This window comes from Aquarana catesbeiana, linkage group LG03 (genome assembly GCF_042186555.1).
Source record: "Aquarana catesbeiana isolate 2022-GZ linkage group LG03, ASM4218655v1, whole genome shotgun sequence".
Taxonomy (NCBI): Eukaryota; Metazoa; Chordata; class Amphibia; order Anura; family Ranidae; genus Aquarana; species Aquarana catesbeiana.
In genome coordinates, this window is record NC_133326.1 from 155,511,065 (window position 1) to 155,754,782 (window position 243,718).

Genomic DNA, 243,718 nt, shown 5'->3' on the forward strand with positions numbered 1-243,718 from the left:
ATGGCAGAAGCCGGACTTGCCAGTATGGGCACTTTCCTGTGTGCCTGCATGGCAGAGTAGCGCTTCGGCGCATACGGGTGCACGATACAGCGTGTTGGCGCGTGCGTGCCATAGCGCGCACAACGTGAGATCCCCCTGGCTGGCCTATAAAAGGCAGTTAAGCCCCTTGTCTAATTGCTGGTTTGTCTTTCAGCTTCCATTGTTCCTGTTCCAAGTTCTGCTAACCTGTGCTTTCCTGTTGTGACACGAATTGGCCCTGACCTTCTCTGATCTTCTTCAGCACTTTGACCCCGGCTTGCTTTAAGGACTTCTCTTCTGCCCGATTCCTGTGTATGACCCCGGCTTGCTTAAAGGACTTCTCTACTGCCTGATTCCTGTGCATGACTCCGGCTTGCCTTAAGGACTTCTCTACTGCCTGATTCCTGTGTATGACCCCGGCTTGCTTTAAGGACTTCTCTACTGCCTGATTCATGTGTTTGACCCTCAGCCTTCTCCTCAAGACTCTGCTCCAGTCTCTATTTCTGGATCTATGGTGTTAGAGCCCCGGCCAGGCTTCCCATCCCAGCTCACTGCCAAGTCTGCCCTTCACGGTTCATCCATCCTACAGGAGACCTCCACGCAAGCCTCTTCTACCTGCTGGTGACCCGTGCCTCTCTGTGCCCTATACCCTCTGTACCACTTTCAGGGGTAGAGTGCGCTCAGCTGCAAGGGGAGCCACTCTCAGCATCTCGGCCTTGGTGAGCACCTGACAGGATGTTACAAGGGAAACATGAAATTCTGACCAGGATAAGATTTAAATGACTTGTCTTGCTGCAGCAAAACCTCTGGTTCCTCCCGCAGTGGCATTGTCCAACTGAATCCAGATGAGATGACCTTCCATCAGGATTGCCCAAAGCTGCAGGGAGAGCCAAATCACCCAAAGATTCAGGATATTGATAGGAAGATGGCTAACTCTGCAGAGCAGGGTGCTAGGGATTCTTTATTAGTCTGACAGACTGGATTTGTAAGCAAGAAAATGGGACAGAGGGATATCCAAATACCAAATCCAGATTCCTGAGCCATCAAGCCAGGAGTCACCTGGTTCTTAGTGCCAAACTGGCTTGAAACTGGGTAAATGAGGCTACCTTAAATGAGGCTACCAACAGGCCCAAGTTTCTCATGCAAAGTAGAAAGTTGGATAGATCCTCGATTGGAGAGCTGGAAATTGAGATCAGGAAGCCTGAAGTTTCCGTTGTGGAATCAACGTTCTGGTCTGAGGTGTGTCCAAGGCTTGACCCAGATACTTTTGGGCATGGTAACCTAACTTAATGTGCAACTATGTGCATGCATATGTGACATAGGAACATGCACACAACAGTGTGCACATTGATGCATGAGCATGTCCACCGATGGTGCCTAGTGGGCTTTTTAAACTGGAGCCCAGCATGAGCTCATTGCTGCATGATGTTTCAGTTTAAGTTACCGTTAACCCTGATGCTGAACCTGTTTAACCTTTGATACCGACCTCAGCCTGAACTCTTGACCAAGATTTTACCTATTAATTCTGTACCTCACATTGCCAACTTGAGCTCGTCCCTGACCTTGATCCTGCTAACAATTTGATGCCTTTCTACTCAAATGTTACCAAATTCGGCTGGTGACCAGGCTCTGATCTCTACAGGGCTTGGTGTATTCTGGGTACCCTCACCACTGTGCTTCTGCTTACTAAAGAATAGTGATCCTAAGTTCAAGCCTCTGGTTCCAGCTTCCTTGCGTCTGCACCCCTCCATTGCTTTTGTAGCCCATGTCCCAACCAGGGCCGGATTAAGAACATCATGGGCCTGGTGCTGTGGATTTTGGTGGGGCTTTTTATAAAAAAATAAACAAATAAATATGCAAACAATTTTTTGTTATAACAAATTAAATGAAATAGAGAGTGGAAGAATGAGAGAAAAAGGGGGGATGAGAGAGAGGATGTGCATGAGCATGCGTGGGAGTGACATCAACGCAGCCCGGCCAAGGCGAGTGATCAAAGGCACAGAACACAGAAGGAAGACCGGGTGAAGATGGAAGTGCCCGGGACCTGCCGGATTGATTACAGCGCAGTGCTGGAGGGCTCAGTCTGACAGGTAAGTGTACCCCAATGTGCTAATACGCTGTGCATACTAGTACATTATGACATAACCTACCTCAGGGCCTCTAAAAAGTAGTAATGTTAGGGAAGTTTATTACTACTACTTTAATATCACAGGATCCCAGGAGCCTCTCATGGGGACCTCTACCAGGGCTGGACTAGAAAAAAATTTGGCCCTGGACTTCATCCAGACTTATCCACTTTAACAGGTAGCAGGTCTCTCCCATAACGGCGGGCCGCACAAACCTGCCCCTCCCCTCGGGGTAAAGAATCTGTTCGGCACTCCTCCCGTAATGGGACAAGATTAGGCAGGAAAGTGAGAAACTCTCAGGACGTAGTTGTTGAGTCAGCTGTCTGTCCCCTCCCCTGTGCTCCTTCTGGTCCCCCCTGTGCTCCTCTGGTCCCCCCTGCTCCTTTGTTCCCCCTGCTCCTCTGTTCCCTCCCTGCTCCTCTGTTCCCCTGTGCTCCTCTAGTCCCCCCGTGCTCCTCTGGTACTCCCCTGCTCCTCTGGTGCCCTGTTCTCCTCTGGTCCCCCCATGCTTCTCTGGTCCCCCACATGCTTCTGCATTCAACTCCTGCTCCTCTGTCCCCCTATGCTCATTTGTACCCTCATGCTCCTCTGGTCCCCCATGCTTCTCTGGTCCCTCATATGCTCCTCTGGTCACCCACATGCACCTCTGGTCCCCAACATGATCCTCTGGTCCCCTGTGATCCTCTATTCCCCAAATGCACCTCTGGTCCCCCGCATGCTCCTCTGGTCCCCTGTGCTCCTCTATTCACCCCCAATGCTGCTCTGGTCCCCACATGCTCCTCTCTTCCCCCCTCCGCTTCTCTGGTCCCCCCGCAGCGCTCACCTCCTCTCCCTGGCTAGTTGTGCATTGCAGGCTGAAGAAAGACATGATCCTCAAGAGTCGGCATACGAATTAGAAGGAGGGCAGCCGCACACAGCTGTAACATAAGCTTCCTTGGCACTCGTTCTCCTGGTCTTTCCTTCCCGCGCTCTCCATCCTGTTTGCTGCCGCGGGGAATCTAGATGGAGAGTCGGGGAAGGAAAGACCAGGAGAACGAGTGCTGAGGAAGCTTATGTTACAGCTGTGTGCGGCTGCTCTCCTTCTGGATCATGGCATGAGCTTCTCAGTGCTGCTGGAGGGTATGATAGGGGCAGTATGTACAAGAGAGGAGTGTGGAAGGTATTATGGGGGCAATATGTACAGGAGAAGAGTGTGGAGAGAAAGACAGTTGGCAGTATGTACAGGAGAGGAGTGTGGAGGGTATGACAGTTGGCAGTATGTACAGGAAAGGAGTGTGGAGGGTATGATGGGGCAGTATGTACAGGAGAGGAGTGTGGAGGGTATCACAATGGGCAGTATGTACAGGAGAGGAGTGTGGACAGTATGAAAGTGGGCAGTATGCACAGGGGAGGAGTGGGGAGGGTATGACATCTGGCACTATGTACAGTAGAGGAGTTTATGAAAGTGGGCAGTAGGTACAGGAGAGGAGTGTGAAGGGTATGACCGTGGGCAGTATGTACAGGAGAGGAATGTGGAGGGTATGACAGTGAGCTGTATGTACAGGAGAGGAATGTGGAGGGTATGATACTGAGCAGTATGTACAGGAGATGAGTGTGGAGGGTAAAACAGTGAGCAGTATGTACAGGAGACAAGTGTGGAGGGTAAGACAGTGGGCAGTATGTCCAGGAGAAAAGTGTGGAGGATATGACAGTGGGCAGTATGTACAGGAGAGGATTGTGGAGGGTACGACAGTGGGCAGTATGTACAGGAGAGGAGTGTGGAGGATATGACAGTGAGCAGTATGCACAGGAGAGGAGTGTGGGGGGAATGACAGCAGGCACTATGTACTGTAGAGGTGTTTATGAAAGTGGGCAGGAGACGAGTGTGGAGGGTAAGACAGTGGACAGTATGTACAGGAGAAGGGTGTGGAGGATATGACAGTGGGCAATATGTACAGGAGAGGAGTGTGGAGGGTATGACAGTGAGCAGTATGTACAAGAGAGGAATGTGGAGGGTATGATAGTGAGCAGTATGTACAGGAGAAGAGTGTGGAGGGTATGACAATGGGCAGTATGTACAGGAGAGGAGTGTGGAGGGTATGACGGTGGGCAGTGTGCACAGAAGAGGAATGTGGAGGGTATGACAGTGAGCAATATGTACAGGAGATGAGTGTGGAGGGTCAGACAGTGGGTGTGTTGCATTTGATATAAAATATGATTGTTCTATAAGACTGTCATAGCATTCTGGTTTCACAGACACAGAACTTCTCATGGGTCGGTACTTCCTTCATGCTATCTATACTGAATCACATAGAAGGGAGAAGTCAGAGGCAGAAGTTAAGGTATTAAAACACCAGCTAGCAGTTGCTTCAGAGTGTGTTCGTTCAACTGATAGTCGGGCTTATGATTTGCAAGAGCGGTGTGCAGCCCTCATGACCAAATCAATTAATGCCTTAAGGAAAAAGAAGGGGCATAAACCTGTTAGGAAAGCCAGGATACGTGCCATTGTCACATCCCAAAACTGGGATTGTGACGAGGTGCTCTCCTCAAATGATAGTGAGGATGAGAAGATAGAGTTTGATGTTTCTAATGAATGAATGATTCATAGAAAGGTGGTACGGGGAGGCAAGGAAGTCTGGGACTACATCTGGAAGGAAGCTCACACCATAAAATTGGGGCATGTTGACACACATGTGCCCCTGGTCCCAGACTTTGAGAACTATAACAGAATGGCAGATGAAATTGCCAAAGTGAAAACAGTTGTGACAATTGATCCTGTCTTGATGAACTTGGCCAACTGGGCCCACAAGCAATCTGGACATTTGGGGCAGAAAGTGACATATGAATGGGCACAGCAAAGAGGATTGCCTATATCCATGGACTTAATAAAGACTGTAATGCCCTGTACACATGATAGGATTTTCCGACAACAAAATCCATGTTTTTTTTCGGACGGATGTTGGCTCAAACTTGTCTTACATACACACAGTCACACAAATCTTGTCGGAAATTCTGAACGTCAAGAACACGGTGACGTACAACACATGTACGACGAGCCAAGAAAAATGAAGTTCAATAGCCAGTGCGGCTCTTCTGCTTGATTCTGAGCATGCGTGGAACTTTGTGCATCGGAATTGTGTACACATGATCGGAATTTACGACAACGGATTTTGTTGTCGGAAAATTTGAGATCCAGATCAAATTTTGTGACTGAAATTCCAATGGAAAATATCCGATGGAGCCTACACACAGTCGGAATTTCCGACAACAAGCTCCCATAGAACATTTTCTGTTGGAAAATCCTATCGTGTGTACGGGGCATAATAGGGAACTGTAAGTGTTTGGAGAAGTGTAACAATGGTCATTGCAAAAGTACTCCACCGGGTCAATAAAGAGGGGGGAGAGGCCTGCAGAGATCTGGCAGATTGATTTCATCGATCCCCTGCCTCAGGGAAATAATGGACTGAGATATTGTTGTACTGCAGTGTATACCTATTCAGGACTTTTGCTTGTTCATCCTTGCAAACTTCCAGATCAAGCCGCAATGCTTCAACTGCTCCAGAAACTTGTCGTTGCTTATAGTTGTCCCAAACAAGTCCAAAGTGATAATGGCTCACACTTCACCGGATCAACAGTACAGCAGTGGGCCAAAGATTCTGGAGTGTACTGTTTGTGCCACATCCCATACCATCCACAGGCAGCTGGTTTGATTGAAAGATACAATGGGCTATTGAAGGATCAGATAAGCAAGCTTACACCCACACATACACTAAGGGGTGGGATTGGGTCCTCACAGGCAGTCATGTTGTTAAATTCTAGGCCAATAGCCAAAAGTACACCATATGAGAGGATGGTAGGGCCTGGGATACAGATTCCACAGCTGGAGTGCAGAGTTCAGTATTTATGTAAGGTTCCTAAAAGAACACAGCTTAACAGATACCATGTTACTGCTTTCCATGACATAGAAACCAAGAGTAATGTATCTGAAGCTGAAGCCTATCTAGGAATGAGAGGGAATCTGGCAGGAAGGTTTGAAGTTATATTTGCATTGGCAGATGAGCTTCAGGATAGTGGTTGGGACTCTGATTGGTTAGTGGATACTTCTCAGCAAGAGTGGAAAGTGAGGCTGTATAACATCAAACCTTCCAAAATAAACAGCAGTGATCTTCTGGGAAATAACAGTATATTTCCTCTCCTCCCTATTTATGTTCTTTGGGAGGGTCAGAAGTGGATACAGGCAGATATCCAGCCAAGAAGCCAGGTAGAGGAGAGATTGTAGCTGAAGGGCCGGGATCTACTGTTAATCTGCTACTAGAAGGGACAGATAATCCGCTTTGTTTTCCACTCCACAGGCTGTCTCTAATTTGATCCATAGGAAGATCAGAGAAAAGTGGTTACATGATGGACAGAATGATGGAAGACCGCAAGAGCTGTAGAGAGCAAGGCCTTTGATGTATTACAAGCCTGGACTTGTTTCTAAAGAACATTAGAATGGACTTTCTAATGAACTTTTAGCCAAATACTAAAAAACACCTTCTCAGTGACAGAAATATGGAAGGGGATGCATTCAAGGAAAATGTATGTTTAGAATGAGTTTAGTAATGAAGAGATTTTCTGTGTGCAGTCTGAGAGAAAAATCAAGGGCGGAATGTGTTGCGTTTGATATAAAATATGATTTTTCTATAAGCCTGTCATAGCATTCTGGTTTCACGGACACAGAACTTCTCAAACAAATACTGTTGGATACAATGAGAATGTAGATACCATTGTTGTATTCAATTGACAGTTTGAACAGGCTATTGTCTCTATAGCTACAGTAAACAGGTAAGAGAGTGCCTTTCAAACTGAAGCTACCGAGATGTCTGTTAGTTGGTTGTTATGGTAAATAGCCTGACATATAAAAGGACTTATGATGCCTTAAACAAGGGGCACTCAGCATGGATTAACACCAAAAGACTCTCATCTGTAATAAGCGAACAAGAAGGTGCCTGATCTCCAGAAGCCTTGTTGTTAATGTAGATCACAAACACAGTAACTGGAGCTAAGTAACTTTTAAGTGTATTTCTAGTGTTACAGACCATATGCTGTTTATTTGCTAGGCATTTTGTTTGTTATAGATATCTGTCAGTCTTGTACTGTATTACTAATATTGTAATAGTTTTCTATGTACAGCATTTTTGTATAGTAAAAGCACATTTACACACTGCAGAGGTCTCAGCTTCCTTGCTTATACTGTAAAGTAACCTTGCTAGATAAATGCAAGCGAAACAGTGGGCAGTACGTACAGGAAAAGAGTGTGGAGGATATGACAGTGGGCAGTATGTATAGGAGAGGAGTGTGGGGGATATGACAGAGGGTAGTATGTACAGGAGAAGAGTGTGGAGGGTATGACACTGGGCAGTATGTACAGGAGAGGAGTGTGGAGGGTATGACAGTTGGCAGTATGTACAGGAGAGGAGTGTGAAGGGTATGCGAGTGGGCAGTATGTACAGGAGAGGAATGTGGAGGGTATGACAGTGAGCAGTATGTACAGGAGAGGAGTGTGGAGGGTATGACAGCAGGCCCTATGTACAGGTGAGGGGGATGAAGGAAACTGGGAAGGAAAAATTTAAAAGTTTGTGGACGGATGTTTAGGGACTGCGTAGTGGTTAAGCGGGCCATACATGGATTGAAATTAAGCCAATTGAACAGAGGCCAGCCATAGTTGATCTATGTATGGGCTAGCTGGTTGTACACAAGTCAATCTATTAATCGACTTGAGTACAACCAGCCTGTCAGGTTTTTCCCAAAACAATCAGTGCTGCCAGCTTTAGTAAGCAACACTGATCATTGTATTCTGTGTGTAGGGAAGGCAACCCAATGGCAGAACACAATAACACTGCAGGAGTGATTACCCCATCCACAGGTCAGCAGGTGAGAGGGTGCGTGGGGACAGTCTGTCAGCTGGAGGGTGTAAGGTGGTCATGGAGGGATATCAATCAGCAGGTGGGGGGAAGTAACTGGGAGTGATATGTTTTGGAGTAGGGTCTGTCATCTGCAGATTGGGAAATGGTTACCTGTGACATAAGTTGAAGGGAGGTGGCTAACATGGGCAGTGGCTGGGGAGTGACCTGGTTGGTGGGGAGTGTGAAATGGATGATGTGTTTCAAGTTTCTTTCACATTTGCGGTAATGCTTACTGCCCTCTGGAAAGTGATCTGTGGTGGATTGCTTTTCAACGAGTGGTATAGCAGCAACTGACAGGCATTCATGAGGTGCTACTGCTGCCTTCTCGTTTTCTTTTTACATTGCTGAATGGTAGTTTTATATTGTTGGACTATGCTGCTACTGCAAGCGAGTTTGGCTTGCAGTTGCAGAGTGATCCCATTGAAATCAATAGGTGAGTTTGACAGGCAGTGCTGCCTGTCAAACTCTGCAGGCTCCATCCTGTCCATTGATCTCAGTGCCTCTGATAAGAAGTGAGGAGAGGAATGGTTAGCTCATCCTCTCAGTCTGCTGCAAACAGAGTGTGCCAGCTTGCATTTAAACTGGCTGCGCTGTATGTAGCTTCTGCCAGGCTGCTCAAGGAACCCCATATCTCTGGAACCATAGATGATAGGAGCCCCAAATTTTGATCAGTGGTGGTGTAGGTCTTCAGCTACCCACCCCCTAAAGTCTCTGTGACCGAGCCATGACCCTTAAAGTCAATAGTTTTTTGGGTTTTTTTGTGATTTTTTTTTTTTTTTTTTGGCAAATGGCCCTATCTTAAGGTAAGGGGCCTGGAGCTGCAGCTCCAATAGCCCCTATGTTAATCCAGCCCTGACCACATGGGTAGTTCAGTTTGAATTGGAATGCTAGTACCTGTTTCAACTATGCCTTTTAATTAATTTTTATACGTTCATGTGCATGGCACACATACAATTTAGCAAGCTCATGTAGGCATTTGCGAGCAGCAACTAGTGGCGTATGAAGAGTGTGGGGAACAAAAATCTGACTATGCACCTATGATATTGTTGACTGTTTATTACTTGAAAACAATAAATTGTCATGGACTTTCAGTTCCAAAATGTCTTGCAGGACAATTTCATGGGTCAGATGGTAAACATACCAACTAGAAACAAAGCGTTACTAGACCTACTGATTATCAACAATACAGACCTAATCACGGATGTGGAAATACGGGGCAATTTAGGAAACAGCGATCACAGGTCAATTCGTTTCAGTATAAATCACACTTATATGAAACATAAGGGGAATTCAAAGACACTGAATTTCAAAAGAGCCAACTTTCCTAAACTACAAGCCTTGCAAGAAGATACTAATTGGAATAAAATCTTAGGAACAAAGAACACGGAGAAGAAATGGGTATGCTTTAAGAGCATATTAAATAAGGGCATTAGCCAGTGCATCCTGATGGGAAATAAATTTAAAAGAGCTAATAAAAGTCCTAGGTGGCTTAACTCCAATGTAAAAATGCACATAACAGCAAAGGAGAAGGCCTTCAAAAAATACAAGGCTGAGGGATAATCATCAGCATTCCAAGTTTACAAAGAATGCAACAAGAAATGTAAGGGTGCAATCAGGGCGGCTAAGATAGAACACGAAAGGCACATAGCGGAGTAGAGTAAGAAAAAACCCAGGAAATTATTTCAGTACATAAATAGTAAGAAAGGGAGGTCAGATCATATTGGTCCCATAAAGAATGATGAAGGGAATCTGGTTACTAAGGATGGAGAGATGGCAAAGTTATTGAATTTATTCTTCTCCTCAGTCTTTACAAGGGAATCGGGGGGCTTTAGTAACCAAAACTGCAATGTTTATCCTCATAACACATCACATTGCTAACAGAGGACAGAATTAGAAATAGACTTGAAAAACGTAAAGTGATTGTAAACCCTTGTTTTTTTTTTATTTAAAATAACAAACATGTCATACTTACCTCCACTGTGCAGCTTGTTTTGCACAGAGTGGTTCTGTTCCACCTCTTCTGGGGTCCCTGGGCGCCACTGGTAGCTCCTCCCCGCATCAGATAACCCCCTAGGAGAAGCGCTCCCCCGGGGGGGTCACCTTGCGCTCGCTCCCAAGTAAAGCATTCGGCATCCATAGATACGAATGCCACACTGGGCCCTGCCACCTGGCATCATTGGATTTGATTGACAGCAGCAGTAGCCAATGGCTGCGTTACTATCAATCTATCCAATGAAGAGCCAGGACCCCGTGCAAAGAGGGACAGTGTGTCTCCGCCAAGAGAAATACGGGGCTTAGGTAAGTAAAACGGAGGGACTGGGGGGCCGGCCACTGCCAGGTGTTTTTTCACTTTAATTCATAGGATGCATTAAGGAGAAAAAACACAAGGGTTTACAACCCCTTTAACATTAATAAGTCACCGGGACCAGATGGCTTGCACCCTAGGGTTCTTAAAGAGCTCAGTCAAGTAATTGCCAGACCATTGTTCCTAATTTTTACGAACAGTCTACTGACTAGAATGGTACCAGCTGATTGAAGAAAAACCAATGTAGCGCCAATATTTAAAAAAGGGCCAAGATACACCCCTGGGAATTACAGACCAGTTAGCCTAACATCAATTGTATGCAAGCTCTTGGAGGGGATGATAAGGGACTATATACAAGATTTTAGTTATGAGAATGGTATCATTAGCAGTAATCAGCATGGATTCATGAAGAATCTTTCTTGCCAAACCAATTTATTAACCTTCTATGAGGAGCTGAGCTGCCATCTAGATAAATGAAGGCCCATAGGCGTGGTGTATCTGAATTTTGCAAAAGCATTTGATACAGTTCCCCATAAACATTTACTGTACAGAGTAAAGTCCGTTTGCATGAACCATAGGGTGAGTAAATGGATTGAAAACTGGCTACAGGGGCAAGTTCAGAGGGTAGTGATAAATGGGGAGTACTTGAAATGGGCAGGGGTGGAAAGTGGGGTCCCCCATGGTTCTGTCCTGGGACCAATCCTATTTAATTTATTCATAAACAACTTGGAGGATGAGATAAACTTTTCAATCTCTGTATTTGCGGATTATACTAAGCTAAGCAGGGCAATAACTTCTCCGGAGTATGTGAAAACCTTGCAAGAAGATCTGAACAAATTAATAGGGTGGGCAACTACATAGCAAATGACGTTTAATGTGTAAAAACATAAATTAATGCATTTGGGTGGCAAAAATATGAATGCAATCTACTCACGGGGGGAGAACCTCTCGGGGAATCTAGGATGGAAAAGGACCTGAGGGTCCTACTAGATGACAGGCTCAGCAATGGCATGCAATGCCAAGCTGCTGCAAGCAAAGCAAACAGAATATGGGCATGCATTAACAAGGGGATTCACTCCAGAGATAAAATGATAATTCTCCCACTCTACAAGACTCCGGTCTGGTGGCACCTGGAGTATGCTGTCCAGTTCTGGGCACCAGCCCACAGGAAGGATGTGCTGGAACTGGAGAGAGTCCAGAGAAGGGCAACAAAACTAATAAGGGGAGTGGAGGACATTAGTTATGAGGAAAGGTTACGAGCACTGAACTTGTTCTCTCTGGAGGAGAAACACTTGAGAGGGGATATGATTTCAATGTACAAATACCGTACTAGTGACCCCACAATAGGGATTAGACATGTGCATTCATTTTCGTCCGAATGCATTTTCGTCCGAATTTCAGGTATTTTCGTCATCGTTTTAACCAACGATAACGAAAGTACAGAGTCCGAAAAACGAAAGATCCGACATAAACAAATGCTTTATTTTCGTTTTCGTTGCTACAACAGTTCGATATAGATAGGAGATTCGACATGATAATGACAATAACAATCTGTGTCCATCAAACCTGTGGTCGAATGTGCCTAACCTTAGCTCTATTAGTCCAAGATTATTCTACATAGAGAGAAAAGATTCGACGTAGAGAGAAAAGATTCGACGTAGGGGAGTAATGATTCGACGTAGGGGAGGAAAGATTCGACGTAGGGGAGGAAAGATTCGACGTAGGGGAGAAAAGATAAATAAAAATAATGATGATGATGAATGTTATTGGCTGATTGTAACCAAAGAGGTGGAGCAGTAAAATAGCTAGAACTAAGTAGACACGTACTTTGGCTTATGGTGTCTGTTGAAAGTTCTAAGAAGATTCGACGGAGCAGGTAAACTATACGGCATTGTACAGTTTAGCTGCTCCGTCGAATCTTCTTTGAACATTCGACAGACACCATAAGCCTTCAATGACAGATTCGACCTTAATTTGGATTTTCGGACTAATGCAATTTTTAACGAAAAACGAAATAAATAAAAACGAATTTCGGGAGTAACTAAATAAATTTATTTTTGAGACGAAAACGAAATTCCGAAACTAAATATTTCAGTGTGCACATGTCTAATAGGGATAAAACATTTCCGCGTAAGGGAATTTAATAAGACACGCGGCCATTCACTAAAATTAGAAGAAAAGCGGTTTAACTTTAAACTGCGTAGAGGGTTCTTTACTGTAAGAGCGGTAAGGATGTGGAATTCCCTTCCACAAGCAGTGGTTTCAGCAGGGAGCATAGATAATTAAAAAAAAATTAGATAAGCACCGGAGCGACCACAACATACAGGGATATACAATGTAATACTGACATAAAATCACACACATAGGTTGGACTTGATGGACTTTTTTCTTTTTTCAACCTTGCCTACTATGTAACTATGTAACTTACAGTTAGATAGAAAAACATAGTTTAAAAAGAAGTGTTTGTTGTTATACAGCAGTATAATATTGTAGATGATTTGTAAGGTTCACTTAGAGACCAAGTAAACCAAGCAGAAACCAAAGGCCATAGATCTCTCACCATTCTTGATGGTTTGGTGCTGGACAAAGTCACAGCCCCTCATTCTCAGAGGTCCTCAACCCCATAATTATAGAAGAACACTGGAAGCACAGAACAATGGAACAGCAGCTTGGTCCCTTCTGGATAGATTAGCACAAAAATCCAACAAAACATCACACTTTGCAGTGGTAGCAACATGTGGCCTTAGGGCTTCTTTAGCATACACAGCAGCCATGTGGCTCTCAGCAACAGAATCCTCTGTAGCCTTTTCCAGACAACAGAAAGTCTCTCTCTATCTGCAACAGTACTTACAACAGTAATAATGATAAAAAAGTATGTGGCGCTAATCTAAGTGTACCACTCACAATGATGAAAAAACTTCAAAGTAGCATGGAGCTCAATAATACCTTAATATACAATATACGTGTTGCCTATATGGGATGTAGCAACCAATAAACACCTGCAAAGGGTAAATAAGAACCAGTGTGCATGTTATGTTAACATGAACACTGCACTTCAGTAAACACTCCTATCTTCTCTCGTTGAGGACCAGCCAAACTATACTAGAGTGTTGAATACTAGTGGTCATTCCTGGTAAAAATATATGAATAAATCATCCAGTGTGCATAACACACTATGTGAAAATGTGAACAAAAATAGGTAATGCTAGTGAATACAAATATTAAATAAATAAATAGCAATTCCTAAAATAAATCATACAGTGTGCATAATAGTCCACAACACAATATGTGAAAGTATAAAAGGAATAAATAATGCTGGTGAATGAATGATGCATGGAAAAACTCCAATACAATACTAAATTAAAAAATGCGACTCTGCACCCCACATCTAATACATAAGTGATCAAGTGCAAAACAAAGTGACAATTGTGTAAATACGTGCATATAGGAATGCGACTCTGAAAAATAACTCCAAAAATCAACACCCCTCCCACCTGCAAAAAATAATAATGAAATTGAAAAAATGTAGATAAAAAACTGTGACATATAATGTGATCAAGTCCAAATAAATATTGCTTCATGCAATGCGACTCTTGATATCCAAGCGCCACATACTTTTTTATCATTATTACGTTGTTTATCAGGGTGGGTGAGGACACCTCCTATGTTGGCAGCTGCTCTATTTTTGGTACCATTGTCCATGGTCTCTGGGAGTGTGGTTGTGCGCACTAGTTTTTTGCTATTTTAGTACTTACAACAGTACTTACAGCCAGTTCTGGGACAAGGTCATCTAGCGCCCAGGGCGAAGATGCAAAACTGCGTGCCCCCCCCAAGATGTATGAGCATCATGCGTTAGCAAAAATCCCCCTCCACCCCAAAAAAAAAAAAATTAAGCATTAATCGACACTATTGGCCCTGTTAGCACACATCTTCACCCCTCAAACTTCCCCTCCAAACGCAAATCCTTCCCCTCTCCAGATCCCACCCTCCCAGAGCAAATCCTCCCCTCTCTCAGGTGTCCCCTCTTAGCGCAAATACCCCCCCCAGTCTTTCCTAGTAGCATAAATCCTCCCCCTCCTAGCGCAAATACCCATTAATCATCCCTCCTAGCACAAATCCTCTCCCTCAAATCCCCCCCCCAAAAAGTCCCCTCCTGGAACGGGTCCCCCCTCTTAGCGAAAATCCTCTTCCCTCTAATACAAACCCCCCAAATCACCCCTCAAATTTCCCCTCCTAGAGCAAATTTTTGCCTGTCACCCCTCCTGGAACAAATCCTCCCCCCAATCCCCATTTCTAATAGCCCCAATATTTCCCATCTTAGCATGGGTCCCCTCCACCCCCTTTCAATTGCCTCTTCTAGCACAACCCCCTCAGGTCCCCCCTCCTGGTGTAAATCCTCCTCCCCAATGCACAAATCCCCCCCTCCTAGCACAGATTCTCTCCCCCCATTCCCACAGCATAAATTCCCCCTCTGAGCGCAGGTCCCCATTCTCCCAGCACAGGTCCCCCTTACCTCTGTCACCCCCTGGGTTCCCCCTCCTGTGCAAGTCCCCCCTAAGTTTCTTTCCTAGCACAAATACCCCCCATCATCCCTACAAGCACAGATCTCCCCCCCAATCCCCCTTTCTAACAGCCCCAGGATTTCCTGTCCTGGCAAAAATCCCCCCATCCCAATCATCTCTTCCAGCACAACCCCCCAGATCTTCCCTCCTGGCGTAGGTCCCCCTCCTAGCACAAATCCTCATCCTCCTGGCACAGGTCTCCCCTCCAATCTCCTCGCACAGGTCCCCCCTCCTGGTGCAAATCCTCTTAACCCATCCCCCCAGTGCAGACCCCCACAGTTCACCCTTCCTGGCAAATCCCCAAATTTCCCTTCTCCCTTACCCCTGTTGGTCCCCCCTCCTAGCGCAGATCCTCCCCCCAGGATTTTTTCCCAAATACCCCCCATCATCCATACTAGCATGGGTACCCCCATATCAATCCCACCTAGAAGTAATCATCCTCTCTCTACCCCTTCTAGTGCAAATGCTCTCATCCCCTACCCCCTTGTGTCCCCAGTGCAGTTATCCCTTCCCTCGTCTTGGCTGCAGCTTTCCCCAAACACAGACCTCAGATACAGCATGGCACATCGCTCTGTGATCCCCTTCTTCCTAGGCTCCTCCTCATCTTGACATGTCAGAGCTGAGGAGAACCCAGGGAGGGGACCGATTTCTAAACCGGTGTTCTGCCATATAGTGTCCTCCTATCGGATAGTGTCCGCTCCGTACTGCGCAGGCGCAGCGCTTGCGCAGTACGGAGCAGAAGGAGATGCCGAAAATGTCCGAAGTTGATCAGCTGACCATCAGCTGTACACGGCGCTTCGGCAGTTCTTAGCGATGGCAGTGTAAGAGGGCCCCTCGCGGGCTCGCTTCGCTCGCCACGCTTCGGGCACGGCCTCGCTGCGCTCGGCAACTATATATTCTCACTCTATGTCCACTTGGATAGTAGGGAATGATCCTGGACATAGGGTGAGAATAACAGCGCAGGCGCCGTGTACAGCTGATGATCAGCTGTTAAACTTCGGAGACTTTCGGCGTCTCGTTTGTCCTCCGTACTGCGCCTGCGCAGTACAGGGAGGACACTATATGATAGGGGACTCTATTTGACAAGACACCGGCTCAGACAGCTAGCAGGACTCGGAAGAGATGCCTCTGCTGAAGTGAACGGCTCAGTGAAGCCATCATTGGATGTGGGATCGGGACTATACGGAGTTTGCTTGCCTGCCCCCTACCCACATTGTTTGCTGGGAGGAGATGGTGGGCAGATTGTGGGGTCCTGATTTTACAGTCCCGATGGAAGAGCGCTGCAGTGATGGGAGAGTGAAGCTGGAGAGGAGAGAGAGAGCACATCCCGCTCTCTCCTCCTCTCCGTATTTGGCATATATCATATAACACTGAGCCAACAGGGGTGGTGATGCCACTGTCGCTACTCCTGTCGACTAATGGTTGCAGAAACTCTCCTGGCAGTGCCCCCTCCACCTCCCATGCTACAGATGCCCGGGGCAGCCGCTCTTCCCGCCCCCCCCCCCTTGTACAGGCCCTGCTTACAGCAATTATTCTCTCTGAGGACAACACTGGAAAGCATAGCAGCATGTGATTTCTTCCTCCACCAGCAGCTTAGCACAGTAGCTCGGCCCAGCTCTGCCCTGAAGCTCGGAGTCCTGTACCAACTCCCAGGCTCACTGCAGCTCTCCAGGGCTCACACACTGTCCTCCACAGCCACCCTACTCAGTCTGCAAGTTTTGGCCTCTCTAGGGGACAGTACACAATCTCCCAGGCTCCCAGACCCTCACTTACTAAATAGGATTCAGCTAAACACTATGTTCCTTGGGCTTCCCTGCACTGTGTTCAGTTCTGTGTAGTGAGCAGGGCTTAAAGTGGTGGAAAACCCTTACATACTGTATACCCAGTGAAGTGAGCAGCCTTGTGTGATATACAGAAATTAAATAAATCATCCTACATAAGTTGTGCCTGTTTATCTGTTGCCATCTTTTCTCTACAGCCTCCTAAAGCACACATTTTACAAAGAATCCCTGAGCTCCAGAAGCAGGGGGAGGATTTGATGTTACACACCGGACAGCTCAGAGAGGAAAGCTGAGTTCAATCTGAGACCTGAGTGGAGCCTCACCCCCCTCTACACAATCTCTTAAGGAAACATGCACAGCGGAGGCTGTCAACAACAGGTTGTGTTCAGGAGCAACCATCCACTATGGATTCCTTGGAGTCAGCACAGACTGTCAGAAATAACTTATGCCAATAGCAGAGGAACGAGGCAGCAGACAGAAATCACACTTTCGAATGGGGCAAGAACACACTACAGAAGGATATGCTTTGTTCATTTTTCATGTCAGAGGTTTACATTCACTTTAATCTCCCCAGCTGCAGCAGCCTGTCAGGCTCCTACTAGCCCCAAATTGTCAAGGGGGGCTAAGTCAAGGCATTTCCCCTCTACCTTTTTTTTTGTAAGTGGGGGGCACAGATTCCAGAATTCTGTTCCTCCTAAAAGATGTGTTCTACATACACAAGCTAGAAACAAAATGCTCAGCATGCAGATATCACATAAATGGAATTATAAATGTAAATGCTATTTTCTTCTGGCTTCTCTCCAAATATCGCTCCTCCTAAACCATTTAGTATAGTTTTTCAATAAAACATGTTATACAAAACAAAAATACAGTTCTTTTCATTTCTCAAGATACCATTTAAAAAGCTAATATAGGTCTGAAATTTGTTTTCACTGTAAGCTTTCATAGGAACATTCCCAAAATGTTGGTGGATAATGGTGTTAGCAGCAGTCAAAGGCTGGACAGGTTTCATGCTAACCACATTTTATGTATCTTATTAGCAATATCTTAATGTTAAATCACTAGGTATTGTATGTGTCCAGATTGAATTTATATCAACGTAGTTAAAACAGTACCCACTATAAACAGATGTGCTCATTGTCCATTGTCTAATAAATTATCGTCTGGATCTAAGTGTAATGTATCTTCCTTGCAAACTGAATCGTCTGTCACATTGACCTAAAGTGCTGATTTTTTTTTTCTTTGCCTGATGACCATGGCTGTTTTTGTAAGACGGAAACCAAATACAATCCTTTTTATAAGGTGCACAAGAGATGGTATTGCCAAGGAACAAAACAGCCATTAGACATTTCCTACTCAGTATAAAAAAAACTGGCACTAATTAATCTCTTGCAAAGGTGCACTTCTTTACCTAGTATGCAATTTTATGTCTCCTCTGTTTTATTGGTCTATTTTGCTTAAAAGTACAATTTGTAGTATACAATTTATTCTACCGATTTTCTAATATGTAACCCAAATTAACAGAGATACAGTATTGAGATATATTCCATATTCTTGTATCTTTTTAAACCTAGAAAATGTTTATATCTATCAAAAGTTTTAGTACAAATGTTTTATCCCTTTGTTGCATGTTTTTATTGATGTATGATAAATGAGGATATATAGGCAGCATATAGAGATGTAATGACTCACTTAATTAAGTAGGCTTTTATACCTCCACGCCCTTTTCCAAACCTCCATTTTTCTAAAATATGCCAACTATATTCTATCAAGAGCATACAAAGGTATTTTGTAAGTCCAAGGAAAGTGCACAAACCCTAAGCAAACCTTTATGAAATTATCTTGACTAAAATGTGTTTGGTTGGTTGTTATAATTTCTATATCAACTTGTCCCTGTGAGCTTCCTTCTTGAAGCAGAACTAAAGGCAAAACGTTTTTAAAAAAAATTGGATAGAGTAAAGGAGAGTTATGACCCCTGTCAGGTTTTTTTTTTGCCATCTGTTTCCAGTTAGGAAGATTTCCTTTCACTTCCTGTCCCATAGCCAAAACAGAAAGTGAGAGGAAATCCCTCTAAAATTAAAGTGGTAGTAAACTCTATTTTTGTATTTTTACCTACAGGTAAGCTTATAATAAAGTCTGCCTGTAGATAAAATAAATATTTCCTAAACGTGCACCATTTAGGCGATAGTCTAGTGAGCAGCAGCCAGTGACATCACCGGTGCATGCGCTCTGAAGGAACGGCACACCCTTCAGAGCTGTGTGCCGTGCCCGAGACTCCCGTGCACATGCGCGGGAGTGATGTCATCACTATTCAGCTATTCAAGCCGCAGCAGCCTGCAAACCTGGACGGAAGACTCGGTGAAGATGGAAGCCTCTGCAGCAGTGACAGCGCGCCGCAGGAGGACTTCATTTTAAGGTAAGTCTTTCATAATGTGCTAGTATGCGATGCATGCACACCTTCATGATGTGACACTGTCATAGTCTGGATTTGAACCCAGAACCTCTGCTGTATCAGGCAATGCGGTTGCTTTACTAAGACTGAAGAGTGCAAAATGTTGTGCATTTCTGGATAGGAACCATGCAACTTCCTGTTTTTTTTTTTTTTTTGTCAAAGCTAAATTAAACAAGCTGAAGTTAGAAGCTGATTGGCTACCATGCACACCTGCACCAGGTTTTGCACTTTTTAGTTTTAGTAAATGAACCCCTTCATCTCTTCTTGCTGAGCTACCTGGAGCACTGTATAGTTTCCAGGACAATTTCTTGAATGATCCTGTCTTGAACTTTGTTTTTCTTAAACCCTGAACTCTTTGCTCCTCCTCGTGAACTTCTTGATTTAAGCAATGTCTCTGCACTTCCTCTTTGCCAGATTATTTTGCTCTCTCTAGCCAGTATCTTGCTCCTGTCTTCTCTGCTGCCGTCTATATTTTGCTACCACTCGTTATCGACCCTTGGTTTGTTCCTCGACTACGCTTCTGCCTGATCTCAACCTGCAACTACTCATTACTGACATTTTGGCTTGTTTACTGTCTATACTTCTGTTTGATCCCTAACTGCCTATCTGCTCCTGGACCCTGGCTTGCTCACCTCCTGGTGGGGTGATCCTGAGGACCGCAAACTGATACGAACACGTCCATCTCCACCATCAAGAGCTCTGGTGAACACCGGTTAGTACTTAGACTCCACACTTCAGGTGAGCCTGTGTCATTCACCAGGGTGACTGCCTGCATACCTACCCTGTTGATCAGTGGTAATCCCACTATAGCAGCTGGTCTTCGAGCCTGACCTCTGACTGTGACAGACTTTTTTTCCCCGTTTTTTTTCTTTTTGTTTGTTTGTTGCACACCAGCATAGTGCAGCCCATTCACATAAATAGGGCTGCCCTACACGCGACAAATGTGCCAAAGTAGCTCTTGCACTTTTTTTGGTAGTGAGTCAAGTGAGTTTTTGCAAGACACTTTTTGGTGCAATTTTTGCTCAACAAAACTCACGACTTCTACCTGTGTTTGGGGTACCATTAAGAAATAATAGCACCTCAAGTTCAATGCTCATTTTTGTACTTTTTTACATGTTTCCATGAACGTGGGCAGAAATTAGTATTTCTGCCCACGTTCCAAGAATGCAAAAGTGTGAATGCAACCTTACGTTTCTAGGGACAACCCAAAATTTGAGATTTTCATTTACTTTCACTTTTGATAATACATAGGACAAATGGGGAGCGTGAATCTCCCTAACTGGACCACAGACAACAACAAAAACTGACAGGTGTTCTAATCCCGTTCCACTCTATCCAAAAAAAAAAAAAAAAAAAAAGTTTCCCTTTAGATATACTTTAAAGCTGAACTTTGGGTGCTAAAACATTCATTTAAATATACTCCTTAAAGCGGAGTTCCACCCTAAAGTGGAACTTCCGCTCATCGGATTCCTCCCCCCCTCCGGTGTCACAATTGGCACCTTTCAGGGGGGAGGGGGGTGCAGATACCTGTGTAATACAGGTATCTGCACCCACTTCCGGGTATAGCTAGCCGCAGCTAGCCGCAGAGTCCCCGCCCACCCCCGTTGTGTTGTGGGAAATACACAGTTCCCACAGCACAACGGGGACCAGTGTAGACGCGCAGCGTGACTCGCGCATGCGCAGTAGGGAACCGGGCAGTGAAGCCGCAACGCTTCACTTCCCGATTCCCTTAGTGAGAATGGCGGCGGCAGCACCCGAGGATCGAGGGACGGTTCGGCCCCGGGTGCCGACAGGTGGGTGTCCTTATTTTAAAAGTCAGCAGCTGCAGTATTTGCAGCTGCTGACATCTAAAAAAAATTTTTAGCGAAACTCCGCTTTAATGACTTCAAAGGGCATAGATCCATTCTGTGTGTACCAAATGCCTTTGGAAACCAAGATAATACCTTGAAGTAGCTGTGACATCATCACGGTGCTGTAAATAGTCTGTGCAGAGGAAGAAGTTGTGTGAGCGACATTACAGGCTCTCCTGCAGAAAGCAACAGCTGGGGGTGTATACAAGACCAGTCCCACTACTCAAGGAGAGAATGCAGTAGTGGCTGGACTTACAAGCTCCTGTACAAAGGTAAAGTTTAATACTGCATAGATCTGGAAGAAATACACAAAATACTCCAAGATTCAAGTATAGTTGGCCATAGACAGAACAAAATTTGGCCAATTTAGCAGGGACTGGCCAAATTTAGATCAGTGTGTGGCTGTCCCAGTTCGATAAAACTTGATTATTTGAATTTTGCCAAGTAGAGGAGTTGAACAACTTTTGTCGATCTGCAGTGGCTGATTGGTCTATTCTGACAGTGCTGGGTCCCATCAACCTTATTTGAGTGGATGGAGAAATCTGTCATTTTCATTCAGCCTGATGGCTGAACATAAAAAAAATACCCATCCTTAGCCAGCCTAAGCATACATATGCCGCCTGTATTTAGACAATATTTGCTTATCCTGAAGCTCAGCTTTAAATAGACCTGATGTGTACAGCGGACATGTGGCTCATACTGGTCTTATCTCATTGTGGCTGATTTTTTTTTATAATTGACAATTTTTATTATTTTTCAACAGAAGAAAAATTAACAATTACAGCACTATAGTGTTGGGTACAGGATTAAAAAGAAGTCATAGTGTCACATTTCAATTTGGCACATAGTCATCCAAACATTGGACGGTTAAGCCTGGTAATATAAACAGTTAGTAATGAAACGGAGTAGATTAACTAGACAGTTAAACGTTTCATACTTTGTATCCATTAGTACCCTTTACATATGTATATGGTTTCACAAAAAGGAAAGAAAAAAAAAAAAAAAAAAAAAAATTTAAAACAGTAAAAAAGAGAGAAAAAAGAGAGTAGGTAGAGGGGGGAGAGAAGAGGGGGGGGGGGGGAAGGTCGCCACCCATCACCGAACCCGGGACACGTCTGTGGGGGACGGGTTATAGGTACATGAATGACCTATATCATTAAGTCACAGGGGTCTCAAACAGAACCCAGGGTTCCCAAATACGGTTATGTTTCTCAAGAGTGTCATTTAATGAGGCCGTAAGATATTCCATTCTTTTAACATCTCTAATCCTGGAGTGCAGCTCAGTCAGTGAAGGAGTCTCTCTTTTTTTCCATTTTAGAGCCACCAGGCAGCGTGCTGCAGTAAGCACATGCGCTAAAAGTTTTTTGGAGGTTTTTGAGAAGGTGGTAGGCGGAAGGCCTAAGAGAAAGATCTTCGGATCTAGAAGCACTCCAGTATCAAAGATAGACTGGAGTAGGGATTGTACCATACTCCAGTAAGGGCTGATTAGAGGGCAGGTCCAATAGACATGAAATAGTGTTCCCCTATCCTTATAGCATCTCCAACAGCGAGAGTCGGCTGTGGGATATATAGAGTGGAGCAGGTCAGGGGTCTGATACCAATGGAATAGTATTTTGTATTGATTTTCTTTATAAAGCGTACATATGGAGCTTTTAGTAGCCTGGTTCCATATAAATTGCCAGGTCTTAAGGGATAGATCTGAGCCCAAAGCCTGCTCCCACTTAGCCATATATGGGTGTCGTGGCCCATCTGGTGAGAAATCAGTGACCAGTATTTGGTAGGAACGTGAAATCATGCCTTTAGGAGACGAGCCCTCTAAACATAGTTTTTCGAAGTCTGTCAGGGGAGAGAATCTTAAATTCGACCTCAGCGATTGTGCATAATGGCGTATTTGTAGGTAACTGAAAAAAGCCTGTTTGGGAAGATCAAAAATTTTTTGTAGTTCTTGGAAGGATCGTAGCATTCTAGTTTTAGGGTCAATTAGTTGTCCATACCGAAATATAGCCTTGTCCATCCAGAAGTGGGACATCTGTGAGGTTAAGCTGTCAGGGATATTGGGTGTGAATAGAAATGAGGTGACTGGGGACGTCATTGTGGTGAGTGGATATTTCAGTTTGGCCCGTCGCCATAGTGTACGTAGAAGAGCCATTGGTCCTAGCAATTGTACGCTGTTTGGAGGTATATCAGAGCTCCAAAGCATGGAATTTGGGTGTATAGGGGCTAGCCATAGCTTTTCTATCTGTGTCCACCTATTGTAAGCGTGTAGGGTACACCAGGAGGCTATAGGTCTTAGTTGGGCTGCTAGATAGTACTTAGCTATATTGGGGAACGCCAGTCCTCCTTGGGTACGTGGGGCGTATAGAACTGATCTAGCAACACGGTGTCTTTTATAATTCCAAAAGAAGTTTATTAGGTCACCCTGAAGTTTTTTTAGGTGTGAACTCGGGATGGGGATAGGGAGCGTCTCGAACAAATATAGAAGTCTAGGTAGTATCGTCATCTTCAAGGTTGCAAGTCTACCAAAAAGGGACAATTTCAGGGATCTCCATTTATTTAAGGAGGTTCTAATAGAAGCGAATATTTGGGGAAAGTTGGCCTTGTATAGAGTGTCGTATGTGGGAGTGATATGCACCCCTAGATATTTTAAGGAAGAGGTCCGCCAAGAATATGGAAAAGTTTGTGAAAGCGTTGAGAATGTCTGGGGTGTTAAATTAAGAGGGAGAACCTCTGTCTTGGAGCTATTAATTTTGTAACCCGAGAGGGTGCTATATCTCTCCAGCTCTGCTTGTAAATTCGGAAGAGATATGCGGGGTTGGGTGAGAGTGAGGAGGACATCATCTGCAAATAAGGAGATTTTGAAATCTCTAGTACGGACTGGTATACCGTGTACATTTGGGTTGTTTCTGATATGTGCTGCCAGTGGTTCAATGCATAGGGCATATAAAAGAGGGGAGAGTGGGCAGCCTTGGCGGGTCCCATTAGAAATTAAAAAAGTAGGGGAAGTTGCAAAGTTAGTGCGAACCTGGGCTGTTGGGGCCGAGTATAGGTGGGTGATAGCTCGAAGGAACGGGCCCTCAATACCAGCCCGGTTGAGAGTCGCGAACAGGAAGGGCCAGCCCAGCCTGTCAAAGGCTTTTTCGGCGTCCAAACTGAGCAGTATTGCCTCTAAGTTGTTCCTGTTCGCGATCTCAACCAGGTCAATGACCCTCCGGGTGTTATCCCCAGCCTGTCGACAAGGAATAAAGCCTACCTGGTCTCTATGGATCAGAGACGGCATAAAGTTGTTTAATCTATTGGCCAATATTTTCGTAAAGATTTTTAAGTCAGTATTTAGAAGTGCTATCGGCCTGTAATTGGATGGGAGGGTGTGGTCTTTCCCCAGCTTTGGGATTAGTGTCAGGTAAGAGTTTTGCATATCTCTGGGGATGGGTGCGTTAGAGAGAAATGAATTAAAGAGGTTTGTCATATGGGGGAGTAAGTGTGTTAGAAACGTCTTATAATAGAGGTACGGTAGTCCGTCAGGCCCAGGGGCCTTATTATTTGGTAGCAGTTTAATTGTTTCTGTTATCTCCTCCTCTGTGATGGAGGCGTTAAGAGTCTCCAGGGCAGAGGAAGTGAGCTTGGGAGTGTCTGCTTCTGCTAAATAGGTGTAAATAGCCTGGGTTATGTCAGGAGGAGGTGGGTTGTGCGGGACATTCGGGTCGTTATACAATGCGGAGTAAAAATCGTGAAAAAGTTGTGCTATTTTGTCAGGGTGGGAGTGGAGGACGCCATTTGCCCTAAGTTGTGTAATGGAAGCAGTTGCTGCCTGATCGCGAAGCTGTTTCGCCAAGAGTGTGTGTGGTTTGTTGGCTTTGTCGTAGTAAGTCTGTCTAAGCCTGACTAGCGCCTTTTCTATCTTCCCTATTTCGATATCTCTCAGTCCAGCCCTTACACTAGTGAGTTCTCTAAGGGTTGTCAGTGATGGGGACTTGAGCAGGCGCATTTCTAGATGCTTGAGTTTGTCCAGAAGAGCGCTGCGTGTAGCATTAGCGTTTCTTTTTAAGGCTGTGGAAAGTGAGATACATTGACCTCGTAAGACCGCCTTATGGGCCTCCCACAAAGATGGGGCGGAGATCTCGGAGGAGCAATTTTCCACAAAGTATTGCTTCAAAGTTTGTTCTAGTTCCAGTCTGGATGGGTCATGTTTAAGTAGGAAGTCATTTAGGCGCCAGTGGCATTTGCGAAGGGAGCTCGGGGAGAGTGTCAGAGATAATGTAATCGGTGCATGGTCCGACCAGGAGATGGCCTGAATGTCTGGTTTCGTGCATGTTCGCAGCGTCGGGCATTAACAAAGAAATAGTCTAGTCGTGAGTGGGACATATGGGGATGGGAATAAAAAGTGAATTGTTTAGCTGATGGATATGTGGTGCGCCAGGTGTCGAACAGGGCATATTTCCTAGTAAGTTGGCGAAACTGGGTGGCTGTTCTATTGGTGGTTGCCTGAGATTTCCCCCGGCCCATTGAGTGTTTATCAAGACCTGGAGAATGGACAAGATTAAAGTCTCCTCCGATCACCAGGTATTGATGGGGGGCCTTAAACAGGCGGTCAAAGACCCTAGACAAAAAAGGGATTTGATTCGTGTTTGGGGCATAGATATTGCATAGAGTGATACTCACTCCTCTCCAAAGGCCTCGGAGGATGAGGTAGTGTCCTCGAGGGTCAGAGTATTGGGTTTGCAACTGGAAGGGGGAGCCTTGCTTAAAAAGGATTGCCACCCCTGCCCGTTTATGTGGGCCAGAAGCCTGATATATATGAGGGTATTGCCGTCGTGCAAATGTCATGGTGCCTGTTTTATCAAGGTGGGTCTCTTGAATGAAAATAATGTCCGCTTTAGACCGTTTGAACTCTCGTAGCGCTAGGCTTCTCTTAACGTTTGAGTTAAGGCCCTTTACATTTAGTGAAAATATATTAATCATGGTGGGTGTTTAGTGGAAAGGTACAGTAGCTTACCTAGCAGGTGCAGCAGAGCCTTGGAGTGTAGGAAGTCCCTATAGTGGGTCTCCATGGTGGTTGCGGTATGAAAGCCTATGGCCCCCTGAACATGAACCTGGTCCCGGAGACGGGTGACGGCCAGGGAGTTGGGAAGGGAGTGAGAAATAGGGATAGCAGTGGGAGAAAAACATAAGAAAAGGTACAAAAAAGAGAAAAAGAACACAAAGGTTAGTGCAACATTAAGGTTATTCAACCATTCACAATATAACCCACCTACACAGAGTGATGGGATGGGAGACTCCGAAGGGCCCCCTCCGACGTCGGGGCCAAAAATACCAGCGTCAGAGAAAATAAAAAAGGGAGCCATTCGGAGAGTCCCGGGGGGGAGGAAAGGATGGACCCAAAGGGGAGAGGAGAACCCCCCTCCGGGCCTGCCCGCATCTAAGAAAAATTTTATGAAAACTTAAGTAACAGAAAAAACAGGGAACCTGCATGCATAAAAATGGCAGCCGACATGTCTATACTTATGTCACTGATCTGAATGAAAGAGTAAACCCATGAGGCTTTTGATTCGTGGAAGTTGAAGCAAAAGTAAGATAACTTCTATGGGTTCAAAAATGATGGTATAGAGGTATACGTATATGAAATTTTCTCTATGTAATAGTATTCTCCTATAGTCTAAACTCCCACAAGGGGGAGGCAAAACGGAGAGGGGGTGCCATGTCCCTCCCCTGAAACAGACAAACAGTGAGAAAGAGAGGAGAGAATGAGAGTGGGGAGTAGGTGCAGATGGATGTAGGAGAAGGGAGAAGGAGAGAGGGAGGGGGGGGGGGAGGAAAAAAGAGGGGGGAGGAGGGGGAGAGGGTAGAGAAGAAGAGGGTGTGGGAGAGAGAGGGGGAACATGGGGGGGGGAGAAGGCACAACCCAACTAGTTACGTAAGTCTTATCTAAACTTAATAATCACATTCAAACATGCGTTGCTAAGTCAAGAGAGAATCCGTTTGCTGAGTAAGTCCATACTATATATGAGTAGGGTGAACAGGATATGTCTCCGGGTTCTCAGGTAAAAAAAAAAAAAAAAAACAGAAAAGGACAAACCATACGAAACTGAAGTGATACATCTGGGCAAGATGAGAGTTCAAATGAGCAACAGTTCAGCGCTGACGAGGTGGAGGAGACGGACCCGCGGATCGTGGTCTTGTGCGTTTCCGACCTGTAACCTGGATCCAAGGGTCTGGGCGAGGTGGGGGAGGTGGCAACGGTTCCCATCCAGGGGTAGGTGGTACCGGTATGTCCAGTTCTCTGCAGAAAAATTGAAGATCCTCCGGGTAACGAAGGGTTGTGGACTTTCCGTCTTTTTTTGCCGTGAGGCTGAAGGGGAAACCCCAATGATAGCGGAAGTCGTGCTCTCTGAGCAGGGTGAGGAGTGGTTGCAAAGATCTTCTCTGTTGGAGGGTGATCCATGAGAGGTCTGGAAAAAGTTGCAGGGAAGCCCCGTCAAAATCAATAGCATGCATATTTCGCGCCTTTCTCATAATGTCCTCCTTGAGGGTATAGTTGTGGACTCTGCAGATCACGTCTCGTGGACGAGATCCTGGCCCACGGGGACGCAGAGCTCGGTGTGCACGGTCCAGTTTAACCCGCTGGTGTTCTGGGCGACCTAGAATGCTATTGAAAATGGCTTGTAGAGTCACATTTAGGTCTTCCTCATGTGTCGCCTCTGGTAGACCCCTGACCCTAATATTGTTACGTCTGCCTCTGTTGTCGAGGTCCTCAAGGTGGCGTTGGAAGTCCCTGAGGGTGGCAGCTTGTGAAGTTAAGCGGTCGTGTATTTGTGAGAGTTCAATTTTCGTGTCATTTGTTTCTTCTTCTAAGGATGCGACTTTAGTGGACAGCTGATGAAGATCAGTGCGAAGCATATTAATCTCTGTTCTACATGTGTCACGCACTTCTTGAATTAGCATTCGGAAGTCCTGTTTTGTGGGCATGCAGCGGACGTAGTCTCGCCAAGATGTACATGTTTCAGGGTCAGGGTCAAGGTCTGGTGCAGCGTGGGCATGAGAGCCCTGCACTACCGCAGAGTAGGAAGCTGGCGTGGGGGGTCTCCTCTGAGGTGGTGGTGATGGGGTAGTAATGCTGGAGTGTTTGGCTAGCAATGGGCCTTGTGAAGTCCCCGTGTGTGGATGAGCCCCCTGTGATCCTGGTGGCTTCAGGGCCTGGGATGGTGCCGGAGCCTGGACTGTGTCCCTCTGGAGAGGGGAGAGAGAAGGGGCTCTGTCCCTGTGTGGCTGGGAGCGTTGTGGCAGGGAGCGGGGATCCCATTCTGGAGCATATGAGTCCCAAGGGGGGGATGATTGGCCGGATGACATAGAGGGCGCAGGCCCTATGAGGCATGGGGGAAAAGTCTGCGATAGACTGCCCAGCATGTGACCTCCAGAGGAGGGGGCGATCGAAAGTTCAGCAGGGGGGGTCGGAGGGTGGGTAGAGGGTAAGTCACCCTCGGATCCGTACCTGTCGCTTGTGCGGTCCGCCGAAGCTCGGAGGGAGGAGGATGGTGAGGTTGCTGTATGTGGCGCCGGCGCCATCTTGGCCTCGTGGTGTCCGGCCGTAGCTCCTTGCCCGAAGTACTCAGTAATGAGTGGCGGGGGGACCGAGGAAGAACGGGTGGTGTGTCCTCTGGGGTCCGTTTCCTTGTTTTTGCGCGGTTTGCCCATGTTTAGTGGCGGTAAGGTGCAGGTCCCAGCTCTGTGCAGGCAGGCCGGAGCGGGAGCCTCAGTGAAACACGTCCGCCCGGGAAGCCATCCAAGCCACGCCCCCTTGTGGCTGATTTTAATGTTAGAAAAATAGCAGTTTTACCTGTGCTTCTGACAAAATCTGGACCTCTTGCAGGCCATAAATATTTTCCCTGGGTTACTTGGTTGCAATCTTTGGTTTATTTACTGCGATTAGTGTCTAATAGCAGAGCCTGACCCAAATGCACAACCTATCTTCAAACAAAATGTGAAGCAGAACATTTCAGCCACCTGACCAACAGTTACTCATGTTGGAGCTTACACAACCACACAGTTTTGGTGTAGACAAACAACCCCAGTATGGCATTCCCTCGGGGGGGGGGGGGGGACATACATTTTTGTTATTTGTCTGTTCCCCCATCAAGTAAAAACTTGGAGTGTTGGTCAGGGAACCCACCCACTCTTTACCTGAGCAGACTCCAGAGTCCTAATAATGCAGACTTCAAATTCTGCCATAGAAGCCGTCTCTCCTTGGAGTCTTTACTTGATGAAAACCCCACCATCTGGCAGCAACTTATACCCATAAGAAATGCACTCAGTTCCAATGAATAATTATTATTATTATTATTATACAGTATTTATATAGTGCCAACAGTTTACGTAGCGCTTTACAACTTGAATAATATCTTGCCACCATTATTTTTACAAAAAAAAAAATTATCTGTACTCTATATTCCACTGGCCATAAACATGGCACCATCACTCGGGTTTGTGCTGCTCAGAAATATATCACCACTTGCATGTTGAGCAACTAACTTAGGGACTCTCTTATTCACCCTCAGAAGTATTCAGTGGAGTCTGCAGAATCATCAACATTCTTTTTTTCTATTCATAGCTTACCTGCTGCTAAATTACATGTACCAAAAAAAATATTCTTTCCATGCTCACATTAGCTATCTCAAGGGCCTCAAAACTTTCAACTGCAAAACTTTCTTCTAAAGCAGGCTAAAAATTGGTGAAGAGGGTTCCTTGACAGAAAATGTAACCCTATAAAAGCCTTTAGCTGGGAATCGTTGGTGGGGTTGATTTTTGGGAGCTTTGCTCATCTATATTGGTAAGGAATCATTGCAGTTTTGCAAGTTGACAGCAAGATAAGGGCTTCACCAAAAGAGGAAAGATTGCTGGCTATCTTTAGTTTGTTTGGATGTCTAGCTAGTTAGAAAAAATATGTAAAGATTAATGTACAAAACGTGTTAGTATGACATTGTTTGAACCTAACTATAACAGTCCAGTATTTATATAGTTACTAAACATTACTGAACTAAAATAAAATGATGAGCACCACTACTGTTCTCTATTTATATTAGTGTTATCTGTTTAAATCATGGAAGATCTGAAGTGAAAGATTCTCATGTGATTTGGACACCATCTAGTGGTTGCTTATTTCTCCGAAATGCTTTCTTTTAACTGAAGCATGTGAGATCATTTACTTCTGATTTAGTAAGTCTATGTAAATGTTTAACTAGAATAGAGACAGCACATATACAACCTCAAAGACAGACTGCTGCCTTCCATACTGGTTTCTTGTTTTACTCACAGTGCTTCTGACGCTATTTTTCTCTTTGTGTTTCATATTTTTTTCTTTGTTTAGGTTGTTTTCTTTAACAAAGTTAAGCTAAATGATAAAGCTAATGACTGTCTTTGTATATATGATAAGTTTGTTTTTTACAGCTTGACTACCAGCCACTGCAGTTATACTGGGGCAGGTTGGCCTCAGCTGTGAGAATCACCGTAGCTGTACGTCGGCTCGTACACAAGCGATCTGTGGGCGCGCGTGCCAATTTACCAGCAGGGGAGCCAATCGGCGGGTCTGGCACACTTGATGTCTGCCGGCCGCCCACGATCGTTCCTCGCAGTGATAGAATGGGCATCTGCCATAGTAAACAAGGCAGATCTCTGTTCTGACAGGGGATCACACAGAGATCCTGTCTTTCTGCTATGCAGGAAGATGGATCTGTGTGTTGCCCCAGGCAGCCCATATCACTACACAGTTAGAAACACACTGAGGGAACACAGTTAACCCCTGGATCGCCCCTGATGTTAACTCCTTCCCTGCCAGTGCCATTAGTACAATGTCAGTGCATATTTTTAGCACTGATCACTGTAAAGCTCTATTTGTGGGGGAAAAAAGGACATCAATTTTATTTGGGTACAGTGTCGCACGACCGCAATTGTCAGTTAAAATAATGTAGTGCAGTATCGCAAAAAATGGCTGGTCATCAGGCCTGCTTATTAGGCCTGCTCATTAGGGGGGCAAATCCTTCCAGGGCTGAAGTAGTTAGGTTGTTTTTTTTAACAAAATTAAGCTAAATGATAAAGCTAATGACTGTCTTTGTATATATCATAACTTTGCTTTTGTTTTTTCCTCTTTCTTTGCGCTTAGATTTGGTCCACACATTTTTAAAACAATTGAATACATTAGAAGACTTACTAAGTTAGTCATTTTCATGATGACATAACCATGAGTAAAAGTGTTAAATATCCACAAAATTTTTAAATTGCAGAAATGTTTACATAGGAAAGAAAAACAATCTATATTATGGGATACCCTTGCTAGTATGTTTTGTTTTTTTTTGTTTTTTTTTAAAGTTCAATTTTATTAAACTTTTTTCTTTTCTTTTTTTTTTTTTTTTTTGCTTGTGTCAACAAAAAACAAAGAAAAGTAAATAAAAATGTAAATTTCCCCAGCATGGCACAACATCGAGATGTAGCTCAGAAATATCAGATAATCCTTACACAACAATACCAGATGGTGTAATAGGGACCAAAAAAGAAGGTCTTTGCTCAGGACATAACAAAAATCAGCAAAAACAATATCACTTGAAATGTAGAAATGAAAAATGCATGAAATACCTCTCAGCCAACGAAGGGAGAATGGTTACAAACATAGAGATACATACCATTACTCCGGAGCAACTGTATCTTGGGAATCCAGCCAATGAGACCAAACTTTAGTACATTTCTTTGGGTAGCCTCAAGCTCGGTAGGATAGTGTATACATAGGTATAGCTTTGTTGGTATGTTTGAATTTAGCAAGAATGCAGTAAAGTTCGCAGCACTATTTTCAACCCATATCCAACAAGTCAACATGACACAGGGACCCTAAATGTCCCTGTCCCCTAACCTATCCCTAGTAGTTAAGATAATTCTGACACTTAATCTTGCTCCTTCCTGAAGCATAACAATTAAATTGGTTGTAAACCCTTGTATATACCCAATGAAGTGACTAGTCTTGGGGGATTCATAGAGCTGAAACATCTGTCTATCTAAGTTGTATCTGTTTATCTGCAGCCATCTTTTCTCCACAGATGTTCTAAGTGCACAGTTTACACACTGAGTAGCACAGAGAGGCAAGCCGAGTGTAATTTGAGACCTGAGTGAAGGGAATAGATACACCCCTCTCTACATAGTATTGAAAGGAAATATGCACAGCTGAGGCTGTCAATCACCTGCTGTGTGCTGGGGGGGTGGGGTCATCCCCCAGAACTCCCTGGTGTTGGAATAAATAATCAGAAGTGACTCATGCGAGTGCACATGCGCACGGCGCCAGAGCAGGACATGCACTGACCGAGCTCCGCACGCCTCAGCTCATAAAAAGCAGCAATCAGCGGTAAGGGACGCCCAGATCGCCATTGGACTGGCAGCCCACAGATCGGAAGCAGATCATGCGGCAGGGGACAATGGGGAGCACAAAAAGGCAAAAACCCGCTCAGCAGCCCCGAACGACACGCGCCTGCCAGGCCCAGCAGCAGTCTCCCCGGACCAAGATGGCTGAAGAGAGGGGAGACACAGAGCACCATGGTGGCCACCAAGCTCCTCTGACCAGGACGGTGCAGGGGCGAGGAGGCACAGAGAGGGGCAGCACACAAGCCCAGCAGCAACCGCCGACCGCTCAACAATTAGGAGCAGGAGCCCTGGAGAACAACAGCTCCCAGACACAGCAGCAGCAGCCTCATCAGGTAAAGATGGCGCCGACGCAGGGAGCCTCAGGGCAAGGGGGCCATCAGATCCAGCAGTTAATCTTCCCCCAACAAGGCATGGCAACACAGGACAGTATGGGCAGAGACCCCTTTTCCTCCCAGTCTCAGGAAGAGCCCCTCACACCACAGGGTGAACAGCCACAGATGTCCCCCTTGTCTATCTCCCCTGACAGGGCATTAATGTATGCTGACTCCCCAGCCTCCTCCACAGACAAATGGCAGAACTTGCCCAGCTGGCTCTGAGCCAAGACAGTTCTGGGCTACCTCAACCACCTATCCCTGCCACCACATATTCAGGAGATGCAGTCCTTCTGGCTAGATTCTCCACACTCTTACAACAGGAACTGTCTAAAGGCTGCACAACCATTACAACCAGATTGAAAGACGATTTTCAGAATATAGGGGAGAGATTGGACACCATAGAGTCCACAATGGACGGTACCATGAAGAGAGTTAACCAAAATACCAGAATGATTTTTTCCCTGTAAGACCAGCTGGATCAGGCGAACGCGAAGATTGAGGACCTGGAGAACAGATCTAGGAGGTACAACTTCCGCGTACGTGGCCTTCCAGAGTCAGTGGGAGACCTAGAAGACGCTATACACTCCTTGATAAAAGATCTGATACCAGATATTTCCCCTCACCAGCTGGAAATAGACAGAGTACACAGAGCCTTGACAGCACCTAGGCCGGATGGCCTACCCCGTGACGTGATAGTTAAGCCGCATTTTTATCAGATTAAAGAAAAGATAATGATGGAGGCTAGAATTAAAGAAGATATATCACTTTTGGGAAATATGGTCCACATCTTTGCGGATATCTCCCAGGCGACGATCCAGAAAAGACAACTGAAACCACTACTAACCCATCTGATCAACCGCCAGATCAAATATCGATGGTCGTTTCCATTTCGACTGTCCTTTACATTTAGAGGAAAATCCCACTCTTTCGCTAACTTCCAGTCCGGTGAGGCGCTACTCCTGGAATTGGGACTGATTTCCAAGGATTCACCTCTCTCCAACGCCCCCAACACTGAGGGTCGCCCGGTTTCTCCTCTGTGGTCCCAGCCGAGAAGATCTAGAATCAGGAAGTCTCCATCTGTCACCTAAGCATCCCCAAGAAATGTCACCTGGACATTGCTATACATTTTGAGACCAGTCTTCCTGCATTTGGACCCGGTCCAACTTCGAAGACCTTAATACCGAAGATGCACAGTTCCTGTTTTGTTTAAACTTTTGGCGAGGAAACTGACTCCCAGACCATTTACAGCTGCTCTACCTAAATTGTGGTTGCAGAACGGCCAGACAACCCAGAATCCCCAGCTAATACTGCAGGAATTTTTCACTTTCTACTCCAAACTACATGATTCCCCTACCCCTCTCCACAAGGATAGGGTGGAGGAGTTCCTCCGAGACATCCTACACTAGACCGAGATCATGCAGAGCTGATGGAAGCGGAATTTACCGCAGGAGAAGTAGTAGCAGCCATTAAAAACCTAAACCCATCCAAAGCGCCAGGTCCAGATGGATTCTCTGGCCACTATTTTCGCAAATACGCAGAGGTTCTGACCCCACATCTATGCTTTTTTTACAACGGATTAAGAAAGGGCTTCCTCTTACCACCACAAGAAAATAGTGCCTTTATTCATATTATACCCAAACCGAATAAAGACCATGGGGACTGCGGGAATTACCGCCCGATATTGTTAATAAATGTAGACCTCAAGATAATGACAAAGATCTTAGCTACTCGCATGAACTCGTTCTTACCAAAATACATTCACCCGGACCAGGTGGGGTTGGTTCCCAATAGACAAGCCCCAGATCAGACCAGACGGATTATCAATATCATATCTGCTCTGAACTCAGGCTGGGATGGTGAGGGACAGAGGGGGCGCTATTACTCTCATTAGACCTACACAAGGCCTTTGATTCCCTGTCCTGGCACTATCTGTTCTTCATCTTAGAATGCTACGGTTCGGTCCGAAATTCTTGACGACGCTTAAAACCATATATAATGTTCCCTCAGCACAACTCATAGTCAAGGGCTGGCTATCGGTCACAAAACATAGATATTCACAGGGGGACCCGACACGGATGCCCACTGTCCCCCTTATTGTTTATTATGGCGTTAGAACCGTTAGCCATCAAAATTCAAGATCATCCAGATATACAGGGAATTCCCTGTGTTCGCGGATGATATACTGCTACTTCTCTCCTCCCCAGTCACCTCACTGCCTACGCTAAAATAGTACTACAACACTTCACTTCAATTACAGGCCAGTAAGTGAACCATTCAGTCTCAAGCGCTCAATATATCCTTACAAACATACATAATTCGGGCTTTGCAAAGCTCATTCTCATTTAAATAGCATAATGAGGACCTTCCGTATTTGGGTATCTTCTTAACTTCCACCCTCTCCACACTATATAAATGAAACTACCCTCCACTATTTAAAAAATTAACAGAGGATCTCAAAAGATGGTCAAATAACCCCCCCATCGTGGTTTGGTCGACTGTACTCTATTAAAATGACCATCCTCCCTAAGGTATTATATCTGTTCCGGACTCTTCCAGTAGCAATAGTAAGAGCTGATCTACCGAAGTTTCAGACAAAACTGTTGGGGTTTATATGGGGAAACAGAAGACCCAGGTTGAATAGACGAATGTTATACACACCAAAACTGAGGGGTGGTCTAGGAGTAGCGGATGTGATGAAGTACTACCACGCAGCGCAATTGTCCCAACTGATTCGATTCCACACACGACAGCCCAGACCACTCTGGATGACGATGGAATCCTCCTAGAGAGATTAGTCACTTAATGTGGATGAAAGGGCGAAATAGACCGACAATATTGTGTCCGACTCTATCTTTCTCTTTAAATCTATGGGACAGACTGGTAGCTACATATAAATTTAAATCCCCGCACACCCCATTAGCCCCATTGTTTGGCAATCCTTCATTCACCCTCATGACTTTGCATGGTGAAGAGACAAACTATAAAGTCTTGATGAGGTGGTACATGGTCCCAGTGAATATAGCAACATTTGCCCCGGGGGGCCTCCCCACAATGCTTCAGGGGATGTAACATAGACGGCACCATGCTCCACACATGGTGGACATGCCCAAAAGTGCGAAGGTTCTGGATACGAACATATAGTTTCATATATTCACTGACTCAAGTGAATCTCACTAAGTCACCCCTACAGGCACTGTTGGGACATCCAGTGGAGGGGACATCAAACCATATGAAGAGACTCATTGCCTTCATATTTTTGGCAGCAAGAATATCAATTGCTAAATCTTGGAAATCACCAACGATCCCTTTTCACTTGCTTTCAACTTGAATTGGCCTCTAAGGGCCCATGGGCCGATTATGGCCCCTGGGTTCACTTGGAAGTTAACCTAGTAGATTATGCCTAGTGGTGGTGACAGAGGATGAGGTTCCCCGTGCTATATGTTGGAGAACGCCTGTGCACCACCTAGAGGAGGTTTTCTTTTGTATCATTTTGGTTTTATGTTATTTTTTCGGTTTAGGTCTGACCATACTCATAACTGATTTGTTAAATGTAACATTACTTCGTACTACAATAATAAATGTTGATCTTGTACTTGCTTAAACATTTCTGAATAAAAATATTGGAAAAGAAGTGACTCATGCAGATAGCAGAGGGAGGAAAGAAAAGCTAAACATCACACAAGGTGCTGTGGATTGAGGCAAGAACACATTATGGTAGGACATGCTCTTCATTTTTCATTTCAGAGGTTTACAGTCACATTAAAGTGGTTGTAATGTCAGAAGGTTTTTTATGTTAATGCATTCTATACATTTTTAGGCAGGACCAGATTTTGGCTCTCGAATCCTATTAATGAGAGGGGACAAGTTCAGAGAAACAAAATCCCTAGGTTCAGACATAACCTGCACACCCAGATATTTAAGGCTGAGTGTAACTGGGACCCCCCGAACTGTGTGCATCTCGCTGTCCGGACTTGTGTCCAGCAGCATGAGAGAAGACTTGGACCAGTTGATCACAAGCCCCGAGTACTCCCCGAAGTGTCTGATCAAAATCATAGCTTCCCCAAGTGATTCATTTGTGTCCCCGAGAAACAGCATGGTATCGTCTGCATATAGCATGAGTTTCTCGTGGATTTCTTTGTATTGGAAGCCCCTGATTCGCTGGTTGGCCCTAATCTGGGCCGCCATGGGCTCAATGGCGATGGCAAACAGGAGGGGGGATAATGGGCATCCCTGCTGGGTACCTCTATGTAGTTGAAACGGTGAGGAGACATGTCCTGTCTCCCGTATCACTGCTTGTGGTGAACAGTAGAGCAATTGAACCCAGAAGAGGAATCCTTCGCCAAAGCCAAACCTACCCATAACCGCCCAAGGGTACTGCCACTCTATGCTATCACTTTTGGGGCATAAAACCCAACTGGTCCAAGTGGATAATGCTGGAGATAACTCCATTAAGCGAAAATTGCAAGGACCTTATCCGGTATTTTTATATCACTTTGCAATAAGGATATAGGTCTATAAGACCCCGGATCTAAAGGGTCCTTGCCAGGCTTGAGGATAAGCACAATATTAGCCATAGTCATAGACTCTGGTAAGCGTTGGTTCTCTCTGGCAGCATTAAGTACCTTAAGTAATTGTGGCAGGATGCTATTTCTGTATTGTTTAAAGAGTTCCCTGGGAAGACCGTCATCCACTGGGGCCTTAAAGTTGGGGAAAAGGCTAAGCGCCTCCTGCAGTTCCTCAATCTTGATAGGGGCATCTAGCAGTGATTTCTGTGTGTGCGTTAAACTGGGTAGCTCAGAGGATTTTACCTTTAGTTTGGTCCCCCATCTGGATACCTGGCAAGTTCCTGATGTGGTTCTGGTTGGAAGTTTGTTGGAGAATCACTCATGCCACATAGCCTGACTACATGTATTATTCAGCTGTTCAATAGTCCAATTCCAGATTAGATCTGTTTTTGCTTGACCAGGCTTATCTGGATAGACGTGTTATGTAGTTATCTTCCCCATTACGCTCTTGGATCATGCACTGGTGCTTCTATGCCTATCTCTGCCTTGTATTACTCAATGAGAGTGGAACTGGCAATGGAACAAAGCGGTCTTGAATGATGTGGCAGTAGCGTGATGCATTTGCTCCACACTTTAAAACTACTTTGTGGAGAACGCTCACACTGGGGTGTTTGTGAGCATGCTGTGGGAGACGCATAAGGCAGTTGTGGGAGGGGATATTATTTCTCAGGGTACAACACTGACAGAACTCCTAACTGATACAAAAAATGTTCTTGCAAACATTTCTCATTTGGAATATAATTATAAAAGATCTAGAGCCCCCACCACAGACCAAGCTCAACTTAGGACCATGCTAAAGGATATGATTGATTCCCATTTCCAATATAAATTCTAATTCTTGACAGATCATTTTTATAGGGGAGGGAATAGGTGTAAGCGTATGCTGATAAGTGCTACTAAGAAAAAAGTTAGCAGTCTACATGGATGTTTAAGGGGATGGCAATTGGGAAGAGTTCAGGACATGATGGCCTGACTAGGACATAATACCTGAAAAACTCTGACTTCCTGCTCCCATATATGGCTATCTATTTTAATTATTTAAAGTGGTTATAAACTCTCACATATACCCAGTGAAGTGAATAGCCTCAGATGATACACAGAGAATAAACAAATCCTCCTACATAAGTTTTACTTGTTTATTTGCAGTCTTCTCTTGTCTAAAACCCTTCAAATATGCAGATTTGTGATACAACCCTTAAGCATCTGTGAGGAGTACAGAGGAGAGGGTGGAGAACTGTAGTTATAGCTATTATACACTGTGTGAGAACCGATTGGAACCACCCCCCCCCCTCCACATAGGCAGAGGAATGAAGGCACGTGCTCAGCTGTATTCTGAATAGACAAGCTGTGCGCTTATCTCCCTCCCTGACACAAATTTTATCTCATGTGTTGGGGAAACTTCTCAGACGTAACTGATGCTGATAACAGAGGAACAAAGCACCAGAGAGAATATACACTTTAGAGCTTTGGCGAAAGAAAAGTAAACACTGCAGATATATGTGCTTAGTTCAAATTTCATGACTGGGATTTACAACCATTTTAACTTCAGGGGAAACTATCTCAAAGACTGTCCAAATGGCTCAAATGACACTACTGTCAAAAGAAATTAAAGACCCATCTTATTGTCAAAATTTGCACCCCATCTTAATCATTAAAGTGATTCCAAAGTCTGAACATTTTTTACCTTAATGTACTCCCTGCATTAAGGTAAATTGTGTCCCAGTAATTGTATGCCCCCTCCCCCTCAAACAGTTATCTGAGTCCTTTTCTCATTCCCATCCATGGATCTTGTCTATGGATGCATACAACCTGGCTCGGGTGCTCTCCACCACAAGTGCCTCCATAGCAGCCAGCTTGTTATGGGAGCAAAAGCAGACGAGGAGGAGCAGAGAGGGCCTAGGGGGATTCCAGAAGAGGAGGTAAAGTGACACTCTGTGCAATACCATTATACCTGTTGCAGTGCCAATGTGGCCTGCAATATGTGGGCAGGACTAAGCGACCTCTTCAGGTGCGGCTTAATGAACATATCACCAACATTTTAACTGGTTTTAGGAATCATTCTGTGTCAAAACACTACCTATAGGTGCAAGATAGGAACCCCTCCAAAACCATTTTTTGGGGAGAGACAGGTATAGACCCCACTGGAGGGGGAGTTCATTGATTAGGGGGATATCCCAATTAGAGATGAGCTGGATCCATAAATTGAGGACTTATGCCCCCTATGGGTTGAACATTGAAACTGATGTAAATGCCTTTATTGACAACTCTTAATTATTGTTTATATATATAAATTTTAAATATTATGATGATTATTGTGAACTTGCTCCGAGATACTAGCCAGCGGACTAATAGGCTACAGAATCCATACAAATATTGTATGTAATTATATTCAAAATTTTAAATTCTTATTTTTATTTTAATTTTATTTTTCTATTTTTATTTTAAATTTATTATTTATTATTTATCTTAATTTTATTTCCAACTTACAATTTTTAGTCACTATTTTTCACATTATTATTCTTCATCACATTATTTTATATGTGTAGGTCTATATACATATAGACTACACATATTTTTATATTTATTTAATCTAATAAGATTTAATTGTCTGATATTGCACTTTATTTCATTTAATTCATTGAATAATTCGCCCGTTTCCTTTCATTTATGTTTGCACATTCACTATTGATATATTAGTCACATTAGTGCATAGGGTAATACACCATGCAATTTTTTAATTATAATCTTTCATTAGATTATCCTTATATGTGTTAGGGTCACCTGCATCTATAAAATTTATAATAAAATTTTTTTCACTATAGATATCATTTAACGATTAGGGCTTTCACCCACACTGCTCGATTTACATATATATATCGAGTAAATTCACTACTGACATAATATAGATATAAGGTAATATAGCCATTTTTATCACAAAAGATCTCTTTAATAGGTGATTTTTTCTGTTTTTTCTTCTTTCTGGCCTTTCTGTTCTTGTTTATGTTTTATCTGTTTTTAAATCTGGCAATATCTTTGCTAGCCACTCTTCCGGCTGTGTATTTTTTTGATAATCCACACATCCTGGTTTGAGTTAAGGCATTTGCCCATATTTAAGATGGGGTCCTTGCATTTGTATCTCAGAACGAGGCTTGGTAGCGTATATATGGTGGTGGCTCACTGCGCTGCTCGTCCCCATTGAGAACGTCCGCTTGATGACGAAACGCGTCTGGGTACGCACGTAGTGACGTCACCATGTGACCAGGGAAGGAGGACAAGCTCTGCTTCGTGATTGATATGCCAGCCAGCTTTTTTACACATTTTATGCGAATCTTGATCATCTGTTTGTAAGTGTACTACTTTATTCATTAAAGGGTTTATTGAATGTATTACACTATGGTCAGTTTATCTCATTTTTGGGTCGTATACTGTGGATAAGGATTCCCTGATACAGCAATCAATCGCCCAGTGTGACATAGAGCCCAATGAATGTAAAGTCTGAGAGTTGGTAAGCACACTCTACAGCTGTGGTGGAGGGATATCACCTTTTGTTTTGTGCACAATAGGGTGTTGGTCTCGGGTGTATGCCCATACATGATTGTATAACAATACTACACTATGGCCAGCCTTCTTGTTATTTCTTTCTTTCGGTATTGAACTGAGGGAACTACGCCTGAATTTTGACAGCTGATCGGTCCTTATCTTAAAGGCCCCGGCTGGGTTTAAGCCATCTGCCCACTATATTTGGCGTTCTGGTAAGGGCAACTCATTATCATGACGTTTGGATTGTGAATCATTTCTGTGCATGTTGAAGCATTTGGATGATCCGGATTACTTTTTTTTTTTTTTTTTTTGCTTAAAGTGATATTTGGACTATAACATTTACTTCAGACGTTTATGTCACATAACGTTTTATAATGTAAAGGACATTTAGCGCAGTTTATTTTTTATTATTGTGCAATACCATTGCACAGAGCAAGTAAGTCTAACTTTTTATTTTAGAAAAAAAAACTTGCCTTTATAACCACTTTAAGGTTCTGGCTAAGGTCCTAGTCAACAGGTTAAAACTGTAATTGTCTGGGAAGGCATTTGACCAGATTAACTAGGTCTGTAAAGGCTAAGTGCTTAGACACTTGGACTTGGAAGGACATCGAGGCCCCTCCATGTAAGGCTGGGGGAGCATGTAAACAACATAAAAAATGGACTAAAAACGCACAATGTATCGAAGCATTATAGATTGGTTCATAATAAGAACCCCAAATGTCTCCAGTTCTGGCGCATCGAACGAGTGACTAAACACTGGAGAGGGGGTAATTTCCTGCGACAAATTCGTCGCAGGGAATCTTATTGGATCCATGACACAAAGGTACTTGTGCCTGGGGTTTAAATGTCGAATTCGATAACAATTGTTTTATTTCTGATCGTTAATGATTTTTATGGTTTTATATTGAGTAGATTTATTTTGTTATTTTATTTGACATTTGTCATTATTTATGGTGTTCTGAGGGAATTAGTAGGAACGCTGGTGTTACGGTGTTCTAATTATTGTCTATTTGATTTATTTCATCTGCTGTTTACAAGTATTTTAATACTATTACAGGTTTAATGGGGAATCAGCTTGTTAGTGTCAGCGCTCCGTAGCTTGGGAGTTACTATGGTGACTACCTAGCATTTGTTGCTATTGGCCAAGCGGATCAGCTGACTTTAGTTATATTAATGGGTGCAGTACGTTCGTACGTCACCGCTGATGAAGTCCCTCCTACTTTATGGGACGTAACGCGTACGGACATCACATGATAAGTTCATGACGTCACCCGCGTCCTGATGCTGATTCCCGCAGACACGCCGTGTTTATGACTGCCTTTGATCCTTAGCACTGGGGCACAGTGCTACGCTTGTGAGTTTTTTTCAACTTTTAATAAACAGATTTATGGTTTGAAATACAGAGAGCACTAGATATTGCTTATTTTATTATATGCATGTACTGATTGGAGTTGAAGAGGATCGCATATCCAGACTGTCCCTCCACTGCAAGTTTTGATGTGTGTTTACTGACCCAGCAATGGGAATGCTGTACTAGACCTGACTGATTAACTCAGGGGTCCATGACATGAGGTGAGGGGCCAATCCTTATGCTGGTGGAGGGTGTCACGGAAGTCACCATATATTGTGCATCTCCTCACTCTCAACACTGGAAGCTTATCTGTGCTTTTTTGAACTTTTAACTATTTTTATGGACTTTTACAGTTCTTTATATTATTATTAGTTTAAATTTAAGTGCTGTACTGCTTTTTATTTAGATCCTTTACTGTTAAAGTTTTGCTAGTGTTAAAAATGAAACATTAACTAATATTTGCTTTAATCCCAGTGAAATATCCCAGTCTATTAGGTGGGCTGTAGATGTTTATTTGGAGCTATACAGGCATACCCCGCTTTTAAGTACACAATGGGACCAGAGCATGTATGTAAAACAAAAATGTAAAGTGAAGCAATACTTTTTTTCACTTCTAAATGCATGCACTGCATTGCAATGGTCATTTACAAGCATAACTGATATGAATAATGCATTGATAACTAAAATAAACATAATATTAAAAGAAAAATTGTAAGCTTACCCCATCTGATTGTTGTCGCAAGGCCAGAGCAGCTTAGAGAATTTATTGTAGTAGGAAGAGTGAAGGCATACAGGTATTTTCTGTTTCACTAGTCAAATCTTCAAAGGCGAGACGCTTTCTTGCTGGCAAATTGGGTGTACTACAAGAGGAAATCAGAATAGGAGCAGGACTTGATGGTGATGTCAGAGCTGGAAATGAACTGTCAGGTATGCAGGTATCTTGTTTCACAAGTCAAGTCTTCACAAACGAGGCGCTTTCTTGCTGGAGAAATGAGTGTACTATAAGTTGCAATAAGAGCAGGACGTGGTGGTGATGTCAGAGCTGGAAACGGACTGTCAGTTGGTGATGATCTGGGATCCAAATGACTGTCAGTCAATATTGATGATCTGCGTGCTGATGGACTTTTAGAAAAGTATGTTTCTATGGAGGTTTGAAGTGTAGCTCTCTTTTTCTCCCTGTAGATTTCTTTGTAACAGGTATAAGCCCCTGAAATGTTAGCATTGACTTTGGAACTCCTTTCGAAATCCATATCATGCTTTTCAAATAGAGCCATGGCGCTATCAAGATGACGGAAAGCTTCAAAGAGAATTTTTGTAGTTAAACCTTCAGGCTGATCTCAACCCCTTCCTGCACATCTTCTTCTCTCTCCTCTTCAAGTTCCAGGAGATCTTCATTGCTGAGGGGCTCAGTGTGGGACGCAAGCAGTTCAGCAACATCTTTTGGCTCCACTTCCAGTTCTAACTGCCTTGCCATCTCTACAATATTTACAGTAACAGTAGCTACATGATCTTCAAAGCCTTCAGAATCATCATCTAACTGTGGGCATAATTTTTTACAGGCCCTTTTCTTTGTGGTTTCCTTTATGTCATTCCAAGCATCTCTTACAGTTTTAATGCAATCCAAGATGTTTTAGCTTTTCCAGAATTTGGATAGAACTTCTTTACCTTCTCCTTCTTCTTTGTCTATTGCTGCAATACACTTACTGAATGTTCTTTTTAAGTAGTTTAACTTGAAGGCGGCAATGACACATTGATCCATTGGCTACAGTAGTGAGGTGGTATTTGGTGGTAGGAATTGCACTCGAATGTTAGGGTTCAGCTCATCTAGTGTTCGAGGGTGTCCAGGGGCATTATCAACAAGCAGCAAAATGTGGAAAGGGATATTGCTGTCCTTGCAATAGGCTTTCACCTCTGGAACAAAGCAGGTGTCAAACCAATCTTCAAAAAGGGCTGCAGTTTACCCATGCTTTTTTGTTAGCTCTCCAATGCACTGGAAGTCTAGTTTTAACGTAGTTCTTAAAAGCTCTTGGATTTTGCCATCTGTAAATTAGCAAAGGCTTTAGCTTTAAGGTACCAGAAGCATTGCCACCTAACAGAAGAGTTATTCTATCTTTAGCTGGCTTGTAGCCTGGCATTGATTTTTCCTGTATTGCCATGAAGGTTCTTGCAGAATAGCCCAGTCTCATCCACATTAAAAATCTGATCCATGGAGTAGCCTCCATCTTGAATCATTTTGACAAGATCGCTTGGATAGCTTTCTGCAGCCTTATTATCTGCAGCAGCTGCCTCTCCTTGTACTTTAATCTTTTATAGGTTAGACCTTTTCTTGAACCTATCAAACCATCCACAGCTTGCAGGAAATTCTGCATCCTTTGCTGCCTCACCTTTCTTAGCCTTCAGGTCATTGAATAGGCTTAAGGCTTTCGTTTGTATAATTGCCTGGTTGACAGGAACATGACGTGTAGTCTGATTTTCTATCCAAAGTATTAAGAGTCTCTCCATGTCTGCAACAATCCTATCCCTTTTTCGAATTGTTGTTGTGTTAACAGGTGTAGCACTCTTAATTTCTGCAAGAATTTTTTCTCTGTTTATCATGACGGTGTTAACTGTAGTCCGAGTGTAGCCTAGCCTTCGGCCTATTTCAGCTTGAGTTACACCTTCATCATACAATTTAAGAATTTTAGCCTTCATATCCAAGGTAATAGATTTACGTCTTTTTTTGGTACTATCTGCCATTATTTATTGTGTACCTGTAACAATCAAAAGAACAAATACTGTACAGTACAGTACTATAGAAGTTCCTAAAATATGTACTGTAACTGTATTTTAGAGGGTCAGGGGCTGTAATAAAGGGGTCAGAGAATGTAGTGGGGGGTCCAGGGGCAGTAGTGGGGGTCCACGGCCTGTAGTGGGGGGGTCAGGGCCTGTAGTGGGGGGATCAGGCCTATAGTGGGGGGCTAAACAGTACTGTACTCCACTTACGTTTATGCAGACTGCAGTGCTGGGCTGGCTGGCAAGCAATTGTGGACCTCTGGGCTGACTGGCAGGCACCTCTTGCCAACGCTTGGCTGGCTGGGGGGCACTTCTGGGCCTCGGTGCTGGCTGGTGGGCACCTCTGGGCCTTGGTGCTGGCTGGCGGGCACCTCTGGGCTTGCAGGCAATGCACAGCACGTACACGATAGGTACCTGTAACAATGAAAAGAACAAATACTGTACAGTACAGTAAGGGATGTAGTAGGGGGTCAGGGGATGTAGTGGGGGGGTCAGGGCCTGTAGGGGGGCTATACTCCACTTACGTTTATGCAGACTGCAATTCTGGGCTGGCTGGCAAGCAATGTTGGGCTGGCGGGCACCTCTGGGCAATGCTGGGCTGGCTGGCGGGCACCTCTGGGCCTCGGGGCTGGCTGGTGGGCACCTCTGGGCCTTGGAGCTGGCTGGCGGACACCTCTGGACCTTGGTGCAGGCTGGCGGGCACCTCTGGGCTGGCAGGCAATGCACAGTACAATACAGTACATGATAGGTACCCGTAACAATGAAAAGAACAGTGGGGGGTTAGGGGCTGTAATGTGGGGTCCATGGCCTGTAGAGGGGGGTCCAGGGCTTGTAGTGGGGGGTCCAATGCCTGTAGTGGGGGGTCCAGTGCCTGTAGAGGGAGTCCAGGGCCTGTAGTGGGAGGTCCAGTGCCTGTAGTGGGGGGTCTATGGCCTGTAGAGGGGGTCCAGGACCTGTAGGGGGGTCCAGTGCCTGTAGTGGGGGGGTCCATGGCCTGTAGAGGGGGTCCAGGGTCTGTAGAGGGGGGTCCAGGGCCGGTAGTGGGGGGATCAGGGCCAATAGAGGGGGGATATACAGTACTGTACAGTTCTTACGTTTATGCAGACTGTGCAATGCTGGGCTGGCTGGTGAGCAACTCTGGGCCTCTGGGCTGGCGGCACCTCTGAGCAACACTGGGCTGGCTGGCACCTCTGGGCTGGCTGGCGGGCACCTCTGGGCCGACAAGCAATGTTGGGCTGGCTGGTACCTCTGAGCTGACGGGCAATGATGGGCTGGCTTGCTGGAACTTTGCTTCTTCCCTCTTCAGCGGCAACAACTCCGGGCGGCAGCTCCGCCTCTTCCAGGTCATAGTACAGCTGCGTGGCGTGGCGCGGGAATGTCTGTACTTGCGAGGCACTTTACGTACACTCGCGGGCATGTCCGTACTCGCGAGTGTGAGTGGGTGTCCGCAAAGTGGGGTATGCCTGTAATGACAAAGTCCTCTCACACTTCATAATTGCCCAAGAACAATTGCCCAAGAACTCAATTTCTCATCACTGCTGCACTCTGCTAGTGTCCATAGTGGCTGATAGTTTTCCAGTGACTAATGAAGTCCACAAAGTGGCCTACAATTTGCTACAGTAAAGTAGTGAGCGTATAGCTTGTATAACAGTGTAAATTTGCTGTCCCCTTAAAATAACTCAACACAGCCATTAACCGGTTTCCGACTGGCTCATGCATATTTCCTGCAGCAAAGCTGCGTGAAACCCCTTACGGGTACGCGGTCCCCTTTAAGAGCCCCCGGAGGCACACGTGCACGCCTGCTGCACGTGAGCCAGCATGAGAAATTGTGTGTGTTCTGTCAGGGGAGAGGAGACATATCGTTTGCTCCTACTAAGTAGAAACAACAATATGTCTCTCCCCCAGTCAGTCCAATCCCCTCACAGTTAGAACATGCTGAGGGAACACACATTTAACCCCTCGATCGCCCTCTAGCGTTAGCCCCTTCCCTACCAGTGACATTTACACAGTAATCAGTGCATTTTTATAGCACTGATCGCTGTATAAATGTCAATGGTCCCAAAAAATGTGTCAAAAGGGACCGATCTGTTCGTCACAATGACGCAGTACCGCTAAAAATCGCTGATCATCCCCATTACTAGTAAAAAAATAAAATAATAAAAATGCCATAAATCTTTCCCATAGTTTGTAGACGATATAACTTTTGCGTAAACCAATCAATATACGCTTATTGTGATTTTTTTTACCAAAAATATGTAGAAGAATATCTATTGGCCTAAACTGCTGAAGAAATTTCTTTTTAAAAAACATTTTTGGGGATATTTATTGTAACACTAATGAGTCACATAACACCCGGAATGGGAAAATGGCTAATTGGGCCCTATTTGGACATTTTCACTTAGGGGTGTACTCACTTTTGTTGCCAGCGGCTTAGACATTAATGGCTGTGTGCTGAGTTATTTTGAGGGGACAGTACATTTACACTATTCTACCATCCGTACACTCATTACTTTACATTGTAGCAAAGTGTCATTTGTTCAGTGTTGTCACATGAATAGATTTAATAAAATATTTACAAAAATGTGAGGGGTGTACTCACTTTTGTGAGATACTGTATAATTCAAACTAGACTGTTAATTCCACAGAGCTGTCAACTAAAACCAGGTTTAAAATCACTTGGGTATTATGCCTAGTATACACATTGATTTTCGTTTTCGTTCAACCCAGCAGGCAAAACAGAAAAATAAATTGAGAGATTGGCGTACTTACACAAGCAATGTTAGTGCAGTGTTCTCCCCCACTGTGCTATTGTGTTCTGACAGGGGGACTACCCCCCCCCCCCCACCAGAACACACCAGTCAGTGCTCTCAGCCACTGGGTGGTGTCCCCCCCCCTCCCCGCCAGAACACACTTATCAGCACTCACAGCCATTGGCTGCCAGTGCTTCTTGGCTGTTGGCCGGATGCTGGTTTTTCAGCTAGCCCATTTGACAGAAGCCAGTTGTGAGACCTCCTTCTGTTGGACAGGCAGCTGTACACACCATCCAAATGTCGGCCGGTTCAGCATATTCGGATCGTGTGTACCCAACATTAGTCATAAGAGTAGTTTCAAGAAATGCACCTGAAAGGAGACTCATCTTCTATTACAACTTAAACCACTTAATTAAATCAAGCAAAATCAGCTGCTCTCTTCACAAAAGGAGGATAGCCCCCCAGTGGCATAAGAAAGAAAGAAAGAAAGAAAGAAAGAAAGAAAGAAAGAAAGAAAGAAAGAAAGAAAGAAAGAAAGAAAGAAAGAAAGAAAGAAAGAAAGTTCAACGGCAGTATTATAAAGTTACCCCTATTTGGAGATAGCAATGTGAAAGTAAACTCACATGTAAAAAGCAGATACATTAGTTTCAGGTGTCCTTCGGCCTTAACAAAATGGCCACCAAGCAGTTTCTTTATATCCTGGTGGTGTGTGACATCAATTCTTAGATGTATGCACAGCCACTCGGACACCACTAGGTAACCATGGGCAGATCCTTTGTCAAATAACCAGGCTCAACCACTCCCCTTAGCAATAAGAGATGTTAACACTGATCTAGGAGGGAGAAGTAGACATGTATGTGTAACCATTGGTGCGCCACCTAGGTATGAGAAGGGAAAGTTCAAGCCCTAGAAGTATGAAGGCAGAACCTCAGTAACACTGCTGCCAAAGCCCACCACCTGGGAGGCTCACCACCATAGGAGCATAAAATGCTTCAAGGAGGAGAACCCCAGGGCCACAGGAAGATGGTAGCATCTCCCCCAGGCTGCACACCACTCATTCTCTTCCCCACTTTGGCCGCCTGCAGTACAGACCCAAAAAGAAGCATCTGGTGAATCACACAAGGGAATTATCTACTCCGAACCAACCCACTGATGCCCCTTGAGTCCGTAGGGGCCACATTGAACGCTCCTCCATCAGGGTCACCTGAGTGACCCACAAAGGGAGCTCTTCATCCCGAAGAGGCTCCCATGGGCACCCAGGGGGCCCGAAGCAAATAAGTCAAGGCAAGCTCACTCCCATTCAAATAAAGGACACATGAGCAGAAACCAAATTGCCACCATATACTGTATGGCCCATCTAGAAAGCATCTCAGAGGTGTACTACATTTGTTCAAAGCAGTTTACAATTATACAAAACAAAAACAAATGCAATAAAGAGACATGCAAGCATAAATGAAATAGTTTATTGGTTATAATAAATGACTTGAAGCTCAGGGATATATTCAATCCTGGAAACATGGTGGTCTTCAAATTGTGAATCCACTTGGCTTGGCTGTGAATATAACCTTGGTATTAGATTTGTGCAATAAAAACGTATTATATTGTAATAATTTTATGTGTTTAAAAGCACCTTAAAAGCCCCACCCTTTTTCATTGTTTCTGTGTAAGGAGCATGCTGGCAGCAGAGCATAAGACCTACATGAAAACCAGCTACAGGCACAGGCCTAGGAGGTGAAGTTCAGGGCATTTTTGTCTACCTCTTGCCTGGCTACCAGAGATGCACGAGCAACATGGAGACGTCTAGAGATGAAGCAGCCTGTGTTGTTTTAGCTAGCTGAGACAGTGTTCATGAGAGTGATCGCCACCAAGAGGACATCTGTGAAGCATTGGTGGGGTGAGAGGTCTTTGGCCAATATCATAATTATTTGCAGCCACCAGAACAGTTCTGCATTGTTCTTCGCTTTTTTGTAGATTACAAGTATTCTTGTTTTGAGGGTGATCGCTCCAATGTGAGATCAACGGCCCCATTGCCAGAAAACATGTTCTATTAGTTTAATGGTCAGTGGCTTAACAGGGCTTGAACAATATAGTAGGCCCCATTGCCACCTGCTCTGTCTTACATTACAAGGGTATTAACCTTAGTTAATGCTGTTACTGCTGTGTTAGTGTTGTTCCCTTTTTGTTCACCTGGTGCATTCAGTCAGCTAAAGAGTTAAAGACTTGCAGTGTGAGAAGAAGTCATAAAACACAACCATTGTGTAGTACAGGGGTGTCCAACCTTTTAACTTTCTTGGGCCACATTGGAAGAAAACTAGTGTGGTATTGGATACTGTTTTTAAAACAAATGCATCTATATCTGGTTCGATGTATGTAGTAGCAATTTTCAAGGTGTTCATTAGATATTTTGGTTCTAATTTTGCCCTTCGTGTGCTTCATCCTTGAAGATAGTTGCTCACAAATAGACGTGATTGTGAAGAGTGGAATATTTTCTTTGGGCAGATAAAACCTATTAAAGTCCAATAAAGAGACACTGTCAAATTTTTCTTCAGCCGCATGTGTTCCCTAAGTGTAAACGCATTTTACAAAAAAAAAAATATAATTATAAAAAAATAAATTTAAATTTAAGTATGTTTAAAATTTTGTGTTGGGCTGCATTCATAGCCATCTTGGGTTGTATGCTTCTTGTAAGCCACAGGTTGAACACACTTTGAAGCAAGAAGCAGATCCTGTGTGTGCAGAAAGAAAATATGGCTGCCTCAATGCACTGTTCACTACATACTTCACATAATCTACTGTATAAATACAAATTAGTTTATAAATTGATTTGCACTGATGTGTTTACATTCATCTATATTAATCTGATTTATTTTATACTGTATGTACATAAAAAGGACATTGAAAAGATCACCTTTAATGTAAAGCTGGGGATGCGGGTTTTCCGCATCCAATTCGCATAGCAGGAGATTGTGACCGGCTCTCTATGGAGCCAGTTCACGCATCTCCGCGGCGACTCCGGTGCGAATTGCACTGGAGCCCTGTGTGTCTTTTGGTCCATTTCAGGTCCGAATTCAGCCCAAAATGAAATCAGACCTGAAACGGTGAATGGAGATGCACCCGACTCCTGCTGTGAGCCGCTACGTTCTCCAGTGTGAACCCAGCCTAATTCTGTAAGGTGTACTGGTCCTAGCTATTTTCCAGATATTGTTTTCACTATTAAAGGTTAAGATCAAAAATCAACTTCAAAGTAAAAAGGGAGAGATGCAAAGACAACATCCCCAGTACATGGTTATCATGAGATGATAAACTAAAAACTGCATGTTTGCATAACCTCTCAGTCCCTGTCCTAGCTGTGACTTCTTCTACATGGCAAATATTTGCACTGGACAGAGCAAAGTTTATCATTTTAGGCTTAGAAAAAAAGAGAAGTTATAAACTCAACTTTAAAGTGGATTTCGCTACATTGGAAGAAAGTTTTCTTGCTGGATGCCAGGATTCTCTGGCTGACAATTAGAAACCATGAGGAGTCTTCTTTGTCTTGTGTTGCTACTATTTTCTGCTGAAATAAGGGGATTTGATCTGTACATAGAGCAGTTCCCTGATGCTGCTGTAAGTATTACAATTTTAAATCTTCTCTATATAAACCATAATATACAAAATACTGCATGCAAGTTCTCGTCTAGATTTAAAAATCAAATGCAGTGGCGTTTGTTTCCATCAAAGCCTTTGTTGTCTAAAGTCTGTTGAGGATAAACATAAGTGATTGGCTATCTGCTTAAGTTTTGTGTTAGCCTATGTCAGTCTATTTCAAGTGTTTCTATGTTATGATTAGTTTAGTTTTAAATTACCAATAAGTTACCAAAATTACCAGGGTCACACTACATATAGTAAGGGATCACATTAGCTCAAGGGTCCCCAAACTCTCCAGCTCATCTACCCCTTTAAGTAGTTTCAGACAGTTAATTGACCTCCAAATATTTATTACATGAACCTAATTTATTAAGTACTAATTTCAATAATAGTACTAGGGAAGATAATTATAAATTCATAACTTAATATTAGTTAATATTTACAATATGAAAAAATTACATTTAGCAGACCATTGATACTAAAACTGTTATCATTAATGGAAAGGATACATCTGATAAATATCAACAAGGACACTGATATTTTGTTGGAGGTTGGTACATTTAAGCCATATGTCACCATGCTCTTCCAGGTTCAGTCTGTTCCTCTGCTTGATTAGAATTGTATAGCTAAAACCAGCTTTAACCATGTACAAACTTGGAAAAACAAAGTATCTAATTGCGGTCAATATTAAACCAGCAATGAACAATTTTGTATAGTCCGAGTAATTAAATCTTTTTCTGATGGTATGCTTTACAGAGTATCACTGCTGATTAAAAAGAGCCTGTAAGGATAGCTGCAGAACCTGTCACCAGCTAGCCCTAGGAGCTGGCATCATGGCCCTTGGAAGTGGTGCTAGTTTAAGGCAGAACACATAATATATGATGGGCAGTGACATGTAAGCCCAGGATCTAGACCTGACACCCTCAGTTGGGCTATGGCAGGCCTCTGGTGCTAGATAGAAATTTTTCTTAGCTGTGATTGGTAATAGATATCCAAAGAGGATGATTTAAGGGAATTTTTACAGGCCAAAAACAGTTTCACACACACACACACACACACACACACACACACACACACACACACACATATATATATATATATATATATATATATATATATATATATATATGTATATAATATATTGAAATGGAAAAAGGAAACAGAATATATAGTGTGGCTATTTACTGCCAAAAATGTTAAGACAGTTTCAGTGTTGCATTCACAAAGCCCACATGTTTGAAATAATGATTTCTTTAAATTCCTCTCCAAAGTTATCACAAGGCAGTGGTATGTTTAAAGTTCCTCGAATGCACGGAAATTGTGAAATATAACAGATTATTGTATGTTCCAACAGAAATTTCATACTAGACGACAGCGATCTGTTGTTCTTTTCTAATCCCTTACATAAATGCAATCAGTCCTGCCACCAACCATAAAACCGTCTGTCAGTAAAAATGAGCTCAATGTATACCTATCAGAAACAAATCCTCATGTGTAAAATGATATGCCCTTCAGAAACAAGAATACTATGCACAGATATATCAGAATGATGTTGTAGTATTGTTGGTTTCTTATTAACAACAATCCCTCTGTTTGCCCAAATGCAGTAAAGGTTTTAAAAAAATATTTTAGCGACATTCAGCACCAATATAATGGTCATTTCCTATTTTTAATTTTAATTTTTTTTTATTTATTATATAATTTGTCTTTAAACACTATAGATTGTAATGACACTTCTGTGTTTAAATGCCTGTGATAAGTCCAAAATAATTACTTTTAGGACAGAAACTGGTGAGAATATTTCTATATAATCTGTTTAATATGCAACTGCTATATATAGATTAAATAAATCACAGAGTCATCTGGAAAGATGTTTTAGGTGAAGTCTACGTTTAGTATTTGCTTTTCTTCTTTAATAGGCATTGATTTGCCCTAAGAATTCTATTTTGGCTTCTAATATTTATTTTTTACTGAGTCAAAGCATTCAAAGAACACAGTAAATGCACCCAGGTTTCAGAAAAAAAGTAAGCTTTGAAACAAGGAACCCCTCCCTTTTGCCATTCTTTTGTTTTTTCCTTTCAGAGATTTTCGTTAAATGCTAATACCTAAGCATGCTGGTATAGCCCCGTAAGATAAATTAGATAAAGCTGCATTTTTTTAAAGTAAATATAACATATACTTTTCTGGATAACCGAAAAGGACTAACTATAGATTAATGTGTTTTTTTTCTTTTAGGACCTTGGCCAACTCATGGATGAGTTGGAACCCCATATTCAGGAGAGAATAAAGGTAAAATGTAAATGATCTTAGTAAATTACATAAATAAATATTTATATCTGCAAATATTGTATATTTTGGAAAGGATTTGTAGCACCACATACCTTCTACGCTACAGTGTCATAGCTTTGCCAGTTCTGGCACTCCTAAGTTATATCTAAACCCAGGAACAAAAATCTAATACATTGCAGCATACCAGTCCTTATATGCTACTGCAATTGTTTCTTTTTTTTCAGTCTAAATTCCAAAAAAAATGGTTGATCTTACCAGAATGACAGTTCCCTTGCAACATCCTGCGCTTTGAACTATTATATCAAACAACGTTACCAGCCTTCCCAGCTATCTGTGAGCTACAAAATACCTACTTACTATTTAACAGAGATGAGAAGAGAAGAAGATTGTGTAGTCTAAATTAGAAGAGCAGACTAGGGGGGTAATGATGTTCCTTCACTCAGCAGTCAGTGAGTGTTATCATTCTAGCAGTGTCACCAGGTCAAACTAAAGAACAAAAAGCCTGTAAGGATGAAAACTAATAAAGCCACTACAGCTAAGCATTGGTCAGCTGCAATGTATATATTTTTTGTATTTAAGTTTAGATATGCTTGAAAGAAACCCTGTACTCGGTGAAATATGTAGTCTGCAATTGCTAACCTTCTGCAACTGCTAGTTCCCTGGTTTTTCTTCTTTTTTTTTTTTTTACTTTTATATTCTTTATTGAAAAAATTTCAATTCCTGGTCTTTGTGAGTATAGTACTTTCTGAATCACTGACCTAGAACAAGTATACAGTGAGTTAAGTCTACACTTGATTTTCTTTTTAAAGGTCAGTGAAATATAAAGAATTGAAGCCATTTGATCAGCAGGCATTACAGCCAAACAATTCGCAATTTCCTCCGCTGATATGCTATGGCCTCCATAATTCTCTCTGCATTCATTTTCCTAAATATTTTGGAGCATTGAAGCACTTGATATTATTAAAGTAAAATTCAATTAAAGCACAACACAAGCAAAAACTTTGTCTTTTGTTTTGAAAAGAGACAAATAGAGATTCTTTATTTTTATTGCTGTCTATGTCTCTGTTGGGTAAATTTTCACTCATTTGGAAACGATGGAAAATCTACAACAAGGACACAGACAAAAACACATTTTAAGTAGGGCGATTAAGGTTTAGAACTTCTGAGAGTGCTTTTGTTGCTGTTTGTGCCTTCCTGTCCCCCATCCACATTTGTTGTGTGGGCATCACAGGGCCAGGGTGTGAGAACAAAATATCCCCATTAGAGTCTTAAAAAAAATATAGACCTTCACCACTTTCTCCAAAACTAAAAATAAAATTGTGGCTGGAGTAAAGCATTAAGCATCATTTACATCTGAATTTGTAAATTAAAGTGTATTTCCAACAACCATCACTTCTAACAGGTTAGAACCCACGTCAGGTAATACTGCTATCCAGGTCTCTGTTAAGCTGGCCATACTCTTTTTTTTTTCATTCAGCCAGTGGGATTCCTCCACAGCTGTCAGAATACAATGGTCAGTAGTAGCAGCCGCTGATTAACCACTTCAGCCCCGGAAGGATTTACCCCCTTCCTGACCAGAGCACTTTTTACAATTTGGCACTGCGTCGCTTTAACTGCTAATTGCGCGGTCATGCAATGCTGTAACCAAACGAAATTTGCGTCCTTTTCTTCCCACAAATAGAGCTTTCTTTTGATGGTATTTGATCACCTCTGCCGTTTTTATTTTTTGCGCTATACACGGAAAAAGACCGAAAATTTTGAAAAAAAATGATATTTTCTACTTTTTGTTCTAAAAAAAATCCAATAAACTCAATTTTAGTCATACATTTAGGCCAAAATGTATTTGGCCACATGTCTTTGGTAAAAAAAATGTCAATAAGTGTATATTTATTGGTTTGCGCAAAAGTTATAGCGCCTACAAACTAGGGTACATTTTCTGGAATTTACACAGTCTTTAATTTATGACTGCCTATGTCATTTCTTGAGGTGCTAAAATGACAGGGCAGTACAAAACCCCCACAAATGACCCCATTTTGGAAAGTAGACACCCCAAGGAAATTGCTGAGAGGCATGTTGAGCCCATTGAATATTCATTTTTTTTGTCCCAAGTGATTGAATAATGAAAAAAAAAAAAAAAAAAAAAAAAATTACAAAAAGTTGTCACTAAATGATATATTGCTCACACAGGCCATGGGCCTATGTGGAATTGCACCCCAAAATACATTTAGCTGCTTCTCCTGAGTATGGGGATACCACATGTGTGGGACTTTTTGGGAGCCTAGCCGCATACGGGGCCCCGAAAACCAATCACTGCCTTCAGGATTTCTAAGGGCGTACATTTTTGATTTTACTCCTCACTACCTATCACAGTTTTGAAGGCCATAAAATGCCCAGATGGCACAAACCCCCCCCAAATGACCCCATTTTGGAAAGTAGACACCCCAAGCTATTTGCTGAGAGGCATGTTGAGTCCATGGAATATTTTATATTTTGACACAAGTTGCGGGAAAGTGACAATTTATTTTTTTTTTTTTTTTTTTTGCACAAAGTTGTCACTAAATGATATATTGCTCACACAGGTCATGGGCATATGTGGAATTGCACCCAAAAATACATTCTGCTGCTTCTCTTGAGTACGGGGATACCACATGTGTGGGACTTTTTAGGAGCCTAGCCGCGTACGGGACCCCGAAAACCAATCACCGCCTTCAGGATTTCTAAGGGTGTACATTTTTGATTTCACTCTTCACTGCCTATCACAGTTTCGGAGGCCATGGAATGCCCAGGTGGCACAAAACCCCCCCAAATGACCCCATTTTGGAAAGTAGACACCCCAAGCTATTTGCTGAGAGGCATGGTGAGTATTTTGCAGCTCTCATTTGTTTTTGAAAATGAAGAAAGACAAAAAAAAAAATTTTTTTTTTCTTTTTTTAATTTTCAAAACTTTGTGACAAAAAGTGAGGTCTGCAAAATACTCACTATACCTCTCAGCAAATAGCTTGGGGTGTCTACTTTCCAAAATGGGGTCATTTGGGGGGGGTTTGTGCCACCTGGGCATTCCATGGCCTCCGAGACTGTGATAGGCAGTGAAGAGTGAAATCAAAAATTTACGCCCTTAGAAAGCCTGAAGGCGGTGCTTGGTTTTCGGGGTCCCATACGTGGCTAGGCTCCCAAAAAGTCTCACACATGTGGTATCCCCGTACTCAGGAGAAGCAACAGAATGTATTTTGGGGTGTAATTTCACATATTCCCATGGCATGTTTGAGCAATATATCATTTAGTGACAACTTTGTGCAAAAAAAAAAAAAAATAATAATAATTTGTCTCTTTCCCGCAACTTGTGTCACAATATAAAATATTCCATGGACTCGACATGCCTCTCAGCAAATAGCTTGGGGTGTCTACTTTCCAAAATGGGGTCATTTGGGGGGGTTTGAACTGTCCTGGCATTTTATGCACAACATTTAGAAGCTTATGTCACACATCACCCACTCTTCTAACCACTTGAAGACAAAGCCCTTTCTGACACTTTTTGATTACATGAAAAAATTATTTTTTTTTGCAAGAAAATTACTTTGAACCCCCACACATTATATATTTTTTTAAAGCAAATGCCCTACAGATTAAAATGGTGGGTGTTTAATTTTTTTTTTTCACACAGTATTTGCGCAGCGATTTTTCAAACGCATTTTTTGGGGAAAAAACACACTTTTTTACATTTTAATGCACTAAAACACACTATATTGCCCAAATGTTTGATGAAATAAAAAAGATGATCTTAGGCCGAGTACATGGATACCAAACATGACATGCTTTACAATTGCGCACAAACGTGCAGTGACAACAAAATAAATACATTTTTAAAAGCCTTTAAAAGCCTTTACAGGTTACCACTTTAGATTTACAGAGGAGGTCTACTGCTAAAATTACTGCCCTCGATCTGACCGTCGCGGTGATACCTCACATGCATGGTGCAATTGCTGTTTACATTTGACGCCAGACCGACGCTTGCGTTCGCCTTAGCGCGAGAGCAGGGGGGACAGGGGTGCTTTTTTTTTTTTTTTTTTTTTTTTTCTTTATTATTTTTTTGCTTTTTTATCTTATTTTAAAACTGTTCCTTTCATTTTTTTTTTTTTTTAATCATTTTTATTGTTATCTCAGGGAATGTAAATATCCCCTATGATAGCAATAGGTAGTGACAGGTACTCTTTTTTGAAAAAATTGGGGTCTATTAGACCCTAGATTTCTCCTCTGCCCTCAAAGCATCTGACCACACCAAGATCGGTGTGATAAAATGCTTCCCCAATTTCCCAATGGCGCTATTTACATCCGGCGAAATCTAAGTCATAAAATGCTCGTAGCTTCCAGTTTCTTAGGCCATAGAGATGTTTGGAGCCACTCTGGTCTCTGATCAGGTCTATGGTCAGCTGGCTGAATCACCGGTTGCATTCTCAGGTTCCCTGTTGAGACAGGAGAGCCAGAGAAAAACACGGAAGACGGTGGGGGGGGGGGGGGCATTCTCTCCCACTGCTTGTAAAAGCAGTCTAGAGGCTAATTAGCCGCTAGGATTGCTTCTACATGAAAGCCGACTGCTGGCTGAAAAGAATGATACCAAGATGATACCTAAACCTGCAAGCATCATTCTGGTATAACCACTCAAAGTCGTGAATGCTGTACCTGAAGACAAAAATATGGTTAACAATAAAGCACAGTAAACGGTAAAGTATAAAAAATTGCAGACCTGAAAAGCAAACATGATAAAACATAATAACAATAAAACATTGCAGAATAGAATACAGTAAAAAAGAGCAGAACAATAGAGAGAATAGAGAGAGAGAGAATAGAGAGAGAACAATAAAACGACAACTATTATTTTTTATTTTATATTTTTGTTTGTTTTTTTTTTTTTTTTTTTACACTTTTTTTGTAACTGTAACTTTTATAACTGTAACCGGTTCCAGGTTCGGGTCTCTCAAAATGCGATGGCATCTTGGGAGACCCTGTGAAAGTGTGTCCTAGTCTGTGCAATGCTGTACCCTACGCTAATACTCAACTAGTGTATGGTAGCGTTCAAAACATTCACCAATGCAAAGACCAGGATTGTCAGGACAGGAGGGACAATAATAGCGGGTGTCACGCCTATATCCGCGCTTGCTGCAGACACAACATCTTTTTTGGGGGGGTTCGTCGGGTAGGGGTACTCGGGAGGACATAAAAATGCCTCTCATGCAGCCGACTGCATTTGGTTGGGGATGTGAATGGGGGAAGTACGGGCGCTGCAGAAGTGGTGGGTTCCCAATTAGGATTGGCGAATGCAGCAGGAAGGGCACTATGGGCATGACGGGCCTGTGTTTGTCTTCTTGGTGGCAGCGGGACACTATTTGTGCTTGCCACCTCACCAGCTTGAACTGCACTTATGGGACTCGCCACGTCACCAAGTGTTACTGCAGTGCTGGTTTGACTACGACCGGGGTGTACTAGGCCGCTGGCGCTTGCCAGTTCACCAAAACGCTACCAAAAAAACTGTTAACGATCGCAGGGATCAGGCCTGACTCTGCGAACGCTGCAGTTATGCATTTAGTGTTTTGTAAGTGACAGTGATCGATCGATACTGCACTTGGGTGGGCTGGGCTGGGCCGGGCGGAGGGGTAAAACGCAGGTGCTAGCAGGTATCTGGGTTGATCCCGCTAACACTGCGTTTTTGGGAACCCTAAACTGCTGGGGACGCTAGTATAGATCTGATCGGATCAGATATTGATGCGTTCAGATACTATACCACTAAGGGAGGTGTACGGTGCGTGGGTGTTAGCGGTACTGGCACTAACCTGACGCTGCCTGGGGCTGGTGCTTGCCATTTCACCAAAATGCTACCAAAAAAACTGTTAGCGATCGCAGGGATCAGGCCTGACTCTGCGAACGCTGCAGTTATGCGTTTAGTGTTTTGTAAGTGACAGTGATCGATCGATACTGCACTTGGGTGGGCTGGGCCGAGCTGGGCGGAGGGGCAAAACGCAGGTGCTAGCAGGTATCTGGGCTGATCCCGCTAACACTGTGTTTTTGGGAACCCTAAACTGCTGGGGACGCTAGTATAGATCTGATCGGATCAGATATTGATGCGATCAGATACTATACCACTAAGGGAGGTGTATGCTGCGTGCGTGGGTGTTAGCGGTACTGACGCTAATCTGACGCTGCCTGGGGCGACGCATATCACCGCCGGACGATCAGGGGGCTAAATCTTTATTCGGAAATAAACGGCGGGTTCCCTGACACTATAAAAAATAAACAAACTAACCAGCGTCACCCGTAACGGTTATACAGTGATCAGTGGTGAAAGGGTTAACTAGGGGGCAATCAAGGGGTTAAAACATTTATTAGATAGTATATGGGGGTCCCTGTCGCTATAAAACTCTGACGGCGAACCTAAATATTTACGTCCCTAACTAGCGTCACCAGCGACACTAATACAGCGATCAGAAAAATGATCGCTTAGCGACACTGGTGACAGGGGGTGATCAAGGGGTTAAAACTTTATTAGGGGGGGTTAGGGGGGTATCCTAGACCTAAAGGGGGCCTAACACTCACTGCCCTGACACTGTAACTGTCACAAACTGACACCAATACAGTAATCAGAAAAAAAAAAAAAAAAAACTGCTGGTGTCAGTTTGTGACAGGGGGGGGGGGGTGATTGGGGGGGGATCGGGGGGCGATCGGGGGGGGGATCGGGGTGTTTAGTGTGCCTGGCATGTTCTACTGTGTGTGTGTGTGTTGTGCACTTACATTGCAGTCTTCTCTCCTCGGCCCGGAACGGAAAATACCGAGCCGAGGAGAGATGACATCATTTCCTCTGCCTCTGTGTACAATACAGAGGCAGGGAAATGATCCCATTGGCTGAGAGCGATCGCGAGGGGGGGGCCACGAATGGATGGCCTCCCCCTCACCTCCGATCGCCGGGGGAGATTTGCCGACCGCCGCAGGCACCGGGGGGGGGTCCGATCGGACCCCCCACCCGCGGGCAGGCAAGGACGTACATATACGTCCTTTTGCCTGCCCGTGCCGCTCTGTCGACGTATATAGTCGTGCGGCGGTCGGCAAGTGGTTAAAAACTTGCCAACTGTATAACATAGATATATGGAGGCAAGGCGGCTCGGCTGCGCCAGATCACGTCCTAGGTATATGATCAGACACTTCTGTGTAGGGGGCGTGCGCTCGCAAAAAATAAAATCACTCATAAAGTGCAGCGCTACTAAATAATAAAGTTGAAATACTGTGCAAATATAGTCCATATGTCACTATGTTGCACACACATCCAGAAATCTTTCTGTGAACATATAATCCATCACTGTGCTCCAATCTTCTTTTTCAATAAAAAGTGATAAGCCACCACCGAGGGAAAAACCTGCTTACCGCACCACTGTTAATCAGAAGCCTTTAATTACAACTCTAGCCGATCCCCTAGAATGGGCTCCTTCCTTCCCTTCTGGAATAGTGCAATCTTTTCTCAAAGAATTTTCTCATACGAACCACATGAAATAGAAACGCAACTACATAGTGCTCTCCATAGCAAACATATATTAAAAAAGCCCCCTTTGTTTAAAAACACTTACAAAAAATATAGTACACAATAGCTTATATGAAATGCCGTCAGCTAGCTCACCCCTCCGCTCTGCTCACGGTGGCTGCGTGACATCTATGGGCTGGGCTCCTCCCCCCATACGCGTGTCGCCCTGTGATTGGGCTTCTTCAGTAGTCCCTACAGCAACACAACAGAAAAAAAACGCCTCTTTTTTAGTAGCACAAGGAAAGGCTAGAACCCCATCAGACTTTTTTATCTGTCTCTGTAGCAGATTTTTCCTTACTTCCTGTGTTGTGACATTATTGTGACCGGGACAAAAAGTGAGGCACAAGCACTATAACGGAGCCTCAGATATCCTCTGTTCCAAACTGGAAAAAACTTTTTCTGGCTTGATGTACATTTTTTTTAAAACAGTTTTGTCAACTTTTTGTTAAAATAATGACTCTTCTTTTTGTTAAAGTCTCTCTCTCTTAACATGTCATAGCTAGGAATAGTGGCAGGGAAAATTTCTAAAGATCTTCATGAAAATTATTTCAGTATCTAGTTTAGGGGACTGACAAATTTAGTATCTTTATTTAACATACCAGATTTTGTTTTCAACAGTGAAAGCCAATGAGAGGTAAAAAATAACAATTCATCTAGCAAATAACTTGTGTAAAATTATTTATTAGCCTATATTTATAGCTAGCTTTATCTGCATAAAAGGCACACAATGATTAAAATACATAAAAGAAAGATCTTATGCACTGTGATCTTTAACCTGAATAACATACTATGAACTCCAATTTGCTGATGTGCAAATAAAACTGCTTGCACAATGTCATGTATAGATTTTCTTGAATTTATGTCACAATGTACATAGTTCTCAGTATTACTGATAGTCTTGTAGTTTTTGTAAATATCTGCACAAAGTGCACCATCTATATGATGAATTATTGTGAAAGTGGGATTGGTAAGAAAGCAAACAGTACCTAAATTATTTATTCATTGTAAGACTGAAATCAAATGTAACATCGTGTTCTCTTGTTTGAAATGGTCTTTTGGAACCAATTAAGCACAACATCACAAAATTGCAACATTGTAGGTTAAGCAAATAGTGGTTAAGTTGTACATCTGATCTCTGCCACCATGAATAGAACAGTTGTTTTGCACATATCTACCAGGAACTTGGCAGAAAAGATCTACTTATACCTGGAATGGCATTTCAGTGATCACATATTTAGGATAAATAGCACAGGTTCGAGAACCTTGACCGATTGCCGACCAGCTGCCGTCATTATATTACGGCAGGTTGGCTCTCCTGGGCAAATTGCCGTAGGTGTACGTCGGCTTCTTTAAGAGCGATAGGGGGAATGCACATGCCTATACACTGCCCCCATAGTTAGAAACACCTCCCTAGGGAACACTTACCCCTTAATTGCCCCTTAGTGTTAACCCCTTCCCTGCCAGTGACATTTATACAGTAATCAGTGGCTATTTTTAGCTCTGATTTCTGTGTAAATGTCAATGGTCCCAAAAAAGTGTCAAAAGTGTCCCCTATTTGGTAGATGCTATAACTTTTGTGCTAACCAATTAATATAAGCTTATTGCAATTTTTTTTACCAAAAATATGTAGAAGAAAACATATTGGCCTAAACTGAAGAAGAAATTTGTTTTTTACATTTTTTGGGGGGATATTTATTATAGCAAAAAGTAAAAAAAATATATATTTTTTTTAAATTGTGGCTCTTTTTTTGTTTATAGTGCAAAAAATAAAAACTGCAGAGGTGATCAAATACCACCAAAAGAAAGCTCTATTTGTGGGAAAAAAAAGACGTCAATTTCGTTTGGGTACAACATCGCACAACCGCCCAATTGTCAGTTAAAGCGACGCAGTGCCATAGCGCAAAAAATGGCCTGGTCATTAAGTTAGCCAATCCCTCCGGTCCTTAAGTGATTAAAAAAGGGGATGTGTGGGAATGATTGAAACTCTAGAATATGGGTGCTCAACCTGTGGCCCTACAGCTGTTGTGGAACTACAAGTCCCATCATGCCTCTGCCTTTGTGAATCATGCTTGTAACTGCCAGCCTCATGGGACTTGTAGTTCTGCAACAGCTGGAGGACCACAGGTTGAGTAACCATGATCTAGAACGCAGTGGCGGCCTGTCCATTAGGGGCACCGCCCCCCCCCCCCATTAATGCCTCTGCCCCCCTAATCTACATGCAGGGCGCCGGACGCATGGATTCCAGTCAGGGTTTTTTTTTTTTTTTGAAGCGCATGATTAGAAACAGAGGCTCTTATAGGCATCAAAAATGGGTGGGCTCGGGGGTCAGAGCACTGCACCCTGATTTGACAGAGTTGTGTGACAATAGCAAATGAATATTGGTTATTGCCACACTGATTCTCCTCCCGGCCAATCAGGAACCGGGACCCTTTTCCCGACTGGCCGAAAGGAGAAGCGTTCCAATTGGCCTGGGAGGAGGAAGGAGGAAATGCACGGCGGAAGCAGCCATGATGCCTGTGGAGGAGAGCAGGGGATAGGGAAGCCGCCGCCCATCGCTCCCCGGGGGAAACGTTCCCCACCATAGATGGGGTAAGTGCCAGTGCTCCTGATGACCCGACTGACTGGACAAGGGGGGTGTAAGTTGCCCGACCAACTGGGGGGGGTGGCTGTGAGTGCACTGTTTGCTGCCCCCCACCCCCCAAAAAAAAAATTACCAATGTTTTCAGGATCGATTAATATAACTGCCCTTATGTAGAGCAAAAGGCATTCCCCTTGAGACACTACCCTAAACTGACATTCCATACAAAACTTAAATCTTGTTTTTTATGAGCCAAAGTTAGCTTACTTATGTGTGAGCATTTTTTCATGGTTTACAGTGCTGCTATCTCCAAATTGGATATCTTTTTCTGCTCCCTCTGTGGAGTCTCAGTCCATCTGCTGCTCAGTAATCTTATGCATGGCCATATACCTAAAAGTAAAAATATTCATTTTTATATGCTGAACGTATTATTTCACTTGTAATTGAGTAAAGAAATCTGTAAAAATCTGTACTTATGGTAGTACATTAGAAACAGTGTGGTAAAAAATTCCACTCTCTTCTGCTTGAAACAAAATATGATAGTAGTTATTTGAGAAAAAGGAAATATTCAGTATTCCTGAATGCAAATGATTTTGTTCATGTTCTGGCATATTTGTCTATGAAAACGATGATATTTGTTGGTGTCCATAGGTTATCACATTCATTTCATGCAACCCCGCGGGGTTGCGCGAAAAAAACCTATTGTGTGTACCAGGCTTTAGGTTGGGAAGGAACTGGCTAGATGATGCTGGACATCCCCAGCCAGGAAATGAGGCGACTCTCTGAGTTGATGCAGCTTCTACACACTGTGAGTAGCTCACACTTTGAAGTAAAATCATTAATAGTAATGCCCCGTACACAAGGTTGGATTTTCCAATGGAAAATGTGTGATAGGACCTTGTTGTCGGAAATTCCGACCGTGTGTAGGCTCCATCACACATTTTCCATCGGATTTTCCGACACACAAAGTTTGAGAGCAGGATATAAAATTTTCCAACAACAAAATCCGTTGTCGGAAATTCCGATCGTGTGTACACAAATCCGACGGACAAAGTGCCACGCATGCTCAGAATAAATAAAGAGATGAAAGCTATTGGCCACTGCCCCGTTTATAGTCCCGACTTACGTGTTTTACGTCACCGCGTTTAGAACGATCGGATTTTCCGACAACTTTGTGTGACCGTGTGTATGCAAAACAAGTTTGAGCCAACATCCGTCGGAAAAAATCCTAGGATTTTGTTGTCGGAATGTCCGAACAAAGTCCGACCGTGTGTACGGGGCATTATAGTAAGCAATTTTAGTGCAGGAGAGAAGCCTGTATAACTGTGCAAGATTAAAGGAAAGGCTGGAGTTCAGCTTTAAGCTAATCAAAATTTTGACATTTTCCTAAGGTCTTTATAAAGATCTAGCAAAATGACTGTAGAAGGGACAAAGGGTCATCCATTGTCTGTTGAAGAAAGTTCACAATCAGGTTTACAATCAGTTTGCTAATCTTTGCTAGTGCCGGCCATACATGGTTCGAATGTCAAAAGAATTTTCTTTCGAAAATCTTATCTAAGAATTTTCGTACGAATTTCGTGGGCTGCAGAAACCGCCGATTTTCGTACAGCAATCAAATTTGAGGAATCGGACATGTTGGAAATTTTTGGAAAGACAAACGATTTTCTAATCAATGATGGGAGAATCGTGCGAGAAATGTAATAAGAAAAAAAATGCGCATGTGCAAGAAAAGAAAATTTACGGAGATAAAAGAAGATTGATTGCTTGGTCAGCCGAATTTCAAAAATCAATGGTGGCATCATTGGATCACAAAAAAAATGAACTTTCTAATTTTGAAAAGAAAATTTGTTTGAAATTCAACCATGTGTAGCCTTTCAAATTAATCTTCATTATTTAACCCTACTATAATTATATAACTATAACCCTAAAAAAATGCTGTAAGTTAAATGTTATCCTATTTCATAGTATCTGCCCCATTCCCTTTACACCCCTCAATATCACAATGCTTACTACAAATATTGAAAGCACATGGAAAAAAATTTCCTGTACCAAAACTCATTGACCCCTGCAATAAAAAAACAACCGTATTATATAGCTAATCATGGTATCAATATTATATTATGGTTTGTACGTACAACTATTTAGTTAATTTAGACAGATATTTTTGTAATTGTCTGGGATAATTGTAATTTACAACAATGTTTTCTTTACAATGAAAAGAAAATTGTATTTAATATGCTTTATTTTGTTACAGAGAAGTTTGACATTTGGAGATGATGGTATAGAGGTATGTATTACTACTGAGCATGCAAGGTCAATGTAAGATAACCATTATCTGTTTCTTTGACTACAAGGTCAATGACACCAACCACAGGAAAAAATGAGTAAGTTGTCCATCACCAATGAAGACTAATGAATAAACGTATGGTACTAAGTAGATACTGTGGGGATAAGGCACAAAACATCATAAAAACAACATGCCTTAGTGTATCTAGCCTGCTTAATTTGTCTAGGAAAACTATGTAAAATAGTTGTAAAATCATTACTAAACATTTTAGCAGTGGCGGTCCATCCATAGGGGGCACACGAGCGCCACCCACCCCCCCCCCGTAGTCACCAAAAAAAATAAAAATGTCCTTTAACTAAGTGCACTGTGTTCGGGCGCCGGGACACAGTGCACTATGGGAAGCACCACGTCAATGCAATTACGTGATTGCAGATGTGGCGCTTCATTTGCAGGATTTTTAGCTGCTTTGCGGCGCAATCCAAAGTGCCGAGCAGCTTTGGCCCATAGAATCACTAGGTGACGAGGAAGCTAGAAAGCAGGAGGTCTTGGAAGGAACAAAGAGAATGGTTTGGTTGGTATTTTGAAACAAGGTTAATGATAGGGGCAGAATTGTGGATGGCTTTGTAAGTTGTTATTAGTATTCTGAATTTTATTCTTAAGGTGAGTGGAAGCTAGTGGAGCAGGGGCCAGGGTCAAGGTAGCAATTTCCCCCCCAGGCCGTCCAAACTTATATGCAAAAGGCAGACGGCTGCCCACTGCCTGCTGATGATTTTTTTTCTCTGAGGAAGTTTGGTCAGGGGTACGGCCACGGCGGACGGCCGCACCCTGTGGCATTCTGGGAGTTGTAGACTACGTGCGCTCAAGCTCCCGGTGGGTGGAGAACTGAGAGCAGCACAATGCAGCCAGGAAACTACAACTCACAGATCTTGGAGGCAGGCAGAGGCAGCAGGGCGTGCCAGGGAGTCGTGACCCACGTGACTGACTCAGGATGCAAGTTTACTTGACCCCAGGACAGGAGCATCACACCTTCAGGACCGGAGCAGGCCATGCAAGGACCTGCTGAGCTGGCACTGGCATGGGAGCAGCCATCGCTGAGGTGAGAGACCCTGACACCCGCAGCTGAACCCCACATCCCATCTACCCCATACACCTTATTTACCCTGTCCCAGGCCAGTGCCCACCTCAAAATAGCCCTCAACACTGTGGGTCCTGCTGGGAGCTGTCCATGGCCTGTTGATCCTGCTGAGACCTGGCCATGGTCAGCAGGACCCACAGGACATGGTCAGCTCCCAGCAGGACCCACAGGCCATGGTCAGCTCCCAGCAAGATCCACAGACCAGCAGGACCCAAAGGTCAGTGGCCAGCAGAACCTACAGGCCAGCGGGACCTACAGGTCAGTGGCCAGCAGGACCCACAGGTCCGTGGTCAGCTCCCAGCAGGACCCACAGCGCATGTCCCCGGACTGAGGACACTGTCCCTGGATTAAGTCTGTCCCCGGTTTTGTCCCCACTTTGCAGGGCCAATCCAGGGTGGGTGCACCATGAGCCGGGGCAGTGGGAGGACACCCAGCACTGGCCCTACCATGGGTCCCACTGGGCCCATTGGGCTGCCTCGGAGGGCAGGGGGGGCAAGCACCACCAGATTACACACAGGCGGCCGCTGTCATACAAATTCCCACCTCCTGGACTGGCTCCTATGATAGACAGCACACTGATGACGTCTATCATAGGAGCCAGTCCAGGAGGCGGGACTTCGTATGACAGCGGCCGCGCTGGGTAAGCGGGAGATCTCCGCACTGTGTAATCCAGAGGCTCTCCTCTCTCTAATCCCGATGCACTGAACAGGCTGCATTGATGGGCACTGATGAGGCTGAGCTGATGGGCACTGGTGAGGCTGCATTGATGGGCACTGGTGAGGCTGCATTGATGGGCACTGGTGAGGCTGCCTTGATGAGCACTGATCAGGCTGCATTGATGAAAACTGGTGAGGCTGAGCGGATGGGCACTGGTGAGGCTGCGCTGATGGGCACTGGTGAGGCTGCATTGATGGGCACTGGTGATGGTGAGCTGATTCGGTAGTTCAATGGGCCACTTGACTGGACTTGCCCCTGAGGCCTAAGGCTGCCAGCCCTCCCCTGCAGTGGAGGGATTGGCAGAGAGGAGTAGCAGACATTGAAACTAGACTGCCCTAAACTGAAAATTCTGCTCTCAGTATAGTAAATATGATTTTTCACCCTAGGTCAGGAAGTAGGTTGTATAATAAAATGTTGTTCTTGAGTTTAGATTTTATTTGTATTTTCTATTCATTAAAATTATTTATTTATTTATTTATTTTATGTTTTTATTTTTTTTATTTTATTTCAATGGGTTTTTTCCCACCACGCTCACTAGGTTGTTGTTTTTCCGAAACTTTTAAAACTGTCATTACTCCAAAGAAGGCAGGGTGATGGAAAGATATAGAGCTATACAAAACACATGAAAACAAGTCGGTTTATACAATATGATTGTGGAAAAGCCAAAGTCAGTTTCTAAGTTAAAAAAAATAACTCTGATGCGCTACCACAAATTATTTCAAATGTGAAAAATAAATACTGTATTTATTGGCGTATAAAACGCACTTTTTCTCCCTGAAAATCGGGTGAAAATAGTGTGTGCGTGTTATACGCCGATACTGTAATTTGGGCTGCCTAGGAGGGAACGGGGAACGGGAGGTGGGCGGGACAAGCACCATCAGATTACATAAAGTGATTATCTCCTGTTTACTCAGCGGCCTCTGTAATAGGAAGTCCCTTCCCCTGGGCCGGCATTGGACCAGTGTTCTGTCTATCATAGAAGCCGGTCCAGAAGGTGGGACTCTATTAAAGAGACCACTGAGTAAACAGAAGATTCTCACTGTATGTAATCTGACAGCGCTCATCCCGCCCCCCTCCCTGTCCCCTCCAAGGCAGCAGTAATCTCAGGTGAGGCTGCAGATGGGCATTGATCAGGCTGCATTCATGGCAATGGTAAAGCTGCATATGGGCATTGATCAGGCTGCAGATGGGCATTGATCAAGCTGCATTGATGGGCAATTGTGAGGCTGCAGAAGACTAAAATGAAGGTGCGTGTTATATGCCGATAAATACGGTAATAATAAAAAATCTGTATGCTCCCACATATAAATGACAATATAAGACAACAAAAAAGTGTTGCACTGCTAACATATAAATACCATAATTGTGTATAACAAGCAATGAGTCCAGATAATTGTGCCAAAATGTTCTTCAATGTTCAAAAACAAATGCATTCATAAGTGCCTACTGAATGACCATCAAAATTCAAAAATTAATATAAAGGTGCCCATAATGAACAATTGGTCCAGCTAATTGTGACAAAATATTTTTCAATATTCAAGATGAGTACATTTAAAAGTTCCATCATAATGACCAGCAAAATTTCAATAATAGTGTGAAAGTCTAGTGAACAACCAGTGCTGCCACCGCCACACAGAATACTCGCTCACCTTATGGACCCATACATATCATACAGGTCATGCATGCTTGGTAAATAAATGGTGTTGCTTCCACCTCTCCTCGTTATACCAGGCTCATCCAGGCTCTATTGTAGGTCTACTTAATTGAATGGTACCAAAACCACCAGACTGGTTATGGTACCCAAAAAAAGAAAAAGCGCTCCATAGTGCAATAAACTTATTAGGGATGATCCCTGAGGAAGTCACATGGGTTAGTGATGCAACACGTAGGATGGAAGGTGGGTGACATGAGGAGTGTATTCTTAGCGTCTGTACTATTAAGTACTCAATGAAAGTGCAGTTTTATTATATTTTATATCCATTCCTCAATAAATGTATTCCACCATGGAGCAATTTTCCTTTTTTTTGAGAATCACACCCAGTACGGTGGTTTTGGCACCATTAATTTGAGGAGACCTTTAGTACAGCCTGGATGAGCCTGGTGTAAGGAGGAGAGGTGGAAGCAACACCATTCATTTAACAAGCATGCCTGACCTGTATGATATGTATGGGTCCATGCCACAAAGTGAGCAAGCATTCTGTAGGGTGGTGGTTCTGAAGAGTGATTTACAGGCACCTTCACACTATTATTGGGATTTTGCTGGTCATTTTGGTGGCACTTTTAAATGTATTTGTCTTGAATATTGAAGATTATTTTGGCAAATTATCTGGACTTATTGTTCATTACGGACACCTTTATATTAATTTTAGAATGTTGTTGGCCATTCAGGAGGCACTTATGAATATTTTTGTTTTTGAACATTGAAGAACATTTTGGCACAATTATCTAGACTCATTGCTTATTATATATAATTTGAGTATTTATATGATAGCAGCACAGCACTTTTCTGTTGTATTACAAAATCAGTTTCTGTTTATCTTCTCTGCATGACTACATTCTGAAATACAATATCATGTCTTTACTCTTATAGGCTCCATCTAAGGACTCAATCTCTCTGTACAGCTATAAAGTAGAATCTACCATCACATCACATTTCGTCAATACCATGATACAGAGCAAAGTGGTGAACACTGCTCCACATTCACAGAGCCTCTCGTTTGATATTCAGATTCCCAAAGGGGCATTCATCAATAATTTTACCATGTAAGATTTTTTCTTAATAGCCATTTCAAGTTACCTTTAATCAGTTGTGTTGTTACTACAAAACCAGGTCCAAAATCTGGTACAAAGGCTCGCCCAGTCATGGATAAATATGCTTAACAATGATATTTGTTTTAACACAGAGTGGTTGGATTTTTCATTACTCTTTGCCCACATACAGACTGAAGATCCGGAAGATGGCTGAAATGTGTATAAATGTTATCCTATTTTGAAGCTATTTTTGCTTTAAAAATGTAAGAAATTATTAGCGGGAGGTTTCAAAGAGAAATTTTTTCATGAACACATACTTTGATTTATTATTTTATGTTTGTATTAAAGTAATTTGAATGTGACTTTCACATTTGTACCTGGTTGCTCTTTCATATTGTTGTTATTGTATTTAATGGTGATCAGTCTGCCATCATACACTGAGATACAGAAGCTGGTATACTGAAGGAGCTAATTGTGATTGGGACTTTTTAGGCACCGATAATAACTAAGCAGAAATATATATAAGAGACGCTTGAGAGGGGATATGATTTCAATGTACAAATACCATACTGGTGACCCCACGATAGGGATAAAACGATTTTCTGCGAAAGGGAATTTATTAAGACACGTGGACATTCACTAAAATTAGAAGAAGAGTTTAACCTTAAACTGTGTAGAGGGTTCTTTACTGTAAGAGCGGTTAGGATATGGAATTCCCTTCCACAGGCAGTGGTTTCAGCAGGGAGCATCGATAATTTAAAAAAACTATTAGATAAGCACTTGAACGACCACAACATACAGGGATACACAATGTAATACTGACATAAAATCACACACATAGGTTGGACTTGATAGACTTGTGTCTTTTTTCAACCCTGCTTACTATGTAACTATGTAAAAAAAGTATATTTTTATTGTTACAAAGTCAGTGTAAGACATGAGGTTTAAGAATTAGTTGGCTGACCTCATACATAGTTACAGTTTGGTTGAAAAAAGTCCATTTAGTTCAACCACATATATTGGAACATTCATCTAGACATCAACATGACCCCAAATACTACATGGAATAAGTAATATATCAATTATTGTCATGATGATAGTGCAACGTATTTAAAAATTAATCTTTTTCAGGGGTAGGAATAGTCATATATATAAAGTGAATGTTAAACACATTGCATCAGCCAAATTATAAAAACACAAACATCCATCGCTCAAATGGAGCTCACTTCATCTTTGGGGGAAAACGGGAAGGGCCATACACAAGGACTTTAGGAGACACCCCAAATGATAAACTCTGCTCCTAGGTGTAGTAGCCAATAATGTCAAGCAGAGAGAGCCTATATCCTACCGAGACTGTTCCACCAGAGGCATGTCAACCATTTTGTCTTTAATACTCAATTTATATTTATGACTGCTCCTTTAATGTGGCATAACATTTTGCCTACAAACCCCTCTTATGAAAGCATATGAAGACATTGTGTTGTAAAGCGCTGTGTAAACTGTTGGCGCTATATAAAACCTGTATAATAATAATAATAATAATTGGAGCTTTCCAGCCAGATCACCCATTTTGAAGGGAGGGATAGGAAGTAATATCACATGAAACACTGTTTGTAAGAGAGATTAAAAGTAATTGTTTATGATCAATAACTAAAAGGCTATATTTATAATTTTATCATGCCAGTATGAACAATATTCCATAAATCTGATAACGTACTGTATATCGTTTGCTTTCTTTTTTTTTTAAGGAATGTTAACGGAATCACATTTAGTGGCTCAATTAAAGAGAGGTCAGAGGCAAGAGGTCTGTATTCTAAAGCAAGAGCAAGAGGAAAATCAGCAGGTATACTGAGGTTAGTAACTCTGAATACCTTATTGAATTCATTTATGGCTTGTATATAAGCTTTCAAGATTTGAACTCAGCAGCAAACAAGTAACAGCCAATCAAAAGATTACTGTCCTGCCTCTTTAAAAGACCTGGACCTCAAATGTTATCTTTAACAATTTGACATAATCAAGTTTATAATAGGTGAGTTCTGGTTGTTTTCTATGTGTTATTTGGCTTATTGCTCTTCACCTCATTACATGTCTATATGTTTTGCAATCATTACCAGAGGACTAGAGATTTTTAAATGTATATGTGGGTCCAGATTTCATTACATGGCCACCATGTTGAGTTTTGTCAACCTGGTATTGAACACAATAAGGACAGATGTGATATGGAAATAAAAATAGATGTAAACCCAACCACTAAAATTTAATATAAGCTTTAAAGTGTTAATGTAATTAAAAACATTATTTTCACAATATCAAAATTAAATAAAATCTGGTAATCCTGCTGTGAAGATTCTTGTTCAGGCACTTTATGTTTTATGGTGACGATACTCTGGCCTGCATCTCAATTGTTCTCCTGTGTTGTCAAATGACCTCACAAAGGGAGATTACAAGCGTCTGAAACTGTTGGATGGACTATTATCTGAAAATATCTATATATCAGTATATATATTAAAGGGCTAATTAAAAAGTTTAAGAGAATATTTTCTCTCCTTGTACTTGGTAAAGTAAAATACAATATTTTGAGGGCCTTTTATTTCCAGGCTCCATTATGGTTCTCTAATAAAAGGATCCATAAAAAAAATCCTTTTGCCAGTTTATTAAACAGCCCTGAGGAGTAATCATGTAAAAATTTAGTAAAAATGTTGTTAACATGTTAAAGTTGACATTTTCAAATTTTGTTGTGGACAGAACAAATTCTCTTGATATGGAAAACTTCAAAGCTGATTTAAATGTACCAGGAGGAACCAAAGTTCAATTTGAAATTCATTATCAAGAAGCCCTTCAGAGGAAACTTGGGACGTATGAACATGTTCTCTATCTTCAACCAGGAAGAATAGCAAAACACTTTGAGGTGAGACAGCCTGTGAAAAAAAAGATGGCTGCGCTGAGCATTAGCTGGTAATTTGTGGATTATTTTGTGGATTATTTTGGTTTATATTATTTTTTTTATTTTAGGTGGATATCTATATCTTAGAGCCAGAAGGTATTAGCACTGTCAATGTGGTGAAATCAGTTGCAGATAAGTTTTCTAATCTCGTTAAAGTTGACAAGAGTGATAAGAAGGTAATATCAGAATTCATCACATATTTTAATCTAGTACTGTATTTAAACTTTACTTGCTGTAAGTGCTGTAAACCTTAAGGCTCGGTTCACACTGAAACCGGCTGCGGGTCACACAGCAACGCTGTGCTACCCCATTCTCTGGTTCAGGGATGAATCAGGGCAGAATGTTTGCCTGAATTCGGCAATGAAACGGAGGCAAAGACGCACAGCGTTTCTGTGCAGTGCGCTCTGCATCCTCCCCGGAGACATGTGAACCAGCTCCATAGAGAGCCGGTCACATTCTCCTGCTATGCAAATTGGATGCGGGAAACCTGGCAGAGATCTACTGCTCCCTGTCGGCAAGGTTAACCACTTGCCGACAGCCTAACGCAGATATACTGCGGCAGAATGGCACGGGCAGGCAAAATCAGGTACCTGGTACGTGATCTGCCTCCCGCGGGCCCCCCCCCCCCGGTGCCCGAGGCAGTCGGCATCATTAGGGGAGCGATCCAGGCTGAGGGGGAGACCACCAACTAATGAGATTCTTCCTCTGCTGCTGTATAAACAGCGGCAGAGGAAGTGATGTCATCGCTCCTCGGCTCTGTATTTTCCGTTCCGGCGCTGAGGAGAGAAGACATCGATGTGAGTGCACAACACATACACACACAGTAAAACACACCAGGCACACTTTACACCCACCGATCACCCCCTGATCACCCCCTAATCACCCCCCCGTCACAGTGACACCAAGCAGTTTTTTGTTTTTTTTCTGAATTATGCATTGGTGTCAGTTTGTGACAGTTAGTAGTGGTAGGGCAGTTAGTGTTAGCCCCCTTTAGGTCTAGGATACCCCCCTAACCCCCCCTAATAAAGTTTTAACCCCGTGATCACCCCCCGTCGCCAGTGTCACTAAGCGATAGTTTTTCTGATCGCTGTATTAGTGTCACTGGTGACGCTAGTTAGGGAGGTAAATATATAGGTTTGCCATCAGCGTTTTATAGCGTCAGGGACCCCCATATACTACCTAATAAAGGTTTTAACCCCTTGATTGCCCCCTAGTTAACCCTTTCACCAGTGATCACCAGTGATAACTGTTACGGGTGACGCTGGTTAGTTAGTTTATTTTTTATAGTGTCAGGGCACCCGCCGTTTATTACCTAATAAAGGTTTAGCCCCCTGATCACCCGGTGGTGATATAACTTAGGTTATAGGGTCTGCGTCGCCCCAGGCAGCGTCAAGTTAGTGCCAGTAGCGCTAACACCCACACACGCACCGTACACCTCCCTTAGTGGTATAGTAACTGAATGCATCCGATCAGATCTATACTAGCATCCCCAGCAGTTTAGGGTTCCCAAAAACTCAGTGTTAGCAGGATCAGCCCAAATACCTGCTAGCACCTGCGTTTTGCCCCTCCGCCCGGCCCAGCCCAGCCCACCCAAGTGCAGTATCCATCGATCACTGTCACTTACAAAACACTAAATGCATAACTGCAGCGTTCGCAGAGTCAGGCCTGATCCCTGCGACCGCTAACAGTTTTTTTGGTAGCATTTTGGTGAACTGGCTAGCACCAGCCCCAGGCAGCGTCAAGTTAGTGCCAGTAGCGATAACACCCACACACGCACCATATACCTCCCTTAGTGGTATAGTATCTGAACGGATCAATATCTGATCCGATCAGATTTATACTAGCGTCCCCAGCAGTTTAGGGTTCCCAAAAACGCAGTGTTAGTGGGATCAGCCCAGATACCTGCTAGCACCTGCGTTTTGCCCCTCCGCCCGGCCCAGCCCAGCCCACCCAAGTGCAGTATCGATCGATCACTGTCACTTACAAAACTCTAAACGCATAACTGCAGCGTTCGCAGAGTCAGGCCTGATCCCTGCGATCTCTAACAGTTTTTTTGGTAGTGTTTTGGTGAACTGGCAAGCACCAGCGGCATAGTACACCCCGGTCATAGTCAAACCAGCACTGCAGTAACACTTGTTGACGCGGAGAGTCCCATAAGTGCAGTTCAAGCTGGTGAGGTGGCAAGCACAAGTAGTGTCCCACTGCCACCAAGAAGAAGACAAACACAGGCCTGTCGTGCCCATAATGCCCTTCCTGCTGCATTCGCCAATCCTAATTGGGAACCCACCACTTCTGCAGCACCTGTACTTCCCCCATTCACATCCCCAACCAAATGCAGTCGGCTGCATGAGAGGCATTTTCTTTATGTCCTCCCGAGTACCCCTACCCAACAAACCCCCCCAAAAAAGATGTTGTGTCTGCAGCAAGTGCGGATATAGGCGTGATATTGTCCCCTTCTGTCCTGACAATCCTGGTCTTTGCATTGGTGAATATTTTGAACGCTACCATACACTAGTTGAGTATTAGCGTAGGGTACAGCATTGCACAGACTAGGCACACTTTCACAGGGTCTCCCAAGATGCCATCGCATTTTGAGAGACCCGAACCTGAAACCGGTTACAGTTATAAAAGTTACAGTTACAAAAAAAGTGTAAAAAAAAAAACACAAAAAAATATATAAAATTAAAAAAAAAAAAATAGATGTTGTTTTATTGTTCTCTCTCTCTCTATTCTCTCTCTATTGTTCTGCTCTTTTTTACTGTATTCTATTCTGCAATGTTTTATTGTTATTATGTTTTATCATGTTTGCTTTTCAGGTATGCAATTTTTTATACTTTACTGTTTAATGTGTTTTATTGTTAACCATTTTTTTGTTTTCAGGTACGCCATTCAGCTGCAGCATGGATTTATTTATCTTGACAGCAACAGTGTTTGCTCCCACGATATATAAAGCCGTGACTCCAGCGGAGGTGATATATGCTGAAGCATGGGGGCAGCAGGGGCGGAGGAGCGATTTGCTCCTAACTTTTCAGGCGGATGCCTCCATGCTTCGGCATATATAAATGGTGCATGTATGCCCATCATTAGAAGTGGGTGGATGAAGGGAGGTATTCTAATGGTGGGCATACCTACCGATCAATCTCTTTTTTTCGTTCAGCCCACAAGCTGCATGAAAAAAAAAGATTACAATATATGCCCAACAAGGACCAGCAACGTACTGGTATGTTGTTGGACTTTGAGTGGTTATACCAGAATGATGCCTGCAGGTTTAGGTATCATCTTAGTATCATTCTTTTCAGCCAGCAGTCGGCTTTCATGTAAAAGCAATCCTAGTGGCTAATTAGCCTCTAGACTGCTTTTACAAGCAGTGGGAGGGAATTTCCCCCCTCCCACCGTCTTCCATGTTTTTCTCTGGCTCTCCTGTCCCAAAAGGGAACCTGAGAATGCAGCCGGTGATTCTGCCAGCTGACCATAGAGCTGATCAGAGACCAGAATGGCTCCAATCATCTCTATGGCCTAAGAAACCGGAAGCTACGAGCATTTCATGACTTAGATTTTGCCGGTTGTAAATAGCGCCATTGGGAAATCGGGAAAGCATTTTATCACACTGATCTTGGTGTGGTCAGTTGCTTTGAGGGCAGAGGAGAGATCTAGGGATGTAATAGACCCCATTTTTTTCAAAAAAGAGTACCTGTCACTACCTATTGCTATCATGGGGATATTTACATTCCGTGACATAACAATAAAAATGATAAAAAAAAAAAAAATGAAAGGAACAGTTTAAAAATAAGATAAAAAAGCAAAAAACAAAAGAAAAAAAAAAAGCACCCCCGTCCCCCACTGCTCTCGCACAAAGGCGAACGCAAGCATTGGTCTGGCGTCAAATGTAAACAGCAATTGCACCATGCATGTGAGGTATCACCGTGAAGGTCAGATTGAGGGCAGTAATTTTAGCAGTAGACCTCCTCTGTAAATCTAAAGTGGTAACCTGTAAAGGCTTTTAAGGGCTTTTAAAAATGTATGTAGTTTGTCACCATTGCACATTTGTGTGCAATTTTAAAGTATGTCATGTTTGATATCCTAAGATCATCTTTTTTATTTCATCAAACATTTGGGCAATATAGTGTGTTTTAGTGCATTAAAATTTAAAAAAGTGTGTTTTTTCCCCAAAAAATGCGTTTGAAAAATCGCTGCGCAAATACTGTGTAAAAAAAAAAAAATGAAACACCCACCATTTTAATCTGTAGGGCCTTTGCTTTAAAAAAATATATAATGTTTGGGAGTTCAAAGTAATTTTCTTGCAAAAATTTTTTTTTTTTCATGTAAACAAATAGTGTCAGAAAGGGCTTTGTCTTCAAGTGGTTAGAAGAGTGGGTGATGTGTGACATAAGCTTCTAAATTTTGTGCATAAAATGCCAGGACAGTTCAAACCCCCCCAAATGACCCCATTTTGGAAAGTAGACACCCCAAGCTATTTGCTGAGAGGCATGTCGAGTCCATGGAATATTTTATATTGTGACACAAGTTGCAGGAAAAAGACAAATTTTTTCTGTTTTTTGCACAAAGTTTATTTAAGGTACTTATATAGCGCCGTCAGTTTACGCAGCGTTTTACATATACATTATACATTCACATCAGTCCCTACACCCACAAAGTTGGCACTAAATGATATATTGCTCAAACATGCCATGGGAATATGTGAAATTACACCCCAAAATACATTCTGTTGCTTCTCCTGAGTACGGGGATACCACATGTGTGAGACTTTTTGGGAGCCTAGCCACATACGGGACCTCAAAAACCAAGCACCACCTTCAGGGTTTCAAAGGGTGTAAATTTTTGATTTCACTCCTCACTGCCTATCACAATTTCGGAGGCCATGGAATGCCCAGATGGCACAAACTCCCCCCAAATGACCACATTTTGGAAAGTAGACACCCCAAGCTATTAACTGAGAGGTATGGTGAGTATTTTGCAGACCTCGCTTTTTGTCACAAAGTTTTGAAAATTGAAAAAAGAAAAAAAAATACATTTTTCTTTTCTTTCTTCATTTTCAAAAACAAATGAGAGCTGCAAAATACTCACCATGCCTCTCAGCAAATAGCTTGGGGTGTCTGCTTTCCAAAATGGAGTCATTTGGGGGGGGGGGTGCCATCTTGGCATTTTATGGCCTTGGAAACTGTGATAGGTCGTGAGGAGTGAAATAAAAAATTTACGCCCTTAGAAATCCTGAAGGCGGTGCTTGGTTTTCGGGGCCTCGTACGCAGCTAGGCTCCCAAAAAGTCCCACACATGTGGTATCCCCATACTCAGGAGAAGCTGCAGAATGTATTTTGGGGTGTAATTCCACATATACCCATGGCATGTTTGAGCAATATATCATTTAGTGACAACTTTGTGCAATAAAAAAAAAAAAAGTTTGTAATTTTCCCGCAACTTGTGGCAAAATATAAAATATTCCATGGACTCGACATGCCTCTCAGCAAATAGCTTGGGGTGTCTACTTTCCAAAATGGGGTCATTTGGGGGGGTTTGAACTGTCCTGGCATTTTATGGCTTTAAAAACTGTGATAGGTAGTGAGGAGTGAAATCAAAAATGTACGCCCTTAGAAATCCTGAAGGCGGTGCTTGGTTTTCGGGGCCCCGTACGCGGCTAGTCTCCCAAAAAGTCCCACACATGTGGTATCCCCATACTCAGGAGAAGCAGCTAAATGTATTTTGGGGTGCAATTCCACATATGCCCATGGCCTGTGTGAGCAATATATCATTTAGTGACAACTTTTTGTAATTTTTTTTTTTGTCATTATTCAATCACTTGGGACAAAAAAAATGAATATTCAATGGGCTCAACATGCCTCTCAGCAATTTCCTTGGGGTGTCTACTTTCCAAAATGGGGTCATTGGGGGGGTTTTGTACTGCCCTGCCATTTTAGCACCTCAAGAAATGGGATAGGCAATCATAAACTAAAAGCTGTGTAAATTCCAGAAAATGTACCAAAACCAATAAATATATGCTTATTGACATTTTTTTTACTAAAGACATGTGGCTGAATACATTTTGGAATGTATGACTAAAATTGAGTTTATTGTATTTTTTTATAACAAAAAGTAGAAAATATTGTTTTTTTTCAAAATTTTTGGTCTTTTTCCGTTTATAGCGCAAAAAATAAAAACCACAGAGGTGATCAAATACCATCAAAAGAAAGCTCTATTTGTGGGAACAAGGGACGCAAATTTCATTTGGGTACAGCATTGCATGACCGTGAAATTAGCAGTTAAAGCGAAGCAGTGCCAAATTGTAAAAAGTGCTCTGGTCAGGAAGGGGGTAAATCCTTCTGGGGCTGAAGTGGTTAAGAGCTTCAATCGAGCTCAAGGTTATCTGCTGCTGTCTCTAATTGGAAAGTGTGGATATGCATGCATATAAAAGTAAAACTCTCTGAGACACGCTCACAGCAGGATTATTTCTTACACTTCTAATTTATTCAAGGCGGTGCTAAAAATACGTCATTGCTATGTTAGTCTAATAGGTACATCTCATTGGTTAAGATAGAAAAGAAAATGGAGAATCTTCATGTTGAGGTTTGGCTGTCCTTGGTTTTATCTTCAGTTCTGCGTTCTTCTGATGTGTGGGATGTAGGGTGTACCTGCCATTTTGAGAAGATAAAGAAACAGAGCAAATCTGTATACTTATATAATGAGTAAGTTGAAAAAATATGTATACACATAAGAAAATAGACATTTTCAGATTATTATTATCATCTACATCACATTCCTTCACAGTCCCCCCTAAAATCACTATTTTCTCTTTTCTGTCCCTAATACTAAAGGTCCTACTTCGCCTGGCCCATTCTCCTCAGCAACTCTTTTAGGCTGTATATAGAGTTAGGCAGCAACTTGTTCACTACCTTCCTCGATACAGATGGAGAAGTGCAGTCAGGCACTATCTATCCCTATAACCCTATAGGATTGTGATATTTTGGACAGGAAGTGACTGTAGAGGAGTGAAGGGTTTGTCATCTTCCATCATAAGGGGGTCCTCTTCTTCTTGATGGAAAAATGTAAGTGTGCTATTGTCTACAGCCTTGCTCATTAACTTTTTTACGAAAGGTAGAATACAGCATACAATCAGGGCTAAAAGAACCAGGATTATTAATACTGTTACCCCTATCTGGGCAAGCACCACTCACTCATCCAGCTAAAGTATTGATCCCACGGGTCTGTGATACCTGCGTTCTTCTTCAACTCCAGTGACAGATCTTCTAATTTCTTTATAGCTAGAGTAACCTTACCATTTGGGCCAGTATTATCAGGAATATATGTACAACAGGTTCCCATTTTTTCCTACGATTTTACAAACACCTCCTTTCTCAGCTAACACCATGTCTAAGGCCATCTGGTTCTGGAATGTCATGTAGGAAGTGGGGGCTAACTGGTCAGCAATTCCCTGGAGGGCATCTTTAGTGTAATTTATGAATCTCTGTTGGTTATGGTATATGTAGTTAATCCAATCTACATTCTTGTTGACAGTTATTATGGGGATCAAAGACTCAAAACCAGCTTTTACCTGGTCCCTGGCTTTAAATTCATCAGGAACCCCCCTTGGAACCCCTATGACATCTATGTATACATGAGGGTCAAATCTTCTGGAGAGAGCTGCTCGCTTCCTCCTCTGACTGTGTGCTGGGCCAGTGTATGTATTAGGGGTATCTTCGGTTAGGATATGGATGGGGCATAATGATCTTTGCAAGGGCACATTCACCAGTCCAGATTCCCTCTAATCTGGTCCTGATTTTCAAATTCCCACAGATCCAATACACATCATCAAGGGACTGGACCCGGTTTAATACCTGTCTTCTGTAAAGTCATTCTGCTTATCAGGGGCTTTCTATTTTCATCTTTCTTGTCTAATGCACTCTGGGGTCACCCAGTCTGGCCCTGTGTTCCAACCCACTGCCCCCCCCTGGAACCACAACTCTGTCCCCAGTAACTGTCTGTCTAGCATACATATATATCCTTACCGTCAGGGATGTCACTGTACCACTGGCATTGCCATGAAGGGTCAAACGGACAAGGTACTATGTCACAGTAATCTAAGGTAAAGGTGGTCACATGTGTACCTGAAGAGTTATACCAAAATGTAATTATGTTATCATTTTTGTGATGGCCACCTCCTGGGCCCCTCCCCCCTAGATCAAACAGAAAAAGGATATGCAGCACCCGTAAACACGCTCTCCTGCAGTGGTAAGCATGCATTCATGTGTTCTTCCCAGCCAACTTGACTGAGGTGGCTGTGGTCAGCAAAACTTGGAATGGACCATCATATCTTGGCTCAAGGATCTCCAGACAGTAGTTGGTGTGTTCCTGTATCTAATTCAGGATCTGGAATGGAAGAAAACACCTGGACATGCATTCCGGTTAATTCCCGTGATAATGTGGTTACATAATTAGTCAACACATCAGACTGCAACTGTAACTGTTGTGGAAGGTAACAATCAAGTCTGGGAGCTGAACCAAACAAAATTTCATAAGGGGATAGGGCATGTTTCCCCCGGGGGGGTGTCTGACACTGAATAGGGCAATGGGCAAACTGTTTGGCCAACTCACGTTAGTCTCTTGGGCCATCTTTAACATCCTGTTTTTTAGTGTCCCATTCATCCTTTCTACATTCCCGTTACTTTGAGAGTGGTATGGGGTGTGTAGTGCCAACTGAACCCCCAGTGCTGCCCAAATCTCTTTTGTAAGGGTTGCTGTTAAGGCTGGTCCCTGATCTCTCAATATCACCTCTGGGACCCTAAATCTACATACTATCTCACTCAGTAGTTTCTTAGCTGTGGTCCTGGCAGTCATGACCACCTCCAGTAGGGCGTATTCGAATCTGCCACTTCTTGGCACTTGAGAGTGATCAATTTGTATGCTCTGGAAAGGGGTATAGGGCTTTTGCCAGGTGCTTCTTCTGTGCTTCTTCTGTTCGACCTGGGTTTCATTTGGTGCAGATAATGCATGATCTGCAGAAGTTGTCGGTCAGTGGAGTAACTCTTGGTGCAACACTTGTTGATAAGAGAGTTCATAAAAGTCTTGGTCAAGTGGGCAGCTCCATGTGCCCATTGCACCACGGTTGGGTACATACTCCTGGGTAGACAAGGCTTCTTGTTGCACTCGAATAGTCTATCTCTGAGAGTTGCTCCTCTCCGTTTTCAGTTTTCCTTCTCATCCAGACTTGCTGTTTCCTGTAATTCTTTTAGATAAACTCTGTCCACTGGGAGAGTCTGTAAGGTAAGCACGGGGTGGTCTTCTTCTACCACCCTGCTGTCCACTTTCCGTGGACCACTAGCTGTCTGTTTGGCAACTGAATTGGCTAGATGATTGCCTCAAGCTTCCTTTGAGTTCATTTTGTTGTGTGTTTTTACTCAGAATAGTCACTTGGGTTAGGAGAAGCAAGGCATCCATCAAGTTTTCACAGGTGTTCCTGCAGCCGTCAGGAATCCTCTGTCCTTCCAGATAACACCATAATCATGGGCAATGCTGAAAGTATATCTTAAATCCATATGAATGTTGGCTCTTTTTCCCTCTTGCAGCTCTGCCTCCTGTGCAGACATCACCGGTGGTAAGGCTTCAGCTTGTAGAACCATGTTTTAGATTCTGCAGGGGTATTTTACTTGGTGGGGAGATGCGTGGTTTCCAGCCACATTAGTTCGAAGCAATCATGGGATGACAAGTCAGGACTCTACTCCTCCTCCTTTCCCCTCTTGAGAAATGGAAGAAGGGTGGTAGGGTTCAGTGAAAATTGCTGTCCAGTAGGAGGGAACACAGGAGTCTCAAGTGTCTGGTAGTGGACAAGTGTTTCGTCTGGATCTTGTTTGAATATGGCAGCAATGTCATGGGGAGCAAGCAGAATGAGGCAGTGTCCGAGGACCAAGTTCAAAGTTTTGTCAAGCAAGGCTTGTGCAGCAAAGCCAGCTCACAGACACAATAGGCCTCCTCTTGCTACCGCATCCAGCCGACAGGAATTATATCCTATGGGGCGTAGGCTGATGTCGTGTGATTGGGTGAGTACACCTGCAGCATGTCTCAGACGTTCGGATACAAAGAGCTTGAGCGTTTTGTCATAGTCTGGTAGCCCTAGCACCGGGGATGGTGCACTTGAGGGCCTCAAAGTTAGATATTTCTTCAGGAGACATCTGGAAGGGGTCAGATTGCAGAGCATCAGTAGGAAGGCTTCTAGAATCCATACTCCGCACTAGGAAATTAGTCCAAGGAAGGCATGAAGGGATTTCTGGCCTTGTGGCAGTGGGATGTCAGAGATTACTCTCACCCTGCCTTCAGTGAGCTGTCTTGTCCCATAGGACAAACAGTGTCCAAAGAAAATGACAGGTGTTGAGCACCACTGCAATTTGGGCTTTGAGGCTTTGCAACCCTGGTTGGCAAGATAGCACAACAGGCTTTCTGAGGTGACTTCAACAGGGGGTAAGTCAGTTGCACAAAGGAGAAGGTCATCAATATATTGGAAGAGAATCACTTCCAGGTGTTCCTCTTGTCATGTGTCAAGGATGATAGCCATAGCGTTTGCAAACTGGCTTGCAAAGTTCTGTGCCCCTTGTGGCACAACTGTTTAGATATGTTGCCGTTTCTTTCCCTGGATGAATGCAAAAAAGGTACCAGCAGGAGGGGTGAGGGTGGACACTGAAGAAAGCGTTTGTAAGGTCCACCACTGTGAGGTACTTTGCAGTCAAAGGCATCCACAGCACAGGTACCTGGTTCTCTTTTAGGGGTTCTCTTCTTCTTTCTAGAGAACAGAGGTGTATTACATGGAGATGTACAGGCTATCAGGGCTCCATTTGACACGAGGGCCTTGACATGCCTCAAAATAGCTGCAGCGTGGGCTAACTTTAGGGGATATTGTAGTTTCTGAGGCAATGATGCATCCTCTTTTAGCTTGACTGAAACTGGTGGCACCTTTAAGTGACCGTTGTCTTGCGGTCCTGTGGAACATAGGCACGTAGGGATTCTGTCAAGTACTTCCTGCCGTATTGAACTTGAAGTTATTGCTTCATGAAGTGTCATCAGGAGAGGCAGAGAACACAAAGCAGATGAGTCTTCTAAAGATAGGGGAGTATGTAACTTCATTCCCCCTTCAGGCGTGTACATGATTGAGGCCTGTAGTCTGGACAACACATCAGCTCCTATAGATTCAAGGGACATGTAAAGGACACCATGAATCTGGCCAGCAAATCAGGAAATGTCCCCGCTTGGAGTGGCTCAGCAAATGGACTGGAGCGGGGCACCCTATCCACTCCCACGCAGGAAACGTGTGTGTGTCTTTTCATAGTGGGAGAAGTTCGGATCATCAAAGGCCTGTATGAGTCTAGCATGATACTTCTTCAGACTCCCCTTTATCTTGGGTAATATCTTGGATTGTGGTGGTCTGATCCGTCAATTTCTCCTTTGCCCAGTCGTGGAGTTGTGCACAGAACTCCACGCCTGAGGTGTAGGAAGTGGCACTTGTCAGGCAGGCATCATTGAAGGCCGTCTGCATGACCGGCCAAAAGACATGTCCTGCTTTGATTTGGCATAGGCTGATCAAGTCTCTCCAGGCAGCTAAGTAAATTTCTTTTATCTGCACTATCCTGCGGTTGAAGGGCATAGGCTGCTTCTCTGGGTCAGACAGACTTGTCACTAAGGCTGCTACTTGTGATGGAGGAAAAGCGACATACATCACTGGTGCCCCTTCTGGTAACCGAGACTGTTGTTGGGACGGGGGCTGGGAAGGGGCACTGTTCCTTACGGTTGCCAGCATGTGTTTGAGATCCTCTCTGAACTGTGAGTCCGGAGCCAGATTGGGGGTTAAATTAGCGGGTGGTCTTGCTGCCTGTTGTTGGTCTTCCCACTCAGACGCTTCTTCATCATTAACATATCCGGCCTGTGAATGTGATGCTTCCGTATTGGGGAAGACAGGTGTGTGGTATGAACCATCCTGGTTTAAAACAGGAAGGACTGGGTATAGGCTGTGTTTGAGCCTACTGGGTGTACCAAGATGGAAGTGCACTGGGCTGGATAGAAAGTGAAGGCATGGGTGCACTAAGATGGCCACCGGGCGGAGTTGTCACAGTGGGTTGTGCTTGGGCTAGGGTAGCGAGAAGAGAGTGGTTGTTAGGCGGAGGGCAGTGCTGTCCCTCCCCTCCTTTTGTTTCAAGTTCCAACATAGCGCGGTGGTTCACATATCATCAACTCTGTGATACATACTATAGTAAAATCGCCATCTTTCTTTTTTTTTAAAGGTAAATTTTTTCAATCGCCATCTTTCTTAACTTCCTTTATCCAATTATGCCACTTCATTCAACTTTGTTAACTATTTCAACATCTTCTCCCCTCTTCACAATATCACATTCTTCACAATATCACATTCTTCACAAGCAGGTCAGGGGTAGTGGGGAGCAACGGCTTGTGACCCAACAGATCCTTCGGGTAGCCTTAATCTCTGTCTTTCACCAGTCCCCAACCCCTCTCGTGTATAGCAAACAGTAAACCACAAATACACTCAGGAAAGGACATTACACCTGCCACTCTTTGAACTGCAAAGTTTCAGCAGGCTAAGATAAACCACAGGGGCAGACAACTCCCCTAAAAACCCCGTTCATAGACGTTTGTTACACCTCCCCCCCAGAAGCCGACAGCTTGTCTGGGGGTGAGACATCTGTAACACTTTCAGACTGCAAAGCTCCAGCAGCTGAGAACCCTCAGAGGTCCTACGAACCTCGAGTAACCCATCTATAACCGTCTGCTGCAAGAAGATATCTCATCCCAGAGGCCGACAGCTTGTCTGGAGATGAGAACACACATACACACATGCAGCACTTTTAGACTGCTGAGTTTTGTAGCCCAAAGAACGGCAGACAGTGAACAAATACAGACAGCAGAAACCCATCAGCAGGTTAGTTAAAACAGCCTCAGGTGAGGAAATGATTCCTGCCTCTAAGACAGTCTCAGCATACCGACAGAATCCAGTGGTCAACCAACAGATAAGAAAGTCGTACAGTGGTAAGAATATAAAAAACTTACCGTACTGTTAGGGCTGCGCAAACCCCCTCTCTTATCTTATCAGTTTAGCTGCTTGAATCTTTATCGCGTTCTGGCTTCGACTGTAGCCTGAAGCTCCCGGGTTTCGGCACCAGCTGTTAAGGTTAAGAGCTTCAATCGAGCTCAAGGTTATCTGCTGCTGTCTCTAATTGAAAAGTGTGGATATGCATGCATATAAAAGTAAAACTCTCTGAGATACGCTCACAGCAGGATTACTTCTTACACTTCTAATTTATTCAAGGCAGTGCTAATGTTTTATACACAAAAATACGTCATTGCTATGTTAGCCTAATAGGTACATCTCATTGGTTAAGATAGTAAAGAAAATGGAGAATCTTCATGTCGAGTTTTGGCTATCCTTGGTTTTATCTTCAGTTCCGCGTTCTTCTGATGTGTGGGATGTAGGGTGTACCCGCCATTTTGAGAAGATAAAGAAACAGAGCAAATCTGTATACTTATATAATGAGTAAGGAGAAAAAATATGTATACACATAAGAAAATAGACATTTTCAGATTATTATTATCATCTATATCACATTCCTTCACACTATAACTTTTGTGCAAAACAATCAATATACGCTTATTGCGATTTTTTTTTACCAAAAATATGTAAAAGAATACATATCGGCCTAAACTGAGAAAGAAATTAGTTTTTTATATATTTTTGGGGGATATTTATTATAGCAAAAAGTAAAAAATATTGCTTTTTTTTTTCAAAATTGACGCAATTTTTTTGTTTATAGCGCAAAAAATAAAAACCGCAGAGGTGATCAAATACCACCAAAAGAAATCTCTATTTGTGAGGAAAAAAGGACGTCAATTTTGTTTGGGTCCCAGTTAAAGGGACGCAGTGCCGTATCGCAAAAAGTGCTCTGGTCAGGAAGGGGGTAAATCCTCCCAGGGCTGAAGTGGTTAATATTTTATTTGTTACTTTTCTGTTACCTTTTCCTGGGTATTGAAGCAATGGTGATGTAGGCAGGGCTCACAGATGATCCTTTGGAAGGCTACGTCACTGGTACCTTCCAGTGAGATCTTTCGTACATTGCAAAATCATACAAGTTTATGGGGGTAAAGTTTTATGTGTTAGTCCTTCAGATGACATGTAACTTCACATGATAAAGGTGGCAGATACAAAGCTATTCATGAATTCATGAAATCCTGCAAGATTTTGTTAATTCATTCATCAATCTGTTTATGCCTTCTACTACTGTTTATGGGTGTCGTAAGAGCGCTGGAGATAAGGAAAGTGAAAGTATTCAAGGCTTGAAGTAAATAGTAATTGTTTTTTTATTATTGTTTTTCCCCAACATTTTTAAAGGTATCTTTACCTTATTTTTGGGTTAATGTCTACTTAAGCTGTAACCTTGTAGTAAATTTGTTTTAAAATCCGTTTCACTGCCCCTGTTTAGCAATGACTTGCTGTGTGACAGAATTGATACATTCCAGTAGCACCCCTATGATTTTTCTTTGTTTGAAATTCATTTTTTTGAGTTTTGGTAACTGACCTAAACTTTGATGAATGACCATCTTAAGTCCTGAAATTATTTTCTCAAGACCTATACAAGCTGCTTTCTCGTTGGGCTTCAGAAAACAAGAAACCCACTTGGTAGCTTTAAAGTACCCCCAATTTCTGGTAATGATGTTTTATCCAGCTAAGAATTGGGCTTCAACCCTCTGGTTTTTCTTGGATATTGTTACTATCCACCAAGCTTTGGTAAAAAAAGAATAAAAAAAAAACCTCAAGTTTAAATTCTAAAGTGAAACTGGGAAGTCAACATTAATTCAGTCAGAACCTGTGTCAGATTTTGTCAAAGTGTGTAATGTTTTATATTTGACAGTTACATGTGGTTTTTTTTTGAGTACTGTATGTATAGAAATCTTCAGGGTGGAGAATCATTTTTGAACCTAGTATTTTTTTCAGTTGGTTATTAATAAATTATTTAGTTTTGTACAAAGTATACCTTCATTTTTGTATATAATTGAATATATAATTTACTATGAAATTTTGAGTTTAACATATATGTATGAGTCGTATTAATTGTGAGGTGTGATACCCTAAGTCTGTAAGACAAGCATGTAATTAAAGATGTAAAAAAAAAGCAGATGATCCACGTTGGTATTCTTTCTGTTTTTGTTATTCACTTTAATAATTGCATTTATACTGCCACAGGCTCACATATCCTTCAGACCAACTGTGGATGATCAGCGTGAGTGCCCCACCTGTCCAACTACTGCTGTGGATGGAAGACTCAGCGTGAAATATGATGTTAACAGAGATAAAGCCAGCCAGCTCCAGGTATCATCCTAAATCTGAGAAGAAAATTAGATCTCTGGATATGTATTAAATGTGGGCGATGGTCAGAAAAATAGTTAATAACCTTAGCTCTCTTTTGGCCTGCCATGTGTATTCTAAACATAATTCCTAAATTGCTAACATACATTGCAACCTGTTAAAAAACCCTTATCTTTACACCCACAGTTGGAAAAGCTTAGTGTCAACACTCTAGTTAAACCAAACATACAATGATGCTCTGAGATTTTGTTTTCAGATAATGTTTTATAGTATATATACTGTATGACTATCATACAAATATTTTGTAAAACAAGTATTAGGAAAATATTAGCACATCTCCTTCATCTTTAGTGAAAGTGATGAGAGTGCTAATATAAATATTTGTCCTGAACTGGGAGAAATGCACCCTGTTTCCTTCCAAAACCGTGCTAGCTCCAATCATAAGGTAGAATGCACAGGGATTCATTTTGGTTGCTGACTTAATTAGGAAAGGAAATATAAAAAACTCTTTTTAGGGGCCCTCCATGTTGTAATATGATGGTGTTGCCCATTGCTAGAACATCTTAATGAACAATATCAGTAATCCAATTGAACTGCTTTTTGGGACTCACCAGTACCTGGTTCCGCTGATATCTCTACGGTATAAAAACACCACCTACATGTGATTGATTGCAATGCCAGTGATAGCACCTATCTAATAAATATAACAAAAACTATTATAAATTTCATAAAAAATGTAAAAACATATATGAAAACATAACAAATAAATGGCATATGTGCAATCAAGTGAAAAAGACAACATCAAAGTTTCCAATATAGAAAAGTATTATATAGAAAAACCCCAATAATGCTTCCACCAAGCTCTTCGTTTAATAAAGTGTCCAGTGCAATTAAATTAACACCTTCCCACCCGGCCAATAGCAAATTGACGGCCGAGTGGTGGTTCAGTTATCCTGACTGGGCGTCATATGACATCCTGTCAAATTGTGCAGACCGCGCGGCCGCAGGGGCCACGCAGTGGCACGATCTGCCACCAGCCACATCCACAGGACATTGCCGATGACCGATCTGAGTACTGGCTCGCTGCCGATACCATGTGATCGCCGTGACATATCACAGCAGGTCACATGACCTGTAGTAAACAATAGATGGGTTCCTTTCATGCCATCCATTGAATACAGCAGTGTTGCTAGCACTGATTGATCAGTGCGATCACATGGCACAGACAGGGCCAATTACAGCCCATCTGTACCACGTGATTAGCTCTGGCCAATCACAGCTTTTAATCAAAACAAAACAGACTGAAATGAATCAGTTTCATTCAGTAAAATGCTTGCTTATAGCAATGTAATGCATTGCTATATGCAAACATAATGTGTAAAAAATGACATAATATGTAAAAAAATATATTGCTCTGGTCACAGTGTGTTGCAAAAAAAAAAATCGTAAAAAAAAAGAAAAGAAAAAAATGTAATGTAATAAAAAATAAAAATAATTATTAATTAAATTTTTTTGTACTGTCACCAGTTAGTGTCCCTGATTACCGCCACACCCGTTATATGGTAACACTGTACTGCTCTGGTGACAATATGTTAAAAAATAAGAATTTTTTAAATTTTAATTCTTCCTTTTCCAAAAAATCCTGACAAAGAATTACAACTTCAAAAAACTTGCCATGCCTCTTACTGATTACCTTGGACTGTCTACTTTCCCAAAAGGGGTCATTTAGGGGGTATTTGTACTGTCCTGGCGTTTTCGTTGTAGGCCATCAGTACATCAGGATTGATCAATTTTCAGATATATCCCATAGATTGTGGACTCTATAACTTTCCTACAGACTAAGTAATCTGCATTGATTTGGTATATTTTCACCAAAGAAATGTAGCAGAATACACTTTGACCTAAATTTATCAAGAGAGATTATTTATTTGCAAAATTTTATAGGCTTTTTTTGTTTATTAAGCAAAAAAGTAAAAAACCCAATGGTGATTAAATACTACCAAAAGAAATCTCTATTTGTGTGAACAAAATTATAAAAATGTCATGTGGGCACAGTGTAGCATGACCACACAATTGCCATTCAAAGTGCGACAGCGCTAAAAGCTGAAAATTGGCTTGGGCAGGAAGGGGGTTAAAGTGCCCAGTATTGAAGTGTTTTCAAAGTAATTGATAAAGTGTCCCGTGCACAGAAATCAACCATATATAAAGTGCAAAAAAGTCTCTTTGTGCAAAATGTGCAGGAAGGAACACTGCTGTCCTTGCAAGCTCCACCATAAAATGTGTCCTCCACCCACAATAGTACTAAATCACTGTCACGCACCTGATAGGAGTCTGATATGACGAGGTCGGCCTCCCTTGTATCTTCAGCCCAAGCCCCACTGAAGGTGGAACAGATGGTGGCTAGGGCCAAGAGGAACATGAGTGCCTGTAAGTGTTGCTTGCAGAACTTGCAGATGGAGTAGTAGGCTCAGTGGCACAGGCAGGACAGCAGGCAGTGTTTAAGCCAGGCGAAGAGCAGGAGCAGGGTCTCAAGAATAGCCGGGTTCGGTAACAGGCAGGCAGCGAAGTACAAAGGCATGAGCAGAAGCAAGGTCAAAATGGAAGCCGAGAACAGGAACCGGTAATCAGGAATGTATCAGAGTCCAGAGGCAGAGTCAGGGTAAGCCGGGTTCAGCAACAGGTATCAGGCAGAGTACAACAGGAATCAGAAGATCAGGACACAGCTGAAGACCAGTCAGCGCTGTTTGTGAGTCAGAGCACCCTTTAAATAGGCCGTCAGGTGCCAATTGGCGTTAGGGACGCACTCCTGCGCGTGCACGCAGTCCGTTGCGCACGTGTGCATCAGCTCCTGGAAGTCCGCTGTTGCCCGTGGGCGCGCGCATGCGCACGTGTGTGCACCAGAGCAGTTCTCTTACACCGCTGTTGCCCGTGAATGCGCGCATGCGCACTTGTGTGCACCAGAGCAGTTCTCTTACAATCACCCACCAAAGAGACTGGCTGGTAAACTGAAAAAAAAAACCCAGCAAACTTTCAAACAGAACCATCATTAGACCAGCAAAGATTCCTGCAGAGCATCACAGTAGATCTCATGGAATGATCCCTATAATTGCCATAATAGGGAAGAGAGAGCTCCCATAGTGTAAGACTGCATATTTATTATCCTTAAAAAGCAATTACCATAAACCTACATAAATAATGCCACAACTGATACTAGTGAAGCGCATTCAATCTTATCAACAGACTGGCTCCTGACGTGGCTTCCAGGCTGCAAGCGCAGACCTGGAATGCGTGATGATGTCACGTCCAAAGGTCCCTATGCGTTGCATCTCCCAATGTGTTACAGGGGTGGATTGAGCGGTACATCACCACTACGTAATTTACAAAATAGCACAATGTAGACATACTAAAAAACAAATCAATTTTAAAAACACAAAAGCAGCATATATATATATATCTCTAATGGGAGCAAAAGACATTTAAAAGCAGACCACTTTTTAGAAATACTGCACCAAATCAGAATATTAGTGTCTTAAAGGGACATGCACACCTAAGGCTGCACTCCAACCTAAAAATATTACTGCAGCATTATATGCAAGCTAATGTATGCACAAAAAAGGGGGGGGGGGGGGTAAAGAGGCACTCTAAAGTCAACAACTAATAGTAAAAAAAATGAATTAAATAAAATAAATAAAATGAATACAAAAATACAAATAAACCCAAAGTAAAAAAAAAATATATAAAAAATTAGTCAAAAAACAGTTTAAATCAACATCAATGTCTATGCCATCTGGTTGTAATGTGTCCAATTCAAATATACAACAAAATATTTTGTTCCCCTTCTAGAAACCTCATTCATTAAATCCTTCCCCCTCCAATCATTCTTAATGCTATCTATTCCATAGAAGACCAAAAACCTGGGATCCTTACTATACTTCTCCATGAAATGTCTAGATACACTATGTTTCTTGAAGCCATTTATTGTATTATTAACATGTTCTCATATCCTTGTCTTTCATTTTCGGGTGGTCCTTCCAACATGTTGCAGCCCGCAAGAACATTCTAAAATGTAAACTAAGTGGGATGTGTCACAAGAAATTTAGTAGACCTAAAAAACTCCTCTTTCTACTTTTACTCTTCGTGGTCTTACATGCTTTATGCCTATTACAATTAGAGTAGCCTTTTCCTTTAAAAAAACGACCTGGGCCTTTTTAGAGGATCTACAACATTATGAACCAGTCTTGTTCTTAAGGACTTATTTTTTTTTTATGAATTAACCCCGGATTCTTGGGAAGTAATTTTTTCAAAACCTCATCTTTCAATAAAATCAGCCAGTGTTTTTTTATAATTTGTACTAATACTATATACTGTATAATAAAGTCCGTAATAAAATCACACAATATATATCCTGCATTTCTGTTATTCTGTTAATTTATTTTCCAGCAGGGAGATTCTATTCTTTTCAAAAACTTTTTCCCTAGAATTTTCAAAAAGGTCCTATACCCCTTTTCTAAAGATTAATACATTAGTCTGATTAAAATAATCAGAGACAGGATCAAAATTTCTTCTAATTCTGGTAAACTGGCTATTTGCTGTATTATAAATGTATTTCAGATGACAACAACTAGTAGTGAGGATATAGCTGTTGCAATCATTTTTTTAAATACATGTTTTGGTACAAATTTTTCCATCCAATTTAAATAAACTCAGAACCAGATAATTAACCATCTATTTCCTTGTGTAAACCTTAAGCCATATCTATTGTAATTAATTGTCCTATAAAAATCAGCTAGAATCTCTTGTGAACTTTCCCACGCTACTATAATATCATATATGTAGCGCTTTTATATAACCATCTGTGGCCATTTACCACTCTTCCTCCCACTTTGCCATCACTAAATTGCCCACACTGGGAGAAAATGGGGAAATGTATAATAGTTTTAATACATCTATTAGCTAGGTGATAGAGCTGTCATTGCAATCAACCACTTGATTGGGATACTAACATAACAAAAAATGTATTTTATGGTTTTACCACAATACCTGATTTCACCAGATGGCAGAGATGCACATGAAATCTCTAACTGCAGTAATCTACACCAAGAGCAACCTAGGAGTTCCTGGAGTGGGTCACCCTTCTGATTTACTACAAGGAGGGATCAAAAACAGCCAATGGCTTTCCAGTTTTCATTTAAATTATCTTTAGAAAATTAGCCCTATACTAGTTATGTTAGCAGACCTTTAACACCTTACCGGTGTAGCTTTTGACAAACAAAACATATGTTTTGTGACAGTACTATGCCTTTTCTATTTATTTTCTATCAAAAATACCATTATATAATATCTTGAGAAATAAAGAAAGAATAATAAATATATTAAGACATATGGGACCAAAAACCTATAAAAGGGACTAGAGAAATAAGTGTGAAAATTATGTCACAGCACACAATGGTACATGCTAACACAATGTTTTTATTATTTCTCTATATTAGGTGTTCAATGGATATTTTCTCCACTTCGTTGCCCCAGAAAATCAGCCTCCACTTCCAAAGAATATTTTATTTGTTATTGATGTCAGTGGTTCCATGTGGGGAATTAAGATGAAACAGGTAAGTGTAGGACACAACCTAGAAGAATACATTTAAAGCAAAACTCCAACTTAATAAAAAAGGGGGAAAAAACACATCTAATCACATCAGCATGGTCTCATGGTACTACTGCATTGAAGGTTGCTCATGCAATACATGACCACTGTTCAGTACAGAAGAAAAGACTGCCCACCTCCACTATTGGAAATGAGAAAGGATCTATGATGTCACCAGACTGGCCATGAAACCATATGTATATTTTTATTTATTTATTTTTTACGTGATGCATGTCCATTGGAAGAGAGCTAAATCACACGTTACAGCAAGGAAATCCCATAATCATAGCAGCTGAGAGATATGAGGGCAGGGTGTGATTCTTCTCTCCTCCTCCATCCTCCTTACAAGTGTCCATGTGAAATTAAATATCATGAAAGTTATATTTAAAGTATGTTTTTATACCAAATTGTTGTGTTATTTTTTTTCAGACAGTTGAAGCTATGAAAGCTATTTTGGATGACCTTCGTCCTGATGACCAATTTGGTATTGTTGACTTCAACCACAATATTCGATGCTGGAAGGATGAGCTTGTTTATGCAACACCCACTGAGAAAGATGGTGCCAAGAAATATGTTCAGAATATACAGGCTATTGGAGGTAAAAGCTTGCATCAAAGGAGTTCTGATGTTAACCACTTCAGCCCCGGAAGGATTTGCCCCCTTCCTGACCAGGCCATTTTGTGCGATACAGCACTGCGTCACTTTAACTGACAATTGCAAGGTCGTGCGATGTTGTACAACAACGTTTATGTCCTTTTTTCCCCACAAATAGAGCTTTCTTTTGGTGGTAGTGGCATTTGATCACCTCTGCGGTTTTTATTTTTTGCGCTATAAACAAAAAAGAGCGACAATTTTGCAAAAAACACAATATTTTGTAGTTTTTGCTATAATAAATATCCCAAATTTAAAAAAAAAATTTCCTTAGTTTAGACAGTTATGTATTCTTCTACATATTTTTGGTAAACAAAGCTGCAATAAGCGTATATTGATTGGTTTGCACAAAAGTTATAGCGTCTACAAAATAGGGGATAGATTTATGGCATTTTTATTATTATTACTTTTTTACTAGTATTGGCAAAGACCGTCGATTTTTGTCAGGACTGCGACATTGCGGCGGACAGATCGGACACTTTTGACACTATTTTGGGACCATTGACATTTATACAGAGCTAAAAATAGCAAATTGATTACTGTATAAATGTCACTGGCAGGGAAGGGGTTAACAGTAGGGGCGATCAAGGGGTTAACTGTGTTCTCTGGGTGTGTTCTAACTGTAGGGGGATGGGACTGACTAGGGGAGGAGAGAGATCGGTGTTCATACTTAGTATGAACACCGATCTCTCTCCTCTCCCCTGAGAGAACCTGCGATTTGTGTGTTTACACACACAAATCCCGGTTCTCGCTCTGTCACGAGCGATCGCGGGTGCCCGACGGTCATCGCGCCCGCTGGCCACACGCATTGGCTCACCTGCTGTCTTAAAGGAGCGATGTACAGCTACGGCGATTTGCCCAGCCGAGCCAACCTGCCACAGTATAACCTGTGGCGGCTGGTTAGCTAGTGGTTAAAAAATGCCACCTAAAACTCAGTCTAAGTCCAAATCACAATCATGAATGTAATCCAATTTTAAAACTTGCAATTTAAGAAAACCCCTCTTGTCAGAGTATTGGAATTTATTTATGTGCCTATGGTGTGCTTCAAAGAGGTCAGGTTCCATTAAAATAAAGTTTAAACAGTGTTTATACAAAACACTTATTTTTTGCACTGGTGCCTTTCTCTTTATCATCACACATTAAAGAGACCCTGTCACTAGACCAGTCTTTCTCAACTCCAGTCCTCAAGGCACCCCAACAGGTTATGTTTTCAGGATTTCCCTCAGATGAAACAGCTGTGGTAATTACTAAGGCAGTGAAACTGAATCTGTTGGGGTGCCTTGAGGACTGGAGTTGAGAAACACTGCACTAGACCATTAATTTGAACAAAAATACAACCATACGATAATATATGAGGAGGAGCTGGGCCAGCACAAAGATTAATCAGTTACTCCCAGAAGTGGTGAGGACTATGCAAGGATGAAGGGAGTTGTTCTAGGGAATTGACTACTTAATTTTTATAGTAAGTTAAACGACAGGTTGCAAGTGAACAAAAATCATAAATGAATGGAAATCAAAAACACTGCAAGTAGACATTTAAAACACGTAGTTTTTTTGTGCTGTTACTTTCAAGTTGGTGACAGCATCACTTTAAATATCTGCCAGACGTTGCCGACAAAATGATTGTTGTCATGTAAGACGATGATTGTTTCAGCAATCGTCAGATTAATATGAAGGACAGAGACATGGCAAGCAAAAGTAATTGTAAAATGTTCACAAAACCTCAGGCGGACTCTACTATATCCACTTGACCTCCGGAAGTTTAGCAGTCATTAGCAGCAGTGCCTTAGATCTCACACTGCAGATGTACAACAATGAGGCTACTCATATAAGATAGCAAATCTTGATTTTTTTAATTCAGGTCCAATGTGATGCTTGATGTGGGATGTTTAACATTATACATTTTGGCATACAATAATTTAGTTTCTATATCACCATGTATTACTTAATTTGTAAGGTTTAAAGTTAGGCTAAGTTTAGAGGTATGTTCAGAATAGGGTAAGGGTGTAGTTTAAGGCCACCCTTAAATTTTTTGTTAAATTGCATTACTTGCTAAATGTAAGACTGTATTTCCGCGATTAACATCTTACTTCCATGCAGTACCTAAACAAAATGTCAAAAGTTATTAAGAATCATCTTGGAGCTTAGAAAAGATTTATGTACTTTAGGAGAAACTCATATGTTAGTAACTATTTAATAAATATCAACTGTCATAAAATGTAGTGTATACTGTCAAGGTGTATATGTTAAAGTAATATTTAATGCTAATAATTTTAACAGGTACTAATATCAATGAAGCCCTTCTTAGAGCCATGTTTATACTGAAAGAAGCCAATGACCACAAACTGTTGGAACCAAACTCAGTTTCTTTGATTGTGCTGGTTTCAGATGGGGATCCAACTGTAGGTAAGAGCGCATTACTCTAAGCAGGTAGTAAGTGCACACACTGACCTTAACACTTTAATGAGCAAATTTGTCATTCTATATAGTAATCACTTCTATGGTATTAGCTGTAGCTGATCATACTTACTCACAACTATGAGTTAATGTGCTATAAATGCCAAGACTATGATTTTAATGCTGCTGTTAGAAAAAGCCATTTATGTTGATGCCAAAATGTTTTTTTTTTTTTACACTTGACATGTTATCCTCCTTCAGCATAAAGAATAGAATGCAAATTCTATTCAGCATTCATAATACAGATCATTTTATGGTCAACACATTGTTTATAAGCAGTTTTGAGTTGAAAACATGTCACCTCGTGATGTCAATGGTTATTTGAATTTTAATTGCTCTGAATCCTATATTAAACATATTTATGTTGACTGTTTCTGTCTAGGTGAACTGAAATTGTCTAAGATTCTGAAGAATGTTAAGACAAATAATCGTGATGAGTTCTCCCTTCATTCCCTTGGAATTGGATTTGATGTAGACTATGACTTCTTAGAAAAACTTGCTCAGGAGAATCATGGATTAGCTCAGAGGATCTTTGGAAATCAGGATACAGCTGCTCAGCTTAAGGTATGTTGTCTCTGCATTGCCTTTTTGGTCTTGTGAATCCTGGAAGAAATAATGATTATGATAATCTCATTCCCCATATTTCTGTGATGCCATATTTACTTTAAAAGATTTTTTTTAGAATATTTTCTCTAGTCCCCTTGAAAAAGTTACATAGAAACAGAAAAGTGACTGCAGAAAAAAGGACAAATCATCCATTGAGTCTGCCCATTTCTTTTTTTTGTTTGTTTGTTTTAATTTATAAATGTTGTAGGTTTTGTTTTTTTTTGCTTTTAGTTGAGTTAGTTAGTTTGATTTTTTTTATCTTTTAGCATAGTCCTATTTTCTCATTTTTGTCTTTAGTTTAGTCAAGATATGTTTTTATGGTGCTTACAAGTATAGTACTAATTTCAGCCATCTCATCTAATTATAATTAGTTTGGGAAGCAATAGAGTATATGTATGTAACTCCCAACCTTGCCAGCAATCCCCTAACCAAGAAGAGATAAAATGAATTAGCCGTTGGATTTTTCCAGAAAATCATACACTGCATATTTTCGTAGTGTGATATACTACCACCAGGGTGTTTAAATAATGTTTCCTTCTTGTATATATGCACGAACATGCACTCCAGGCTGAACTGAACCGCAATTTGTATAAAAGATCTTTTGGTGGTTGGAATATGACTGTATTTCCAAACACCATCTAATATTTCTAGGTGGCATAAAAAGTAGTAAAAAATTTTTTTAACAATATAGTAACTCCTAGCAGTGGTAGAAATGTATATGTGGGACATTAGTTGATAGTAAAAGACAACATATGCAAAACAGTTTTGAAAATTCAAGATTTTCCACATTTACATCTATTTCATTGTTTGTTGTAGGAATTTTATAAAAAGGTTTCCACTCCGCTGCTGAAAGACATTATTATCCAATACCCGACAAGTGGCATTTCAGATGTAACTAAAAGCCGCTTCCACCACTATTTTGGAGGGGATGAAATTGTTGTTGCTGGTAAAGTTGACACTGATCAGACATCAAAGGTTGAAAGCTTCATCGAGGCAACGTCTGCTGTAGGTGTTCAATGCAAATCAATTTACTGTCTGCCATTAATGCAAGCTATTCTTTTTGCTTATTGCTTATTTTTTACTTAGTTTCTCTATAAAGACCACAGGAAGGAAATATTGTAAAAATGTTGTAGCTTTTTGGTAGCTGTGTACCACTATAAAGGCATCTGTCAAGTCAAGTGCTACCATTAATAATTCTTATTAGCATTCATAATTCAGGGATATATATGGGACACATAAAGATCAACTCATATAGTAATCTTGGTGTTTTTTGCTGTAATTCTTAATGCAGTCACGTGGATATCTTTACATACTCTTGCTTCTCTGTCTACTTGACTCTCAGCACAGGTGCTGATACCTGTGCCACTGGAGACCAAGGTAGACATTTCTGCTCTGCAGTGTAATGATTGTGTTTCTCTCTAACGATTGGTACCTGGTACGGTCAAAAGACTTCCTTTTGCAACAGTTACCAAGCAGTGTAGGAAGAGTGTTATCTAAACTCCAGACAGAAAGTGTATTTTCAGTGTTTTCCTTTAGGACCACCTTTAGAATAACACACTCACCGAGAATGGGTCCACAGCAACATTACTAGACATTTTAATGGTGACATGGTGAAGTTTAAAGCTATTTAAGACAAGATATGTGCTTTAGCAATACATTTAAAATATGTATTCCATGTGTAGGGGGATACACAGTTCTTATTGGATACAGTAGCAGAAGTAGAGGCCCTGAATGAATTCTTCGCAGAAAGCAAACATGCCTTCCCTGATTTTGCCAAGCAATACTGGGCTCAGCTGACAATTAACCAGCTATTAGCGGAGAGGTAAGGAGGATTCCATGCCCCGTGTTATCTCATTGTTCGTATACCAGAAACCTCAAAGACTTTGGCAGCTTTCAGCAACGTTGTGAAAAAAATAATTATATTGCTAACTGCAAAAAAAAAATAGTATGAATGGTAAAGCAACAAAAATGCACCATCAAAGTGTCTCAACAATAATTAATTATCGTGCATGATATTAATACAAAGCTGGAGATGGGCTTTAACAATAATTTCATGCACAGGCCACTAATCTGTAGGTTAATGCAGCTGCTCAGTAGAATTATTATTAATATAGGATTTATATTGCACCAACAGTTTGTGCAGTGCTTTACAATATAAAAGGAGACCGCACAGTTACAATACTATTCAATACAAAAGGGTTAAGAGGGCCTTGCTTGTGAGAACTTACACTCTAAAGCCCCGTATACACGGTCGGATTTTCAGATGGAAAATGTCCGATCGGAGTGTGTTTTCGGAAATTCTGACCGTGTGTGGGCTCCATCGGACATTTTCCATCGGATTTTCCCACACACAAAGTTTGAGAGCAGGCTATAAAATTTTCCGACAACAAAATCCGATCGCGTCAATTCCGACCGCGTGTGGCCAGTTCCGACGCACAAAGTGCCACGCATGCTCAGAAGAAATTCCAAGACGGAACAGCTCGGTCTGGTAAAATTAGCGTTCGCAATGGATACAGCACTTTCGTCACGGTGCAATGTAAAAATGGTTTAATACAGCGCACTCTCTTCTTCTTTATAATGTGAGAAGCATGAAGTAGTTTTGCTGCTCATATTCACACAGACTTATCACAAACTTATTTCTTTATTATTTATTGGGATTCTCTCAATATATTTAGATTTGTCACATCTGCCCAAATTTGTTTTTGGTTGTTTGTAATTTTTTCTTGTTTTCTTCCAGGCTGGTTTTGTATTTTTTGGGGGTTTGTTTTGTTTTTCAAGGCTGTGTTTTTATTGTTGTTTTTGTTGTGTTTTACTCTATAATATTTTTGTGTGTGTTTTGTGTGTCAAGTTACCACAACACCATTGATATCTTATATTATTTAATCTGTAGGAGATTGCTTGGTGTTGTTGTCTCTTGTTAATTTCACATTGTATATTTGAAATGTACCTGCCTCTTCACAAACAAACTTTCCTTTTTCAAGGAAAACACACATAGACGAGTATAATTGAACCAAAAATTCCTTTATTAAGGGCTCACAACTAAACAAAGAGGGAGGCAACGCTGGAGAAACAGCAGAAATGGGTGAAGCCTTGGACCCCCAGGGCACACATCAACTATTTTCAAGCAAAATTGGTGGCCTGAGGAGTCCTTATCTAACGGAGTGCAGTCTGGTTCAGAAGTCCCAGAGATCCGTAAAGCAGCAGATGACATCTGCGTCCCCAGGCTGTGGTCGTCCAAGAGACTGCATATTTTGTCAGACCAGACTGAACCCCGGGTCATCACTCTCTGGTCTTCCTTCCACGCTGTGGCTCTGGTGGTGGAGTTGGGGCAGGAGGAGGGGGAGGGGCCAACTCACTCAGGTGGGTATTGGGTGTTAGTTCACCACTCACCCCCTTACTTAGGACTTTATACAGAAGGTCCTCACATATTTTGCGTTGACCCTCCTGCATGCCCTGCAGTTTTGTGGCAGCCATGCAGGCAAAGGCCTCTTCAGGAGTGGGTAAGGCTCGGAGGGACGCAGAAGCCTCCTGAATGAGCCTGAGCGCGGAATCCTGCATGTGAGTCGCCTTCCTCGCTCTTTTGTATGGAAGGCGGAGGGGAGGAACCTGCGATTTTGTCAGGTTTCGACTTGTCCCAGGCTTCTCCTGGCTGACACTTAGCCCCGCCTCCTCCTGGCTGCCACATTCCACAGCCTCCTCCTGGCTGAGGTCTTCCTGTGTATTAAAAAGGGACATCGTTTTAGTTTCTTAACCATCAATCACACACAATTTTCACCTCATGATTGTTGCAAATTGAATGTTAACAAATATAACAGACTATCCTTCTGAGCCCAGCATTTTTCATTCTTGTCCCAATTTTGGGTGCCCACTACTGTCTATTGATATGTAAAACACTTTATTAAATCAGCAATTAGTGATCAATAATAACATCTAGTAAACATCATTTATTTATTGACCAGAAATCTGTAGAACAATGCTATACCTGGCTCCAGCTGGGCTCCTCCACTTCTTCCTGGCTGGAAGGCCCAGGTTGGACATCGGAAGCCTCAGCTGGGGTGGAAGGAAGAGTGGAAGGAAGGGTTGAGAGGGATTCCCTGACTTCAGTGTGGTCTGACAGAAATCGAAGCCTCTCATAGTACCACAGCCTGAGGACATAAATGTCATCTGCTGCAGCTCCGGATCTCTGGGAATCTGTGACCTTCTTGCGCTCCCTTAGATAAGTGCTCCTCAGGCCACCAATTTTGTTTTTTTAAATAGGGGATGGTTGCTGTGGGGACCACTGGCTTCACCAACTCCAGCAGTGTCTCCAGCGCTGCCTGCCTCTTTTGTTTATTGTTGTAATGGGGGTGTCTCACCTGCCACAGACAGGGCAGCTCCCTGTATTTATCTATGAACAGGGGGAGGAAATTGTGGTCATTGAAGCCATCCATTTTCTCTGCAAGACACAACACAAGACAAACCCTAATGTCAGGCCAAACTCTCCTAATCTTGTTACAATATAGGCCTCAATTTAGAAGCAGTATAGGCCCAAGTTTAGATCTTACCTTCGTTCTCACAATCGGCGCCTCCGATGCTCCTTCCTCTGCTCACAGATCGTACGTACTACGCACGCGTGTTACGCTTTATACACACTGCGCATGCGTGTAACTCCGCCCGACCCTGACGTTCTTTCTAGTCTATTCCCTGTCCCTTTTCGTTCGGCGCAGTGGGGGAAGAGCACATGGAGGAGACACAGCAGGTGCGTGCTAATTACAGCAACGAGGAGGAGGAAAGTCCGGAGCCGGAAACGTCAGGATCCAGAAGGAGAAGATTTAAGGCCTCAAATATGTCCTTTGGGGAGATGTTGGAGATGGTCGACATACTGAAGAAGGCCGACTATGACGGGAAGTATGGACCTTACCCCAACCCCAATGTCAGAAAGGCCAAGATCATGGCGAAAGTGATCAAGAGTCTGCACCGGGATTTCGGGGTACGACGATCGAAAGATCAGCTCAGGAAGCGGTGGTCGGACCTCAAATTAAGAGAACACGAGCAGTACCGAAAGATCCGGAGAGTGCTGCAAAAAAGTAAGTAGTTGTGCTGTGTTCCTATTCTTTTTCTGTTTATTACGTTCGTGCTGCTCCATGTGCTTTTAGGAACTGTTGTACAGTTTATTTAAAATGGCAACTTTCATGTTCATGGGCACATTACATTATTCGTTCGTATCGAACATTGTTCTTTCAGCCTATAAAACACCATTGTTTTGGCCATATGCATTTGCCCACATTTTTGACGGCAAACTTGTCTGAAAATAATTTGGTTGTGTAGATGGGTTTGTTACTAGAATGAAATGCAAACTAGAATCTGTGTAAGGAGAGGACACTCAGCAGCTGTTTAGACATCTGGACGCTGGAGCACTAGTGTGGGACACCAGAACAACCTTTTTATTAGGGGGCCCACACAGGTGCTCCAGTGTATACTATAGGGGGGTCTCCATCTGTGAAGCTTGTACAAAACAGGTAAAGTATTGAAGCTTGACAAAGGACACTGAAAATGCTACATCTTGGAACTCTACCAAAACAGACAATTGTACCCCACTTCCAAGCAATGTTTCATATTTTTAGTTCTGCCATCAAATATCTGTGTGCTAAGTATACCTTTTTTTTTTTTTTACATAGGGGAGAAAAGACTCGGAGGACACCCCTCATCCGAGGAGACCAGAGACCCCCTACCTCTGGAAGAAGGGGAAATACCCCAAAGACAAGCAGAGCAGGAGGAGGAAGACATGGTGGAACTAGTCACCACAACAGGTGAGTGTCTGCGACCACAGGCTCAGGTAAGAGATGGATGCCGGCATATTTATAATACCTTTTTTTTTTTTTGGTTTCTCTCTTTTTAGGTGATCGTGATGTTGTGGATCCAGATCCTTTCACCTCGGAAAGTGCCCAGATCCTGATTGGGGAGATCATGGGGTATAATGTTGCATTGGAAAACATCACGAAAAACATCAATGATGTTATTCTAAAAAATAAGAACATCATTGATGTTTTGGGGAGAGTTTAAAACCCCTCCAAAGCCCTTTGTTTTTTGTTGTGCTACAATGTTAAAAATTGTTATGCGATTTTTAGAAAAGCCAAATTTTGAGGATGCACACAGTGTGCCAACATGTGCTATCTGCCATCACGGGAGATCAATGGACGCGTTTTGGGGGTGCAACCCCTTCCTCAATAATAAAGTATCTGAGAGGAAGGGGTTGCTCCCACAAAACACGTCCCTTGATCCCCGTGATGGCAGCCAGCACATGTTGACATTCGTAAATTGGTGTGCATCTTCAAAATTTGGCTTTTCCTGGGGTGACTTCACCCCATCTGAACGCAATATCAGACACAGTTCCTAAATACTCATGTCTGATATTGCCTTCAAGTTCTACCAAATGTGAACTTTGTAAGTTCTAGATTTGTGTCTTTCTTGTTGGTTTGAAACATGCCTGTTTTATCTTAAATGGACATTTCTATTTTTGATAATGCCACCCCAAAATTTGTTAGACAACAAACATGTTGGTTTGTTTTAAAACCTTTTACTAAATGCACATCTGATTGTGCAGGTATTAAAAAGATTGTTAATCAAGAATGTGCGGATTATTATCTCAACGCTACAACACTTTTGTGGTGCTCTAATTGCTGCTTTCTGTGACAATGGGGGTTATTTCCTAAGGGCAAATCCACTTTGCACTACAAGTGCAGTTTCAGTGCAGTTTCAAGTGCACTTGTAGTGCAAAGTGTCTTTGCCTTTAGTAAATAACATCCAACAGTGCTTTGTAAGGTTACACAATTACGCCATTTTCTGGAATCACCACATTTCTGTCAGGGTCAGCTAAAACAAACACAAGCAGTAAATGTCACCAAAGATTTGCGTCATTTTTTTTTATTTGATCAAGGTTTCACAAATTGTCTGGCATATTGATGGCCCCCCTACCCGCAAAGAACTCAAGGTATCCTAGCCGGACATCACGGGCACTCAGGGAAGGCAAGCCAGGACGGCCACTTTCAAGCGCTGTCAGGGTTGGTTCATTATGAATTCCGGCTTCAGGCCCAACTGAGCCAGCATAGTTGGCAGAATGTTGCCGTAAAAAGTTATATAGAACACAGCACGCCAGGATTATATGATTCAGTTTATACGCCGCCATATGGATGGGTGTAAGAAATAGGCGGAACCGGCTGGCCATGATTCCAAATGTGTTCTCCACCACTCTTCTGGCTCTGGCCAGCCGGTAATTAAAAACCCTCTGGTACGGGGTGAGGGTCCTCATCGGGAATGGCCGCATAAGGTGGTCCCCCAACGCAAAGGCTTCATCCGCAATGAAGATGAATGGGAGTCCTTCCACATTGTCTTCTGGAGGTGGCAAGTCCAAGCTGCCATTCTGGAGACGCCTGTAAAACTCCGTCTGGGCGATGACTCAACCATCGGACATCCGGCCATTCTTCCCCATGTCCACATACAGGAACTCATAATTAGCTGACACCACCGCCAACATCACAATACTATTGAACCCCTTATAATTATAATAGTATGACCCTGAGTTGGGTGGTGGGACGATGTGGACGTGTTTCCCATCAATTGCCCCTCCGCAGTTAGGAAAGTCCCACCGCTGGGCAAAGTGGGAGGGCACAGTCTGCCATTCCTGTGACGTGGAAGGAAACTGTGAAGGAAACCAAAAAAAATTTGTCTTTTTGCACATTAAAACATGGAAAGCAGATTAGACACAAACATTCTTGGCCAACATCAAGATAACATTTATTAAGGGGAATTTTACAACACCAAAGTATAAGGTACACCTATCATATTCCCCCTCCCCCCCTTTCCTGGGGCATTTCTAACATTATAGGGAGGGACTCTTGGACAGGTAACCCTCTCCACTTCATGAGAGATGAATGCCTAAATAATGTGTATTACTTTGAACAGCCCCTCCTTAGTTACACTATTGACAGCCCACTGGACAGGTAAGAAGTGTCATAATACAAAGATATAAATACACACTGTACACATTTGAGCACATTTGGACATTCTGCTATTACCTATCAAGATAATAATAGGATACAAAAACTTTAAACAGTACCATTTGAAAGTATACAGGCAGGCCCTTGCACTACATGCTTTGGGGAATTCATCCATAAATCTGAGCACAGAAGAGATGGGTATAGTGTGTATGGGTTTGGCAAAGTCAGCAGATAGAGGATTGAGGATAGATAGAGAATTGGTATCAGCTGACTTAGCAGTTGGGGGGAGGGGGGGTTCCAAATGATTTGGGGACCCCCTAAAAAAAGCCTCTGGCACTCTGCCTGAATTTAAATTACAAATCACATTTAAAAACATTTTAGGGGTGTTTGGGGTAAAGCACTACTATGGATCTGATAAAATACATTGTCAAGTGACTACATGAGGTGAATATAGGGCCAGGAGACCATGCTGGGGAGGTAAGTGAAGGCAAATATGTATGAAGGAGAAAAAAAAATTACATAAAAATCCAGCATGCATGAGGACAAAGGGGACATTCACAGCATATTACAATCATAGTAATTAGGGAATGAGGAAAGAAATACAATATATTATCAAACATTATATACAATAAAATGTGATGTTAAAGGATAAAAATCTTACCTTAATATACTCCTTCTGCAGGACCTGGATGATGGCAGAACAGGTCTCTGGGATAATGATCCCCAGAGCCTGGGGGGAGATGCCTGTCAAGAACTTCAAGTCCTGCAGGCTTCTCCCCGTCGCCAAGTACCACAGGGTGGTGACTAGCCTCTGCTCCGGAGTGATGGCTTGCCTCATGCAGGTATCCTGCCTGCTAATATAAGGGGTCAGCAAAGCCAACAAACGGTGAAATACGGGGTCCGTCATCCGGAGAAAGTTCCTGAAATCATCAGGATTATTCTCACTGATCTCACGGAGCAAAGGCATATGACAGAACTGGTCACGCTGAAGCAACCAATTCTTGGTCCATGAACTCCTCCCCACCCTGTTCATGGACTGGACTTGTGTCAAGGTCAGGACCCCAACACCAAGCCCCCGCACAGCACGAACTCTACGAGGAGTACGTATATGCAACATGGCTAGAAAACGGTCGGCTGCTCAGAACGAAGTAACAGAACGCACTGAAGAACAGCAAGGCCCTGGTAAGAGCGACCTGAAAAACAGCAACGAACGAACAAGAACACAATGACTAATGAAAGTCACGCGTAGCTTGCTTGCTTGCACGCACTGAAGAGCAGATACAAACCCACAAGCACAAACTAAACCACAGAAAATGATCTGAAAACCACGAGTCTGAAAAAGCGCAAATCATCTCTCGCCAAGCTTTTACTAACACGAGATTAGCAAAAGGAGCCCAAAGGGTGCCGCGCTTGGTTCTGAACTGGCCTTTTCTAGTCTCGTCGTATGTGGTTGAAGTCACCGCGTTCTTGGCAATCGGAAATTCCGACAACTTTGTGCGACCGTGTGTACGCAAAACAAGTTTGAGCCAACATCCGTCGGAAAAAATCCTAGGATTTTGTTGTCAGAATGTCCGATCAATGTCCGACCGTGTGTACGGGGCATAATAGGGAGGGACAGGTGGTACAAAAGGTAATCATTGTGAGAGGGATGAGCAGATGGAAATTAAAAGTTCAGTTTTTAGGTGGAGCTGGGATAGGCTTCCCCAAAGAGATAAAGTGAGGAGTAGAGAGATAGACTTGGGTGTCATTAGCATTGGAGATGGTATTGGAAGCCCTGAGAAGCCGAAGGAGATTATCATGTGACCAAGGGAGCAGCCTTGGGGGACACCCACAGAAAAAGAAAGTGGAGAAAAGGAGTCAGAGTTGTAGGCAACGCTGAAGGAATACTGTATATGTAAGAGGAGAACCAGACCAGGAGAGAGCAGAATCTTGCTGACCATAGGAGTGGAGTTTTTGAGGAGAAGCAGGTGGTCAACAGTATTGAAGGCAGCACAGAGATCTAGTAGTATGTGTATGGAGCATGACCATTGGTTTTAGCAGTTAGTAAATCGTAAGTGAGTTTTAGTAGGGCAATTTTTGTAGAGTGTTGCAAACAAAAGCCAGACTGTAAGGGGTAAAGAAGGTTTTTGTCAGTGAGGTAGCAGCTCAGACAGTTGTAGACTAGGCATTCTAGAAGTTTAGATGTAAATGGGAGCAAGGAGATGGGTCTTAAGTTGTTCAGGCTGGTGGAGTCCAGAAGAGAGGAAGAGAGTAAAGATGTGAGTGAGAGAGTATAAGATAGAGGAACAGGGTGACTGTAGTAGCTGTGAGGGAACAGGGTCCAGGGGACAGATGGCAAAATCTTCACTAGTAATGGAATCAAAAGAGGAAAGTATTGAATGTGTTTTAAGCCGGGTATGTTAAGTGGGGAAGAAATCTTTTCAGTGGCGATGTCCCCACAAAATGCATCTTGTTTTTGAAATGATTGGCAATCTCCTAGGAAATATATTCCCTAGATTACATTATATGGCATAATTGGAATGGCCATGCCTTGCTATATCAGCAGAACTAATATACCTCCACCCCCTAAAAGTGACATTAGCAGTCCAATCTCCCAAGTATGGGCTAGGCATTTCGTGAAATAGATACCAGGCTAGAAAGTACAGACCAATTACATTTTTTTTTCATGTATTACCATACTATTATGATTGCATATCTCAAGGATGTCTGAGAGTTTAGCTGACATTCAAACCCTTAATTTCAAAGAGTGCTATTAGACATACTGTAAATAGTCAGTGCAATGAAAAAAATATGGAAAATATATTTTGCTATCATTTGTATGTGGCATATTGATGTAATGTTAAGGTAAGATATTTGGTTAACAGAATTTTTTACATAGATTATAACTACTGATTTCTACTACAGGAGCTTGGCAACTACAGCAGAATCCAAGAGGACACTTACCCACAAAATAATGCAGCTGTCAATCACACATCATTTAGTGACCCCTTTCACATCTCTGCTGATCGAAAGTGAGGATGGAAAGGAGAGAATGTTGGCAGATCCCCCAAATGCTATCAAAGGAGCATGCTGTCAAAGTGAGAATTGTTTTTACTTTCAACTATTTTACTAGATGATATATTGATATTCTTTAGGCTCGAGTGCATGTGGGTTTTTTTTGCGCGTTCCCACATGGCATATTTTTGGCAGTCAATTAATTTTAATGGAGCGCCAAATGAGCTGGAATGTGCCAGAAAACACATGGTACTGCAATGCCACGCATTTTGGGGGCCATGAATGCCCTGGTATTTGACAGATGTGGGGGTGCCTGCAGACAGCAGCACGGTCCCACACTGCAATTGGTGTGAACAAGTCCCTCAAGTCCATACAGAGTGTAAAAATGAATAAATATTTATCCAATATGTCGAAATAAATAATTTGTGAAAAGCAATACGCCAAACAAACCATTGTTTGTCCCCAAAAAATATATATTTATCATAAGTAATGACAGCGTTAGTGCCAAATTTAGAGGCCCTTACTGAAATATGAAAATGGCACAGGAGTTCAACTGGTTAAATTAAGGAATAAAGTATTAATGTTTTAACAGCTTTTGAAATACCAGACTGCTTCACCTGGGCTGTAATTGAACAATATTAAGGCCTGGGCAGGTGTGGTATTGCTCACATCAAGTGGGTTTTGCAATCCTATACAAGTCTATGCCAAACCTGCTAGAATTAAGTCAAATGAAGGTCAGAAGGAAGCCAACTGCAGGTAAATGCACCTGTTAATGAATTCTGAATAATCTGAGAAGTGTCTCAAATGGATGTCAAACTACCCAGATAGCAAGCAATTGTGCTGCAATTTTGAAAATGACTTGCTAAGCTATTGCTAGACTTGTCAGACTTCACAAGCTTGTTGCACAATTGAAGCCAGTCCGCATTGCAAGACTCCAGATCAACTTTCTTTGCAAACATTCGGCAAGTCTGCTGCAAGTTCTGATTCAGTTATGTTGTGCAATAGTCATCCCACCACAGGGGTCACTGTGACTGAATTTTCCTGCTGTAGACTTGCAGAACTCTTGCTGCAGACACACCACTGCAACTTTGCTCTTGCTAGAGACTCGCCATGCAAACTTGCCACAAATTGGAAAAGTGTCAACTAGAACTTGTGCTTTAAGTGCTCTGCAAGTGTACAAATTGCCAGTGAAAATGTGCAACAAGTTAATAGACTTACAATCCAACACTTCCACAAATTTGTGGCAAGTTATCCTTGCTATCTAGGTAATGCCATTGACACAAGTCGAAAGACAGTTGACACAGACCCTGAGGCTGGGTTCACACATGTACGGTGCGAATTGCAGCTCCAGGCTTTCTTGCGAAGATAAAAATCAGTTGTTCAGCGTTTCCTCTCTGTTGTAGCTGCGGATCAGGGAGAGGGGGGAGGTGTAGTGAGGAGGGGGAGAGAATTTGTGTTCAGAATCAGATGCGTTCCCATTGAAGATTATGTGCCTGCAATTCGCACCACACTGCCTAGAAAACGCACACATTTTGTGCAATGCGGACACCAGATGCAACGTCCATATGTGAACCAAACCCATTGAAAAGAACATGTTTTCAAATGTTCTGCGAATTGGATGCGGTATAAGCGCATCCAATTCGCATATGCGTTAATCCAGCCTTAGAGTGGCTGAAGTGTGGACTGGAGACATAAGAGTAAGGTACCCATCCCCTGTGCAGCTTAGGAAATATACTGGAGTACTGGACCTAGGCAATTGCACAGTTTTTTCCTCCAGGGACACCAGCCATCATATTAAGCACATTGTATTGTAGATACAGTACACACAGGGCAATGAGACAACGGTCATTTTACCTTAGCTCTTTGCACAGTATTAAAAGAAGGACTTCAAATCAAGACTGCTCCCTTTAGCATAATGTACATAAGGGCTGCCCTATTCTTTGTTAAAAATCAAATGAATGTTTATGGTGAACACTTCTTTAACACACTGTAAATGGTTAACACTTGATTTTTTTACCGATAGCATCACTAGCTACAAAGCCTCCTCCTATTGTTCCTAGTGTTCACACATTACCACCAAAGCCAACCCTATCTCCATCTGAACCACCTAAAACTCAGGAGGCCAAAAGGGAAACTGCAACGATGACTCCATGCAAGAATGGAAAAACTCCAACACCAACTTGTGGTAAATATACACCTGGTCATACTTTAGCTATAATCCAAAGCGATTTAGTGAATGGACTATAGCATATCTATAGGTTTTGGATAGGCTATAAATTGTTCTGACCTTTTACAAGTTTACAGCAGCCTTGAGGGGATAAACATTTTATATAATTTTAAAGTCTGGCTACAACCACCCCCACCCCATGGTCTAAGCTAGCTCTTCATCCCAATTATCAGATGAATTGGAATGTTTGGTAGCTCAATTTACATTCAGATACCTGTTACTTCACACCATATTTAAATATACTTAAACTTTATGATACTGTAGATATTATGATCGGATAAATATTATATTGTTGACTATTGTTACTACACTTAGGTATACTTCAAGCCCTTCGGGCCCATGTAATCATGTCCCTCCTTTTTTTCCTAAAAAAAACCTCTTATGGAATAAAAAAATATATTATATGATAGGAATCAATATATTTTAGATATTCCAGCAGATCTGTATATAAAACATTTGATAATGACCTCTGCACTATGTAGAGTAAAAATACATAAAAACACCAATATGTGAAAAACAATTATTTTGCAGTTGATACGGATCCACATTTCATCATAAACTTACCAATAAGCCAAACAGATGTCTGCTTCAATGTTGATGCACAGGCCGGAAATATGTTGAACCTCCTGACTGATACTGAATTAGGTAAGTGTTTTCAAAAAATATACAGTATGTATTGCTTTTTATTGCCGAATGGGGAGTGTCATCATTCAGTCTACCTTTCTGTCTGCTGCTCTGGGTTTCATCAAGTGACTGCAATGCCCGAAGATCATTCTTTTTTCAAATGGTGATGTAGGTGGCAGCCTACCCCATATTTCAAATGGGTTATTCTTATTTTTGCCTAACTGCTTGGTAATCCATTCTGTGGCTTGTAATCTCCCAGAGTGATCTGTACCCACCAAGGTGGTTATTCTATGTCTGCAAGCCAAAAGCAAAGACCCCTCTGACCTTAAAAGCAGCCTTTCTCAAACTGGGTTCTGTGGAATCTTAGGGTTCCTTCTGAGGTTGCTTGGGGGTTCTTGGAGCATTGAATAGAGGTGAATTGATCAGGGGACACTAACATTTTCACTGTCTATTTCTGTTCTGTTATTATTATTCCTTTCATGTCAAGATTATTACTGATAATAATTTTGTTGTATGAAGAAAGGTAATGCCATGGATGTTATTCTCCTATTTAAAATTATTTACAGCTTATTGATCACACTAATGTCCCATGAACTGTAGAGACAATCACTTTAGTAGGACTTCCCATGAAACTTGAACATTACTTCAAGAGTGCTCAAGGGCAAAAAGGGTGAGAAAGGCTAGTTTAGTGTGAAACCCACCTGCTTATAAAACTGCTACTAAGCAACCTTTTACTGTTAAACTATTAAATGGCGGGGCCTTTATTTGCCACTTAAAAGAGAAGCTTTTTAGGCCATACTTCTATTATGGATAACAGAGTGGACTTACTTGTGCTCTCTTGTGACCCAGAATCAGCCGACACTGGGCTAAAATCTGCTGCTGGCTGACCTCACAGAGCCGCTCCAGGCTCTGGAAGGATCCCTGGATCCATCCAGATGTCTTTTTGGCAACTGGCTCAGCCTCTCAGAGTGGCGCTGAGAGCCCGTGCCAGCTGCTCTAGCCCCCTGCTCGGCCTGGCGCTCCAGTGAGCGCTGGAGGGGTAGGGCAGAGAGTGGTGACTGACAATTACTGCTCTCTGCTAAGAGCAAACCAAGAATTGAACAATCAGCAGTCATGTGTTTGCTCAGTTCTCAGACTAAGAACGTGCAGGGGACAGCTGCAGCATCACAGCTAGGGATGGTCCCGAAGCTCTAATCGAACGTAAGTTCAACTCGAACGTTGCATGTCCGTTTGTTTGTAGCCCGCCGCAGAGAACCCCATAATGCACTGCAAGATCGCAGTGCATTGACAGCTGCTGATTGGCCAAAGCATGCACCTGACCTGTATGCTTTGGCCAATCACAGCGCAATGTGCTGTGAGAGCCATGATTGGCCAAAGGCAGGGTGCTCCACACTATATAAGGCTCCTGCTTACACAGCAGCCGTATATAGTGAATGAATGGAGATTAGGCAGGTAGTTAGTGTAGTGTGTAGTATATGTAATACAGTTCAGAGTATATAGTACAGTTAGTGTAGTATGTATAATACAGTTCAGAGTATATAGTGCAGTCAGTGTAGTATATATAATACAGTTCAGAGTATATATAGTGCAGTTAGTGTAGTATATATAATACAGTTCAGAGTATATAGTGCAGTCAGTGTATTATAAATAATACAGTTCAGAGTATATAGCGCAGTCAGTGTAGTGTATATAATACAGTTCAGTGTATATAGTGCAGTCCCTGCAGTGTATATATAATACAGTTCAGAGTATATAGTGCAGTCAGTGTAGTATATGTAATACAATTCAGAGTATATAGTGCAGTTAGTGTAGTATATATATTACAGTTCAGATTATATAGTGCAGTTAGTGTAGTATATATAATACGGTTCAGAGTATATAGTGCAGTCAGTGTAGTATATATAATACAGTTCAGAGTATATAGTGCAGTCAGTGTAGTATATATAATACAGTTCAGAGTATATAGTGCAGTCGGTTTGCGAGTAACGCGGTTAACGAGCGTTTCGCAAAACGAGCACTGTATTTATAAAAATTCTAACTCGGTTTGCGAGTGTGGTCTCGCAAAACGAGCAGGATTCAGGCCAAAAGTGGTGTGCAGTACCGCTTTTGGCCTGAGGTGGGGGGCGCCGGAGCCGAACAGTGCCGATCGGCGGCGTTCAGAAATGCACAGAAAGGCCCAAGGACAGTTCGGCTGACCTCGGCAAACCTCGGAAAGGCTTGTGACCGGAGTCTTTCCGAGGTTTGCCGAGGTCAGCCGAAGTGTGCTCGGGCCTTTTTGGCCGTTTCTGAGGCTCACTGGCGCCCCCCACCTCTGGCCGCATGCGGTATTGCATCCCATTGAAGTCAGTGCAGAACAAATCATTTTCGTTTCCATTGACTTCAATGGGAAAACTTGCGAGTGCTTTGGATTACGAGCATACTCCTGGAACGGATTATGCTCGTAATCCGAGGTTCCACTGTATATAGTGCAGTCCCTGCAGTGTAAATATAATACAGTTCAGAGTATATAGTGCAGTCAGTGTAGTATATATAGTACAGTTCAGAGTATATAGTGCAGTCTGTGTAGTATATATAATACAGTTCAGAGTATATAATGCAATCAGTGTAGTATATATAATACATTGCAGAGTATATAGTGCAGTCATTGTAGTATATATAAAACAGTGGAGAATATATAGTGCAGTCAGTGTAGTATATATAATACAGTGCAGGGTATATAGTGCAGTGCAGAATATATAATACATTGTATTGAAGTGGTTAAGGGGAACCCTATGATAGAATTAAGAAAACAAATGGCGTGGGGTCCCCCCAAAATCCATACCAGGCCCTTTAGGCTAAAAGAAATTAGAGGTCATTCTCCTCCAAAACCTGTATTTCAGTTTCATCAAAACTCCTTAGCCATCAAAAAAACACCAATGGATTGTACCTGATGGAAGATAAAACAGATTGTTGGCCTATCCAGTTGTAATTCTGTGACACGTTTGAGGTCTTGTGGGAATATAGAGACTGAATGTATTTAAAGGGATCTTGCCAGAAAATGAATGAACCCAAGCATAATGTAATAATTAGAAAACAAAAAAGCTTTTAATTTTACTTGAACTGGGCATTTTGTTAAATTAAATCCACAGAACACTGATATCAAAGGGTTATAGCTGGGCACCGGTAAGTTGAACTACTTACTTGCTACTTATACCTCTTGGGGATCCACCCAGATCAATTGGTTCCTCCCCTATGCTGCAGCCAATGCTAAGCCAATAAAGACAGATCACTAATGCATTCTTTTATTGCAAAAAAATCTCTTTGAGAAAAACCGAAACAAGAAAGTCAATGATAAGATGCCAACTAATACATGAGTAATGTTTTCTTCTGCAGGTATTGCGATTAATGGGAGAATAGTTACCGCTAAAAAAGCTAAGGATGGCAAGCTGAACACCTACTTTGGTACATTTGGCATGTATTTTAGACAGCTAGATATGAAGATTGAAGTAAGCACTGACAAAATAACACTGAAAGATGCATCTTATACCAGAGTGATGCGCTGGTCTGAGTCCAGCAGCCTGGCTTACAAGAGGTGAGTGTAGCTTGGAAATGTTGCATTTATTGACTGATAAAACTTACTGGAGAGATATTGGAAGTTTCCTTATTTCCATTTACATATAGTAGTTTACAAAGAAGTAACTGTAAATGATTGGTGAGTATAGTTTTGTGAATTATTTAAGAATATGCTTAAAGTTAACCTGTGAAAATAGAAATGTGGAAAAGAACATTGCATGGGAGGCATTTACTGAAACTAGTGCACACAGAATCTGGTGCAGCTGTGCATAGTAACCAATCAGCTTCTAGGTTTTTCAAACCTTAAAGTGATATTAAAGGTAATATTTTTAAAAATAACAAACATGTCATACTTACCTGCTTTGTGCGGTGGTTTTGCACAGATCAGCCCCAATCCTCCTCTTCTCAGGTCCCACATCAGCGCTCCTGGTCCCTCCCTCCTGCCGGGTGCCTCCCAAAGCAAGCAGATTGCCATGGGGGCACCTGAGCAGGTTCACTCCTGAGCCACTGCTCTGCATGTCAATTCAAACTCAGAACCGTGGGTTGGCCCCACCCCTTCTCTCCTCATTGCCTCACTGGCTGTGATTGACAGCAGCGGGAACCAATAGTTTCCGCTGCAGTCTCAGCCAGTGAGGAGGGAGAGTCTCCAGAGAGCCGAGGCTCTCATGCACATCGCTTGACTGCGATGCGGCTCAGGTAAGTATTAGAAGGGGCTGCACTTAGAAGGTAGCATGAAGGTAAAGACCCTTCAGCCTTCAGAACCACTTTATTTGAAGAAACTAAAGGTAGAAGCTGAGCAGTGATTTGTCCATCCGCTGGCATCTATTTCTATAATCTTTCTGGGTCCCTATACCCATTCAATGGCCTTGGGTTTAACCAATGGGCCAGGGAGGGGGGTCAAGTGGAAAAAAAATTATTTAAATTTACCTTGACCCTATCTGGGCTAGTGGTGTTTATGGTCACCTGATTCAGCTGTATTTTCAGATGACTACCCTCTATGAGCATTCTCCAAAGTCTATGGACACCTTAGAATGAGGTTTTTTTTTTACCCTGGCAAGTGTTCTATGCTTCTGGTTACATTTCTATAGTCACTGATACCTTGCTCCTAAGGATAGACTCAAATATATGTGCCATGGCTAAAGAACCACCATTTTTTTTTTAGTTTGCTGAGACTAATGCCCTGTACACACGGTCGGACTTTGTTCGGACATTCCGACAACAAAATCCTAGGATTTTTTCCGACAGATGTTGGCTCAGACTTGTCTTGCATACACACGGTCACACAAAGTTGTCGGAAAATCCGATCATTCTGAACCCGGTGACGTAAAACACGTACGTTGGGACTATAAATGGGGCAGTGGCCAATAGCTTTCATCTCTTTATTTATTGTGAGCATGCGTGGCACTTTGTCCGTCGGATTTGTGTACACACGATCGGAATTTCCAGCAACGGATTTTGTTGTCGGAAAATTTTATATCCTGCTCTCAAACTTTGCATGTCGGAAAATCCGATGGAAAATGTCCGACAACACGCTCCGATCGGAAAATCCGACCGTGTGTACTGGGCATAAGGCTTCATTCACACCAGGCGGATCCGCTGCCACGGAGTTCGCCAGAGTCCGCCAGCTCAGCGGGTGATCTCTCCGTTGATCTCCACTGAGCCGGCGGATGACAGGTCAGGTCCCTCTATGTTCACTGAGTGGGGAGGGCCTTGTCGAGTGCCGGTATTTGCTATGGAGAGATTGGACGAAAACGGACAGCATGTCCGTTTTCATCAGATCTCGCCCGATCCGATCTGCCAGAGACGGATGTGAACGTAGGGCCACCTGTCTGCTTTTAGCGGATTGGACTGGGTCGGATGTTAGCGGACATGTCACCGCTGACATCCGTCGCTCCATAGACTAACATGGAGCGCCCGTTCAGGGCCGCTGAAAAAAATGACAGGCGGACCTGAACGCTCCAACAATTTGAAAGGGGCCTTACACACAAGGATGAGGGAAGGTTACACAATATCGAACCATGTAACAAAAGGATGTTACAAGGTTACAACATTGTAAAAACTTTCTACAGCAGGCTACAATGTATGTATCTCTACTACTACCTGATAGTCTAGAAAACATCCACCATCACTGGTCTTGCTGACTGGAGGTTAGCACTGCTATAATCATTCAGAGGACCTATTATTGTTACACTGTTGTTATGGTATGCAGTTAAGTTTTTAATTCCTCCCTTCTAACTTTACTCATCATCATCAATTTCACTGTTAGAAAACTTACAACCACGTACCATGCTTGTAGATAAACACCAACACCAACTTTGTCCCCATTTTGAGGTATGAAATGAAAAAGGGGTGACCAGTGGGCTTTTTTCCACCATTTAGATCTACCTACAGACTGATTTTTTTACTGAGAAATGAACAACAGGTAACTTTTTATTAAAAATGATAGCAAGTTTGGATATATCATATACTGTACATGGTGTGTGTGTGGTGGTAGATAGTTTACAGAAGTGCTACCTTTATGATTTCAACATTTATATGGTCTTTATATCAGGGTCTTTTGAGGGCAGCTTCCATTATTGGTAGTCTTTGTTCAGATTATTGTTACACTAACTGCAGATTTTTGCTGTATGTATTTTTGGCATATTTACTAAATCTGCTGCTTTCTTGTAGGCTCACTGTGTCAGTGAAGAAGGAGAGTAATGTTACTATTACCGTAGATGATAACATGACTTTCCTGATAATCTTGCATCGTGTATGGAAGAATCATCCTGTCAACGTAGACTTCCTTGGACTCTACTTTCCTTCTAGTCACTCATTTTCTGATGGGGCGCACGGTTTGATAGGTAAGCCATGATGTACTGTATGGGCAGGGCCAATTAAATTGGTGGGAATGTAAAATTTCCATTTTTCAAAGTGACATTAAAGCCATTTTTATTACAATAACATTTTAAAAGATACTTACCTGCTCTGTGCAGTGGTCCCTTACCCCGTCTTCTGGAGTTACCCACCAGCACTCTCTGCTCCACCTTTATGAGGGTGTCCCCATAGCAAGCTGTATGCTATGGGGGGCACCCATGCAGGTGTGCTCCCATGCTAGGCTGTGAGAGTTCATAGACACACACAGCATGACTTGGCCATGCCCCCCCTCCTCACAGAAATTGACTGACACCAGCAGGAGCCTCTTGCTTGCTGCCTGTTTATCCTGTGAGACCGGGAAGTGAAGGGATAAGAGCTGCAGTGGGGCTCCTGGTGCTGGATGGCTGACAGGACACAGGTATGTGTCTGGAGAAGGGGGCACAGTTAGTGGGTAGTTTTTTTTTTACCTTAATGTAGGGAATGCATTAAGGTAAAAACCTATTAGACTTTAGACCCGCTTTAAATGGTCAATAGGTCTTTCCTTGGCTATCCCTAGTAGGCCCTGGTGAAACTTCTTTTTTTTTTGGTGAATTTTCTTTGTTTTCTCTTCTGTCTCTAACCTGGATGAATAAACCGCATGCAGATTAAAGAGTATGTGTGGGAAAAATCTAAAAAGTGCATTCAGTACAGCTCTCCAATACAAAGATAAATTTTTCCTCGTCACTGACGAGTGTAGAAAACAATGACTACTGATCTGACCAAAATCTAGTGAGCTCTCAACTTCCTGTTGTTGGCAGACAAAGCTGCCTCAGCTACTCTGAAATTTCAAGCATAGTTGCCAGACTAGTTTAAAGCGGAGTTCCACTCAAAAGTGGAACTTCTGCTTATCCGTTTCCTCCCCCACTCTGGTGCCACATTTGGCACCTTTCAGGGGGGAAGGGGAAACAGGTACCTATTTTTGAAAGGTAACATTCCCCACTTCCGGAGACGGCGTTGCGGAGCAGTCTCTCAGAAGTTCGGCCCCCCTCCTCCTTCCTCTGCCGCCGGGCCAATTAAAAAGCACAGCGTGCTTCACGCATGCGCAGTAGAGAACGGGCTGTGAAGCCGAAAGGCTTCACTGCGGGGTTCCCTTACCAGGAACGGCAGCTGCACCCAACAGCCGTACCGAAGTTCGGCTGGTGTGCCGACATTGTGGGCTCCCTGGACAGGTAACTGTCCTAATATTAAAAGTAACTGCAGTATTTGTAGCTGCTGACTTTTAATTTTTCATGGGGGGGGGGGCTTTACCTCCTCTTAAAGAAAGGGACTTGGTATATGAGGGGGACCAGGAATGAGAATGTAAACAACTTATAGGGATAAATAGATGGGGGAGTTCTGTACAAGTAAAGTTATGGGGATAAATAGAGGGGGAGTTCTGTAGAAGTAACATTTACCTGTCCAGGGAGCCCACAATGTCGGCACCCCAGCCGATCTTCGAAATGTCGGGTGCAGCCGCCACCATTCCTGGTAAGGGAACCCCGCAGTAAAGCCTTTCGGCTTTACAGCAGTGGAGAACTCAGGCAGGACTAGCAACTTGAGAGTTCAGTGCAGCATGAGACAATGTGTTGGCACTCCACAGGGGGTTGGGAACTGACCACATCTGCTGATTGTTTTTCCATTTAACCCACTGTACACTTTAAATAGCCTTTTCATTTATTTTATTTTAAATATTCTTGTAAAAGAGACCTTCAGTATGTGCTATAATGTATCTCTAGCCAATATATTTTTTTTTTAATTTAGCATAAAGTAGGGAAGGGTTAGAAGGTTTTTATTGCTCTCTGTGTTCACGTTGGGAAAAGTCCCCCTACCTGGTGACCATGGTTGCTGAGACAGAAAGTGATGGAAAACCCAACAGTTAAGCCAGATACAATTTCAATCCATGTATGGACAGGCTGGGTGTACAAAAGTCGATCTACCAATTGACTTCCATACAAACTGCAAGTTCAGCGGAAAGTTTCCCCACCATCAGAACACAATAGCTCAGCGGGAATGCTTCTCCCATCCACCACTAGTGTGTTGATGGGGAAGCCAGTTCACATTTTTTAACTTAGCCTGCTGGTTGAACAAAAAAAAAAAAGACAAATGTATAGGCTGCCTTACAGTTGTCAATAGAAAAGGGGATAGAGATTTACTGTCGCTTCAAGTTGTGTCTATAGGATAGGAATGGAAAACTCCCCAACATGACACAGCAAAATAAAAAATTAGAAAAAACCCTAACAGGAGGTAAAAGAAATGGGAGGCGGTATTAACCGCTTCCGGACCAGCCGCCACAGTTACACTGCGGCAGGTTGGCTCCCCTGCGCAAAACTGCGTAGCTGTACGTTGGCCCACGGGGTTAGGATAGCAGGCTGCACAGTGGGAGTGCGGATGCTCGTGGCCGACAGTCAGGATGACCGCCGGCCACAAGCGATCGTGACCAGGAGACACAGAACACGGACGAGCGTGTGTAAACACACACTTCCCTGTTCTGTTCTGACAGGAGTGACAGATCGTGTGTTCCTATTAGCTAGGAACCACGATCCGTCACTTCCTCTAGTTAGTCCCCTCCCCCTTCAGTTAGAATCACCTCGCAGGGAACAGTTAACCACTTCACTGCCAGTGACATTTTTACAGTAATCAATGCATTTTTAATCGCACTGATCACTGTATTAGTGTCAATGGTTCCAAAAATGTGTCAAAATTGTCCAATGTGTCGGCCATAATGTCGCAGTCATGATAAAAATCGCAGAACGCCGCCATTACTAGTAAAAAAAATAAAAAATAATAAAAATGCTTTAAATCTATCCCCTATTTTGTAGACGCTATAACTTTCGCTCAAACCAATCAATATGCGCTTATTGCGATTTTTTTTTTTACCAAAAATATGTAGAAGAATACATATCAACCTAAACTGAGAAAAAATTTGTTTGTTTTTTTTAAAAAATGGGGATATTTATTATAGCAAAAAGTACAAAATATTGTGTTTTTTTTTTTTCAAAATTGTCGCTCTTTTTTTGTTCATAGCACAAAAAATAAAAACCGTAGAGGCGATCAAATACCACCAAAAGAAAGCTCTATTTGTGGGAAAAAAAGGATGTCAATTTTGTTTGGGTACAACGTCGCACGACCGCGCAATTGTCAGTTAAAGCGACGCAGTTCCGAATTGAAAAAAACGCTCTGGTCAGGAAGGGGGTAAATTCTTCCGGGGCTGAAGTGGTTAAGAAAAACCTGTACGGGCCTATACAGCTTTCTCCTAATATGTGTACTGTACACATATGCATTTTACTTTGCTGCATCTTTTATGTTGCTGCATCATATGAGGTCCTCAGTTGGCAGTGGTTATACCGAGATGATGCCTGCAGCTACAGGCATCATCCCGGTAATAACATTTTCAGCCGATGATGCCCTGTACTACAGAAGTAATAAAAGTGGCTAAACACTCAATCACTCCTGTGGGCAGCATGAGGCGGTACCATCCTACCATCTGATCGCAGAGCCCAGCAGCACTCTGACCGGTGGCACAAGACAGAGAGACAGGAACTGAGGTTGTTCCTCCCTCTCTGTGACCTGGGAACGATAATGATTTTGTCGCTTCTGGTTCCGCCTCTCTGTTTACCTGGTCGTTAACAGCGGAAAGCAGTCGTTCAGAGAGATCTGTGTCTGATCTGGAAAAAAGTTAATAAAAAATAAAGAGACAATGTAAAAAATAGTTTGGGATAAAATGATTAATAAAATAAAAATTTTAAGTGCCACGCCCCCCCCCCCCCCCCCGTGCTTATGCGTGAGAGCATATGCAAGTCCCACACGCATATGTAAATGGTGATCGCACAACACGGGAGGTATCATCCCAAACATCAGAGCAAGAGCAATAATTCTATTGCCAGACCTCCTCTGTAACATTAAACTGGTAACGTGTAAAAATGTAAAACGTTGCCTATGGAGTATTTTAAGTACCGTAGCTTGGCGCCCCTCCACATATGCAATTTTAAAACATGATATGTTAGATATCTATTTACTTGGCGTAACATCCGCTTTTACATTTTACAAAAAAATGGGTATTATGTTGTGTGTGCAAAAAATTCATCAAAGTGTATTTTTTGCCAAAAAAATTGCGTTTAAAAAAATCGCTGCGCAAATACCCTGTGACATAAAAAAATTTCAAAACCAATCATTTTATTCTATAGGGCCTCTGCTAAACAAATAAATATAAAATGTTTTGGGGGTTCTAAGTAATTTTCTGGAAAAAAAATCCGATTTTTACAAGTAGAAGTGTCAGAATTGGCCGGTTGGCAAGTGGTTAATGTGCTTTTATGAAAATGCATGTCATATACCATTCAATGTCAGAGCATCTAAAACACAAGAAAAACATGTCTAAAACACAACACACTGCACAGATGTGAGCCAGCTATAATTACCTGTGTCCAAAAATACCGTCTATCTCTGTCTTGCTTGGAGCAACTGATATGTAAGAAACATGCATATTAGAATGTCATAGTGTCTAATGTGTATAATTATTCCCAGTCACTATCTTTTTAGGGCATTAGGGTACAAACACACGGCCAGAAGAAAATACAGCAACTAGTATGCAAGATCTTGCTGGCAGAAAGATCCTGTGTAAAAAGTGCTCCGTATGGCAGTAACATTTGAGTAATGTTGACATGTGTACAGCATTTCAGTGTAAGTGGCCCGTTTACTAGAATACAGGCAGCTTCCCAAGGAAGTCAACCTTGCCTCATTTCATTGCTAAGACTCAGGCAGCTTCTCAAGGAAAGCTGCCTAGGTCCTCTGTTGCTAGGATGCAGGCAAATATTGCCACCTAGTGTTCACCGTTGCTAGGACGCACACAGCTCTTGTACTTCAGTAGAGTACATTTGTTCAATATGTATACAAAAGTTAGTACAAAAATGTTTACATGCATACATGATCCAAATGCAGGACTTCAGAAAGATTTTTCTACTTTTCTTTCTGCACTGAACACAGTGCAAGTTTACTGATCTGTGTGCAGTGGCTTATAAAAAGAACAGTACACCTGCATTCAGATCCATAAAAAAAAAAAAAAAAATTACTCATAAAAATGTTGTCTTGCGGTCATGTGTAAAAGTCCTTGAAGTCAGCTGGACAGCCAGGGAACAAGCATTTTCAGAGGTATAGGTAAGCAATAGTAAGCCTCCTGACAATATTTGCTAAGACTTACCTGTATGCAGACATAATCAGCATGTGCCTTTGACACTGGCTTGGAATATTTATTACTGAAGTTTGATATTGCTTTACATATACTGATATATTTATGCCTACAAAGGGAGTCTAACTGCAAGTAATTTGTCTTCATTTATTTAGGCCAGTTTATGAAGGAGCCAGAAGTAAGTGTCTATGATGTGCGAGCAGGTACTGATCCAGAGAAACCAATCGCTACCATGAATGTAAAAGGAAATAAGCTGACAGTAACAAGGTTAGTATATAATACTGAAAAAATAAATTGCTACCATGAATGTAAAAGGAAATAAGCTGACAGTAACAACATTAGTATATATTATACACTGTACAAAAAAATGAAAGGAACACTTTTTAATCAGAGTATAGCATCAAGTCAATTTAACTCCTGGGATATTGATCTGGTCAGTTAAGTAGCAGAGGGAGTTGTTAATCAGTTTGAGCTGCTTTGGTGTTAATGAAAATAACAACAGGTGTACTAGATGGACAACAATGAGACAACCTCCAAAACAGGAATTACAGGTGGAGGCTGTAAGTTTTGCAATTGACTAGGTTCAGTGTCACTACTGGTAGCATGAGGTGATACCTGGACCCTATAGAGATTGCACAGGCAGTCCAGGACTCCTCCAGGATGGCAATTCAATACATGGCATTGCTAGGTTTGCTGTGTCTCCCAGCAGTCTCAAGAGCATGGCAGAAATTCCAGGAGACAGGCAGTTACTCTAGGAGAGCTGGACAAGGCCATAGAAGGTCCTTAACCCATCAGTAGGACCAGTATCTGCTCCTTTTTGCAAGGAGGAACAAGATGAGCACTGCCAGAGCCCTACAAAATGACCTTGAGCAGGCCACTGGTGTGAATGTCTCTGACCAAGCAATCAGAAACAGACTTCATGAGGGTAGCCTGAGGCCCCATGTCCTCTAGTGGGCCCTGTGCTCACTGCCTGCCACGGTGGAGCTGGACTGGCATTTGCCATTGAACACCAGAATTGTCAGGTCTGCCACTGGCGCCCTGTCCTTTTCACAGATGAGAGCAGGTTCACCCTGAGCACGTGACAGACGTGAAAGGGTCTGGAGAAGCTGTGGAGAACATTATGCTACCTGTAACATCGTTCAGCATGAGCGGCTTGGTGGTGTGTCAGAGATGATCTGTGGAGGCATATCCATAGATGGGCACACAGACCTCTACAGGCTAGACAAGGGCACCCTGAATGCCATTAGGTATCGGGATGAAATACTTAGACACATTGTCGGAGCCTACGCTGGTGCAGTGGGTCCTGGGTTGCTCCTGGTGCACGGCAATGCCCGGTCTCATGTAGCGAGAGTATGCAGCCAGTTCCTGGAGAATGAAGGAATTGATACCATTGAATGGCCCCCACACTTACCTGACCTAAGTCCAATAGAACACCTCTGGGACATTATGTTTCGGTCCATCTGATGCCGCCAGGTTGCACCTCAGTCTATTCAGGAGCTCAGTGATGCCCTGGTGCAGATTTGGGAGGAAATACCCCAGGACAGCATCTGTCGTCTCATTAGGAGCATGCCCCAACGTTGTCAAGTATGCATGCAAGCACATGGGGTCCATGCAAAGTACCATTTTGAGTTGCTGCAATGAAATTTCAGCAAAACTGACTAGGCTGCTGCTGCATCATTTTTTCACTTTGATTTTCGGGGTGTCTTCGAATTCAACCCTCTGTAGATTGATCATTTTCATTTCCATCAAACGACGTGGCATCCTTTCGTCCCTAAAATATTACCCAGTCCATACAAATGTAGATATCCAGCATGATATGTTTCCCCATTGAGATCAGATGTGTTTTCAAAGGGCTCCTTTAATTTTTTTTGAACAGTGTATATTACTGAAAAATCAAATGCAAAAAAAACATAGAAACAGAATATAAAATGAATGTGTGGCCAAGCATTGAATCACCTAATGATTTAGCAGATGAGGAAACTTTTCTTGACTGATCCCCCATCACTCAAATAAATGCTGCTGGGAAAGAACCTCAGCGATACATGTAAAGTGGAGGGGCTGCGCGACTATGGGTCTCATGTTACAACCTAAAGAAAGGTGCAATTATTCTTTAAATGTATGTAAACTCTAAAAATGAACTTGTATTTGCTGCTTTTTGGTCTAAGTATACCATTGAAAGTGTTTTATGTCTGTTTGCCAAATTAAAAAAAAAAAATACCTGTTAATCACATCAGAAATTCAGAGTAGTCTTGTGTTCAATAATTAGCCCTCCCAGTTCTTATGTTTGGACAAAAGAATGATTAGCCTTTATTATGTTGCGGAGATGGGAGAGTAGGTGGGGCTGAGTAGTTTGGCAAACTGGGCAGGGCAGACAACACTCAACCCACATTTTTTTATATATATATATATATATATATATAGCCTTGGGACTTTATGAAATGTGTTCTTTGCGGCAAAATGAGCACTGTCTACAATGATAGGGCGCACATGCATTCTGTTGCTCTCCCACTGAATAAGCAATTGCTTCCAGGCACCTCTTCAACGATCCCACAGGTGTCTTATCACTCAGACATCATCAGATGTAAAGTGGAACTAAACTGTATCTGGGCATCAAAAACTGAAAACATTATTTAATATAATTTTTAATATTCAGAGCAAACTCATCTATCCATGTTTTAATCTGTTGGAAAATCACTTTGAAAAACACTCCCTAGCATTTCTAGCCACGGCCATCTTGAGTAAGGGCAGTTGCTTCATGTAGCATTTACTTCCTGGAATCCATCTGCCTTTAGCTCAGGCACACACGTGTGCTTAGCTGATAAAACCCCTCCCCCAGATGAAAGAAAAAAAATGCCCATGAAGACTCCTGGGATGTATGACATTTCGGCCTATGCCAGAAAACAACTGAACAAATGTAACAAAAAAAAAAAAGTTAGAACAACTAAATAGAATACCTTCCTATCTCTTAACTAATTCTAGTAGCACAAAAAGTTAGTTCCACTTTAAGGGCAAAGTTTTTGTACATAACTATGACCTCTACAATTAAGCCCGTGGGAGGAGACAAGCTGAAGCCAACCTTTCACATATCGGGACTGGGCTGACTAATGGACTGTGGCTTCCTATCTTTCTCATAATCAGTTTCAGTGGGCCAGGCAATGCCCCAACTGGATGCCAGCACCCAAAAAGCATTGGATTTCTTACATGGTGGTGCTTGGAGCAGTGCTCTGTGGATTGTTTAGGGGCGCAGTGTAAAATGTCATATGGTTATTCTTTAATTTAACTCCCTCTCCTCATATACACACTTAGCCACATTCCTGCCAGATTTACAGGGACATGCACAGTTGCCATGGCAAAACTCTCCCAAGCTGTGCCTCACTTTTGCACATGCACTAAAAAATATATTTTTCATTTATATAAAAAGGTTGCCCGATATGTTTCCCAACGATAGACAGCCCAATTATAGTAATGAATAGGATTATTCCACACATACAGAAGTGAGGGCCTGGTCAAGTGTTTCTAGCAGTCTCTCTGCAGCTCCCCGCATGCTGCACTGTGGTGATTTGGCAGGAGCATGGCGTGCATACTATAAGAATTTGGGTGGGACCTAAAAAGGTAACTATTGAAAGTAGTCATGCAACAAAATATTGCATAAGCTAGTGCTTTTCTTTATTGACTAAAGCTGATTCTCTCAACCTTTTCACACAGAGGAACCCTACTAAAATTACTATACCTACAGCTCATAGTGTCATGTAGTGATGCACCGAAATTTGGGCTGCCTAAAATTATTGGCCGAAAATAGGGTTTTTAGAATTGTGTCGAAAGAAAAGTGCCAATAATGGCTGTCGAAAAAAAAGACAGGGATTTTGCCATGCTTCTGGTGTATTTTTCATAGGTCATATGACTCAAAAAATGCATCAAAAAACGCAACAAGGGTGCATTTTTGATGCATTTTAATGGGGAGGTGTGTTTTTGGTGCATTTTCTTTTTTTTTTTTTTAACTAACCACACATGCACTGAAAATGCAGCAAGCAGGATTTTTTACACCGCTTCAAAAAGTTGCTAATGGCTGATAATGAATTCATATTTATTTTAAAGACATGATATTAATCAAAAAGTTGAATATACAATTATATATATATATATATATATATATATATATATATATATATATATATATATATATATATATATATATATTTATTTTTTTTTTTTTTAATTACATTTCTATTTTGGCCAAGTGCATCCTGAATTTTCGGTTTCAGCACCAGAATTTAAATTTCTGTGCACCACTAGTATGATGGTCAGTTGGAAGAATGCCCCTTACATTTGTAGCCATTGGGAATAATCCCCAGTTTACAGATTGCTAAATAGATCAGTGTTGACAGTAGGAACCTATTTGAGGAGAAGAAGAAACTGGTCATTTCTCAAGGAACTCCTAGCAACCTCTGGAGGAACCCTAGGGTTGCACAAAACCCTCAGTTAGAAACCCTGGAAGAAAGCGATTCTCATTTCTAGAAAACAGATGTAGAATAATGAATCGTGTGTACACTTATGTCTAAAATTTACTACACATCAAGTTGCATCTCTAGGAAAATGTTTTTGTTTTGTTTTTTAGTTTTGGATAGGGTGGGGGGAAAGGTTAGACCCTTTGGTTAAGATTTGCCCTTCTCTTTGTACTGGCAACCATAATCAGTAACAATGAAAGTAAGGGGAAATACAACATTTTAGTTATCCCCAAAACAGAAGGGGAGGGAAAATCTTTCAATCAGAACATCTGTTCCAAGGAAAACTTTCAAAGGGGAATATACCTCCTTGGGAGATTTCTTCCAACGTCTTCTTTCATCTCTGCGACAGGAATGGAAGGAATACTCTCTCAATGGTACAAAGACAAAATAGCAACTGACAGATGCTGTAACCCTTCTCAAAAAAATTGCATTCTATGGAGCGGCAGATGTCAACGAGCATGTGTCCGAGAACACCCACCAACATCCAATCTGATCCCGTCCGCTAAAAACAGATGGATGGAGATCTGTTCCCCATCTGTCTGGCAGATCGGATGACAGGAGGTCCGTTCACCATCCGACAGCCCCATAGAAGACAGCGGACCGTGTCCGTAGCCACTTTGCATCAGTGGAGCAGACATGGACCTATCCTCCACCTGCTCTTGCTGAGCAAGTGGATCCACTGGCAGACTCTGCCAGTGTGAAAAGGGGCCTATCTATACTGTTATCAGCCATGACTGTGCCTACCAAATTCAACAACTTGCTCATTGGTTAGTTGGCAATTCTCACACTACAAGTTCTTTGTGATGTAAGGTTACCATACATTTCAATAAACACTCTATGTAACTTAAAATTCCAACAATTGCATCTTTATTATCTACCACTGAAAGAATGAGACTTAGAGCAGCTTTTCTGTGCAAAATACAACTTTTGATTTTGTCTTTCTGTTACAGGGGGATGCAGAAAGAATACCAGCATAACCACCTGCTCGGCACCAAAGTCACTTGCTGGTTTGTACACAATAACGGAAAAGGTTTCATTGACGGACATTACAGAGACTACACAGTACCTCAGCTATACAGCTTCTTTAAACGTCCTTGAGGAGCCCAACACATACATACAACATGGGATACATGTTTCTGCAGTTACAATAAAAAGATGAACGTGGTATTATTTTCTAGTCCAAATTCTTATTTTAAGTATTATGAGTAAGATTCATATTAATGCTTGGAAATGCAATTGAACAGCACACAGTTTTTTTTTTAATGGTCATGGACTTCAATTGTGAAATGCCTCATTAAATTAAAATGGCAAAGAAGAATAGTATGCACACCCTCAACTTGATAAAAGCCAACGTTCAATGAATGTGAATAAACATATCTTAATTGCAGCCTCATAAAACCAAACTGTATCATGCTTTCATACAGGAACAGATGTGTTCACTCTTGCTTTATTTATATGAACATGGTGTATAAAGTGGTTCAGTTATAATTCATGTAATACTGAAATAAAGTCACTGTGTGCTGCCCTTTATTGTATTGTTCATTATTTTAAAAATTATTAAAAAAAAAAAAAAAAAAAAAAAGAAGAAGAAGATCCTCAAATCGACAATATATTCCAAAAGCCAAAACTCTACATGACAAATGGTCCAAAGAAAAAAAAAAAGTTGCCATTTAGCACCTTCAAGTCTTTGCTACTGCACACAGGAAGGAAAACAAGGAAAATAATTCTACCTAGGATATGCATCCAGCTTCTGGGACTAAGCTGAATGAAAACTTCTTTTAGAAATTAAAATTTCACAGATAGTGGCCATCTGTGGAAATAATATAACAGTGAAGTAGTGCTCTCTTCAGTAGGTGGGATATAGAAAAATACACTGAAAAGTCAGAAGATGAGAATAAATATGTTTGTTCCTGAGCAAGGAGACATTTATTACAATTAATTTATACAAATTATTTGGTAAAAAAAAAAAGTATTTTATTACAGGAAATTCCATTAGAAAATACACCTCTTATTACTTTAGTAAGAGATAAACCTTAATAGAGAAGGTAAGATGCAAGTTGAGGCTAGCAGCTGACCATCCATAAAAAGCAACAAATATATACAGTCTATAAAAACCCTGACATAGTAGAGTTTTGTATGTTTCCCTGCAATCATGCCACCTTAGAAAAATCCTCATATGGCAGCTCTTCCACCTTACGACCTTTCAAAGGACCCTAGAAATACACATTCATGAAAGGTTACACACAAAGAAAAAAAGTGTGTGCATGTATGAATAATAATAAAAATATATATATATATATATATATATACATACATACACACACACACACACACATTACTGTTCAGCATAAATCAAGGCACTCACAAGACATGTCATGTAAAACAGGACAGGACATATAAGAATGTATACTTACTGAATCAATAATTATTGTGGCAGAAAAGCGCTTCTCATTTATCGAATCTAGAACACCGTAATTTCCCTTGTATCCACCATTTAAAATCAATATTTTCTTCCCTGGAAAAAGTAAAGGAACAAGATCAAACTTGAGAGCCCGTGTCAATAGGCTTTTATTTCACACCAGAATGACTTCTCTTCTCATAAAAAGTCAATGGAAATGCAAAAGCAGCCAGAAGCAGGTTGTTGAAGCTTAGTAAAATGCAGGTCAAATGCACCCATCTGAAAACTTGTAGTGTGTTTTTACGGCTTTTTTGCTGTGATTTGCATTTTTTAATCTGTAAAAAAAACAAAAAAAAAACAAAACGCGGTTTAAAAAAAAACCAAAAACAATAAATCAAACTGCATAGGTGTGCATGGAACCCAAAATCCCTGGAGCTCCTTGGGCACCTGGGGAACTGCATACAGCCGTCAATATAAGTGAATGATTGTAAACAGCTGTACTCAGTTAAACCAGACTCTCTGGACATGGCAGCTTTTATTCATATAAAAAAAAAAAAAAGTTTGCTGTAACCGCTTATAGTGTGAGCTTCAATTCATCAGTGAATTTAAATCTGCTAGTACATTTAAGACTACCCCTCTCCTGATAATGCTACCTGCTGTGCCCCCTGTGCCCTTTCATCCAGAGAGGAGGCACTCTAATACAGGTGCGTTACGAGCCAGATCACCGGGTGAAGACGGGGGGGGGGGGGGGGAGCCTAAACAAAGAGAACTAATGCAGCCACCACATCTAATGATTGTTAAGCTGCAATATATTACATTTTTGGCTTGGGGTTTCACACTGCTTTTGGCTGTCCTGTACTGTATGCCATTTCCTAGTGCAGGCATTGCATAGAGGATGGAGCAGACCACTCCAAAATTAAAAAAGGGGCTTTGTTATTTAGGAACAGGATCCCTACTTTCTCAGTTTAGAAGAGGGGCACACAATTTTTCATTATTTCCCCCAATGTATTAATTTGTAGCTGTCAAAGGAACTAAATGAGATCTGTGGGATTTTTTTCCTTTTAAAGAGGAGTTACTGAAGAAACCCTGCAATTAGTAATTAAACAAAAAATATTAGTACCTATTGGTTAAGGCCGTCTAAACAGTCTAGTCATGACTGGTTCTGTTTAAAGCAAAACCTCAATAATATAGTTACACAGTTTACATTAACCACCTAAAGACCGCCTACCACAGATATACTGCAGCAGGGCGGCTCTATTGGGGGCACATGCACGCCGATTGAACAGAGGAGGGAGCCAATCAGCGAGTCAGGCGAACCCGATATAAGCCGGCCACCCGTGATCGCTCCCCAGAGAGGCAGAACAGGGATCTGCATATGAAACAAGGCGGATCGCCGTTCTGACAGGGAAGATAGAGATCTTGTGTTCCTGCTAAGCACACACACAATTGGCAAGCACCTCCTAGGAACACACATAGCCCCTGTTAATCCCTTCCCTGCCAGTGTCATTAGTACAGTAACAGTGCATATTTTTAGCACTGACCAAAAAAGTGTCAGGTGTCCGATTTTTGTCCGCTGCAATCCCGCTAAAAATCGCTGATCACCGCCATTACTAGTAAAATAAATAAAAATGCCATAAATATATCCTAGTTTGTAGACGCTATAACTTTTGCGCAAAACAATCAATATACACATTGGGATTTTTTAACCAAAAATATGTAGAATACATATTGGTCTAAACTGATGAAGAAATTAGATTTTTTTTTTATTGGATATGTTTTATAGCAGAAAGTAAAAAAAAAATTTTTTTTTTTTCTCAAAATTGTCGCTTTTTTTTTGTTTATAGCGCAAAAAAAATAAAAAATAAAAAACACAGATGTGATCAACCACCACCAAAAGAAAGCTCCATTTGTAGGGGAAAAAAAAAGGACATTCTTTTTTATTGGGTACAGCGTCACACGACCGTGCAATTGTCAGTAAAAGTAAGGCAGTGTCATATCGCAAAAAATGGTCTGGTCATTAAGGGGGTAAAACTTTCCAGGGCTGAAGTGGTTAAAGCAAACATAATTAACATATAAAGACAATGTCTTTTTAATTAGACCAGTTTATGGCCCAATTTAGATTCATTCCCTCTGCTTTACAATATGCCAAGTCATACAAGCCTAGTACACACTATCAGGAAAAAAAACCTGACAGCTCAGGTTGGAGCCTTTGTGCTAACAATCCGATGTTTATATAGCGATCTCCCATGCTGAGCTATTGTGTGCTGACAGGAGGGGCGCCCCCACCAGAACACTCTGGTCAGTGCTCTCAGCCATTGACATCAACCATGATGGTCGCAGGCAGAAAAATGTAAACCATCTACAGCAGCCAGAGGTTCGTTTTATATGACGGCGCTTTGTTCCAAATTAACTATGCATTAATTGGTTCATTGATGAATTTGGGAAAGTACAGAAGTTTACATTTAAATGTAACGTTCAGGAGAAATGAACTGGTTACTCATTACCTGGGCAAATAGATTTTTAGTAATAAAAAGGTACAAAGGACAGCCAGCTATAATCTATGACCCTTTGTGTGACTGGAGCTTTCTGAAATATATTGTGACTCCGAACAAAAAATATTCAGAGAATTCATTTCCATTTTATCCTCTTCCACAGATCTTGTGTATGTAGTGCACAACAGCTCTGCATCAGTAATCTATCAATATTTTAGTTTTACCTGGTGCTGGGATAACAGTTTCTAGATGTGTCTGGTCAAGCTTCAGTTTATCTCCGGAATCGACAAGCTTCACAATTGCTGTGTATCTATCAAGCACTTCCTAAGAGTAACAAAACAGCAAAGATAAAGTTTTAGGTTGTAATTATATTCATTTCATCTTCAGGTCATAAAATGTGATTACTCTCCAAAACAGCTCAGTATACAGCGGATATAAAAAGTCTACACACTCGTTAAAATGTCAGGGTTCTGTGACGCAAAAAAAAATAGACAAAGATAAATAATTTCAGAACTTTTTCCACCTTTAATGTGACTTATAAACTGTACAACTCAGTTGAAACACAAACTGAAATATTTTTTTTGGGGGGGGGGGGGGGGGGGGCAGGGTGCATAAGTGCATAGTCAGTACACCTGCCATAATTTATAGTGCCCCCGATTAACCCCAAATAAAGTTCAGCTGTTCTAGTAGGTCTTTCCTGACATTTTCTTAGTCACATCCTACAGCAAAAGCCATGGTCCGCACAGTTTCCAAAGCACCAGAGGGATATCATTGTTAAAACGTATCAGTCCGGAAAAGGGTACAAAAGAATTTCCAAGGCATTAGATATTCCATGGAACACAGTAAAGACAGGCATTATCAAGTAGATAAAATATGGCACAACAGTGACATTACCAAGAACTGGACGTCCCTCCAAAATTGATGAAAAGACGAGAAGAAAACTGGCCAGGGAGGCTTTGTGGAGGGCTACAGCAACATTAACCACTTCAGCCCCAGAAGGATTTACCCCCTTCCTGACCAGAGCACTTTTTACAATTTTTTACACTGCGTCACTTTAACTGCTAATTGCGCGGTCATGCAATGCTGTACCCAAATGAAATTTGCGTCCTTTTCTTCCCACAAATAGAGCTTTCTTTTGATGGTATTTGATCACCTCTGCCGTTTTTATTTTTTGCGCTATAAACGGAAAAAGACCGAAAATTTTGAAAAAAAATGATATTTTCTACTTTTTGCTATAAAAAAAAAAATCCAATAAACTAAATTTTAGTCATACATTTAGGCCAAAATGTATTCAGCCACATGTCTTTGGTAAAAAAAATGTCAATAAGTGTATATTTATTGGTTTGCGCAAAAGTTATAGTGTCTACAAACTTGGGTACATTTTCTGGAATTTACACAGCCTTTAATTTATGACTGCCTATGTCATTTCTTGAGATGCTAAAATGGCAGGGCGGTACAAACCCCCCCCCAAATGACCCCATTTTGGAAAGTAGACACCCCAAGGAAATTGCTGAGAGGCATGTTGAGCCCATTGAATATTCATTTTTTTGTCCCAAGTGATTGAACAATGACAACAAAAAAATTACAAACAGTTGTCACTAAATAATATATTGCTCACACAGGCCATGGGCATATGTGGAATTGCACCCCAAAATACATTTAGCTGCTTCTCCTGAGTATGGGGATACCACATGTGTGGGACTTTTTGGGAGCCTAGCCGCGTACGGGGCCCCGAAAACCAATCACCGCCTTCAGGATTTCTAAGGGCGTAAATTTTTGATTTCACTCCTCACTACCTATCACAGTTTTGAAGGCCATAAAATGCCCAGATGGCACAAACCCCCCCCCCAAATTACCCCATTTTGGAAAGTAGACACCCCAAGCTATTTGCTGAGAGGCATGTTGAGTCCATGGAATATTTTATATTTTGACACAAGTTGCGGGAAAGTGACAAATTTTTTTTTTTTTTTTGCACACAGTTGTCACTAAATGATATATTGCTCAAACATGCCATGGGAATATGGCCATGGGAAAAAAAAAAATTGTCTTTTTCCCGCAACTTGTGTCACAATATAAAATATTCCATGGACTCGACATGCCTCTCAGCAAATAGCTTGGGGTGTCTACTTTCCAAAATGGGGTCATTTGGGGGGTTTTGAACTGTCCTGGCATTTTATGCACAACATTTAGAAGCTTATGTCACACATCACCCACTCTTCTAACCACTTGAAGAAAAAAAAAAAAAAAAAAAACACACTTTAAATTTTAATGCACTAAAACACACTATATTGCCCAAATGTTTAATAAAAAAGATGATCTTAGGCCGAGTACATGGATACCAAACATGACATGCTTTAAAACTGTGCACAAACGTGCAGTGGCGACAAACTAAATAAATTTTTAAAAGCCTTTAAAAGCCTTTACAGGTTACCACTTTAGATTTACAGAGGAGGTCTACTGCTAAAATTACTGCCCTCGATTTGACCTTTGCGGTGATACCTCACATGCATGGTGCAATTGCTGTTTACATTTGACGCCAGACCGACGCTTGCGTTCGCCTTTGCGTGAGAGCAGGGGGGGACAGGGGTGCTTTTTTTTTTTTTTTCTTTACTATTTTTTTGCTTTTTTATCTTATTCTTAAACTGTTCCTTTCATTTTTTTTTTTTCATAATTTTTATTGTTATATCAGGGAATGTAAATATCCCGTATGATAGCAATAGGTAGTGACAGGTACTTTTTTTTTTAAAAATTGGGGTCCATTAGACCCTAGATCTCTCCTTTGCCCTCAAAGCATCTGACCACACCAAGATCGGTGTGATAAAATGCCTTCCCAATTTCCCAATAGCGCTGTTTACATCCAGCGAAATCTAAGTCATGAAATGCTCGTAGCTTCCGGTTTCTTAGGCCATAGAGATGTTTGGAGCCACTCTGGTCTCTGATCAGCTCTATGGTCAGCTGGCTGAATCACCAGCTGCATTCTCAGGTTCCCTGTTGAGACAGGAGAGCCAGAGAAAAACATGGAAGACGGTGGGGGGATTCCCTCCCACTGCTTGTAAAAGCAGTCTAGAGGCTAATTAGCTGCTAGGATTGCTTTTTCATGAAAGCCGACCGCTGGCTGAAAAGAATGATACCAAGATGATACCTAAACCTGCAGGCATCATTCTGGTATAACCACTCAAAGTCCAGCAACATACTAGTACGTTGCTGGTCCTTATTGGGCATATATTGTAATCTTTTTTTTTTCATGCAGCCTATGGGCTGCATGAAAAAAAAAAGAGAGAGTGATCGGTGGGTATGCCCACCATTAGAATACCTCCCTTCATCCACCCACTTCTAATGATAGGCATACATGCACCATTTATATGTGCCGAAGCATGGGGGCATCCTCCCGCAAAAGGTAGGAGCAAAGCGCTCCTCTGCCCCTGCTGCCCCCATGCTTCGACATATATCACCTGTAACTTTTGTAACTGTAACCGGTTCCAGGATCGGGTCTCTCAAAAAATGCGATGGCATCTTGGGAGACCCTGTGTTTAGTGTGCCTAGTCTGTGCAATGCTGTACCCTACGCTAATATTCAACTAGTGCATGGTAGCGTTCAAAACATTCACCAATGCAAAGACCAGGATTGTCAGAACAGGAGGGACAATAATAGCGGGTGTCACGCCTATATCCGCGCTTGCTGCAGACTCGACATCTTTTTTGGGGGGGTTCGTTGGGTAGGTGTACTCGGGAGAACATAAAGAAAATGCCTCTCATGCAGCCGCCTGCATTTGGTTGGGGATGTGAATGGGGAAAGTACGGGTGCTGCAGAAGTGGAGGGTTCCCAATTAGGATTGGCGAATTCTGCAGGAAGGACATTATGGGCACGACAGGCCTGTGTTTGTCGTCTTCTTGGTGGCAGTGGGACACTACTTGTGCTTGCCACCTCACCAGCTTGAACTGCACTTATGGGACTTGCCACGTCACCAAGTGTTACTGCAGTGCTGGTTTGACTACGACCGGGGTGTACTAGGCCGCTGGTGCTTGCCAGTTCACCAAAACGAACGTTGCAGTTATGCGTTTAGTGTTTTGTAAGTGACAGTGATCGATCGATACTGCACTTGGGTGGGCTGGGCGGAGGGGCAAAACACAGATGCTAGCAGGTATCTTGGCTGATCCCGCTAACACTGCGTTTTTGGGAACCCTAAACTGCTGGGGACACTAGTATAGATCTGATCGGATCAGATATTGCAGTGATCAGAAAAAAACAAAAAAAACTGCTTGGTGTCAGTGTGACGGGGGGAGGGGGGGTGATGGGGGGTGTAATGTATGCCTGGCGTGTTCTACTGTGTGTGTGTATGTGTTTTACACTCACATTGATGTCTTCTCTCCTCGGCGCCGGAATGGAAAATACCGAGCCGAGGAGAGATGACATCACTTCCTCTGCCTCTGTTTACGATACAGAGGCAGAGGAAGATTCTCATTGGCTGGGAGCGATCGCGAGGGGGGGGGCACGAATGGATGGCCTCCCCCTCACGTCTGATCGCTCCCGGACAGAAGCTGAGCGCCTCGGGCACCGGGGGGGGGGTATGCGATTCTGCCTGCCCGTGTCATTCTGCCAACGTATATCGTCGTGAGGCGGTCGGCAACTGGTTAAGGAGCTGCAGGAATAGCTGGAAAGTACTGGCAGTGTCGTATATGTGACAATCTCCTGTATTCTTCATATGTCTGGGCTATGGAGCAGAGTAGAAAGACGGAAGCCTTTTCTTCCGAAGAAAAACATCCAAGCCCGGCTAAATTTTGCAAAAACACATTTGATGTCTCCCAAAAGCATGTTGCAAGATGCGTTATGGTCTGATGAAACCAAGGTTGAACTTTTTGGCCATAATTCCAAAACATATGTTTGTCGCAAAAACAACGCTGCTCATCACCAAAAGAACCCCATACCCACAGTGAAGCATGGTGGTGACAGCATCATGCTTTGGGGCTATTTTGCTTCAGCTGGAACAGGAGCCTTAGTCAAGGTAGAGGGAATTATGAACAGTTCCAAATACCAGTCAATATTGGCACAAAACCTTCAGGCTTCTGCTAGAAAGCTGAACACGAAGAGGAACTTCATCTTTCAGCATGACAACCCCCCAAAGCATACATCCAAATCAACAAAGGAATGGCTTCACCAGAAGAAGATCCAAGTTTTGGAATGGCCCAGCCAGAGCCCAGACCTGAATCAGACTGAAAAATCTGTGGGGTGAACTAAATAGGGCTGTGCACAGCAGATGCCCTCACAATCTGACAGATTTGGAGTGTTTTTGCAAAGAATGAGCAAATATTGCCAAGTCAAGATGTGCCATGCTGATAGACTCATACCCAAGTGCCATGCTGTAATAAAATCAAAAAGGTGCTTCAACAAATTATTAGTTTATGGGTGTGCACACTTATGCAACCATATTTTATTTCGACTTCTCTCCACCTAAAATATTTTACTTTGTTCAACTGAGATGTACACTTTATAGGTCACATTGAAAAGGTGGAAAAAGTTCTGAAATTATTTTTCTTTGTCTCTTTTTTTTTTTTTTTTTTACATCACAGAAACCTGACATTTTAACAGGGATGTGTAGACTTTTTATATACACTGTACATATTTCCAAAGATGTCTGCCCCAATTACACAGCTGGATACATTTATAAATGGTAAAAGGTGCGGAAATTACCAAATATAACTAGGGTTGCACCGATACCACTTTAAGACCGAGTACAAATACTGATACTTTTTTTTTTAATGTCATGTGACAGTGGCCCTAATATGCAGCACTAATGAGGCGGCACTGATGAGGCAGCACTGAAGGACACAGATAGGGTGGCACTGATGATGAGGCACTAATATGCAGCACTGATGGGGCGTGGACTGTGTCAGTAGTTTTTATTCTTGTTCATTTATTTTTTGACAAATTTATTTTTTACAATTTTGGGGGATGGGGACGATGTCAGTGTTTATTTTGTTTTGTTTTTTATATTATTTTTACAATTTAAACCTTTAAATATTTATCACAATTCTTTTTCTTCTTTTTTTTAGTCAGCCCTGTTGGGGGGGGGGTCTTTGGTGAGATATCAGGGGTCTAAACAGACTCCTGACATCTCCTATTTTGAGACAGGGAAAGAAACTGAGGACACAGATTCCCCAGTCCCTTTCTCTGCAGCTTCGACTGCACGGGGGACAAGAGACAGAGGCTCCTGTTCATTCATAAACTCAGTTTACGATGCTCAGTTATGAATGAACAGAGTCAGTGATCACTGTATTTAGAAAAGGAAGGAGCCAGTAAATGACATATTTACCGACTCCTTCCTTCGATCTCCATCCTAACAGATCCGGGATGAGGAGGGGACCAGAGGAGGACCCAGAGAAGCACACGGAGGACCCGGGAAGCCAGAAGGAGGATCCAGGGGACAGTGTGGGGTGATCGGTGCGACGGTGGGGGCAGTTACAAGCACCGATCTCCCTGTATAGCTTTCAATAAAGCAGCTGACAGCCGGGGGATGGAGAGGAGAAGCCGGAAAGCCAGGGTAGCATATGGAGGACCCGGGGAGCCAGGAGGAGGACCCAGGGGACGGGGGGGTGATCGGTGCAACAGTGGGGGCAGTTACAAGCACCGATCTCCCTGTATAGCTTTCAGTAAAGCAGCTGACAGCTGCGGGATGGAGAGGAGGAGAAGCGGCTGTCAGCTGCTTTATTAAAAGCTAAACAGGGAGATCTGTGCTTGTAACTGCCCCCACCGCTGCACCAATCCCAGTCCAACCCAACCCCCCCCTCACTACACTGAGGATGCGGAGCCTGATACAACAGGTATTGGATTAAGCATCGGAGCATTTGCACGTGTCTAAATTCAGCTTGTTCAATAAAGCTTTGACAAAGAAAGCCTGGAAGTTGATTGGTTTCTATGCAGAGCTGCACCAGATTTTGCACTCTCCAGTTTCAGTAAATTACCCCGTCACGTCTGTCAAGATCAGAGCAGTTTGAAATCAGAAGCAATGGGGGTGAGCATAAATGCCTAAAACAGGTTTCCCTCATTGCGATATGGTCGAGGGCACGTTTGCTCACATTTTGGTCTTGCTCGAGGTTATGTACTTATTAGATTGTAAGCTCTTCTGAGCAGGGCCCTCTTAATCCTCTTGTATCTTATTGTATTACAACTGTATTGTCTCCCTTTTATATTGTAAAGCGCTGCGTATACTGTTGGAGCTATATAAATCCTGTATAATAATAATAATAATAATAATAATAATAATAATGTACTTTCTAGGCAAATGTATTGGATACTATTAACTCAGTTGGCAACCTGTCTGTCCCTATGGACCCTTTAGTGTTAGGCCCCTTTCACACTTGTGCGACTTGGGACTGCAAAGTCGCATGACAAGTTTTTCCCCATGATAATCATTCATATATGTGCGACTTCAAGTCGTGCCGACTTCAAAGTAGTCCCTGCACTACTTTAGTCTGACCTTAATGCGAGTTGAGGTTCATATACCTCAAGTTTACACAGGCATTCCCTGAAATCGTGGCAAAATCGTGCAACTTTGAAGTTGCGGTAGTGTGAAAGGAGCTTGAATGTTAAACTATTTATGTTCTTTTTTGGCCTATTATGCTAGAAGGGAAATCCTGCTGAAATGGAAACTGCCTACTCCGCTTACGGTTACTGGCTGGAAGGCAGTGGTCAACGGGGTTATTCCCCTATTTAAACTTATGTGTATCAGCTGAAACTGTCCTGCTAAATTCGTCAAAATTTGGGCTGGCTGGATAGAGGCACAGGGCATTACTGTTTAGGTGTTGATATCTCATGGGATATAACTGAGGGTTATCTATTGCACGTTGTATATAGTACCCTACACCTACCCGCACTGCTCCTTTTCTCACCGTCTTCCCCAATCCCCTCCCCTTCCTCCCTCCTTTTTCCCCTTACCATATCCCTCCATACTCCCTGTCCCTCTTCTTTTAGCTCTGACCCAAGCAATTGTAATTTCAGATTCTTGGTTGTCACATTTCCCTAGGCTGTTTCTTAGACTAATCACAGGACCGTTTTGGATTGCATGACTCCTATGATGATTTATCTATGGTATTTATTTTGTTGTTTACGGACTGCTTGATTTGGTTTATGTATACTTTTACTTGTTCATGCTGCTGAACAGGTTTAATAAACGCAACAGTTAAAAAAGAAAAAAAATTTACACAAGGTCTTCAAACTTAAATTTCTCTCCAATGGCTCACATGTCCAAATTAGATTTCTTGAAATGGGACAAGGAATTGTTCACCTCCTGGTTTGGTTGCACCAACATTATTAAAATGAATGGTATTGCCTCGAATAAATATATATATATATTGTAATTTTAGAGATAGATAGAGAGAGAGATATATATATATACACACACACTGCAGTCTCTACCGATTAAACTAACTCAAGGCTTCCTAAAAGGACCCGCGTATCAGGTTTCTGAAGTTTATTTGGGCGGGTAAGCCAGCAAGGGTATGTAGATCTATCCTGTTCCTTCCCAAGACAAAAGGTGGTATCGGCTTCCCAGACCCACTAAAATACCATGAGGCAGCGCACTTGTCAGGAGTACTCGATTGGTGCGCCCAACGGAACAAGAAACCATGGGTGTACTTGGAACAGGCGACCGTGGGTATACCATTGCCATGACTCCCTTGGATCCTAGAGGCTGTCATCCCGACAAAGGCCATTATACACCCCCTGGACTGTTAGATCCGTTTTTAAAAATACTAACCTCTCTCCTTTCCCTAGCCCTTTAACCCCAATTTTGGGTTCTCCGTCTTGTCAAACTGGACTCAATGATCCTCAAATTGACGTACTTATTTCCCAGGGTACCGGACGCATTTTCTCAAGCACATCGACCTAGGACGAGTCTTGAAATTACAAGTAACAAACTAAAAAAAACAATAGTGAAATGCCCAAAGAAATTAAATATATTTCCAAGAATGAATGTCCAATCACTGTGCTCCTATATAGATTGGAGCACTTATTTCATTGTATTCGCATGGTGACAGGACATTCATTGTTGGAAATATAATTTTAATTTCTTTGGGCTATTCACTATGTTTTTGGAAATGCAATCTTGGATCATTTGCGTTTTATTCCTATTGTTTATTGTATTGCACTTTATAGGTAGTGCCCTTATTATTATTTTTTCAGTTTGTCATAGTGTATATTACTGTTAAAGGCGCAGCAACCTAGCTTATGCATATCATTGGTTTTGTGGGAACACGTTAGGCGTCTTATTTTTAGTTGAAAATCACAAGTAACTTCTCTCACACATTGGATTTCCTATGTTGCGCCCAGGGAAGTGAATACCTGCGTTCCATGCCGAAGGTGTATGTTAGGGTCAGAGAGCCTTCCCTGTTCGAGCAGATGTGCCAATAGGACATTTCGTTGCTGGCAGTTAGTGTCCCTTTCCTTCAGCAGAGACCTAAAAATTACCTTTTCTAAAACCCAAAAAGGATAGAATTTTACTATTTGCTCACAAGTCCTCAGTAGCGAGCAGATATCAAGAGGGAGGATACAAACTCCTTATGAGATAGTATCTAACCCTAGCAGTGTTATATCATATGTTCCCTTCAGACATCCAATATCTGTTGGCACTGTTGGGAATCTGAGGGTACCCTACTTCATATTTCTTGGGAATGCCAAGATGAGCAACCGTCAACTTCTGAAATAGCAGTAAAAAGGTTGCAGAGGATAAGCAACTGTCATGGAGTTTCTTAAAAATGGTAAACACAAAGTTCCAGTGCTTGATCCGCAGCTCTTAATATAAAAGATCGGGGGACGATACACAGAGAATTACAAACAAGTGACCGAGGCACTGGACCAGGAGTTCTAAAAGTTTATTTATTAAGCATTAGCTAAAACTTATATGAATGTCTTGGAACACAGTGCAGGAGGTAAGGGGGAATGCACAGACTGTCACAGCACAGATCAGGGGGAGACAGCGGGCTGGGTGGTGGTGAACCGAAGCAGGCTGCATGCAGGTAAGCTGCCTGATGGCCAGTGTGGAATGTGATTAACCCCGCATTGAGAAGCCTGGTTTAAGGCAAAGATAGAGTGTGGAAGCCTGCAGATGATGGCCAAAAAAAGCGCTGGACAGCAGGGGTGGTTGAGACCTTGATGACCAATACACCTGAATGGGAGGCTGAAAGCCAGGGGTACAAACCACAAGAGAAGTTGGTCCTCAAGCCATGGATGCGGTGTATCCTCACACACACTGTGCAGTCCTTGTGCACGTTGATGTTGAAAAGGGCGAAGGACCCTGAAAAATGCGTACGCCTACCCACTGCTATTCCTTGCACAAGGTCTACACAGCACTGCACAGTGTGTGTGAGCATACACTGCATCCGCGGCTTGAGGATCGGCTTTTCTGGCAGTTTGTACCCCTGGCTTTTAGCCTCCCATCCAGGTGTGTTGGTCATCGAGATCTCGGCCAGCCCTGCTGTCCAGCGCTTTTTTGGCCACCATTTGTGGGCTTTCACATTCCATCTTTGCCTTGAACCAGGCTCCTCGGTGTGGGGTTAGTCACATCCCACACTGGCCATCAGGTGCCTTGCCTGCATACATCCTGCTCACCACCACCCACCCTGCTGTCTCCCCTTGGTCTGTGCTGTGGCAGTCTGTGGATTCCCCCTCACCTTCTCCACTATGATCCAAGACATCCACACAAGTTTTGCCTAATGCTTAACAAACTTTTAGAATTCATGGTCCAGCACCTTAGTCAATTGTTTGGATTTCTGGGACATGGTTAAATGAACGGTTAACGTTCTAACTGTTGTGTCTCTTGGGAGGAATCTAATGGCATATTTGCTCCATGATACACCCTTATCTAACAAAAGATCCAGAAATTCCCTGTTGAAACATCTTTTAACGGTTGCAAAAGCTTTTATTCTAGCACCTTGGAAGAGTTCAGTCCACACAAATCTCACTGGCTCGCTAGAATTATGGAAACTCAGAAAATATTATGTTAATGAAGGAACAGAGTGAGAAATATTGAAAAGATTTAGACCTCTTACTTTTTCTACAAAGACCAGTCTCCTCTGGCCTCACATGGGGAATTTCTTAGACCTTTGTTCTGTTGTCTGGGACCTCTGCTGGGTGGCCAGGTGAGAGGGCGGATCAGACTCCCTTGTCCATGTCCTGGTATTTTTCCCTCCCTTTCTTTTGACCTGTGATCCCCTTTCTGTCACTCCTTCTAACCCCCTCACTCGCATTGAAGCCAAGATCTCCCCCCTCACCATCTTCTGGGTTCTCAAACACCTTAATTGATGTAACTACCTCTAAACTCTGTATCACATGTGGCCTCTCCTGGGGCCCTGCGAGGCCTGCCCCCGCTGCACTGGCACCCTGCGGCACTTACTTCTAAATTCCTGTGATGAATGAGAGTGTGGACAAGATGCTGCAAGGACAAGAACCCTGAGATCCTGAAAACGAAGAAAAAGGAACTGTGCATGCTAACATCATGGTTCATGTTACAACTTGAATATGGATGTAACATGGAACATGGTCAGAAAGGTTTGAGATATGGTTTAATAGGAAATGTTGAAAAGATATCAGGCACATCAAAGAGTAAACTAATAGTTACCTTTACTACTGCTTTTTTCTTGTAATAGCGGTCACCCAACTTCTTTGTTACAATTTTTACAACAATTTCCTTAAAAATAAAGGACAAGGTTAAACCTTCATACATAGCATTACCAAAATACCACCTTTTCAAGGGCGAGAAAACTTTACAGGACCACTATCATTCTGGTATTTGTTTGCAGCTATTATATGTAATGACAGTATTCTGCATATTAATACTTTTTTCGCTTATGTGTCTTAATTTTTTCTTTCATGTTTTTATGTAGACCAAGCTGATCAGCAAAATTAACAGTCACAGGGGTTGGAACAAAGTATTACACTACACAAGGGGGGCTTGCCACACATACCTTTCCATTCTCATAACTTAATCCTGAAAGAACTGCAACTGCTCAAACCCCGTCACTGTTAATACAACTGTAGAGAAAAGTAAAAAGAAATATACCAAATACCATCATTACACGTGTTTTGTCTGAATTTAGTAATCAATATTTTGTGATAGCCGCCCTTTAAAGTGACATGCCCATGCAGTTCAATCCACTACTTCAACATTCTTGTCTGAATAACTTCAGCAACCTGATGTAAAACCTAAATTTCTCTCTCAAATAAGACAAAAGGGCACAAGGAGAAATGAGTCACATGTTGCCTATGCAGACAGCGTCTCTGCAATGGGCTCCCATAGTTTCACCTTTCCAGTGTTCCATAGACATTCCATCTGTCAAAGCTGGCAGAAAAAAAAAAAATCACTGACATCTACAGCCAGGGTTAGGGGTCGATTCAATCCCTCGGGTCATGTGACAGTGCTTGAGCCAAGCAATTGGCTGCAAGACCCGAGCACTGTCAGAGGCGAGGAGGTCCCATGTTCTCTCATACCCAAAAGCAGCAGGTATTAATAACTGGCTGCAACATAGGAAGGAGTAGCAGGGGAGCGCAGGCAAGGCAAGTATAAATGGGTTGGATGGGGCTTGCCGCCTTTGTAGAGACACTCTCACACACCGACAGTGTTGCCCTAATTGGATACAATTGAATTCCTTTTCAATTCCTTTTTGGATTGACTTTTTAAGTGCTAACAAATCCACCCTCAGGAAAAATTACACAAAAAACATCAATAAAAACAAAAAAGTTTTTATTACATAAATCATATTAAAAGAGTTGGGGTAGAATCAGCTTGCATGAGGAACGTATGCATTTTTGGATGCTGATCAAGACAAGTGGTGATTGCCCATGTATGAGAAGACTGCTTCTTGTGGTTTGAGCCATCAAGATTTTCTATCACAATTACCAGTTTATGGGAATGATGGTCTTGTGTTGCCTCCATGCTCCTTAGTTGCGGTTACCGTTGCCTCCCGCTTGTTTCTTTGCCACCTTGCCCTCTGTATTTGATCCCCGGGGGTCTCCACCTGTGTATGAAATATTCCTCTTTTGGGGAAATTTTTTGTTATTACCGTATTTATCGGCGTATAACACGCACTTTTTTCCCCTTAAAATCAGGGGGAAAATCGCGGGTGCGTGTTATATGCCGATCCCCCGCTGACTGTGAGCGGAGGAGCGAGCGCCGCCGACATGCATACATAGCCGAGTGTACTCGGCTAGCTCCGCTCACAGTCACGCCCTATGATGGACATAACACAGGGACTGGGCGTGACTGTGAGCGGAGCTAGCTGAACCTAGCCGAGTACACTCGGCTATGTATGTATATCGGCGGCGCTCAGCTCTGCCCACAGGACTACAAGAGAAGCCGAAAGCAGCCGAGAGCCGCCGAGAGACACAGGACCGACTCTGTGTCTCTCGGTGGCGCCAAATTTAAAAACTGCAGATGACACGGACAAGGCTGCAGATGACACTACAAGGCTGCAGATGGACACTGATAAGGCTGCATTGATGGGCATTTGAATGTAAGTTTTTTTCCGTAAAAAGTTTTTTTCTTAAAATTCCTTCCTAAACTGGACCCCTGAAGAATGGATGGATGCTACAGACACTTTGGCTATCCCGGTTCCACCCTCGGATGAAGGTGGAACTTACTCTAATTATGCAATGGGAGTTTCAGTCTTGGTTACAAAATCTCGCTACGTACCCTGGAGGAGGTTGTAACGGACCCCTTTGGACGGTTTATAATAGTGATCCTCATGATAGATAATACCCCCTATACATTTGTGGCGATTTATGTGCCACCACCATTCACAATTGCGTTATGGGATACCATGATGGCAAGGGTGCTCCAGGTGGCAAAAGGCCCAATTATTATAGCAGGGGATCTAAACGCAGTACTATCCCCGGACATGGATAGATTCCAGACGGTCTCTAAATGTGCCTCCTCCCTAGCCACATGTGCACAACAATATTGTTTGGTTGAGGTGTGGCGCTGAAAGAACGCTGATGTGCTCAAGAGTATTCATGCTTTTCTTCCTCTTACAGCACTTTATCCAGACTAGATATGTGTTTTAGGAGGGAGATGTTGCCGAAAGTGACTGATGTACAATATCTTCCAAGGGCCATTTCAGACCATTCCTCCCTGTTATTCTCCATGTACATGGGTTGGTCCCAAGGGACCTGTGGAGACTGAGCCCACTGTGGTTAAAAAAAGGAATGTTTTGAGAGGTCAACAGCCACTGATATAGCAAACTTCTGGTCAGAAAATAGAGGGGAGGTTTCTCTGGGAATTACCTGGGATGCTTTTAAAGTCACTCTCCGGGGATCCTTCTCGGGGATAATTAAAGCGGGAGTCCGGCAAAAAATTTTTTTTTTTTTTTAAGATGTCAGCAGCTGCAAATAATGCAGCTGCAGACTTTTAAAATAAGGTCACTCACCTGTCCCGGGGTCCAGTGATGTCGGCACCCGAGACCGAACCGCCCCTCGGGTGCTGCCGCCGCCATTCTGGGTGAGGGAATCAGGAAGTGAAGCGTTGCGGCTTCACTTCCCGGTTCCCTACTGTGCATGCGCGAGTCGCGCTGTGAGTTCTCAATGGTCCCCGCTATCTGCTGGGACCTGTGTCTTTCCCAGGAGACAGCGGGGGAGTGCGGGAGGGGGCGTGACTCCCACGTGAGTCTATTCCCGGAAGTGGGTGCAGATACCTGAATTTTACAGGTATCTGCACCCCCCTTCCCCCTGAAAGGTGCCAATTGTGACACCGGAGGGGGGGAGGAATCTGATGAGCGGAAGTTCCACTTTTGGGTGGAACTCCGCTTTAAAAAAAACTTAGATCTGACAGGGAATGGAAGGTTAGGGAAAGTGAGCAGGTTGCTACAGATGCTGAAGTGGAATATATTACAAATCCTAACTCTACTAACTTTGGGGTCTGGAGGAATAAGGTTCGCCAACTGGACCTGATGTTGGTGAAAAAAAAAAAAAAAAAAAGTTGCTGTACCAATCACAACGAATCTTCGAATAGCAAATTAGGCCCACTCACAACAAGCATCAGCCTCTATTCCCCGAATTTATAATGAATTTGTTGAATTTTATTCAAAATCTGTACACATCTCATGTGGATTATGGGGAGGAGGAGGTTTGTCAATTCTTGGCACCAATCCCTCTCCAGGAGCTGTCCAGGGAGGTGGCGGAGGATTCGGATCTTCTTTTTAACACTGACGAAATTATGTTTGCAATGCTTTCTCTTAACCCAAATAAAACCCCTGGACTTGATGGATACCCAGCTGAGTGGTACGGCACCTATAAAGAGTTTTTGGCATCAAAACTTTTGGAGGTTTATGGTGACGCACTGGAGAGGGGGGTGCTTCCTGATTCTTTGAGGGACTGATTCCCAAGCCACACAAGGACCATGACTTTTGTGAATCATGTAGGCCCATATCATTAATGTGGATGCAAAAATTTTAGCTAAAATCTTAGCCAAACGAATAAACAAAGTGATAGCGTCTGTTACTCATTCAGACCAGACTGGATTCATTCAAATGAGATCTACGTCTATAAATTTAAGAAGACTCTTTACAGTGTTACTATCTGAAGGACCTACCCCTGATACCCGAGTCATAGTGTCATTGGACACCCATAAGGCCTTTGACTATTGAATGGCCCTATCCCTGGGCAGTCCTTGGACGGATGGGCTTCGGTCCCAAATTTATAGCTTGGGTAAAATTATTATATGCTAAATCTCTGGCACAATTGAGGGTTAATAATACTGTTACAGATACCTTTGAAATAGCTAGGGGCACTGGGCAGGGGTGCCCATTGTCACCCGTTTGCCCTCGCTATAGAACCATCGGCGGCACAGTTGAGGAAGGATGGGGAGGTGAAAGAAGAGGTTCAAAACTTCTCTAGATATTCTTTTGCCCTGTTGACCTCTTCCTCCCCTAGGATGGAGAGGGTGGAGGCTCAGTGGAGATCTGATATCCCTTACAGAGGAATCTTGGTCTGAGGTCACCGAATCGCTGTTGCCATCTGTGATTTTGGCCAGAGATAAAATTATCAAGTGTAATTATCTCCACCGTATGCGTGTGTACTATACAACCGCACATCTTCACAAGATGGGCAGGGTGGAAACACCAGAATGCCCTAGGTGTAGGGCTGAGGTAGGGGATTATTTTCATATGGTATGGCTCTGCCCTGAGGCAAGGAAGTTTTGGGCGGCAATCACAAAATTCTTAGAGGAAAAATTAGCCGTTACATAGTTACTAAGGTTGAATAAAGACACCAGTCCATCCAGTTCAACCTGAGTGAGTGTGGGTGCGTGTCTACAATTATCCCTATTTATTTAAGGTACCCATATAGTGCTGTCAATTTACGAAGCGCTCCACACATACAGCACACTCACATCAGTCCCTACCCTCAAGGAGCCCACAATCCAAGGTCCCCAACTCACATTCATATACTAGAGCCAATTTTGGACAGAAGCCAATTAACCTACCAGCATGTCTTTTGAGTGTGGGAGGAAACCCACGCAGGCACAGTGAGAACATGCAAACGCCAGGCAGGTAGTGTCGTGGTTGGGATTCGAACCAGCGACCCTTTTTACTGCTAGGCGAGAGTGCTACCCACTACACCACTGTGCTGCCCCAAATATCTGTGCTCCGGGCCAGATGCATATTGGGTGATTTTGGGGAAGAAGAATTGTCCACTTCTAAAAAAACTTTAAGGATAGTCTTTTTCTTTTTTTATGCTAAAAAAGCATTAGCTCTAAAATGGAAGGATCCAGGGCCTCCGTCCCTCTATTGGGTAGAGCTGGTTAACGGACCTCTACCGAAATATAAACTAACCTACAACTCCAGGGGTTGCTCTAAAAAGTTAAACAAAATATGGGCTGGTTGGATTAAATTGGTGTCCGGAGATATAGGAGTTATAAATGCAGTAAAGATGGGACCCTGAAAGGTTTATATACTAATCAGGAAAATAAATACTTATGCATGGCAAAAGGCATTTGGTTTATTATTATGCTTTCAAAAGGTGGATTACTTAATTTACAATGTAGAGTTTAGATTGTTCTCCTATGTTTCTTATTACACATTCAGGGGTACTCCCCTGGAAATACAGGAGGCTGGAATTAAACATAGCTGAATATACACGATGCTAGTAATGTATGTGCTGATGCATAGAATCAAATCCTTTGAATCTGTATGCTACCGTTTATTCATTTTTGGATGTCATCCTCTGTAACAGAAGTGTCTTGGATATTGTAATTTTTATTTGAAATACGAATAAATTTACCCTTTATAAAAAAAAAAAAAAAAAAAAACACAACGTGTTAAAAATGTATTGATGTTTTTGTGTAAATTTTCCTAAGGGTGAATTTGATCGCACCTAAAAAGTCCCATGTATTCCTGCTTTGTTTTTTTCTGATGGCTTTCTTGATATGGCCCTAGACATATTTATATATATTTGGCTGTGACTGGACCCAAATAAACAAGCTATAAAAAAATCATAATGAACTATTTATACATATTCAGGGAACCTGTTGACATTAATGTTTTCTCCATTAAACTTTGATACATTTATTTTTAATTGAACATCTATTGTTTACTCACAGGTTGCAACCAAAAGTCTGTTCTTTCAGTTTTCTTTTTCTGCTCTTCCATCTATAAAAAAACAAAGAAAAAAAATTGTTACATAGTTTATAAGGCTGACAAAAGACACAAGCCCACCCAGTTCAACCTATGATGCAGTGTAATGATGTATTGTAAAATACACCGATCAAGTGATATTTTTAATTCACTAACTTAGAATATGGATACAGCACAGTTTAAAATAATTGAAATGCATGTTTAAAGTGGACCTTCAGCCAAACGGAAGATAGAAACAAATAGACAATTAAAAAATAAAATAAAACTAGATTTGGCTGCAACATCCACCTTCAGTCCAGAGATTTGCTGCAGAGTTTGTTTTTTTCTGGCGTTAGGTGTTCTCAGTCTGATGCCCTCCATCATTCAACTTACATCCTCTGAGCCCAGGTTGTCCTGAATATGCCCCAGCCTGCGACTAAACAGCGAAAGGTGAATCAGCACAATGACGAGCTCATCTCTCTGTCACTCTGCTTTCTCCTCCTATTAGTATGCTTCTTGTCAGCACATGAACCGACTGACACCTTGTGCTGCTCCTCCGTCTCACTAGTCAGACATTCTGTACAGGTAACTTACTCCCTTTGCATTTAAATGATAAGTTCACCTTTTATAACAGGTTATGCCCGTATTCAGGGTGTAACATGTAACATGTTACTGCTGCAGCTGCCCCTCCATATTCAGGGTGTAACATGTAATATGTTACGGCTGCAGCTGCCAGCACAACCTAATTTTTACCTTGCTTATGGTGTGGTTTACATAGGTCATGTGACTCAAAATCACATCAAAAAAGGCATCACAGGTGCATTTCTGATGCATCCTTGCTACGTTTTCATTGCCTTTCAATGGGGAGGTGCGTTTTTGGTGCATTTTTTTATTTTTTAAACTGACCAAATATGGATCAAAAATGCAGCAAGCAACACTTTTAATACCGCTTTAAAAAGGTGCAGATAATGACCAACAAATTCATATTAATTAAAAGGTAGAATATAATACAATTATTTATAAAAATATATAATTTTTTAAAAACCATCAGTTTGTGTTTGAACCTGTCTTCTCTGTTCCTCCCCTTCATCCACAGTCCCCAAACCATCCCCTAATAGAACAGAGGCTAGAGGACAAGCTGCACATGCTCAGTTGGGAGAGTGCATGTGATCAGCACAGGGCCAATCAGCACTGTCCAGAGGGTCAGGGGTCCTGCAGCATTATAGGACAGTCAGAGCAGAATGAAAACTCCTCCTACAAGCTTTAACCAGACACTGATAGAAGTCACACGGATGCTTTAACTGCTGATGAAAAAATAGGATTTTTTAAAACAGCTTACTTGTAAAATCCTTTTCTTTCGAAGGACATCACGGGACACAGAGCCTCAGTATATACTGATGGGTTATATAGGTATCACTGGTGATTGGACACTGGCACACCCTATCAGGAAATTCAACCCCCTATATAATCCCTCCTCCTTGCAGGGATACCTCAGTTTTGTAGCCAAGCAATATAGTGTATTAAAAGAGGGGCGGGATCTCTGTGTCCCGTGATGTCCTTCGAAAGAAAAGGATTTTACAGGTAAGCTGTTTTAAAAAATCCTATTTTCTTTCTCGAACATCACGGGACACAGAGCCACAGTAATTACTGATGGGATGTCCCAGAGCAATGCTATCTGAGGGGGGGGAATCACGACCAAGTAGGGTGCAATCAGACCTGAGGACCCTGTACCGCTGCCTGCAGCACACTACGCCCAAAGGCGATATCCTCATGCCTTCTCACATCCACCTGATAGAATCTGGTGAATGTATGAACTGAAGACCAGGTTGCGGCCTTGCAGATTTGAGCCATAGAGGCCTGGTGATGCACTGCCCAAGAAGCACCAATAGCCCTTGTGGAATGTGCCCTGATCTGAAACGGAGGAATCTTCTGTTTCAAACCGTAAGCTTGAATGATCAATTGTCGAATCCATTTAGAAATGGTAGCTTTTGACGCTGCCTGTCCTCTATTGGGACCCTCTGGCAGCACAAACAAAACATCCGTCCTGCGGATCTGAGCAGTTGCCCCTAGATAGGCCTTAACTGCTCTTACTACATCCAACGAATGTAGAGATCTCTCTTCCGGAGAACAGGGATCTGGAAAAAAGGAAGGTAGAACAATGTCTTGGTTTAAATGAAAATGAGAAACCACCTTCGGTAAAAAACTAGGATGAGGGCGCAGTACCACTCTATCCTTGTGTATAATCAAATAAGGCTCCTTACAGGAAAGAGCTGCTAATTCTGATACTCTTCTAGCAGAAGAGATGGCCACCAGAAAAATTAACTTCCTTGTCAACAAGACCAAAGGAATCTGACTTATTGGTTCAAAGGGCTGTTTCTGTAACACAGCCAGGACCAAGTTCAAGTCCCAGGGGTTTAGGGGCACTTTAACCGGAGGATTAAGACGCATCCCCCCCTGCATAAAGTTTCGGACCAAAGAATTCGAAGCAAGTGGCCGCTGAAATAATACTGATAAAGCAGAGACCTGGCCATTGATGGTACTCAAGGCCAGCTTCATCTCTAATCCTAATTGTAGAAAATCAAGAATTCTACCTATGACATATTTCCTGGGATGCCAACCTCTGGATTCACACCAGGTTATATAAGCTTTCCAGACTCTATGATAAATCATCCTGGAAGCTGGCTTCCTTGCATTAATCAAGGTAGATATGACAGGACCTGAGAGCCCACGACTCTTCAGAACGTGGGTCTCAATAGCCAAACCGTCAAATTTAGCGTTTGTAAGGCAGGATGGAACACTGGACCTCGAGATAACAGGTCTGGGCGTTCCGGTAGTGTCCACGGGGAATCTACTGTCATCCTTACTATTTCTGCATACCAAGTCCTTCTGGGCCAAGCGAGGGCCACCAGAAGTACCGACTTCCTTTCCTGCCTGATCCTGCGAAGGAGTCGTGGTAATAGCAGAATAGGCGGGAATGCGTAAATCAGTGAGAACCGATGCCTTGGAATCACCAACGCATCCGTCCCGCATGCAAGAGGATCTTTTGTCCTTGCCACAAATCTGTCTTTTTGTTGAATCGGGATGCAAAGAGATCTACATCTGGAACCCCCCCCATCTTTGGCATATGGCCCAAAAGACGTCGGGATGCAGAGACCATTCCCCTGGAAGTAACTGCTGGCGACTTAGATAGTCCGCCTACCAATTCTCTATTCCCGGGATGAAAACTGCCGATATGCATGGCACATGCATCTCTGCCCAGACTAAGATCTGGTTCACCGAAATAAAAAGAAGACAAAAGCGCACCAGCCTAGTGCATTAACTTTTAAAACATTTATTTAATAAAAAATAATAAAGGAAATAACTCACAGGCGATTGGTGGAGGAGGCACAACATAAAATCGCACCGGTATACAGTCTGCGATTTGGAATGAGCAGAACCTTCCAGGGGTCGTGGAGGAATGCACAGACGCTGCAATCCGCTAACGCGTTTCGAGGGGAATGTCCCCTCTTCCTCAGAGCTATGCAGTGCAACCTCACTCAGCGAACCTCACTTATAAATGCCTGCAAGCCATTAAGACAGGGGTGGGGTGCGGGGCTCCTCCCCCTTAAGAAATCCCTCCCTCCTAATTCCTCTGATCAGGCATACCCTATACGCATAAGTGCATATGCAGACACCATATGTACATGTGCATGCATACACACACTATATATATATATATATATATATATATATATATATATATATATATATATATATATATATAAACACACAAAAAAAGCAGCTAGTAAATGACCAATTGATAAATGAAATAGGAAGTAAACAGCAATGTACTGTGCATACGGACTGAAGGGCAACAAGTGGTATCTAGACATAGCAGATATACATCGCAGTATACATAACCAGTCGTACTGCCAAATAGAAATGACAGTAAACAATGCACATCGTAATGGGTGAGAGTCACACTTCAAAACATCATACTACACATCTCAGGATGTACACAGTGAATGGACGTGTGCATGTACTTACACTTAGTATTGTGGGGGTCAGTGCCTGTAAAGAGCCTCCACAGCAGCTGCACCACGGGCCGGTACATGCAGCGTGTCTGCGATCAGAGAGGAACGCACACCGATGTGCTTGCGTTCCAGGAAGAGAAGGTGGAGTGTGCGTGTCATGCTGGAGGAGGGAGGCGGGGTAGACATCACCCCCTCCGCAGGAAGCACAGCACATTGGCCGTGTGAGAAAGCCTACTGACGTGCAGTTAGGGGCGGGGCCAACATGTGAAGAGTCCTCCACCCACCAGAAACATCCTGGTGTCTAGCAAAACGACCAGCTGTCACACAGACCATGAGCCAGGCTACATCAAGACTATAGATTGCCACAATATACAGCCAGCATGTATAAAGATAAAAAAAAAATGCTGAAAAGACTGGAGATGAGAATACAAATACCACTAGAAGAAAATAGACTGTGTAGTAGGAGGAGGAATGATGATGAAAACATTAATAAAAATAATAATAATAATAGCAAAAATAAGAGATGTGTTATCTGGTAATAAAAATAGTAGAAATAATAGTAATAATAATAAAAAATATATATTGTAGTAGATGATAAATCATCCAACCATCAGCGCGACTAGCGCACTGTACATGTAGCTCTTATGCGTATATGGGTGCCCACAGACTCACATGCCACTATTCGGCTACTGATCAGCTCCCATAATAATGGTGGTGCCAATAGTGAATAAAATGAATATAATTAAATTAAATAAAATTAAGAATTAGGATCACGCTGAGTGAGGTATGCGCATGCAACAACATATTGCGACTGCTATACTATACGTATTATATAATAACACTACAAATGGTATGTGCAAACGATAGTTGTGACAGTAACTGTGCAAACCAAATGATATCTATACTGAACCACTAGATATATATCATAAATTATATCTCAAGTAAAACACTATATTGGTATAAAACCAAAAGTGATCCACTAATAATCAACAAAACAGGAAATCGGCTACAACAGATAGATTGGGAAGTACATTGACGCTGTCCTGTGTGTGCGGGACAGCATAAATGTATACAACCGGGAAAAGGCAGAAACACAGGGGGGGGGGGGGGGGGGTTTGGGGTGGTTTGGCAGATGAATACTCATCACAATAATTCAACCCCCCAGGGGCCATACTGCCCAAGGTGAAGATCCAATAGGCCTCGCGTTTGCAGAGTCTCTGGTGTCTTCTACCTCTGTCAACATCACCCCTGATAGATTCGATCCCGAACACTTTCATACCAATGGGGTCTCCATGGTGGACATCTTGAAAGTGCCGAGGGACAGGGTATTTGACCCGTGTGTTAATAATGTCGCATTTATGCTCGCCAATGCGCACTCTCATGGGGCGGGAGGTGCGGCCAACGCAAAGGCGCCCACACGGACAAATAATGCCATAAACTACATGGTCAGTACCGCAATTGATGAATTGCTTCAGGTGGTGAGACCTGCCATCTATACCAGTGACAGACTTCTTCCTGTGCCACATGTATTGACAGGTACCGCAGTTCCTAACGCCACACTTGTAACTGCCCTTCTGATCAAAAATTGTCGACCAGACATTGATGGACTTGTTTAAAGGTTTTTTCACCATGCTGGGGGCTATCAGGCTTCTTAGGTCACGAGGTTTTCTATAGACTATATTAGGTCTGATCTGGTTCACCTCTTTTTGAGCAGCTCGGCTCCGGGTGCCTCCCTGATGATTGACATAAGCCACTGCTGTGGCATTGTCGGACTGGATCCTGACCGGACAACCCTGTAGCCTGATAGTCCAGGCCTTTAGAGCTAGATGTATCGCCCGGATCTCCAGAAAGTTGATGGGTAAGGTCCTCTCTGTCTTGGACCATACCCCTTGGACCGCAGCCTGTTCCAGAACTGCTCCCCAACCTGACAGAATGGCATCTGTTGTTACCACCGTCCAGATAACCGGTAGAAAGGATTTCCCCTTCTGCAGGTTTTCGGGTATGAGCCACCAATTGAGGCTCTGACGCACCGCATGCGACAGGTGCATCGGAAAGTCTAATGCCTGAACTTTCCTGTTCCAGGTCGACAGAATACTGTGTTGCAGCATTCTTGAGTGAAACTGAGCATAGGGAACTGGTTCGAATGAAGACACCATCTTCCCTAGTAGCCTCATACAAAGGCGGACTGAGGGACCCTTCTTGGTCCTTACTGTCAGAATCAGCTCTCTCAAAGCAGTGATCTTTGCCTGGGGTAGAAATATTTTCTCCTGGCCTGTATCTATAATCAGACCTAAATACTCCAGTCTTCTTACTGGTTTTAGGAAAGACTTTTCTAAGTTGAGGATCCAACCCAGGTGTTCTAGATACCTGACTGTGGTCCTCAAGTTTCCATTCAAAGAGGCTACCGACCGGTCTATCAAGAGCAGGTCGTCTAGGTATGCTATGACAGCTATACCCTGAGCCCTTAATCTGGCCAGAGGAGGAGCTAAGATCTTTGCGAACACTCGAGGTGCAGTGGCTATCCCGAAAGGCAGAGCCACAAACTGGAAATGGCGCCCTCCTACCTCGAAGCGCAGAAACTTCTGATGAGCAGGAAAAATGGGCACATGCAGATATGCATCTCTGATGTCTATTGATGCCAGAAATTCTCCTCCCTGCAGGGTGGGAACTACTGTTCGAATTGATTCCATGCGGAAGGATTGAATCCTTAGGAATCGGTTCAGATCCCTTAAGTCCAGAATGGGCCTGACATCCCCATTTGGCTTTTGGACCGTAAAAAGGTTGGAATAGAAGCCCAGTCCCTGGTCCTTTGCGGGAACTATCATAATGACCTCCTGCGACAAAAGTCGCTCTAACGCTAGAAGGAGCGACTGCTTTTTCTCTGGGTCTCTGGGAACACTTGATCTGAGGAACCGAGGAGAGGGGAATTCCTGAAACTCCAGCTTGTACCCTAAGGTTACCGTGGAGATTACCCATCTGTCCTGGAAGTCCTCCTGCCAGAGCTCTGAGAACTGTCGCAGTCTTCCCCCCACTCGAGTGAGCGGGGGCGCCCCCTCATGCAGAGGTCTTAGTGTTTTGCCTAGTAGGCTTCTTTCCCCAGGACTTCTTTTGTGCCTGGGGTTGACTCTTGTCTCTGGACCCCGATGGAGGCGGCCGTCGAGACTGCCTGGAGGCTGAAGCCCCCGGCGCTGGGGAAAGAGTCCGTTTGAAAGAGGGATGCTTACTCTTCTTCTTGACAGGTGAGAGAGTGCTTTTCCCACAAGAGATTCTCTTGATATAGTTATCCAAGTCCTCTCCAAACAACCTTGCACCACGAAATGGAAACCCAGCCAGTAGCTTCTTACATGGTGCTTCGGCTGACCAATTTTTCAACCATAGGATTCTACGTATATGCACCAACCCCAGTGAAAGACGGGAGGTTTGCACGATAGAATCTCTAATGGCGTCAACCACAAAGCATAAGGCCGCTGGAAGGTTAGCAAACCCCTGGGCCTGCTGTTCAGGTAATACTTTGATGACCTGCTTAACATGGTCTCTTAAGTATTGACAGACTCCATTCGCTGCTACTGCAGGTTGGGCCACTGATCCTGCTAAGGAGAAAACATCCTTCAATAGGGATTCCATCCTTTTATCTACAGGATCCCTGAGCATCTGAGCATTGTCTACAGGACAAGTCAGGCTATTATTTACGGAGGAAATGGCGGCATCAATAGCCGGTATTCCCCACATTTTAATAAACTTTTCTTCCATCGGATAAAGTGTTGAAAACTTTCTCGGCGGAAAAAAACGTTTGTCTGGGTGATCCCACTCAGAATAAATGAGCTTTTCAAGTAAAGTATGAACAGAAAAAGCATGTGCTGCTTGGAAAGGTTTCAGTGACCCCAAAGCAGAAGAGGATTCTTTAGCAGTTTCAGGTATGGGCAACTTAAATGTGGAGCGGACCAATCCAGTAAGGATCTGCACTAAGACTTTCTCCTCTTGGGAAGTCGCAGAGAGTCCCTCTCCACCTGATTCCTCTGAAGAGGAATCATCCGTCCCATCCCGATCCTCTGAAAGGGATTCATCTCCTTTATCCCAGAGCTCCTCTGTCTGAGGGTCTTGGGGAACAGAGGAAAGCCTAGTGCGTTTTCTTCCACTGAGTGAAGATGTAATCACGGCCATTAATCTTTCCTCTAGACCATTAATGGTTGAGGAAAAAACCTCTTGTGTAATATATACAGGGGCTGAAGTGCCAGAAGCAGGTGACCCCTGACCCCGATGGCTCTCCCTGGCTAGCCGTCCCTGGCCCATCTTTAGGGGGGGGGGGGGAGGATGCTGCTGACAGGGGGCCCTCAGAACCCGAACGAGATCCCCTAGTGTCTCTGGTTCCTGGGGTGCTTGAACCTCTTCTACCCATAGTGCAAAGCAACAAGGTGTGAGGTATACAAATGAACACTGCCCGCTGAGCGATGTAGTCTGGCTAAAAGCCTTGCTACCCAATGCTCAGTCTGGTGTTACTTCAGTAAATGCTGCCTAGGAGAATGCCTGTGTCCCACCTTACATGCGACCGTCAGCTCTGTGTCTCTCAGAAGGCTGTGTGCACCTGTACAGAGTGCCTCTAATAGCCTGCAGCTGGCCTGAGTGGGAGTCTAAGCACCTGTGCTGACGTCCCGCCCCCTCCTCTACCGCCCCCCCCCCTCGAGTTTTGAAAAAAACGAGTGCTTCCCGCGCTGGCCGACTCTCCTGTCATGCTTCTGGAGAAAGGCTGGGGATGGGGGGGGGAGGCTGGTAACAAGATCTGCCTAAACGGCTATCTTCAGAGATGGTGGCCATTAGGCCACAGAGCCCGGGTGGTATAACCACTTTCTAGACCCCTGTGGCCCCTCTCTAGCCTGGGGGGAACATTCAAACATGAGAAATCCCCCCTTCCATCTTACCTTGCAGCCGGCTTGAGACACTGGGACATAGACAGCGATGAAAAAACACTGAGACAAACAGTCAGCATGTGCAGGTTTGTGCTCTTGGCAGCCCCCAGTGGTCACAATAGGCATAGCATGCATTTACCTTAAAGGAGAAAAGCCACTAGAACTCAAAAATTCTGTGGAATCTCCTCTTACCTTATCCAGCTGTTTACACAGACCCAATCTTCACCTCTCACGGTGGGCTCCGTTTGAAAAAACCGTCAGAGACTGGGGCCCCCTACGAATAGGGGGATCCAACAGTTCTGGGACCGTAAAGCACCTTGCCAGAAATTAGGAAGTTTAAAGCCATTTTCTGATCTGCGGGGTCCAGCTCTCTAAAAAGAGAAGCATTACGGGTAAAACCTCGTTTCTTCGGACACGAGGCCCGGGTACCATTCAATTCGGCCATGAAAAGACACTTTGAATGGATCCGGTTCACCTGGCTTGCCCCAGTATAGGATCTTAGGATATTCCCTTTGGAGCTCAGCACAGGACATCTTTACACGTCCATCACCTAAGACACTGGCGTAAAAACTGAGGTATCCCTGCAAGGGGGAGGGATTATATAGGGGTTGAACTTCCTGATAGGGTGTGCCAGTGTCCAATCACCAGTGATACCTATATAACCCATCAGTAATTACTGAGGCTCTGTGTCCCGTGATGTTCGAGAAAGAAAGAGGCATTTAGTAGTTTATATTTATCAAAACTATTGCATTTCCATGTTCTGTGTACTGTGGGAGACCAGATACAGTGAATGCAGACTCCTGGGTTTAGTAACACTTTAAATAAATGTATTGGCAAGTATTTATGTGCAATGTTCTTCTAAGGGAAAAAAAAAAAAAAAAACACAACAGCACACCTATCCTACACAGAACACATTTATCCGATAGTCCATAAAAGTTTTTAATTGACACGACTGAACAATTCCCACCTCCATGATTTCATCAAGGGCAGATTTTTTTTTCTTCTCTTTGGCTTGGGTCTGAACTGGGTCTTTTCTCTTGACTGCTCCAGATGATATAGCAGATTTCAGCGCATTCGATGACAGAGAACTAGATGGAGAAGATCATTTGAAATAACTCTACATTTATACGCAGGCACATATATTTACGCAAACATTTTCAGCGTGGAACCTGTGTCACCAAATACATATGTGACTAAAATATATGCAGCCATGCCCCATATTGTACTCTCTCATTTTAACTGTAAAATGAACACAAAACGCTCTGAGAGTTACCTTTCCTTCAACAGTCAGACATCCCTCACCCTTCTACACAACTTTTTTCCAGGTGTTGGGCTGTGTCCATCTTTATTAGCTGGAGTGCCATGATGTCACTTCTGTGCATGCACGGGAATTCAGTCACCCCGGCACACAGGCCCAGTGCTGGAATGTAAATTAAGCTGCAAGCAGGCAGGCACATTTCTTTATTGCAGAAGAGACATGAAATATCTCTCGTGCAATAAAAGAGCCTGCCTGCTCGCAGTTTTGGAAACTGGGACTTTAGTTCCACTTTAAAGTAAATCTGTGCCAATCAATGGACAGTCAAGTATTTCTATATTCTGAAGAAATAGTTTTGAGCTTTGAAATTAGGTCTCGCTGACCTCCATAACTGAGACACTGTGGAGTAATTCATCCTGAAAAATGTACAGTTGACTCCATGCACAAATTTCTTGAGCTCCTGTTGTGTGGTTACTTTATTTTATTAAAAGACTGGAAGGATGCCAAGTCACTTCTGGGACAGGTACCTGAGCTATGGAAAGGCTACACTTCCTGCATTATCTATGAATGGGAAAATGGACCTCACCTGGATTTTGAAGCTGCTGCTCCTGATGTGCTTGCAGCTTTTCCAAGATTAAATGCAACTAAAAAAAAAAAAAAAAAAAAAAAAAAAAAAAAGAGAAAAAATAAATGATTTTCCAAGCTCAGTACCAGATCAGTTAATACAAGACTCTCTTCCATGCTATGAAGGGTACTGAAAAAGAAAAATGGTTAAAATCTCCCAATCCCAGCATCCACTGTTTACAATAAAACATAACCTGGGGAGATTTTCCCTTTCCTGGTGATAAGAAAGGGAAATTTCCCAAGCAAAAGATACAGTTGGAAGGGAAGGGTGGAATTTGGAATGGTGTAAAACAAGGGTGAAAACAAGAAAAAAAAAAGGGGGGGGGGATATACAAGCATGGCAGTTGCTTAACACACATTTTTGCCAAGGAGGAAACTCATCAAAATGATGGGCCAATAGGAATGTGGGGCTAATTTGTTACCCCAACCTTGCAGAACTTTAAGCATTTGGAGCTGCCTTTGCAGCAAGAGAGCTGCTGCAGGTATGTGCAAGCATTTTTATGTGATTAAATCCCTTTGAAGCTGCCCCCTCCCCCCTGTAGGGTAAATGCTTGCTTATTCTAGGGTGCAGGGATAAAGTGTTTTTTTACGCTCCTTATTCCTGGCTCCGATAGGTTTCCTCAATCTGAGCCCAGTCTATCAAGGACCAGCCCCCCGACTATGATTGGCCAATGAAGGATGAGATCATCTCCCTGTCACTCTGCTCTCTCCTATCAGCATTGCTCTTTGTAGGCATGCTCTTTGCAGAACAGTGACCTACACAATAGGCTGATACCCGGTCCTCTTCTGGTACCTACATTGCCTGAATTTAAAGTGGTTGTTAACCCACCAATGTATCTTTACATAATCCTGTTTTTTAATGTAATGGTCCTGTGTGACTGTGCTTCATAAAAATAATGCTGTATATACCTTGTTTGCAGAGCGCTGATCTGCGCTCACTGAGCTGCCGCCTATCTCCTCTATCGGCCCGACAGATGCAGTGGGTGGGGCCGGGGATCCCCCGCTGACATCAGTCAGGAGGGGAGGAGAGAGGCAGCCCTGCCTGCTGCATCTGTCAGGGTCGAGAGAGGCTGGTCAATGAGCGCAGATCAGCGTTCTGTAAACAAGGCATATAACAGAATTATTTTTATAAAGCAGTCACAGGGGGAAATTACAAAAAAAAAAAAAAAAACAGGGAGGATTATATTAAAAGAAAAACAGTAATTTGAGCAGCAGGACGGGAGGGGGTGGCGCGGACATGGAGCCGACAGGCGGAGAGGGGAAGGGGGAGAGGACGGAGGAGAGGTCGGAGGAGAGGACACAGGAGATGCAGCGAAGAGCTGTGGATGATTTAGGCACGTATGCTGACAACTGTGTCAGGGCTCAGCAGCCCTGATATATCAGGGTCAGCGTACAAAGGGGGGGGGTTGGGTTAACAAACACTTTAACAAAAAAAAAAAAATAAACAAAAAATGTAATAATTAGGGTTGCACCCATTCCAATACCAAGCATTTGCATGAGTACTTGTACTCATGCAAATACTCCGATACCTAAAACCGATACCTTTGCGATGGGATTTGAGCCCATACAAAATGTATGGGCTCAAATTGCAGTGCAAAGAATCGCATGTGATTTGAACAGGAATGCAGTGCGATCCCTGTCTGAATCACATGCGGTTTCCCCACACTGCTCCTGTGTGAACCCAGGCTTGTCTTAGTGACTTCAGCCTGGGTTCACAAAACAACGGTGCAGGAAACCACATGTGATTCGGCAGGAATCGTACCACATTCCTGTTCAAATCACATGAGATTTTTTGCAGTGCGATTTAAGCCCATTCATTTGTATGGGCTCAAATCGCACTGCAAAGTTGTCGGTAATTGGTATCAGCGAATACTTGACCACAAGTATCAGTACTCACTGGTACAAAACAAGTATTGGTTCACCCCTAGTAATATTGTATACACAACCAAGTTTGTATTTTTTTAGAGATGTTCCAAGAGTTCAGATTTAAAGCAGAGTTCCACCCAAAAGTGGAATCTCTGCTTATTTGCTTGCTCCCCCCCTCCGATACCACATTTGGCACCTTTCAGGGGGGAGGAGGGAACGGGGACCTGTTTTTGACAGGTCTCCATCCCCACTTTCAGGGTACGGCACTGTCCCTCTGAAGTTCGGCTCCCCTCCTCCTTCCTCTGGCTGCCGGGCCAATTAGAAAGTGCAGTTCGCTTCGCGCATGCATAGTAGGTAGCCGTCTGAAGCTGAAAGGCTTCACGGACGTTTTTTTCCCTTAGTGGAGATGGCGGCGGCAGCACCTGACAGCCGAATACGAAAATCGCGGGCTCCCTGGACAGGTAGGTGTCAATGTATTAAAAGTCAGCAGCTACAGTATTTGTAGCTGCTGATTTTAATTTTTGTTTTTTTCCTCCAGGGGGAACTCCTCTTTAAGTAGTAGCCCTAACAGGTTAGGCTTTCAAAATTTCCCCACATGCAATATTTATGCATCTCCTGCTCTATGGATGCAGATTACATTGCCTGTGCAAAGTTAAAGTAGTTCTAAAGGCTGAAGATTTTTTACCTCAATGCATTCTCTGCAATAAGATAAAAAAAACCTGTGTGCAGCCCCCCCCCCCCACCCCCCACTTATACTTACCTGAGCCGGATCTCGATCCAGCGCAATGCATGAGAGCAGCAACTCTCTCCTTCCTCATAGGCTCAGAGACAGAAGCTGTAGCCATTTGCTCCCACTGCTGTCAATCACAAACAATTAGGAGGGTGCGGGGCTGAGCCATGCTCTGTGTGTCTATGGGACACATTTTTGGGACCATTGTCATTTATACAGCGATCAGTGCGATTAAAAATGCACTGATTACTGTGTAAATGACACTGGCAGTGAAGGGGTTAACCACTAGGGGGCAGGGAGGGGTTAAGGCAGTACTAGGGAGTGATTACTAACTGTAGGGGGGATGGGCTAGCTGTGTCACTACGCTGATCACTGCTCCCGATGACAGGGAGCAGAGATCAGTGACACTTGTCACTAGGCAGAACAGGGAGATGCTGTTTACATCAGCATATCCCCGTTCGTCCTCTCCGTGACCCAACTCACGGAGCTCCCAGCCGGCGCGCACGCAATGGCATGCCAGGGAATTCAAATGGACGTACCTGTCCATTTGCCCAGCCGTGCCATTCTGCCGATGTACATCGGCGTGCGCCGGTCGGGAAGGGGTTAAGGAAACCTGTCAGGGCTTGACAAATTTGCTTTGAATCTAGAAGCCAGCTAAAAAAGTTAGGAGCCAGTTTTTTTTGGCTAGCAAGGCTTTGTTTTCACACACGCGAGACAGTTGACACATGGGGTAATTGGGTTTTTGAGGTGTGGCGTGCTGTATGGGCTGCTAACCTGCCAGGGCTGTCCACTTTGGAAAATGCTAGTTGCCTACTTATAATGTTGACTCTTTCTTCAATATCTGGATGGAGCCACTCACTCAGAACTAGCATGCAGAGATAAGGAACTCTGAAATTTGCTAGAATATTTACTCCCCAAGAATATTTGAGTGGTATCTGTCATTTGAAAAATAAACACATGACTATTCCATCAAGCACTGAATATGCACAATGCCAATCTAGTACACAAAAAAGTGTTGTTCGTAATCATTTACAATGATCTTTTCCATAGTGTAGATCACAATTCAACTCAAATCCTACAATTTTTTTTGTCAAGGGTAATAGCATTGCATTCTATTGGTTAAAGCAAAGCACTAATGACATTGAGTGCGACAGGCAAAAAGACTTACTTTTCTCTTCCTCACTTTCCCTATTTAATTCAGTGAACACAGGAGTTTCCTGAAAATCAAGATAAATTATTCCTGATTATTAATAAAATTACACAATATATTCAGTTTGTTGAATGTAGTAAAGACAGTGGTTGCCAAGAGATGTGTGAATTTTATTTCCTTTTCCTCATGTGGTGCAATGTCTCTTTCAGGGTAACAGGGAACCCAGCTTAATTTAACATTGGCTGAGGGGCAGAAGATTGCCAATTACATCAACAAGATGGGGTTTTATTCCACAGTAGACTCATAGGTAACAGGCATGCCTCATGGTAATATGTGCATCTCATGGTAATCTCTGACCTTTCTATGCATCTGTTGCCATTTTCCAGAGTGCTTGTTTAAAGCGAAGTTCCAGTCCACATAATCAAATTTTTTTTTTAAATGCTCCACCAGGATTGGTTAGAGCTTCTACTTTAAGATTTGCAAAAGGTTATTAATGTGTTCCTTCTTTCTTTTAAATCAAAATCTTACCAGATCTGGGAAGCAGGCAGGGACCATTGAGGTTGAAGGCATCTGAAGCCCACATGTGTTTATATCTGGGAATTGGTGCAGCTGGCTACCCAGCATGCGCCTCCCGATCTTGCGCCTGCGCAGTAATGACACTGCACGGCGCAGTTTCTTCATTAACCACTTTCCACCCGGCCACTGCACATAAACGGCCGGGTGGGCCATCTCTCCTTCTGAGTGGATGTTCAGGAACGTCCCTCAGAAGGAGCGGGATAGTGCCCGCGCAGCGGAGCGATCCCGATGCACTCGTGTCACCTGGACACGGCGCATCTCCAATCGGCAGGAGGGCTCTGCGATTGCCCCTCCTGATCACATGACGGCCGTGTTGAATCACAGCCGTCATGTGATGTAAACACAGAGCCGGTTGCTAGGCAATCGGCTCGGCTCTCCTCACACGGAAGTTGTCAGTGAGGAGAGGAGAGCGGATCGCTGCAGCCGGTGATCAGTGAGTATGAGCTGTTTTTTACAGCTTTTTACTCACTGATCACCAGTCTAGTGTCCCCACACACACATGTAAAAACACAAAGTATACACAAAGTAAACACACAATGTCCCCAAAACACATGTCCCCACATAGTAAAAACACCTGTCCCCCACATATGTCCCAGTAAAATCACATGTCCCAATGATTATCTGCACACATATGTCACCTGCGCACATCTGTACATGATCATTTGCGCACATGTGTCCGTGATCACACGAACCAATTATTATACACTTAACGGGATTTTTTTTTACCAAAAACCATGTAGCAGAATGCATTTTGGCTTAAATTTATGACAAAATTTCGATTTTATTGGATTTCTTTTAAAATAGAAAGAAGAAAATATTGGTTTTTTTTTTTCCAAATTTCCGCTCTTTTTTCGCTTATATCGCAAAAAATAAAAAACGGAGTCGTGAATAAATACCACCAAAAGAAAGCTCTATTTGTGTGAACAAAATAATAAAAATTTAATTTGGGTACAGCATTGCATGACCGCGCAATTGTCATTGAAAGTGTGAGAGCGCTGAAAGCTGAAAATTTCTGGGAAGGAAGGGGGCGAAAGTGCCCAGTATTGAGGTGGTTAAACAATACCCATGGACTCCTGGGATAGATGACGCTGATATCCCAGGAGCCCAAGTGAATCACCTAGGTGTCAGGACCGGAAGTGCCGCATACACAGATCTAAATAAAAGGTATTTAGACATAAAAAAAAATAAAAAAATAAAAATTTTTAAAATAAAACACATATACACACACACACATACAGTGGGGACAGAAAGTATTCAGACCCCCTTAAAATGTTTCACTCTTTGTTATATTGCAGTCATTTGCTAAAATCATTTAAAGTGATGTTCCGGCCGAAATTATACTTTTTAAATAAAAATACCCCTATAATACACAAGCTTAATGTATTCTAGTAAAGTTAATCTGTAAACTAAGGTCTGTTTTGTTAGTTTATAGCAGTAGTTTGTTATTTTATAAACTTACAGCAGGCCGTGGCCATCTTAAGTCTGGGCATCTGAAGCCAGACTGTATTTCTTCCTGGATCTCAACCTTGCAGATCTCGCACATGCTCAGTGCAGCACAAGCAGTGTAATAGGTTTCAGGTCAGGTTTCCATAGCAACTGCAGTATCAGAGGAAGTTGCCGCCCCTTCCCAGAAGGCATTGCAAATAGGAAATGATGCGATGGGCCGCGGCCAGGGAGGAGGAAGTGAAAAATGAATACAGCAGATATACAGTAAGTGCTGAGAAAAAAAAATTTAAAATATCCAATTCGTTTACAGTGCACAGTTTAGTGAGGGATGCTGAAGAGTTGTAAAAGTGGGTGGAACTCCACTTTAAGTTCATTTTTTTCCTCATTAATGTGCACACAGCACCCCATATTGACAGAAAAACACAGAATTGTTGACATTTTTGCAGATTTATTAAAAAAGAAAAAACTGAAATATCACATGGTTTTAAGTATTCGGACCCTTTGCTCAGTATTTATTAGAAGCACCCTTTTGATCTAATACAGCCATGAGTCTTTTTGGGAAAAATGCAACAAGTTTTTCACACCTGGATTTGGGGATCCTCTGCCATTCCTCCTTGCAGATCCTCTCTAGTTCTGTCAGGTTGGATGGTAAACGTTGGTGGACAGCCATTTTTAGGTCTCTCCAGAGATGCTCAATTGGGTTTAAGTCAGGGCTCTGGCTGGGCCATTCAAGAACCGTCACAGAGTTGTTGTGAAGTCACTCCTTCGTTATTTTAGCTGTGTGCTTAGGGTCATTGTCTTGTTGGAAGGTAAACCTTCAGCCCAGTCTGAGGTCCTGAGCACTCTGGAGAAGGTTTTCATCCATATTCCTGTACTTGGCCGCATTCATCTTTCCCTCGATTGCAACCAGTCGTCCTGTCCCTGCAGCTGAAAAACACCCCCACAGCATGATGCTGCCACCACCATGCTTCACTGTTGGGACTGTATTGGACAGGTGATGAGCAGTGCCTGGTTTTATCCACACATACCGCTTATAATTAAGGCCAAAAAGTTCTATCTTGGTCTCATCAGACCAGAGAATCTTATTTCTTCAGGTGAGTCCTTCAGGTGTTTTTTAGCAAACTCCATGCGGGCTTTCATGTGTCTTGCACTAAGGAGAGGCTTCCATCGGGCAACTCTGCCATAAAGCCCCGACTGGTGGAGGTGATGGTTGACTTTCTACAACTTTCACCCATCTCCAGACTGCATCTCTGGAGCTCAGCCACAGTGATCTATGGGTTCTTCTTTACCTCTCTCACCAAGGCTCTTCTCCCCAGATAGCTCAGTTTGGCTGGACAGCCAGCTCTAGGAAGGGTTCTGGTCGTCCCAAACATTTTCCATTTAAGGATTATGGAGGCCACTGTGCTCTTAGGAATCTTAAAGTGCAGCAGAAATTTTTTTGTAACCTTGGCCAGATCTGTGCCTTGCCACAATTCTGTCTCTGAGCTCTTCAGGCAGTTCCCTTGACCTCATGATTCTCATTTGCTCTGACATTCACTGTGAGCTGTAAGGTCTCATATAGACAGTTGTGTGGCTTTCCTAATCAAGTCCAATCAGCACAATCACACACAGCTGAACTCAAATGAATGTCACAGCAAAGGGTCTGAACACTTAGGACCATGTGATATTTCAGTTTTTCTTTTTTAATAAATCTGCAAAAATGACAACAATTCTGTGTTTTTCTGTCAATATGGGGTGCTGTGTGTACATTAATGAGGAAAAAAAAATGAACTTAAATGATTTTAGCAAATGGCTGCAATATAACAAAGAGTGAAAAATTTAAGGGGGTCTGAATACTTTCCGTCCCCACTGTATAATCAATTTAGAAATACACTACGGATGGCCACATGGATGAATGTTAATTTTAAAAATGGGAGGAACTCCACTTTAATATGAAAATATTAAATTCATTTTTATTCAAAAATACCATACCAGGAAAAAGGGAAGCTGGCACTGCGTATGTGAGTGTAAGGTCTACTGTCTTCTACAGGAAACAGTGTGCATTGGTCTTACACCTCGAGGTTAAATGCATGCAAATCCAAAAAACAAAAAAAGTTTAAATACTGGAGCCCACCAATCCTTATATGTTGTAGCTGTATTCGTTTTTTTTTTTTTTTTTGGCTTTTTTCACTTGGTGGTCTGGCCAGCAACACACTATTTGTCTAAGAGCAGCTCTACTCATTTCTCCACTGGAGGAGGGCAAAATTTAGATGGACAAGTAGGTTAAGATGGATTTTACATAGGTGACTAACAAATTAAAGCCTAACTGATAGCACTTTTTAAGCAGTTAAGGAAACAGGTTATTTTCCTTTTTCGGATAAAGGTTTTACCCAAATGAATTATGACCATTGTAAGCACCCCTTCCAGTGTTAAAGTGGAAGTAAACTCATAGGTGGAGGGGGAGATTTTTTACATAATTTACAATAATTTGCAAATGTCCACAGCACTGCATACTTGAAGAAGATTATGACAGGCACCTGCCTTCTTCTGTGATGTCCTCATTGATTGAGACTGTCACTGATGTGTCGTTCCCCCCCCCCCCCCCCCACCACCAGCAATTCTCCCTGATCCAGCAGGGATCCTCTTTGGCCACTGATAATGTAACTCATCCACTGCAATTACATTACAAACACCATCATAGTTTTTTGACCATTCTCATCCTGTGACTCAATAGACAACACCATCACCTCCTCCTCCCCCCCTTCCCTATCTGACTTTTACTTTTATTATTGTCCGTGAGTATATTTGTCAGAAACTGTCATGGTTGCAGATTTTTCTTACTTTCTTAAAGTGGTTGCAAAGGCAGGTGGTTTTTTTTACCTTACTGCGATCTCGATCCAGCGATGTGCACAAGAGTCGAGGCTCTCTCGGTTTTCTCATTGGCTCCTGCTGCTGTCAATCAGAGCCAGTGAGGAGGGAGTGGGGTCGAGCCCCACTCTGTGTGTCTTATGGACACACAAAGCGGGGATCAGGAGCGAGCACACACGAGTGCCCCCATAGCAAGCCTATTTCTATAGGGGAACTCAGCAGGGAGGGAAGGGAGGGGGTGAAGCGAGGAGGAGCAAGAAGGAGCCAGGGGGTGAAGCGGAGGATCAGGGCTACTCTGTGCACAGAGCAGGAAAGTATAACCCGTTTGTTATTTTAATAGGATAAAAAGAAATAGAGACTTTACAATCACTAACATTCAGAAAAACTTGTGTATTAGTACTGTATATGCACTCCCCCTCCGCCCCCCCCCCCCCCCCCCCCAAAAAAAAGCTTGTCTTAATTTAATAGTGCAAATTAAAAAACAAAAAAGTATTACTGACAGACAACTGTGTGGAGTGATTAAGACCATTTAATAACGCATCTAAATAAGACAACTTTTCTAACTGTTTACCTTTTAATTAGCAGTAAGATTACTCTGCTCTGTACAAACGTTAGGTATAGTACTCATTTCTGATGAGCAAAGATATACATCTTAATATGGTTTACTGATTCCCCTTACTGTTCCACTCACTTGAATATGCAAATAGCTCTGTGCAAGTTGTGAGAAACGTCATAGCATCCTTGTAAATTGTGCCCCTTTGCTTACACAATGCCAAAATGTTTTGTTTGGTTGTTTGAATGTTAGTTAAAAATAAAATACTTTCTTATTAAAAAAAAAAATAATTTTTAAAATAAGATCACTTTATTCTGGTAAACTTGGTCCTTACCGGCTCTGCTTCACCTTTGCCCCTTCTAACTTGCTCCTCAATAAATTTTGCAGTCCTCTCTTCGTCATCGAGATCCTGTTTCTTCTTTTTCTCTAGCTCCTGCTGTCTCTTGATTGTTTCCGGATCCCGGTCTATGTACTGAATGTACCAGCCCTTAGGGGTTTCATCAACTTTACATAAACCTAAAAGGACGTTTGATATAAAATAACTCATCAGGCAAAATTAATATGCTGCAATAATGCAAAGCTAAGGAAAGCACATTCACATGCTACATTAAATACATATGAGAAATGAAGCTAAAATAATTTTACACAAAAATGCCAAAAACAAAGATTTTTTTTAAAGATGATATAGGAATTTAACAATAATCAAGTGCTGAATTTTTTTTTTAGGGAGCAGGTACCTAGTTTCGACAACTTTCTGGGACACGTCACAGGCCCAGGAGGCTGCGGGTCCATTGAGAAAGTGCTGCGGAAGTCACAGCCAGCTTCCCACATCCGAATGGCGGCACCAGAGATTTAAAGACCGGCGAAGAACCGGCTGAGGTGAGGACAGCGCTGGATCCCTGAACTGGTAAGCGCATGTTTATTATCCACTTAACCTTAGGTGGACGTCATATGACATACAAACAGATACAATTATATGGTGCATTCTGGAGAAGGCTATGAAATGATATAGTTAAAAATGGTTGTGACCAAGTCACACAATAGGGCAATGTTATCAAGTCCGTTATAAGTCGTCTGTGTAAGGACAACAAAGAAGCTGTCCTTAGAGACTGCCGGCTGGGAAAAGCTAGAAAAGACTCTGAAACATGAAAGGAACAAAAAGCAGTGCCTTCTAAGTGTAGCAGTAATTACAATTTATGGCAGCCTGGATTTTAAAGTGTTACTAAACTAAGTAATATAAAAATAGGTCATCCAACCCACCTTCTTTTTACATTCAAATACTGCCACTAAATACCTTTTTGGCTGAATGTATACCACAGTCAAATGATAAACTGCAGTGTATGCACGAGTGCGGAGTGTTCAGGTAAGAGGAGATTTCCACTATAACCTGTGTCCTCATGCTCTTATGGGAGGCGGATCATCCATCAATCAAGATGTGACATCGTACTCACTGTGTTCTTTTTTAGTTACTGGGCATAGAGGAGGAGGGAGGGACTGGGCTGTCATTTAGGATCTGTATACACACCGAAATGTGTGATGTCATATCATGTGACCTGAACAGCTCAACTGACACAGGAAATGTTCTCTCCAGCAATAGAGACCAAACTGAGCATGTGCAGGAGGACTACTCTGACTGTGTTTTATCTGGCATTGCCCATTGTGTCCCTGCAGGAGGGGGAGGATCTGTCCATACAGGATCAAAGAGCCTTTTTACCCAATGCAGAGGATTAACCCCTCAAGTTCCACAGTATGTGTAACATGCTATTTTGCACATACAGGCAGATTTAATGGTTGTGGGTTTAGTAACAAAGTGGTGATATATACATATAAAAGCCATCATAGCGGCTGTTTAGTCGCTTGATTACTCTTATAGACAGCGGGAGGGGACGTCCCCCCTCCTTTCAGTGCTTCTCCGGTATCTCCAGCAATCGGGGAGTCGAAGAAAGAATCCGCCTCCAGTTTATCATAGAGCGAGCCGGGGACCAGATGACCCTCAGAGGCTGAAAGCGAAGTAATTTCCGGCTTCGGCAGATGTAAACACTGCTATTTTTTTTAGCTGGAAAGTCCGAGATCGATTTTTTTTTTTTATCCCAGGCTTTCCAGCCTGGAGGAGAGATGTAGGGACTTCTATACCCCCGATCTCTCCATAAAGAGGACCTGTCATGCCCTAATCCTATTACAAGGGATGTTTACAATCCTTGTAATAGGAATAAAAGTAATCAAAAATAAAAGAATGTAAGGAAAAGTGTAAAATTTAAAGCGCCCCCATCCCCTGGTTCTCTAAATTGGTAACCTGTAAAAGCATCACCTATGGAGATTTTTAAGCAGCAAAGTTTGGCGCCATTCCACCAGTGTGTGCAATTTTAAAGTGTGACATGTTAGGTATTTATTTACGCAGCGTAAAAGCTTTCACATTATACAAAAAAATTGGGGTAAATATTGTGTTTTTTTACAAAAAAAATTGCTGCACAAATACTGCATGACATAAAAATTGCAACAGCCGCTATTTTATTCCCTATGGTCTCTGCTAAAAAAAAATTAAATAAATGTATATATAAAAAAAATGTATGTATGTATATAAATAAATCACTAATCATACTGCTACCGGTGTGAACATTACTGCACAGTGAAGTGCACTGAATCTTGGCTTAGAACTTCATTAGTCATTTCTCTATCATTCAGTTATATTTAATTGGTCACGTGTTTAATTTACTGTATACGCACTAGCTCAAACAAATTACCTTCTCTGCCCAGCCATTTTGTGAAGTCTGTCAGTGTCTCCCACTGTGTGGCATTCATGTGTACGTGCTCTCGATGACTGATGTACTCATTGTAAACAATGTTATTGTGAACACGTTTAGTACCTGTTGAAGTTAGAACAAAAGAGATAAGCTGACACAGGGAAACCAATACTGTATATCTCACAAGAACATTTCAGCCCCGTCTGAAAAAAAAAAAAAAATTAAAGTCAGCAGTTACAAATACTGTAGCTGCTGACTTTTAATATAAGGACACTTACCTGTCCAGGGATCCTGGGATGTCAGTACCCCAAGCCATTTCTTCCATCGGCTTTGGGTGCAGGCGATGGCATTGCAAGTTAGGGAAACCGGCAGTGAAACCTTCAGGCTTCTGCGCATGCGCGAGTTGCACTGCGCTTTCTGAATGGCCCCGCTGTCTTCTGGGACACACAGGTCCCAGAAGGCAGCAGGTGGAAGGAGGAGGGACCAGATATGTTGTAGATCGCCATGCACAGATCTCACCCGGAAGCGGGAGTGGGTACCTGTCAAAACCAGATACCCGCTCCCCCCCCCCCCCAAAAAAAAAGTGCCAAATGTGGCAGTGGGGGTGCAAACAAGTGGAGCTTCCCCTTTTGGGTGGAGCTCCGCTTTAATATACTAGTGTAAATGAGCTTCTGAGAAACCTTAGCTCCACCTTCCTCTGACAAGCATACATGATATTCCTTCTTCATTGGGCAAAACAACCAACATAAGATGTACACTGAGAAAGAGCTGCATGTCAAACCTAAAACTGGGACACATTTGCCGGCTCAAAAAAAAAAAAAAAACGGCCGACATTCAGCTCATATGTATGTCAGTCTGTCCGACAGAAGTCGCTCGTTTGGACATGCATGCTGGAAAACCAGCAGCCGACTGACTCAGCCAACAGCAGAGAGCACTGATCGGAGTGTTCTGGCGGGGTTCCCCTGTCAGAACACAATAGCTCAGTGGGGGAGATCGCTATACTAACTTCATATAGTTAGTATAGCGGCTCCGACTGGAGCTGACAGGTTTTTCCCACTCAACCCAGCTAGGTGATTTGAATTGCGGGCAGGATCGCTGCGATTCCAAATCCCAAGCGGGACATGTTTGCAATGCCATTACTTCTTAATGGCACCCTAATTGCAGTGTGATTTTGGCAGGAAAAAACATACTGCAATCACGGCAAAACCCAATGCGCTGCGATGGCATTGCATACGCGTCCAGCATTTTGCCATGATTTAGAATCGTGGGCAGAATCGCAGCAATTCCACCTGTGATTCAAATCGCCTAAGTGTGAATGGAGCCTGATAAGCAGAGAGTGGAAAATCAGCTTCACCTCCCATTCAAGCTGTGCTAAGTGCAGTCAGAGTCAGGTGGAGCATGAGCAGCCCATGTACACCTAGACTTTTTATAATTAGCAACATTAAAGCCAGAATCCTATTAGCCTGGAATAATGTGGGTCTTCCTCAGAAATAATAGATACAACCTCACTCACCAAATCGTCGACTCAGCAACTCCAAAAATTCGTTGCGGAATTCTCTTAAAAACAAACAAAAAAAAATTGTTAATTCCAATTAACAGTTTCTTTTAATAGTTAGTTAATGCAAACATTGCTTAGATCAACTAGATTTACATTACAATTGTTTCATTAAAAATACCATTGAAAGTCTTGTCAGGCAATGAAAATTAAATGGCAATACATTAAAAAATTTGGGGTTGCGCCAATACTTTTTTTTTTTTTAAATCGGCGAGTATGAATACCGATTCCTTTGCGGTGTGGTTTGAGTCCATGAATGGCCTCAAATCATACTGCAAAGAATCGCATGTGATTTGAACAGAAATGGGGCACAATTCCTGTCCGAGTTGCATGCCGTTTCCCGTGCCGCTCCTGTGTGAACCCAGGCTCAAGTCATTATGACAATCCTGGGTTTACAGAGGAGCGGTGGGGAAACTGAATGTTTGATCAAACTGTAGTGCAAGCACAGCCTACATGGGAGCGGCAACGCCGTTCTAAATTCAGGAACATTGAAGCATCTTTCCACACAATTACAGAAAGGTGCATTAGATGGACAGTGGCTTAGGGGTTAGAACTCCTGCCTTGAGGCACCATCTTCCTGTAATTCTAAGCTCATACAAAAGGCACGGGCTGGAGGGGCAAGAAAAAGGCTGTGATTGGAAGAACCCCTCCCTCCAAACAGCCCATATCATGTTTTTGCATGGTAAAAATAAAGATGAGTTCAAATACATATTTGTATTATGATTTAACACATTTGATATTATGTATTTTTCCTCTGTAGTCCATAAAGTGTCTTTTTTTTTTTTTTTTTTTTTTTTTTTTTTAATATGTGACCAGCAGCAGTGAACTAAAAGCTCCTTCCGCTGAGGTTTCCCTGCTGACAGGTTGAGAGAGCTGGGTCACAGGACAGATATATATGGAATTATGAAAAAAAAGGTACTTAGATTTTTTATTTTTTTTTAATTATTAACCGGTTCAATACAGGGCAATTTCACCCCCTTCCTTCCCAGGCCAATTTTTAGTTTTCAGCGCTGTCGCATTTTAAACGTCAATTGCGCGGTCGTGCGACGTTGTACCCAAAAACAATTGACGTCCTTTTTTCACCACAAATAGAGCTTTTTTTTGGTGGTATTTGATCGCCTCTGCGGTTTTTATTTTTTGCGCTATAAACAAAAGAAGAGCGACAATTTTGAAAAAAAACACAATATTTTTTACTTTTTGCTATAATAAATATCCCAATTTTTTTTTTAAAAACACATTTTTTCCTCAGTTTTGGCCGATACGTATTCTTCTACATATTTTTGGTAAAAAAAAAATAAAAATTGCAATACGCGTATATTGATTGGTTTGCGCAAAAGTTATAGCGTCTACAAAATACGGGATAGATTTATGGCATTTTTTAAAAAAATATTTTTTTAAAATTTTTTTAGCGGCGATCACGATTTTTTTTGGTGACTGCGACATTATGGCGGACACATCGGACACTTTTGGGACCAATCACATTTATACAGCGATCAATGCTATAAAATTGCATTGATTACTGTGTAAATGTGACAGGCAGTGAAGGGGTTAACCACTAGGGGGCGGGGAGGGGTTAAGTATGTTTCCTAGGGAATGATTCTAACTGAAGGGGGAGGGGACGCACTAGGGGAGGAGACCGATCAGTGTTCCTCCGTTCTGGGAACACAGATCGCTCTCCTCAGAGCTGACAGGCTGTGGATCTGTGTGTTTACACACACAGATCCACATGCCGGCCCGGTTAACGGGCAATCGCGGGTGCCCGGCGGACATCGCGGCCGCCGGGCACACGCACCAGGTCCCGAGTGCGCGCCCCCTAGACGGCCGGGAATCCCAGGACGTCATATGACGTCCACCCAGGATGGGAGATCCCATCTGTGGACGTCATATGACTATACGCGGGTATTGAAGTGGTTAAAATAATTAGTGCTATCATCCATATACAGAAATAGAAGGGTCAATGTAAATTAAACAGTGTGTATCACTTTACTTTAAAATTTTTGAAACAAATGACACTCACTCTGAAAAATAATCCATAAACTGTTCGGGATTCTCTGAAGCAAGCAGCAGCTGCCTCTGGTGAGACTCTGACAAGCAGTGACATTTGAAGCCATTCTTCAATGGAGAAAAAGAAAAAGAAAAAAAAAAAAAAACGCATGTTAAATATGGAATCACATCTTTTTAAATGATCTAAAATGCAAAGAACACATGTTCAAACACAAGAAAAAAAATCATTTTGTGTTTCGTGTTTGTGTTTATTAAGAGTCAACAGGTACAAAAAGTGTAAGGTGAACTTACACAGGACCCCCCCCCCCGGCAGTCCCACTGAACTGCAGCATGGGTATCTCCCGTACCGAGCCCAGGTATAGCCACCCCAGGGGTCCGGGGCTTAGAAAATAGGATTTATTAAACAGCTTGCCTGTAAAATCCTTTTCTCGGAGTACATAACGGGACAGAGAGCCATAGTATTAACTATATGGGTTATAGCCGACTTCAGGTGCTGGACACTGGCATGCCCAATACAGAAAGTTCACTCCCTATATAACCCCTCCTCCTTCCCGAAGTACCTTAGTTTTTGTAGCAAAGAAATATACTTAAACACCAGAAAGAGGGGAGGGACCTCTGTGTCCCATGATGTACTTCAAGAAAAGGATTTTACAGGCAAGCTGTTAAAAAAATCCTATTTTCTTTATCGTACATCACGGGACACAGAGCCATAGTATTAACTATATGGGACGTCCCATAGCAATGCTATTTGAGGAGAGGGAGACACAACCCGTAGGACACCCCCAGACTTGAGGACCTATACTGCTGCCTGCAGCACACTGGGCCCAAAGGCGATATCCTCATGCCTTTTTACGTCCGCCTGATAAAACTTGGTGAATGTATGTACTGAAGACCAAGTTGCGGCCTTACAGATCTGAGCCATGAAGGCCTGGTGACGCACTGCCCAAGAAGCACTAACCTCCCTGGTAGAGTGCGCTTTGACTTGAAAAGGTGGAATCTTACCCCTTAAATCATAAGCCTGAATTATAACTTGCCAAATCCACTTAGTGACAGTGGATTTCGACGCTGCCTGTCCTTTCTTAGGACCTTCTGGTAGTATAAATAAGACATCAGTCTTCCGGATCTGAGCAGTCAATTTTTAAATAGACTTTTACCACTCTCACCACATCAAGACAATGTAGTGACTTCTCTTCCCTGGAACATGGTTTTGGAAAAAAAACGATGGCAGGACAATATCTTGGTTCAGGTGAAAACCTGATACCACTTTTGGCAGGAAACCTGGACGAGGACGCAACACAACGATGTCCTTGTGAATAATTAAATATTGCTCTTTACAAGAAAGAGCAGCCAATTCTGAGACCCTCCTTGCTGAGGATATAGCAACCAAAAATACTAACTTCCTTGTCAGAAGGACTAAGGGAGTATGCTGTATTGGTTCAAATGGCTGTTTTTGTAACACTGACAAAACTAATGCCGCGTACACACGGTCGGACTTTTCGACCGGACGGGTCCGACAGACTTTCCAGCGGACTTTCGACTGACTTTCTAACGAACGGACTTGCCTACACACGATCACACCAAAGTCCGACGGATTCGTACGCGATGACGTACACCGGACTAAAATAAGGAAGTTGATAGCCAGTAACCAATAGCTGCCCTAGCGACGGTTTTTGTCCGTCAGACTAGCATACAGACGAGCGGATTTCTGGGTCTGGCGGAGTTACGACGTAAAGATTTGAAGCAAGTTCCAAATCTAAAGTCCGTCAGATTTGCGACTTGAAAAGTCCGCTGAAGGTCCGGTGAAGCCCACACACGATCAGATTGTCCGCCGGATTTGGTCCGTTGGTGTCCATCGGACCAGTTCGGTCGAAAAGTCCGGCCGTGTGTACGCGGCATAAGAATGTGAAGCAAGCGGTCTTTGAAATAAGACCAATAAAGCTGAGACTTGGCCCTTAATAGTACTCAAGGCCAATTTCATCTCTACCCCTAATTGTAGAAAGGCAAGAATTCTGCCTATAATCCTCACAACTCCTTTCCCATTCCCCCCGTTCCCCCTCTTTTTCTCCCCCCTTTCCCTTTTTCTTCTTCTCTTCTTTCCCTTACCTTCTTCTTTCCTCTTTTCTTTGCCCCTCGTCCTTTTTTCCTGCCCTTTATCCCCTTTTCTCCCTTTTTTTTTTTTCTCTTTTTGCCTTCTCTCTTTGCGTGCATCTCCCAGTTCTACTTTCAACATATACCCATTAGGTTCAAATAACTTTTGAATATGAACTCCAATCATTTTCATAACTTGGGCTTATCACCCCAAATAAAAACCCTATAAAATAAGGAGTATCATTAGTATATGACTCACATAAGTTCATAGAAATTAAAAAATAAACCTAACACACTCCTTACATGCGCTGATTGATGCTATTGCTTGATGTTTGGATCACAGGTGCCGCTGACCCACACGTGCCTCTTGCCGGTTGTGGGGCATTCCCTATGTGTAGTTCACCGTAAGTTACGCAATTGCTGCTTGACTCCCCCCTATCGGGGTGTTGGCTGGCCGGGGGACTCTAGGCGGGGACCGGACTGGTGGAGGCTTCTTTGAAAGTCTTAGGTTCAGGAGACCTGGCTACACGCAGACTCTTGGTAACTATGTCTAAGACCCCTGCAAATTACTACATATAAATTGTATATTTTTGTATTGATACTATTTTTATGTATATAACTTTTCAACAGCGCATGCATTTCCTCTGAAGAAGACCCGATGGGGTTGAAACGCGGCAGACCTATCCAAGCGCCTGTTCTTTGTATTATTTACGTGTAGCCCTGTATATGCTCCTGTGCTTTTTATAACTTGTACACAGTTCATGTTTTTTACTCTACTGTCCTATGCTCAAATAAAATTATCATCATTTTATACCTTTGTACGAGTTTTGTGCTGCCAAGAAAACCCCCTTGTCCTTGGGGGACAAATTCCCTTTTTGTAATTCTATTTGGGGTGTGCAGCCATTTTCCTTTCCCTCCTTTTTTTCAGAATTCTGCCTATGATATAATTCCGAGGGTGCAAACCTTGGATTCACACCAGGAAACATAAACCCTCCAGACCCTATAATATATAGTTCTGGAAGCTGGCTTCCTTGCATTAATCAAGGTAGAGATAACTGACCCGGAAAGCCCACGGTTTTTTCAGAATGTGGGTTTCAATAGCCAAGCCGTTAAATTTAGAGTTCGTAAGGTAGGACGGAGTATCAGCCTCTGTGTGAGTAGGTCTGGCCGTAGTGGAAGGGACCATGGATCCTCCACCGCCATCTTTTACGATTTCTGCATACCAGGACCTTCTGGGCCACCAGAATTACCGGCTTTCTTTCCAGCTTGAGCCTGCAAAGAAGTCGTGGCAGCAACTGAATAGGGGGAAATGCATAAATCAGTGAGAACTGATCCCACGGGGTCACCAACACATCTGTTCCGCATGCGAGTGGATCCCTTGTCCTGGACACAAAGTTGACCAACTTCATGTTGAATCTGGATGCCAGAAGATCTACGTCCGGAGTCCCCCATCTTTGGCAAACAGCCCGAAAAGTGTCGGGGTGAAGGGACCATTCCCCCGGGAATAACTGCTGGCGACTCAAGTAGTCCGCCTGCCAATTCTCTACTCCCGGAATGAAGACTGCCGATAGGCACGGAACATTCCTTTCTGCCCAAGTTAGAATATGGTTCACCTCTCTCTGCACTGCGAGACTCTTGGTGCCACCTTGGTGATTGGTATAGGCCACAGCTGTGACCTTGTCGGAATGGATCCTGACAGGACAACCCCGTAACCTGAATGTCCAGGCCTTCGGAGCCAGACCTGCTGCCCGAATCTCTAGGATGTTGATGGGCAAGGTCCTTTCGGTTCTCGACCACTGTCCCTGGACAGTTGTCTTTTCTACTACTCCCCAACCTGAAAGACTGGCATCTGTCGTTACCACCTTCCAGATAACTGGTCTGAAGGATTTTCCTTTCAGTAGATTCCAGGTTACCAACCACCAACTGAGGCTCTGGGACACCCTTGGGGACAGCCGCATGGGCAAGTCTAAAGCTTGAACTGTTTTGTTCCAGGCAGACAGGATACTGTTTTGCAACAGTCTCAAATGGAACTGGGCATAGGGGACTGCTTCGAATTAAGCCACCAATCTTTCCTAACAACCTCATGCAAAGGCGAATGGAGGGATCTCTTTTTGACCTGACCATCTGCACCAGCTCTCTTATGGCGTAAACCTTTGCTTGAAGCAAGAACACTTTCTTCTGGGCCTATGATCAGACCCAAGTACTCCAGCCTTTTTAGCGGTTTTAAGGAAGACTTCTCTAGGTTGAGGATCCAACCTAGACTTTCCAGGTAACTGGTTGTAATGTGTACGCTTTGCTCCAAACAGGCCAGCGACCGGGCTATTAGCAATAGACCGTCTAGATACGCCAAGACTGTTATGCCCTGTACCTAGGCAGAGGTGGGGCCAAAACTTTTGTAAACATCCAGGGTGCTGTAGCCAGCCCAAAGGGCAGGGCTATAAACTGAAAATGCTGCTGTTCTACCTCGAACTGCAGAAACTTTTGGTGAGCAGACAATATAGGAACATGCAGATATGCATCCCTGATGTTGATAGATACCAGAAGTTCTCCTTATTGTAGGATAGAAATCACTGACCTGATCGACTCCATGCGAATTTAGCGGATCTTCAGGAACTGATTTCGATTTTTTACATCTAGAATAGGTCTGACATCTCCATCCAGTTTTGATAACGTAAAGAGGTTTGAATAAAACCCCAAACCTTGCTCTTCTGTGGGGATTTGTATGATCACCCCCTGAGCCATTAATCGGTCTAGTGCCCGAAACAGAGATTGCCTTTTCGTTCTATGGGAATGAGACGGTGGAAAGTCCCGAAATTCCAGTTTGTACCCTAGAGTTACCGTGGAGATGACCCATCTGTCCTGAATTTCCTCTTGCCAGACTTCTGAGAACTGCAGAAGTCTTCCCCCCACCCTGGCGAGGGGGGACGCCTCTTCATAATGAGGCTTTAGAACTCTGTTTTGCAGGTTTCCGGCCCCAGGACTTCTTTTGAGCCTGGGCCTGACCCTGAGGTTTTCCTCTTGAGTCTGATGGCAGAGGCCGTCGCCATTGCCTAGAGGCAGATGCCCTTGGCATAGGAGAAAGAGTCCGCTTAAATGAAGGGCATTTATTCTTTCTTTTGACTAGCAAAAGAGTACTTTTCCCACTGGAAATAGTTTGGATGTATTTGTCCAAATCATCTCCAAATACCAAATCCCCATGAAAAGGAAAACCAGTCAGGAGCTTTTTGCATGGTGCTTCGGCTGACCAATTTTTTAACCACAGGATTCTACACATGTGTACTAGCACAAGCGCAAGGTGAGACGCCTGGTGAATAGAATCTTTAATGGCGTCTATGGCAAAACATAATGCTCTTGGAAGTTCGGCCAAATCTTGCTGTACAGGAACCTCTTTAAGAGCCTGTCTAAATTGGTCCTTTAGGGATTGACAGATGCCTATTGCAGCGACTGCAGGCTGAGTAACGGCACCTGCCAAAGAAAGAGGACTTTAACAGGAATCCCAACCTTTTATCTGTTGGATCCTTAAGCATTTGTGCATGGTCTACTGGACAAGTTAAACTTTTATCCACACTGGAAATCGCAGCGTCAACTGCTGGTACATTCCATTTTTTGGTGAATTTCTCCTCCATGGGATAGAGAACTGAGAATCTCTTTGGAGGGAGAAAATGCTTATCTGGGTGATCCCATTCAGCATAAATAAGCTTTTCTAGTAATGCATGGACAGGAAATGCATGCAAAGGCTGTGAAGGTTTTAAGGAACCCAAGGAAGAAACCAAACTTTCAGCAGACTCCATTAGGGTTAGCGTGAAAGTGGAACGAACCATCTCCGTAAGAGATTGTACCAGCAACTTCTCAGATTGCGAGACTGAAAAGAGTTCATCTACCGTTGTTTACTCTGCACAGGAGTAATCTGTTTGTCTTTCCTCCTGATCGCCTGAGGGTAACACTTCATCCTGTACCCACTGTTCCATTGGTAAAGGGTCTAAGGTGAGGGAGGGGATCTAACACTTCCTATCCCTTTGGATGGAGGATGCAATTAAAGCCGCTAATCTTCCCTCTAGGCCCACCAGGGCAGAGGAAAAGGCATCTTCAGTCACGTATACAGGGGCTGAGATGTGAGAAGCAGCTGCACCACTAATTTGTTCCAATGACTCACCCTGGCTTGCCACAACTGGTATTTCAGGCGAGGATGACAGTGTAGAGGCACAGCTGGAGTTCCCAGCGCCTGGAGGTGGAATCTTTGGTACCTTTTTTGAGGTCCTTGTGGTGTCTTTTTTGGCAGACATAGTCCTAAGCACAAAAAGCAGAGCTATTATTTAAATGCACTAATCGCTGAACAATAGTCTGACAGTATAATGCCACTAATACAAGTTCGGTCTAGCTCTCTCCATATTAGGAATGCCCGTTTTGCACCCTTACATGCCCCACCGCTCCTGTGTCCTGAGTGTAGCCAGCTTGCTTCTCCTTGCTACACAGCCAAGGAGAGACTGCTCCAGGTAATGTCTCCTCTATGCGCTTGCATACTCGTGGACGTTATGTCCCACACACAGTGCCTAGGTCTTGCCCCCTCCGTACAACCTGCCCCTCTTTTGTTTGAAATTTTATAACGTTCCCGCAGACCCAACACAAGGGGGGAAGAGGCAGAGCCAAAAGACACCTGGCAGGAGAATAAATGTCTGCAGCCGAAAACCGGGACCTCTGCACCCCCTGCGGGGGGGGGGGGGGGGTATTACAAGGGGAGCCACGACAATTGTTGATCCCTAACCGCTCTTGGTTCCTCCAGGGGGGAGAAATGCAGGATGGCAGATCTCTTACCTGCAAGAGGAATCCCCACTGTGCAAGCTGCTGCTGCCACACATGGACTGACACATGGACTGACACTGAGCTGAAGTGAATACAACAGATTAAGGTATGAATACAACAGGTAAGGTATACTCCCTCTAGTGGAGATTTAAGGCATGACAACAACATTTTTCCCTAAGGAAGAAAAACCATAGGTGGACTTTTTCAGTTCCTAGGCTTTTTCCCTTACCTTATCCTCGCCGCAGGATACTGCATTGACAGATCCAAACTTCACCCATCACGACAGGCTGCGTTAACAAACCTTCAAGGACCAGTTCCCTTATTATTGGGGTTCCACTCCCTTGGACCTGTATTAGCACCCTGCCAGGAAAAACTTTTGGTAATGTAAGCTTGACCAAAGCCCTAGATCCCGAGGGTCCAGCCCTACAAAGAGGCGTTAAAGGCAAAACCTCGTTCTTCGTTTACTAGGCCCGGGTACCATCCACTTTGGCCTCAGTGGCACTTAGGATGGATCCGGTCTGTGGCGGCTATTTAAATCAAGCAAGGATCCCTCCAGCAAAGCTCCTCAGAGCACATCTTCACTTGTGACCAACACCTTAGACACTGGCGAAAAAACTGAGGTACTCCTGGTAGGAGGAGGGGTTATATAGGGAGTGAACTTCCTTTATTGGGTATGCCAGTGTCCAGCACCTGAAGGTGGCTATAACCCATATAGTTAATACTATGGCTCTGTGTCCCGTGATGTACGATAAAGAAATCCCCTCGGCATTCACTCTTCTTTCCCACTGAGAGGACAGGCTACGCGGGTTCCGATTGGAATGCTCCTGACGGGGTACGTTTAGGAGAGAAAACTCCAGGGATTTCTAAGCACCGGAGCAGTGAGGCGGCTATGGCAGGGCTCAGAACAGGAGACCACCGCGCTGAAGCTCAGTGGGACCGGGGGGATGAGGAAGAGGTCCCGAGTAAATTCACCTTACAGATTTTAAAGTAAAGGCAAACTAACCCTTTAATAAACACACACTCACCTGTCCCATGATCCAGCGATGCGGCCGTCTGAACCCCTGGCTCTCTCTCTCTCCGGCACCGCCATTGCAAGTGTGGGCACCCAGCTGTGACAACTTGAGGCTTCAAACTACGCCTCCTCAATGGCCGGGCAATCTTCTAGGACCTGTCAGGTGTGCACTACGCCTCCTCAATGGCCGGGCAATCTTCTAGGACCTGTCAGGTGTGCACTACGCCTCAATGGCCGGACAATCTTCTAGGACCTGTCAGGTGTGCACTACGCCTCAATGGCCGGACAATCTTCTAGGACCTGTCAGGTGTGCACTACGCCTCCTCAATGGCTGGGCAATCTTCTAGGACCTGTCAGGTGTGCACTACGCCTCCTCAATGGCTGGGCAATCTTCTAGGACCTGTCAGGTGTGCACTACGCCTCCTCAATGGCTGGGCAATCTTCTAGGACCTGTCAGGTGTACACTACGCCTCCTCAATGGCCGGGCAATCTTCTAGGACCTGTCAGGTGTGCACTACGCCTCAATGGCCGGACAATCTTCTAGGACCTGTCAGGTGTGCACTACGCCTCCTCAATGGCTGGGCAATCTTCTAGGACCTGTCAGGTGTGCACTACGCCTCAATGGCCGGACAATCTTCTAGGACCTGTCAGGTGTGCACTACGCCTCAATGGCCGGACAATCTTCTAGGACCTGTCAGGTGTGCACTACGCCTCCTCAATGGCTGGGCAATCTTCTAGGACCTGTCAGGTGTGCACTACGCCTCCTCAATGGCTGGGCAATCTTCTAGGACCTGTCAGGTGTGCACTACGCCTCCTCAATGGCTGGGCAATCTTCTAGGACCTGTCAGGTGTGCACTACGCCTCCTCAATGGCTGGGCAATCTTCTAGGACCTGTCAGGTGTACACTACGCCTCCTCAATGGCCGGGCAATCTTCTAGGACCTGTCAGGTGTGCACTACGCCTCAATGGCCGGACAATCTTCTAGGACCTGTCAGGTGTGCACTACGCCTCCTCAATGGCTGGGCAATCTTCTAGGACCTGTCAGGTGTGCACTACGCCTCAATGGCCGGACAATCTTCTAGGACCTGTCAGGTGTGCACTACGCCTCAATGGCCGGACAATCTTCTAGGACCTGTCAGGTGTGCACTACGCCTCCTCAATGGCTGGGCAATCTTCTAGGACCTGTCAGGTGTGCACTACGCCTCCTCAATGGCTGGGCAATCTTCTAGGACCTGTCAGGTGTGCACTACGCCTCCTCAATGGCTGGGCAATCTTCTAGGACCTGTCAGGTGTGCACTACGCCTCAATGGCCGGACAATCTTCTAGGACCTGTCAGGTGTGCACTACGCCTCAATGGCCGGACAATCTTCTAGGACCTGTCAGGTGTGCACTACGCCTCAATGGCCGGACAATCTTCTAGGACCTGTCAGGTGTGCACTACGCCTCCTCAATGGCTGGGCAATCTTCTAGGACCTGTCAGGTGTGCACTACGCCTCAATGGCCGGACAATCTTCTAGGACCTGTCAGGTGTGCACTACGCCTCCTCAATGGCTGGGCAATCTTCTAGGACCTGTCAGGTGTGCACTACGCCTCCTCAATGGCTGGGCAATCTTCTAGGACCTGTCAGGTGTGCACTACGCCTCCTCAATGGCCAGGCAATCTTCTAGGACCTGTCAGGTGTCCCAGAAAATTGCAGGGAGGAAGGGGGAGAGGAGAACTTCCACTGGAGCCGCCTAGGCTTTAAAGTGGATGTAAACCCACCGCTCACCCATTATAAACTAATGGCACAATATTAATCTGTGCACATATACAAGACTCCTGCATATAACCTTTCCCTCCCTCTGTAACCCCCTTCAGCTGTTGGCGCAAACACAACACTGCCCACTACAATGCAGAGCACTGACAGGCGTTCATGAGGCTTCTAAAAAAAAAAAAAACGCAGATAAATCGCCTCTTGTACACTGAGGGGTTCCATAGACTTTCATTACACACACTCATACTGTGCCCACAATACGATCGTTCCTCTATGACAGGCTACGAGGCTCGGTAGGTGATCGTAGGACATTTCCTGTATACAGAGCTGGGCACCATGCAGTGTGTAGTACATGGGCCTGGCATGTCCTCACCTCGTCCCGGCACTGTTTCTGGCACATCTGGCAGTACCATCGCAGCTTCTGTAGACCCTTCGATTTAATGCGATTGGCGATCGCCTTTGGGGTGAGAAAATCCGCCTTCCCCATCCCGACCACACTGCCAGCCGGTGTCCGATCCCAGGACCTGACGTAAGATGTGATTTCCTCGGCGTCACCGCGCACAGAACGGGCTGCGGATAGAGGAACGTCCTCTCTCTTCCGCCCTGCTCTAGTGCATATGTGGCGGCCATGTTTGAAATGGGCAATACTAAATCTACGATTGTGTGTATTGTTTTTTTTTATTAGTATTCATATTAGGTACGGATTAATAAAGAACAGCTGCATATTGAAGTAATGCGTTATATTTTTGCACGAGAGTCTACTGAAGATGTGCAAATATATTGCAGCAAAAAGCAGAGACCTCAATGAAAAATAATTTCCCGACCTGTAAAACTGATTCTGTACACTGCTTGTTCTGTATGCTGGGTGTAATGTTCAGTATTTGTTCTCAGGTTTATTACCACAACAAGGATGTACACGCTAGACATGTGCAATTCGTTTCGTTCCAAATTCTTTTTTTAACAAATTTAGACAAATTAATTAATTCGGACATTCAAAAATCCAAAAACCTATTCAAAATTCGAAAATCTGAAATAATAACTAATAATAACTTAACCACTACTAACTAATAAATTATAGTTACTGGAATTTCCATTCAAATTTGGCTGTTAGTGATCGTAACAAATACGAATTTATCCAAAGGTATGAATTATCCGAAATAACGAATGCCGTATCTAAACGAATAGACCGTAACAAATTAATAATAAATAACAACAATAATAAAACGTTTTATTATTTATTATTATTAATTTGTTCCGTTCCATTTGTTTAGATGCGACATTCGTTATTTTGGATAATTTGTAACTTCGGATAAATTCATATTTGTTACGATCACTAACAGCCAAATTTGAAAGGCAATTCCAATAACTAGAATTTAATAGTTATTTATTATTAGTTAGTTATCATTTAGAATTTTCGTTCTTTCGAATTTTCGGATTTTCGAATTTACAAATTTCTAATTTACGAATTGCGATTATAACAAATGACCCCAAAAACGAAAAAAAAACCAGAATGAAACAAAACGAATGAATTTTTCGGCAGTGCACATGTCTAGCACAACCATACATTCAGGTGTAACTCTCTGCCAGGGAGTCACATGTGCTCTGTACGGCCCACTGCCAGCCGCCTCTCAGAATCAATGATAGGCTGAACAAAGAAATAGGCTGTATGCAGATATACACATACATACCTCCCAACTTTTTGAAATTAAAACAAGGGACACCTATCAGCAAAAGTATGCAGGCATAGGACACACCCTGCCACACACTCTTAACCACTTCAGCCCCAGAAGGTTTTACCCCCTTAATGACCAGGCCATTTTTTGCGATACGGCACTGCGTTACTTTACCTGACAATTGCGCGGTCGTGCGACTTTGTACCCAAATAAAATGAATGTCCTTTTTTCCCACAAATAGAGCTTTCTTTTGGTGCTATTTGATCACCACTGCGGTTTTTATTTTTTGCGCTATAAACAAAAAAAAGCGACAATTTTGAAAAAAAAAACAATATTTTTTATTTTCTGCTATAATAATAGTAATATAATATTACATAATATATTATATATATTATATATACTATTATTATAATAATAATAATATCCAATAAAAAAAGTTTTAAATCTAATTTATTTATCAGTTTAGGCCAATATGTATTCTCCTACATATTTTTGGTTAAAAAAAACCCCAATAAGCGTATTTTGATTCATTTGTGCAAAAGTTATAGTGTCTACAAAATAGGGGGTAGATTTATGGCAATTTTTATTTTATTTTTTTTTACTAGTAATGGCGGTGATCAGTGACTTTTAGCCGGGCTGCGACATTGACAGATAGGACAGATTGGACACCTAACTGACATTTTTTACCCTTTTTTGGGAACCGGTGACATTATTACAGTGATCAGTGCTAAAAATATGCACTGACATTGTACTAATGACACTGGCAGGGAAGGGGTTAACATCAAGGGCGATCAAGGGGTTAAATGTGTTCCTTGGGTGTGTTTACTGACTGTATGGAGGATGGGCTGCCTGGGAAAACACAGAGATCTGTCTTCCTGCATAGCAGAAACACAGGATCTCAGTGTAATCCCCTGTCAGAGCGGAGATCTGCTTTGTTTACTATGGCAGATCCCTGTTCTGTCTCTGCAGGGAACGATCATGAGTGGCTGGTGGACCCACTGATTGGCTCCCCTGCTGGCCAATTGGCGTGTGCGTGCCCACAGAAGCTAGCGCATGAACCACCGTACAGGTACGGCGCTTCATGCAGCCGAGCCACCTTGCCGTGGTATAACTGCAGGGGCTGGCCGGCAAGTGGTTAAAGGAGAATTAAAAAAAAAAAAAATCACTTAAAGTAGTAGTAAAGTCCACTTTGTTATTTTACCTACAGGTAAGCCTATAATAAAGCTTACCTGTAGGTAAAATAAATATCTCCTAAACGGGCACTGTTTAGGAGATATTCACACTGAATGCATTTGGTGACGTCACGACAAATGCGCTCTAAAATTCCAGTATACCATGCTGGACTGAGGGCTCCCGCGTGCATGCACAGGAGTGATGTCATCGCGGCCACTCACAGACTCATAATATACAATTGTCTTACAGGGGAAAGTTTTTCTTTTTTCTTTTACTGCAGTGGTTTACAACCGCTTGAGGACCGCCCACCGTACATATACTGTGGCAGGGCGGCTGCTCTACGCCAATATGTGAACTGACACTCCTGGGTCTGGAGCGTGCGCATGTGCCACCGGCGACCCGCTTCCTCTGTGATCAGCATTTGCCGATTAGACAGTACACAGGCAGAATGGCAATCTGTTTATGTAAACAAGACGGATTGTCATTCTGTCAAAAGCAGGAACCTGGATCAATGCCTTCCCATAGTAAAAGCACCCCCCCCACAGTGAAAAATTGCAAAGCAATCAATATACGCTTACTGGTATTTTTTTTATACCAAAAATATGTAGCAGAATAGATATGTACAGAATACAGAAAAAGGATAAAAAAACAAGCAGTAAAGCATGAATTACAACCGCAGATTTAACCAGCAGATCAGTAACGTAGTAACGTAGTGTAATTGATGCTTTACTGCTTGTTTTTATCCTTTCTCCTGTAAGTGCAATACTTTTTATAATTCAATAAATATCATTACATATTGCACCATGAGCCTTCTCTTTTCTCTGATGCATGAGCTTTACCACGTTGCCTGAGTGAGGAACACAGCGGACTTGCAGTGTGAACATTCCAGTTTTCCTGGGTGGAGGCTGGATGGCGGCTATACCCCATAACATCAGATTCCAGATAGGCTGCCGCTGAAAATAAATTTGTTATCGGAAGGGAGCCCTATGTGTTCTATGCTTTTCATGATCTCTTATAATTTGGAGATCATGAGTTTCTGGTAAGAGGCTATTTCAATTTTTCTTGCACGTGGGAATATTGCAACGCTTGATTGAGACCAATCCATCATTTCCACCATAGTTTGGAAATTTATTTGGACAATTTTTTTTAACTAACCTGAAATGGCTGTTGCTAGGCTGTCTTCCTAATCTGCCTCTTCCTACGCTGTGGTGATGTTCTGTCTTCTCCTTCCCGCGTTGTCTTCTGGGGAATGGGGCGCGGTGTGTTATGGGAACTGTGTGTGTCCCACAACACATCGCGTAACATTCACAAAGCGCTGCGCGACTTGCGCATGCGCAGTAGGAAACAGGCAGTGGATGGCGGCGCCGGAACCTGAGAGCCGAGGGACGGCCTCGGGCGGCCGACATCGCAGGCACCCAGGACAGGTAAGTGTACTTATTTAAAGTCAGCAGCTACACTGTAGCTGCTGACTTTTAAATGTAGTTTTTTTTCCGGCCGGAACCCCCCTTTAAGGGGTTAATTTACTAAAGTCACATCCACTCTGCACTACAAGTGCTCTGCAAGTGCACTTGGAAGTGCAGTTGCTGTAGATCTGAGGGGAAGATCTGAAATGAGGGGAAGCTCTGCTGATTTTATCATTCAATCATATGCAAGCAAAAATGCAGTCTTTTAAATATTCCTTGCATCTTCCCCTCAGATCTACAGCGACTGCACTTCCAGGTGCACTTGTAGTGCAAAGTGGATATGACTTTGTGTCACCATCACCATTTATTAGAGTACACCATACATTTTGGACTTTTGTTTAGAACTATTCTCCTTTGTTGATTTTTTCATGTATCGATTTATTATCATACAGTAAATGCACTGGTTGTTACTATGTAACATTGACTACTATTGTAGCAACATTGTTTCACTGTATCACCTTCACCTTAATGTTGGGGTTGAACATCAGACAGCACAGTCTTTTGTATCTTTTTAGTTTTCATTTGTTTCTTTATTTGGACGTTTTAAAAGTGCAACAGTCTGCTTTATAATTATTATAATTTCATTCACTAATATTTTTGAGCGCAAGGTTTACTTGTTTAAATGAGAAATTATGGGATGCCCAACTTGATAGCAACAAAACCAGGGACAATATCCTCCCTATGTACAACTCCGAATGATTATTCTCCTTCTCTCTGCAGCACTCTGATTGATTAGACTCCCGACCGCCTGACAGTCTCTAAAGGGAAAAGATGCAACAGCCCCTTAAGGACTAGGAACTCTCAGTCCCTTTAGAAAGTAGCACAAAGTGTTGTACGTTGCATCCTGGAGTATCTCCGAATTCCTTGTAGACACTGGTCCCAGCTCTGCCAACTGCAGCCTACCCAGCTGCTTCTTCACCAGTCTACCCGACTGACACTTCACCAGTCTACCTGACTGACTGCTCTGGAGACTTTAACATCACTTTAAGGCAGGGGTCTCAAACTGGTGGCCCTCCAGCTGTTGCAGAACTACAAGTCCCATCATGCCTCTGCCTATGGGAGCAATGCTTGTAACTGTCAGCCTTGCAATGCCTCATGGGAATTGTAGTTTTGCAACAGCTGGAGGGCCACCAGTTTGAGACCCCTGCTTTAAGGGCTGCTTAGCCACCCTGCCAGGCCCACATGTCTGGGGATTGGCCAATCTCCCTTGAGTATGCAGATCAATCCTCCTGGCCTTCACCCACTAACCTCTAGAAGTTTCTCCAAATTTCCAGACCTAGGGGGAGGCACCAGAGACCTGCCCCTGTGAGTCATCCAGCCCGACCTAAATTAAACCCATGACTCAAGTAAGACTCACAGGTTTAAGCATGAGTCAGAACATACATTTTCCTGCACTCACACTAGTGGCACACTAAAGGGTGCTACATTGATCATCACTCACTGCAGGCTGAAGTAGTTTTCTCTCATTTCTTTGCACTCTGTATGTGACTGTAGCATGTTCTATTGTCACTCTAAAGTCCCCAGCTCTTGTCCTTTCATCTGTGGGTAGCAGCAGCTTGTCATGTCTAAAGCTACAACCCTGGACCAGAACACATTATTGCATGCACATGTGGCATATTTGTGTTGTAAATGCATGCACAGCTTAATGCAGAAGTAATCGTTGTTACAAGCATACAGCAGCGTACAGCAATTCACTTGTATGTGCAGCAGTACACAGCACTTGCTGTGTCTCCCTGGGCTTGGGAAAGTGCCTGAAGTTTTCCGCTAGAATTTTTTTTAGCATGTACATGACCAGTGACCCTGTTTTGGATCACCTTTTATAGAGCGGTAGAGCAGCGGCAATACTGCCACCCCCTAAATGTCTGTTTTTATGGTAGTTTTTTGCAGCTGAAAGGGGATTTTGAATGGGAATACTGTGCCGCAAGCCAAGCATTTGGCACAAGATTGCGACTTGGTTCTATTTACTTGAATGGTTCATGTTTGGCAGTGGTACTGTCTGCTGTAAGCAACCTGTTGTTTCAAGTTTGCCGTGCTGTGACCGCAGAAGTGTGTACTAACTGCTGACCATGTAAATTTGCAGCTGGGCAGTCAGGGGGGCAAAAAAATCGCAGCTTAATCAGCTATTTTTTCCTTCCATGAAAATGAAGCCTTATAGCATCCTGAAAGGCCAAAAAACAATTATATTTAATGATAACAATGAATAGCAAATGGGGATGAGCTCCAGTGATGGTGGCCCTGTTCTGTCTTCTCCTGATTCAAAGAAATCAGAAGGTTCTCTATACTTTGCAAGTGGACATTTTTAGACATTTTTCAGCCCACAGGTTGGCTTTATGGTTCTTCTCTAATGATTTACTGCACCAAAAGTGTTATTTTAACTTAATATTTACAGCTAATGCCAGGTTAATTAAAGAATCTCGTCCTGTCATCTGCAACGTTTTAATCTTCTGACTGTAACAAAGCCTTTGCCTCCAAATTCTCCTGCTATACGTGACACCATCCTTCCACGGTTCTATAAGCACAGTCTCTGGTGTCACGTACCCTCACCTCTGTGGTCAGCCCACCAGAAGTAAATGAGGTTGGACCTTTATTTTAACAAAAAGAGGATGGCCGCAAAATTACTCACACTCCTCTAACAAGATGATGGTTGATTGCTTGCTGCCACTCATCTAAATCAAAGGCTCTGGCCGTAGCCTGTATAGCATATAAACCTAAGGAGCTATCCCGGGGAGATCAACAGATTGGATATCCCAGGGATAAAGACAGCTACTTATGGTCAGAGAGGGCAGTCAAGGAAGCAATATATAAAATTTAAATATCAAATTTTATTAATAATTTAGATAAAGACACGCAGATAATATAAGGAAATATATGTTACTTTCCAATAGGACTTGTAGAACGTGAGTCCTCTGAGACCAATCATAAAATGGTACACCAAGTGTGTAGATTAACAGATGGTGTATCAATGAAACAGATAAACAAACGGGGACTGACAATACACACACAATGACAGACAAATTATACATGCAGTGCAGGCGCCAGTAATGATCCACATTTGCATAGCAATCACGTTGGCCAATCGCCAGTGATAGTGGTTAACAATCATATAAAGAAATATAGGGATGGCTATGCAAGTGTGGTCCCGGGGGTGCTCGAAAACTAGAACTGTCTAAGTAGATACCACAGTGAATATGGAGCCAAAGGTCAGAGAACTATTAGGGATGCAGTTTGAGGCAATAGGTGCTAGACCTAAATGGGCCTACAAGGGTTATTAATGTCTCTAAATAATAGTTCATCCGGAATATTGATCCTGTATATATTGAAATACAATGAAATACAAACTGGGACTGGTAATAAGTATAAAAGTTCCAAGAGGTTATATTGATGGATCAAATCAAGCGGGTCAGGCCGTATCAAGGGTGAGTTGCTTGTATATAGGTGGCCTGAGGGAATAGAAGTTCTGGATATTAAAGTTCCATGTTATTTCCCAGGCTTTCATCAGCGCACATATATCTAGGCTGTATGACCATCAGATCCTGATTAACATGGGATCTAAGATTATCCCCAAGCCTTTGTGCACTAACAACGTTCCTACAATAAGGTGCTGTGAAATGAACAAATCTGTTGCAAGGATTACATTACCGACTTTCTTTCCGGTATGGATTTGGGCGCTTCAGGAGTATAGCAGACTCCTCACATTTTCGTCCATCTGCGCAGAATAGCTGGACGGTTGCTGGCGGGTCTGACGTCCTTAAAGTCTAGCAGTTACCTGCTTTTAGATGAGCAGTGCCAACAGCGGGATCCTGCAAACGGTATCGTTTGCAGGATCCCGCTGTGGCGCTGCTCATCTAAAAGCAGGTAACTGCTAGACTTTCAGGACATCAGACCCACCAGCAACCGTTCAGCTATTCTGCGCAGATGGACAAAAATGTGAGGAGTCTGCTATACTCCTGAAGCGCCCAAATCCATACCGGAAAGAAAGTCGGTAATGTAATCCTTGCAACAGATCTGTTCATTTCACAGCACCTTATTGTAGGAACGTTGTTAGTGCACAAAGGCTTGGGGATAATCTTAGATCCCATGTTAATCAGGATCTGATGGTCATACAGCCTAGATATATGTGCGCTGATGAAAGCCTGGGAAATAACATGGAACTTTAATATCCAGAACTTCTATTTCCTCAGGCCACCTATATACAAGCAACTCACCCTTGATACGGCCTCACCCGCTTGATTTGATCCATCAATATAACCTCTTGGAACTTTTATACTTATTACCAGTCCCAGTTTGTATTTCATTGTATTTCAATATATACAGGATCAATTTTCCGGATGAACTATTATTTAGAGACATTAATAACCCTTGTAGGCCCATTTAGGTCTAGCACCTATTGCCTCCAACTGCATCCCTAATAGTTCTCTGACCTTTGGCTCCATATTCACGGTGGTATCTACTTAGACAGTTCTAGTTTTCGAGCACCCCCGGGAACCACACTTGCATAGCCATCCCTATATTTCTTTATATGATTGTTAACCACTATCACTGGCGATTGGCCAACGGGATTGCTATGCAAATGTGGATCACTACTGGCGCCTGCACTGCATGTATAATTTGTCTGTCATTGTGTGTGTATTGTCAGTCCCCGTTTGTTTATCTGTTTCATTGATACACCATCTGTTAATCTACACACTTGGTGTACCATTTTATGATTGGTCTCAGAGGACTCACGTTCTACAAGAGGTTGGACCTTTGGCTGTTCTCTGTAAAGCCCCACTGACAGACAGCAGTGCCAACCCAGTTTTGACCCTAGGGTTCAGCCAAAACTCCTCCACAACTGACCAACTTGCACAACATTGCAGTAAAGATCGTTACCCCAATCAGCCATAGAGATGACAGGAATTCATCTTTTGCATTAAAAAATACCATGCAATACAAAAGGACCATTTTCATGTTTCTAAGTAGGATACAACTGTAGGGGGTATTATCTGGTTGAAGGAATTGTTTTTTATGGGGATCACAGGTCAGATTTAACAGAAAAGTGTACATATTATTGTAAAATCAGTCAGAAGCAGAAACATTTAAAGTGTCATTAAACCCAGAATTGGAAAAACTCTCATTACATGCTATATAAAAGAGTGTTCATACTTACAAAGCCACTAAATCATTTGTTTTTTGTAGAGTGAAATATACCTGGTTGATCCTGCCTTCAGCTGTCCCTCTTCTCTGTGTCCCCACTGCAGGTTGAGATTGTCTAGACCAGCTGGTGTCCTCTACAGAGCATGCTCAATTCCAGTTTCCTTCTAAGCTCTTTATTTGCTTCTTTTTTTAGTGTGCTGCCCATGTGACTATAGAGTCATATACACAGTAGTGAAATACACTCCCCTACCTCCTCTTTCATGTCCTCCTATTGCTAAACACTATGGGGCGGGATACAGTATGCTAATTGATTACATTCACTAAGAAACGCACAAAAAAGCTTAGTTTAAATATAATTACATTTTAAATGTTTTAAATGTAATTGCTAATACCTGCAAAGTAGAAAAGAGCCTTGGATTCAGATGCCATCTGAACAAAATGAAAGCCAGTGTCAATCATCTCTGACTCCACCTACACAGATTAATGCACAAAAAATACACTTTTGAAGTTCAATAAAGATTTTTCCAGGGAGTTATAAAACTGTTGTTTTATGTTTATAATTTGAATTGTTCTTGTGAAACCTTTTTTTTTTTAGTCATGTGACTGGCACAGTACTAATTTGTGCGGGCCAGGGCCGCCAGACACAGACTCACACTGTAGACAGCATACATCAGCAGAATAATAGAAGCCTCTCCCAAAGATCTTTCCAAGGAGATGCCAAAGAACAGGGACAGATCATGTGACCACACAACAGCGCTGCAGAAATAAGGTATTTAGAGAATTTAAAAAATATAAAAAAGCACAGTGGCATGATGTATATGATTTATGTGAATTAATTATGGAAATTAATACTTCTCTGTTTAGTATCACTTTTATTGCTTCAAGAATAACTGACAAAACCTGCTAAAGTACTCAAGCTTTTGATAGCACATTCCAAGTTTACTTTGCTGTTCAACTGGTAGAGTTAGCAGTGAGTTGCATATGCACCCATATTTAAAACACTAATGCCCCGTACACACGGTCGGACATAAATCGGACATTCTGACAACAAATTCCATGGATTTTTTCCGACGGATGTTGGCTCAAACTTGTCTTGCATACACACGGTCACACAAAGTTGTCGGAAAATCCGATCATTCTGAATGCGGTGACGTAAAACACGTACGTCGGGACTATAAACGGGGAAGTAGCCAAACGCTTTCATCTCTTTATTTATTCTGAGCATGCGTGGCACTTTGTGCGTCGGATTTGTGTACACACGATCAGAAATTCCAACAACAAATTTTGTTGTCGGAAAATTTTATAGCCTGCTCTCAAACTTTGTGTGTCGGAAAAGCCGATGGAAAATGTGTGATGGAGCCTACACACGACAACAAGGTCCTATCACACATTTTCCGTCGGAAAATCCGACCGTGTGTACGGGGCATTAGGCCCCTCTCACATTTGTAAGACTTGACAGTCGTACGACTGTGGATCTGACTTTGTCCCGCGACTTGAAGACACGCGTCTGACTTCAAAATCCATACCAGACCAAAGGGCCTGATATGCTCTTGGAGGGGGAACCCATACCGTGTTTTTTTTTACATTGTGCGAGGAGTTCCCCCTAAAGATTCATACCAGACAGTGCTTGGTATTGTTGGAGATCAAAGTTGGATCCCTGTTCATTGAAGTTGGACGCATGTCGGACTTCAATTCGCAGGGCAAAGTCGGATCCACAGTCGTACGACTGTCGTGTCATACAAGTGTGAAAGGGGTCTTACACATGCTAGGATACCTTAAAGAATAACTCGACTTTTGTTGAGAAAACCTCTGGGTGATCTATGTACAGTTCAAGGATTTTAACAAACTTTGCTGCACAATCCTACCTTTTGTTATTCTGAAGACTTCCCTGTGTGTTTGTCTGTGTCCATGTGAACCAATGGGAGTGGTTCCATAATTATCAACCAGCTGCTGCACCTACAGGGCTCTAATGAGGAAAATTGCAGGGTCTGCATTCCTTTAGAAGTGATTTCCTTTTGCGAGTATCTCACCAAAAATGACATTTTTGTTGCAGGGCATGCCTGATATCTGACTAGTATCTTAGTGCAAACAACAGACTTGGGGGGCACACCCTAAAACTGCATTTACATTCAAGATGGTCCTGCTATAAGACTGAAAACAGAACAAAATAGATTACAGTGCACACATACAAAAATGACATTTAAATCCTGCAAGGCTATTTAAAACACCTGAACACATTCATAAATATTGGGATTTGGTTACACCATATGGCCAAATAGTGCTATGCCCACTACTGCATCAAAGTACCCCATTATCAGTGGGTCCTACACTATTCATGGAATGAAAGGTCCTGCATCTCAACCATGGGAGACAAACTCCACTTTATGGGAGAACCCTAAAAATGTGTTTACATTCAAGATGATCCTGCATTAAGACTGGGTGGGTCCTACACTATTCATATAAACCTCTTATCTATGTCCACCTGTGTTATAAGAGGCGTTATAGGAGGAGTCCTTATAGATCTCCCATAAAGAGGAGTTTATCTCCCATGGTTGAGATGCAGGACCTTTTATTCTATGAATAGTGTAGGACCCACTGATAATGGGGTACTTTGATGCAGTAGTTGGCTTAGCACTATATGGCCATATGGTGTAACCAAATCCCTATATTTTGAATGTGTTCAGGTGTTCTAAATAGCCTTGTAGGATTTAAATGTTATTTAGTTATGTGTGCGCTATAATCTAGTTTGTGTTGTATCTTAGTGCAGACTTGTGGGAAAATCAGTGAGCCAATCACACAAGCAGGAAATTATGTTTTGGGGGGGTGCTGTACACAGACAAAACCAGAGGATATTCCCAGCTCAACTTACCAACCAGTCTGCTTACCAACCAAATTAACCTGTCCAACAGTGCATTAAAAAAAGGGGTTTAGTTAGCACACATTTGCAAATGCATGCATAAGCTGCAAGGCCTCTTCACGGCACCCTGTATCGCTTGCAGTCTGTCTACAGAACACCTCCAGGCTGCCATATTGCTTTTAACTTACAAAAAAAAAAAAATTACTGCTGCAGATTAAAAAAGGAAAATGTAATTTTTAATAACATTCAATTACAATATGATTTGTAGAGCAATTATATATGCTATATTATTATTATTATTTTTTACTACTTTTTTTCCCACAAAAGTGGGGTTACCCTTTAAAGCTGAACTCCAGGGATGATATATTTTTGCATACTTACATTGGGTCAGTTTGGCTATACGATTAGTACTATTACTATGCCCTTCAGCATAGTAATCGCAGTGGGTCTTTTGCTCAGCATGGCCACCATTCAGAATACCTTCAAATTTTTCTCAATGGCATCACCGCCGCTCCTCTCCACCTCATACAATCCAAGACAGCTTTACATTAATTGACAAAATTGCTATTTGAGCAACCCCCTGTGGTTACTATGCAGAAGGACAACTGCTTGGCAGGGCACCCAGAAGATTGCAGCCACCTCTGTAGTAGCTTGGACTACTACAGTGATTTACAGCTTCCACAGATACTGCTTAGGTATGGCATATGCTTAATTACATTGGGCCAGGCTGGCTCAATGTAATAAAATATCACCCCTGAGGTTCACCTTCAACCCAACATTAGGTTCATTATGGATGCGCACAGCCTGGCTTGGGAGTGTGATCACATGTGTGCCCCCATAGCACGCGGCTTGCTGAGGGGGGGAGAGGACAAGTAGACAGCGCCAGTGGGGGACTCCAGAAGAGGAGGTAAGGGACCACTCTGTGCAATACCATTGCACAGAGCACGTAGGTATAAACCTCTTTTTTATTTTAGCTAAAAAAGAGGTTTACAATCACTTTAAGTTATGTAATCTTTACTGTCCTTCACAAACAATATATACTCTATATCGTCAATTACTAATATGACTTTTAATATGAAATTATAGATGCATCTCCGAGGAAACAGATTGGTAGTCTCAGTCTGTGAAATGTGTTGAGTTACACTTATCCTGCTACTGAAATCAACCCCAGTGTATTTAATATTTTGAAATCTGAATATCAATGTGGTTTTGATCTTTATTTTGAATTTTATGTTTTACAATTTTAACAGTTACTTTGTCATAAATAAGAAATTCATGTGTGTGTTGTATAGTTTTATGTAGGGAAATGTCGATTTATCACCCTAAGATTCCTGCCTTGCTATGTGAGTTTTTGTTCTTCAGATCTAATTTGGACGTGGTGGTGCTATGATTATCAATAATTGCACGGTGCTTTTATGAAAAAGAAAAAAGGTTTTGGCTTTGCTTTAAACAACAAACGCATTTTTCTACTAGGCACAGGTAAAACATTTTATTCATTTCCTGTTGTATGTGCCGCCTGGTGACACCATGCAAGCCACAGAAAAAAAATATTAGTAACACAAGTTCTATATTGTAAGCATTATATGCGATGATTTCTTTTATCAGCTGAGCTGCTGGCAAATGTAGTTTTTCTCTAGCAGGTAAAAGCAAGGTTCACCACAAGCCTTGGGGAACTTTCACACTGGTTCACTTCAAAACTGACAGTAAAACAAATATGCATTAACTGGAGTGTCTTTGCTGCGCTTTTGCAGCGTTTGCGGTGCAGTTTTTAATTGGCGACTGGCTCACGCCAATATACGTCGGCAGAAGGGCACGTACAGGCAGATTAATGTACCTGTATGTTGCCCTTTAAGAAGCGGTTTGCGGGCACGCACAGGGATACCCGCGATCGTCTCATGGAGAGGAAGAACGGGGAAATGCATTTCCCCGTTCGGCCTAGTGACAGGACACTGATCACAGCTCCCTGTAATCGGGAGCGGTGATCAGTGTCGTGTCACACATAGCCAAGCCCCCCCCACAGTTAGAATCACTCCCTAGGACACACTTAACCCCTTCACTGCCCCATAGTGGTTATCCCCTTCACTGCCAGTCACATTTACACAGTAATCAATGCATTTTTAATTGCACTGATCGCTGTATAAATGTGAATGGTCCACAAATCACACCAAAAGTGTCCGATCTGTCCGCCATAATGCCGCAGTCACGATAAAAATCGCTGATCGCCGCCATTACTAGTAAAAAAAAAAAATATTAATAAAAATGCCATAAAACTATCACCTATTTTGTAGTCGCTATAACTTTTGCGCAAACCAATCAATAAACGCTTATTGCGATTTTTTTTTTTACCAAAAATATGTAGAAGAATACGTATCTGCCTAAACTGAGGAAAAAAATGTTTTTTTATATATTTTTTGGGGGATATTTATTATAGCAAAAAGTAAAAAATAATGCATTTTTTTTCAAAATTTTGCTATTTTTTTGTTTATAGCGCAAAAAAATAAAAACTGCAGAGGTGATAAAATACCACTAAAAGAAAGCTCTATTTTTTGGGAAAAAAGGACGTTGATTTTGTTTGGGAGCCACGTCGCACAACCGCGCAATTGTCAGTTAAAGTGACACAGTGCCGAATCGCAAAAAGTGCTCTGGTCTTTGGGCAGCCAAATGGTCCGGGGCTTAAATGGTTAAAGGACACATGACTCAAAAGCTGCACCAAATAGGCTTAGTGGGGGTGTTTTTGAGGCATTTTTTGAAGCGTTTTTGAGCCATTTTTGATGCGGTTTATATTAATTTCAATGGGGAGGAACATTTTTGGTGCGCTTTTTTTAACTCCCCAAACATGCTCCAAAAATGCTGCAAGCAGGATTTTTTTCACCGCAACGGAAGCACACCGCCCCAGTGTGAACACATTCATTGCTTTTAAAGGGTAGCAGTTTTCTTAAGCTTTTCAGGTGCTTTTTTTAACGTGAAAGCGCTTGGAAAAACTCCTCAGTGTGAAAGCAGCCTTATAATATACATTTTTTTTCAACTGAAACCCATTGCATTGACACAATACAGATAAGTTACTCTTATCATGGCTTAAAAAAGAATGTGTATAAGGAAACACATTTCTAAGAAGTATTTTCAAGCACAGATACCTGTTTTTTTGCATTTCAGTGCTTCATGGTCAGTGTTTTTCTTATACAAATATAGATAATGAGGTATTACTGTATTCACAATTAATAGAAGTATTAAACCCAAAAGCAAACATTTATATTATATTCCAGCTTACCTATTTTTAGATGTGACCGCTGTATTAGTTTCCTTTTTTAGGCTTTCTTTCTTCTATTTTTCAGATTCTCAAGCTCCCTAGCAGAATGTATCAGTTTACATAGATGAGACAATCAATTTATCACTGGCAGGGGTGATTAAAATAATCAGCTTTTATTTATATAAAATCTTTGTGGTTGATATACTAAAACCGGAGAGTGTCAAAATCTGGCGCAGCTGTACATGGTAGTCAATCAGCTTCTAACTTCAGCTTTGACAAAAAAAAAAAAAAACTGGAAGCTGATTGGTTTCTATGCAGAGCTGCACCAAATTTAGCACTCTCCAGTTTTAGTAAATCAACCCCTTTATCCTAAAAAGAAAAAAATGGTTTGCTGTAACTGATTTAAAGTGGAGTTCCACCCAAAGTGGAAGCTCCGCTTATTTGTTTCCTCCCCCCTTCGATGCCACATTTGGCACCTTTCGGGGGGGGTACCTGTTTTTAACAGATACCCGTCCCCACTTCCGAGAGATCTCATCACAGCGAGATCACTCGCAAGTTCACCACCCCTCCTTCTCCCGCCGCTGGGCCAATCTGAAAGCGCAGCGTGCTTCACTGATGGTTTCCCTTACAGGCAATGGTGGTGGCAGCACCTGAGAGCCGATGGAAACATCGTCTGGGGTCCCAATATTAAAAGTTAGCAGCTATAGTATGTGTTACTGGCCAGATCAGCAGGTGAAAACAGAGAGAAACAAGCCAAGAAAAGAAAAAACGAATGCAGCCACCACATCTAATAATTGCTAAGCTGCAATATATTATATTTTTGTTTTCTGATTGAGAAAATTGAGTACTGTCCGTGATACTTTTTTTATTTGCACTAACAATTTTTCAGGACAAGCTTTCGGGGTATGCAGTACTGCTTGGACCTTGAAGAAGGGGACATACCCCAAAAGCTTGTCCTGAAAAATTGTATGTTAGTGCAAATAAAAAAAGTATCACGGACAGTACTCAATTTTCTCTGTCACAATTGCACTAATACGGCTACAATCAAATCAAGTATGTTTTCTGATTTAAAGACAACTGCCATGTAACAATGGCAACATTTAAAGAAGAAAATAGACATTATTTCTCAACAAAGGTAAGTAACATTTGATTTAGCACAGCCATTCTCTACCAGGGTTCCTGCAGAGGTTGCCAGGGGCTCCATGAGCAGTGAAAATTGACCTCCCATTTGATGATGATTGCATAGTTTCAGGGCCAACTCCACTTGGCAGAGCCAGCTGCAGGACACCAATTATCTTTTTAGCTGTCTGTAAGGGGGCTTTCTTCCCATTAGCTAACAAGGTAAGGTGCATTTTCCCCATTGACCCCAATTCAGTTGTTTTAGAAAAGGTTCCCCAAGAATTGAAAAGAATTTCAAAGGATCCTCTATGGCAGGGGTCTCCAAACTTTCTAAGCAAAGGGCCAATTTACTGTCCTTCAGGCTTTAGGGGGGCCAGACTGTGCCTAGTGGGTGTAGAAAATGCCCTGGGATCAGTGCCCCATCCTTGGTTTTAATTGAAGAAATAGTTGAGATCAATGAGAAGACTAGTGCCCCATTATTGGTGTCAGTAGGGGGAATGGTGTCCCATCATTGGTGTCAGTTGGTGGAATAGTACCCCAAGGTCCAGATAAAGGCAAGCAAAGGGCAACATCCAGCCCCTGGGCCACAGTTTGAAGACCACTGCTCTATGGTAAAAAAATGAGAGACTGATTTAGCATGACAGTTTTTTACACGAGAAGGATGTTGTCTCATAAAGAAAAGCAGCAGTCTTTCCAGTCCTTACAAATGACAAAGTTTTAAAGACAGTTGTCAAACGTGTCATGGATCTATATGGCCACTGGGCTCTATTAATCAACATGCAGCAATTAGCACATCTTCCCATCACTTGGCCATCTGAATTTTTGTACAAATATTTACAGAAATAGGTAACATTCCTTAGGACATAGTAATTCCACGTTTCTTAATCATAGCAGAGAGTGTACTCAGGGCTTCCTGTAGTCCATCACCAGAAATGGCAGAACATCCAAGTATTTCCCAGGCATGTCCAGTCCACTTATCCAGCTCCAACTCCAATACCAGGTCAGAAGGTTGTTTTGTATCTTGCAGATCTTGCTTGTTGGCAAGTATAATAAATGGCACACCTTCCATGTCAGATTCTCCTAAGATCGTATGCAAAAGTTGTTTGGCATCTGTTTGTCTTTCTCTATCCTTGCAGTCCACCACAAACATCATACCTTGTGTATTTGCAAAATAATGCTTGTAGAAAGGCCATGTTTCAGGATTTAAGCTAACATCCCACACAGTGAAAGAAACTCCATTGATAGGGTCCAGAGTCTCTACATTGAATCCAGCCGTTGAGATGGTGGCAACTTTCTCCTTTAGCTTTAGTTGATAAAGGGTGGTGGTTTTGCCAGAGTGATCAAGACCGAGGAGGAGAACACGAGCTCTCACAGGGTACCATGCAGAAAGGCATATCTTCACCTTGCTAATCAGACTGCCCATGATCGAATCCAATAAAACTGGCAGAAACAGCGGGCAAAATATTATATTTCCTGGTTTAGGAAAATGAATGAACGATCCTGTTGATGTGTGATATAATGTGCAATATCACCTCTCAAATAAATGAACTGAAGCACAGCCCACAATGATGTGAATGGCAGTATTGTGTTCCTTTACGCAACTCCTTGCCCTTTTGAACATTACAATGTTGTTTTGCTGGTTTATAGCTTTGCATGCACTTCCTATTGGTTGTCATTCTTCATTGTATTTCTGGAATTGTCTAAAGCTCACGTTTCAGGTTAGTTTGTTCCATGCTAGATTGCATGCTGATTGTAAGAGTGTTTGAGCTTGCATAAAAAATGTTGTAGTTGTATAAGGGTTTTGACATTTTTTAGACATTTTGTATGATATCATTGTAACAGTTTAACAAAAGGTTTGTATACAATGTGAATTTAAGGTGTTATTGAATAAAAATAAAAATAAAAAGAGTAACTAATAATAAGCGGTAGTAAAACGCATACATAAAAAAAAAAAAAATCCCCTGCAAAGCAATGGCATATCGTGCCGATATGCATTGCATGCTAGCACATTATGAAATGCTTACCTTAGAACGAAGTCCTCCAGTCTATGGGACTTGAACATGAATAATCAAAAGTGCTCATTCTAAAGGCTTATACGCAAGTTATTTTCATAAAAAGTGTTTGGGTACCTGGGTCCTGCCCCAGGGGACATGGATCAATGCAAAAAAAAGTTTTAAAAATGGCCGTTTTTTTCGGGAGCAGTAATTTTAATAATGCTTAAAGTGAAACAATAAAAGTGTAATATTCCTTTAAATTTCATACCTGGAGGGTGTCTATAGTATGCCTGTAAAGGGGCGCATGTTTCCCGTGTTTAGAACAGTCTGACAGCAAAATGACATTTCAAAGGAAAAAAAGTCATTTACAACTATTGGCGGCTATTAATGAATTGTCGTTTTTTTTTATCAATGAACTTTTATGTGTATTGTCGGACCAACAATTCATTAATAGCCGCAAGTAGTTTTAAATGACTTTTTTTCCTTTGAAGTGTCATTTTGCTGTCAGACTGTTCTAAACACAGGAAACATGCGCCCCTTTACAGGCATACTATAGACACCCCCCAGGTACGAAATTTAAAGGAATATTACACTTTTATTGTCTCACTTTAAGCATTATTAAAATCACTGCTCCTGAAAAAACAGCCGTTTTTAAAACTTCTTTTTGCATTGATCCATGTCCCCTGGGGCAGGACCCAGGTCCCCAGACACGTTTTATGACAATACCATCCATATAAGCCTTTAAAATTAGCACTTTTGATTTCTCCCATAGACTTCTAAAGGGTGTTCCGTGGCTTTCGAATTTGCTGCAAACACCCCAAATTGTTCGCTGTTCGGCGAACTGGCGAACAGCCGATGTTCGAGTCGAACATGAGTTCAACTCGAACTCGAAGCTCATCCCTACTCTGAAGGTACGGCATGGGTATGCCATCTCTTCAGAGTGCATGTGCCAGTGATGTCACCGGCTGCATCCCGTATGAATATCTCCTAAACGTGCAAGTTTAGGAGATATTCACTGTACCTACAGGTAAGCCATATTATAGGCTTACCTGTAGGTGCAAGTTAAAAAGTGGACTGTACGGAAATCTCCTACATTGGTACTAGCAGAAACAATTCACAGAATGAATAATACAATGTCCCATGCTAAGATGGTAGCCATCGATCAAAATCAAATTCCAAAATTTGAAAAACTTTGGCATCCTTGGATAAAACAACAGTTCCTGTCAAATTTCAATGACTCTGTCCTGTTGCCATGGTAACAAATTAAATGACTTACAGAGACACCCATTCTAAGGCTTCAAAGAGAACTAAAAAGAATAATAAACTGACGAGCGGGACAACCTTGTGGACCATACCTCTACCTTTCAACCCTTTTTCTTCTTTCTCTTTCCTTTTCTCCACCATACGATTAAAGCTCATTATCAGAATTTATTTGACCTATATACACTCTACTTATAAACAATATGTATAGTAGGTATAAATCATTTAAATACCTACAAAAGTAACTAAGGAAATTATATATATCTTTAATTTAGGTTTACGTGAACCCAATGTTTAATATTTGAAATTTCATGATATTTACCTATATAAACCCTACTGTAAAACAATGAGCTTACTTTATAGATCCTTGTAAACTTACTTTATGTATCTTTATGTATCTTTATAACATTGTATACTCAATAAACTTCTTTTGACAAGGAAAAAAAAAAAAAAGTGGACTGTACTTCCTTAGACTGTATTCACACCTGGGTGTTTTGAATCGTTGGCAGAATCGCTGCGATTCTGATCATGATTTCAAACGCTCTGCTAAAATGACAAATCACACTACACAAATGTTGGATGCCATTCATTTTAATGGCATCTAAAACCGCGGTGTGGATCTGCCGCGACTGTCATTCTGCAGTTGTGACAAACCACATTGCTTGAAGCTTCTCGCCCAAAAGAAGCTCCTGATCCTTTTTTGGGAGACAAACTGCAAGACAAGCTTCAAGCGAGGCAGTTTGCCGCAATGCAATTTATTGTGCAACAATTGTGGCAGAACTGCACCGAGTTTTTAGGTGCCATTAAAATGAAAATGTATTTGCGCGTCGGAATTGCATACACACGAATGCATTTTCGGATAGGAACTTTTTCTGACTGAGAAATTGAGAACCTGCTCTCATTCTTTTGCTGGCGGGAATTCTGCCAGCAAAAGTCCGATGGAGCATACACACGGTCACATTTTCCAACCAAAAGCTCTCATCGGTCTTTTGCTGGCCCAATTTCCGATCGTGTGTACAGGGCATGACACTTGTAATGGTGTCTAAAGCTTGAACACATAGGTTAACGATGAGAGGAGTTTAGTGGCAGAGAAAAAAAAACACTTGATGCCCCTAGATGCAGCTGGAAAAATGTGTGTATGGGGCCTAATTGTGTCCTGTCCTCCTGTAGACAGGTGCAATCTGCTGTCTCCACTGCAGGTGGCGCGCAGTGCAGAGGGAGGGGAAGTCATGAGGAACATGGTTCCTCTATGTTTCCTGAGTCATTGTGGCAGTGATTGGATGCTGGCCACCCATGTGACTCTAGCAACCATCCTAAGTGTCTATTTAAGACCCTGGCCCTTGGGTTTGGCACGCTTTATGCGAGTGGGTAGTGCAGGGAAAGGTACCTTGTTAGGGACAGTAGTAGTGATAGGGAAAGGTTCCTGATGAGGAGGGAAAGCGTAGGGTTGCTACTTTTCTGGACATCTTCCTGATTGGGCACAAGATGGCTCTCAACAGACGCTGTAAGTCTGGTTGGTTCCCAATCTGCCTACATTGTCGGAAACCATGAGTGTACCTGGTTTGGCCACTTGCTCCCTGGGTTTGTTGTGAACCGTTGCTGCATTACTTAAATACAGGTTTCTATTGCACCAATTGCACCCCACCTACACCCCTATTTATGAAGTCTTTGCAGCACATTCTGGCTTTCAAAGTCTGAGATGTGCAATTTCCATCAATAGGGTGGCTCTTTTGTCTTGCAGGGTCCTCTGGAGCCATGCTGACGGACAGAATCTTGATGTCCTTGTTACTTTGTTGTCACTATGGCTGACATCTTTTTCTGGTCTTCATTTAGAGATATACATTTTAGCCATCCTAATTGGCCTGCCAGGGATAAAGTAACACCCATATAGTACATGCTAAAGGAAGTTACTTCATCTGGGCACCCACATCATCCCAAAATTGTACAATGTGCTATGCGTGTGCAGGCAAGACCAGAGCATTTATGGCAAAAGTAAAATACTGAGCCTCTTCAGCCATGGGCGCTTACCTGCTAGCAATTTATAAAAAACAAACTTATGCTCTGCTTTAAATAAACTGCAGATTTAAAAATAGAAACCTTGAAAAACAAGAAACATAAATCTCCAGTATCGCTGTTTAATCAATAAAAGCAAAACAGGTTTAGCAAGAGGCACATGCAGAGAATGTAGATTACTTTCAAGTAGAACTGTAGGCGAAAAATAAATTCAGAATCTTCTTAATCCTATTTACATCAGAGTTTTATTTGCAGCTAAGACGTTTGCCACAACATATAAAATAAAATGGTCGTTAAGGTAAAAGGTTTGTTTACCTTAATGCATTCTCTGCGTTAGGGTAAAAAACCTTTTAAAGAGGAAGTAAACCCTGATGGGTTTTACTTCCTCTTTTGCTCCCCGCAAGGCCTGCAAATGAATTATACGACACTTACCTGCAAACGAATCCCGCGCTGTCCACTGAGCAGGCCGCGTCCATCTTCACCCCTCTTCCTTCCGGGGCCACGGACTCGCTGGGGGAAGAAACGGCGCGGTGGTCTGTTTCTTCGCAGCGCATTTCACTACAAGTGAAATATCTCCTAAACGGTGCACGTTTAGGAGATATTTCCACTACCTATAGGTAAGCCTTATTCTAGGCTTACCTATAGGTAAAAGTCAACAAAAAGGGTTTACAACCAATTTAATAGTAGCTCCCTTTAAATACTCACCTAGGCTCGATCTCCATCCAGGGCTGTGCACATCTGCAGCAGCTCTTCTCCCCTCTCTCACAGGCTTGGCTGACAGCAGCAGGAGCCATTGCCACCAGAACTTTCTGCCCAGTTTCCCAACAACGTCCTGCACTCGAGTATGGTGTTCAGATAGCAGAGGACTTTCGCTGTTCTTTTATCACTTTCAATCTTTAAATGAACACCAAGCCTTGGTGCCCTCTTACAACTGGGGTAGTTATAATACACTGTATTCTGAAAGAACAAAACAAAGGGTGCACCAACCTAGCACATTATCATTAAACACCATTTATTGATGAAATACAAACACATTTTATACTCATAATGGTTGGGGACCCCTGCATTAGCCAGCTCTTGTTAGGAAATGCGGCCCGAGCCCACTGGGCAAATGCTACCACGGCTGTCTAGTAGAGTAAAAGTACATTCACTCTGCCACCAACATGTTCATTGCATAAATACGGTATGTACAACAATAAATATATACTTTGTGTACACAAACAGTATGGAGCATAAATGTAAAAAAATGACATTTGGTGTAACACCAGGCTAATGCTTATGTTAAACATGACCTGTCTAAGGCCCGGTTCACACTGATGCGAGTTCATAACGAATGCGATGCGTCAAAAACACTTTAAATTCGCATGTCATCCCTAAAGTCATTGTTTTTAATGATGGTCTTTCACATACATGCGTTGCGATTCCTCTATGAATGCGATGCGATATAAAAAAGGGTCTTGTGTGAGTTTACTGCATTGCGTTGCAAATTTAGTCTCCATAGACATCAATGTAAATCGTTCTTGAATCGCATTGATGGATCACATATGTGCGAATTCGTCACCTCCGGCTCCTCCTCCATACTCTCCACACACTCCACAAAAACCAGGACAGGAAGTTTGGGTTCCATTGGGCAGACAGAAATCGCAGTCACCTCCCAAAATGACAACTCATTCCAGTAGAATCGCAGTAAATTCGCAACAAACATGTAATGAATTTACAAAGAAGAGTCGCAACGCAATCGGGTCAAAATCACGCTAAATTCACAACGCATCAGTGTGAACAGGGCCTAAAACGTTCCTAAAGTAACAGGGCTGAGCTGCAGACACATTGTGGTTGAACTCACAAATGCAGGAGCTTCTACTGCTCAGTGAAATCCTTGAATGAATGACAGCTAAATATCAGGGGGTGGGCTTGATCTGACCTTAAAGTGTACGTACAGTATATGTTTGGCCAAAACTTTTTTTTGTGTGTTGTATAGAGTATGGAAGGTTTAAAACTCTGCCAGGTTATTTTTTGCTGTTTGTGTACCATTGGAGAAATATCCCTTCACTTCCTGTCTCAGAAATACAACAAGGAGTAAGAAGATTTCTCCCAAAGTAAGGGGAGTTCCTTTGTTAGACCTTCTTTGAACAAGTATCCCCATTGGATGATTTCCCCTTGCCTCTTGTTTGACAAATCTAAAATTTTGGATTTTTCCTCGCTTCCTGTCTTGATGACAATGGTCACTGTGTACCAATAGGTGAAACCTTGTGAGTTGCCACACTAAACCTAAATAACCTAAATAAACACAAAAAATAATATAATCAGCTGCCCGCACTTCCCACACTTCCACAAACTGTGATAATACAATATATATAAACACTGTGCAGCACTAATATGTATAAAAACCAATACTAATGTAAATATAAATCCAATAAACTATATATAGCAAAGATATTTATAACATAACACCATGTATAAAAGGAATATATAAATCAAAAGTTATCTTGCTCCATGATATTGCACTCAGTCCTCAATGAGGTTAATATAAAACTAAACGACAATAGTCCATATAAAAAATATAAAGTGTTCATGCTCCGTGAATATCAATTAATCCTTGATGAAGTATTTAAACCAAACAGCAGAAGTTCATATTAACATCAATCATGTGATACACACAACCCCCACCGGGTGTTCTCTCACTATAGGGGCTTAAATAATAAGCCTGTAATAGATAGCAGTAGCCTGCAGAGATCCTCCTTTGCTTCCTTTATCCTATGCAGGTTTGTGGAACATTTATATGGAACACAGGACACCTGCTCCTTCCCATAATAACCCAGCTCAGAGGACTCTATTTTCTCCTGGTATGTTCAGAAAAATCTTCTCATAAATCACATGCGGGAAATGACAGTGGCATGCAATAGCGTAATACAGTTTAAAAAAATGTAATTGCACATAAAACTCCACATATATACAACTCACATTTCAAATGAATAAAAATGCCTTTTAAAGTGCTATATTGCTGAGGGGTGATAGAGTCACCTGTGGTCCGACTCTGCAGCCCCAGTTTTAACGGTGTTCCCCCTGTCCTATGTCAGCTCTCCTGCACTTCCTGGTGCCTCTCTCGTCAGCCGATCAAGCTCCTCCTAGTGGTTTTGTCACTCTCGTGACTTCTTCAGGAGATTCTATCACCCCTCAGCACTATAGCACTTTAAGAGGCATTTTTATTCATTTGAAATGTGAGTTGTATATATGTGGAGTTTTATGTGCAATTAAACATTTTTAAATTGTATTACGCTATTGCATGCCTCTGTCATTTCCCACATGTGATGTATGAGGAGATTTTCCTGAACATACCAGGAGAAAATAGAAACCTCTGAGCTGGGTTATTATGGGAAGGAGCAGGTGTCCTGTGTTCCATATAAATGTTCCACACACCTACACAGGATAAAGGAAGCAAAGGAGGATCTCTGCAGGCTACTGCTATCAGCGGCGTCTCCAGCTTTCATGTATATATATATATATATATATATATATATATATATATATATATATATATATATATATATATATATATATATATCCTGGGGCCCTTTACTACGATCCCACAACGGGCCCTTTCACATGTTCTGCAGTGAGCTCCCTCCCTACTGTATTAGGGCTCCCCAGGGTGGCAGAAAACAAGAGATATATGTCACCAGCATACCAAGAAAATATAAGGGTCCAAAGCAGTGGGAGAACAATCAGGGTTTCAAAGGTTGTCTTGCCACTGGGCCCTGGTGTTCTGCCACTGTGGGGTTCCCCAGCCTCCTCTTGCTGTCCTGCTTCTGCTGTTGACAGCGCTGGTCTGGCATCTCTTGGAATTTACAGGCCGGTTCTCCTGTCCGAAGGACGGGAGAAACCAGTCTGTTTTTTCAGTAACTGAGAGTCCTGGTGGAGTCCTTCCTGCAACTCGCTCTTCTCCCTGGCGTGTCTAGTGGCAGCTAGGTGGGCTAGCATTTCTACAAAGGAGCAAGTGGAGCTGGAATCAGTGGCCACAGGGAAGCAGAAGGAGAGATGTTATGCTGTTCACTCTGTTTGTGCTACTTTTTCCAAGCGACTGAGAGTTCCTGCCTGTAATGGGCCTTTGCTGAATTAGCAATACAACTGCTGGTGTTAAGTTCATTTAAGAAAGGAAGGGGCGAACGTTCAACTGCGATAGTTACGGCAGTACATAAGCTAAGGACACTAGAAACTACTCATAAACGCTCCCCGACGGTTGAACTGCTTACGGAGGTTTCTTCTGCTCGCACCCAGCTTAGAGAGTTATATGAGGCATCAGCCCGCACGTTTGCGAACAAACTAGCTTTTCATCAATATAAATTTAGAGATAAATGTGGTAGATCCCTGGCTCGTACCCTCCACACCAAACAACCTAACTCCTTTATACCTCATATACGGGACAGCTCTGGGAAAACTGTCTCCTCACCTTCCGAGATGGGACAGGTGTTCCGGGACTTTTATCAATCCCTATATAATATACCTGCAGCGAGCTCCACTGATCCTCCCCTCACTACAGCGGAAACACAAGCCTTATACATCGAGCAAACTGCATTACCCACTCTAGATGGCGAGACGATAGAGGACCTTGAGGCCCCGATTTCGGAAGACGAGGTTGCCCGCGCCATTACTTCTACCCCATCTGGTAAAAGCCCGGGTCCTGATGGCTTTACTCCGAAATTCTATAAACAATTTGCTACCCTTCTTACTCCCTTCTTGACAAAAGTATTTAACTCCATCTCTGAACGATCAGTGTTCCCACCACAAACCTTAGAGGCACATATTACCCTCATCCCCAAACCAGACAAAGACCTGAATGTTTGCGCTAATTACCGACCTATTTCGCTAATAGGAGTAGATCTAAAGGTGTACGCAAAAATTTTAGCTAATAGGTTGCAACCATTGTTACCCCGTTTAATACACCTAGATCAGGTTGGCTTTGTGAGTGGAAGGGAGGCGCGTGACAACACCCTAAAAACACTCCTCATTGCTGATTATGCTCGGGCCCACAATATCCCATTGTGCCTTCTCACAGTCGATGCGGAAAAAGCCTTCGACCGTGTCGACTGGCAATTTCTCCGCTTATCATTACAACAACTAGGTCTAGGCCAAAACATGATCTCCAGAATAATGTCCCTCTACACATCTCCTTCCGCTAGGATTAGACTAAACGGCTCCCTATCCCCTAAGTTTACTATACACAACGGAACGCGGCAGGGGTGCCCCTTGTCCCCCATTCTTTATGTAATTGTCATGGAACACCTAGCCATTGCCCTTAGAAACAATCCGGCCATACATGGCGTTAGAGTAGGCCCACTACACACTAAAATTGCCCTATTTGCTGATGATCTACTCATATTTGTAACCCAACCACAAATTTCTCTACCCTCCATTATGCAGGAGTTTCAGAGGTATGGAGAGGTTAGTAATTTTAAAGTTAATCTAAATAAGTCAGAAATCCTCAACATTTCACTCCCAACAGCGGTTCTACAACAGCTTACGACTTCCTTCCCTTTTAAGACAAGCTCCACATCTATCCGCTATCTAGGAATCCATATTCCAACAGTCTCATCCCAACTATTCTCCAGCAACTTCACCCCTTTACTTACCAGAACTCAAGCGGATCTGACCACATATGCCTCTAAACAGCTCTCCTGGCTGGGTAGGGTGAATGTCTTGAAGATGGATGTTCTCCCTCGATTCTTATACCTTTTCCAGACCATTCCTATCTATATCCCCACCTCGTTCTTCAAAAGGCTCCGTCAGATCTTCTCTAAATTTATATGGCAGGGACGTCGCCCCAGGATAAAACATGACACAATGATTCTCCCGAAAGTCAGGGGGGGTGCGGGGGTCCCAGATGCCTCTATATACCATAAGGCAGCGGTACTCGTGCGTATAGTGGATTGGTTCCACCACTCTTCCTCCAAACTTTGGGTTCAACTAGAGAAATATCTTAATGAGGCTGATCTTTGCGCCCTGCCATGGACCCCTATGGCTGGGCGTGGGGACGGCTTATTCTCCACTGCTCTTACTCGCCAAACTCTCCAGATTTGGGACCGCATGATCTCAGCGAGTAAATTGTCTAAAATCCAGGGCCCAATGACCCCTCTCTTCGGGACTCCGGCTTTCCCCCCAGCAGCGAACAAGTTAAGATTTGGACCCTGGAGTAGGGATAGCCATAGACGTTTAGCACAGGTCTTACGCGCTGACCCATCCTTGAGAACGGACATACCCTCTCGGACGGAATTAGGGACCTCAACAATGTGGTTACAAAGGGGTCAAATAACGTCATACATACGCACTTTCTCATCCATCTCAGAGATACTGGCCGACCCATCAGACTTTGACGAACTGCTTTTACAACCAGACCCACCAATACATGTAGTATCACTGTTGTATTCCCTACTACTGAACGAATATGCCCCTGACCTTCCAACATATACACAGAAATGGGAAGCGGAGCTGCAACACTCCATCTCCCCCACTGATTGGCAAAAAAGCTTTATCCTAACGCATAGGATTTCCCTGGCAACCAAGAACCAAGAAAAAGGGTTTAAATTATTAACGAGGTGGTACAGATGCCCAGTAGATATTAAAAAGTTTAACCCCTCTTTGACAGACGTGTGTTGGAGATGCCTGTCCTCTAGCGGGACAATGCTTCACATCTGGTGGGCTTGCCCTCCAATCTGGAAACTATGGCAAAAGGTCTTTGATCTTTACAGCAGGCTGATGGCGACATCAATCAAACCCACACCAGAGATAGCCCTATTATCTATACTCCCAGGCCCCCTCAAGTCGATTAAAAAAGATGTACTGCGCCACTTTCTGGCAGCAGTTAGGACAGTGATCCCCCGACATTGGAAAACGACAGATGTGCCTTCCTTGGGAGAATGGGTGGTTGAAGTGGACCAGATAAGAGATCTGGAGCGCCTGTTGGCGGAGGAAGTGGGAAAGGAGGAGCAGTTTACCGCCACCTGGACCTCATGGTCCATGTTTCGCTATTCTGATGAGTTTTCCCTTTGGGTCAGAGATACCCCACCCTTACCCGCCGATTAGCCATGCTGGAGTGCCTGGTGCCTCAGGTACCATCCCACACTTCTACTCACGTTCTTATTTCTGACTTTTTCTGTCTCCTCTTTGTTAAGTACTGAACCGACCACTCACATATATAGTTAAAGATCATATCTTTGGACTAGCTAAATGACTTGATTATCTATAATAGGTGAATAAAAGACTTCTACAGCAGTCTAATTCGTTGAGAGGGAACCCTCAGATAACACCAACCCGCAAAACTACAAGGTTCATTATATGTTGGCCCCCACCCGTATATTATTCCTCTCTTAGAATAAAGATTTCAATATACAATATGATTAGGGATGAGCTTCGAGTTCGAGTCGAACTCATGTTCTACTCGAACATTGGCTGTTCGCAAGTTCGCCGAACAGCGAACAATTTGGGGTGTTCGCGGCAAATTCGAATGCCGCGGAACACCCTTTAAAAGTCTATGGGAGAAATCAAAAGTGCTAATTTTAAAGGCTTATATGCAAGTTATTGTCATAAAAAGTGTTTGGGGACCCGGGTCCTGCCCCAGGGGACATGGATCAATGCAAAAAAAAGTTTTAAAAACGGACGTTTTTTCAGGAGCAGTGATTTTATTAATGCTTAAAGTCAAACAATAAAAGTGTAATATCCCTTTAAATTTCGTACCTGGGGGGTGTCTATAGTATGCCTGTAAAGGGGCGCATGTTTCCTGTGTTTAGAACAGTCTGACAGCAAAATGACATTTGGAAGGAAAAAACTCATTTAAAACTACCCGCGGCTATTGCATTGCCGACAATACACATAGAAGTTCATTGATAAAAACGGCATGGGAATTCCCCACAGGGCAACCCCGAACCAAAATAAAAAAAAAAAAATGATGTGGGGGTCCCCCTAAATTCCATACAAGGCCCTTCGGGTCTGGTATGGATATTAAGGGGAACCCCAGCCAAAATTTAAAAAAAAAATTGACGTGGGGTTCCCCCTAAATTCCATACCAGACCCTTCAGGTCTGGTATGGATTTTAAGGGGAACCCCGCGCCAAAAAAAAAAAAAAAAAACGGCGTGGGGTCCCCCTAAAAATCCATACCAGACCCTTATCCGAGCACGCAACCTGGCAGGCCGCAGGAAAAGAGGGGGGGACGAGAGTGCGCCCCCCCCCCCTCCTGAACCGTACCAGGCCACATGCCCTCAACATTGGGAGGGTGCTTTGGGGTAGCCCCCAAAAGCACCTTGTCCCCATGTTGATGAAGACAAGGGCCTCATCCCCACAACCGTGGCCGGTGGTTGTGGGGGTCTGCGGGCGGGGGGCTTATCGGAATCTGGAAGCCCCCTTTACCAAGGGGACCCCCAGATCCCGCCCCCCCCCCTGTGTGAAATGGTAAGGGGTTACTTACCCCTACCATTTCACTAAAAAACTGTCAAAAATGTTAAAAATGACAAGAGACAGTTTTTGACAATTCCTTTATTTAAATGCTTCTTCTTTCTTCCTTCATCTTCTTCTTCTTCTGGTTCTTCTGGCTCTTCTGGTTCTTCCTCCGGCGTTCTCGTCCAGCATCTCCTCCGCGGCGTCTTCTATCTTCTTCTCCTCGGGCCGCTCCGCACCCATGGCATGAGGGGGGAGGCTCCCGCTCTTCTCTTCATCTTCTTCTTCATCTTCATCTTCTTCTTCATCTTCTTCTTCTTCTTCTTCTCTTCTTCATCTCTTCTTCCTTCTTCATTTCTTCTGCGGGCCGCTCCGCATCCATGCATGGAGGGAGGCTCCCGCTGTGTGACGGCGTCTCTTCGTCTGACGGTTCTTAAATAACGGGGGGCGGGGCCATCCGGTGACCCCGCCCCCCTCTGACGCACGGTGAATTGACGGGACTTCCCTGTGACGTCACGGGGAATGCCACAGGGAAGTCCCGTCATGTCCCGTGCGTCAGAGGGGGGCGGGGTCACCGGGTGGCCCCGCCCCCCGTTATTTAAGAACCGTCAGACGAAGAGACGCCGTCACACAGCGGGAGCCTCCCTCCATGCATGGATGCGGAGCGGCCCGCAGAAGAAATGAAGAAGGAAGAAGAGATGAAGAAGAGAAGAAGAAGAAGAAGAAGAAGATGAAGAAGAAGATGAAGATGAAGAAGAAGATGAAGAGAAGAGCGGGAGCCTCCCCCCTCATGCCATGGGTGCGGAGCGGCCCGAGGAGAAGAAGATAGAAGACGCCGCGGAGGAGATGCTGGACGAGAACGCCGGAGGAAGAACCAGAAGAGCCAGAAGAACCAGAAGAAGAAGAAGATGAAGGAAGAAAGAAGAAGCATTTAAATAAAGGAATTGTCAAAAACTGTCTCTTGTCATTTTTAACATTTTTGACAGTTTTTTAGTGAAATGGTAGGGGTAAGTAACCCCTTACCATTTCACACAGGGGGGGGGGCCGGGATCTGGGGGTCCCCTTGTTAAAGGGGGCTTCCAGATTCCGATAAGCCCCCCGCCCGCAGACCCCCACAACCACCGGCCACGGTTGTGGGGATGAGGCCCTTGTCTTCATCAACATGGGGACAAGGTGCTTTGGGGGGCTACCCCAAAGCACCCTCCCAATGTTGAGGGCATGTGGCCTGGTACGGTTCAGGAGGGGGGGGGGCCGCACTCTCGTCCCCCCCTCTTTTCCTGCGGCCTGCCAGGTTGCGTGCTCGGATAAGGGTCTGGTATGGATTTTTAGGGGGACCCCACGCCGTTTTTTTTTTTTTTTTTTGGCGCGGGGTTCCCCTTAAAATCCATACCAGACCTGAAGGGTCTGGTATGGAATTTAGGGGGAACCCCACGTCAATTTTTTTTTTAAATTTTGGCTGGGGTTCCCCTTAATATCCATACCAGACCTGAAGGGCCTTGTATGGAATTTAGGGGGACTCCCACATCATTTTTTTTTTTTAATTTTGGTTCGGGGTTGCCCTGTGGGGAATTCCCATGCCGTTTTTATCAATGAACTTCTATGTGTATTGTCGGCAATGCAATAGCCGCGGTAGTTTTAAATGAGTTTTTTCCTTCAAAATGTCATTTTGCTGTCAGACTGTTCTAAACACGGGAAACATGCGCCCCTTTACAGGCATACTATAGACACCCCCCAGGTATGAAATTTAAAGGGATATTACACTTTTATTGTTTGACGTTAAGCATTATTAAAATCACTGCTCCTGAAAAAACGGCCGTTTTTAAAACTTTTTTTTGCATTGATCCATGTCCCCTGGGGCAGGACCCAGGTCCCCAAACACTTTTATTGACAATAACTTGCATATTAGCCTTTAAAATTAGCACTTTTGATTATTCATGTTCGTGTCCCATAGACTTTAACGGTGTTCGCGTGTTCGAACGAATTTTTTTCCTGTTCGCATGTTCTGGTGCGAACCGAACAGGGGGGTGTTCGGCTCATCCCTAAATATGATATACCAGTAGTTCACCGAAAGCTGTATGCTAAAATGATCACTCCTGTTTATACATGGGTAAAGTACACCTCACTATTCTATGTATACTATATGTGTTGCCAAACTGTAAAGAATGGTATTTTTCTGTTATATTCTTTGTGTTCTTACTTTTGAAAATAAACTAAGATTGAAAACAAGAAAGGAAGGGGCTGGTAGATATGACATATTTACCAGACCCTTCTCCCACTATCCATCTTGAGGGATCCTATTGTGTGTTTGCAGCTGCTGGCAGGAAGGAGAGGAGGGAGGTCGGCAGCACTGCAGGGTAGTCAGGGCACACAGGAGGGCCTGGGCAGCAGAGGAAAAAGTATGGTGCACAGGGAGGGTGATGGGTGTGGCAGGGGGCAATTACTGGAACTGATCCCCTGTATGGCTCTCTCTCCAGCAGCTGAAAGCCAACAGCAGGGAGAGGAGAAGAAGTCAGCTTTCAGCTGCTGCAGAGAGAGTCATACAGGGGATTGGTTCCAGTAATTGTTCCCCGACCGCACCGATCACCCCCCCCGACCACATCTGATTCACCCTTTTGCCTGGGCCCCCCTGCTGGCCCGGGCCCCATACAGGAGGACCGGTGGTACCCCCTTATCCACGGCCCTGGCTGTACATAGGAAACTAACTAGTTTGTGCAGGTGGAAGGAAGAAGAGGACTTTTGTAAATAGGGAGGATGTTGTCCCTGGTTCTGTGTTTGAACATTTTCAAGTTGGACATCCCATAATTTCCCAACCCCATCCAAGTTATTATCCCCTAATAAAAACAACAAAAACAAGCCAAGGACTGTTTTCTGAGTTTGAGGGAATGAAGGCAAATGCTATGTGACTGGGGGTAGTGCTACACATAAATAGAGGGGTGAATCTTCCAAATGGGGCTACAGGCACAATAAAAACTTGACAGGGGATCTAGCTCTTCTCCACTCTATCCAAAACTAGAACTAGAACTTTCAGGGTCCTGGTGCAAGAAGCCATAAAGGGTCCCCTGACCCCTGGCCGGGACCCCCCCCCCCCCCCCCCCCACACACACACACACACACAGTGGCAGAACACCAGAGCCCATATGCAAGTGCCACCTTTCCAATCCTGGTAGTTTTTCCACTGGTGTCAGTCGTTTTTATTTTTGTTATTTCATTTTTTTAATTATTTTTTACTATTTTATTTTTTGTATCTATTTACAATTTTATTATTTTTTTTACAATCTTTAGGAAACCCTGTTGGAGGGCTTTGGTGAAATATCAGGGGTCTTCAGTTTTGAGACAGAGAAAAGAGATTGAGGACACAGCCATCAATCTCCTTCTCTGCAGCCTCATCAGCACAGAATGAATGGACAGGAATAGCTCTGTACAGAGATTCCCGTTCATTCATAAACTGAAGCATAGTAAACACAGTTTACTATATCTCAGTTATGAATGAACAGAGTCAGTGGGTCGGTACAGATCACTGACTCTATGCATTAAGACAAGGAAGGGGCCGGTAAATTACATACTTACTGGCCCCTTCCCCACTCTCCATTCTGAAAGTATCCCCTGCAGCAACCAGCGGGATAAGAGAGGGGTGAACCCAGCAGTACTGTGGGGGATGAGGGGGGACCGGGGGGGGGGAGTACACAGTAACCTGATCACAGTAGGAGGTGAATAGGGAAGGTGGCATGTAGAGGAACAAATCCCCTTTTAGTGACTGCAGGAGGAAAATGGTTCCTCTGCATGCCACCCCTGCAGCCCCTCCTATCCAGATGTATCGGGGGTCGCATGGGCCCTCTGGAGCATAAGGCGGGGTCACAATTGCGAACCCTGCAATCCCTGTAGGCCCTCTGTGACCCCTGTACAACCCCTGTATGTACTCCCCTGCCTAGCGTTATACTTTTGGTAAGATTGAAGCTCTGTGTATACAGTAGGTGGAGTTAAAGGTCCAAGAGGGCTCCACAAGGACACAGGAACCAATTTGAAAGGTGTCACAGGCACTTGTAGACACCACAAGGTGTCTGCACTTGAGTATTGTTGTTACCTTATGAACATTTTAGGTCTGGTCATCATTACTTTAAAGGGTTAAACTAACTAACAACATTCTCCTCACCCCTCTGGTCAATGCTGCATATACCTTATATGATCCCCATCTTCTGCCCAGTCTGGTACTTTAAAATATCACATAATATATCACATACTTTAAAATCACTACATAAGGCTGGAGGCTTATCATAGCATAATGAGAGGCACAAATTAGTCAGCAGTGACCATGTGACCATGCTAACCAATGAGACATTGGGACGCCATCCGAAAGATAAAAGCCTCAGAAGGATTCCAATTGATGAGTGTGATCAGGTAAAATTACAGGTTTACTTTTAATTGTATCCGAGCATTGGAACATAAATTGTTTATATGCAGTCCTTGCATGTGGTAAATACATAAAAAAAAATCAGACCTTATTTTTAAATGATGATGTTGCCATTACAACACTTTCTGTCCTAGAGTGACTAAAATAATTTACTGTACTATATCTATGGAAGATGAGCATTGTCATTCTAGGACAGGACATGTGTTCTAACTACCATACCTTGCAACATTTGTGAAGGACACAACATATATATACAACATATTATATACAATATAAAAAAGAGGGACATGATATTGGAATAATATTTCAAGTGCATAGCAAAACATGGGTGTGGGCACATTGCTGTGAATATTGGTCATAGCTTAACCACTTGCCGACCAACTTATTCTGCGAGCGGATAGCAGCCGTAGGCATGCACATGCGCACCCCACAGGGATGCACAGCAGCACAAACCCGTGGCACTACGGATCATGGTGATTGGTACCCAGCCGCTCATGTGATCGTTATGATTGGTCATAGCGATCACATAATTTCAATGTCAACAAAATAGTCATGAATGGAAGCCATTCATTACTGTTTTTCTTACTATTGTGATGCTGTGATTGGCCCACCCTATATCATGTGGTTAGCTGTAGCCAATCACAGATCACAATAGTAGATAAGCTGTCATGAATGAAAAGCTAAAACTATTGCTTATAATAGTGATCATCACTATATAGTGATATAGTTATAAGCAATAATAGTGTAAAAAAAAAATCCCTCCCCCCCACCTATAGTGCCACTATGGTGACAGTATGTAAAAAAAGAGAAAAAAAGTCAATAAAAGAAAACAGTTTAAAAAAGTTATTTTTTTTTTTTTTACATACTGGGGGTCATTTACTAATTTACTATAGAGCTGCGGCGCTAATTAGCGCTAATTGGCGCTAATTAGCGCCAATTACCGCTAATTAGCGCTAAAACAGTATTCACTATAGCGCTGGTGAGAAAATACTCCCAAAATCGAATTTACTATAGTTCCCTGAAACCAAATAGCGCCCAAACCCTTATGCCCCGTACACACGGTCGGAAATTCCGACTGTGTGTGGGCTCCATCGGACATTTTCCATCAGATTTTCCGACACACAAGGTTTGAGAGCAGGCTATAAAATTTTCCGACAACAAAATCCGATCGCGTCAATTCCGACCGTGTGTGGCCTGTTCCGACGCACAAAGTGCCACGCATGCTCAGAAGAAATTCCGACACGGAACAGCTCAGTCTGGTAAACTTAGCGTTCGCAATGGATACAGCACTTTCGTCACGGTGCAATGTAAAAAATGTTTTAATACAGCGCACTCTCTTCTTCTTTATAATGGGAGAAGAATTAGGTAGTTTTGCTGCTCATATTCACACAGCCTTCTCACAAACTTATTTCTTTATTATTTATCGGGATTCCCTTAATATATTTTGATTTGTCTCATCTGACAAAAATATGTTTGTGTTGTTTTTTGTTTTTTTAAAGGCAGATTTATTTTAGGTTTGTATTTTTTCAAAGGCTGATCTTTGTGTTATTTTATTTTTAGTTTTACTCCAGAATATTTTTGTGTGTGTTTTGTGTGTCAAGTTACCACAACACCATTGATATCTTGTATTATTTAATCTCAAGGAGATTGTTTGGTGTTGGTGTCCCTTGTTAATTTCACATTGTATTTTTGAAATGTACCTGAATCCTTTCAAACAAACTGTCCTTTTTGAAGGAAAACACACATAGGCAAGTAGAATTGAAACCAAAAATCCTTTATTAAGGGATCAGAACCAAACAAAGAGGGAGACAACGCTGGATAAACAGGAGAAATTAGCAAAGCCTTGGACCCCCAGGGCAGACATCAATTCGTGAACATCAAAATTGGTGGCCTGAGGAGTCCATATGTAAGGAAGTGCAGTCTGGTCCAGAAGTCCCAGAGATCCGGAAAGCAGCAGATGACATCTGTGTCCCCAGGCTGTGGTACCACAAGAGGCTGCATCTTTTGGCCGACCAGACTGAACCCATGGCCATCACTTTCTGGTCTTCCTTCCACGCTTCCTTCCTGGCTGTGGCTCTGCTGTTGGAGATGTGGCAGGAGGAGGAGTAGGACCTGGAGGAGGAGGAGGACTAGTAGGACCTGGAGGAAAAGGAGGAGGAGGACCTGGAGGAGGAGGAGGACCATGTGTGAGGTCACAAAGGTGGGTATCAGATGTTATTTGGGCCCTCAACCCCTTATTGAGAGCCTCCAAAATTAATGACTCACACATGAGTTGTTGGCCCTCCTCCATCCACTGCATTTTACAGGCAATTATGCCAGCAAAGTCCTCCTCCACAGTGTGTGGTGCTCCCAGGGCCTCTGTAGCCTTCCAAAAGAGGCCTATGGCAGCCTCCTCTAGGGTACTCCTCTTCCTGCCACTTTCTCTTTGCAGGTGGATGGGAGGGACCGGCATATCAGGCAGCCTGCTCGGCCCGGCCACCTCCTGGCTGAGACTTCCCTGTGTATGGAAAATGGACATGGTTTAATGTTTTGCATCATCAATCACAATCCTAAATTAGTACTCCAAACTAACACCTAGTTAACATCATTGATTGGACAACCTGAAATATTTAGAGGAATGCTATACCTGGCTCAATCTGGGCTCCTCCACATGTTGTTGCCTGGAAGGCCCAGGTTGGGCGTCAGAAGCCTCAGCTGGGGGGGAAGGAAGCGTGGAAGGAAGACTGGAGAGTGATGACCTGGGTTCAGTCTGGCCTGCCAGAAAATGCAGCCTGTCATAGTACCACATCCTGGGGACATAGATGTCATCTGTTGCTCTGGATCTCTGCGAATCCTGGACTTTCTGGCGCTCCCTTACATATGTGCTCCTCAGGCCACCAATTAGGATCCTCAAATATGTGATGTCTGCCGTGGGGATTACCTGCTTCACAATTTCCAACAATTGATCCAGCGCTGCCTTCCTCTTTGTTTGGTTCCTATAATGTGGGTGGTTGATCTCCCACAGACAAGGCAGCTCCCTGAACATGTCAATGAATATTGCCATGAAGTCTGTATCATTCAAGATATCCATTTTAACTGCAAGACACAACACAAGACAAACCTAATGTCAGCCAAAACTCTCCTAATCTTGTTACAATATAGGCCTCAATCTAGAAGCAGTATAGGCCCAAGTTTGTCTCTTACCTTCGTTATTACGATCGGCGCCTCCAATGCTCCTTCCTCCGCTCACAGATCGTACGTAATACGCATGCGTGTTACGCTTTATACACACTGCGCATGCGTGTAACTCCGCCCGCCCCTGACGTTCTTTCTAATCTATTCCCCGCCCCTTTTCGTTTGGCGCAGTGGGTGAAGAGCACATGGCGGAGTCATGGCGGAGCACATGGCGGAGTCAGAGCAGGTGCGTGCTAATTATAGCAACGAGGAGGAGGAAAGCTCGGATCCGAAAAAGTCCCGATCCAGAAGGAGACGATTTAAGGCCACAAATATGTCCTTTGGTAAGATGTTGGAGATGGTGGACATCCTGAAGAAGGCCGACTATGACGGAAAGTATGGACCTTACCCCAACCCCAATATCAGAAAGGCCAAGATCATGGCGAAAGTGGTCAAGAGTCTGCACCGGAATTTCGGGGTACGTCGATCGAAAGATCAGCTCAGGAAGCGGTGGTCAGACCTGAAATTGAGAGAGCCCGAGCAGTACCGATAGATCCGGAGAGTGCTGCAAAAAAGTAAGTAGTTGTGCTGTGTTCCTATTCTTTTTGTCTTTATTACGTTCGTGCTGCTCCATATGATTTTCTTAAGTGTTGTACAGTTTAAAATGGCAACTTTAATGTTCATGGGTTCGTATCAAACATTTTTCTTTCGGCCTATAAAACACCATTGTTTAGGCCATATGCATTTGCCCACATTTTTCAGGGCCTACTTGTATGAAAAATATTTGGTTGTGTAGATGGGTTTGTTACTAGAATGAAATGCAAACTAGATTCTGTGTAAGGAGAGGACACTCAGCAGCTGTTTTCACATCTGGACGCTGGAGCACTAGTGTGGGACACAAGAACACCCTTTTTATTAGGGGGCCCACACAGGTGCTCCAGTGTATACTATAGGGGTGTCTCCATCTATGACGCTTGTACAAGACAGGTAAAGTATTGAAGCTTGACAAAGGACAATAAAAATGCTACATCTTGGAACTCTGCCCAAATAGACAATTGTACACCACTTCCAAGCAATGTTTCATCTTTATATTTCGGCCATCAAATATCTGTGTGCTAATTATAGCATTTTTGTTTTACATAGGGGAGAAAAGACTCGGAGGATACCCCTCATCCGAGGAGACCAGAGACCCCCCACCTCTGGAAGAAGGGGAAATACCCCCAACCCAAGCTGAGCAGGAGGAAGAAGATGTGGTGGAAATTGACACCTCAACAGGTGAGTGTCTGCGACCACAGGCTCAGGTAAGAGATGGATGCCAGCAGATTTTTGATACCTGTTTTTGTTTGGTTTCTCTATTTTTAGGTGATCGTGATGTTAGGGATCGAGATCCTTTCACATCAGAAGGTGCCCAGATGCTGATCGAGGAGATCATGGGGTGTAATTTAGAATTGGAAAACCTCAAGAAAAAAATCAATGATGTTATTCAAAAAAATAATAACATCATTGATATTTTGGGGCGAATTTAAAACCCCACAAAATCGCTTTGTTTTTTTGTGTGCTACAATCTTAAAAATGTTTTAGCGATGTTTAGAAAAGCCAAATTTGGAGGATGCACACAGTGTGCCAACATGTGCTATCTGCCATCACGGGAGATCAATGGATGCGTTTTGGGGGTGCAACCCCTTCCTCAATAATAAAGTAGCTGTGAAGAAGGGGTTGCTCCCCCAAAACATGTCCCTTGATCCCCCGTGATGGCAGCTAGCACATGTTGACATTCGTAAATTGGTGTGCATCTTCCAAATTTGGCTTTTCAAGGGGTGACTTCACCCCATCTGAACGCAACATCAAACACAGTTCCTAAATACTCATGTCTGATATTGCCTTCAAGTTTTACCATATGTGAACTTTGTAAGTTCAAGATTTTTGTCTTTCTTGTTGGTTTTACCCATGCCTGTTTTATCTTAAATGGACATTTCTATTTTTGATAATGCCACCCCAAAAATTGTTATACAACAAACATGTTGGTTTGTTTTAAAAACCTTTTCTAAATGCACATGTGATTGTGCAGGTATTAAAAAGATTGTTAATCAAGAATGTGTGGATTATTGTCTCAACGCTACAACACTTTTGTGGTGATGTAATTGCTGTTTTCTGTGAAAATGGGGGTTATTTCCTAAGGGCAAATCCTCTTTGCACTACAAGTGCAGTTTCAGTGCAGTTTCAAGCGCACTTGTAGTGCAAAGTGTCTACGCCTTTAGTAAATAACACCCAACAGTGCTTTGTATAAAAGGTTACACAATCACGCCATTTTCAGGACTCCCCACATTGCTGTCAGGGTCAGCTAAAACAAATACAAGCAGTAAATGTCACCAAAGATTAGCTTTTTTTTTTTTATTTGATAAAGGCTTCACAAATTGTCTGGCATATTGATGGCCCCCCTACCCGCAAAGAACTCAAGGTATCTTAACCGGACATGATTTGATTGTAGCCGTATTAGTGCAATTGTGACAGAGGAAATTGAGTACTGTCCGTGATACTTTTTTTATTTGCACTAACATACAATTTTTCAGGACAAGCTTTCGGGGTATGTCCCCTTCTTCAAGGTCCAAGCAGTGTCAGTGTCACAGATTCTTATCATCCTCACCAGATCACAAATACACTGCTGAGGATGTTACACAGCTCATTGAATTCATTCTTACACACAACTACTTCACTTTCAATAATGACATCTGTCTCCAGTGTATGGGTACTGCTATGGGAAGCAAAATGGCACCCCAATATGCAAATTTATTTATGGCTGACCTGGAGGACAAATTTCTGAACAGCATACAACAAAAGCCATACAGATATTATCGCTATATTGATGATATATTCATGATCTGGACTGAAGGTGAAGAAAATCTAAACCAATTCTTCTCATTGATCAACACTTTTCACCCATCTATCAAACTAAAAATGGACTATTCAAACACACATGTCAACTTCCTGGACACTACAGTATGCATCAGGGATGACAAGCTACACACGTCGATATACAGAAAACCGACTGACCGATGCAGCTATCTTCATAGTTCCAGTTTTCACCCCCAACACACCAAACGGGCCATCATACACAGCCAGGCCATCAGATACCACTGAATTTGTTCAGACCCAGAAGACAGAGATAAACATCTCAGAACACTGGCAGACTCCTTCCATAAGAAGGGTTACAAAGACAAAACCATCAACAGCATAAACACAGCCTTGAAAACCCGAAGAGAAAATCTCCTCCAATACACAGAGAAAAAAACAAATAACCGAGTACCTCTAGTCACCACATACAGGGGCGGACTGACAACTCATGGGGCCCCCGGGCAATAGAAGATCATGGGGCCCCCTGTGTCTCCGCCCACATGCAAGCCGCACCTACACAAAGCCCCACTTACATGGGGCACACAGTAAGGCACATCACATGGCACACTGCAGAGCACGGGGCACATCATGGGGCACAGGGCATGGGGCACACAGTAGGGCACATCACAGGACACATAATGGGGCACCCAGCAGGGTTTATTATGCTGTACACATCAGGGCACATTATTGAGCACAGCATGGTGCATCACAGAGGGTACAGGGCACATCAGTGGGTACACAGCGGGGCACATCACAGAGCACATCAGGAGATACACAGCAGGGAGCGTGCTGCACATCACAGGGCATGTGGCAAATAGTAGGGCACACAGCAGGGCACACAGTAGGGCACATCCTTGGGAACAGGACACAGGCGGTACACATCAGGGCACACATCCCAGGGCATGGGGCACACAGAGCACATTACAGGGCACACAGTAGAGCACAACAGGCGGTACACAGCAGGGCACATCACAAGGCACATCACAGGGCAAGGGGCACAGAGTAGGGCACATAAGGGGGTACACTAGCAGGGCACATCACAGGCCATGGGGCACGCAGTAGGGCAAATAGCAGGGCACAAACCAAAACACAGGGCACACAGTAGAGCACTGGGATCCTCCAGACTTAACACAGTGTCTTTCAGGGTAGCCATCAGGGGGGAAGGCGACACAGTGGGGGTGGAGGACACAGGGAGACACCATGGGGGGGGGTTGGAGGGCACAGGGGGACACTGTAGGTGGGTGGAGGGCACAGGGGGACACTGTGTGTGAGTGGCACAGGGAGACACCATGGGGGGGGATGGAAAACACAGGGGGACACTGTGGGGGGTGAAGGGCACAGGGAGATACTGTGGGGAGGTGGAGGGCACAGGGGGACACTGTGGGGAGGTGGGGGGCACAGGGGGACACTGTGGGGGGGTGGAGGGCACTGTGGGGGGGAGGTGGAGGGCACAGGGGGGCACTGTGGGGAGGTGGGGGGCACAGGGGGACACTGTGGGGAGGTGGGGGCACAGGGGGACACTGTGGGGAGGTGGAGGGCACAGGGGGACACTGGGGGGGTGGAGGGCACAGGGGGGCACTGTGGGGAGGTGAGGGCACAGGGGGGCACTGTGGGGGGGGTGGAGGGCACAGGGGGGCACTGTGGGGAGGGGGGAGGTGGAGGGCACAGGGGGGCACTGTGGGGGGCACAGGGGGACACTGTGGGGAGGTGGGGGCACAGGGGGACACTGTGGGGAGGTGGAGGGCACAGGGGGACACTGTGGGGGGGTGGAGGGCACAGGGGGGCACTGTGGGGAGGTGGAGTGCACAGGGGGACACTGTGGGGAGGTGGAGGGCACAGGGGGACACTGTGGGAAGGTGGGGGGGCACAGGGGGACACTGTGGGGAGGTGGAGGGCACAGGGGGGCACTGTGGGGAGGGGGGAGGCACAAGGGGGCACTGTGGGGGGCACATGGGGACACTGTGGGGAGGTGGGGGGGCACAGGGGGGCACTGTGGGGAGGTGAGGGCACAGGGGGGCACTGTGGGGAGGTGGGGGGGCACAGGGGGACACTGTGGGGAGGTGGGGGGCACAGGGGGGCACTGTGGGGAGGGGGGAGGTGGGGGGCACAAGGGGGCACTGTGGGGAGGTGGGGGGCACATGGGGACACTGTGGGGAGGTGGGGGGGCATAGGGGATCACTGTGGGGAGGTGGGGGGCACAGGGGGTCACTGTGGGGAGGTGGGGGCACTGTGGGGAGGTGGGGGGCACAGGGGGACACTGTGGGGAGGTGGGGGTCACTGTGGGGAGGTGGGGGGGCACAGGGGGACACTTTGGGGAGGTGGGGGTCACTGTGGGGAGGTGGGGGGCACAGGGGGTCACTGTGGGGGTGGAGGGCACACAGGGGGGCACTGTGGGGAGGTGGGGGGCACAGGAGGACACTGTGGGGAGGTGGGGGGTACAGGGGGACACTGTGGGGAGGTGGAGGGCACTGTGGGGAGCACAGGGGGGCACTGTGGGGAGGTGGGGGGCACAGGGGGACACTGTGGGGGCACAGGGGGACACTGTGGGGAGGTGGGGGTCACTGTGGGGAGGTGGGGGGCACAGGGGGACACTGTGGGGAGGTGGGGGTCACTGTGGGGAGGTGGGGGGCACAGGGGGTCACTGTGGGGGTGGAGGGCACACAGGGGGGCACTGTGGGGAGGTGGGGGGCACAGGAGGACACTGTGGGGAGGTGGGGGGTACAGGGGGACACTGTGGGGAGGTGGAGGGCACTGTGGGGAGCACAGGGGGGCACTGTGGGGAGGTGGGGGCACAGGGGGTCACTGTGGGGAGGTGGGGGGCACAGGGGGACACTGTGTGGAGGTGGGGGTCACTGTGGGGCACAGGGGGACACTGTGGGGAGGTGGGGGTCACTGTGGGGAGGTGGGGGGCACAGGGGGTCACTGTGGGGGGTGGAGGGCACAGGGGGCACTGTGGGGAGGTGGGGGGCACAGGAGGACACTGTGGGGAGGTGGGGGTCACTGTGGGGAGGTGGGGGCACAGGGGGTCACTGTGGGGGTGGAGGGCACACAGGGGGGCACTGTGGGGAGGTGGGGGGCACAGGGGGACACTGTGGGGGCACAGGGGGACACTGTGGGGAGGTGGGGGTCACTGTGGGGAGGTGGGGGGCACAGGGGGACACTGTGGGGAGGTGGGGGTCACTGTGGGGAGGTGGGGGGCACAGGGGGTCACTGTGGGGGTGGAGGGCACACAGGGGGGCACTGTGGGGAGGTGGGGGGCACAGGAGGACACTGTGGGGAGGTGGGGGGCACAGGAGGACACTGTGGGGAGGTGGGGGGGCACAGGGGGACACTGTGGGGAGGTGGGGGGCACAGGGGGACACTGTGGGGAGGTGGGGGGCACAGGAGGACACTGTGGGGAGGTGGGGGGCACAGGGGGACACTGTGGGGAGGTGGGGGACACTGTGGGGAGGTGGGGGACACAGGGGGACACTGTGGGTGGGAAGCTGTGCAGCAACTTTCTAATAGCAGCACGTGGTACAAGCTGCTGCACTTTCCTTCCTACATGCAGAGTAGCGCGGGAAGCGGCTGTATACAGACCTCTCGTGATGCGCTCCTCCTCCTCCTCGCCGGCCCCTCCTCTTTTCTGTCCGTCCGAGGTGATGACAGATACAAGCACCTGGGGTGGACGGGAGGGAAGGAGGGGCCGGCGGGGAGGAGGAGGAGCGCATCACGAGGTGTGTGTATACACTGCAGTCTCTTAGCAGTGAGCAGAGACCCGATCAGCCCGTCAATCACAGCTAGCTGACGGGTAGATCGGGTCCCGAAGTGGAAGCTGCCATGGGGCCCCCTACTGGCCACGGGCCCTCGGTCAGCGTCCGAACTGCCCGATGGTCAGTCCGCCCCTGACCACATACAACCCAGCACTTGAAGGGATCAAAAAGATAATCAAAGATTTACAACCCATTATAACAGAGGATGAAACTCTGAAAGGAATATTCCAACAACCCCCATTATTGGCTTTCAGACAACCACCCAATCTCAGACACAAACTAATCAGCAGGAAACTTCACTCTGATTATGAAGTCACAAATAATGGTAGCAAACCCTGCAATAAAAAACGCTGCAAACTATGCAACCAGATAAATCTATCCAAAAGTGTTACACACACAAATGGGACCTTCAATATCATGGGATCTTACAGCTGTACCTCAAGTAATGTTGTGTACCTCATCCAATGCAAAAAGTGCAGCAAAGGATCTTATGTTGGTGAAACAGGACAGAAGTTGCAAGCGAGGATGAATTTGCACAGACATACCATCAAGGAACATAAAGAAGACAGTTTATGCACAGCTGTGGGACATCATTTCTCACAATCTGACCACACTATAGAAGACCTCAATGTCTTAGTTCTTAAAGGGAATTTCAGAACCATCCAGGAAAGGAAAACGTTTGAACTAAGAATGATACTTCTTTTTGACACGAAGAATAATGGCCTGAATTTAGATATTGGTTTCCTTACACATTATGCTAAAGTTTTACGACCGCTCTGTGACTAACATCCCCCTGCATTCCCCCCTAGCTCTCCCCCTGTCTTATCCCACTAACTCTGCTGCTATCTTTATTACCATTGATTTGTATGTGTTTGGTTTTCTCTTTTTTTTTTTCTTCTTCTTTAACATTCTGCTTAAAAATTTGTGAATCAGTACTGCTTGGACCTTGAAGAAGGGGACATACCCCGAAAGCTTGTCCTGAAAAATTGTATGTTAGTGCAAATAAAAAAAGTATCACGGACAGTACTCAATTTCCTCTTTAACCGGACATCACAGGCACTCAGGGAGGGCAAGCCAGGACGCCCACTTTCAAGCGCCGTCAGGGTTGTATCATGTAGAATTCCGGCCTCAGGCCCAACTGAGCCAGCATAGTTGGCAGAATGTTGGCGTAAAAAAGTTATGTAGAACACAGCACGTCAGGATTATATGATTAAGTTTATACTCCGCCATATGGATGGGTGTCAGAAATAGGCGGAACTGGCTGGCCAGGATTCCAAATGTGTTCTCCACCACTCTTCTGGCTCTGGCCAGCCGGTAATTAAAAACCCTCTGTTCCGGGGTGAGGGTCCTCATCGGGAATGGCCACATAAGATGGTCCCCCAGCGCAAATGCTTCATCCGCAACAAAGACGAATGGTAGTCCTTCCACATTGTCTTCTGGAGGTGACAAGTCCAAGCTGCCATTCTGGAGACGCCTGTAAAACTCCATCTGGGCGATGACTCCACCATCGGACATCCGGCCATTCTTCCCCACCTCCACATACAAGAAGTCGTAATTAGCTGACACCACCGCCAACATCACAATACTATTGAACCCCTTGTAATTATAATAGTACAACCCCGAGTTGGGTGGTGGGACGATGTGGACAAGTTTCCCATCAATTGCCCCTCTGCAGTTAGGAAAGTCCCACCGCTGGGCAAAGTGGGAGGCCACGGTCTGCCATTCCTGTGGCGTGGAAGGAAACTGTTGAGGAAAACAAAAAAAAATTAGTATTTTTGCACATAAACATGGCAAGCAGATTAGACACAAACATTCTTGGCCAACATCCAGATAACATTTATTAAGAGGAATTTTACAACAACAAAGTATAAGGTACAACTATCATATTCCCCTCCCCCCCTCTCATGGGCCATTTCTAACATTATGGGGGGGGATCTTGGACAGGTAACCCTCTCCACTTCATTGAGAGATGAATGCCTAAATACAGGGTATTACTTGGAACAGCCCCTCCTTAGTTACACTATTGGCAGCCCACTGGACAGGTAAGAAGTGTCATAATACAAAGATATAAATACACATTGTACACATTTGAGCACATTTGGACATTCTGCTATTACCTATCAAGATAATAATAGTATACAAAAATTTTAAACAGTACCATTTGAAAGTATACAGGCAGGCCCTTGCACTACATGCTTTGGGGAATTCATCCATAAATCTGACCACAAAAGAGATGGGTATAGTGTGTATGGGTTTGGCAAAGTCAGCAGATAGATGATTGAGGATAGATAGAGAATTGGGATCAGCTGACTTAGCAGTTGGGGGGAGGGAGGGTTAATAAAAATGATTTGGGGACACCACAAAAAAAATGCCTCTGGCACTCTGCCTGAATTTAAAGCACAAATTACATTTAAAAACATTTTAGGGGGTGTTTGGGGTAAAGCACTACTATGGAGCTGATAAAATACATTGTTAAGTGACTACATGAGGTGAATATAGGGGCGGGAGAGCATGCTGGGGAGGTTAGTGAAGGCAGATATGTATGAAGGACAAAAAAAATAATTACAGAAAAATCCAGCATGCATGAGGACAAAGGGGACATTCACAGCATATTACAATCATGGTAATTAGGGAATGAGGAAAGAAATACATTACATTAGCAAACATTATATACAATAAAATGTGATATTAAAGGATAAAAATCTTACCTTCATATACTCCTTCTGCAGGACCTGGATGATGGCAGAACAGGTCTCTGGGATGATGATCCCCAGAGCTTGGGGGGAGATGCCTGTCGAGAACTTCAAGTCCTGCAGGCTTCTCCCTGTCGCCAAGTACCGCAGGGTAGCGATGAGCCTCTGCTCCGGAGTGATGGCTTGCCTCATGCAGGTATCCTGCCTGCTGATATAGGGGGACAGCAAAGCCAGCAGACGGTGAAATACGGGGTCCGTCATCTTGAGAAAGTTCCTGAAATCATCAGGATTATTCTCACGGATCTCACGGAGCAAAGGCATATGAGAGAACTGGTCATGCTGAAGCAACCAATTCTTGGTCCATGAACTCCTCCCCACCCTGTTCATGGACTGGACTTGTGTCAAGGTCAGGACCCCAACACCAAGCCCCCGCACAGCACGAACTCTACGAGGCGTACATATACGAAACATGGCTAGAAAACGGTCGGCTACTCAGAACGAAGTAACAGAATGCACTGAAGAACAGCAAGGCCTGTGAAGAGCGACCTGAAAAACAGTAACGAACAAGAACACAATGACTAATTAAAGTCACGCGGAACTTGCTTGCACGCACTGAAGAGCAGATACAAACCCACAAGCACAAACTGAACTGCAGAAAACGATCTGAAAGCCACGAGTCTGAAAAAGCGCGAATCATCTCTCACCAAACTTTTACTAACACGAGATTAGCAAAAGGAGCCCAAAGGGTGCCGCGCTTGGGTCTGAACTGGCCTTTTCTAGTCTCGTCGAATGTGCTTGACATCACCGCGTTGTTGGCGATCGGAAATTCCGACAACTTTGTGCGACCGTGTGTATGCAAAACAAGTTTGAGTCAACATCCGTCGGAAAAAATCCTAGGATTTTGTTGTCGGAATGTCCGATCAATGTCCGGCCGTGTGTACGGGGCATTACTCTGCTAAAACCTGGAGTAGTACACATGGAAATAATGTTTAGAGCATGATATAATTTCCTAAATGGTACTGAAATATGCGTTATATTATTTAAAGATAATCTTCTTTTAACCTGTGTGAAAAAGTGATTTCTACACTGAAATATCTTTAAAAGTCTGAGAAGTGAAAAATTCCCCATTTTGGACAACTAGGTGCCAACACAACTGAGCATGCTCAGACCTGAAAATAACTCTCATTTTAACTCGTGTCTTTTTTACCCAGCGCTATAGTAAATACCAAAATGAGAGCTAATTAGAGAGCATTTTTTTGAAGTGAAGATCTGCTCTATTCTAGTCCAAATCAAATATTAGCCATTGATTCTAATGGAACAATTCTAACTTTCACAAAAAAAAACTTTTAATGTTGAGATGAAATGTATCTTTCTCTGAAATAAATTTTCCTTTGCAACATTGTTGCTTCTACTTAAAATATTTTGATTTTAAGAATACTAGAATGTGGAATGTTTTGATGTTTTGGTAAAATATATTTTTCTCTGTCACTTTCACTTGTTACTCTTCATCTCACAACAATCTTTACCCCAAACTCACACAGGTGTCTTTATAATCCACAAACAATACCATTGCTGATGCAAATTTAAAATGAGTCACTTTTTTTGTGCTTTTTATTATTTCCAAATATTCATAATTTGAGCCCAAAAAATGTGATATGTGTACCAACATCAGAAAGCAAAATGTAATTCCCAAAAACTTGAGAGTAATATTCTACTCTCACCCACAAAAAAACACCAAATATCACAGAATAAATCAAGAAGAATAACTCTTGAGTAATGTAATTCCATCACCTGTATGTCAAAAAAATGCAGTTTTTATGTGTATTTATGTGTAGTTATGTGTAGGAGGCTCTCACATGTGGCAGCTCTGTGGCTTAGAGGTTAGAACTTCTGCTTGGCATCCCTGAGTGTCTGGGTTCAAGTCCCAACCATGTTACTTCACGTAGAGAAGTTGTCTCATCTCCCAGGTCCTATAACTATGTCTAAATGTAGTATTTATGTGTAGGAGGGTTCCACCACCATTGTAAGTCTTTTCCAGATACACTATTTAGCCAAAAGTATTGGGACGCCTGCCTTTACACACATATGAACTGTAATGGCAGCCCAGGCTTAGTCCGTAGGGTTAAATTTTGATTCGGCCCACCCTTTGCAGCTAGAACAGCTTCTGGGAAGGCTGTCCACAAGGTTTAGTGTGCTTATGGTAATGTTTGATCATTCTTCCAGAAGCGCATTTGTGAGGCCAGGCACTGATGTTGGATGAGAAGGCCTGGCTCGCAATCTCTACTCTAATTCAGCCAAAGGGTGTTCTATCGGGTTGAGGCCAGGACTCTGTGCAGGCCAGTCAAGTTTCTCCACTCCAAACTTGCTCATCCATGTCTTTATGGACCTTGCTTTGTGCACTGGTGTGCAGTCATGTTGGAACAGGAAGGGGCTTTCCTCAAACTGTTCCCACAAAGTTGGGAGCATGAAATTGCCCAAAATGTCTTGGTATGCTGACGCCTTAAGAGTTCTCTTAACTGGAACTAAGAGGCCAAGCCCAACCCCTGAAAAACAACCCCACATCATAATCCCCCCTCCACCAAATCATTTGGACCAGTGCACAAAGCAAGGTCCATAAAGACATGGATGAGTGATTTGGGGGTGGAGCAACTTGATTGGCCTGGACAGAGTCCTGACCTCTACACAACAGAACACCTTGGGGATGAATTAGAGAGGAGACTGTAGGTCAGGCCTTCTCGTCCAACATCAGTGCCTGACCTCACAAATGCACTTGGAAGAATGGTCAAACATTCCCATAGACACACTCCTAAACCTTGTGGACAAGAAGAGTTGAAGCTGTTATAGCTGCAAAGGGTGGGCCAAATGAGTTTTGAACCCAATACTAATACTGGGTTGCCATTACAGTTCATGTGTGTTTAAAGGCAGGCGTCCCAATACTTAGGCCGATATATTGTATATTGCTTGTGACACTGAGCATGGCTATGAACTTAGGGCTGGTTCACACCACAGAGATGCAGAGAACATGCGTGAGGCTGCCTGGTGGCTAAGTGGGTAGCAATTCTGTCTAGCAGCACCTGGGATGTTGGTTCAATTCCCCAACATGCTAATCCTTGTGTTGAAGTTTATATGTTCTCATTGTGTGGGTTTCTCACCACAATCCAAAGACATGCTGGCATTTTATTTGTCTCCTGTCGAAATAGGTTCTAAAGTAAGAAAGTTAATTTTGGACTTTAGATTGGAAGCTCATTGCAGCCAGGGACTGATGTTAATGTTTATTAGCACTAATCATGCCCAGGGACTTGAACATTTCAAATTTTAGGGTTTACACTGCACGGGTACATATGCTTAGAAAACTGTTGCTTTGTTTATGTGGATGCAAATGGACTTTGATCTTTGGCCTGTAGTTGGAGATTTGATGCACATAGCCAAGGGCTAACACAGTTGCGAATAGTATTATGTGTTCCTGCTCATCAGGTGCAATTACTTTAGACATACATGAAGAGACAGATTGAAAGATACTGGTGGGTGTGTACTTCTATTGGGTGTGTCAGTGTGCTAACAATACAACCTCTCTTACATAAAGGCCTGCAGTAGGGGGGTTTGTTTGGCCTGAGAAGGTCAGGTTTTTTGCTGTGATTTGTGGGGGAGAAGGAATGATATTGTGCATATTGACAAATGCCCAACTAGGGATATTTGATGAAATTCTTGTGCACTTTTTTTCAATCAAAAGTGGGTTTATGTGGCCATGCTGTCAGGCCACAGCTGTGTGTGTATTGTTCCTGTCTGATCATGCAAACATCACTTGGAAGCATCTGCTGACCTACTCTTTTTGATCTCATTGTTTAATCATGTACACCGAAATGCAGCTTCTAGCAGATTATGGTCACCAATGTATGTATGTGTGGATTGTGGGCTAGCGATGGGTCTTTTAAATAAGTCTTTTTTGTAATATTATGTTGGAATGCTTTGTAAGAATGATTGTTAAAAATGTTTCTATAATCTTGCAGATAAAAATGTGATGTGTTGCCCATTATATACTGAAATTAAAGCTGTGTCCACTCTAAGGTTTTGTCAAATTTTAGATTGTAAGCTCCTATGAGCAGGGCCCTTAAAATCCCATTGCTAAATGTAGTACCATATATCCTGTCCAAATTTTTTTGAAGCTAGTAAATGAATGTACATTTTTTTTTTTTTTTTTTTTTTTGCTGGTAAAATAAAAGTACTCTATTGAGCTTTGTTGTGGTGTTTTTTTTTCTTCTACTTTTCTTTCTCTTCAGTTTTTGTGGGTGGTGGTTTTGGGAAAGTGCAATATCTCTTATATTTTATTTCAATATGTATTTGTGCACCAAAAAACTAATCTCTTTGCCCTGGTTCACATTGATACTACTTTGAAATTGAGCTACTTCACAGTAGCATGGTCAGCGTGATTTCAGGTGCTACTTGATAGACATCCGTGTGGCTTCATACACAAATGTCTATTGAAGTCGCACCTCAAATCGGCAAAAGTAGTGCAGGAACTACTTTAGCAAATTGGTGTGGCACCACAAAATTGGTGTCGCAGCGATTGGAACAGTGCCATTGCTGCCAATAGTCATGCGACAAATTGCTCCAATGTAAACCTAGGCTTCTGCACACCTGCAAGTAAATGATAAAGGTGGAATCTTTATATATAACAGCTGTGGAGAATTGCAGGTAATGGATTCAGATGGTGGATAGGCAATGTTGTATGCGTCAGCTTTAGTTCACGTTGGTGCGATTTGACATGTCAAAGCGGTGGCAATTGCACTGTTTTAATTGGTGCAACTTTGGGGTGCAATTTGTATTGATATCAGTGCAGAAACCTGCACAGATGTCTCTGAAATTCCCCCTGCAGTCGGGACTGACATGAAATGAAAGTGTGTGATTTCAGCTGAATGATTTCCTCCCTCTGTCAGTGTGAACCAGGGCTCAAACTGGGCCTTTTGTTTTTGTCATTCACCTGCTACTAACCCAGGGACACCATTTCTTATCGAACGCCTTTAAATATCATAAGTAGAAATAAAAATTTGCATATCTGCAAATAAACAAAAATAATAAAATTCTAATTGTGGTTGCGATCAAATAATCGCAGCAGCAATCAAAAGAGTGTGGTTTCGCCTTCTGACCCAGAAATAAGTCATTGTAATCACCCGGAAGTTCCTGTGCTGGTCAGGATCTCCATCTAGGTGGACATGGCAAGGTCCCTCTTTAGCAAAGAGGAGGTGCTGCTCATTTTCTGGATAAGGGTATGATATGTACTTATGCTTAATCAATGCGGGGGTGGATGTGGTAGTTAGATTTGGTGTGGGTGGGGTTCATTGATTTGTTTGGCATCCCCACACATTTGCTTCTGGCCCATGTGCACACATCACTTCCTGTATTTCTTCTGCTGATGTAAATGCAAGTATAAATGAGAGCTCCTTTCTATTAAAATATACATGACTTGTTTCACAGTTGGGCGACTTTGGACCTCCAAGTTGCTTGACAAGTTGTACCCCATGATTCTCAATGATAACTAGAGATGGGCCGAACATCCCCCCTGTTCGGTTTGCAGCAGAACATGCGAACAGACAAAAAATTAGTGTGAACACTATTAAAGTCTATGGGACACGAACATGAATAATCAAAAGTGCTAATTTTAAAGGCTAATATGTAAGTTATTGTCATAAAAAGTGTTTGGGGACCCGGGTCCTGCCCCAGGGGACATGTATCAATGCAAAAACAGTTTTAAAAATGGCTGTTTTTTCAGGAGCAGTGATTTTAATAATGCTTAAAGTGAAACAATAAAAGTATAATATTCCTTTAAATTTCGTACCTGGGGGGTGTCTATAGTATGCCTGTAAAGTGGCACGTGTTTCTCGTGTTTAGAATAGTCTGACAGCAAAATTATATTTCTAAAGGAAGAAAAAAGTCATTTAAAAGTGCTAGCGCTAGTGCCGGTGTTCTGCCAAGAAAGTTCCCCCTGGCGGATAAGGACTCCCCTGTACTGCGCAGGTGCAGCGCTTGCGCAGTACGAGCCGCCGAAAATAGCTGAAGCTGAACACCTGTGAGTCAGCTGTACAGGGCGCCTGTAACAGGGCCCCTCGCGGGCACACTTCGCTCGCCACGCTTCGGGCACGGCCTCGCTTCGTTTGGCATATTTTTATTCTAACTCAATGTCCACTTGGATGGTGGAGCTTGAACCTGGACTCAAGGCAGAATGTAGTGCGCAGGCGCCGTGTAGAGCTGACGATCAGCTGTCCAACTTCGGAGACTTTCGGCGGCTCCATAGTCGTTCGTGCTGTGCAAGCGCAGCGCATGTGCAGTACAGGGGGGGTCCTTATCTGCCGGGGGAACTTTCTCAGCAAGACACCGGCTATTAATGAATTGTCGGTCCTGACAATTCACATAAAAGTTCATTGATAAAAACGGCCCGGGATACCCCCATAGTCCATTACCAAGGCCCTTTGGGTCTGGTATGAATATTAAGGGGAACCCCAAACCAAAGTTAAAAAAAAATGGCGTGGTGTCCCCCTCAAAATCTATACCAGACCCTTCAGGTCTGGTATGGATTTTAAGGGGAACCCTGCGCTTAAATAAAAAAAATGGCATGGGGTCCCCCCAAAAATCCATACCAGACCCTTATCCGAGCACGCAACCTGGCAGGCTGCAGGAAAAGAGGGGGGGGACGAGAGAGTGCCCCCCCTCCTGAACCGTACCAGGCCACATGCCCTCAACATTGGGAGGGTGCTTTGGGGTAGCCCCCCAAAACACCTTGTCCCCATGTTGATGGGGACAAGGGCCTCATCACCACAACCCTTGCCTGGTAGTTGTGGGGGTCTGCGGGCGGGGGGCTTATCGGAATCTGGAAGCCCCCTTTAACAAGGGGACCCCCAGATCCTGGCCCCCCCCTGTGTGAAATGGTAAGGGGATACCATTTCACAAAAAAGTGTCAAAAATGTTAAAAATGACAAAAGACAGTTTTTGACAATTCCTTTATTTAAATGCTTCTTCTTTCTTCTATCTTCTTTCTTCTATCTTCTATCTTCCTTCGGTTTCTTCCTCCATCTTCTTCTTCCACGGCCTCTTCTTCCCTTTTTCTTCTCGGGCTGCTCCGCATCCACCATGATGGGAGGCTCCCGCTGTGTGACGCTTCTTGTCTTCTGACGGTTCTTAAATAATGGAGGGCGGGGCCACCCGGTGACCCGCCCCCCTCTGACGTCACGGGGAATGCCACAGGGAAGACCCTGTCAAGTCCCCGTGCTTCAGAGGGGGTGGGGTAACCGGGCGGCCCTGCCCTCCCTTATTTAAGAACCGTCAGAAGACGAGAAGCGTCACACAGCCGGAGCCTCCCATCATGGTGGATGCGGAGCGGCCTGAGAAGAAGAAGGGAAGAAGACCCCGCAGAAGAAGATGCCGGATGAGAACACCGGAGGAAGAACCAGAAGAACCAGAAGAAGAAGAAGATGGAGGAAGAAACCGAAGGAAGATAGAAGAAAGAAGATAGAAGAAAGAAGAAGCATTTAAATAAAGGAATTGTCAAAAACTGTCTCTTGTCATTTTTAACATTTTTGACACTTTTTTTGTGAAATGGTAGGGGTATTTTTGTACCCTCTTACCATTTCACACGGGGGGGCCGGGATCTGGGGGTCCCTTTGTTAAAGGGGGCTTCCAGATTCCGATAAGCCCCCCGTCCGCAGACCCCCACAACCACTGGGCAAGGGTTGTGGGGATGAGGCCCTTGTCCCCATCAACATGGGGACAATGTGTTTTGGGGGGCTACCCCAAAGCACCCTCCCAATGTTGAGGGCATGTGGCCTGGTACAGTTCAGGAGGGGGGGAGCTCTCTCCTCCCCCCCTCTTTTCCTGCTGCCTGACAGGTTGAATGCTCGGATAAGGGTCTGGTATGGATTTTTGGGGGGACCCCACACCATTTTTTTTAACATTTTGGCTGGGGGTTCCCCTTAATATCCATACCAAACCTGAAGGGCCTGGTATGGAATTTAGGGGGACCCCCCACGCCATTTTTTTTAAAATTTCGGTTCGTGGTTCCCCTGTGGGGAATTCCCATGCCGCTTTTATCAATGAACTTTTATGTGTATTGTCGGACCGGCAATTCATTAATAGCCGCGAGTAGTTTTAAATGACTTTTTTTCCTTTGAAATGTCATTTTGCTGTCAGACTGTTCTAAACACCGGAAACATGCGCCCCTTTACAGGCATACTATAGACACCCCCCAGGTACGAAATTTAAAGGAATATTACATTTTTATTGTTTCACTCTAAGCATTATTAAAATCACTGCTCCCGAAAAAACGTCCGTTTTTTAAAAAATTTTTTGCATTGATACATGTCCCCTGGGGCAGGACCCAGGTCTCCAAACACTTTTTATGGCAAAGAACTTGCATATAAGCCTTCAGTGAGAACTTTGGATTTTGCAGGTTCGAGCCCCATTGACTTCCACTATTCCAGCATATGTAATCTGACAGGCATTATTGCCGGCAATAGCGCTGCTTTCCATTTGCATTAGCGCTGACTTTCTGAGAGTTGAAGTCTTTCCGGCCTTTTTTGAGAGTTATTTTTTGGTACTGCAGGATAATTTTTTGGCGCTATAGTAAATGACCCCCACTGTCCCCAGTCAGTATCCCTGATCACTGCCACACCAGTTAAATACTGTAATGATGCCGTACTGCACTGGTGAAAGTAAGTTAAAAAAAATAATTTATATTTATCATGTGACCACAGAATAAAGCTTTGGACCCTTTTGAGGCATCCTTGGTGTGCTGATGACATTTTCTTCACCTTGATTGTCCACGGTTTTCAGCCTATGGTCATTACAGCACCCAGTATCACTGAACAGTCGGTTTCTTGAATGTGTGCGTGGGGAACATTGGATTCAGCAAGTATGACATTCCCATGTCCTGTTTATACCTGTCAGCATACTGTTCAATTGTTAGATGAACAAGTTAGAAAACTTGTCGACCAGTATATTCTGACAGTGGCAAGTCCCGCTGTCCGAAAACAATGTACTGGCGGGGGGATTCCACCATCCACCTTGTTTGTGTGGATGAATAAATCTATTTGTTTTCTTTTTTTTTTTTTTTTTCATTAAGCCCGCTATGAATCTATGGCTATAGAGCAGGTACAGTATCTCACAAAAGTGAGTACACCCCTCACATTTTTGTAAATATATTATTATATCTTTTCATGTGACAACACTGAAGAACCAGGCATTCATGGTTCCCTCAATGAACTGTGGCTCCCCAGTGGCGGCAGCACTCATGCAGCCCCAGACCATGACACTTCCACCACCATGCTTGACTGTAGGCAAGACACACTTGTCTTTGTACTCCTCACCTGATTGGGGCCACACACACTTGACACCATCTGAACCAAATAAGTTTTGGTTCCATGTAATCCAAGTCCTTAGGCTGCTTGTCTTCAGCAAACTGTTTGCGGGTTTTCTTATGCATCATCTTTAGAAGAGACTTCCTTCTGGGATGACAGCCATGCAGACCAATTTGATGCAGTGTGCGGCGTATGGTCTGAGCACTGACAGGCTGACCCACCCCTTCAACCTCTGCAGCAATGCTGGCAGCACTCATACCTCTATTTACAGAAGACAACCTCTGGATATGATGCTGAACACATGCACTCAACTTCTTTGGTCGACCATGACAAGGCCTGTTCTGAGTGGAACCTGTCCTGTTAAACCGCTGTATGGTCTTGGCCACCGTGCTGCAGCTCAGTTTCAGGGT

At 43.2% G+C, this 243,718-nt stretch overlaps 3 protein-coding genes across 3 annotated transcripts; 1 reads left to right on the plus strand and 2 right to left on the minus strand.

Moving 5' to 3' along the window:
• The first annotated feature begins 51,191 nt into the window (after window positions 1–51,191).
• Window positions 51,192–129,833, plus strand: ITIH2 (inter-alpha-trypsin inhibitor heavy chain 2). The gene is made up of 21 exons (XM_073619438.1): window positions 51,192–51,370; window positions 53,627–53,680; window positions 66,074–66,106; window positions 70,549–70,721; window positions 72,458–72,562; window positions 73,455–73,617; window positions 73,722–73,829; window positions 88,897–89,022; window positions 94,509–94,625; window positions 95,090–95,258; window positions 97,592–97,717; window positions 98,151–98,332; window positions 99,191–99,379; window positions 100,057–100,196; window positions 109,255–109,427; window positions 111,368–111,529; window positions 112,103–112,216; window positions 115,568–115,766; window positions 118,418–118,590; window positions 123,959–124,070; window positions 129,259–129,833. Exons 1-21 carry the CDS (start codon window positions 51,281–51,283, stop codon window positions 129,404–129,406), a joined length of 2,856 nt encoding a protein of 951 aa, XP_073475539.1. The 5' UTR covers window positions 51,192–51,280; the 3' UTR covers window positions 129,407–129,833.
• On the minus strand, window positions 129,159–187,282 carry KIN (Kin17 DNA and RNA binding protein). The gene is made up of 13 exons (XM_073619439.1): window positions 187,083–187,282; window positions 177,070–177,164; window positions 175,011–175,054; window positions 173,498–173,620; window positions 171,091–171,272; window positions 165,353–165,401; window positions 161,551–161,608; window positions 160,677–160,797; window positions 150,778–150,828; window positions 144,810–144,878; window positions 133,423–133,522; window positions 130,723–130,823; window positions 129,159–130,521 (listed from the first exon to the last, which is right to left on the minus strand). Exons 1-13 carry the CDS (start codon window positions 187,194–187,196, stop codon window positions 130,459–130,461), a joined length of 1,170 nt encoding a protein of 389 aa, XP_073475540.1. The 5' UTR covers window positions 187,197–187,282; the 3' UTR covers window positions 129,159–130,458.
• Window positions 187,283–200,482: 13,200 nt separating this feature from the next.
• Window positions 200,483–205,007, minus strand: LOC141131784 (uncharacterized). The gene has a single exon (XM_073619440.1). The coding sequence runs from the start codon at window positions 204,795–204,797 to the stop codon at window positions 204,231–204,233; it is 567 nt and encodes a 188-aa protein (XP_073475541.1). The 5' UTR covers window positions 204,798–205,007; the 3' UTR covers window positions 200,483–204,230.
• Between the last annotated feature and the right edge of the window lie 38,711 nt (window positions 205,008–243,718).

Excerpts from the sequence above, each read along its gene's own strand:
- ITIH2 (XM_073619438.1), top strand. The coding sequence starts at position 51,281 with ATGAGGAGTCTTCTTTGTCTTGTGTTGCTACTATTTTCTGCTGAAATA. Across the intron at positions 51,371-53,626 it reads AGCAGTTCCCTGATGCTGCT|GACCTTGGCCAACTCATGGA; the intron begins GTAAGTATTACA and ends TTTTTCTTTTAG. Across the intron at positions 112,217-115,567 it reads CCTGACTGATACTGAATTAG|GTATTGCGATTAATGGGAGA; the intron begins GTAAGTGTTTTC and ends TTTCTTCTGCAG.
- KIN (XM_073619439.1), bottom strand. The coding sequence starts at position 187,196 with ATGGGGAAGGCGGATTTTCTCACCCCAAAGGCGATCGCCAATCGCATT. Across the intron at positions 161,609-165,352 it reads GGAAAGTGAGGAAGAGAAAA|TTGCATTTAATCTTGGAAAA; the intron begins GTAAGTCTTTTT and ends TTTTTTTTTTAG. Across the intron at positions 150,829-160,676 it reads CCCTTGATGAAATCATGGAG|ATGGAAGAGCAGAAAAAGAA; the intron begins GTGGGAATTGTT and ends GTTTTTTTATAG.
- LOC141131784 (XM_073619440.1), bottom strand. The coding sequence starts at position 204,797 with ATGGGCAGTCTGATTAGCAAGGTGAAGATATGCCTTTCTGCATGGTAC.